Source organism: Cervus elaphus, chromosome 2 (assembly GCF_910594005.1).
Source record: "Cervus elaphus chromosome 2, mCerEla1.1, whole genome shotgun sequence".
Lineage (NCBI taxonomy): Eukaryota > Metazoa > Chordata > Mammalia > Artiodactyla > Cervidae > Cervus > Cervus elaphus.
Genome location: NC_057816.1, coordinates 5558934 through 5805640, shown reverse-complemented (window position 1 = coordinate 5805640; position 246707 = coordinate 5558934). Strand labels below are relative to the sequence as shown.

At 56.7% G+C, this 246707-nt stretch overlaps 21 protein-coding genes and 2 long non-coding RNA genes across 63 annotated transcripts; 12 read left to right on the top strand and 11 right to left on the bottom strand.

Moving 5' to 3' along the window:
• The first annotated feature begins 10105 nt into the window (after positions 1-10105).
• On the top strand, positions 10106-29049 carry GRK2 (G protein-coupled receptor kinase 2). Of its 3 annotated transcripts, none has more exons than XM_043925400.1 (21): positions 10106-10439; positions 20225-20301; positions 22066-22139; positions 22270-22371; positions 22463-22537; positions 22662-22723; positions 23480-23531; positions 23787-23878; positions 24034-24133; positions 24217-24295; positions 24385-24515; positions 24742-24836; positions 24910-25017; positions 25477-25543; positions 25832-25932; positions 26514-26580; positions 26662-26757; positions 26984-27146; positions 27306-27442; positions 27524-27637; positions 27761-29049. In XM_043925400.1, the coding sequence occupies exons 1-21, from the start codon at positions 10327-10329 to the stop codon at positions 27923-27925; spliced, it is 2070 nt and encodes a 689-aa protein (XP_043781335.1). In that variant the 5' UTR covers positions 10106-10326; the 3' UTR covers positions 27926-29049. The 3 variants fall into 3 exon arrangements, with proteins under 3 accessions (XP_043781335.1, XP_043781345.1, XP_043781353.1); XM_043925410.1 differs by having other exon boundaries at positions 10113-10439; positions 27527-27637; XM_043925418.1 differs by lacking the exon at positions 10106-10439 and adding an exon at positions 19709-19779.
• A 3299-nt stretch (positions 29050-32348) lies between these two features.
• Positions 32349-43479, top strand: ANKRD13D (ankyrin repeat domain 13D). 3 transcript variants are annotated; one of them, XM_043925366.1, is made up of 15 exons: positions 32349-32590; positions 33135-33270; positions 33389-33513; positions 34442-34487; positions 34582-34725; positions 34940-35129; positions 40104-40170; positions 40539-40620; positions 40842-40903; positions 41012-41142; positions 41965-42122; positions 42219-42335; positions 42427-42590; positions 42670-42758; positions 43109-43479. In XM_043925366.1, the coding sequence occupies exons 1-15, from the start codon at positions 32501-32503 to the stop codon at positions 43320-43322; spliced, it is 1815 nt and encodes a 604-aa protein (XP_043781301.1). In that variant the 5' UTR covers positions 32349-32500; the 3' UTR covers positions 43323-43479. The 3 variants fall into 3 exon arrangements, with proteins under 3 accessions (XP_043781301.1, XP_043781290.1, XP_043781312.1); XM_043925355.1 differs by having other exon boundaries at positions 33389-33531; XM_043925377.1 differs by lacking the exon at positions 40842-40903 and having other exon boundaries at positions 33389-33531; positions 40539-40630; positions 41089-41142.
• Positions 43480-43603: 124 nt separating this feature from the next.
• SSH3 (slingshot protein phosphatase 3) lies at positions 43604-52231 on the top strand. 4 transcript variants are annotated; one of them, XM_043925326.1, is made up of 14 exons: positions 43604-44607; positions 45165-45202; positions 45730-45961; positions 46901-47019; positions 47106-47177; positions 47515-47580; positions 47665-47853; positions 47933-48026; positions 48276-48404; positions 48484-48530; positions 49302-49448; positions 49616-49816; positions 49897-50170; positions 51241-52231. In XM_043925326.1, exons 1-14 carry the CDS (start codon positions 44542-44544, stop codon positions 51511-51513), a joined length of 1947 nt encoding a protein of 648 aa, XP_043781261.1. In that variant the 5' UTR covers positions 43604-44541; the 3' UTR covers positions 51514-52231. The 4 variants fall into 4 exon arrangements, with proteins under 4 accessions (XP_043781261.1, XP_043781252.1, XP_043781272.1 ...); XM_043925317.1 differs by having other exon boundaries at positions 45162-45202; XM_043925337.1 differs by having other exon boundaries at positions 45162-45202; positions 50290-51270.
• Positions 52232-53554: 1323 nt separating this feature from the next.
• Positions 53555-70153, top strand: LOC122708806. Its single transcript, XR_006345328.1, has 3 exons — positions 53555-55284; positions 56615-56781; positions 68228-70153. It is a non-coding gene; the product is annotated as an uncharacterized LOC122708806 (long non-coding RNA).
• A 6296-nt stretch (positions 70154-76449) lies between these two features.
• Positions 76450-78252, bottom strand: POLD4 (DNA polymerase delta 4, accessory subunit). Its single transcript, XM_043925302.1, has 4 exons — positions 77955-78252; positions 77619-77708; positions 77307-77418; positions 76450-76945 (listed from the first exon to the last, which is right to left on the bottom strand). Exons 1-4 carry the CDS (start codon positions 78049-78051, stop codon positions 76921-76923), a joined length of 324 nt encoding a protein of 107 aa, XP_043781237.1. The 5' UTR covers positions 78052-78252; the 3' UTR covers positions 76450-76920.
• Positions 78253-86724: 8472 nt separating this feature from the next.
• CLCF1 (cardiotrophin like cytokine factor 1) lies at positions 86725-97474 on the bottom strand. Of its 10 annotated transcripts, none has more exons than XM_043925224.1 (4): positions 96356-97474; positions 95058-95156; positions 89990-90156; positions 86725-88166 (listed from the first exon to the last, which is right to left on the bottom strand). In XM_043925224.1, the coding sequence occupies exons 1-4, from the start codon at positions 96369-96371 to the stop codon at positions 87672-87674; spliced, it is 777 nt and encodes a 258-aa protein (XP_043781159.1). In that variant the 5' UTR covers positions 96372-97474; the 3' UTR covers positions 86725-87671. The 10 variants fall into 10 exon arrangements, with proteins under 10 accessions (XP_043781159.1, XP_043781191.1, XP_043781199.1 ...); XM_043925256.1 differs by lacking the exon at positions 96356-97474 and adding an exon at positions 95989-96249; XM_043925264.1 differs by lacking the exon at positions 96356-97474 and adding an exon at positions 96006-96249.
• An 11748-nt stretch (positions 97475-109222) lies between these two features.
• RAD9A (RAD9 checkpoint clamp component A) lies at positions 109223-114524 on the top strand. The gene is made up of 11 exons (XM_043925202.1): positions 109223-109401; positions 109487-109557; positions 110031-110159; positions 110607-110721; positions 110809-110908; positions 112291-112397; positions 112514-112623; positions 112705-112769; positions 112861-113001; positions 113702-113915; positions 114213-114524. The coding sequence occupies exons 1-11, from the start codon at positions 109368-109370 to the stop codon at positions 114306-114308; spliced, it is 1182 nt and encodes a 393-aa protein (XP_043781137.1). The 5' UTR covers positions 109223-109367; the 3' UTR covers positions 114309-114524.
• Positions 114525-114941: 417 nt separating this feature from the next.
• Positions 114942-119141, bottom strand: PPP1CA (protein phosphatase 1 catalytic subunit alpha). Its single transcript, XM_043925188.1, has 7 exons — positions 118281-119141; positions 117620-117751; positions 117244-117474; positions 116491-116595; positions 115684-115907; positions 115468-115602; positions 114942-115388 (listed from the first exon to the last, which is right to left on the bottom strand). The coding sequence occupies exons 1-7, from the start codon at positions 118333-118335 to the stop codon at positions 115278-115280; spliced, it is 993 nt and encodes a 330-aa protein (XP_043781123.1). The 5' UTR covers positions 118336-119141; the 3' UTR covers positions 114942-115277.
• Positions 119142-119389: 248 nt separating this feature from the next.
• Positions 119390-125238, top strand: TBC1D10C (TBC1 domain family member 10C). Of its 4 annotated transcripts, none has more exons than XM_043925159.1 (10): positions 119390-119442; positions 119701-119879; positions 120598-120697; positions 120908-121015; positions 121102-121208; positions 121395-121509; positions 122212-122277; positions 122388-122577; positions 124097-124251; positions 124551-125238. In XM_043925159.1, exons 2-10 carry the CDS (start codon positions 119728-119730, stop codon positions 124896-124898), a joined length of 1341 nt encoding a protein of 446 aa, XP_043781094.1. In that variant the 5' UTR covers positions 119390-119442; positions 119701-119727; the 3' UTR covers positions 124899-125238. The 4 variants fall into 4 exon arrangements, with proteins under 4 accessions (XP_043781094.1, XP_043781102.1, XP_043781083.1 ...); XM_043925167.1 differs by having other exon boundaries at positions 119405-119424; XM_043925148.1 differs by lacking the exon at positions 119390-119442 and having other exon boundaries at positions 119451-119879.
• Positions 125239-130386: 5148 nt separating this feature from the next.
• Positions 130387-137552, bottom strand: LOC122708719. Of its 2 annotated transcripts, XR_006345286.1 has the most exons (6): positions 137439-137552; positions 135833-136033; positions 134540-134632; positions 133795-133866; positions 133259-133377; positions 130387-130498 (listed from the first exon to the last, which is right to left on the bottom strand). It is a non-coding gene; the product is annotated as an uncharacterized LOC122708719 (long non-coding RNA). The 2 variants fall into 2 exon arrangements; XR_006345293.1 differs by lacking the exons at positions 130387-130498; positions 137439-137552 and adding an exon at positions 136458-136967 and having other exon boundaries at positions 132943-133377.
• CARNS1 (carnosine synthase 1) lies at positions 131961-140902 on the top strand. Of its 2 annotated transcripts, XM_043925118.1 has the most exons (10): positions 131966-132029; positions 132472-132509; positions 133813-134086; positions 134852-134941; positions 135204-135691; positions 135923-136097; positions 136183-136268; positions 136979-137210; positions 137320-137600; positions 138655-140902. In XM_043925118.1, exons 2-10 carry the CDS (start codon positions 132507-132509, stop codon positions 139879-139881), a joined length of 2856 nt encoding a protein of 951 aa, XP_043781053.1. In that variant the 5' UTR covers positions 131966-132029; positions 132472-132506; the 3' UTR covers positions 139882-140902. The 2 variants fall into 2 exon arrangements, with proteins under 2 accessions (XP_043781063.1, XP_043781053.1); XM_043925128.1 differs by lacking the exon at positions 133813-134086 and having other exon boundaries at positions 131961-132029.
• Positions 140903-142430: 1528 nt separating this feature from the next.
• On the top strand, positions 142431-148694 carry RPS6KB2 (ribosomal protein S6 kinase B2). Of its 2 annotated transcripts, XM_043925083.1 has the most exons (15): positions 142434-142604; positions 142949-142989; positions 143089-143209; positions 143620-143688; positions 144694-144841; positions 145901-145958; positions 146053-146153; positions 146231-146321; positions 146406-146496; positions 146612-146719; positions 147379-147441; positions 147577-147654; positions 147738-147845; positions 147940-148052; positions 148283-148694. In XM_043925083.1, exons 1-15 carry the CDS (start codon positions 142527-142529, stop codon positions 148461-148463), a joined length of 1449 nt encoding a protein of 482 aa, XP_043781018.1. In that variant the 5' UTR covers positions 142434-142526; the 3' UTR covers positions 148464-148694. The 2 variants fall into 2 exon arrangements, with proteins under 2 accessions (XP_043781027.1, XP_043781018.1); XM_043925092.1 differs by lacking the exon at positions 147577-147654 and having other exon boundaries at positions 142431-142604; positions 147741-147845.
• A 95-nt stretch (positions 148695-148789) lies between these two features.
• Positions 148790-150969, bottom strand: LOC122708707 (protein tyrosine phosphatase receptor type C associated protein). Its single transcript, XM_043925106.1, has 2 exons — positions 150816-150969; positions 148790-149624 (listed from the first exon to the last, which is right to left on the bottom strand). Exons 1-2 carry the CDS (start codon positions 150816-150818, stop codon positions 149019-149021), a joined length of 609 nt encoding a protein of 202 aa, XP_043781041.1. The 5' UTR covers positions 150819-150969; the 3' UTR covers positions 148790-149018.
• Positions 150970-151292: 323 nt separating this feature from the next.
• Positions 151293-157216, bottom strand: CORO1B (coronin 1B). The gene is made up of 12 exons (XM_043925070.1): positions 157081-157216; positions 156620-156673; positions 155638-155837; positions 155105-155227; positions 154852-154981; positions 154495-154676; positions 154284-154403; positions 153498-153602; positions 153270-153415; positions 152957-153014; positions 151911-152189; positions 151293-151755 (listed from the first exon to the last, which is right to left on the bottom strand). The coding sequence occupies exons 1-12, from the start codon at positions 157199-157201 to the stop codon at positions 151630-151632; spliced, it is 1644 nt and encodes a 547-aa protein (XP_043781005.1). The 5' UTR covers positions 157202-157216; the 3' UTR covers positions 151293-151629.
• A 3287-nt stretch (positions 157217-160503) lies between these two features.
• Positions 160504-162265, bottom strand: GPR152 (G protein-coupled receptor 152). Its single transcript, XM_043921213.1, has one exon. The coding sequence runs from the start codon at positions 162263-162265 to the stop codon at positions 160772-160774; it is 1494 nt and encodes a 497-aa protein (XP_043777148.1). The 3' UTR covers positions 160504-160771.
• A 1978-nt stretch (positions 162266-164243) lies between these two features.
• CABP4 (calcium binding protein 4) lies at positions 164244-167331 on the top strand. The gene is made up of 6 exons (XM_043919503.1): positions 164244-164600; positions 164991-165021; positions 165105-165248; positions 166615-166724; positions 167044-167191; positions 167303-167331. The coding sequence occupies exons 1-6, from the start codon at positions 164244-164246 to the stop codon at positions 167329-167331; spliced, it is 819 nt and encodes a 272-aa protein (XP_043775438.1).
• A 3362-nt stretch (positions 167332-170693) lies between these two features.
• Positions 170694-178571, bottom strand: TMEM134 (transmembrane protein 134). 12 transcript variants are annotated; one of them, XM_043924988.1, is made up of 7 exons: positions 178284-178551; positions 177281-177345; positions 176757-176846; positions 176522-176598; positions 174302-174346; positions 174029-174082; positions 170723-170837 (listed from the first exon to the last, which is right to left on the bottom strand). In XM_043924988.1, the coding sequence occupies exons 1-7, from the start codon at positions 178455-178457 to the stop codon at positions 170740-170742; spliced, it is 603 nt and encodes a 200-aa protein (XP_043780923.1). In that variant the 5' UTR covers positions 178458-178551; the 3' UTR covers positions 170723-170739. The 12 variants fall into 12 exon arrangements, with proteins under 12 accessions (XP_043780937.1, XP_043780909.1, XP_043780974.1 ...); XM_043924994.1 differs by lacking the exon at positions 170723-170837 and adding an exon at positions 173495-173889 and having other exon boundaries at positions 178284-178547; XM_043924974.1 differs by lacking the exon at positions 176757-176846 and having other exon boundaries at positions 170697-170837; positions 176522-176707; positions 177270-177345; positions 178284-178568.
• An 8410-nt stretch (positions 178572-186981) lies between these two features.
• On the top strand, positions 186982-193472 carry LOC122708641 (aryl hydrocarbon receptor interacting protein). 2 transcript variants are annotated; one of them, XM_043924955.1, is made up of 6 exons: positions 186982-187211; positions 190358-190537; positions 191856-192044; positions 192421-192597; positions 192700-192841; positions 193165-193472. In XM_043924955.1, exons 1-6 carry the CDS (start codon positions 187113-187115, stop codon positions 193368-193370), a joined length of 993 nt encoding a protein of 330 aa, XP_043780890.1. In that variant the 5' UTR covers positions 186982-187112; the 3' UTR covers positions 193371-193472. The 2 variants fall into 2 exon arrangements, with proteins under 2 accessions (XP_043780890.1, XP_043780899.1); XM_043924964.1 differs by having other exon boundaries at positions 192700-192833; positions 193165-193237.
• A 588-nt stretch (positions 193473-194060) lies between these two features.
• On the bottom strand, positions 194061-207642 carry PITPNM1 (phosphatidylinositol transfer protein membrane associated 1). 3 transcript variants are annotated; one of them, XM_043924923.1, is made up of 24 exons: positions 207440-207642; positions 206410-206528; positions 204716-204930; positions 204509-204630; positions 204082-204306; positions 202059-202385; positions 201871-201966; positions 201681-201788; positions 200893-200954; positions 200545-200801; positions 200036-200225; positions 199827-199934; positions 199410-199567; positions 199120-199325; positions 198474-198644; positions 197681-197845; positions 197275-197423; positions 197030-197140; positions 196496-196612; positions 196104-196252; positions 195862-196011; positions 195586-195769; positions 195173-195301; positions 194061-194557 (listed from the first exon to the last, which is right to left on the bottom strand). In XM_043924923.1, exons 2-24 carry the CDS (start codon positions 206485-206487, stop codon positions 194294-194296), a joined length of 3741 nt encoding a protein of 1246 aa, XP_043780858.1. In that variant the 5' UTR covers positions 206488-206528; positions 207440-207642; the 3' UTR covers positions 194061-194293. The 3 variants fall into 3 exon arrangements, with proteins under 3 accessions (XP_043780858.1, XP_043780867.1, XP_043780877.1); XM_043924932.1 differs by having other exon boundaries at positions 201681-201785; XM_043924942.1 differs by lacking the exon at positions 197681-197845.
• Positions 207643-208897: 1255 nt separating this feature from the next.
• Positions 208898-211244, bottom strand: CDK2AP2 (cyclin dependent kinase 2 associated protein 2). 2 transcript variants are annotated; one of them, XM_043924902.1, is made up of 4 exons: positions 210562-211244; positions 210149-210249; positions 209928-210060; positions 208898-209429 (listed from the first exon to the last, which is right to left on the bottom strand). In XM_043924902.1, the coding sequence occupies exons 1-4, from the start codon at positions 210641-210643 to the stop codon at positions 209362-209364; spliced, it is 384 nt and encodes a 127-aa protein (XP_043780837.1). In that variant the 5' UTR covers positions 210644-211244; the 3' UTR covers positions 208898-209361. The 2 variants fall into 2 exon arrangements, with proteins under 2 accessions (XP_043780837.1, XP_043780844.1); XM_043924909.1 differs by having other exon boundaries at positions 210436-210576.
• A 5812-nt stretch (positions 211245-217056) lies between these two features.
• CABP2 (calcium binding protein 2) lies at positions 217057-221837 on the bottom strand. Of its 2 annotated transcripts, XM_043919481.1 has the most exons (7): positions 221680-221837; positions 221003-221191; positions 220397-220427; positions 219431-219565; positions 218636-218745; positions 218388-218535; positions 217057-217273 (listed from the first exon to the last, which is right to left on the bottom strand). In XM_043919481.1, exons 1-7 carry the CDS (start codon positions 221734-221736, stop codon positions 217248-217250), a joined length of 696 nt encoding a protein of 231 aa, XP_043775416.1. In that variant the 5' UTR covers positions 221737-221837; the 3' UTR covers positions 217057-217247. The 2 variants fall into 2 exon arrangements, with proteins under 2 accessions (XP_043775416.1, XP_043775426.1); XM_043919491.1 differs by lacking the exon at positions 221003-221191 and having other exon boundaries at positions 221680-221802.
• Positions 221838-229723: 7886 nt separating this feature from the next.
• On the top strand, positions 229724-232499 carry LOC122708610 (glutathione S-transferase P-like). Of its 3 annotated transcripts, XM_043924889.1 has the most exons (7): positions 229724-229944; positions 230076-230111; positions 230502-230608; positions 230700-230787; positions 231780-231883; positions 231979-232086; positions 232252-232499. In XM_043924889.1, coding segments are annotated over exons 1-7 (633 nt in total). In that variant the 5' UTR covers positions 229724-229943; the 3' UTR covers positions 232441-232499. The 3 variants fall into 3 exon arrangements, with proteins under 3 accessions (XP_043780824.1, XP_043780814.1, XP_043780804.1); XM_043924879.1 differs by lacking the exon at positions 230076-230111 and having other exon boundaries at positions 229806-229944; positions 230362-230608; XM_043924869.1 differs by lacking the exon at positions 229724-229944 and having other exon boundaries at positions 229951-230111; positions 230362-230608.
• Positions 232500-239933: 7434 nt separating this feature from the next.
• On the top strand, positions 239934-244594 carry LOC122704589 (cystatin-B-like). Its single transcript, XM_043919466.1, has 2 exons — positions 239934-239972; positions 244001-244594. Exon 2 carries the CDS (start codon positions 244090-244092, stop codon positions 244384-244386), a length of 297 nt encoding a protein of 98 aa, XP_043775401.1. The 5' UTR covers positions 239934-239972; positions 244001-244089; the 3' UTR covers positions 244387-244594.
• The last annotated feature ends 2113 nt before the right edge of the window (positions 244595-246707 follow it).

Here is a 246707-nt window from a genome sequence, read left to right as displayed (position 1 = left end):
TTACAAAGAGCAAGGACATCTTTCCTCTGACGTGGGAATGGGAGATATTTGTGTAATAAAAATTTTTAAAAGACAAAAAAAGAAATAGCCTCCAGTGGGAAATATTTTTATTTGGGTTTTTTTTTTTTTTTTTTTAAATAAAAAGGCTTTCAAAACCAAAACAAAAATAACAAAAGCTTTTCTGCCTTGGTGTGTGTGTGTGCGCGCGTGCATGAGAAAGAGGAAGTCTGAAGGTACTGCATGCAGCCTCCCGCCCCGAGCCCCGCAGTTCAACTCTCCCCATCCCTGAGCGGCAGCGGAAGTGCTGTGTGCCTCTGTGGCTTGCTTTGCCTTTTTTCAATGTCCGAAAGCAGCACTTGCTTTATATTTTACAGCATCAAAGGGAACTTTTTAATAGGTGTGAAAATTTAGGTATACAATTACCTGACCCCGGCCGGCTCCTCCCCACAAGGCGGTGCCTGGAGAGGTGCTGCTGAGTCCTTGGGGAGAGCCGGAAGGACTCGTGCTCCCCTACGAACAGGCCTGGGGATTTCTATTCTGGCCATCCCTGGAGAGCCAGTAGCCAAGGCTATGGCCAACCTCCACCCACTCCAGCCACAGAACAGGCCTCTCAAGGACTGCCTGCTGAGGCCACCAAGCAAGGTCTGTGTCCGGCTCCATCGGCATTTGTCCCACTGGGTCCTGCCTGTTGAGTACAAACTTCCAACCTTTAGATGAGTGTCCTGCATGCTGCCCGCTGTTGACTTCAGACCTGACTGCGCCATCTCAGGAGAGCTGAGATGACACCCAGGAGGTCCCAAAAAGGCTCGCATCTCTCCCTTCAGGGGATCTGGGCGGCCCCTGCCCATCCTCCTCGCCGAGCTGTTAAGGACCATCTCCAATTCTGCACATTCTAGAAGAGGGATCCTGGACAGTCAGCCGATTCCAAGTCCATTTCCTGAGGATGGCTGCGATTGTGTCTGTGCTTGACATTGTCAAGGAAGGCAGAGTGTCCATTTTGCCTTTTAAACATCACAGAAACCCATCTACTTCTCGATAATGTCATGCCTGCCACCCTAGTTGAAGCCACCATTTTCCAGAACCTTGACTCCAGCAGGAGCCCTAAGACTTCTGAGCCTGCAGTCCAACCCCCATCTGCCTTGTTGGCAGCCAGCACATTTCTCTCAGATGTGACTACTTCTCTACTTAAAACCCATCAGTGTGTGTGTCTCGGGATGAGTCCTCAAGCTCCCTCATCATTTACCCCTCCTCTCCGGGCTTCCCTGGTGGCTCAGTGGTAAAGAATCCACCTGCTAGTGCAGGGGACATGGGTTCAATCCCTAGGTCGAGAAGATTCCCCTGATGGGGGAAATGCAACCCACTGCAGTCTTCTTGCCTGAGAAAGCCCATGGACAGAGGAGCCTGGCAGGCTACAGTCCACGGGGTCTCAAAAGAGTCAGACATAACTTAGCAACTAAATGACTCGTCTCCACCCTCGTAACTAACTCCACTACCTCTGGGCCTTTGCTGGTACACCTTCCATACACCTTCCGTATACCAGAATCTTAAGTTGTCATGTGTAACTCTCCAGGGTCATGTGCCACTGACCTCTCCATAACCTGCCATCGTCATCTATAAAAGGAGAAGCACCAGGCTGGCGGCAGGTGCTTCTAAGAGGCCTTGAACAGGCACCTCTGTAGCCCCCAGAGTTGCTGTGTTCAGGGTGTGTCACCCTCACCACAACTATAAAAACCTATTCTTCCTTCACCTCTTCCTCCAGAAGCCCTTCTTGTTTCTCTTCCAATCAGAAGGGATTAACCTGGACATTCTATATACCTTTCACAGGCCACAAAATAATAAAAACAGCTGGCATCTACTGAGCCTTCTATGTGTTGACTCAGACTGGTCTAAGTATCTACACATGGTAACTCCTAATCCTTACAGCAACCCTATTTTTGAAGTATAGTTGATTTAAAATGTTGTGTTAACGTCTGGTGTTCAGCAAAGTGATTCAGTTATACACATATATGTATGTATTTGTTTTTATATTCTTTTCCATTATGGTTTATTACAGGATATTGAATAATGTTCCCTGGGCTATACAGTAGCACAAGATATATTTATTATTTAGTTAGTAGTTTTTACCTGCTAATCCCAAACTCCTAATTCATCCCTCCCCTAGACCCTTTCATGACTCAGCGGACATGAGTTTGAGCAAACTCCAGGAGAGGGTGAAGGACAGGGAAGCCTGGTGTGCTAAGCCCATGGGGTCACAGAGAGTCGGGCACGACTGAGCGACTGAACAACAACCCCCTTTCCCCTTCGATAACCACAACTGAACAACAAAAACAGCCATAAGGTTTGTTTTCTGTGTCCTAAGAGTCTGTTTCTGTTTCATAAATAAGTTCACGTGTCATATTTCATTGATTTATGCTGTGCTATGCAGTTGGCGAGATCTTAGTTTCTTGACTAGGGATTGAACCTGGAATCATGGCAGTAAAAGCATCCCATTGTAACCATTGGATCGCCAGGGCAGTCCCTTGTGTCATATTTTCGACTCCATATATAAACGATATCACATGGTATTTGTCTTTCTTTTTCTGACTTGATTTACTGTGATAATCTCTAGATTCATCCATGTTGCTGCAACTGGCATTTTTTCATTCTTTTTTATGGCTGAGTAATATCCCATTGTATATGTGCACCGCGTCTCTATCCATTCATCTGTCAATGGACACTTACGTTGATTCCATGCCTTGGCTACTGTAAATACACAGCGACTCTACTATTATTATCTTGTTTTGGTTTGGTTTTGGCTGTGCTGGGTCTTTGTTGCTGCACAGACTTTTTCTCTAGTTGCAGAGAGCAGGGTCTACTCTCTAGTTGCAATGTGCAGGCTTCTTACTGTGAGGGTTTCTCTTGAGCACGTGGGCTCCACAGCACCGGCTCAGTACTTGCGGCACACAAGCTTAGCCGCTCCATGGCATGTGGGATCCTCCCAGATCAGGGATCAAACCTGTTTCCTGCATTAGCAGGTGGATTCTTTACCACTGAACCACCAGGGAAGCCTTACCCTCATTTTAAAGATGAGAAACTCGAGTTATGGACATTGGCCTGAAGTGTGTTGGCTAGTAAAACCTGGAGTCTGGCTGCAGAGTCAGTCCTATCCGCCTCAATTCTTAGCCTCCGTGTACAAGCAGTGGCATTTCACACTCAAACTCCACCCAAGGAAGGGAGTGGGCAGGTGTCTTCGCTGAACAGATAACAAAGCCCAGGCTCAGAGAGAGGAAGTGAAGGCAGAGCTGGGACATACATGAACACTGGGCCAAGGACTCCGGAACTTGGGCCTTCCCCCCCGTCTCTTGTGCCTGCTGAGCAACCAGGCTGGGTGTGTGCCCACAGCCCCTCCCATGGCACTTTGAACTCCTTGAGGGTGGGGCTAGACTTAGCTAGCTCAGCTTCCCCTCCATCTGCTCCAGGAGTAGAGGGATAAGGAAATTTACTGAGCACAATGAAAGGCGGATTTATAGGAAAGGGAAGTAGGACCAATTTCATGGGTAAGTGACCCATGCAGTCACACAGGGCCCTGCCCTCAGATGGATCCCACACTTAGTTTAATGTGCCATCGTCACCATCTTGACATTCTTTCTTTTTTTAGTTTGGCTGTGCTGGCCTTAGTTGCGGCACTCAGGATTTTCTATCTTTGTTGCAACATAGGAGATCTTTTTTAGCTGTCCCATGCCAACTCTTTCTTAGTTGCTGCATGTCAGATCTAGTTCCTGAACCAGGGATCGAACCCAGGCCCCCTGCATTGGGAGCGCGAAGTCCTAGCTGTTGGGCCACCAAGGAAGTCCCTTGAAATTCTTAAGTTTTGAAAAAGGGGCTGTGCACTTTATTTGCAGTGGACCGCACAAGTGAGGTAGCTGGACCTGGGGAGAAGGCCAATTCCAGCTCCTCCAGTCCTCCCAGGTCAGCTCTGTGCTAAGTGCCATTCGGGTGGCCAGCAGCAGAGCAGGCCTGACACTTGCTGGCTGGGGAGAGTCACCCTACCTCCCCCGCTTCCAGGGGCCCAGACCAGAAAGGAGCCCTCAGCGCTGGCACCAATGTACCAGCAGGAAACAGTGAGAGCAGACACCCAAGGTCCGGGAGCACCTGGAGTTGCCCTCAGCCTAGCCTTCTGTCTCCTAAACCTGCCCCACGCCGGAGAGCGACAAGGGGGCAGAAAGCCCAGCTGTTGTACCCCCAGACTGCGCCATGGCAGTGCTGGGGGGGCAAGACAGGTAGAGAAGCAGAAAGAGACCAAGACCCAGAGAGAAACACCCTGAAAGATCCAGAAAAGGAAAGGCAGAGAAAGAGGCAAAGAAGCTGGGAGGGGAGAAGAGAAATGAAGGGAGAGAAAGACCATGGAGGGCCCTGAGAGGGAGACACCTAAGTGGGGTCCAAGGTCCTCAGGATGGGTAACAGTAACAGCTCAGAAAGCCATCTCCCTCAGCCCAGCATTGCATACACGTCTTCGTTTACCCTCAAAACAACTCGGTGAGGCCAGGCTGGGGGGGTACAGAAGAGAAAGGCAGGGCTCAGAGAGGTTAAGTAACTTTATCTAAAGCACCCAGCGAGGGGCTTTTCCACACCTATCCTCCCTCTCCCTGACACGGCAAGTACCATGGCTACAGCGGGGCCGGCGGCGTCTACGAGACCTTGACTGAGACGCTCAAAGGTCAAGGCACAAACAAACGGTAGGAGCTCCGCAAGACTCAGCCCGAGTCGCGGAAAACGAGGCGCATGCGCACTGGGGACGGCTCCAAGAGGGCCCTGTGGGAGGGGGGGCGAGGGCGGGGGCGGGGCGGAGCCTAGTTGGGGCGGGGCCGGATACGGAGGCGGGGCCACGTCTCGCTGAGGCTCCAAGGCGGAAAAGGGAGACTGGGGCCCCGGGCGGCGCAGGGACTTGTGACCTTCCGGATGCTTCCAGGAAGAGGCGCTGCTCCCCGGAGACGGGTCGGGCGGAGCAGCGGCCTGGAAGCCTGGCACAGAGTTGTGGGCCATCAAAGGCCCTCGGACGATGCTGGAAGGAGCACAAGGCCTGTGTCCTGGAGATGTGGGAGCCTCCTGGATAATCAGGGCCCCTTTCCTCGCTCAGGGCCTTGCTCTCCCACTTGCTTGGGAATCTCGTTTCCCTGCCCCAGCAAAGCTGCTTCCCTCCCATCCTGGCTTTGGTGGAAGTGCCAGTCCTCAAGAGTTTTCCCCGACTTTACCTGAGCAGGCTCCTGGCCCTAACGATAACTCGTCACTTGCCTCATAAGGATGTTTTGAGTACTAAATGAGATCATCTGGGTTCTAGAAACAGTGGCCTGCACATTGAGAGAACCCAGGAAGCGTCAGTGTTTATTATTATGTATGGTTTGCCCATAGATTCGCCATCTCTCCTATGTTGGATGCCCAAGGCCAAGCACCAGGGCCTGGCATGTAGTTAGGAGCTCAAGGTACACTGTTGGATGAGTGAGTGAGTAAACGAGGTGAAGTCCCAGCATCCCAGCCAGAGCCTGGCACTGTGTGGGCCCTGGACGTCAGAGAGGTGGCCGCCCACATTAAGCAGGAGTTTCTCTCAGTCAGTCTGCTCACCCCTGGTGAGCTGTATGGATTGCAACACCCTCAAGTTCATCCTCCTGGCTCTTCAAAGCCCAGGATGGAGACAGAGGTGAAGCCCCAGCAAGAGGAAACCTGCACTCCTGGGCCTTGGCACATGCCAGTCCTCACCCCTGACCTCACTCCTGCTCATGTGCAGACAATGTCAAGTTCAAGACCTTCGCCAACTCGTGCTCTCTTTTCCTGAGCATGCCATCTCCTCACATATCGTCTTGCCAGGTTAATTGGAGGGGGCTTTCTTCCTTACCAGACCCGAGTTTTGTTTCTGTGGCCCTAACTTTGCACCCAGTGTGAGGGAATGCAGCAGGGACCACACCAAACAGGGGCACCCAGGGAGAGCCCTCTGAACAGGAACCTTTCCACCCATGGGATGCAGGGTGAGCAGGAATCTGCCTTATGAGAAGGGAGTGAAAGGGAAGTCATTCCAGGCAAGGGGAATTATAAAGTCAACACCCCAGAGGTGGAAATGAAGTTGGCTAGTTGTAGTGACAGAAGGAAGATCAGAGAGACTGGAGACTAAAGGGCACAGGGAAGGGCAGGAGGATTGAGTTAGAGGGATGGGCAGCGGCCAGACTCTAAGTCTCATGGGCCACAGAAAGGGGTAGGTTTCCTAAGTGCAGGGGTGGTTATTGGAGATGGGGTTAGATTTAGGCCTGTGAAGACTCTGTAAAAGATTCTGGCTAGAGGAGAGGCAGGGTGGAGGCTGGTGCAGAAGTCAGTGCCAGGCAGGAGGTGATGGGACTCAGATCGGGTTTAGCAGGGCACAGTGGAAGGACTTGGGATGTATCAGTACCTTGGTGCTGGAGAAGACTCTTGAGAGTCCCTTGGACAGCAAGAAGATCAAACCAGTCAATCCTAAAGGAGATAAACCCTGAATATTCATTGGAAGGACTGATGTTGAAGCTGAAGCTCCAATACTTTGGCCACCTGATGCGAAGAGCTGACTCACTGAAAAAGTGACTCACTGACTCACTTTCCCTGATGCTGGGAAAGACTGAAGGCAGGAGGAGACGGGGGCAACAGAGGACTAGATGGTTGGATGGCATCACCAACTCAAAGGACATGAGTCTGAACAAACTTGGGGAGATAGAGAAGGACAGGGGAGCCTGGCGTGCTGCAGTCCATGGGGTCACAAAGAGTCAGACACGACTCAGTGACTGAACAACAATACTTGGAGACAGACACACCAGTAGTCAATGGGACAAGCTGGATAACAGCTGGGAGAGGGGGCACAGGAGCAGGTGAGGGAAGAGAGGAGTGGAGGATGACTCCTGGGCTTTTGGAAAGTGAAGGAGCCACGGCTGAGAAGGGGAGGCGGGAGAGGAGCATGTTGGACTAGGCTGGGTGGTGGGAGCGAGAGCTCAGTGTGGGACATGTTAAGTTTGCAACACGCATTAGTCATCCAGGGGAGATGCCAGGTATGGCTGTATCTGCAGCCTGCCAGCTGGGTGGAGATGGGATTCCACTCCTCCTTCACTCCCAGCACCCCAGCCAGAGACTGGCACAGTCTAGGCACCAGACAAAGGCTAGTTGAGGACTGAAGCCAGACTGAAAAGGCAAGTTGACAATCGACCTTCCCTCAACCACCAGAGGGCAGCACCATCCAAAACACAGCCTCCCCAGGCCAAGGCTTCCAGGATCTGCTTTCCAGGGTCCCAGGAATCAGCGAGGAGAGGGCCCTGGAGGCTCTCTCTCTCTCTCAATCCTGGCTTCAGGCCTGCCTGAGTGAGTTGCAGGTTGGGCAGTGGGTGGGAAAGGCTTTCTGGGTTTGCAGATGGTGTGGAGGAGGTCGAGCCTCCTCTGGGAGCAGGATGGGGGGCTTTCAGAATTCACAGGGGGCTCTAGCCTAATGAGTTCACTGGACAGAAGTTTTAAAACAGGAGTTGTTCCAGAAACCCCAGGCCAGTGAGTGACTGTAGTTAGAGTCCTGAAGAGTTTCGGGGAGGCAGGAGGAGAGGAAGTTGGAGGCCTTCCGTCACATCCTCCTATTACTCTGGCCATCTTCTCCCGCAGACACCATGTGCCACCTTGGGCTGTGGGGCTCGTTCACTTAGTCACTCATTCATTCATCAAATGTTGACTATATCTTTCTGTGTCAGGTCTCATGGTGGGCTCTGGGGGCCTTGGTTTCAGTGAGAGGAGGTATGAACGTCAGGAGGCATTTTCCAGTGGATGTGAACATTGAATAAAGCTTCGTGGACTGATTCAGTGGACCTGAGTTTTGAGCAAGCTCCAAGAGATGCTGAAGGACAGGGAAGCCTGGCATGCTGCAGTCCATGGGGTCGCAAAAGAGTTGGACATGACTGAGCAACTGGACACCACCATACACACACATCCCACCCCCCTGTCAAAAACTTGAAATGACATGCATCTTGCAATTAATGATGTTTTCAAATCAAGGAAACAGGTACTAAGTGCAGAACTGGAGATGTACACAAATTGGGAGCAAGGATTGGGGAGAGTGGCCTGGAGGAGGTAGGTCTTAAAGGATGAGCAGGAGTTAGCCAGGGAAGAGGACACACAGAGTGCTTCGAGACAGAGGGAGGAACAAAGGCCCAGGGGTAAGAGCTGATGGACAGGCTGGTGGGGGGTGTACCTCGGGCTTAGGGGGTGATGGCAACACTGGCCTGAGAGGGGAGCAGGACTCAGTCATCCAAGACTTTGACTTGCAGGTTAAGGAACTTGCTCACGTGATTTGCTTTCGGCAGAGTCGGGTGGGGGCCTGGAGTCCCCTCTGAATTCCCCACTCTCAGCATCCCCAGAAGGCCTGGAGCACTGCTTCTCAGTGCTAAGTAGACAGTAAATCTATCAGATCAAGATTCGAGAGAGGCATCTCTGGTCAGGGCCTGTATTAGGGCAGGAGCCCTGGGGATCCTCAGAAGCGGACAGGTTTAAGAAGATTCTCAGGAGGCCAGGTGAGAGGGTATGGTGATAGATTAGGGCATAGGGAGACAGAGGAGTCAAGGGTAATGCCTGGAGTTCTGGCTTGAGTGTCTGGGTGGATGGTGGCGTCACCCGCTGAGAAGGGGACCTCACCATCCTGACTGATGTGCTCTGGTTCCAGGCTCTGCCAAGGCTGATCTCAGAAGGTAGCCTGAGGAGTGCACATGACAATGGTGGTGGAGAATCCTAGGCTTTGCAAAAAGGTCCTGGTTACTGACCCACAAACTGGCATGAGGCTTTGGTTCCATGTGCCCAGGACTGGGAGGGAATCTTGTCACCTTGGAAAACGCAGAGAGGCTCTTAAGAGCAGCGCACTGAGATGGGGTGCTGCTTTGTGATACATGGATCCCCTCCACCTCCACCATGCAGTCTCATCAGAGTAAATTTCCCTTGCCAGGCAGTCCAGTGACCCCCATGACCCGCCCCCCCCCCCCAAAGGCTGAGAGAAGTTGGATCCCGCTTTCTGGAATCATGATAATTCTGGCCCAGGGAGGGGGGTTTTGGTGCATGGTCCTCAGTCTTGAGTGGGAGTCCTGGGGCCTGGACTGGGTCTGGAGTAGGAGTGGGAATTGGGACTGGGGTAAGTCTGGAGTCTGATGGCAGTCATCAGGTCCCAGGTCCATGATGAACCGTTAAGGGCTCGTTTGAGTCCTGGTTGGATGTCTTGGTCCTGGGCCTGTGTCCCAAATTTTTGGGTCCAGAACCCTGGTCTGGGACTGATGGTCCAAGCCCAGGCCCAGGCTCTGCCCCCAAGTCCAGGGTTTGGAGTCATGATAGTGGTCTGAATCTGGGGGTGGAATCAAGGTCGGGCTCAGCAACCAAGCTGGGATCAAGGTCATGGTCTGTGGTTGGGATCAGTGTTTGAGGTCGTGGCCCCAAATCTGGATCTGGGGTCCTGTTAAGGGTCAGGGGTCAGCATCAGGGTCTGGGTGTGAAGGGGATTGGGTCCAGAATTGTGACCTGAGATCATGGTGTCAGAGGGGGTGGTCCAAGGTCTAGTTCTGAGGCTCCTGCTTGGAATCTGGGGTCAGGAATGTGATCGGGTCTGGTGTCAGGTTTCCAACTGTGTCCAAGGTCAGGGGTCAGGGGTTATAGCTAAAGTCTGAGATCCATGTCCCTGGGAACACATTCTGCAGTGCCAAGTCTGGGGTCCGGGCCGTGGTCTATCATGGCCCCTGGGGTCACATTCTGCAATGCCAAGTCTGGGGTCCCGGCCGTGGTCTATCGTGGCGTCTGGGAGCCGAATTGTGCCCCGAGTCGTGGTCAACGTCTGGGTCTAGGGTCTTCTGCGGGCGAGGGTCCCTGTCGTGTCCCAGGTCAGGGGACAGGTCACGGCCGGTGGGGGCCGTGGGCGGAGAGTCGAGGCCGGGGTGGCCTCGGGGGTCAGGCTCGGTCCAGCCCCGCGGCCTCCAGGGGGCGCCGCCGCCCGCCCGGCCGGCCCCTCGCGGGCTCGCTGGCGCTGTGCGCGGCAGGCGGGGCCGGAGGCGGCGGCGGCGGCTCCGGGGCGCGGGCGGCGGCGGGCGGCGGCGGCGGCGGCGGCCCGACTGCAGTCCCGGCGGGAGCCGAGCGAGCCGGGGCCGGGCCCGAGCCGGCGCCATGGGGCGGCGCCGCCTGTGAGCCGCGCCGAGCGGAGCCGCGGGCGCCGAGCGGGGCCGGGCGGGCGGCGGCGCCCGAGGCCGACGGAGCGGCCGGGCCGGGCCGAGCGCGCGGAGCGGAGCGGAGCGGAGCCGAGCGGCGGGAGAGGCCGCCGCCGCCGCCAAGATGGCGGACCTGGAGGCAGTGCTGGCCGACGTGAGCTACCTGATGGCCATGGAGAAGAGCAAGGCCACGCCGGCGGCGCGCGCCAGCAAGAAGATCCTGCTGCCCGAGCCCAGGTGAGGCGGGCGCCGCAGCCCCGCGCCCCGGCCGCCCGGGCACTGGCCCCGCGCTCCCCTCAGCCCCCCTCAGCTCCCGGCGTCCGGCAGCCCTGCCCGGCCCCCGGCGCCCCCGGCCCTGTGCACCGAACACCCGGGGCGCCCCAGCGCGGGGGCTTTCCGGCTGCGCGGGCTCCCCGACCCGCCCGCTGCCCCCGGGCCGGCTCTGCCTGCCTCCCTTTGGCTTCACACACTCCGCCTGGCCCCCTTCTCCGTCAGCCCCCCTCGCTCTTGCCTTCTCCCCCGGGGACGCCGTGCACCCCCTTCATCCTCCTCTGGATAGCCCAGGGTCCCCCGCTTCCCACCGTGGAGTCCCCCACCTCTGCCTGCTCATCTCCCCGGGCCCGACTGTGTCGTCCATCCTGTCGCTGCCCCGACTCCCAGCACCACCCTCTTTGGGGTTCCACCGGCCCCCACCGTGGCCCCCTCGGGTGGACCCTTCCGTGAGGTTTGGGGCAGACGAGTCTTCCCGGGATCTTCCCCGGTCTTCCGGCAGGTCACTGGCTTGGGGTGGGAATTGAGAGTACTCTGGGGGCTGGGGGAGCCGTGGGGAGCAGTGGGGCGCAGGGTCCGGTGTGCGCCCGGAAGCTCTGTCCCTCTCCCCTGGAATTCCGACTTCGGAGAGAGTCCTGCCTGTGCAGCCCGGGGGTGCTGCTTGCCAGGGGATGTCCCAGCACGTCTGCAGCAGCTGGATCACAGCTGCCACCTCTCTGGGAGATAACTGACCTGATACCCAAGTTTCACCTGCTCAGGGTTTAGGCGCAGGAGTGGACAGCGTAGGGACAGTAGCTGAGGCTGTCCAGCATGTTATGGCTTTGAGAGTATTGTCCCATCCCTTGAGCCTCGCAACAACCCAGGGGGCCGGTCGGTCAGGTGGGGTTTTGTCTCCGTGGATCAGATAGGGAAGCTGAAGGCCCAGACATGAGTGGCCTGCCCAGTGTCACAGGTAAGTCAGGGCGGTGCTGGGCCACCAGAATCAGGGCTTCTGGCTTGTGGTTCCACGTTGGGTCCACCACTCTAACCTGAGCCTGGGTCTGGCCATTCTGCCTGAAGAGCCATATGCCCTGCCAGCCAGGACCCTGGACCCATCCTAGCTGTCTTGGTCTTATCATGTGACTTTGGGCAAGTCCCTTCCCATTTCTGGGCCTCAGTTTTCTCATCTGTGAAATGTGGACGGTGTGAAATAACGGCTGTGACTCTGTGGCATCCTGAGTGAAGCGGGGCCCAAACGGCCTCGGGGGGTGGGTACTGTGCCGACATCTCCAGTGCTTTCTCCTGCCCGTTCACTGGGTTTCGGATTGACTGAACACCAGGCCGGGGAGAGGAAAACTGGTCTGCGTTTTGCAAAGGCCGTTAGGGCCCTTTTTTTCTCAGACATTTGCAATCAGATTTCTCAAAACAGGAACCAGACTGACTGCCAGCCCGGGGCTGTCCGGGGAGCAGCGACAGTTAGAACAAAAATGAGTTCAGAAATGACAAAGCCACGAGGGAGGAAATGGGGGAGTTGGCCTCTGGGGCGCACAAGTGGCTCTCCGTGGTGGCCGCGGCCTCGAGACCCTCCAGCAGGTTGGACTTCTGCAAAGCGTGAGGCGGGGCTTTTTCTGGAACTCTCTGCGTTTGGGTAATCTCGCCCCAGAATGCATTGCTGGCGGTGGGGCCCCGCCTCGGCTTGGCTCTGCAGGTGTTAGAACCCTGAGAAAGAAGACGTTCCTCTTTTTCTGTCCCCGTCACACCCTTGATATCGACGGCGCTGAAAGGAGTAGTGGTGGAAGTCATAATAATTTATTTATTTCTGACATCTGTCATCTCAGCCGATCCAAAAAACCACCCCCTGAGGTTGGCAAGGTCGTGCCTTGCATGTAGTAGTTGCTCAAGAAATAGCAGGACCACGTGGTGTCTGAAGGCAGGGGGACTGTGAGATTGAGGGGGGCAGCAGGAGGCCGAGAGCCAGGGGCCAGGGGTCCTCAGGTAGGGTCACCACCTGGCGACACGACCTCGGGCGGATGGCCGGCACCTGTGAGGTGCACTCGATGCACTCGCCGTGAGCTGAGGCTGGGCAGGGGCCTCGGAATCCACACCTTCCACCTCGGAGGGGACGCTGCCCGTTGCCTTATGCTCTGCACACCCCCTGGGTCTGACGCCTATTGCCCTGAAGATTGTTATGACTGTATCTTACAGTTGCCTGTTTGCAAAGTGCTTTGTACCCCGTTTTATCCTTTTCACAACCATAGGAAACGGGCACGGCAGCTGGTATTTTCCCACTTAATAAGTCGAAGCACCTGAGGCTTGGAGAGGGGAAGAGACTTGGTCACAGAAGCGAAGTGGTGTTTGAATTTGGGGTCTCCGGGCTCCCAGGTGCTCTTTCCCCGCTGTGCGTCCTGTCTTCCACACACCCTTCCGGACCTCTGTGCTCACCCTGGTCCTTCTCTTGAGGAATGTGTGCCAGCTGGCCCCCCATGCCCAGGGAGCCATAGGTCTGGGGGGAGGGTGGCCTGGAAGCCACAGGGCAACCCCACGCCATCAGCTGTCTTGGTTCACAGGGCCCAGTCCCCTCCCCGCCCGGGGTCACGTCTTCCCCTCGGCCACGACATCGGGGTCAGGGAGGAGGGCCGTGGTTTGCCTAGGACAAGGTGCCATTTGGAGCCGTTCCCACCTTGGGGTGGTCCATCTTGGCAGCCTCCCTGCGGCTGGTGCCTGGGTTGTGGCTTGGCTGGGAGCTGGGCTGGCTCACAGCTCTGACTTCTCGGGACTGGGGAACAGGAGCTGTTGGGCACAGGGCCACTTCGAGTTGGCACAGGGGCCTCCCCTTCTGTCACTCTATAGAATCCAAAGGAGACAGACTCATTTCTCGCCCTCTGGCAGAGGGAGGCAGCTGTGTGGCAGGAGTCTGGAGACCTGGCTTGCAATCCCGCTGCAGTGCCAGCTCACCTGGGCCCTAGGGACACCCCTTATCCTGGCCGAGCCTGCCTCAGTTTCCACCTCAGTCCAACGAGGGGGCTGCCCTTGACCAATGGACCCCTCGCCACACACACACCCCGCCGTGCTCCTTCGGCTCTCGGGGTCTGTGGTCAATGCCGCTCTACGGAGAAGCTGCTGTCTGTCTTTCCCAGCAGCGGCCACGGTCCCATAATGATCGTCGTTTGCTTAATATGACTACGGAGGCCTCGTGTAATTAATCTCTGGGCTCCTGGCGGGGGAGTCCGGCCTGGGCGGTCCCGGGAGATGCCCAGCCCTCCCTGGTGACTGCGGCAGCCCCAGTGGCAGATGTCAGAGCCGGGTGCCTCTTGCAGCCGGGTGCTTCTCTTGCCTCTTTCTTTCCCAGTCCCTCCCCCCTCCATGAATTTCCTCCTTCCTGCCCTTTTCTGGCTTCCCTGTCTCCCAGACCCGCCGCTCTTCCTCCGCTGCTTCTTCGTTCCTGTTAACTCTTCGCTCCCAGGACTTCCTGCCCTTGGTCTGCGGAGGGAAGAAGCGCAGGCGGTGGTTTTCTTGCTTCCTCCTCCCTCCGCTTCTCCATCACCAGCAGAAACCCTGCTGGCTTTTATCCCTTACCCAGAACGTTCCGCTCCGGTAGCAGCATTTTCCCACCCTATCCCTCCGCCTCCCGCCGTCCCTCGCCTCCGAAAATAAGATTATCTTTTAGGGCACTCATCCCCTCCGGGTCTTCGAAGCTCCCCCCCACCCCCCGCTCTCCCCAGGAGTGGGTCTCCAGGACCTCTTTCCCCATCTGTTCTCCTTTCCAGATCATGGGATTTCGCATTTTTGCCATTAAGTTGCTCGCCCGCCCGCCGTTCTCTCAGTAAATGGATTCGAAGGGAGCATGAGCTTGACAGGTTGGAATCCGTGCTGGGGAATCTGGGCTCTGTCAAGCCAGGAATAACGTGCCCTATTAATGCACGATCAGTCCTTAGTAGTAAACTCCCGGTGACGTCAGGTGTAGGCACAGTCTGGGGCGGCGTTTCCTGCCCGCCGCGGGCACCTGGGGAGGCTGTGCAGAGGGGCCGGGCTCTGTGCACACAGCTGGAGCCTCCAGGATATTATGTTCCTGCCTTGAAACAGACAGCAGAAGCCACGAGGACCGGAGAGCCTTTGAAGAACACAGCCTCCATCACACCTGCCCTTATTATTTTTTCTTTTGGCTGCACCGGGTCTTAGTTGGCACATAAGGAATCTTTGTGGCTGCATGTGGGATCTAGTTCCCTGACCAGGGATCGAACCCAGGCCCCCCTGCGTTGAGAGCACAGAATCTCAACCGCTGGGCCACCGGGCAAGTCCTACACCTGCCCTTCTTTTTTCCCTGTGGCCCCAAGGGGCCAATGTCCTCTGCTGATTACAGAAGACAGTTATACCCAAGTCATCCTTCATCTGTTTCAAACAGAAGATACTAAAAAATGAGGCGTTTGGCTGCAGACTTTTCTAAGACAGTAACCTGCCCTCTGCATCGCTGTTAGCAGGCAGGGTAGTGTCTTGACTGGCTGAAGAGCGGGGTTTCCGAAGTGGGTTTTCTGTTGCTGACGTGTCCGCTGCTCTGTTCTCTGAGCAGGGAGGCCATTCTGGGTTTGGGGTTCCGGATAGCTGTCTTCCTGGGAGTGCAGGGCAGGGAGCCCTGGAAGTTGTTCCAGGTTTGTTCTCACGGGACAAGAGCAGTGAGCGGCAGGCTGTGACAAGGCCACTGGAGTGTCTTTTCCCGCAAGCCGTCACTTTGTGGCTGCCATGCCTCAGTGGGTTCATGGGTGCGGTGCCCCGAGGTGTCACTTCTCTTTCCCGGCCCCGGACTTGCTCCAGAGCTGGCCGATTCGGTCGTTTTTTCCCATTTGGTATGTGGTCCTTCCTCGAGCTCTGAGGATGTTGTCAGCCCCGAGGAGAATCATTGAGAAATATTCATCAGAAGCCCCTGAGGACTTCCTCATACCTCTTGGCACCGTGGTGCCAGGTTTCCTGGAAATGCCCCAGAGGAGTGCCCCGGCCGTGGCGACAGCCTCTGGTCTGCTGGCTTGCCAGCCGTCTCTCCCAGAGCGTGTCGCTTCCTGGCGTGGCTGCCCCCGAGTGCAGAGCCCCCAGGCCAGCTTGCACCGTGGCTCTAGCATGTTGTCATCCAGGAGCACAGGAACCACGGCCCCTGGCCCTGCCACGTGCCAGCTGGGGCTGCCCCAGCCTGATTGGCACCCACAGCCAGGATACAAGTCCGGGGTCCCCTGGGACCCTGCCCCCAGCTCTCCCAAAGAGGCCCTTTCTTGGGAGGGGGGCTGGACATTTTCTTGCCACTGGCTAGGTTGGGACTCAGGGTGTGCTGCTTCTCAGCGTCTTCTGGCCTCGATTTCCTCACCATCAAGATGAGCGTGTTTGCTCTCGACCCTGAGGTCCCACCCCATCCACACAGGCTGCGGTCTCTGACTCTGAGTGGGTGTATCTGGGAGGCCACCATGCCACAGAGCCAGGGACTTAGCTTTCCCCTTGAACCACGTGGCGCCAGAAGGTGCCGGAAGCTCTCCCCCTCAGCCCTCCCCCTGCCGCCCCATCACCCCAGCCCTCGCTGGGGTGGCGGGCCGGAAGTGCTGTCTCCCCAGCCGCCAGGCAGCTCTCACCGGGGGGCCTTTGCTCCTGGCAGGGCAGGTATTGGGCTCTGCCCACGGGGCCCCCCAGGCCGGTCTGTGAGCAGAGTAGAGTTCCAGCCCTTCGGGCTCGGGAAGATGTTCACTGGCCCTGCCCTGGGGAAGGGTCCAGTCATAGCCCCACTCTCTGAGGACATGGCAGGTGTGATCAGATTCTAGAAGGGGGGCTCCCTCCAGGAGAAGGCAGCCCAACACGACAGGCTGCGTTCTTCTATCGCCGTGTCCTCTCCGCCTTTCTCAGCGGTCAGCTCAGTGTTGGCGATTCAGCGTTTGTTGACATCCTCATTTTACAATGGGGAAGCTGGACATTTAAAGTCTGTAACTTGGCCTGGCCTCTGGGAGGGAGGAGGGAAGAGCCATTTGGAGCCCAAGCCTGGACACCAGGCAACTGCGGGAACCAGGTCGGCCGAGCCCCTTCCCCCGAGAGGCTGGGAGCCAGGGGGTCCTTCGGGGGCAGGGACAGAGGAACGATGCAGGCATGGGTCTCCCCCGACAGCCCGATGTCCATCTGGGGGCCGCACGCTCCTGGATATCAGAGTCATTGACCTGGGTGGGGTCAGGAATGCTGCTGTGGGCCCATCGCCACTCAGACTCCACCAGTATCAGGGCGCGGGGGTAGGAGGCAAAGGTGACCCAGCCCAGGAGGCTGCCACTGCCTCGCGTGCCAGCCTGTACTTGCCACCCTGGCAGGAGTGTCCCCCATGACACGCTTTCCTAACCTGCCAGCTCCCTGGGCCCCAGCCCCGTGGGAACAGACAGGAAACCCTAACGTTGCTGCCTGGAGGCCTCCCCTTCAAGGACTGCCGAGGTTGACCTCGTGTTTGATTGGGGTTGGGGTGGGGGGGTTGTTTATTTTATTTAGAAAACATTTTTTTCTTTTTAAGGAAGAAAGTGAAGTGCTGCGGGCTGGGAAGAATGCTGTGGCCATCCACCCCGTGCGGTCTTCCGAGGGAGGCGGGGTCTAGCTTGCTGCGCCCGGGCCCCAGCCGGCAGCGGGCAGAGCCCCTGGGAGGGAGGAAAAGGCCTGTGCCCGGCGCGGTGCCCAGAGAAGAGCTGCTGGCTCTGCTGGCTCTTGGGCAGGCCCTTGGAGAGCCTGTTTCCCTGGCCTTGGTGTGTCCAGCCTACGGGGCCCTGCAGAGGGAAGTGGAGGCCCTGCTCCCCGCTGGGCATTCCCATCGTGTGCCACCTTTGCTGAGCCTGGGCCAGTCCTGCTGGTTCCTGGGGGGCGGGGCTGGGGGGCGGGGAGGAGCTTCCCTGTGACTGTTGCAGGGGCCACACCCAGCTGCCCCGTGGGGTCATCTGACAGGCTGGTGTCGCTCTGCCTGTCACCCACACCTACCTGTCTCTGGACATTCCCCTGACCACCCCTCTGACCGTCCCCCTCCGTGGAGGATCAACATTCTGTGATACTTTTTTCTTTCTTGCTCGTTACCATCCCCCTTCCATAGACCAAGAGGTCCTGAAACCCAGGAACGGGATGTGGACACAGAGACCCAAGAGCCGAACCGCAGAGCGGTTGAGGGCCCAGCCCTCCTGTCCGCCTCCCAGGAGAAATCTGGCCCTTGTGGGGTCCCCAGAGCCACACACCCATACCTCCTGGCTGCCTGGTCTTGTGGACCTGCTGAGCCTCCGTTACCTTGCACTGGGCCCCCCTGCTGTACTCAGCCCAGCACACCACCCAGCCTGTGTGCCCATCCAAACGAGAGGCCCTGAGCTGCCCTCCGCCAGGCTGCGGGCCTGAAGGGATGGGCACACACTGCGGCCCACAGCCTCCCTGGGCTCCTGTCTCTAGTCTGCAGGCCTGGGGCGGGGGCTGGATCTTGCTCAGTATCACAGATTTTTAAACTCCTGATATGTGTTAAGTGCTTGGGGGGCCTTGGAGTCGGGTCTTGCCTCCAGTGTCCCTGAAAGTCCCTCAGGACCAAGGAGCCGTGCCCTTGGCAGAGGCTGGTGGTGACTGTGAGTGGGTATGTGGCCCCCAGGAGGGAGGGTGTGCCAGCCTGGCTCAGGGCCACTGCCCAGCCTTGGAGTCCCCACGGCCGTGGAGGGCGTCCTCGCTTTCTGGGACGGAACTGGCTCTGAAGTGGTAGCTCAGGGCCACCGGGCCCCTGGCCCTCAGCTGGGGCTCTTGTCGGCTGCAGTCACAGGATGGGGACACAGGAGGGCCGTCTGGGTCAGCGGCACCCCACTCTCCTGTTAGAGACAGTTCTCAGGGAGGGTCACAGGGTCTCCGAGCTCCTGGGATCACGGCTCCAGGCCTGTGCCCACAGTGGTTCTGTGTGCACCCGCTTTGCCTCATGTGGCTCAAGTGCAGGCAAGGGCCTGGCCAGCTCAGGGCTGGACCTCCACCCCAACCCCTTCAGAAGGAAAGGGCAGGAGTCACCCCACCTGTGAACCTAGGTTAGGGCTAGGGGCTGGGCAAGGTCTGCTGGTTGCACTGGCCTTCTGTCCTCAGGCCCCCTCTCTGATGGGCCCTCAAAAACCCCAACTGGCCTTGTCAGTTCTGTCCGTCTGTCCATCTACCCCTAGCCTGCCCCTAGCCCACTTTGTTTCAACCCTCCTTCCTGGCCCCGCGTCATCAGATACCTGGGCTTCCCCCCATGTTGCCTCCAACAGAGCTCGTCCACTCACTCGCCACCCAACCGAGCTTCCCAAGTGTGGTCTGTCGAGCCTCCTCCCTGCCCAGTGGCTCTTCCCGGCCAGGCCTCCCGTGCCTGTCCCCACGTCTACCACCCACCCTGGGCTTCACCACCTGTCGACATCCTGTTTGCATTTGAGGAACCCAGTGAGGTTCTACCTCCTCCACGTGATCTCTCCAATGGCCCAGAACGTTCTTTCCTGCCTGAGTCTCCTCCAACTGACTGGGCCCCATGCAGTTCGTCTCATGCTTTCTAATGTCACGGAATCGCAGACGTAGGACCGGTGCCCTGGGCGGGCCTCCCTGGGGGGCAGGGCTGCATGGCACCTTCTAGCAGGTGGTGGGCAGCAGGGCCCTGTGCTGGGCTCCACGAGGCAGGCAGGGGTATGGAGAGGTGGGCACACAGCATCCTTTTCACCCGTGACCTGCTGGCGGCCCCCCCATATCCTGAGGCCCTGTGAGCATCTCGAGAGCCAGGTGGGACCGCAGCCGGTGGCTGGGCGGGACTGCAGGTGGCCCAGGAAAGGAGAGGAGGGGAGACCAAGCTGCCACTGAGGCATGAAACCTGGCCAGGTGTGAGTTTCCCAGAGCACTCGGTGATGGGGGTGAGATAACCAGGGGTGGGGAGTGTGATAACCTGGGCTTCCGTGGTCACAGGGGCAGCCCCCGCTCCTCCGCTGCCCTGGAGGCAGCTCAGGGCCAGGGGTCCTACTTTAGGTATTAGGGACAAGGGAGCTGAGGCTTGACTTTTTTTCTTCCCCCAATATTGAAATATAATCCACATGACAGAAAATTCATCATGTTGAACTGCTAAAGTCAGTGGATTTCAGTACATTTACTGTGTCATGCAGCCCTCATCACTGCCTAATTCCAGAACATTCCCATCACCTTATAAAGAAACCCTGGCCCATTAGAAGTTATTCCTCTTTTCTTCTCCAGTTTCTGACACTCACTCATCTGCTTTCTGTAGATCTGCCCCTTCTGGACTTGTGGTATAAATGGAATCATATAATGTGTGGGCTTTGGTGACTGTTACTTGGTGGAACACTCGCAGGTTGGTCCGTACTGTGGGGCACATGTATACCAGCCTTTCACTCCGTTTCATGGCCAAGTGGTATCCCATTGTGAGGATGGGCCGTATTTCCATGATCCATCATCTGCTGATGGGTGAGGCCTGGCTTCTGAGGTTCGGCCAACTCCCTGAAGCCAGCACGAGGAAGGGCTGGGACCAGACTTCTGAGCAGCCACCTGCTGGTCACCCTAGCTTTGGAAGACGGAGCTTTGGCGGGCAGACAGGCTTCCTCGGGTCCCACTGGTGTGACCCACGGTCAGGTCTGACGGGGTGGCTGCCTTGCTGGAAGGGAGCATGACAGCCACTGGCAGTGCCCTCCACTGCAGATTCCAGGGGCAGATGCAGCCACCCTCCAGGGGAGCAGGGCCAGCAGGCCTGGCGGGAGCCATGGGGACTCTGGGTCACCACCACCCGCCCTGTCTTCCAGCATCCGCAGCGTCATGCAGAAGTACCTGGAGGACCGGGGCGAGGTGACCTTCGAGAAGATCTTCTCCCAGAAGCTGGGTGAGTATGGCGGGGGCTCTGCCAAGCCCAGGGCATCCACCCCACCTCCCAGTCCGGCTGCCAGACCAGGGGGTGGGGGCAGGAGGACCCCGGGGTCGCCTTTGTATGCCACCCCAGCTGACCGGGCTGTGTGCCCCCTCTCTGCCAAGAGATCTCCCGTCCACCGTGGGGGAAGCACAGGGCAGCCCAGCGGGGGCCGGGACCCACCGTCTCCCAGCCCCTGGCCGTCGCCCCGGGAGGCCCCTGAAGCGGGGTGGGGGCCCAGCAGTCTTCCAGGACCGCCAGGGAAGTTCCTCCTTTGGGGTTTTTGTTTTCGAGAGTTGCAGCTTCCCCTTGGCGCAGGCACAGCTGCTGGGGCCGTTGGTGGAACTGACAGGAAGGGGCGGGGCCCTTCCTGTGGCGCCTGCCGCTGCGGTCGCCCCCGCCCCCACGGCCCTCTTTGTGAGCAACCTGCGCCGGCAGGCCCCTCGGCCGCCGCCTCCAGGGCCCCGGCCTTAGAGGCGGGCACCCGTGGGAGGGGGAGGCGGGGCGCGGGGAAGCAGGCCCGGCCGCCCACAGCTCTGACTCGGCCTTTCCCGGAGAAGGGACCTCGGCTCTGAAATGGGAGTGGCCTGGCCCGGAGGTCAGGCCTAGGGAGTCTGTGTGTCAAGGAGGCCTGCAGCGTGGGTCCCCTGCTTGCGCTGTGTGACCTTGGGCACATCGCTGCCCCTCTCTGAGCCTCGCCTGAGAGCTAGCATTCTGGAGCGCCACTGTGCAAGACTGTTGGAGGCCCAGGTGCGGTGGTGGCAATGAAAAGCCCCTTGCCCACTGGGAAGTCCGGGGCTCGAGTTCCTCAAGGTCCACTGTTGAAAGGCCCATTTGCCCTTACCAGAAGCCGTGGCCGAGAGCTCTGGCAGAGGGGGCAGGGCCCCCAGAGGTGTGCGAAGCCACCCAGCTTGAGCCTGGGCACCCATGTCAGGCTCGAGGGAGTCGGGACCACCCTTCCTCCTGCTGGCCCTCCAGGGCTGCTCTGGGGCCCGGCCCCTGGCCTGCGTCCTCCAGGGTCTCCTGCCTGCCCTTCCTGCAGCCATTCTCACCCCCTGCCGTCCCCAGAGGCCGTGCTGTCTGGAGCCCTCTGCACATAGCCTCTGCCATGTCCTTCCCAGGACCTGCCGCTGGGCAGGAGAGCCCTGAGTTCCCCTCAGGCTGCCAGGTTCCACCTGCCTGACAGGTCTCCCTGAGCCTCGGTTTCCCCCAGTGGACCTGCCGCCCCTGTCCACCTGTTGGGAGTGGCAGCTGTGAGAGCCAGCCTGATGATGGAGGCGGGGTGTAAGGTCCAAGGACAGGGCACCCCCAACCCCCACGCAGCAGCCCTGGCCTGGCCCAGGCAGATCTCACTGCACCGACACGGCCCAGCTGCCCGCTGGGTGTGTCCCCCTCCTGGGGGAGAAGCAGGCCCCAGACTGCATTGAGAGGGCAGGGGCCAGGTGCCAGAGTCAGCCCCACACTCTGTCTCACCAGGGCGCCTGCCGCTTTCCAGCCACCATCAGAAGAAGCAGATTCTGAGAGGGGTGGGAACTCGGGCGCCCCGACCCTGAATCTGAGACTCTTCGGTTGGTGGTGACCTCCGAGGCCACCTTGCCCAGCCTCCGTCCAGGGCAGGGACCACGTCTGCCACCTCCTTGGCCACTTCTGCCCAGGAAGCCCCAAGCCCACACCCCCCACCGTGATGGGATGACCTCTGTGGGGCTGTGACTCAGCCCGACGCAAAACGCTTGCTTTCAGGGTACCTGCTCTTCCGAGACTTCTGCCTGAAGCACCTGGAGGAGGCCAAGCCCTTGGTGGAGTTCTACGAGGAGGTGAGGCCGGGCTGGCTTGGCCCTGCTGCGTGTGGGGAAAGGGAGGGGCTTGGGCTGCTTTCATTGAACCTGTAAGACAGTCCCGTGCCCCGCTGGGCCAGGGCTCACCTGTGGGGATCTTGTCCTCTAGATCAAGAAGTATGAGAAGCTGGAAACAGAGGAGGAGCGCCTGGTCTACAGCCGAGAGATCTTCGACACGTACATCATGAAGGAGCTGCTGGCCTGTTCACATGTGAGTGCCCGGGGCCCATGTGCCGGCCTGGGCGTGGGGATGGGAGGGCCGGCCCTATGGAGAAGTCACTCGTCTCTCCCTCCTTCCCCAGCCCTTCTCGAAGAGTGCCATCGAGCACGTCCAGGGCCATCTGGTGAAGAAGCAGGTGCCTCCAGATCTCTTCCAGGTGTGTGCTGGGCTTGTCCCCACTCCCGCCCAGCCCAGCGAGGGTCCCCCATGGGCGGCATAGTCCGGGAGCCTGGTTGGCTCTCGCTATGGCTCAGTCACCCACCTCCCACTCCCTCCCTTAGCCATATATCGAAGAAATTTGCCAGAACCTCCGAGGAGACGTGTTTCAGAAATTCATCGAGAGGTGAGAGCGGGGCACATGCAGGAGCAGAAGGGGTGCTCTGAGAAGGGGTGCGGATGTCCTGGAGGAGAGCCGCCGGCCTGTCAGTGTCCAGCGTGTGCGCACCTGGGCCTGTCTACATCCCAGCGCGGGGACTCCTGAGAGGTCACCACCTCCCCCACCCTCCCCGCCCTTCTCAGCACTAGGCACCTCAAAACCCGTCCCTGTCTAAAGGGAGCGAGGGACCACCCATGTGTCTTTCCCCCCATCGACTGTCTAGCCCCTTGCTGGGCCCACTGGGGATGAGAAGTATCAGGCTGGTGGTAAGGATGGGCACGAGGACACACTGCCCACCCCTCTGCCCCCGTGGCCTTCACGGCCAGAGCCAGCCTGGGGCATGTTCCTTGATGTGCCCCAGCTGCCCTGCCATCTCATAGGGGCTTCACTGGGAGAGAGTGGTGTGTCACTGGACGTATGCAAGGAGGGAAATGAGATGAGCCTTGTTGTGGATGTGGTAGCAGGAAGTCGGGGTCAGATGGGAAGATCTCACCTCTAAGTTTATCTGATCCAAGCAGAAACCCAAAGACTGATAACAATGCTGGTATTGCCGGGAGGCAGGTGGGGGCAGCCCGTGTTGGCATTCTTCCTGGCAGGCCCGCAAGAGGACTCTGAGGTTTGGGAGCCCAGGCAATAGCAGTGGGTGAGGCCAGCTTGCCCCCAGCATCAATTTCACTCACTTTCTAAGGCTTAGTTGAGCTTGGGTTCTTTCTTCTCTTGCAGTGATAAATTCACACGATTTTGCCAGTGGAAGAATGTGGAGCTCAACATCCACGTGAGTGGGCTGGGTGGGCGTGCAGAATCGTCTCCCTGCTGCTCCTCCCCAGGGCCCGGGGCGGCCGGGGGAGTCTACCTTCAACGCCCAGGGGCAGCTGTGGGCTTGGTGCTGGGACCCCAGTGTGGATGGCTCCAGGCAGGGTGGCACCTGGGAAGGGTGGCCCTGGGTCAGGGGCCTTGGGGGAACACCCTGCTGCTCCCAGGGTGGGGCCCGGGCAGCCTGTGGTGACTCCCCCGCCTGCCACCCCCGCAGCTGACCATGAACGACTTCAGTGTGCACCGCATCATCGGGCGAGGTGGCTTTGGTGAGGTCTACGGCTGCCGGAAAGCCGACACGGGCAAGATGTGAGCGCCGGGTCCGCTGCCTTGGGTGGGATGCCTGAGGGGGAGGAGGGCCCCCCGGGGGGTGCCCTGAGGACCAGCCACACCCCACTGCACCCCTGGGGCCCTGCACTGCAGGTGCCAGCAGACCGACTGAGGGACCGACCCCTCTCCCCCAGGTACGCCATGAAGTGTCTGGACAAGAAGCGCATCAAGATGAAGCAAGGGGAGACCCTGGCCCTGAACGAGCGCATCATGCTGTCGCTCGTCAGCACTGGGGTGAGCGGCAGCCCGCCTCGCCTCAGCCCCCGGCTCCAAACCCAGTGCAGCCTGCGCTGACCTCCTCTTCCACCCCCTCCTAGGACTGCCCGTTCATCGTCTGCATGTCATACGCCTTCCACACGCCAGACAAGCTCAGCTTCATCCTGGATCTAATGAACGGTGAGTGCCTAGCCTGGCCCCAGGTGGACCTCGGGGCTGGGGACCGGGGTGGGAGCTGAGCGCCCCCTCCTGCGGGCTGCCTCCTTCAGGCGGGGACCTGCACTACCACCTGTCCCAGCACGGGGTCTTCTCCGAGGCCGACATGCGCTTCTACGCCGCGGAGATCATCCTGGGCCTGGAGCACATGCACAACCGCTTCGTGGTCTACCGGGATCTGAAGGTGAGGCGCCGCCCCGCCCTCTTCCCGCCGTGGCCCCGCCCTCTTCCCGGCCTGGCTCCTCCCCCTTTCGTGCCCCGCCCTCTTCCCGGCCTGGCTCCTCCCCTCTGCAACCCCCACGCCCCGACCCAGGCCCGTCTCTGGACACCCTTACCTCTAGACAGCCACCCGGCTGGTGTCTTGCCCAGCCGGGTCCTGTCCTGAGCTACTCACTGAGCCTCCTCCACAGCCGGCCAACATCCTGCTGGACGAGCACGGCCACGTGCGCATCTCAGACCTGGGCCTGGCCTGTGACTTCTCCAAGAAGAAGCCTCATGCCAGTGTGTGAGTGCCCCAGCCCCACGCCCCCTTCCCGCACCCTCCGACCGGCCCGCTTATGGCCTCCTTCCTCCGCCAGGGGCACCCACGGGTACATGGCTCCCGAGGTTCTACAGAAGGGTGTGGCCTACGACAGCAGTGCTGACTGGTTTTCCCTGGGCTGCATGCTCTTCAAGCTGCTGCGAGGGTGAGCAGGCTGTCCCAGGGCGGGTGCACAGGACAGAAACAGGCTTTCCCCCAGGGCTGGGGTGGGGGGCCCCCTGCTGCCGGGCTGTCAGGGGTGGCACCATCCCTGGCTTTGGTAAGGATCTTCATGGGCTTCCCAGGTGGCACTAGTGGTAGAGAACCTGCCTGTCAGTGCAGGAGATATAAGAGTTGTGGGTTCGATTCCTGGATCAGGAGGATCCCCTGGATGAGGGCATGGCAAGTTCAGTTCAGTTCAGTCGCTCAGTCATGTCGGACTCTTTGCAACCCACCCCAGTGTTCTTGCCTGGAGAATCTCCAAGGACAGAGGAGCCTGGCGGGCTACAGTCTATAGGGTCGCGCGGTCAGACACGACTGAAGTGACTTAGCAGGCACTCATGCAGCCTGCCTCAGTTTGCACATTCCCATTCTCTGACCTTGGACTTTGGCTTTTCTTGCCCAGGCATAGCCCTTTCCGGCAGCACAAGACCAAAGACAAGCATGAGATCGACAGAATGACATTAACAATGGTGCGTGGAGGGTCCCAAACCGGGGAGGCTGGGTGGAGCTCATGAGGGGCCATAGTGCAGCTGGGGTCTCATGTGGGCATCAGGGTCTTGGCTGCCAGCAGCCCACCCTCTGGCCCCATATGCTCTCCCTTCCCCACGCTGTCAGAGCAAACATGCCTGCTAGGGCCATCCGGAAGCTCTCTGCTGGGGGCCTGGACCTGCCCGCCCCTGCCTCATGCAGCCTCAGGAGGCCCAGAGCTGTGATGGGGGCCAGGGTGGGCCCCTGCCAACGTCCCCTCCTCCCTGCAGGCTGTGGAGCTGCCCGACTCCTTCTCCCCTGAGCTCCGCTCCTTGCTGGAGGGGCTGCTGCAGAGGGATGTCAACCGGAGGCTAGGCTGCCTGGGCCGAGGGTGAGTGCCCGGGACCCCGGCCATTACACCAGGCCTTCCCGCCCTGCTGGGTGATGTCCACACTGCGGTGTCTAGGTGTCTGCAAGGGTTGCTGGGGCAGCCTGCCTGAGCCTCTGCCCGTGTTCCTCTGAGGCTGTGTCCTGTCACTGGATCCCCCCCAATCTGTGGTCCCAGCCTACTTGGCAGAGTTCACAAGTTGGGGCCAGGGCAGCCCTGCCCAGTGTTCCCAAGTGGAGAGTGCCTGCCATACAGCTGCTGGGGGTGGGCACAGACCGGACAAAGATGATGTTGCTAATGATGATGACAGCAGCTTTTTATGTTTATTAAACATTTACTAAGCACTGGGCGTGATGTTGCAAGATTCCCAGTATTAAACTCACCACAGCCCTATGCCGTGGAAACTGCTGTTCTCCCCATTTGAAAGATGAGAAAACAGGCTGAGGTTTAAGGAACTTGCCCAAGGTTGCAGAGCCAGAGTATGGCTAAACCAGCAGTTAAACCTAGGCTGCCTGTCCCGCAGCCCAGACCTTGCCCCCCCAACCTGGGTGGTGCCAAGCCCCAGTGACCCACTCTTCCCACAGGGCCCAGGAGGTGAAGGAGAGCCCCTTCTTCCGTTCCCTGGACTGGCAGATGGTCTTCTTGCAAAAGGTAACAGCCCAGAGCTGGGGCCGGGTGGCGTGCTCAGGAGCCCCTGCTCGGTCCTGATGCCTAGCCCCTGTTCCACTGCAGTACCCGCCCCCACTGATCCCCCCACGAGGGGAGGTGAATGCAGCCGACGCCTTCGACATTGGCTCCTTTGATGAGGAGGACACAAAAGGAATCAAGGTATGGGGCCTGGCCTGGCCTCCCAGCCCTGAGCACGGCTGGCAGTGTCCTCCGTCCTGTGGCCCTATGAGATCCCCATGTCAGCCCCATCTGCCTGGTGGGCCTCGGGCTCCTGCTTCCCACACGTCCCCAGGGGTGGCCATTGGATCAGACCACCATGTCCCGGGCCCTGCGGCCGGGCTGGCCTGTGGCTGAGAGCCGTCCCTTCTCCACCCTCTTGGTGAAGCTACTGGACAGTGACCAGGAGCTCTACCGCAACTTCCCCCTGACCATCTCGGAGCGGTGGCAGCAGGAGGTCGCAGAGACTGTCTTTGACACCATCAACGCCGAGACGGACCGGCTGGAGGCCCGCAAGAAAACCAAAAACAAGCAGTTGGGCCACGAGGAAGGTGAGGGTCAGCAGCTGCCATGGGCACCCACTGCCCGCTCTAGAGATGGGAAGCAGGCTCAGGTGTCAGCCGGGGTCCCTGCCAAAGAGCAGCTGATCCAGGACTCAGACCCGGGTTGGGCAGCCGGCTGAGTGCCCCTCTCTTGCTCTCTCATGTCAGACTACGCCCTGGGCAAGGACTGCATCATGCATGGCTACATGTCCAAGATGGGCAATCCCTTCCTGACCCAGTGGCAGCGGCGGTACTTCTACCTGTTCCCCAACCGGCTCGAATGGCGGGGCGAGGGCGAGGCCCCGGTAAGGAGCAGCCCGGGGCCGGGAACCCCTGGGATGGGCGGGCCGGTCCCAGGCCCTCACCGCCCGCTCCCCGCCCTGCAGCAGAGCCTGCTGACCATGGAGGAGATCCAGTCGGTGGAGGAGACGCAGATCAAGGAGCGAAAGTGCCTGCTCCTCAAGATCCGAGGCGGCAAGCAGTTCGTCCTGCAGTGCGACGTGAGTGGGGACCCGGGGTGGGGCCGGGATGGAGCCGGGGCGGGGCCAGAATGACTGGGGCGGCGTCGGACGGGGCGGGGCCAGAAGGGCCGGGGCCCCGCCTAACAGCCAGTGTGCGCGCAGAGTGACCCAGAGCTGGTACAGTGGAAGAAGGAGCTGCGCGACGCCTACCGCGAGGCCCAGCAGCTGGTGCAGCGGGTGCCCAAGATGAAGAACAAGCCGCGCTCACCCGTCGTGGAGTTGAGCAAGGTGCCACTGATACAGCGCGGCAGCGCCAACGGCCTCTGACCTGCCGCCCGCTCGCCCGGCCACCCTTCTGCCCGCCCGCCTTTTATAAACCTCTAATTTATTTTGTTGGATTTTTATTATTTGTTTTCCCGCCAAGCGGAAAAGGTTTTATTTTGTAATTATTGTGATTTCCTGTGGCCCCAGCCTGGCCCAGCCCCCAGGGAGGGGCCCGCTTGCCTTGGCTCCCGCTGCCACCCACCCAGCCACTGTTCAGCCACCTTACCCTGCCCCCAGGGGCCTCCGCTCCTGTGTCTCCCCCACACAGGGAGAGCAGCAGCCCCCAGCGCCCTCCCACCCTTCCCCAGGGACGGTGTCGCCTGGAGTTGGGCCTGCCACCCCCCCCTCCCCCCAAGCTCTGTGCCTACAGCACAGCTGGGTGGCCCGGCGGCCCCACCCAGGGGAGGCTGCAGCACAAGGAGGCTACCTGAAGCTCCCACCGCGGCCCCTCCTGCGTCGACTGGGACACAGGCCTGCACTGACCTGCTCTCCAGCCAGTCGGTAGATAAAGGAGCCTGTGGACTCGCTGACCCCAGGGCCTTCCACGTGACTTCGGCTCCTGCACCCTTTCTGGGGAAGAGCCCCCGTGTCACTGGCTGCCTCCCTGCCCACCTTCCCTGGACACAGTGGGGCCTGGCCAGGAGGGGTGGCATTGGCAGGGGCTGCTGCTGCCCCCATCCCAGCTACCCCCCTCTTCCTACCCAAGCGCCCAGGCTCAGGGACCACAGAAAGGCACCTTCGGGGCTGTGCCACGCTGGCCTCGCCTGGCCCCGAGCCCCCTTCCTCTGGGCTGGGCAGGGCCTCTTCTGCTCAGAACCGTCGGGGGCCGGCCTGGGCCAGACGGCACAGTGCGAGGGGCGGGTGGGGCCGCCCTCCCCACTCCGGCGCGCCCCTCGCGGTCCAGCCCCACGTTCCGTCAGTGCCGCCGCCCCCAGGGCGCCACCTCGCCCGCAGCATGCCCCCTCGTGCCAGTCGCTGCCGTGTGGTGTCGCGCCCTCCCCCGGGGCTGGGTTGGCGGGCCCTCCCCTCCCATCTACACTCCCCGGGGCGTTCCTCTGCCGATTTTTGAATGTGATTTTAAAGAGTGAAAAAGGATACTATGCGTTTTTATAAAAAATAGTGCCTGATTCCTTGGCTGTGTCAGACTCTTGTGTCATTTTCAGCCTCTCCCCCCCTCCCCCCACCTCAGGGTGGGGCCTGAGGAGGGAGGGTCTTGGTGGCCCAGATCTCTGCCACCAGGGCAGGCACTCACAGCCTGGGGAGGGTTGGGGGTGGCTTGTACCCTGCCTGTCCCATCCCGGGGGAGCAGAAAGGGGTCTTCTGCCCACTGCCTGGGAAACAGGAGGTGCCTGCAGGCTGGTGCTTAGTGTCATGTTTGGACTGGCTGGGCATCTAGCCCGCCGGGGCCCATGCTGAGGACACTGCTGAGGACAGAAGAGCACCTCTGCCCTGGGGGCCACACACGCAGCCTCCAGCCTCAGCCATGGCTTCATCCTCACCTCTGGCTTTGCAGCGCAGCCTCCAGTAGAGGTCCCTGAAGCCTGAACGATCCCCAAGCACCAGGCTTCACGTACCCAAAGGCTATGTTCAACTTTCTTCTCCCCACGTCTCTGCTGTCCAGGCCCCCATGGGTGATGTCGCTGCTGCCCTTTCCAGGCAGCACTCTGCAGGCAAGGACTCAGGGCCCCAAGGAGTCCCCAAGGAAATGGGTTTGGAGCTGGCCCTCCAGCACCGGGGTGGACGAGGTGGGGAGGACATTTCTGATGCAGGGAAGGGCCCAGCGGTCAGGTGTGGCTCAGGTTGGCAGCAGTTCTGTGGGAAGGAAGCAGGCCTGGGAGGCCCTGAATGCCAGGCTAAAGCCAACCCAGAGTCCAGGGGCACTTAGTGACTGCAGCACGAAGATGGGAATGGAGATGGAGTCTGAACCTGGATAGGCTCTCGGGAGTCCTTGAAGGTTCTGGACAGCGGCTGGGTGGTGACCTGACAGCTGACTGCAGAACTAGTTGCTGGTTACATGTGCAGGGTGTGCAGAAGGAGATGGAAGACGAGTCAGGGAGACAGGGGCCAGTGATTCTGTCCAGGAAATGTCATATGATGGTGGTGGTGGAGGAAGAGATGCAAAGAGGCTGGATGGAAAGAACCTGGCCCAGCAGGAATGGGCAGGACTTGGGGACTAGAGAGAGACGGGGGTCCACGATGGTACACCAGGAGGGCCCTGCGGTCACTCAGCCACGACAGTCAGGGAGCAGAGCTGGCTGGAAGGGAGGAGGGTGAACGTGGCTGCATTTGGCTTGGGACCTGCTGACGGATTGCATGGGCCTTCGGGCACAGAGGGGTCCAAGGAAGAGCTGAAGTGTGGTCCTAGAGGTGGCACCGGGGTGACATTGGAATAGACAGGCTTTTAGCCGGGAGAAGCCTGATTTGGGAGTCAGGAGGAGCCCTGGAAAAGGGTTGAGAAGACAATGGAATTAGGAGTCAAGTACCGGTAGGGAGTTGTGTTTGAGGCTGCAGAAATCAGGACAGGCTGGGCCTGAGACAGTCCTGTTAGATTTGGGGTGAAGAGGGCTTGGGACTTTTTAAAGAAGGTGGAGGCTAGAGAGAGCTGCAACAGTGATGGCTGGTAGGACCTGATTTTATTTTTTTTATTAAAAAATATTTCTTTTTAACACCAAAACCATTTGTATTGGGGTATAGCCAATTAACACTGTTGTGGTAGCTTCAGATGAACAGCAAAGGGCCTCAGCCGTACACATACATGTATACATCCATGCTCCCATTAAGGCTGGCATATAACATTGAACAGAGTTCCAGATGCTAGGCAATAAGTCTTTGTTAGTTATCCATTGTCAATATAACAGGGTATACATGACCTTCCTAAAGTCCCTAAGTAGCCCTTCCCCCCAGCAACCATAAGTTTGTCTTCTAAATCTGTGAGTCTCTTTCTGTTTTGTAAGTTCATTTGTATCATTTCTTTTTAGACTCCATATATAAAGGGTGTACTATGATATTTTTCCTTCTCTGTCTGACTTACTTCACTCAGTATGACACTGTTAGGTCCACCCACATTGCTGCAAGTGGCATATTTCATTCTTTTTAAAGGCTGAGTAATATGCCATTGTATATCTGTACCACATCTTTATTCATTCCATGTCTGGTAGGGCCTGATTTTAGAGTTCTAGACATTCAGAGGCCTCTGCTGTCATAGACCCAAGGACATTATAACGACTTGATGGCACCACAGTGCAGGGTAGCCAAGTCATCCCAGATAACACAGGAATCACTTGGCCACAATGAGAGGGCAAGGTGAGAACGTTAACTAGGGCCTCACAGCCCACAGACAGACCTCAAACATCTAGATCAAATGGCACGACCCTTTTATAAACAGAGAAATGGAAACCTGAGGGTCAGCCTTGGCCAAACCCAGCCGCTGCCTCATCAAGTCTGGGGCCAAAACCAAGGCTAAGGCTAGGGTAATACACCAGAGCTTAGTAAGGCCTGCACCCTGGTTCCGGTGCGGGAGGAGGGGGCTGGCCCTGATTTCGAAACTCTCCTTCCTCTCCTGACACTGGGAGCAAAGTGCAGCCTCTGCAAAAGGGATGCACGCGGCAGCTGAAAGCAGCCACCTCGCAGTGAAGGGCCCTCCGAAGGTCTTGAGCTAGCCAGGCCGGCTCCCCACCCCGCCCCGTACTCCCATTCCTGCCTCCCGTGCGCCCCGCCCCCATCCCCCAGGGCAGAGTCTAGCCCAGGAAGGGGGCTTCAAGCAAAGCTGGTGAGCATTTATGGGCATCTCAGAAGTGACGGGGTTGTGGCCAGCCAGCAGCTCGCATCCCACCCGCACAGTCAGGCACGTTCGGGTACCCATGGGGCCTGGGGTAGGAAGATCGGGCGCATGGTCAAGGCGTGGAGCTGCCGGGGGAACTCTGGCGACCCAACAGCTGCGGGACCGCGGGCGACCCAACAGCCGCGGGACCGCGGCCCGCCCAGCACGCAGGCGCGCAAGTGCGCGCGCACGTCCGCTCGCCGGGCCGCCGGGCCCCCGGCCTCGCTTCTTCCCCTTCCGGACCCGCGAGGACTGGTCTGCGCCGTGCCTGGGTCGCCCCCTGCAGGGCGCGGGCTGAGCTGCAGCCTAGCCCTGCCCCCCGGAACGCCCTCCGCAGACCCCTCCCGGCCGAGACCCGGGGCTGAGACCCGGGGCCTGGCTTCTGCCCTGGCGCCCGTGGTCGGCGGCGCTTGCTTGGCGGCGCTTGCTTGGCGGCGCCCCTCGCCCGTCCCCGGCGCGCGCCAGCCCCGCCGAGGTCTCGATGGCTGCGAAGCAAGGCGGGCACCAAGCCCGACGCCCCGCCCCGCCCCGGCGCCGCCCCGCCCGCCGGGCCCTCCCTCCCCGCCGCCTGCGCCACCGCCGCCGCCGCCGCCGCCGCCGCCACTGCCGCCGGGGGCGCGGGGGCTGCGGTGGGCGCAGCTCCGGCGCGGCGCGGACTGGAGGTGAGGGGGCTGCGCTAGGTCCCCAAGCCAAGGGGGGGACCGGGCCGCCCCCGCCGCGCCCGCCCGCCCTCCCGGGATGCGGCGCTGAGGCCCAGCATGGCAGGCCCGGGTCCCACCTTCCCGCTGCATCGGCTCGTCTGGGCGAACCGACACCGAGAACTGGAGGCCGCGCTGCACAGCCGCCAGGTGAGGAGGCCCACCAGGTCCCGGGGCCGTCCTTCTGGCCACCCCCCTCCCCTAAATCTGTGGTCTCCATCCCGGAGGCCGCCCGCCCGGCTCCCTCTCCCCGGAGGTCCAGAAGTCCAGGTCACCTGCCCCTCGAGCTTGGGCTTCTGGCCTCGGGACTCCCAGCGCTGGGCCTGGCCCTACCGATCTCCCCACTTCGCACTGCATCCAGCCTCCGAACTCGCGCTGCACCACCCCTGAGCCCAGGCTGAGAAAAGCAGCTTGGTCCTGGTCCTCAGGCCAGCCCTGACTCTTGACGTCAGCGGCTGCATCTCTACCTGACCAGACGCCCCCCTCCACCGGGCCCCCAGCTCTGACCCTGGCAGAGAGCAGGAGAGGTGGGCAAGCCCTTCCCACTTGCCCCCCTCTCTTCCCTTGCCAGGACGCTCAGGCCACCAGTGCCATTTCCACCGCCTGTCTGCAGTGACTCCCGCCCCTGTTCATCCCCGCGGCCTCCTTGCCCCAGCCTCTTCTTACTTGCCCTGCTGTGTCCCATCTCCCCCAGCACGACATTGAACAGGAAGACCCCCGGGGGCGCACCCCGCTGGAGCTGGCTGTATCCCTGGGGAACCTGGAGTCCGTGAGAGTCCTCCTTCGACACAATGCCAACGTGGGCAAAGAGAGCTGTCAGGGCTGGGCAGGTACTGCAGAGGCAAAGAGGGGCTTCCTTGAGACTGGCAGCAGGGGGTGGTGTGGGGGAGTGAGCAGCCCAGCCTGGGGCCATCTAGGGAATGCCCCTCAGCCGCCTGGTGCCCCCAGTCCTGCAGGAGGCCGTCAGCACTGGGGACCCTGAGATGGTGCAGCTGGTGCTCCAGTATCGGGACTACCAGAGGGCCACGCAGAGGCTGGCCGGCATTCCGGAACTGCTCAACAAACTCCGCCAGGTGCAGCAGGGCACGGAGGTGTGGCCCGTGCGGGGAGCGTGGGGCGCCACGGAGGGGGCCATGACAGACTCTGTGGGGTCACCCCTCCAGATTCAGCTGTGGAATGACACCCAGCCTGTGCAGCATGCTTTTCTGACCCTATCAGTGGGGTCCCTCCCTCTGGACCCCAGCCCAGGGTCAGGCAGGAAAGAGGGGCATCCGGCCCTGTGGATGAGAGCGGGCCCTTTGGAAGGAAAGCCTTTGCCAACATAGAAGGTCCTCGATGATGTGTCATCTCGATGTGTCTCTGTGGTCCAACTCACCCCCGACCCCAGCCAAACCCTGCCCAGGAAAGGGTGAGCCTAAATAGGTCTGTGAGTCCTCAGGCTATCAGCATCTGCAGGCCAAGCGGCCAGGCTCAACCCCACCACTAGCCTGCTGATATGCCAGAAATCTCAACAGAGCTTTAGGGGGTGGGTCTCCTGGTTCTTGCACATTTCCTGGAAGGAGGATTTCATCCAACGTAGCAGATGTGGCCTGGACCCCCGTCCTCCCTTCTCAAAGCACACGATGGGCGAGGCGAGGGGTGCCCCGCTGGGAGAGTTCACTGCCTTGTGCCCTGCACCCCAGGGGTTAGGCCCAGAGGGGTCACTGTGTCCCATTTTCAGATGAAGACTCTGGGACCCAGAGGGGGCAGAAGCGCCCTCAGGCCCCCCAACAGGTAAATGGTGGGCTTGAGCCTGGCCCCCAGGCCTGCAGATGCTGATAGCCTGAGGACCTGTTTAGGCCGCACGTGGCCCACCCTTTGCTTGGCAGGGTTTGGCTGGGGTGGGGGGTGAGCTGGACCACAGAGACACATCGAGACCCGCCAAGGGGCTGGGTGCCCTGTGGGGCTGGCCCCCCGGCTGCAGGCAGGGAGGGCCCTGAGCGGCGCTCTGGTCTCTCTCAGGCCCCCGACTTCTACGTGGAGATGAAGTGGGAGTTCAGCAGCTGGGGTGAGTGGGGACCTACCGCTTGGCTCCTGGGGGCCCGGGATGGGGCCTTGGGGAAAGAGCGCCGGTGACCTCCGTGACCCCCCACCCCCCGCAGTGCCCCTGGTGTCCAAGATGTGCCCAAGTGACGTGTATCGCGTTTGGAAGCGGGGTGAGAGCCTGCGGGTGGACACCAGCCTCCTGGGCTTCGAGCACATGACTTGGCAGCGTGGCCGGAGGAGCTTCATCTTCAAGGGCCAGGGTGAGCTTGGGGGGCCGGCCTGCGGCAGACCAGGGCCCCCAGCTTTCCTGTGAGTACGGTGCCATCTAATGGAGGTGGGGTGGGGGGACCCAGAGCCTGAGGCCACACCCGGCAGCAGCGGGCGGCTGAGGGGTCCCGGGGTCGGAGGGCCCTGCGGCCGCCGTCTAAACCTCACACTGATCGGTCACCCTCACACCCCCATGCCGGCACGCAGAGGCCGGAGCCTTGGTGATGGAGGTCGACCACGACCGGCAGCTGGTGCACATGGAGACGCTGGGGCTCACGCTGCGTGAGCCCGAAGCGCTGCTGGCCGCCATGCGGCCCAGTGAGGAGCACGTGGCCAGTCGCCTCACCTCTCCCATCGTCTCCACACACCTGGACACTCGCAACGTGGCCTTTGAGAGGTCAGTTGGGGCCTAGCCGTGCCATGGGCAGGGCTCTGGTTCAGGCCTCTGGGAGGCTGAGCCACCGGCAGAGGCCGGTCGGATGGGGCAGGGGGCGGTCACTGCAGGCCCAGTGACTCCTGGACCACCTGCCAGTCTCAGACCTGTGACACCTTCAAGCCCCTGCACGCCTGTCTGTTCTGGCAGCTGTCTCCTGGGGAGGAGGCTAGGTCAGGGTGTCCCCAGTTTCCTGACTTCTGACCTCACATGCTTTCCCATAAGACAAGGATTAGGGCTGTGACCTGTTTGCACCAGAGCTGGCTTCTCAGGGGTGCAGGTGTGTCTAGGCCAGAGTCCTTTGTGGGTGGGCCAGGATCCTATCCCCTCAACAACATGTACCCCAGTTCCAAAGCAGACTTCAGAAACACTTTTAAAAAAAGAAAAAAACAGCTCTCTTGAGATAATAATTTTGTATACCATACACTTTACCTGTTTTAAGTGTACAATTCATTGGTCTCTAGTATATTCACAGGTGTGTACCACATCCAACTTTAGAACATTTTTGTCACCTCAAAAAAGAAACCCTGTCCCCTTTCATCGACTCCCATCCCCTTATCCCTGCCCCCAGCTAATCTACTTTCTGTCTCCATAAATTTCCCTGTTCTGGATTTTCATATGAATATAATAATACAATATGTGCAGTCTTTTGTCACTGGCCTCTTTGGCTTAGCATAGTGGTTTCAAGGTTCATCCAAGTTGTAGCATGTAATGACTTCATTCCTTTTCATGGCCAGATCCATTGTATGAATACCCCACATTTTGTTTATTCATTCGTCCGTTGATGGACCTAAGGATTATTTCCACCTTTTGACTGTTGACTATTAGACTATGAATAACGCTGCCCTAAACGTGAGTGTACAAGTTTTTGTGTGGACGTATGTTTTGATTTCTCTTGGGTATTTACCTAGGAGTGGAATTGCTAGGTCATGTGCTGATTAAACACAGATGTTTAATTGTTTGAAGAGCTGCCAGAGTGTTCATTGAAGGGGCTGTGGCATTTTACATTCCCATCAGCAGTATATGAGGGTTTCAGTTCCTCCACATCCTCACCAACACTTACCACTCATTTATTTATTTATTTTGGGGTTATCACCATCCTGGGGGGTATGAAGTAGTATTCGTTGTGGTTTTGATTTACATTTCCTTAATGACTGATGACACTGAGCAACTTTTCATGTGCTTGTTGGCCATGTGTGTATCTTCTTTGGAGAAGTGTCTATTCAGATCCTTTGCTCATTTCACAAATCAGGTTATCTTTTTATTATTGAGTTACAAGAGTTCTTCATGTATTCTGGATATAAATCCCTTATCATGTACATGATTTGCAAACATTTCCTCCCATTCTGTGGGTTGTCTTTTCACTTTCTTGATGGTGAACTTTGAAGCACAAAAGTTTTTAATTTTCATGAAGTCCAGTTTATCTATTTTTCCTTTTGTTGCTTGTGCTTTTAGTTTTATATCTAACAATACTTTGTTGTCAAATCCAAAGTCGTGAAGATTTTCCCTTATGTTTTGTTCTGAAAGTTTTCTGGTTTTAGCTCTCACATTTAGCTCTTTGATTTATTTTGAATTAATATTTGTATATGGTGAGAGGTGAGGGTTTGGCTTCATTCTTTTGTATGTGACTATCCACTTCTCCCAGCTCTATTTGTTCAAAAGAATATTAATTCCCATTAAATGGTCTTGGCACCCTTGTGGAAAAATCAGTTGACCAGAGACAAGTGGGTTTATTTCTATATTCGCAATTCTATTCCACAGATCTGTATGACTCTCTTTATGCCAGTACCACATTATCTTATTAATCACACCTTGTTTCATAATAAGTTTTTGAAATCAGAACATATGAGTCTTCCGACTTTGTTCTTCTTTCTCAGGATGATTTTAGGTATTCTGGGTGGGTCTCTTGCAATTTCATATGAATTCCAGATTCAGTTTATCTGTTTCTACAAAGAAATCAGGTGGGATAGTGTTTGTGTTGAATCTGTAAAGCAGTTTGAAGAATAGTGCCATTTTAATAATGTTAAGACTTCTGCCATGAACATAGGCTATCTTCCCATTTTAGATCTTTAATTTTTTTTCAGTGATGTTTTGTAGTTTTCAGTGTTTCGCACTTAGAGTAAATAAATTTATTCTAACTAATTTATTCTTTTTGATGCTACTATAGATTATTTTCTTAATTACATTTCGAATTGGTCATTGCAAATCTATAAAAACATAATGGAGTTTTGTATACTGATCTTATATCCTGCAACCTTGTCAGACTCATTTTTTAGTTCTAAAGGGTTTTTAGTGGATTCCTCATGATTTTTCATATGTAAGATCATGTCCTCTGTTAGTAGTTTTACTACTTCCTTTCCAATCCAAATCCCTTTTATTTCTTTTTCTTGTCTAATTGCTTTGTCTGGAACTACCAGTAGAATGTTGAATGGGAGTGGCAAGAGCAGACATCTTTATCTTGTTTCTGACCTTAGGGGCAAAGTTCAGCCTTTCATCATTTAGTATGATGTTAGTTGTAGGCTTCCCTTTGTCAGGTTGAGGAAGTTCCCTTCTGTTCCTAGTTTGTTGAGTGTTTTTCTCATGAAGGGGTTTGAGTTTAGTCAAATGCTTTTTCCGTGTCTATCGATATGACCGTATGACTTTTTATTTTTATTCTATTGATATGTGTTGTTGTTCGGTCACTCAGCCGTGTCCCACTCTTTGTGACTCCGTGATTTGGAACACACCAGGCTTTCCTGTCCTTCACTATCTCCAGAGTTTGCTCACACTCATGTCCATTGAGTCGATGATGCCATCCAACCATCTCATCCTCTGTCGCCCCCTTCTTCTCCTGCCCTCAATCTGATGTTGAACCAGTCCTGTATCTCTGGGATAAATTTAGCTTTGTCATGGTGTATAATTCTTTTCATATATTGCTAGATTTGGTTGGCTAGTATTTTGTGTCCATATTCATAAGAGACAATGTTTTATAGTTTTTTTGTACCATCTTTGTCTGACTTTAGTATCTGGGCAATGCCTCAGAATAAGTTAGGCAGTGTCACCTCCTAGTCTATTTTTTGCAAGAGTTTCTGAATAATTGGTGTTAATTCTTCTTTAAAAGTGTGGTGGGATTCTTTGGTGAAACTGTCTGGGCTGGTCTTTACTCTGTGGGTAGTTTTTTTGTTTATTTTTATTTTTACTACTTCAATCCCTTTTCTCATTACAAATCTATTAGATTGTTTATTTCTTGAGTTAGTATTGGTAGTTTAGGTCTGAAAGTGAAAGTAAAGTCGCTCAGTCGTGTCCGACCCTTTGGGACCCCATGAGCTGTAGACTGCCAGGCCCCTCCATCCATGGGATTTTTCCAGGCAACGATACTGGAGTGGTTTGCCATTTCCTTTTCCAGGGGATCTTCCCGACCCAGGAATTGAATCCAGGTCTCCCACACTGCAGGCAGACTTTACCATCTGAGCCACTGGGAAAGCTCTAGGTGTCTCTAGGATTTGTTCATTTCATCTAAATTATCTAATTTGTTGGGGTACAATTGTTCAACATATTGTTTTATTTATAATCCTTTTTATTTCTGTAATGTCAGTGGTAATGCCCTCTCTTTCATTTCCGATTCTGGTAATTGGAGTCATCTCTCTTTTCCTGTCAATTCCATTGATCTTTTCAGAGAACCAGCTTTTGGTTGAATCATTTTCTCTATTGTTTTCCTATCCTTCATTTCATTAATTTTCACTCTGATATTCATTATTTCCTTCCTTCTGCTTGCTGTGGGTTTAGTTTGCTATTTTCCCAGTGTCGTCTTATGGAAGATTAGGTTACAGCTATACATTTCCCTGTGAGCATTGCTTAAATTGTGTCCCACAAGTTTGGATATGTTGTATATTCATTTCCATTCATCTCAAAGTATTTTCTGATTTTACTTTTGATTTATCGTTTGATCCGTTGGTTATTTAGGAGTGAGTTACTTTTCACATATTCATGAGTTCCCAATTTTTTTTTCTGTTTTTAATTCTAACTTCATTCAGTCGTGACTGGAAAACATCAGTCCGTCAGTTCAGTTCTCAGTTGGGTCCTACTTTTTTCGTCCCCATGGACGCCAGGCTTCCTTGTCCATCCCCAGCTCCTGGAGTTGGAGAACATACTTTGTGTAATTGCTTTCCTTTTAGTTTTGTTGTGGTTTCTTTTATGGCCAAGCATATAGTCTGTCCTGAAGGATGTGTATTCTGTTGTTGTTGGGTGGAATGTTCTAAGGACATCTATTAAGTGTAGTTTATAGCGTGTTCAAGTCTTTTGTTTCCTTGTTGATCTGCCTACTCCTTCTTTCCCTTCTTGAAGATGGGGTTATAAAATCTTCAACTATTATTGAGTCAGACATTTTTTTTAAAATTTTTATTGTGGAAAATTTAAAGCACATAGACTAGTATAATGTATTCATCACTCAAACTTTAACATGTATCAACATTTTGCTACTTTTTTTTTTTTGGCTGTGCCGTGCAGCACGCGAGATCTTAGTTCCTTGACCAGGGATCGAACCCATGCCCCCTGCAGTGGAAGCACTGAGTCCTAACCACTGGACCACCAGGGAATTCCCAACATTTTGCCAATCTTGTTGAATCTACTCTTCCACGCTTTTTTCCTTTTTTATTTTCCTTTATTTTAAAGCACATCCCAGATGCCTTATCATTTCAACAGTACATGTATCTGTACGTGACTGTACAGATAAGATGTTTTTAAACTGAGCCCTAACACTGTTAGCAAAAATGAACAATTCCCCAGTACTTCCTAGTCCTCAATGCTCTGTTCATTTGTCCGAGCTGTCCAGGCAGCCTCTTCAAGGTTCCTGTGTGTTTCACAGCGGGAAGGCTAATTGGAGGGGGTCTTTGGAAGGGACAACTTTGGCCAGAGTTGGGGGGTGTGAGTCCTCATGAGCTCCTGTTTGGTCTGTTTCAGGAACAAATGTGGTATCTGGGGCTGGCGGTCTGAGAAGATGGAAACCGTTAGCGGCTACGAGGCCAAGGCAGGAGAGCCTAGTGGTGGGGGCTGGGGTAGGAGACAAGGCCCAGGAACTCGGCCCCTTCTCCGCATCCACCCCGTGTGGAGGGAGAGACTGAGCAGTCCACGGGCTCCGGAAGCCCCGTGTGGCCCCCGCTGAGCCCACAGGGATCACCCACAGCACAGACCCCCACCCAGATCACCAAGATGAAGCGAGGAGTGTTTCCCCTCGTTAGTGACTCCCTGGGGTTCAGACCCCTCTGCCTCCACTGCGGGGAGTGAGATCTCACCTGTCCCTGGGGACAGTAGGCCTTGGGTCCTGTGCTAGTGAGGCCGAGTGTGGGGAACAGGCTCTGAGCCCCCAGCTCCCCGTGTGTCCCCCCTGCTCCCCAGGTGTACAGCGCCACCAACGTGGAGCTGGTGACACGCACACGCACGGAGCACCTCTCTGATCAGGACAAGGCGAGGATCAAAGGTAAACCCAGGTGCGCCTGCCTGCTGCCCAGTCACACCGTATGGGCGGGTCACCCATGTGTGGGGTCAGGGCCAGAGTGTCTGGGCCAAGCTGGGAGGCGTCCCCGTTCCCATCTACTCTGCCTCCCACTGCCCGGGAGGCTCCCAGGGTGGAAGGTGGGTGTGGGCAGTCTGGGGGCAGTGGCCCCAGGTCCCCTGATGGGCTCCACCCCTTCTCCTTAGGGGGAAAGACTCCATTCCAGTCCTTCCTTGGCATGGCCCAGCAGCATTCCTCCCACAATGGGGTGAGCCAGGGCTGGGGGGCGGGTACTGGGGGCCTGCTGGCAGGGGCCACTGGGCAGGGCCAGGCCAGCGCCTCCAGAGCGCTGAGCCTGGTCCTGGGGCCCACGCAGGCTCCTGTACAGCAAGCAGCCAGCCCCACAAACCCCACAGCCATTTCCCCCGATGAATACTTTGACCCCAACTTCAGCCTGGAGTCGAGGAACATCGGCCGCCCCATTGAGATGTCCAGCAAAGTACAGAGGTGAGGTCTGGGGGCTGGTTGCAGGCTTCCCTCTGTGCCCCAAGCCGTTGTAGATTCCCCTCACACCCGGGGCCCCCTGGAGTTGGGGGGACCACTCACCCAGCCAGCTGCCTTCTAGATTATTCCCTGGGGGTAGGGGCCTGGTCTGCTTTGGCTGCCATGGTCCTCAGCACCCAGCTTGGGGCTTTGCTTAGAGGCCTGATCGCTCTTCCTGGTGAATGAATGAATGAATGGATGGCTTTCTGTTCAACTGAATGAGCACCTGCTAGGGGCCAGCTTGTGCCAGAGGGGAAGGGCACGGGGCTCTCACACCTCCTGGCTTTGGGGCCTGAGGAATCATCTTCCCCTCTGAGAGTCTAGACCCCCCCTCAGTAAAATGAGAACAGTCGCATCTGACCATCCGCTCACAAGATGCCGGGAGGCCCCGATGAGCTGTGAGGTCTAGCACTTCCCATGAGCCCGGCACTCTCCTGGAACTTCACGTGGGCTCCCTCAGCCAGGGGCTGGGATGTGACCCTAGTCGTACAATCCTAAACTGTGTGTGTGTGTTGGGCGGGTGCTGGACCCCAGAGGAAGTGATGTGCGAGGTGCTGGCTGTGGGCTGAAGAGGAGGATGGGCCAGACTGAGCCTGGGGCCTGGGGACAGCCCGGGCTGTAGGGCCAGAAGGACATAAGCTCCCAGGGGAATCAGGCAGGGGCCGCTGAGCAGAGAAGGGGGCCCCCCAGGCTAGGTGGAGAGCATACGTAGAGGCAGAGTAGGTGGGCCTCAGCAGAGGGGCCACCAGAGCTTCCTCGACCCACATCCTGCGGCTGGCCGGGCAGGTTCAAGGCGACACTATGGCTGAGCGAGGAACATCCGCTATCCCTGGGGGACCAGGTGACGCCCATCATCGACCTGATGGCCATCAGCAATGCTCACTTTGCCAAGCTGCGTGACTTCATCACCCTGCGCCTTCCACCCGGCTTCCCGGTCAAGATTGGTGAGAGGGTGGGCGGGGGCAGCAGGAGGGTCCCAGGCAGCCCCCACCCCCCAGGAGTGGTGGCAGGGCTGGCTCAGGTGGCCTGTCTCCTCACAGAGATCCCCCTCTTCCACGTGCTCAACGCCCGCATCACCTTCAGCAACCTGTGTGGCTGCGATGAGCCCTTGAGCTCGGTGTGGGTGCCGGCGCCCGGCTCTGCTGTTGCAGCTTCAGGTACCGCTGCGGGCAGGCGTGGGGCCATGAGGTTCACCCGCCTCTGTGTGCCGGGGAGGGGGGCTGAGCACGACCCCTCTGCTGTGCCCAGGGAGCCCCTTCCCCTGTGAGGTGGACCCTGCCGTGTTCGAGGTGCCTGAGGGGTACAGCGTGCTGGGTGCAGAGCGCAGCGAGCCCCTGCGTGACGAGGATGATGACCTGCTGCAGTTTGCCATCCAGCAGAGCCTGCTGGAGGCGGGCACAGAGGCGGAGCAGGTGGGCTGCAGGCTGGGGCCGGGCCCTGGGCGTGGGCCGGGGTAGCAGAGGTGACAGCTTAGGGCTCTGGCTGCTGCAGGTGACTGTCTGGGAAGCCCTGACCAACACCCGGCCTGGCATCCACCATGCCCAGGCCGCAGCCTACGAGGAGCAGCTTCAGCTGGAGCGGTGAGCTCGCTGGGACCTACCAGGGCCAGGTCTCAGCCCTGCCCTGCCTCGTGGGTCCTGCCAGCCCTGGGGGCTCTTGGCCGGTGGAGGGTAGGGAGCAGGGAGGTGCTGGCCGCAGGACCCCACACCCTCTTTGAGGCCACGCTCCATCTTCAGGGCTGCCCAGCAGGGAGGGCGGCAGGCATGAAGCCTGAGGAGACAGGACCCTGCCTTGTCTCTTCTCTCGGGTCTTCCGGTCCCAGCCTCTCTGCCCTTATCTGCACCCTCCACAGCCGTGGCCCAGCCCTCCGTCCCCTCCCCAGCCTTAGCGCTCACGGGTCTGCTCTCCCCTCTCATGCCTGGCCTGGAAGGGCCCTCCAGGAAAGCCTGCGGATGTCCACAGAGCCCGGGGGTCCAGGCTCCCTGCACCAGGTGCCCCCATCCCCGGCCCCCCCCAGCTTCGAGGAGCAGCTTCGCCTGGCCCTGGAGCTGTCCTCGCGGGAGCAGGAGGAGCGGGAGCGCCGGGGGCAGCAGGAGGAGGAAGACCTACAGCGGATCCTGCAGCTCTCGCTCACGGAGCACTGAGCCCCGCCCTCGGGAGGGTGTCAGGGCTGCTCACCCACCCACTTTTGTAATTTATTTATTTATAAACACTCAGCTGCTGGGCTCAGGGGGCCTGGAGCCCTAGATGGGGGGAGCTGCCCTTTGACCAAGAAGGAAATAAAGAGACCCCAGCAGCAGGCTTGCTCTGCTCAGTGTGGGGTGGGGCTGGCGGGGCCGGGGCGGGGTGAGGGGGGTGTGTACCAAGGCAAGACACTGTGGGTAATGGCCTTGGGGCTTGGATTTGAATCCTGACCGTGGTCCCCTTGGCCTGTTTCCTCAGCTTTAAATGCGACCCCCTCCAACACTCAGGGCTGCTGGGAGGGTACGATGAGCCGACAAGTGTCAAATGCCCTCACGGGGTAGGAGCTCTGTGAACGTCAGTTCCCCTGAGGCTCATCGCACCTTCTGGAGACCCGGAATTCCCCGGAATCGGGAAGGGCAGAGGCTGGTTCTCCAGGTGGCTCGGAGGCGGTGCCCCCGCAGACCAGACCTGGGTTCCTGCCCCTACCTACCTGGCAGGTTCGACTGCAGTGACAGACAAGTCACTTCCCTCAGCCGCGGCCCTGAACCTGCTCAGCCCCGCCCAGCTTACCTCCAAGGTGGCCCCGAGGACCCCTTGTGAGCCTGTGGGTTTGTTCTAAATCCAGCCTGACACCCCTCAAGCCGAATGGAAGTGCCAGGAACAACCAGCCAAAAGAAATAAGTCTGGGGTTGCTCCACTTAAGACCCACCGTGTCTGGTCCTCTCCAAGACCTGGGTCCTCAGCCCTGCCTCCCTGGGCTCCACCTCTGCGGGGTAACAGAATGGTTGAGGCCCAGAGCACAGCTCAGGTGACCCAGCCGGGCGGAGCCGGGGACTGGGGCGGGGGCGCCTCCTGGGAGGAGGGACCGAACCCTGGAGCTCTGCGTAGGCTGCCTTTTCCCGCCGCGGAGGCTCTGCACCTCACCTGCGCCCCGCCCCCGGCCCCGCCCCCAACGTGCCTTGAGGCGGAGACGCGGAGGGAGGGGCGGTGGCCACAGCGTGCGGGCTCCGCAGGCAGGGCTGGACGTGTGTCTGGCCCTTTAAGGTCCGCCCCGAGGAGGTGCCAGGCCCTGGTGGCGCCGGACTCTCCTTCCTGGTCCTGCGGGGCAGGGACCGTCTGCCCGCGGGGCCGAGGGAGGGCGTCGCGCCGTCCCGGCCTAGGGGCCCCCGGCCTGGCCCCATGGCCCTGGTCACAGTAAGCCGCTCGCCCCCGGCCAGCGGCCAGTCCACGCCTGTGGGGCCCACGGTGAGTCTGGCTTGGCTGTGGTCCTACCCACGCAGTTGGCTGCCAGTTGGGCCTGGGGGAGTGCTTGCTGCCCACGGGCAGCCGCCCCTCAAGCCTGGGGGTGTGCGGAGGGGGCCTTCACGTCTCAGGCTGGAGCGGCTTAGGGGATATCTTGAGGCAACCAGGAACTCGGACCACGGCAAGATCCAGAGCCCCGAGCGCCCGCGGAGGCCCTAAGCCGTTCTGGGCCCAGACCTGGGCCAAACGCTCAGTCATCTTCAGCAGCGCTCCCACTCCCTTACCTCTGGTTGCCAGCCTGGACCTGGGCCCGGCTCCGCCAGTGTCTCCATGTGAAAAGTGGACTGGAACAGAAAAGGATCTGATACCTTTTCTGGTTCCTTTCCCCACTGCGGGGGGGGGGCGGGGGGGTTAAGGAAGGAGGGAGGGCAGAGAGGAACGAGGGAAGAGGGCGGAGTGGGGGGAGTGTGATCCCTGCACTCCCAACCCCAGCACCCTGAACCTGGGGAGGAGTCCTTTCCCATCACTTCACTCTGCCCTGGGGGCTGCCTTCTCAGCAGGACCAGGTGTCCCAGCGCAGAAGCCGGCTCCAGCGAAGGTGAGCGCCTCTCCCCACACACGCACCTCCATCCAGCCACCAGGCTTGGCCACTGCCTTCTGGGACTTGCAGCCAAAGCCCACTACTTAGTATGTGGGGGCAGAGTTGCTAGTGGGCATGGCTGGCTGCCTTTGCTCCCATCTTCCCCCAGTCAGTTGAGGCTCCTTCATCCACTATCCTGGGCCTGGCTCTGGCCAGTGGTCCCGCGTTATGGGGCAGGATGGGACACCTGGGTCCGCACCAAGTTCACAGTTATTTCTTGAGTTAGTCAGATGGGAAGGGAAAGTTGGGCTCGAGGCTTGAGAGCCTCCAAGGCAGTGGTTCCCCAAGCACTGAGGCAGCATCACCTGGGAACTGGGTAGGGATGCACCTTCTCAGGCCTCCACTCCAGACCCGCTGACTCTCTGGGGATGGGGGCCAACACCTGATTTAACAAGTCCTCAAGGCGGTTCTGGGGGGTTGGCTCCCCCGTCCTGAGGGGTGGGATGGGCCATCTCGGTGTCGCTTTTCCCCTGCTTCCCTGCCAGGCAGAGCTTTGCAGTACTCCGAGGGGCTGTCCTGGGACTGCAGGATGGAGGGGATGATGGAGATGCCTCCAGGCCCAGCCCAGAGCCAGCAGAGGAGCCCCCCAGGGAAGGTCAGCCCCACGGGGACCAGACAGACAACGGGCACGGGCCCCCGAGTCCTGGCAAGCAGGAGCAGAGTCAACACCTGCACCTCATGGTGGAGCTGCTGAGGCCACAGGACGACATCCGCCTGGTGAGGGCCCCGTCCAGAGCCCTCTGGTCCCCTGAAAGGGGAGAGAGCCACTCCTCAGGTGGGAGGGGAGTGTGGAACAGAGCCAGTGTGCGTTTGGAGAGTCGTGGTGTGAGGGCAGGGGGCACCCTGGGGAGCGTAGAGGTTACCCAAACCGTGATGACTGCTGTTTCAGCTAGAGTTGTTTTAACAGGCCGAGGTGGTGTCTTCAGGTTTCTGGAGAGAGCTGGGAGAGGATGGGGAGGTTTGTCCCACGTGAGCCTATAGGGCAAGATTAGGACCAAGAGCGGGGAATTACCTAGAGGCGGGTTTCTGTTCAACCAGCACAAGACCTTCCTGACCGTGTGCGGTGTCCACAAAGGGACTGGTGCTCAGGGGGGCCTGCTAAGCACCCACCTTGGGCTGGTGTCCTGGAAGGGCCCACGTGGGGATGGGACACAGGTGGCAAAGTGAGAACCTGGATGCCTGTGGAACATCTCACTGTCTACAGCAAGATGGGAAAAACGAGACAAAGTCAATCTTTTGTAAGACAGAATTCATTTCACGGAAGCACCATCGTTTATTGTGAGATTGGGTCCTTAATATTTCTTTGGTAACAAACATTTCTTGAATCAAATTATGGTAATGGTAACTGGAAAGGTATTTTTTAAACTTCCTTCCTAGCAGGAAGAAAAAAAAGGGTGATGTCATGCCCACGCTCCCCTTTTTCCCCCCACATCCCCTTTGAGAAAACTCTTTTTAAACATTTTAATGGACCATGAAATCCCAAAGCTGGGAACCACTAGACTGTAACCACTGATCTGGTATCTGCGGAGGGAGGGTGGGTACAGTGGGAACAGGTGGAGGTCTGCTCCAGACCCAGATGTGTGTCGGGTGGGGGTGGGGAGAACAGGTCGCCTGGGCCACTGCAACCCCACGCTTCTTCTTTCCCGTCTTCCCCAGGCAGCCCAGCTAGAGGCGGCTCGGACCCCCCGGCTCCGCTACCTGCTGGTCGTTTCCACCAGAGAAGGTCTGAGTCAGGATGAGACAGTCCTTCTGGGTGTGGACTTCCCTGACAGCAGGTGGGAGCAGGGGGAGGAGGAACAGGAGGGCCCGGTGGGGAGGCGCTGGTACTGATGGACAGCTACTTGCCCTGTGTCCCTGCCAGCTCCCCCAGCTGCACCCTTGGCCTGGTCCTGCCTCTCTGGAGTGACACCCAGGTGTACCTAGATGGAGACGGGTAAGAGATGGCACCTGGAGAGAAGGGAGAGGAGAGAGCGGGGCCAGAGGGTGAAATAACCAGGTGTGATGTATGCCTGGGGGGTTGGTACTGGGGAGCAACTGCAGAACTCCAGGCTGGACCTACTCTCAGCTCCACCGAAGATCCACTGGGTGAGCCTGGGCAAGTCACCTAACTTCTCTGGGCCTCAGCTGCCCCATGTCTGCAAACAGGGCTCATTTTGAAGCTCAGACGATGTGTACACGTTCTGAGGACCAGCCTGGTTAGGTGACTAATGGGTAGGCCTCTCGGAGGCGCTGTTCTAGAGCCAGGTCCCACCCCACCGGGTCTCCCACAGGGGCTTCAGCGTGACCTCCGGGGGGCAGAGTCGGATCTTCAAGCCTGTCTCCATTCAGACCATGTGGTAAGGGGCGTGGCTCCACCGTGGCCGCAGGGGCCAGGGAGGGCCGCTGGGAGGACGGTGTGACCGGCCTCCCCTCTGTCCCAGGGCCACGCTCCAGGTGTTGCACCAGGCGTGTGAGGCGGCTCTCAACAGTGGTCTTGTGCCAGGGGGCAGTGCCCTTGCCTGGGCCAGCCACTACCAGGACAGACTGAGCTCTGACCAGAGCTGTCTCAATGAGTGGACGGCCATGGCCGACCTGGAGTCTCTACGGCCTCCCTGCACAGAGCCCAGCCGGTCAGTCCGGGGAGGGGGCTTGGGGGGAGGCGCACGGCAGAGCGGGGAAGGACCCTGCCCTGACAGGCTCGGGTCCCAGGCCCTCAGAGCAGCAGCAGATGGAGCAGGCGATCCGGGCCGAGCTGTGGGAGGTGCTGGACGCCAGTGACCTGGACAACGTCACTTCCAAAGAGGTGGGCCGGGTGCGGGGGTAAGGGGGGAGCTGGGCCCTGGGTGGGGGCCCTCCGGCTGGGTGCCAGAGTGGTCGTCTCTTTGGAGCCTTCCCCTTTAGCTCTCCTCCTGTCTGAGCTGTTCCCACGTGCCTGGCCTCAGCTTCTCTGCCACGATGGGACACAGTACTGACCTCAGAAGCCCCAGAGGGGAGGCTGGGGCATAGGAGCCTTGTGAGGCACCCCAGCCTCGCCTCCCCCGCCTGCCTGCAGATCCGCCAGGCCCTGGAGCTGCGTTTGGGATGCCCTCTCCAGCAGTACCGTGACTTCATCGACAACCAGATGCTGCTGATCATGGCCCAGCAAGACCGGGCGTCCCGCATCTTCCCCCACCTCTACCTGGTGAGCTGCAGGCTGGGGGTGGGAGGTGGGGATGGCCAGAGCCGGCAGAGACTGAATGACAGGCTCTCCCTGTTCCCAGGGCTCAGAGTGGAACGCAGCGAACCTGGAGGAGCTGCAGAGAAACAGGTGGGGTTTCCAGCCCTCTCAGGACTGCCCACCCTCCGTCTTCCCCAAGGAGAGACCTGGCCAGAAACTCCCAGAACCCTCTCCCAGCTGCTAACTCTGCTTTCAGCTCTGCCCCAGGGCTGCTCCCCTCCTGTGGGCTCAGGCCCGGACAGGCTGGTCTGCTGGCAGCTCCCTGGCCCCCCCTCCCCTCTCCCCAGCTCTAAAGCAGAAAAGCCCCTCTCTGCCTGACCACGTCTCTTGGAGAAGGAAGGGCCCCTCTCCGGCTGCCTGCTCCTGACACTTCAGTTCCTTGTCCACCATGGGCTTTCAGCAACCCTATGACAAGGGTCATAGGTTTTAGCTATTGCCCATCCAGCCAGGCCTAGCGGAGCTCAAAAACCCTTCTCTGGGGACTTCCCTGGAGGTCCAGTGTTAAGACTCTGCACTTCCAATGCAGGGGGTGTGGGTCAGGGAACTAAGATCCCACATGCTGCACAGTACAGCCCCATTTCCCGCCCCCCCCCCCCAAAAAAAAAGGCCCTCTCTAACTGACTTCTGATGGTAAGATAAGATAAGGGCTTGTGCTGCAGACAGCCCGCAGCTACCTGGAAGGCGGGGGCAGGGAGGGGAGGACAGTCCTCAAGCCCAGTGGGGTAAGCCGATGTGCTCAAGGTCACAGTCACCCCTCTCCCCGCTGGGACTAGACCACGCCCCCAACCCTCAGCACCGGGAACACCGAGCGCCCTGCGCGCGCGCTGGCCCCGCCTCAGCCGGCTCGTGCCTGGGCTGCAGGGTGAGCCACATCTTGAACATGGCCCGTGAGATCGACAACTTCTACCCCGAGCGCTTCACCTACCACAACGTGCGCCTCTGGGATGAGGAGTCGGCCCAGCTGCTGCCCCACTGGAAGGAGACACACCGCTTCGTGGAGGCCGCCAGGTGCTGCCCCGCCGCCCGCCACGCCTCAGCCGCCTGCCTGCCCTGCCCTCCACTTTGCTGGCCCCAGGGCCCTCCCCCCCTTTCCCCTCTGCTCTGGGCTGCCCTGCCCCCACACGGCACAGCGACGGGGTGGGGAAGGGGAAGCTGACCGCGTATGGCCTCCACAGGGCACAGGGCACCCGGGTGCTCGTCCACTGCAAGATGGGCGTCAGCCGCTCGGCTGCCACAGTGATTGCCTACGCCATGAAGCAGTACGGCTGGAGCCTGGAGCAGGCTCTGCGCCACGTGCAGGAGCTCCGGCCCATCGCCCGCCCCAACCCCGGCTTCCTGCGCCAGCTGCAGACCTACCAGGGCATTCTGACTGCCAGGTATGCGGTGGGGGGACAGGGAAGGGGGTGTGGGGGTGGCCGCTGGGTCACCAAAGCTGACTCAGGGCCCCCCCTCGCAGCCGGCAGAGTCATGTCTGGGAGCAGAAAGCAGGTGGGGCCTCCCCAGAGGAGCCCTTGGCCCCCGAGGTCTCTACACCGTTCCCACCTCTTCAGCCAGAACCGGGGGGCAGTGGGGAGCTGAATGCCGTGGGGTCAGAGGACAGCCAGGCAGCCCCAAAAGAAGCACCTGGGTCGCGGCCCCGTATCAACCTCCGTGGGGTCATGAGGTCCATTAGCCTCCTGGAGCCGCCCTCCGAGCTGGACAGCCCCTCCGGCGATGCTGACCTGCCAGAGGTGAGGCTGCGGCCACTGGAGGAGCTGGGCTGAGGCAGGGTGGGGGCCAAGAGGAGGAGGGGGTGGGTGGTGGGAGGATGAGAGAGTCCAGGACTGAGGCTTGGCTTCGCCCTGAGCAGGGGGCTCCTGAGCAGGCGGCTGTGCCCTGGTCTGCTCCTTTTCATCCCCTCAGCAGCGGAGGAGACACAGGGCGGACAGGTGAGCCCCGCTCTCCACGGGAGCGGGAGCGCAGCCTTGGGACAGGGCCATCTGGTGGGCGCCACGGCCCAACAGGCCTAGGCTGGTGGCTGCAGGCAGCTCTCAGCCTGCCGAGGGGACTTGCTTCCTGAGGCTCAGGGCTGCCCAGACTTGGGGGAGCATCCTCCCCAGGCCAGGAGCTGCACAACCAACTGCTGAACCCAGACGGGTATGGACAACCTCAGCACCCCCTCCCAAAGCAGAGGGGCAACCCATTGAAGGATGGGGTGCAGAGTGGTCACAGCACTCACACAGCCAAAGTTGCGGCTGGAGAGCTGAGCGCTCTCGCTCTGCTGAGAGCGGCAGGGCACACGTGTGAGACCAGAAGCTGGCCCCTGCCTTGGAGTCACCTCACACCCCGCTGCAACTTGAGGCCAAGGTGGCTGACCCGGAGGAAAGAAAAACAGCTCATCTCACAGAGGAAGGGGACATATGGGAGAGGCTTCCTGGAGGAGATGGCACTGGGTGTGGAAGGCTGGGGGGAATAGATGGTTGATGGGGGGTGTCAGTGTTCCTAAAGGCAGGGTGTCCTCACTCAGCACCCATCTCAGGGCCTGGCATGGAAGATGTGTCCCTTGTGGCACACAGGACGGGCTGTACAAAGCAGTGGGGGCAAGAGGAGGAGAGGGGGGCTAAGAAGGGCTTCTGGGGGCCACTCGGGGGCAGGTGAGGAGCAGGAGCAGGAGGCCTGGGGTGCTGCCTTCCCTCCTAGGGAAATCTGACCTGTCAGTAGCTCAGTGTTTCTGTATTCACTCAACAGACATTCTGCATCTACCCTGTTCACGCCCAGCCCTGGAAAGACTGCCCCTGACTCTATAGTCTCACTCTTCCAGGTTTTCTCTTCAAAAGAATCTTCAGATGAGGAGCCTCCCCAGCCCTTCCCTCAGCCCTCAAGCGCCAAGGGAGGCCGGCAGGTCCGCAGGGGGCCTTGGCCTGCCCTGAAGTCCCGCCAGTCGGTGGTGGCCCTCAACAGCGCCGCCCTGGTGGCCAGCCGGACCCGGGCCTTCCAGGAGCAGGGGGAGGCCGGCTGTGCGTCCACACCCAGGCACCAGAAGATTGTGAGGCAGGCCAGCGTGGATAGCAGTGGGGAGGAGGGAGAGGCGTGAGCCCTCACGCGTGCCCATGCCCCCTTAGACACAAGTCGAGGCGCCCAAGCACAGCTCCTGGGGCGAGCACCCCTCAGTCCTGCCAGTCTGTTCACATTCCTCTTAGGAGGAGGCCGCAGGCTCCTGTCACTACAGCCTCAGCGCCTACAGCCTTAAGTCTCTGACCCATGTCCACCTCTCCAAGGGCTCAAGATTTTCTCCATATTTGGGGATATGGTAGAGACTGAAGGTGCCTTTGCGGGCAACAGTACCCTAGCTTCATTCTCAACTGCTGCCTGAAACACACACTTGAAGCCACAGATTTAAAAAACAGAGTTTCCCAGTGCAGAAAGGCTCAGGCTCCCTCCCTCTCCCACTCCCGTCTGCCTCATCTCCCCAGCCCCGCCATTTCATTCCTGGGGCCCTCCAGAGAAGCAGTGCCCCCTCGCCCACCACCCGCCCCCGCCCCCCCCCCCAACCAAGGCCGAGAGTAAACTCAGTCCTCAGTGCCCGGACCCCTCCAGTGGGGCTGGCGGTCGGCCTCGCTCACACGCCCTGTGAGCAGCCTGAGTCTGCTGCTGCCCCAGCGCCCTCACCAGCACTGCACTGGAGCCCAGGGCACCAGGCCAAAGAGAGTCTTCTTTGTGCTTCATGGCCTCTGGCCAGTTTTTCACAGTCTTAATAGTATCTCGCTTTGTACTCAGAAATAAAAAACATTTTCATACCATTTTCAATTTTATGATAAAGCCTGTCAGTCCACTCTTTCTCTGGTTACACAAGGAGTCTGGCCTCTCATTACCCCTTCCAGTCTCCTCACAGTTCCCAGGTATCTTGTGACAGGCCCATGTGGGCAGTGGTGTGTTTGGGGTGGGGTGGGAGGAAGAATGGGGAAGAGAAGAGAGGAGGCGGGAGCTATCTCCCTCATCTCCCAGGGCAGGGCCTGGGTAAATGCTAGCGGCACACACCCCCTCAGGCAGGTCAGCAGGGGAACAAGTCTACACTGGGCAGCAGGTGCTTGACGCTGTTGGGGCAGCAGAAGGGAGTTACCTACGCGGAAGTGGAAGCTGCCAATGCCTATCTGGACAGGACCGAGCCTGTCCCGGAAACAGGTTCCTTTCAGACACACTTTGGGTCCCAAGAATCTTCCTGCTACAATGCAAGAGAGCCTCATTTTTCAAGCCAGCCCACCACTGCCAGGGAAGAAGGAGCCTTGACGGGCCCTTCCCTCTGCCGAGGGGTTCTTTCTGTGCAGTTACAGTGTTCAAGAAGAGTAGGCAGGTCCATCATTTTCACTTCTCTTCCTGCTTCCCAAGATAATATAACACGGTGCCCTATAACACTAGTTTGGTTGGGGGCGGGGAGTGGGCGGGTGCAACTCCTTCCCTCGCAGCAGACCTCACAGATGGGAGCTGGTAGCAAATGTTCTTGTTAACTGAGATGTCATGCTCAGTTCTAAAAGTGAATCTCTCACCCAGACCATGGTTGGACCCCCAGCCCTGCTCTAACCCTGGTGGACAGAGACTTGGGTTGTAGCCCTAGCTTTATCACTTGCATGTTACTTCACCTTAAGTCCCTGTTTCTTTCTGTAAAACTAAAGGATTAAACTAGGAGATCCCTATGCTTCCCTCTCCTGCTTTGATATTTTAACAATACACGTCACCTATACATTGACAGAATTCAGCCTCAACGTGCTCTCTAGAAGAGGAATCGTTTTCTGTGGGTAGCAGGTTCAGGGTCACAACGTGAGGTTCAGAAAAGCTAGATCTGACTCTTGATCCACTAGGCTGATCCACCCTACTGAGCTGTCTGCAGACAACCCTGGTTCCCACCCAGGCTGCCCTTTCAGCAGTCCGAGGCCTAGGCTGGGGGGAAGTGGGGGTGACAATGTTGGGCCGGAAGTCAAGGCCAGGCCCTGCCCTCTTGAAGTCTGAGCAGCTGGGAAGGCAGGATTCAATCAGGAACTCAGAGCTGTGGGGCCCACTATAATCTACGGACTCTGAGAAGTAAGAATTCACCACGTGGAGAAACAAAAATTGGAAGGAAAATTATCTGTATCAAAAATGCAGATAAATGATTAAGAACTATATGTATACTGGGAGTTTCCTGGTGGCCGAGTGGTTAGGATTCCAGGCTTTCACTGCTGGGGCCTGGGTTCAGTCCCTGGTTGGGAAGCTGAGATGCCTCAAGCCAGGTGGCACCGTGCCCCACCCCCCACCCCCATCCCCGCGCCAAAAAGAAAGAACTATATGTATAGACAAAGATCACACAAATTGCTAAAGGGGCAAAAAATACAGTATTAAAAAAAAAAAAGATATGAAAATAGTGTCTCCATCTGATCTTGCCCTCCAATCCTTCACAGGCAAACACTGTTACCAGCTTGAATCCCTCCAAAGACATTCCATGCTAAGTCATCCAATATATTTGTATATTCTTTTTAAAATATAAATTAAATCATTATTATTAACATCCTGCATTTTGACAGTTTTTTTCATATCACAGAGAGCTGCACATCAGTACAGTAAGCTCTGTCTAATTTTAAAAATAACCACACATATCCTCTTTAATGGAATCCATCATTATTTAAGTGGTCATCTATCAATGATTTGTTGTTTTGTTTCCATTTCAAGTAATGCCTAATTACTTTGTATATACTTTCTTGTGCACACATGACCACTAATTTCATAGGAATTATTTCTAGAATCGCTGAAGCAGAGGTTATGTGCATGTTTTTTATTATTTTCATTTTTTAAATTTTCTTTTTAAAAATTTGACCACGGATGGAACCCACGCCCCCTGCACTGGAAGCATGGCGTCCTAACCGCTGGACCGCTAGGGAAGTCCCACTACGTGCATTTTTAATTCTAAAAGGCACTACCCTAATTTCCTTACCATAAATTGCACTAATTTACAGAGAATGGGAATGCCTGTTTATGTTCTTAAAGGACTGTCCAATCTGCACATCAATCATCTCATATAAACCTTGCAACACTCTCAAGAGGAGAAATGGGAGCTATTACAATTATCACCCTTTTAGAAATAAGGAAACCGAGGCCCGGTAGCTCCTGGGCCAGCTCCCATCTCCACATCTTTCTCCCTCCGGCCGGCCCGGCTCGGCCCGGCCTGGGACGAGTCACCAGCCAGGGCATCCCCTCCTCAGGATAAATTTTCAAACGGCAAGACGAAACGCTCCGAAGACCGCGACCCCCCCTCTTCACCTCGCTTCCCAGACGCCTCAGAGCCGCGGCTACCAAGAGAAACTACCTTTCGGCCTCCACGGCCTCTCCTACCCCGGCAGCACCCAGAAAGGGCCCAGGCCGGCCGGGGAACGTGGAGGCTCAGAACCGACTGCGACGCTGGGGCGCCATCTTGCGTCCGTTCCTCTGGCCGTCGGGTGACAGTCTAGAAACCACATTTCCCAGTGTGCCTAGCGCCGCTGCGCAGGCGCGAAGATTCCCCCCTGCCCCCGTTTCCATAGGAACCTTACCCTCCCGGGTGCCGGCGGCTAGACTCTGAGGAGAGTCGGTTGTCGGTCTCTCTGTGGTGCCCCGACGCCAGGACCTGGTCCATAGACTGTTGAGGGGGCAAAATAGGAGCCCGAGGGAAGGAGACCAGGTGGCCCTGCCTTCGGGCTGGGGCCAGCGCTTCCCAATTCTCCTCAGCCTCCGGGCCTCCGCGTTCTGAGGCGAAAGGAGCCGGGTTGGCGAGACCAAGTCAGGCACTGGTCCGCGCGGCCCTGCTGGTCCCACTCAGCGCTTTGTCACCCCCTGCCAAGAGCCTGCACCCCGCCGACAGGTATTCCCGGGGCGCGGGCCGGTGAGTTGATGATTGGCGCCCCAGGTGAAGGTGCGGGTAGCATCCGGCAGGATAACGGACGCCCCCGGAGTTGGATTCCGCTCTGCCTGTGATGGATCGGGGACCCGCGCTCAGGGCTTCACGTCCCCCTCTGTAAAGTGGAGCTTGGCCTGGTACTCTTGCGCACATTGCCATTCTGTTGCAGAGCAGTTCCTGGTTCTGTGAGACCCAAGGAACATGTCCCTTTATCTCTCTGGCCCCAAGTTTCCTCTCTTTAAAATAAGGAGATTGAAGCAGATGGTCCCTAAGGTCTTGTCTAGCAGGTATGGGGTCATTGTCCCTCATTGCAGACCAAATGCAAAAGGAAAAAAAAAAAAGGGACCTGTATGGTCTGGGCAAGAAGAGCCAGAGACGCTTGGGTTTGTGACTTTGGGCAAAGTGGCTACATCTCTTGAGGCTCAGTTTCCTGATTTGCAAAACTGGGGGTAATGATAGAACCATCTCAGGCTTTTGATGGTTAAATGGGAGTGAGTTTTTAGCCTACCTGTAATAAGTGCTGTCCCCTGTCCCAGCCATCAGTTCTGATACTTTCAAAAATATTCCTTAGCCACTGTGAGAACTTAATTTTTGGAGTCATTTCCTCCTAGGCAGGATGGTTTTATAGGCTGATCCTGATGGGAAAACCTAGGCCTTCTTACCCAAGGCTGGATGCTCAGAGCCGGTGTATCTCTTCCCTTCAGCCTCAGTACAGCACAGGATCACGAAGCAATCTTGAGTACCAGTGATGGACACTCCTTTGGCTCTTGTGGCTTTTGTGTCGTTCTTGGCTCTTCTTTTTCTGTGGCTCACTCTTCCCCAGAGATATTCCTCTCCCAGCTCTGACCCACCTGGGAGTGGGAAACTATGTACCACACCAACAGATTATTGAGACCAACAGCTGCTGCAAAGGAATGAGGCTGGCTCAGCAGCACCATCTTCAGGCTGGCTTCTAGGCCCTGCCCTTCCACAGGCCCGCCTAGGGCTGAACTTGTGCCAGGAGCTGATGCTGAAGCGGACCACTCAGAGCAGCTGTCCAGTGACCTGGGGAGTGGAGAACTTCTTTAGGATCTGGGATGGAGCTGTTACTTGAGGAAGGCAGAACAGAGAAGATTGAAGAGAGAATGGCTTGAGGACAGGACAAACCCTCCCAAGTCTTGTTTAGATGTCCTCTGGGATCCTCTGTTGCTCACAGAGGATGTGGTCATCCTCTGAACAAGAAAACTGGGGAGAGGTTAAGTAGGTACGACCAAGGAAGGGATGGACCACAGCTGACACTCCATTTTCTCACTAGATGTGAGGTGGTGCAGGACGTCTGGGCGCCACAAATGCTCCTTTTCCTGGAGGTGTGACCCAAAGTGAGCTGTTACGCCATCTCTCCGGTAACGTGTGCTCCCACCTGGGATCCTGCACTTCCTCTCTGCCCTGCTTCTCCAGTTTGCTCTACTCCACTGGCTGCAGGTAAGTGCCTGCTGAGTGTGTCAGGGTTCCCGTGTTAGTGAAGTGCCCCAGGAAGCCTTCATTACTCCAGACCTGGTGCAGCTCAGGGCCTGCCTCCATCAACCTGCTGCAGGGTCATGATGATCTATTGCAATTTACAACAGCTGAAAAGTCTTATGACTTTCACTTTCCCATCTGCGGGATATTGAGTTTTTAGGTTTAGGTCACAGAGCCAGTGGTAGCACTGAGACCAGGGGTCTTTCTACAGCCTTGGCTGTCATTGAAGTCGTGCCATCTGCCTCCTGATAAAGCCACAGTCCGAGGCTAACCTGCAGTTAAACCAGAGCTCTCCTTCCTCCCATTTCAGCCAGAATTCCCAGTTCATTTTCCCCAGTTCTCCAGCCCAGCTTCTCTGTCACTGAGCATATTTGACCAGAGCCTCTCACTCTCACATCCTTGCAAGTTGCTGACTTGTTCCCATGGCAGCAGGTCTTACCAGTGCTGGCACTCTTTTCCTTTCTCTGCCAGGCTTACTGGTTCCCAGGCAGTGGCCCTGGAGGGTTAGGACATTTTAGGGAATTCTGTATCTGGGCTTGAGGACCAAGAATATGAAAGCCGTCTTCCCAATGGGTGGGGAGGCAAGTTGGTAACATCTGCCCAGTGGGATTCCCTGGCCTGGGCAGTGATGCTACCCCCACCCCACTGGCACCCCTCAGTGAACCTTGGAGGTAAAGTTGGGGAGGCAAGAGTGGCAGGGAGGGCATACAGAGAAAGCCCTGGCTAAAGCGAGGCCCCACATATTGGCCTAACTCAGGCCAGACGTAATTGTGGAGGTTAGGCGACAGTTTGGGTGAAGGAGGCTGCCCTGGAGGCTGGCATGGGGAAAAAGAGCTGATTATATGCACCCCACGTTATTGATTTTCACACAGCCTGAGACGGCATGAAGCTGGGCATGTCTTCACACCACCTGTATCCGCAGGCCACGCTCTGCTATGCAGCTCATCTCTTGGTTTGGAGAACTGGCTCTGAGACCTCTGACTTTCTCCATGGCTTCCACTCTCACTGGTGGCTCAGCCCAATGCCTTGTCCAGTTCTGGGCACAGTCTGATTATCTTCATGTCCCAAACGTTCCTGTGCTAGACTGAACTCTGCCTCTTAAGAATGTCCGCTCTCCTGCCGACTCCAGGCTTTTATTTCCTAAACAGAAATGGGAAGTTGGGGAAACTGGGAGGCTAAGTGCCATGGGGATAGAGTAAGTGGTTTGGGGGCAACAAATAGAATTATTTGAGGGTCAGTGGGATGACTAGCTGGTTGGCAGAGATCCCCCAAGCCCCAGTACTGCTAGGTGCCCTGTATGGCAGGTGTGGCTGGCTGGAGCAAGGCCTACAGGCTCTCCCTGCAGCCAGATATGCTTCGGGTGGTCCCTGCTGCCCCACCTACATCCTGCTGCAGCCTCCCCCTCACCTCAGCCCTGCTATGTCATCTCTTCCCTCTCCTCCCTCCACTCCTGGCCCACTCATGCCTGGGCTGCTTAGGAGGGCTGAGCTTGGCCTGCATGCTGCAGGACTGGTGCTCTCAGGCAGATACTTGATTCCTCTCCTCTTACAACGGAAAAAGGACTCTGAAAATAGAGAAGGTTAGAGCAAGAGGACAGAACTACCTGAAAGCCAAGTGCAAAGGAATCAGGTTGAAGCGATGCTACAACCTGAAGGTTGTAGTCCAGAGAAGGTCTCAGGATACCAGTCAGCTCAAAGGGCCTGCTGGTCTCGGGGATGGGTTGTGGGGCCAGGTGAGGCTGGTCTAATGGAGAACTCTGTTTCAAGTTGGACCATTTGACAGCCAGAGGGTCTGTGAAGGATTCATTTGACAAGAAGACAGGGTTAAAACTAAACCTATTCCTTTTTCTTATAATTCTTCTCTTCAAGCCTTGAGCTTCAAACTTTTCTCTCCTGTTGACTTTCCCACCTCCTCTATTTATACGTAGGTGTAAATCTCAGGGTGATAACCCTTACTTTTCACATTTAATCAGTTATCAAATTCTGTGGGTCCTCCACAAAACAGTTGCCTTTTATTCCCACTTCCTGTACCTAACCCAAGCTCCTGCTCCCACTCCTAGACTACTATAATAGCCTCCTAACTGTGATGCCCTTTGGTCTGTCCAGAGTGTCCTGATTAGATTAACCTTTCAGGAGAATTGCATCACTTCACATGTTACTCCCATGTTTATTGCCTTCCATGGTGCTCCTGTTGCTTGCCAAGTACAGTACACACTCTCTGTTCTTTTGTTCAGGGCTTTTCCCAGTTTGGCACACAGCCTACCTACCTTTCTGACTTATCTCCCAGAACGTCCTAGTATGCACCTTTGACTCAAATCACACTAGATTACTCACTGTTTCTTGAAAACAATTTTCCTCCCCTTAACCTTTGTTCCTGCTGTTCTTTCTATCTAGAAGGGTCCTCTGTCACGTTCATTTATTCATTTTAAAATATTTATTGAGGTACTTCCCTGGTGGTTCAGTGGCTAAGACTGCGCTCCCAATGCAGAGGGCCGGGGTTTGATCGCTAGTCAGGGAACTAGATCCCACATGCCACAACCAAGACCCAGTGCAGCCAAATAAATAAAAGAGTTTTAAAAAAAATATGTATATATGTATTTATTGAATACCTTTTTATTTTGAACATTTTTAGATTTAGTTGAAAGCAGTAGTACAACAAACACATATCTAAATTCACCAGTTGTTAATCTCCTGCCACATGTCTTTCTTTTTGTTCCCTAGATTCACTAAAAATAAGTTTCAGGCATTAAGAGACTTTATCCCTAAATATTTTGGCCCATATCTCCTAAAAATAGAATATTTTCTCATATAACCACAATATCCTTTTTAAAAATTATGGTAAAATATACATAACATGAAATTTACTATTTTAACCATTTTAAGTATATATTTGTGGCATTAAATTTCTTCACAATGCTGTGCAACCATCATCATTATCCACATCCTGACCTTTTTCATCATCCTGAAAGGAAACTGTACCTAGTAAATATTCCATCCTCCCCTGGCAACCTCTGTCCTACTTTATGTCTCTATGAATTTGCCTGTTTTCAGTAAGTGGAACCATGTAAGTAGAACCATACAGTATTTGTCCTTTTGTGTCTGGCTTATTTCATTTAGCATGATGTCTTCAAGGTTCACCCATGAAGCATTATCAGGATTTCATTCCTAAGCAATACTCTGTTGTATGTATAGATCACATTCTGTTTAGCTACTCATCTGTTGAGGGACACCTGGCTTGTTTCTGCTTTTTGGCTATTGTGAATAATGCTGCTATGAACACAGGTGTACAAGCATCTGTTTGAGTCCCTGCTTTCAGTTCTTTCAGGTATATATCTAGAAGTGGAATTGCTGGGTCATATGGTAAGTCTATGTTCAATTTTATGAGGAACTGTGGAACTATTTACCATAGCGACCAGGAAATTTCACAATGCAGTATTATTATCTAGGTTAATTAGGCCATAATAGCATTTCTCCAAATATCCCTAAAATCTAGTTTTCCTGCCTTCTTGTTTTTCATGACATTGATATTTCTGAAGAATCTAAGCTAGTTTTCTGGTAAAATGTCCCTTGATTTAAATTTTCTTTGAATGTTTCTTCACAATTAAATTCAGGTTAAACCTTTTTGCAAGAATACTACATGAGGGACATGTTGTCTCTGTTGCATTGTTTTGGTCATTTCATGTTGCTTTATCTCATTAATGTTGATGCTGAACCAAGACACATTACATACAGAAGTACTATGAGAGGAAGAAAAGGCAGATAGGAGACAATGAATCACACTTTTAAATTGCTGACAAAGGGAGAGTTTCAGTCTAGAATTCTATATCCAGTGAAAATATCCTTTAAAATGAAAGAGAAATAAAAACATTTTCAGAAAAATGAAAGGTAGGAGAATTTATTGTCTGCAGACATGCACTATGAGAAATACTATGAAATTTTTCAGGCTGAAAGGAAATTTGGAAACTTGGATCTATAGAAAGGAATGAAGAGCCACAGAATTGATAATTCTGGGTAATTATAAAAGAATTTTTTTTCTTTTCTTAATTTCCATAAAAGACAAATAATTGTTTACAGCAAAAGCAATATAAGTGTAAGGTGCAGTTTATGATATATGTAAGAATAAAATATATAATAGTACAAAGGATGGGAGAATAAATGAAATTAAAGCTTCTTTTGTGAAATGTGTTCAATTACACTGTGATAAATTAGTGATGCATGTTATAATTTCTAAAACAATCATTAAAAATAATAAAAATGATAAAAAGATACAGCTAAAATCCAAAGAGAGGAAATAAAGTATAATATTAATGATATTTAATATTGAATTATAATGTGTCGCAGGTATCTATATTAATAATGAATACTATTAGATATATGCTATTAATTATATATGATATTAATATAGATTTAATATTCAGTTCCTCAGAAGTCAGGAAAAGAGCTAAGGAACAAAAGAACATGTGAGGCAAATAGAAAACAAATAGCAAGATGATAAACTTTGTTATGGGTTGAAATGTGTCTGCCATCAAAGCATATACTGAAATCCTGCACCTCAGATTGTGACTGTATTTGGTAGAGTCTTCTTTTTCTTATCTGTTAAAATTTAAAAAAATTTTTTGGAGGTGGAATCTTTATAGAGGTATTACGTTAAAATGAGGTCATTAGGGTAGACCCTAATCCAATATGACTGGTTTCTTTATTGGAGAAGGCAATGACACCCCACTCCAGTACTCTTGCCTGGAAAATCCCATGGACAGAGGAGCCTGGTAGGCTGCAGTCCATGGGGTCGCTAGGAGTCGCACACGACTGAGTGACTTCACTTTCACTTTCATGCACTGGAGAAGGAAATGGCAACCCACTCCAGTGTTCTTGCCTGGAGAATCCCAGGGACGGCAGGGCCTGGTGGGCTGCCGTCTATGGGGTCGCCCAGAGTCAGACACGACTGAAGCAACTTGGCGGTGGCGGCGGCGATTTCCTTATAGGAAGAGGATATCTGGACACAGGCATGGACAGAGAGAAAACAACATGGAGACACAGGGGGATGATGGTTGTCTACAAGCCAAAGACTGAGGCCTGGAAGAGATCCTTTCCCACCCACCTCAGAAGGAACCAACCGTGCCAACACCATAATCTCAGACTTCTTGCTTCAGAGCTGTGAGTAAATAAATTTCTGTTGTTTAAGGCCCCCAGCACAAAGCACTTTGCTATGACAGCCCTTGCGAACTAACACAGATTTAAACCCAACTGTATTAATAATTCCACTAAATATAAATGCTCCAGTTAAAAAACAGAGCTGGTCAGATTGAAAAATCAAGACCCAACTATAGTTGACCCTTGAACAGTGCAGAGGTAGGGGACACCAACCCACCCAGCAGTGGAAAATTTGAGTGTAACTTTATAGTTGGCCCTCCCTATCTGCAGCTCTCCATCTGCAGAGTCAACAAACCGCTGACAGTTTAGTACTGTAGTACGTGTTTATTGAAAAGAAATCCATGTATAAGTGGGCCCTGCAGTTCAAATATGTGTTGTTCGAGGGTTAACTATATATATCTAAGAGAGATATAATTTTAATATACATATAACAGACCATAAAAGATGAAAAAAAGATATATTATGTACATTAAAAGCTTGTATGGCTACATTAGTATCAGATAAAGTAAATTTTGAGACAAGGCGAAATAGCAGAGAAAAAGGCATTTCATAATCAAAAAAGGGTCAGTTGAACAGGAGGATATAATCCTAAATGTGTGTGCATGCATGGTTGCTTCAGTCCTGTCCGACTCTTTGCGATCCCGTGAATTCTAGCCTGCCAGGGTCCTCTGTCCATGGGATTCTCCAGGGAAGAATATGGAGTGGGTTACCTTGCCCTGTACCAGGGGATCTTCCAGACTCAGGTATCAAACCTGTGTCTCATGTCTCCCTCATTGGCAGGCAGATTCTTTACCACTAGTGCAACCTGAATCCTAAATGTATACACCTAATAGCAGAGCTACAAAAAATGAAATAATAATTGACAGAACTAAAGGGAAAAACCGACAAAAGGATAATTGCATTCAGAGATTTGAAAACCCCTTTACTGATAACTGGTAGAACATTTAGGCAAGAAAGCAATGGGATTTAGAAAATCTAAACAATACAATCAACCAACCTGATATAATTGACAGCATATCAGCAGGACAGCGTATCAGCACAGCATATCAGCAGGACAATCAAGAGAGGAGAAACTCTCTTAAAGAACGTGGAGCTTAAAGAAACTCCACCCCATAAATGCAGAATGCACATTTTTTTTCAAGTACATATGGAATACTCACTAAGCTAGATTATATCCTTGGCCATAAAATAGATCTCAATAAATTTCAGAAGATTAAAATCTCATAGAATATGTTCTCTAATCACAGTGGAATTAAGTTAGAAATAAATAAATAATATATCTAGAAAATCCATAGATGTTTGGAAATTAAAGACTGTATTTCTTTATAACTAATGAGTCAAGAAAACAAATGAAATTAGAAAATATTTAAAGCTGAACCATAATGAAAGCACAGCATATCAAAAATTTGTATAGTGCAGCTAAAGAAGTTCTTAGAGGAGAATATTTAACTTTAAATGCCTATATCAGAAAAAAAAGAAAATTTTAAAGTCAATATTCTACATTTCTACCTTAATAAGCCAGAAAAAGTTTGGTGGTTTCTCAAAAAGTTTAACAGAATTACCATATGATCCAGCAGTTCTACTTCTGAAAATATTCCCAACATACATTCATATAAAAACTTGTATATAGGTGTTCATAGCAACATTAGTCATATAGTGGAAAAGTAGGAACAACTCAAATGTCCATCAACTGTTGAATGGATAAACAAAATATGATATATCGGCCCAATGGAATACTATTCAGCCATAAAAAATAAATAAAAGAGTCACATCTTGAGTACCTTATGCTAAGTGAAAGAAGTCAGACATAAAAGGCCACATATTGTATGATTCCACTTACATGAAATACTCAGAATAGGCAGGTTCATAGAGATAGCAGACTGGTGGTTGGCAGGGGAGAACTAGGACTGACTGTTAATAGAGTAATGAAAATGTTCTGGAATTAGATGGTGGCGATTATTGCACAACATAGTGAATATACTAAAAACCATTGAATTGTACGCTTTTTTCTTTAGTTATTATTTATTTTCGGCTGTGCTGGGTCTTCGCTGCTGTGCAGGTTTCCTCTGGTTGTGGTGAGTGGGGGCTGCTCTTTAGCTGCAGTGCGTGGGCGTCTCGCTGCAGTGGCTTCTCTTGTTGCAGAGCACCAGTTCCGGGTGCACGGGCTTCAGTAGTTGTGGTGGGCAGGCTCCAGAGCACGGGCGCAATAGTTGTGGCACACAGGCTTAGTTGCTCTGCAGCATGAGGGATCTTCCTGGACCAGGGATTAAACGTGTGTCTCCCACATTGGCAGGCAAATTCTTTAACACTAAGCCACCAGGAAGCCCAAATAATGGCAGTTATATGACTACTATCTCAAAAAAGGAATAAAAGTAAAAATGAACAAACTAAACCCAAAGGAAAGAATAGTGAAGAGCAGAAATTAATGAAATAGAAAATATACAGAGAAAGCGCAGCAAAAAAAATTTAATTAATTAAAAAATAATATAAAAAGAACCACTTTGGAAAACAGATGGGCAGTTTCTTGTAGAATTGAGTGTATATTATATTACACCTCCCAGCAATTTGACTGACATCTACCCGAGAGAAATGAAAATATGTGCCTATACAAAGACTTGTACCTAAATATTTATAACAGCTTGATTCATTAGAGTCCAAAACTAGAAATAACCCAAATGTTCATCAACTGATAACTGGATAACTACATTTTAATATATTTGTACAATGGAATATTATTCAGCAGCAAAGAAGTGCTGATATACAATAACGTGAGTAGATCTCACAGATATTATATTGAGTTGATGTAAGCCAGATATGCTGAATGGTAGCATTTATATGAGTTCCAGAAACAGCAAAACAAATCTTAGAATATAGGGATCAAGTTGTCTAAGATGGGAGAAGAGAGAGAGACAAGGTGCAGAGGAGAATGGGGGAACTTTCTGGGCTGATGGAAATGTCCTAGATCTTAATTGGATTGGATTGGTAGTTACACTGGTGAATAACTGTTATCTTGGTGGGGCAGCCAAAATAAAAAGAAAACAAAATCTGTATAGTTTTGTTGTAGATAAATGATACTTCAATAAAGTTAATTAAAAAAAAAATCAATATATTGATACCTCCAATTCAACTCCAACACTTCAGAACTCTTTCCCACCTTCCCCAATTCCAATTTTTCCCCCCTCTCTACATGGCTTGTGGGATCTTAGTTCCCTGACCAGGGATCAAACCCATGCCCCCTGCAGTGGAAATGCAGAGTCCTAACCACTGTACAGTCAGGGAAGTATCCCTCAATTCCATATTTTATCTCCCTTTTTTCACAGTGAAGTCTCTGGTTCCAAACATCTATATATTTATTCATTTTTTAAAAATATTTTTAATAAAAAGACAGCAAAACAGTTTTAGAATTTATATATCAATACCATTTATCAACAACAAACCTACTAAGTAAAGCTCAAGATTTCTTTTGTGTGTGGTTCTTTTGTTCTTACGAAGTCCATGAATTGTGTTCAAAATTTACAATTCTTATATTATTTTTCTGTGAGGTTATATTATTAACATATAGTTGGATTCATTTGCTACCATTTATATTCAACTTTAGGATTTTTGAAAATCTCTTTTGATACATTTTTAAATATGCAAAATGTTTATGTGGTTCAAGAGCTGAAATTATATACGAAAGTATATTCAGAGAAATCTCATTCCCGTCCTATCTCATCCACTTTCTTCTTACCTGCCCCAAACAGTAACCATTTTATTTGTTTCTAGTTTACTCTTCCAGTGTTTCTTTTTTCAGATATGTATCTCATTTCCCATTCTTTCTTATCCAATGATAGTATACTATGTATTTAACAGTTTGTCTGGTAATCACTCCATATCAGCTAATGGAAATCTTCCTCATTTTTCAAAATGGCTACACAGTATTCCATCGAAAGGGTTTGTTTAATCTGTGGATCAGAATTTAGGGTGTTTCCAATATTCTGCTTTCACGAATAATGCCGGCGAATATGCTTTTGCATATGTTGTTTCCTGTTTGTCGAAGTGACTCTTCAGGGTAAATTCCTAGAAGCGGGGTTGCGGGTCAAAGGTGAATGCCGTGTCGTCTTGTCAGCGCTATCAGATTCCCCTCCATGGAGGCTGTGACGTTTTCTGCTCCTGTGTGTTTCCCCCAAGCCTTGTCAACAGACTAAACTGGTCAAATGTTTCAGCTTTTACCAGTCTTTATTTTCTTATGTATTTATTTATTTTTGGCTGGGCCATGTCTTCATTGCTGTGCAGGCTTTTCTCTAGTTGTGTCAAGTGGGGGCGACTCTTGGTTGCAGTGCTGGGGCTTCTCATTGTGGTGGCCTCTCAGGTCATGGAGCACAGGCTCTAGGGTGTGTGGGCTTCAGCGGTTGTGGCACATGAGCTCAGTATTGTGGTGCACGGGCTTAGTAGCTCCGAGGCATGTCGGATCCTCCCGGACCAGGGATCGAACCCATGTCTCCTGTATTGGCCAGGCGGGTTCTTTACCACTGAGTCAGTAGGGAAGCCCTTTTGCCAGTATTGTTTGGAATGAAGTGGCATATCTTTTGATGTATTTAAGAGTAGACTGAAAACTCTTTAAGGCTTGGGACCCAAGCCACATATTCTCCACACGACTCACTCTAGCAGATGCCCCATTTGCATTTGTTAAATGAATAAATGAATGAATGGTCGGACTTATATTGGACTCATCATGTTTGCACTCTTGTGAAACCTGTTCCCATGACAAGTTCCCTCTTGTCCCAGTGTAGCGCAGTGCCAGGTGCCTGGCAGAGGTCTAGTGAACAAGGAGATGGGCCAGCTAGAAGTGAGTCCTGAAAAAAAAAAAAAAAAAGAAGTGAGTCCTGGACCTTCCCACTGCCAGTTCAGTTTAGTTCAGTCACTCAGTCGTGTCTGACTCTTTGCGACCTCATGAATCACAGCATGGCAGTCCTCCCTGTCCATCACCAACTCCCAGAGTTTACTCAAACTCATGTCTGTCGAGTCGGTGATGCCATTCAGCCACATCTTCTGTCATCCCCTTCTCCTCCTGCCCCCAATCCCTCCCAGCATCAGGGTCTTTTCCAGTGAGTCAACTCTTCGCATGAGGTGTCCAAAGTACTGGAGTTTCAGCTTCAGCATCAGTCCTTCCAATGAACACCCAAGACTGATCTCCTTTAGGTCCCACTGCCAAGACCCCACCAAACAGACAGGTAGAAGCCCCTTTTCTCCCTATATTCTCCCAGTGGAATATAGTTAAAAGAGTGTGGCATCATGAGTGCAGAAAATGCACAAAACCATCGCAGTGCGTGATACAAAACCCTTGTATCCTAGTGGAATTGTTTCTATTATTTTTATTTGTTTTGTCCATGCCCCACAGCATGTGGGATCTTAGTTCCATGTAGTACTTATTAAATAAACACATTAACATGGATATGGTGAGACTTTTTTCTTATTGATTGATCAAATAGGTAATATAAAGTTCAAGGTTCAAAAGTCTCATTTAATGGAAAATTTCCCCTCATTCCTATTTCCAACCCACCAAGTTACCTTCCTCTCAAAGACAACTGATGGTATTGAGTTCGTGGGTATCCCTTCAGAGATATTATATGCAAGAAAGAGGTGAATGCACACACATTTTAACCCAAACTGTAGCATAGTGTGCACACTGTTCTGTAAATCCTTTTTTTCCCACTTAACTATTTGTTTCAGAGCTTATTCTATTCTGTACCAATACATAAAGAGTTTCCTCAAACTTCTTCACAGGGTGCAGTGTCCACTGTGTACTACTACTTACTTTCTGGTTGCCTTATTGATAGGTGTTTAGGCTGTTTATAGTCTTTGCTATTACAAACAGTGCTATAATGTTATTTTATACATACAAGAGTATCTGTAAGGTACATTTCTACATACGCACTGAAAGGGATCTGTGTACTGGTAATTGTGATAAACAAGGCCAAATTGGTGTCTTTGGGGTGTACCAGTTTACACACCAGCACTGCGGGGGTGAAAGGATCCTGGGCAGCTGTGCTCTTGAGAGCATGTAGAGACGTTGGCTGGATGTTGTCTCCACTCCATCGAGAGGTGGTGGTGGTGTAGTCACCAAGTCATGTTCAACTCTTGTGACCCCATGGACTGCAGCCCGCCAGGCTCCTCTGTCCATGGGACTCTCCAGGCAAGAATACTAGAGTGGGTTGCTATTTCCTTCTCCAGGGGATCTTCCCGACCCAGGAATCCAACCCAGGTCTCCTGTGTTGCAGGCAGATTCTTTACCAACTGAGCTATGAGGGAAGCCCAGAGGACCTCAGATAAATGCTCAGCGGGCTGGGCCAGAGAGGGTGCAGGTTTCAAAACAGGAATTGAACAGGATCCTGCTTCAGAAGCCGGTTGTCGTAGGTTCTGCGGCGCTGAAGCGGAGGCCTGGGGCCTTTAGACTCTGTAGCTGGTCACAATGGCAAGCAAAGGAGGGTACATCCTGCTCGGGCTCCTGTTCTTCCTGGCTGTCCTCTGCCAACTAGGTCACAGCCTGCAGTGCTACAGCTGTGTTAACCAAGTGGACTGCGCTACAGCCATCAACTGTTCACAGAATCAAGATGCTTGTCTCTACGCTAAGGCTGTGCCGCTAAAATTTTACCACCAGTGTTGGAGGTATCAAGATTGCAATTTTGAGTTCATTGCAAGAAGCTTAGGGGAGAAGCAGCTCCAGTATCACTGCTGCCAGAAGAACCTGTGTAACAAAAGTGACAGGACGAGTATATCCGAGAAGACACCACTGCTGGTCACTCTGTTGCTAGTGGCAGTCTTCCGCTTTTATCTCTAAATCTATGCCAGGAGGGCTTCTCCTGCATGTCCTGTTTCTATATATTCCTTCCTTCATGTGATGCTGTGTTCTAAAGGCTTTTTGTTTTCCAATTGGATCCTGTTGGAAAAGACTAAAACTAGCTTGAGCAACTTGAATAATAGAGGAACTCAGAAAGACTCTGAAGACCAGTCCTGTTGGCAGAGAAGACCTGTTTGAGTTGAAAAAAGTTAAGAGTGAACTGCATGTAATTTGAGTGAGTTGACATGCTTCTTACTCTGCACTTCGTGGGGCCAGCTTTGCAGGGACAGCTTGAGTAGCTACTCTGCAATCCTTAGACATTTCCCTCTGGTTCCTTGGATGTAATTAGCGTGATCAGTACTTTCTTGGGGTAGCTGGGGCAAGGGTCTCCTTTTCAACAGTTTCTCTCAGAAGGAATGCTTTATGCTCGCCTTTCATGGCGCTTGTATTCAGGTAGGCATGATGCATCTTTCAGATGTGGGTTGTCAGTCAGGGACAATGAAATTCTTAAAGAAGAGTAGTGGGAATGACTATTGTATTCTCAGCTGCCTGGGAAGGAGGTAAACTTTCCAGATGGCAGAGCATGGAAACACAAGGTTTGTCTTTCAAGAGGTACCAGTGGCTCAAATCTGTTTTCCTCTGTCCCTCAATTTTGTATTGGCTTTGCTGTCTTTCGCTAGAAAAACTCAGTAGCATAAATGAACAGCGTGTTAAAACTCTCCCTTCCACTGCCTACCTTTTCTATTGACATGGTAGGCTGTCTTGGCTTTGTCACACACAGTTAAAAACTAAACATTTGAATATTCTGTGTTACATATGACTTGCAGTTATTAAGTATGCTTATTTTAACTGTTACTGGTAGGAACACTCTTCATGTGTGTATGTATAATGAGTGACTGGAACAGGAGGGGCCTTTGGGGTTAGGATTTGAAAAGTTGCAAACGTCATCATGAACAGTAGCAGGCCTGCAGGGATGTGTTTACCTGCCGACACACAGCCAGTAGGCTCCTAGCTGAGTCAGCACAGATTGTGTAAAATACATTTGTAGGGGCTATTAGCATCATCACAAATGCTGAGGCTTTCAGAAGCATTATCAGTTTGCTAAAAAGTGCCCACCTTTTCAGGAGGACAAAATTTTGCCTTTTTTCTTGTGGGTACTGGTGAATAAGATTCAGTAGACTTAATGACATTTGTATGCTTACAATCTTGGCTGTATGTAACAGCATAGCTTGACTTTTACAGATAAAGGTGAAATTTCTTGATTTTTTTTTTAAATCTTTGTTTTTGTGATGTGCTGGACAGACTGAAATGAATCCTGCCTTTTTTCTGAAAATAAAATCTCATCAAATGCAAAAAAAAAAAAAAAGAAGTTGACAGCCTTGATGCCTTCCTTGACAAGAAGGCTCTAGGAAAAGATGGCTCCTGCCGTTGAGGTCACACAACCCGAAGAAGTGACTTAGGAGACCAAATTGCACTGGAGTTCAGGACTAGCCTCCAGAACTGGGACCTAAATGATTCTCACAGGCTGGATAGGACCAGCAGGTCAAATGGTAGGTGTGGGTGAGGCGGGAGGGTTCTCTCAACTCTGAGTGCTTTGTTGTTCAGTCGCCCACTCGTGTCTGACTCTGCAACCCCATGGACTGCAGCACACCAGTCCTCCCTGTCCCTCACCATCTCCTGGAGTTTGCCCAAGTTCACGTTCATTGCATCGGTGATGCCATCCAGCCATCTCATCTTCTGACGCCCTCTTCTCCTTCTGCCCTCGATCTTTCCCAGCATCAGGGACTTTTCCAGTGAGTCATCTATGCACATCAGATGACCAAAATACTGGAGCTTCAGCTTCAGCATCAGTCCTTCCAGTGAATATTCAGGATTGATCTCCCTTAAGATTGACTGGTTACTATGCAGCAGTGCCTGTGCCGGTTACTCTGGTGACAAGGATAACATACTCTCTGGCAGTGGAGATGCTGAAATGTCCAGTTGTAGCAGTGTGACACATTGCTACATAATAAAATATGAGCTTCCCTGGTGGCTCAGATGGTAAAGAATCAGCCTGCAATGCAGGAGACCTGGGTTCGATCCCTGGGTCAAGAAGATCCCCTGAAGAAGGGAATGGCAACCCACTCCAGTATTCTTGCCTGGAGAATCCCATGGACAGAGGAGCTTGGCAGGCTATAGTCCATGGGGTCACGAAGAGTTGGACATGACTGAGTGACTAATACTTTCACAGGAAGAGGAGGAACCCTTAATTCTCCTCAGGGAAAGTGCCTGGAGAGAAGAGCATGCAGTCAGGGTGGGGCTCACAGGAGGAGGAGCCAAGGGAACCTCCTGGTGAGGTGAGAGGCTTCCTCCTCATAGGAGGTCTCTAGGAAATGCCTGTCCCTTCAGAAGAGAAAGGACCGAAGTAGGGCTCAAGAATTACCTGGCACTTGTCCTGGGTGGAAGCCATGTGGAAGCCCCTACTCATCCTTGAATGCTGAGTTAAAGGACCTTTCTGGAAGTCTGAGTTCCCAGAGTCCAGTTTACACCCATCTTGTGGCAGCGTTTACAGTTCTTTGGCACATCTTTTCTCTGTCTCCCACTGCAGTAAGCTCTTGGGGCTTAGGGACTAGGGTTCTGATCTGCCATGACCAGCACGAGACCAGCACAAAGCTGGTTTCTAATTTAGGACTCAGGTGGATGAACTGGAGGCCAGCCTACCTGCCAAGGAAACTAGCAATCATGTTGCAGACGCCCTAAGTCCTCGAGGTGGTGTCAGCCCCGCTCAAGCTGGCACTGCTGTGGCTCCCATCTACTTCTAGACTAACTCAGAAACATCTTCCTTTCCCTGTTTACTCAAGTTTCTTGGTAAATTAGCTCCCTAAGCCCTCACGCTACCAGCGAGTTTGTCTGAGTTTGAAGGTGGATAAATGTTGCCACACCTGAGTCAATAAAGAATGAATCAGTGTGCCCCTCATTGATGGGTGTGGCATGGTGGTTACTATGACAGCTGAGCTGCCAGGGAGAACTGCAAAACAGGGACAGAGGGAGGCAGGAAATGTGGGGACCAAATTAGGGTGAGACACCCCGTTCCTTGCCATCTCCTCCTAACGAGATCTTCCTTGATGTCTCTGGCATCATCACACCCGCGCTACCATGTGTGAGGTTCTCGGAAACCTCCCAGACACGACGTGGCCTCTCCTGCCACTCTGACACTCTCCCCTCCTCTTTGCTAGTTGTTTTCTACCTTCTAGAGAGACTTTTCCCAAGTGTGACCTTTGGTCCTATCTGTGCCACCTCCCCCTGTCTACCTTTCCTCTCTCAGAGAACTCATCCATGCTCATGGGCTCGAATGTCAGTTCCCGGCATGTGATTCCCCTCAGTCCCCTGGATTCCACACACTCTCTGTCCTTGCTTCAGCACTTGACCTCTGGCTTCCCATTGCCTAATAGATGTTTCCAGTCGGACGTCTTGTTGTCATCTCAAACTAAACATGCATGAAATCAAGCCTGTCCTCCCCTCCCAGTTTCCATTTTTTTCTGCCCACGGCACCAGCATTCTCTCATCCATCCACGCTCAAAACCTGAGTCATATTTGACCACTCCTCCCCATCCTTGGCTTCCCAAAGGCAAGTCTTGCCAGCTTCCTTTGTGACTTCTCTTACTTTGTCCTCTGCATTGTCTGCTCATCTGGGTCTCAGCACCCATGTTTTGAATATTTTAGAGCTTCCTGCTTGGTCCTCCTGCCCGCAGTTTGTTCCCCATCTAGCCTCTCATACCTGGTCAGACAGATTCTCCAGAATGACTACCCTTCTGCTCAGAACCCTTAGGCACTGTCTTCACCATTGAGGAGTCCGCACTGCAAAGGCCCCAGGCTCAAGCCCCTGTGTCGGTCAGTCCCAGCCACCTCGCCAGTGTCATCCCACGTGATATGGATGCAGGCTGTGCAGCGGGGCTCTGGAATCAAATCCCGTCCCTCACAGTCACGTGCTGTGTGATCCTGGGCAAGCACTTAACCTTTCTGTGCCTGAGTGTCCTCTTTAGATCGCCTTACCAAATGTTTATAATCGTTTCTAGGATTGCTGTGAGGATAAAGATCACTTAGGACAGTGCTGGGTACATAGCAAGCACTGAAACGCTAGCTCTGGGCTGTGCTGATTTTCACAGAGCAAGTGCTGCGGTCCCCACACGTTTCCCCTGGGTGCACACACCCACCCCTCCTCACGGCCTTTGCTTAGCCCACTCCCTCAGTCGAGAATGTTTTCCTCTGTCTGCTGACTCTTACGCACCCGTCAAGGGCCACTGGCCTCCCATTTCCTCCCAGTACACACTTGTGGGGTGCTTTTTACCGCGCTGCTCAGCCTCGGCTGGTGGCAGTGGGTGTGTCATGGTATTTGAAACCAGCCATAGGCCACACATGAATGCGTCTTCCTGGGGTTCATTTACTTGATAAGTAAGTTCAGCCGTTTTTGTTTTGTTTTTGGCTGCGCAATGCACAATGGGGGATTTTCGTTCCCCAACCAGGATTGAACCCACGTCACCTGCAGTGGAAGCTGGGCGTCTTAACTGCTGGACCACCAGGGAGGCCCCAGGTTCAGCCGTTTTTATGTTACAGCAACTACTTCAGACATACCATGGAATAGAATGCAAAACTCGCCAAAGATAAAACACACAACTACTAAGAACATTCAGAGTGGTCCCAGGGGTGAGTGTACACTCCTTCTGCAGTGGAAAGGTCTGAGAAGCAGGGGCCTGATGAGTTGAGGAGCCAAGTGTGATGAGATTGAGCAGGGGTCATGTAGCAAGATGTGGCAGCCCTGGACTCAGGGCCCTTGCAGTGAGGCCCCCTGTGACACGCTGTGCTCGGTCCCTCCTGCCTGCCCCAGGGTAGCACTCGCAGTGCGTTGCTTTTCCACTTTCCACATGGGTAGGTCTTTCCGATGCCACCCTAAACACCTGGAGCACAGATGTGGGTAGGAATGCAGGTGTGCGGTCTCAGAGTGGGAAGACAGACCCGGGTGGGAGTTGGGCCCTGGTGTTCACTGATGAAGCAGGGCGCTTTTCCTCTCAGCCTCGGTTTCCTCATCTGTGAAAGTGGCTGATACTCACCTAACGAGATTGTTCTGAGCAGTCAGCTGGGTGACCCGAAGCGCAGCAGATGGCACGGGTCAGTGCTCGGTAAACATCCGTTCCCTCCCAGTGTACCAGGCTGTCAGCAAACATCTGATTCTTGAATGTTCCCTCCCCCAGCCATGCCCTCCTCCCTGCATCTGCCCCCACTCCCTCTGCCTCCCTGCCTGTCACCAAGGATGCTCTGATCTAAGGCCACACTCTTCCCTGTGCTAGGCCTGGCCCTCCTCACCTTCACAGACTCCACTCATCACACTGCCTCCTCTGTCTCCTTGCCCTCAGTGCCCCACCCCACTGGATCTCCCCCTTCACTGGGTCATTGTGCTGTGCTATCACCCTAACACAAAAGACGAAGCAGAACAACAAATCATAAATACCGTTCCTTGACCCCCCACATCCTCTCTAGTTGCCACTTCTCTGCTCCCTTCACAGTGAAAGGTCCCTGAAAGGCCTGGCTTCCTCCTTGTCTCCACTTCCACCGCCCCTCCTTCTGCGCCCACTCTAGGCCCAGTCCTATAATCACCAGTCCAGGGGAACCGCTTGTCTCCAGTGGCCTCCACGTGGCCAAGTCCAGTGTGCACTTCTCAGGTTTATTTTACCAGCCTGTCAGAAGCATCTGAGACCTTGAAACACCCTCTGCCCAGGCCTCCCAGGCCCTCCTTTCTCCTGACTTCCTCCTGTTTGCCCCTCCTCAGTCTCCTTGCACAGGCCCTTGCCTCTAACTATACTCACTCAGGTAATCTCATGCCCACACATGGCTTTCATTGCCAGCTAAAGGATGCCCAAATTTCTATCTCAAATCGAGAGCTCTTCCTGGAATTCCAGGCTTACGTATCCATCACTGCATACTCCCCAGCTTGGATGCGTCACAGACCTCAAATCTGAACTCTTAATTCCCCGCCCCACCCTCCCCTTCCCGCAATCTTTCCCATCTTAGTAATGGGAACTCTGTTCTTCCAGTTGCTCAAGCCAAACCCTTTGGAGTTATCCTTGGCTCCTCTCTCTCTTAAACCCCACAGCCAACCCATCAGCAAGTCCTGTCAGTTAGTTCTTCCTTCAAAATACAGAAGGAATCTGGCCACTTCCTACCTCCATCTCCTACCCTGGTGTGCATCACCATCACCTCTCACGAGGCCAACTCCAACAGCCTCCTGAGTGGTTGTGTTGCCTCTTCTGCCCCCCGCCCCCCACTGTGTTTTCTACCAACAGCCATCAGTTTGTCATTTGTTGGCTTAAAACCCATTGACGACTTCCTCTCTCGCTCAGAATAAAATCCAGGTTCCTCACCCTGGTCTGCAAGGAGCCCTGGGACCACCCTGGTTACCCGTCTGTCCTCATCTCCCCTCACCCTCCCCTCACTCCCTCCGCCCGGCAGCCCTGGTCTCCGTGCTGCTCCCTGACCGGGCTGGGAGCACACCGGCCTTGGGGAGGGTGTGCTGGCTGTGTCTTCTGCCGGAAGCCCTCCTGATGCCACCCTGTCGGAGAGCCTCCCCTCATAGCTTCTCTAGCACCCTTGGCACTCTTTGTCTTCTCACCCTCGTTTTGCCCAGCACTGACCACTGCCTGACGTAATACTTATGTGTTTGTTTTTGTCCATCTCCTCACCACTAATAATGCCCCCAGAGGACCTCTTCAGTCCGGCACACAGCAGGTGCCCAGCAGCCAGGTGGGGCAGGGGGAGACTCGAAGAGCCTAGTGCACATGGCCCCTAGTCTCTGCACCACCACATACTTGGTGGTGCTTCTGAGCAACTCTGTACAACAGTCTAGGCTTCAGTGTCCTTCTATGTAAAACCTACTGTGAAGATGTTTTTGGAAACTTAGAGATGAATGTATTCATTCAAAGTACTTGAGGCATGATCAGTGCTCAATAAAATGGGGACTAAAAAGACCACTTGGCTGCCCCCTGGGCCTGCTTCCAAGGAATTAATAGTTCTGTCTCTAGCTGCTGCAGGACAGAGAGCTGAGGCATCACATGAAGGTGACACCTTATAAGCACTGATTCCATTCTCCATGTCCTAGGGTCCCCTAAGCATTGTTGTCGATACAGCCAGTTGTCCTCCATCTCCAGGACCTGTCAGTTCCCTACCGAAGCTCCTCAGATGATGGCCATCTCTGAGCAGGTCCCGTGGGTTGAAACCCTCCCCCAACCCTGCTTTGGAGCCAGCTGGCCCCCAGTGGCAAGTGGAGGTGCTTGCTGGGAATGTGATGTCTGTCTGAACCTTATAAGTGGGTCCATGGGTCCTGCTCTGACAAAGGACCCATTTTTGTGAGTTAGGCAGCACTGGGCAGGCTAGGTGATGGGTTGAGTGGTTTTTTCCTGGCTGATGGGTGAAGGTGGCTAGAGTCGTTCTCCTGTGCACCACCAGGGGGCGCCAGAGGTTGCCCAGCGCTTATAAGGACCGACGGTTGTTTTTTTTTGAAGGTGTCTCTCCTTCCTCTTCGGTCTCGGGTTAGGAGTGGAAGAGACACAAACACCTTGCAGGACAGCACGGTGCTGGTTCTCAGCCACCTGTCAACAGCCCAGGCAGGGCCCCATAAAGAGACTGGTCAGGTTTCCAGGCTCAGAGTTCTTTATTGATAAGCACTAGTGAACCCCTTGCCCTGTGAGCTCAGCCAGTTCTGCCCTCAGGCTCCCAGCCTGAGGTGTGGGTGCATCTTGGCCTCTGAGGTCATCTGCCTTCTGCCAGAGTCTGGTTCTGCCCAAAGCTGCGCCTGATTTGCCACATTATGCCAGGGACCACGGGCTCCAGGTCAGGGGTGTGGCAGGCTTCAGAAGGGTCATGGCCAGGCCCTTGTCCTCAGAGACCACTCTCCGTGTAGGGGGCACCTGGCTTCCGCTGTGTTGATTCTCAGAGAGGGCCCTGGAACCCTGCTGGTTAGACCTCCAGATTCAGCCTCTTTCCTTCCCTGTGAGCCTCTTTTCTGCCAAATGCTCTCCACAGCAGAGCTGAGCCGCGGGGCAGCAGCTGGCTCTGGCTTGTGTCCGGTTCTCAAGTAGCAGGCGGGAGGTCTTTGGTGGCACGTCAGAGGGGGTAGAAATGCCAGAGGCTGTGCAGGGGAGTTGGGATGGAGGGAAAACAGAGTCAGTGAAGTCTCTCCACTTGCTCTCACCAGCCCCAGCTCTTGGCCACGGCCTAAAGTCCTTGGCCAACCTTTGAGCACGAAACAGTTCCTTGGGCCCCAGGTGTACCCTTCCTCCACCGTTAGCTCAGAGATAAGAATAACGTAGGCAAGCTTCTGCCTCCTGAGCCCAGCACCTTGTAGAACCTTCTTGCCTGCCCAGTGATGATCCCCAAGGCTACACCTACTTCTCCCGCAGGTCAGGACAGCCCCCATGCGGGGCCAGCAGGCTGGTGGTACCTGAAGTCCCTGCCCGACCCCCCAGAGCGCTCCCCGGCTCGTCTCTGACCTGCACTGGAAGCGGGGATCCCCGGGGTGGCTCTGCAGCACCTGACGCACTTCTGGGGGAGGCTTCAGGCCCATCTGCTCTGCCCGATGCCAGCGCTGCAGCCGTGTGATCCCTGTAGGAGTGGGAAGAAGACAGTCAGGCCTCGAGGGGTCCAGGCTAGAGAGTATGTTTGGAGGGGTGTGTCAGGACCTGCACACCCCCCGTCTCAGGAGGCTGTGCTCAGAGGGTCAGGCAGGGGCTGGGGTTGCTTGGGAGATGTGTGAGTGGCAGGACTGGCCCCTGGATGTGCTCTCGGGCCTAAGGGGCTCTCACCTGTGCAGGGCCCGTACTGCCAGGCCAGGTCAAACTGCCTCAGCAGCTCCAGCTCCGCTTCATCCACGCTCAGGGGTAGGGGCTCTTCCCCTGCAATGATATGCTGTTCCTCAGGCCTGCCCAGGCCTATGCCCTGCCGGGCTGGTCCCCTGTCCCTTGCCTCACAGCTGACCCACTGTTCCCCAGCCCTCACCGCCCCTCTGCCTCTGCTGTCCACTGGTGTAGGAAGTAGGCCGGGTGTCGGAAGTAGAGGACATACTTCACTTCCCCTTCCACTGCCCACGTCCTTTCATGTCCCTCGCGTCCACTCCTCCCGCCCTCCCACATCTCAGAGACCTAGCTCTGGTGCCAACTCCCCCTTGCTGTGCCCAGCGGAGCCCTCCCTCCTCTTCACTACAGGGTAGGAGTCAGTGATGAGCCGTTTCCGGCCCATGGCGGCCACCCAGGCAGGCAGAGGCGGAGGCGACTGCCGGGAAGGAGAGGCAGGCCAGCGGGCACGAGAGAGACAGCTGCTGAGAGCGAGCGAGAGAGGGCTGGGGCCAGAGAGCGAGCCTGGGGCCAGCGATGGGCAGACGGACGACCCAGACAAACAGCAAGGAAGTCGGAAGGTTCCAGGGAATGACGCGTCTCCCCACCCCCGCAAGCATGAGCGAAGAACTAAGCCAATGAGAGGCCGCCACTGAGGGGCGGGGCCTGGTCCCAGCCAATGGCAGGCGGTGAAGGCAGGGGCGGGGCAGTTGATGCAGCTGTGCTCCGGGGGTGGGGGGGTGAGGCTGTTGGGGGGGCGGGGGGAACCTGTCACGATGCCCCAGACAGCACCACCTCCTCCGGCTACCCTCCACTGGTCTGCAGTGGGTCCCGGGGGACTTACAGAGCGTTATCCTTGGCCTCTCACTTCCCGTTTTCCCTTCCTAGGCAAATGTTCTTTTCAGCCTCACTAATCCCCGTGGCAGGTCTGTAACTCCCCAGAGCCCAGCCGGAGACTTCCACTCCCGCCTCTTGGCCCGAAGAGCGTTGTGGGGGCAGGTCTGGAGGTCCGGAGAGAGTTTGGGCTAATCCAGACCCCTTCCCTGCTCCCACCCTGCCCCCACCGGCCCCAGGAGACCTGGCTGGCTGGAGAAGCCCAGGGGTTCTGAAAGCTCCTTTCTCACAGTCTGCGCCCAGAGATACTGCCCACTCTTAGTCCAGGCAAGTGCTTGCCTCTTCAACTGTCCCGGGGTCCCACAGCCTGGCCCTGCCCGCCCTCTGTTCAGGAAGATTCCACACGGTGCAGGAGGCCAGAGTGTGTTTGGACCCCTAGTCCTTCGTCAGTAAAATCTGTCCCAATGTGAGAGTATAAGCAGAAAATACCGACAATAAACCTAACACTTAAACAGTGTGCCAAGTTCTGTCCTGAGCACTTTCCCACATATTCTCTCAACTAAAATAGACAGAAATGATTCTTGAAAATAGGAAGTATTGAGGACTTCCTTGGCAGTCCAGTGGTTAGGACTCGGCGCTTACACTGCAGGGTGAACAGATTCAATCCCTCTTCTGGGAATTAAGATCCCACAAGCATCCCAGTGCAGCCAAAATAAAATAACAGGAAGTAGGAAGTCAAAGGCACGGTGGGGCCCTGATGAAACCATTGTCCCTCTGTGTCCCCCAGGAGCTCACAGGCCAATAGGCAAGCAGACAGACATACAAATGTCAGTGCAAGGATAAAATTCCTAACAAACTAGAAGAGGACGACAGGGTCAGAAATGAGTTGTACTGTGAGGCTGGCTTAGCCCTGGAAGTCCTCCTGGAGGAGGTGGGCTGCTGTAAACAGTGTCTCTCAATTCTCCACCCATGACCTTTGTCCCTTGGGCTCCTGTCATCGCTGACTCACCCCTGTACCCGCCTCCTCCTCACCAACTTCCTGGCAGCAGGCAAAAGTGCTGGCCAGTGGGAGTCTGGGAATCAGTGCAGGGCCCGGCCCAGTGCTAATCGCCCTCCACAGATCCCATCCGGTTCTTGCTCCCAGGGGCACAAGGACCTGCTCAGGGCTTCTGCTTCCCCCTCTCCCGCTGCTCTGGGGTCTGGGCGCTCTGTCTCAGGAGGAGTGTGGGCACAAGGGAGGAGAACAGTCCACCAAAGAGGAGGCGCAGGAGCAGGAACAGGCCGTGTCTGCAGGGGCCTCCTCCCGCCTGGCTCTGCCCGTCCCTTCCTGGAGGAGAGCGGAGTGGAGGAGTGAGAGCTCCTGGGTGCACTGCGCGGAGCTGGAGGGCCCTTCCCTGCTTTACTGTTGGGGCTGGGCCGGGTCTAATCCCCACATCTGCCTCCTGGACTAAGGGGGGCCCGCACGGAGGGAGACAGGGGCCCTGCTGTGGTGGGGAGGAAGGCAGGGAGGCCCTCTCCACCAGGCGTGGGAAGGGCTTCGGCGTGGGGTCGTCAGGCAGGGCGCACTCCAGGGAGGGATGGGGCTCGGGCTCTGCGGGTCTGACCACCCCTCCCCAGAGGGCGTGTCTGGAGGTGCGCGGCACCCAGTTTCTGAGCCCACAAAGCCCTGAGGGGGTAGGGAGCCATGGGTGGGGCAGACCCCTCCTCATTCCCGGTCCCTCCCACCCCTGAAAGCTGATAGCCGTGGGGCCCTGCCACCGCCCAGGGAGCGTGAAATGGGGTATGCGGCTGGGCGGCCACAGCGGCTCCTACTGCTGCCTGAGCTAGTCCCCCTCCCCTCTGGCACCCTGGCTGGCTCCATGGGCACTGTCTGGGTCATCCCTGCCAGCTGCCCCCAGCCCTGCCTGGTCCAGGCCCTGCTAGCCTGCCCTACCCAGCTTGGAAGATGTCTCCCTTGGCCTTCGGCTTCTCCCAGTCCAGGTCATCAGTTCAAGTGCAGGCACCCTAGGATGGGCTTTCCGGCCTGGAGCTGAGCAAACTCTCCACAGGCAGCGTGGCCCCCTCTGCTAGTCACACAGCAGTGGGCTCAAGCCCCAGGGCCTGAAGGAGTTGGCACTCAGGGGTTTTGGGGCCATCCCTGTCCAGTTGGCATCCTTGCCCAACTTGGCATCTAGATTCCTAAGCTGTACTGGCAACTAAGCCAGACGTCCGCCTGCCTATCCTCAGGTGTTTTCCTTCTTTGTTCCCCAACCCTGTCTGCCTCTTTGGCCCTTCCTTCCTGGAACCTCTATCCCTACTCAAGCAACCTCCTGGCCTAGCCCCAAAACTGCTGTCCTGGGGCCTGTCGCGGTTCAGGCTTCAGGCTGGAAGGCCAGGCCAGAGGTCTGACTTGGGGGCTGAATTCTCTCTCTTTCGGGGAATTTCCTGAGACCCAGGTGTAGGTTCCTTGTCAGCCCTGATCCCCAGAGGCTAGTGATGAGACTAGCAGGAATGACCTCTACACCTTGGCCTGGGAACACTCAAGGCCCTTGCCTCACGGCCAAGTCCAAAGTCTTGGGGGAACCCAACAGAAAGAGAGAAAAGACCTGGAATAGGATCCCAGCACCTTCCTGAGGGCTGAGGCCTGCCATTGACTGCTCTGAGGGGAAGGGGGATTAGGCCTGGCTTAGCTCAGACAATGTGGCAGGACAGGGGCCTCAGCACTGTGCATGCACCCTAAGAGCCCCTTCCCTCCCCACCCCCAACAATGGGGCCTGCGGGGAGGGCCCATCAGAGCTCAGAAGGAGGGGCAGGTGGAGAGAGGGGAGCAGCTGCCTGGGGCCAGTGGGGCGCAGCCGCTCTCCTTCCCTCTCCAGCACCCCCCTTCCTCAGGCCCTCAGGCCCTGCCACCCACCCTGAGCTGGAGATTCTGGGCACCAGACTCACACCCCTGAGCTCTGTTTCCCACCCTGTGGGGCCAGAATTCTTTCAGGCAGCTCCTCCTGGTCCCTGCTGACCCTCTCAGACATCCTCCTTCCTCCTGCTCCAGGTTCTCTGGCCTCGTGGGCTTCAGGAGCCTGGGGGAAGGCAGAAGTTCCCCTGGGTCTGGGTTTCTGCCACTGGATGTCTCTTCCGCCCTGTCCCCACCAGCCCATCCAAACCTCCCTCCCATCACCTCCCATTTCACCTTGGCCTTCCCAGTGAAGTCCTAGGGAACTTTGAAAAGGGGCCCTTCTGGCCATTCCTCACCTTGGCCACCAGGTGTCAGACTTTGTCCAACTGGGAGGAAGGTCCTCCTTCATGTCCATCCCATCAGCCTGGTCTTGTGGAGATGAGGGCCAGGTGGGGAGGGGCCTAGAGGTGACCTCTGAACTAGGAAGGCTGAGAGACACTGAAGGCTGGGGAGAGGGCTGCAGCTCTGGTTCCAAAGCTCACAGTGACTCCCTCACTGCCCCCACCCCCACCCCACTGACGAGGGCTTTGTCCACTGCTGGGAAACTGGGGAAACAGGCTGAGTCAGGGCGCTCAAGACTTGAAGGGACAAAGGCAGGGACAGTTGTGGCTCCAGAGAATAAGGGGGAGCTGAGCGGGAGCCACCCGTCAGAGAGCTCAGCCTGGCCGGGATCATCGCCCTTGCCCTCTAGGTTAAGAGGAACAAGGGCCTCCCTTGGCCCCCTCCACTGTGGCAAGTGGGTGAAGAATATGTGTTTGTGTGAGAGCGGGTGCTTGAATGAGTATCCCCACATACCAAGGGGGACCGAAGTCCTAGATATGGGTCAGCCTTTGCAAAAGCAGGAAGCTGGCAAAGCATGACTACCCTCCTGCCACCTCCCAGCAGAGTCTACTATACCCGCTCCCCCCACCCTGAACGTTGCCTCACCCAAGTCACAGTTCTCCATCTGGTAGACATCCTCTCAAACACAGGTGTGTTCACAGGCACCCAAGAAGGGGGTGAGATTTCTTCTTCATGTGCTGTTGGGGGTGGGGGGCGACAGGGAAGAAGGCCTTCTCTCCTTCCCTCCCACCTTCCCTAGCCTTCCTAGGGACAGAAGGAGGTCTAGAGGTAATGCCCTCCTCCCCACCCCACCCCGTGGTGACTGCAGGGCCCTGTGTTTCAGGTTCTTAAATTGACCTCTGCCTCCCTGGGCCTCTGCCTATCAGTTCAGTTCAGTCGCTCAGTCGTGTCCGACTCTTTGTGACCCCATGGACTGCAGCACACCATGCTTCCCTGTCCATCACCAACTCCCAGAGTTTACTCAAACTCATGTCACTTGAGTCGGTGATGCCATCCAACCATCTCATCCTCTGTCATCCCCTTCTCCTCCCGCCTTCAATCTTTCTCAGCATCAAGGTCTTTTACAGTGAGTCAGTTCTTCGCATCAGGTGGCCAAAGTATTGGAGTTTCAGCTTCAGCATCAGTCCTTCCAATGAATATTCAGGACTGATCTCCTTTAGGATGGATTGGTTGGATCTCCTTGCAGTCCAAGGGACTCTCAAGAGTCTTCTCCAACACCACAGTTTGAAAGCATCTATTCTTCGGCGCTCAGCTTCTTTATGGTCCATCTTTCACATCCATACATGACCACTGGAAAAATCATAGCTTTGACTAGATGGACCTTTGTTGGCAAAGTAATGTCTCTGCTTTTTAATATGCTATCTAGGTTGGTCATAACTTTTCTTCCAAGGAGCAAGCGTCTTTTAATTTCATGGCTGCAGTCACCATCTGCAGTGACTTTGGAACCCGAAAAAATTAAGCCTGTCACTGTTTCCATTGTTCCCCCCTCTGGCTATAAGATCATACTTAAGAGGTGGAACATGAGATAACCAACGACACTAACTAATGAAGGTAACCAGTGAAAACTCATCATCTCTCCTGAAGCAAATGTGCATGGAGAACCCATGACAAACCCATTCACAGAAAAGCCTGATGAGCTGTGGTTTGTCAGGAGCTGCTTGCCCATGGTCCACAGGGCCAAACCCAAAGGAAAGACTCAGCCCTGATGTCATAGTAAGGAACTATTTGGGGGAAAATGCCCTTTCTGGCTGGGTTCTCCTCTGTGTCCACTGCCTGCCCCCTGCCACCATTTCCCTCTGCTCCCTGCCCAGCACCCCTGCACACAACTCACCAGCTCACAGCCACTCAACATGCACTCTCTAGCCCTCTAGAGCCTCTCACCCCTTGATTCTCTGCCATTCCTGCCTTGCCAGTTCTCACCCTTGGGAAATAGCCTCTCTTCATTCTGTCCGCCCCCTCTGGCCACCTCTGGCTTGCTAGGAAATGTCAGAGAATGTCACAATCCTTCCGATGAGTCCACAGCAGAGAAGTGTTGGCTGACGTCACTGGTGCCCCAGCGGCCCTTTTGACTCTCCCCTGCCCGTCCCTGATTCCATCCCCCAAACGTCTCAGTCCTTCTCCCCCACCACCCACCACACAGCAACAACATGTCCTGCCCTCCTGCAGGTAAAAACACCCACAGCAAACCACCCAAGCAAAACACCTCCCGTGATCCTGCCGCTCGCTCTAGATATTCCCTTTGCCACTAAACTCCGGAGGGAATAGGTTTATTCTTCCACCTTCCTTCTTACCACCTCCTTCTTTAATCTCACAATTCAGTGTCTCTCAACTGCTCTTGCAAAGGTGGCCTATGACTCCCTGGTGACCAAAGCCAGTGCAGTTTCTCCCCACATCTCCTCTCCAATCTCCTGGGGCTGCCTCCTTGAAATGCTCTTCTCTTGGCTTTTCACGTATTGCTGTCTTGACGCTCTTCAAATTGGATCATCAAGTACTTTATCATTATGGGAAAATGCTTCAAGCATACAACAGTGAATACACGGTGGAGCCTACCCTCAAGATGCTACCTGGTTAAAAAGGAGGTGGACACAACCAGCCCTGGTCCTGCCCACCCTCCAGGAACGGTGTCAAATCCCCCTCAGGAGCACCCGCTGTGTCCTGGGTGCTGGGAATACTATGGGGACTGCAGACGCCACTTCGTCCCCAGTGGAGCTCGCAGACCAGCAGGGCCCTCACCCGCCTGGATGCCATCACTCCTTCCTTCAAATAGTATTTCGCCTGCGTCTTTCTGCACTTAATCAAATTCTGCCTTGGATTCTAGCATTTGGCAGAGGGTGGGGATGGGGCGGGGGCTGGTCCCTTTTCCTGGATCGTTTAGTTCCACACGCTAACTGAACACCTTCTTTGGGCTTGAGCTTGAGCCTGAGCTGTGTGCTGGAGAGGGAGATGGGGAAGACTTGGAATCTGCCCCCAGGAAGCACACAGTAGGCGGGAAGCACCTTCCTTCAGCCTGCATCCTGTTTAGCCCCTTGCCTGGTGCCTCACAGAACAACCTCTGCATGGAGACAGCCCAGATGCCCTTTTCTTTCTATCTCCTTAGGCTGGCGGGTGGTGGGAACTGCAGGTGTCCCTGGCCATGCCTGGACCCCTCAGGGTGGGTGTGTCCTCCCCACTTGGGTCAGGTGATTCAGGGACCTTTGACAGGGCCCGGCTCGCCCCTCCCACAAGCAGGTTCGTGGCTCCCGCACCTGTACTCCCAGATCTCCCACTTCCAGTGACTCTGCACTTGTCACCACCTCCCAGGGTCTATCTGCAAGAGCAGGCTTCTGTGCTTTTGTTCCTTCTGGGCTCAGGCGAGCCCAGTTTCTTCCCAGAGAGATTGCAGGCTCTATAAGGGCAGCAGCCGAGTCAGGTCCTGGTCTCCTTTTGGCGTTCCCACACCAGTTAGCACAGTGACGGGCAGGTAATTAGGTCTTCAAAATATCTGTCCACTGGTTGCCATCACCCTCATTTGTTACTCCCTTCGTTTAGGGTACTGTCTGCAAGAGGCCCTGGTAAAATATCCCTGTATTACCTGGGAACAATTAGCCCATTGATCCACCCAGCGGCTCTTCACCGGAGTATCCCGATATGCTGACATCAGTCATCTGTGACTATGGATCGTTGGTGCCTCAACCAGGCATCTTACCTTCATTGTGTCTCTTATCCCTTCCAACATTCTTATAAGGGTGTTAATTTTACCCATTTTACAGATGGGGAAACTGGACAATAGAGAGCTTTAAATCATTTGTCCAAGGTCACCTAGCTGGTAGGTTATGGACCTGGAATTTGAGCTTAGGTCATCCTCGACTGGGGCTTCCCAGGTGGCTCAATGGTAAAGAATCTGGCTGCCAAGCAGGTGACGAGGCTTTGATTCCTGAATTGGGAAGATCCCCTAGAGAAGGTAGTGGCAACCCTCTCCAGTATTCTTGCCTGAAAAATCCCATGGAGAGAGGAGCATGGCAGGCTACAGTCCATAGGGTTGCAAAGAGCCGGACATGACTGATCAACTAAACGACAACAACATCCTTGAACAGCATCTGTCTTATTTGCTTGCATTGCAATGTGAGTTGTTCTCTGACCTCTATTACTTTTATGTTGAAGAGCAAAGTGTAGAATCACAGCTGAGGCTTGTGACTTAGCCTCAGTCTGTCGCACTTCCTGGGAGATGAAAAGTATCTAGAAGGTGAGGGTTACTGCAGGGGGGCTCAGATAGGCAGCCACAGGTGGGGGTCCTGGGGAAGCTGAGGGACCTGGAGAGAGTGCCAGAGGGCAGATAGACAGCTTTGCACAGGGACAGACCTATGGGACCACTAACGTGATCCAGGGGAGTGAGGTGGATTTGCAAAGGCCGGAAGGAGGAAGGGAAGCGACAGAGGGGAAGATACTTGGGAGGACTGCTTGGACAGCAAGGAGATTAAACCAGTCCATCCTAAAGGAAATCAACCCTGAATACTCATTGGAAGGACAGATGCTGAAGCTGAAGCTCCAGTACTTTGGCCACCTGATTCGAAGGACCAACTCACTGGAAAAGACCCTGATGCTGGGAAAGACTGCAAGCAAAAGGAGAGGGACGTGAAAGAGGATGAGATGGTTGAGTCCACTGACTCAATAGGCATGAGTCTTGAGCAAACTCAGGGAGATGGTGAAGGACAGGGAAGCCTGGCCTGCTGCAGTCCACGGGGTCACAGAGCCAGGCACGACTGAGGGACTAAACAATAAGAGAAGAGGGCGGGTGAGGGGCAGGAGCGTCTTCCCGGTGGACCCAAGGGAGAGAGCCTCTTCCCCGGCTCTTGGCATCTCCTGGGCTAACCCTTGGGCTTCTGGCCCTCCATCAGCAGGTGTGGGAGCCTAGGGCTGGGGGTGGGCGGAGGGAAGGCCAGGAGAACACGGATGAGAGCCAGGGGTGGGGCAAGGTCAAGCAAAGAGATGACGTTCTGGGGCAAGCATTTTATTTGTTAATACAAGAATAGAAATTCTGCAATAAATATCATCTAATAAATAACATCTCCAAATAAATAAATATTAATACAACAAACTTAAAAGAGTCATGAGTTGGGTGGGGCTGGGGGGCAGGGCCTAGGGGAGCTGCCCCCGTACCCCAAAATGCTACCGCAATGTAAACTTTCAGGAAATTCTGTGGCTGTGGCTGTGGTTGCCCTCCCCAGCCTGGGCAACCCACAGATACCCTGGGAAAGGGGGCGGAGGGGAGGCACCCTGAAGCTGGCAAGAAAATTCAAGGCCGTGTCCTTCTGGATGACACCCTGTGCCACGGATCGCCTTGGTGACCCCTGGGTCCAGTCTGTCCCTGCCCCTCTGCTTTCTGTATTACCTCCATTGCAGACCCCACCTCTTCCATTTTTCATCACATCTCTTCCATCTGGACTTGGCCACCATGTGTTTCCTGAACTGGATGTATTGAGTTGTTTGAGGGGTGGGGGAGCAACACCCATCTAAGGAGAGCAGGGCAGCCAAAGGGTTTCACCCCAGAAAGGCACATGTGATGGTGCCCCCCTGTCCCTGCCCTACAGGCATGCTTCCTGGAAGTGCCACTTGAGGGGCTGGGTGGGCGCTGGCAAGTGGTGGGCAGGAAGCAGGAAGCTGCAAGAGCCTCACACCGACTGCAGCCACTCTGGGTGCCCTTGAGTATGATGTCCTGTGGAAATGGGATGGGGCCTATTGCACCTCTTCCTCAGACCCGTAGGACTTAGGGAGGCCAGGAGGGGATGGGCCTTATTGCATCACACCCTCCTCCAAGTCCAGGGAGGCTAGAGGCTCACGGCTTCTGTCTCCTGGCTCAACAAGTGTTGGTGTACGTGTTTCTCCCTCCTAGAGTGGGAGCAGGGCTGGAAGGAGGAGGGGGAGGAGAGGGTGGTCAGAGATCAGAAGCCACGGGCTTCCAGGTGCAGGGTGACCGCGGTGGCCGGAGGCTGCATCTTCTTCTTGAGTCGGTTGAAGTCCTTGGCCGAGCGCCAGAGCCAGGTCTGCAGCTCCTTCAACAGCCAGAAGTCGTCCATCTTCTGGAGGAAGTCACTGTGGGCAGGGCCAGGGGCCCAGGTGGGCTCAGTCCCGGGCAGAGGCTGGGGCAGCGGGTAGCCCAGAGCTGCCATGACGCCCGCGATGCTGCCCAGCAGGCCCTGGAGGCTGGTGCAGAAGTGGGCCAGGCTGCGGCGCAGCTCGGCCGTGGCGGCCTGGCGGTTGAGGCCCCGCAGGTAGCACAGGAGGTGGCTGTAGGCCTCGTAGTTCTGGGTCAGCCGCAGTTTGTCGTTGAGGCTTCGCCACACCTCCAGGTTGACAGTGGCCTTGGGCAGAGTCTCCACCCCCAGCCGAGGGGGGTTGAAGTCAGGCTCGTTGAAAGGGGGGCCCAGGTAGTTCAGCTGTGAAAAGGAGAGGACGATGGGGAAGGAGGGGGGCGGAGGAGCCGGCTGGCCTGCTGGGAGATGCTCGCCCCCAAAGCTTCTATTTCCTGCGTCCCCTGACACTGGCCCCGTCTCCATGCTAGGCATCCCCTAAGTTTCTCCAGGGGTGTCATTGGCATGGAGGTGACAGTTGAAGCAACGAGGGCGATGAGCTCCCCTATGGAGAAGTGCAGAAAGAGAAGAACACGCAGGAGAAACTCAGGAAGGACGTGCTGACGGGCTGAGAGCACAAGCCTTGGGAGAGCGCCCCGCGGGGGCGGGGCAGAGCGGAAGAGGAGCCCCGAGGACCCAGGAGGCCAGGCCACAGAGGTGAAGGTGGACCAGGGGAGTCCAGAGCCAAGAAGAGGAGCTCGAGAAGGCAGCAGGGCTCAGCAGCAGGGCTGCAAAACAGAGAGCAAGGAGAGTGAGTCTCAGGAACACCGTTGGGCTTGGCAGGAGCGAGGTGCCTGACGACCTTGGAGAGAACCGTTCCAGTGGCCTGGAAGCCAGATTGCAGGGGTTAAGGAGTGAGTGGGTGGAGAGGAAGTGGAGGCAGAGGGTGTAGACCACTCCTTCAAGAAATTTGGCAGGGGAAGCCCGGGGAAGAAAAAGGGTCGGGAGCTGGAGCGGGTAGCAGAGTCAAGCAGAGGTTTCCTGGACGGGAAGGCAGAGAGCGCGGGTGGGAAGGCAGAGGGCCCGGGAGCACCCAAGCTACGCCTGCCCCTTGACGAGCCTGGGCCACTCGTTGGAGGGCAGGGGCCACGGTCCTCGCTGAGGCATCCCCCAGAGAAGGGCTCAGAAGTGCAGGGCTGCCGGAGGCAGAAACGGGCCATCTCAAGAGCTGGGCAGGAGGAAGGGTATGAAGACAGTCTAGGGAAGAGGACAGAGCCTTGCCAACCCTCAGGGGAGAGGCCTGGGGCCCAGGGAGAGGGCGAGGGAGCCGGCTCAGCTGGGAGAGAGAGGGAGAAGCAAGAGGCGAGGCCTGGGATAGGCAAGGGCCCAGGGGGAGGTTCACACGCTGACAAGCTCAGAGACAAACTAATTTCCTCGGTGTATCCTGGGGCTGGAGCCAGCTCCCCCGTCACCCTCCTCCCCCTGCTTTCCCTGGCTCCAGAGTAGGGTCTGGGATGTGGAAGAGGAACACGGGAAGAGGGGCCAGTTCCCCACGGTCCTCGGCAACCCCGACCCTCCTCCCTTCTCTCCTGGGCTCTCTGAGCACCTCCGGACCACACCCAGATCCGTATGGCATAGCTTCCATCCGCACCCCAAGCCCCCCTGCCACTCCTGGCCTGGGCTCCCTACAGCCCCTCTTCTCCCCAGGTCCCCCTTAGGAGGCCCAGCTAGGATGGGAGAGGCAGACTGAAGGGAGGCCCATGGGTCCGGAGCAGCAGGGCCCCAGGTCTGGGGCAGAGACGAGCTGGAACACAGGCATGGGGGGTGGGGCCCTCCAGCCCCACCCAGCCCCACCCGGGCGAGAAACACCACAACACGGTGTAAACAGAGGAGACTTCCCCGGCCCTCAGGGGGAGGCAGGCGGCCGGGCCGGCAGCCAGTGCGGCAGTGGGCCAAGGCGGGTGCGAGGCCTGCCCACATGCCTAGTCCTGGGGCCAGGGATGGGGAGGAGGGGGCACCTTCCCCAAGAGGGAGGGCAGGAGATGGGCCAGCCAGGGGGACTGCTGGGAGCCCAAGCCCCTGCCCATCACCCCGTCATTTACTGGGACCCCCGCTCTCTTGGTGTTCTCTCTTCCCCCACCCCCGTTCGCCACCCAACTGCCAGCCCCTGAGCGGCCCCGGATACTCACATAGGTCCCAGCCAAGCTGCGGAGCTGGTGCTCCAGGTAGCGGGTGAGGTCATAGGTTTTCTGGATGGAGGGGCCAGGCCCCGGGTCTCCGGTGCGGTTGAGGGCTGGCACCGCAGGGACCTGCCAGAGCACGGTGCACAGGCACGCGAGCATCCCCCACGAGTCCCCTGTGAACGGGACAGGGAGGAGCGTGAGGTGGCCCGGCCCAGGAGGCAGCTGGCAGCCCCTCAGGTGTCTCTCCCCACCTTGGGTGGGAGCGGGGCGAGGGTGGGACACCAGGTGGGAGCAGCCGGAATGGAGGAGGGGCGCTTCCCGGCCTGAGTGTGCTCATGGAGGCATATTTGTGTTTGAGGACGAGGACTTGGCCTGTGTGTCTACCAGGAGGTACCGGAGAGCATCTGTGTGTCAGCTAAGAGTCGCCATGTGCGTGGGGTACGTGTGTGTGTGTGCGCGTACGTGGGGGGACAGGCCAAGGGATGTGAATCAGAATCAGCATTCCCGGGTTCCAGCGGGAACCCACCCTCTGCAGCTTAGGGGGAGCCCAGGGGTTGGGAAACAGCACTTCTCAGAGATTCAAGTTGAGAGAAATCAGCCCTGAGAGGGACGCGCAAGAGGCAGCCACGAGTGGGAGTCAAGCCAGAGGCAGGACGCAGGGTCAGACCATCAGGGTCAGAGGCAAGGTGTAGCTGTGGACACCAGGGCCGGGCGGGCTGAAGGACATGGGGCTGGCTCGGGTGGGTGATACATTCCAGGATTTGATTCCGGCGCGTGGAAAGTGCAGGGTCACATTAGACTGAAGGAAATGTGGTGCTCGCTCTGAGAGGCCGGCTGCAGTGAGATTTGCCCCATGCTCCTCTAGGGTATCAGATGGGGGAAAGTTAGACCTGAATGAGACCTGGGGATCGGTCTGCCATGAAGACAAGGTGGGGGTGGGGCAGAGACAGCATGTGATGTATTTGATGAGTCCCGCTTGTCCGCTGCAGAGAAGGCAATAGAACCCCACTCCAGTACTCTTGCCTGGAAAATCCCATGGATGGAGGAGCCTGGTAGGCTGCAGTCCATGGGGTCGCTAAGAGTCAGACACAACTGAAGCGACTTAGCAGCAGCAGCTTGTCCACTGATGATGCTGAAGAGTTTGGGCCCCGCAGGATATCAGAGGCCAGGGGTCAGAGCTGTGAGGACAGACTCGACCGTTGGGAAACATGATGTTCTCAGGTTTTAGGTGAGGTTCAAGGTCAAGAGCACTAGACCAGGATTCAGTGGGCCTTGGGATTGGCAATGGCCATGAGGGTTAGGAGAGAGTAAGGCTGTAATTGGCACTGGGCTAGGTTAGGTTTAAGGACTGGGTTCCTTTTAAAGTTTCAGGTTAGTTTATTGGGATCTGGCTGACTGAGTGTGGTTGAGGTTTGAGTCCAGCTGGGGGATGTGGTTAGGTTTGGGCAGGCAGAGGGTTGGCTAGGGCTGAAGTTTGTGCATTTGTTGATGTAGCTGTCTGATGGGGTGATACATGGCATGTCACTCAGTAGGGCTAGTTTGGGTTTTGAGCTTGGGGAGCTGTGAGGTCGACAGTGGTTTCCTTTTTTTAGTTTTGATTATATCCTGTCAAATTTTCTACAATGATATATGTTGCTTTGATAGAAATAAGTTGGATACAGGTTTAACAAGTTGATTGTACTTAGAGTAATGGTAAGTGTGGAGTTAGGAAGAATTAAGACCAGGTTGGTTTAGACTTAGTCATATGCTGGGTCAGGGGTTTAGAGAGGGTTGCAGCCTCGGAGAGCTTAGGATTCACACGGTCTGGAAGGTCTCTGTGGAGGGCAGGGCTCAGCTGGGACCTTCTGCAGTGGCCCGCTGGTTGGTCTGGCTCTTTCAGATGCATTGGCACCGGCTGCACTGATAGAGCGTGATAACAGCGTGCCTCTAGTCTCAGGGAATCTGCCGTCCTGAGTGAAGGGCTCTTGTTTGAGAATATGTGTGTGTGTGCACGCATGCACGCACACATGTGCCCCACCCACGTGTGTTTTAGGACAGAAGGCAGGGCCAGACCCATAACTGCTGCCTGGGGAGACAGGCTCCCCTCTTCCTCTTCTCCATCTGTAGCCTGTGGCTTCCCTCCCAAATGGTCCTCTCCTCATCCTTCCTTTCCACCCCTAGCTCTTGCTGACTCTGAGTTCCCTTCTTTCTCCTCCCCCCCCCCTCTTTTTTTGGCTGCGCTGAGCAGCACTAGGGGTATCCTAGTTCCCTAAGCAGGGATCAAACCCGTGCCCCCTGCAGTACACGTGTTGAGTCTTAACCACTGGACCACCAGGGAAGTCCCCCTGAGTTCCTTTCTATTCCCTGTTCTTCACATCCCCAGACAACTCCAGGTCCTTCTCCTCTGCTGCCCTCAGCCGCTGTCTGGCTGAGTGCCCAGGATCCTATGGGCACAGTGAGGGATTAGTTTCAGGGGCTGGAGACCTGCTGAGCAGGGAGCAGCCCTTCTGGGACTAAGTCCCGTCTCCTCCTCAGTCAGTGATGACGCCGAGGGTCCCGGCAGAATCGGCAGTGAGGAGCTGGGCTCGGCTCTTTACCCCACCGTGCTCTGGGCAGCCCTGCCAGCCAGGGTTCGGGGACTGGCTCTGCCCGGCCCACAGAGGGTAGGGCGGGGGTCAGGAACCCAGTTCTGGGCCTTGTTCTTCCCTCCCTGTCTGGGCCCTGTGGGACATCCCTGGGGAGGACTGGCTCCCTACACAGGGACGGCACAGGGAGAAGCCTCTGGAAAAACAAGAGCGAAGTCATCTGGGCAGAAAAACGGCTCATGAAATTAACCAGACAAGGCCGGTGTTTCCAGGAATATTTCAGTTCTGAGGTAACTGTGTCACTGAAGGCTGGGGGGGTGGGGGGGTGGGGGGAGAGAGCTGAAGGATCTGAGGGATCAAGAGGAAAGGAGCCTCAGAAATCCAGAGGGAGAAGAGGCAGGAGGGGAATAGAAGGCCAAAGGGCTCTCCTCTGTCGGGATGGCTGCTGCTCTGGGCAAGATGTCCCACCTCTCAGGCAGCAAAACTGAGAGCTGTCTGGGCAGAGAACACCTGTGGTTTAGCCGTAGGCCCTGGAACTCTTGCCTGTGTCCCTAGGAGGGCAAGTGCTGGGGGCACCCTGGAGTCCTCACACTCCCCCTCCTCTGCAGGCCAGGGTGTGCAGGTGGGCCGGCAATGGGGGGCTGTGTCCTGGGCCCCCTCCCCCAGCCCTGGCCCCCAGCCCGGCCCCCGCCCCAACTCTGCCTCTGGCTGCTGCCCACTGATTGTTTACATCCCGTCTTCCCCTGTGTTTATAAATCCGGCTGAGCACGTGAGGAGCTAATGAGAGCAGCTCACATTTCCTGCTGCGGGGGCCCCCCGCCACCCCCCCATCCTGGCCCCCGCCCCGGCCAGCCCCTAATTCCATCCAGATCCCTGGGCCCTGGGAACCAAGGCCCCTCTCATGAACACACACACACACACACACACACACACACACACACACACTCAGCCCACGCACGCGCATGGCCACCCTGACATGGCTGCACAGGCAGGCAGACCACATGGACGCATGTCTCTAGGCAGCTGCCCGCCTCAGCCCGTCTCCCCCAGTCTGACCTTACTCGGGAAAGATAGGGGGCTCAGCAGTGCACACGAGCCAGGGCAGTCATGTGGGGAGGGCCGGTCAGCCAGGAGACTCTGCGCCTTGGACTGGTGGCTCAGAGCCGTCAGCCCGACAGGTAGGAGCTGGGAGGCGCTGCCCAGAGGCGCTGGGCTGAGGGTCCAAGCAAGAGTGAAGGCCCTGCCCTGAGGCCAGGCCAGGCTCAGCACCCTGGTGACCTCGGAGGGGTCAGTGGAGGAGCACCACAGGAACGCAGCCACTGAAGGGGTGCTGGGTCCACGGTGGTGAGAGAGTCAGGGAACAGCCCTGGGGGTCACCGCCAGCCCCTGTTCTCAGAGAAAGGCCCAAAGGAACAACCCAGCTTTCCTGGTCTTCTGGGCTGGCTGCACCTCCGCTGTCTTCCTTCTCTCCCTTCCATCTCTCCTTGATTCCCTATCTCCTAGGCAACTGAGAAGCAGATTAGGGAGTGGGTAAAGGGTGGGCCCAAAGTCAGGAGACCTCTCTGTCACCAGCCCATCCAGTGGCTGGGCTTGTGTGATGGGGTCCCACTGTGCAGCTAAATTTCAAACCACGTGGCCCTCCGGCTCTGCTGTCCTCTTCAGCAGACCCCTCCCTGCCCTTCTCTTCCAGCCTAAATGACAAGGAGAAACTGAGGCCCAGGGAAAGAAGCAGATGGGCGGCCGCCTCCCAGCCTTGAGGAGTGTGTTCCCACCCTAGGAGTTGGGCTTTTGTTGGAGTTGAGGGTCGGGGTTGTGCCACAAGAGGACCCTGGGTGGAGCCGGGCAGAAAGCAGGCATGGGGGGCGCGGAGGGGTGTGTGTGTGGGGTAGCGCAAAATGAAGGAAATAGTCCAGCAATGGTGTGGGTGTGCTTGAAAGGGTGTTGTTATCCAGAGAGTGTGGGAGGGGCTCGGGGAGCATGCAGGAGCCAGAGTGTGAATAGACAGGTGGGATTGTGGGGAGGAATGTGAAGTGTCACTAACAGAGTAGCTAGTGCCGAGGGGGGTGTGCAAAAGTGTGACCGGCCCGCGCAGGGCTCTGCCAGGGGGAAAGGGAACCATTACATCGGCTGGGAGGGGAGACCTCGAGGCTGCTGCGGCGGGACAGTCGCTGCCACTGCTGCCTGCTGCCTCCTTCCTCCCCCGGTTGGTTCCAGGGCAGAGAGCGCGTCTGAGCCAGTGGGGGCACCGGGTCTGCTCCGTCGGGGTGGGGGGCGGTGTATCCCCGTGTCCCGCGGGAAGGGCAGACGTGTGCTCCCGCAGCCGGGGAGGGGCTCCGTGGGGACAGGGAAAGCACAGAGGTGTCAGCCCGGAGGGGTCAGGGTCAGAGACCGCCCAACCGAGGAGCGCGTCCAGTGGCCCCCCGCCCCCCACAGGCGCTCTCCGAGGCTCGGACCGCGCCGGCCTAGCCGGACCTCCAGCCGCCCCTCCCCTCCCGGCAGCCCCCTCCTACCCCAGCGGGGCGGGCCGGGCCGGGCGCAGGAGGAAGCGGGGACGCGTCCTCTGGGAGGTGGGAGTCTGGGGAGGGCATCTGGAGCGCAGAGCGGAGTCGCTGGGAAGGAAGGTGGGGAGAGCCGGGATGAGGGGACTCTGGCGAGGCCCGAGGCCTGGGGGTTCCGTCGAGGGGCTCGGCCCGCTCGCCCACCCCCCCGCCTCGGCGGTGACCTCTCGCTCCCGGCCCCCTCCCTGCGGCGGCGGCGGCGGCGTCGCCGCCTTCCCCCTGTGTGGCCCCGGCGCCCCCGGCCCCGCCCCCGGCCCGCTCCCGCCCGGTCGCTCCCTTCCCGGCGGCGGGGGCGGGGGCGGGGTCCGGGGGCGCCGGGGCTCCGGGCTCGGCCGGGCCGCTGCCCTTTCCCGCGCCGTCCACTCCCTGCCCGCCCTCCCGCGGGCCGCCGGGGCCGAGCGGCCGCCGCCGCCGCTCCCCGGCCGGTGACAGACTTTGCTGCCCGGTCCGGCCGGGCTGCGCCCGCCACCGGCCCCCCCCACCCCGCCACGCCCGCCCGCACTAATCACTCCCAGGCCACGGCGGGCCGGCCCGGGGGGCTCGCGGCCGCCGCCCGGCCCCTACCTGCCGCCGGCTCGCCCGCCACAGGCAGCATGGTGGGCTCCGGCCGCGCGGCGCGCAGCGAGGAAGCCGCGACTCCCGCGGCCCGGCCCGGACCAGCCCGGCGCGGCTCTGCCCTCCGCCCTCCTCTCTCCGCTCGCCCGCCCTCCTTCCCGCCCTCCCCTCCCGGCGGGCCGGGGAGGGAGAGCGGCGCGGCCCGAGGTGTCGGCCTCCCCTCGCCTCCCGCCGGCCCGGCCTCGGGCTCCCCCGAGCCCCCCTCCCTCCCGCCCGCTTCCTCTCCCGGCCCCCTCCTCCTCCGCGCGCGCCGTCTCCTCTCGCAGACCCGCTCCCTCCTCGGACTCGCTCTCCCGACTTTGGCGCGGGGCTCGGTCCTCTGGGGTCCCGGGACCCCGCCTCGCCGGGCTCCAGGTGGCCGCCTCCCAGGTCTGCGGGTCGCCCGGGCCGCCCGCCGCGCTCCGGCCACCTCCCGGCCCCGCCGAGCGGACTCCAGGAATGCCGCGTCCCCGCCCGGCCCCTCTCGAGGGCGCCCGGCCGTGCCCCCCCGCCCCGGCCCGAGCCCCGCGGGCGGGGACAGCGCCCGGCTCCCCAGCCCGGCCCCGGCTCGGGACTCCCCGGGGGAAGGACGGGAACCGGATCTGGCGGCTGCCGGGCGGGGGCGGGGGCCGGGGCCTCGGACGCCTGGCTCCTACCTGCTCGGAGGTCCATGGGGCTGGGGGCCGGGCGGGCCGGGCGCGGCTCCTCTCCCGGAGGCTGGCGGAGTGGGAGGGCGAGCGGCGGCTCCGGCGAAGCTTTAATAATCCCATCCGCCAGGCCCACTCGCAGGTTTTTTTCGCTCGGTTTCGGATTTTTTTTTTTTTTTTTTCGGTGTGGGACATTCTGCAAACTTTTTTTTTTCTGACGTGTAAAGCTGTAACCACAAATTGTAGCGGCCCTCCCCGGGGTGGGGGGAGGAGGGGGGAGGAGGGAAGGGAGGGCTTCTGGGGCTCCTCTCCCTCCCACAGCACCGAGGGGGGGTGAGGTGAGGCGAGGCTGCGGCGGTACCACCCCGGGCCTCCTGGGGGAGGGGGCGGGAGGGCATCCGTCCGGCGGCAAACTCCCCAGAGGCAGGGGAGTGAGCTGGCCGCCCCTTTTCTTCTCCCTGGGTGTCGGCCTGGGGCGCCGGCCCGGGCCCGGCGGGGTCCGGCTCTCACCCTACCTCTGCCTCAGCATCTCTAACCTCCCCACCCCTCCGTCCCCCCCCCCCCCACCCCAAGTAAACGCAATGACACATTCTCCCAAATGCCAGCGAGCTGGCTTCGAAGCAAGTGATGGTGTTTTTCCTGCTGCCCTTTGTCTGGGCTGACCGCCCCCCTTGCCTATTGTCCCTCCGCCTGTCCCATTTCCAAACGCCGAGGCTGAGCGAGGCGCTCGGGCTGGGGCAGGTGACTAACCGGCTCACAATGCCCGCCCCCCGGGGGGGCGGGCAGAGGGCACCACAGGCCCACTGCCCAGTGCGGAGGGAAGAAGAGGGCACTTGGCAGAGGGCTCTTCCCTCCAGTTCACAGGGTTCTTCATTCTTCCTGCCCCTGGCCAGGAGAGTGCTCATGGGTGGGGGACTCGTAATTCATTAATCAGCACGAGGCACCGGACCAGTTTCAACACCAGAGGTTTCAGGGGTGACTCAGCGAGACCTTTCGGGTGCAAGGCGACGGAGAGACCCAGAGTCCCCACTTGTGAAATGCTTTCCCATGAAGACTCTGCTTTCTCCTGCCTTTGGGGTTGGGGCTGTGGGCTTTCCGGGTGGTGGGGTAGGGGTGGCTGGGCTGTGGAGTGCCCCTCTGTCCGTCCTTCCCTCGGGACTGGACAGGGACTCGCCAGGCGGGATCCCTTAGGGACCCACAAGCCCAGACCCTCCCTGGAGGGTCTCCCTGTCTCCCCGCACAGAGGACTCCAAGGAGAGTGCAGAGGAAACGCTCCCATTCGGGGCGTGCAGACATCCCCACTCCACGACTTTTCTTTGGTCATTTGGTCTCCAAGGCTTGAGTGCTCTAAAGCCAGACCACCAATTAAATCACTTGGTAGTAAGTCGCTTTTGTTGTGGTCTATTTGCCGCCTGGAGGAGGGAGAGGTGGTGGTGGGCCAGACCTGCATGAGGACTCCTCTCAGAACGGCATCAGAGCCTGCACCCCACCATGCCTGCCCTGGTGCCCCCAGAGAAAGAAGGGTGCCTTGCCGGCCCTGCCCTCACCCCTTGAGGCGGGTCAGAGAAGGAGGCACGGTCCTGCCCAGAGCGGGGCTCCCAGGGCAGCTCTTCCCTTTTCTGCACTTCCAGAACTGAGGTGGGGGGGTGGGGGGGTGGGGAAGAAGTTTGTTTTCAATTACCTCACTGGAGTGGGACAGACTTTGTTGTTGGGTTTTTTTCTTTTTTTTTTTTCCCCCTCTTCTTTCTTTTTTTTTCCGCCCTAAACGAGGAGAAAAAGAGCTGGGAAAGGGGAGATGGCCTGCGGTGGGGGGCAGGGGCTTTTCTTGGGAGTCAGGAGCAGCTCTGATGAAACCTGCCTTGGGGGGGACCCTTGGAGAAGTGCTCAGGGGGGCCTCCTCCCGCCCCTCCCCCAGCCAGAATGCTGGAGTTTCAATGACATTCTTGGCCAGCGAGCCGAGGATCTTTTGATGCCCATGCCAAGGTCAAGGAGGCAGATGCCCAGTGGGTGACAGGCACTGAGGCTGGCCAGGAGGTCTCCTAGCAGCTACCCTTTTGGAGGAAGGGGGACGGGGGAGGGGAAGAGGGGAGCCGCTCAAGCCCTTCTCCCTGGGTTTGCAGCCTGCTCCTTGCGGAGAGTGTCTGCACAGACAATGTGGTTTGGATTTGGCCGAGCCCCTCAGCACCTTATAAAGCACCTTGCTGAGTCAGGGAGAAAGCAGCCCCAATACGGGAGAGAAGGAGGGGGCCAGGAGAGAAAGGGGAAGGAGGGAGAGGGGAGCTAAGGAGGGGGGCGCTGAGGGAAGAGGAGGGAGAAGAGAGAAGGGACAGGGCAGGAAAGAGGAGACACAAAGAGGCAAATCGGGTAGGTGGGAGCAGGAAGGAGGGGGAGGCCGACCCGAAGAAGGAAGAGGAACCGGTGCAGTGGAAGGGGAGGGACACGTCTATGCCCCCCACCCCCACCCCGGCAAATGTTCACCTCGGGAGGCTAGAAAGCATTGGTTTGCAGGAACTGAGGTTTGCAGCTCTGGAATGGGGACCCAGGCCAGTTGGTGCAAGGATAAGTGGCTTTCCACACAACGCCCACCCCCCCCCCCCCCGGGGCTGGACGCCCCGACCCCATGAGCTGGGAAGCCCTGTTCTCCCTCTGCCTCTTGTCTGGACTTGCAGCCCTGCCCTCTCCCCTCACCTGGGGGGTGGGGTGGGGGAGCAAGCCGCTCCCCTCCCCGTCTTCCCCACTGCCCAAGGGAAAATCATCTCCATCTCCAAGCTGCCAGTGCCCCTCTGCCATGTCTGGGCAAAGGCAGCATGCCGGCGACGAGCTGCCAGTTGGGCCAGGGTGGGGGCTGGAGTAAAGACAGTGCCTTTATTCTGCCAAATCCCCAAGGGGGTGGGCACGTGGGGGTGGGGGTGGGGGTGGGGAAGGAAGAAGGGAGGGGTGGAGAACTGAGAGCCCCTGCAGGGGTGTGGGGTGGCCGAGGCACAGGTGGCTGCCCTCTGATTTCCAGGTGGAGACCTTGGGGGCAGTTACTGCTCCCCCGTGGCTCTCAGGGAGGTTTTCCCGGGCCCTTCCAGCTCTCACCATCTGAGATGCTTGGTGGGGGCAGGGCAGAGGCGAGATGAGGGGGGGTGGCCCTCCGAGATCCATCTGTCCCATGATGGCTCCCACAGGCATTTCCTGAGCCCCAGGTCTCGTAAAGGACAGAGGAAAACCCACCCCTGCCTTCGAGAATTTCAGAGTCTGGTGACAAAGGACACTCATTAAACTGAGATCAGAGGGAAGGCCAGCTCTGAGAGGAGGCGGAGCTTTTGGGTGGACGTGTGGCTGGATGGCAGGAGGGGTGGCTATAACCACTGGCTGAAGCCCTGAGGTCCCACAGGCTGAGGCCGGGCGGAGTGCAGGACGGGGAGTCAGGATGCTGGGCTTCCAACTGGCTGGCATGGCCTTGGGACAAGCCCATCACCTCTCCGAGGAATGGGATATGACCACCTCCCCAGGGCATGGTGGAGTATCCGTGAGCCGATGAGGGGGATATTGTTCTGATGCCCTCGCTGGCCTTCTTCCAGACTTCACTCCTTACCATCCGCAGGGTTTAGCCGGTCAGGCCTCAAAGGGTGTGTCTGGGTAGGGGGCAGGGCTGGCACCCAGAGATGACTGAGCAGCCCTCCAAGGGGGTGGGGGTGAGTCAGTGTTGACTCAGGGATGGGCTAGGGTTCCACCCCTCCCTCCAGCCTCCCCACCTCCCCCCATAACTGGCACCCCCCAGGGAAGGCTGTCTATATGCCCCAAAGACACCACACAGCTGCAGAATTGACACTGAAGGCACCCTGGCCGCTGGGGTGTCGGGGGAAGGCTCTGGTCTGTGCCCTCTTGGTGGGTGAACAGGAGTGAAGTACTGGAGAAGCCACGGAAGTGAGTAAGGACATCCATCCATTCATTCATTCATCTCTTTGTTCACCAAACCTTCATGAGTTCCTGCTCCATGCCAGGCGCCAGGGACACAGAGCCCTAAGAGGACAGGAACCCTAAGAGGCCCTGGGGTTGGGGGGGTGCAGGTTCCGCCCCCGAGACTCTGCCAGCCTGCTGCGATGCCTGGCGTTTCTCAGTGACACGCTACCCTTTTGCACCTCTCGGGCTTAACTCATGCCAAGTGTCAAAACTCACTGAGCTCTCACCACGAGTCAGGTCCTGTGCGAAGGCTTATGTGAATGATTTCATTCCATTCTTACAATAATCCTAGATAATAAGAACTGGTGTTTCCCCATGTGATACACGAGAAGATTGAGGCTTGGTAAGATGAAGCCACTTGGCTGAAGTCACACCAGGAGGTAGAACCAGGGCTGGAATTGAGAACTGTCGGCCTTGAGCACGGCTCCCTCTTCACCACACCCACCGTGCAGGGACTCTTGAGAAGAGGTTGGATGCAGAGACAACAGCATGTGCTGAGAACCCCCTGGCTCAGTCAGTTCAGTCCAGTCGCTCCGTCGTGTCCGACTCTCTGTGACCCCATGGACTGCAGCACACCAGGCCTCCCTGTCCATCACCAACTCCCGGAGCTTGCTCAAACTCAGGTCCATCGAGTCAGTGGCTAGGAGGCATCCAACCTGGGGCGCCCCTGGTCTCTTCAGGACACTAGCACGCTCTCTGGGTCAGAGTCCCCGTGTGTCTGGAGCAGTAGACCTGGGCTTTCCTGCCCACAGCCCCCACCCATGACTGATGGGCCAGACACCCCACCTGGGCCTCCTGGGTCGGTGAGAAGCGCCAGCCCGGAGCACTTGCGTCCCTTCAGTAGACTCCATGAGCAGAGCATGGAGTTAGAACCATGGGATGAGCGCTGAGCCTGGAGTCAGATGGCGGCCTGCCCACAGAAGCAGGACAAGGGTTTCCCTGTGCCTCCTGAGGGCCGACTCTGCGGTCTGCAACATCCCAGGATGAGCGCCCCCTCAGGGTGCAGGGGCCACGGCGGGCAGGAGGGGGAGGAAAGGCAGCCTGCATGCCCCCTTTTCCTCCAAGGGCAGGAGTCCAGAGGGCCCTGCCTCACCCTGAGCTGGCTGTGATGTCAGCGGAAACCCCAGGACCTGGGCCTGGACCAGCTTGGGCCCCCTGAAGACACCGCGCTCCCAGCCCCCTGCCTCCTAGCAGCAGAGAGGAACCTGGCTGCTTCCTGCCTCTGCCCTGCCCTGCGGGGGTGGGGTGAGGCAGAGTTGGGGGGGCTCGCTCCCCCGTCTGCAAGGATGTCAGGGTGATGGATGTGTGAGGAGGGCAGGGCAGAAGGGATGTCCCCAGCTGCTCCCCTCCGTCCATCCGCCAGGAGCTTTGCCCGCCATTCTCCGGGATGTTCCGCTGCCCTGGCCAACCCATGCCGCAGGCTCTGTGACTCCGTCTCCCCTGGCAGAGGAGTGGGGTTACCTCTCCCTGGGCTGGAAGATCCTTATCCTGCCCTGCTGAGTCACTGCCGGTCCCCTCCCTCCCACCAGCTTTCTTCCTTCCGTCTTTCTCCAGACTGTCTGGGTTGTACAGGAGCCCCCGGGGGGTCAGAGGACAGCCGGCAGCTGCTACCTCCTTGGGGCCATCCCAGCACGGCTGGGAGCTGCCTTCATCAGCTGCGTGACCTTGGGCGAGTCACTTGACCCCTTCACACTCTGTCTTCTCTTGCATAAAACAGGGTGATGATAATGGTATCCTCCTCAGAATATGGGATAATTGACTGGGCACGGCAACCCACTCCAGTATTCTTGCCTGGAGAATCCCATGGAGTCTGGCAGGCTACAGTCCATGGGGTCGCAGGTCGGAAGCGACTTAGCACCCAATCAGCACTTAATACAAGTCAAACCTCTGGCACTTAACACGCAACAATGTTACATACTATTATTATCTCACTCTGTCCTCCCAACTCTGCTCATGATGCTGCCCTGACCCCTGACCCCTGCAAGCCCCATGTTAATCTGCCTGCACCTTTTGTTCTTTCCCTTTGGCCTTCTTCCTGAGCCCTGTCCCCAGCACCCCCACTCTGACACCCCACACCAGGCACAGACACGGAACCCTGGAAAGTTCTAGAGCTGGGCAGCTGCTCAACTTTCCTCCAGGAGGTCCTGAGCATTGGCCTCGGCCTCCTGGACGGCCTCCCCGTAGGCAGTCAGCGTGCTGCAAGATGGACAGAGGCACAGTGAGCTCCGGGGCGATGAGGGGAGCCACCCGCCGCCCCCCACCTGTGCCGGGTGCCAGCCCCCTTCTGCCTGCGAGGGGCTCCCCCATCCCTGGCCCCAACAGACACCTCTCCGGGGCCCACCTCGTGGTTCCTGGCAGAGGACCTTGAACACATGTCAGCTTCCGCTGCTGACCGCTGCGAAACTTGTTCAATGACACCAGGGCTCAAGAGCTCAGACAGGTGCAAGAAGGGCTCTGGTGCCCAGAAGGCAGGGGTCAGAGGTCAGGAAGATGTCAAGGGAAACTGTGAGGGTGGCTGGGGAAAGCCAAGCAGTTGGGGAACCACATTTGGCCTGGAAAGGGCTCCCGGGTGGGGAGGAGCTGGCACTCGGGTCTTTGGGGCCCAGTCAACCCCAAGGCTTTCTGAAGCACCTCCTATATGTATCTGCAGGACAGCATGGTCCTACGGAGAGCCGCACCCTGCCCACCAGGGGCTGGGGTCTGCGGGGACAGAGGGAAGATGGCTGCAGAGCGCCCCTGCTCTTGATAAGTGGTCTCCTCCCTGCCCTGCCCTCAGCTCTCTGAAGTCCCTCCCCCCCCCCTGCACTGTAGTAAGCCCACCTCGGCCAGGGAAGATGGCTCCTGGGGCCCCTCTCCCTTGGGTGCCTAGCGCAGTGTTGGACACCGATCAGGGACCCTCGGGTACCCACTTGCCCTCCCCAGGGCAGCCTGGTCTCTGAGCTGGAAGCAGGGACTGGACACGGTGTCTGTCTCCCTCTGCTGGTCCCTGAGGGCACAGCTGGGCTGGGCCACTTTCCCAGAGCTGGCAGTGCCCACGGCTCCCCAGACAGCTGACGGCAAGCGCTGGGGACACTGAGGCAAGAGCCTGGGAGTCAGACTGGGCTCCAGGCGGTAGGAATGTGGACGCTGCCTCCCGGGTCCCCGGGGCCTGAAGCCTGCCTCCAACAGGGGTCTGGGGGTGGTCTCACGGAGGCCAGGTCATCTCCCTGATGTCTTCTCCGCGGGCCAGGAGGCCCCAAACAGCTTCCTTCCCTTCTAACCCATGAATGGAGCTGTCATCCACAGATTTATCTAAACCTTTTGTGAAGCTATTTCTATTTCCAGCCGAGACCACATCTTGGTGTAATGAGTTCCATCGAGTCCTCCCCTGCTGGGGGAAGCATGCTGCCTTTGATTTGTCCTAAACTTACCTCACTTGCGCTCCGAGGGGGCCCTGTAACTCCAGCGTGCCAGGTTCTGGTGAACAAGCCTGAGCTTTCCCCTTCCCATCTGCGGCCTTGAAAAATTCCATCTCCTCTCCCCTTCATCTCCAGCCCTGCAGACGGAAGGGACCTGGTGTCTCAGCTGTGCTCGGAGCCTGGCAGCACCAGCCCCCAGCAGCTGGCCAAGATGGCGAGGGCTCATCTTCTCCCTACGGGGGGCAGAGGGCACGCCGAGGGCCCAGGATCAAGCGGGGAAAAGGCCCCCACCCTGCACCTCTTCCTGGGGCTGGCTGACTCCTACCCCTACCTAAGCTCTCCCTCTGAGCAGTCTCCAGTTCCTGGCCTCCAGACCTTTCCTCTGTGAACTTACCGTGGGGGGCGGTCCCTCCCAGTTCTAGTGTGGATTCACCCTGGCCTCAGCCGTGTTGATGATTTATTCTGTCCCTGGTCCCGACCCCAGAATATCGTGAGGGGACACTCCAAAGACAGAGAAGCCAGGACACAGTAACCAGAGGAACAGCAACACTGACCGTGCGGACAAAGGGCTTTATGAACATTGAGAAAGTTCATCTTCACGGCCCTCTAAGATAGGGACTGTTAGCTGTTCCTCCCCCAATTTACAGATGAGAAAACTGAGGTTCAGAGAATATAAAAGCAAAGCGTTCATTTGCACAGAACCTGAAAGCAATGAGGCCAGGATTCAGACTCAGGCACACAAGGGCCTAGAACCCCATGGTCCACCTCAACAGACAAACGTGGCTTCAAGTCTTGTGAACTTTCAGAATCCGACACTCTTTGGTCATCCGACCTACGTTTACTAAACCACTGCTACGTGCCAAGCTTGTTCTGGTTGCTGGGAGAAACGCCAGGGAAGAAAAAAGGCCCAGGCCAGGCTTGCCTCCGAGGGCTGGAGGCACCTGGTGTGCCACAGACCATCAGCTCAGTGCCCGTCAGCTCAGAATTCCCTCTCACACCGGGAAGCCCCAGCGTCACCACACACAACCCATCCCCCATGTGTGCACAGCCCAGCCTCGGCAGTGTCAGGCCCTCTGGGAGGGATTTTTGTCCTGGACTCTCTTTCCAACACTTAGAAAAGTGTGTCTAACACGTTTGTTTATTTGTTTGTTTTTTAGTGTGTATTCAGATTGCTGCTGCTGCTGCTAAGTCGCTTCAGTTGTGTCCGACTCTGTGCAACCCCACAGATGGCAGCCCACCAGGCTCCTCTGTCCCTGGGATTCTCCAGGCAAGAACACTGGAGTGGGTTGTCATTTCCTGCTCCAGTATTCAGATTGACCCTATTAGAAATGTTCATTTTAAAAATTATTTATAGATGGTTGCGCTGCGTCTTCCTTGCTGTTCCAGGGCTTTCTCTAGTTTTGATGAGCGGCGGCTACTCTTGGGTGTGTGCGGGCTCCTCATTCTGGTGGCTTCCCTTGTGGGGCATGGGCTCCAGGGCTGGCAGGCTCCAGTAGTCGTGGTGCATGGGCTTAGCTGCCCCTCGACATGTGGAATATTCCTGGACCAGGGATCGAACCCGTGTCCCCTGCATTGGCAGGCAGATTCTCATCCGCCGTACCACCAGGGGAAGTCCTAACATGTGTTAAATGAATGAATTACTGAGCTCTGAGGATTCTTTGATTTCAAACCTAACAAGTTGGGTGAGAAGCGGTGGTTGAAATTTCCAGACAGATAATTATTTTAGAAGTTTGAAATGGTAACCACCTTCCTCCATTTCATATCTACCCCCAAGACACTCACACACACACACACACACACACACACACACACACACTCCCACATAATCACATACTGTGTACTTGCAGGAGGCCATCTCTAATGTGGGGTATGGTGAAGACTGTAAGAATGTGGGGTTTTAAAAACTCTTGAGACAGCATCTCATTCAACCCGCTCACTTTATCAAGGAGGAAACAGACCCAGAGAAGGGCCTTGACTTGCCTGAGGCCGTCTGTGAGCAGCGCTGGAGTCCCCTGTGCCTCCTCCCTTCTGGACCTGGAAGGCCTTCTTGGCTACGCCAACTGCCATCCTGGAGAGGGTGCCTGACCTCCGATGGGAGAGCTCCCTTCCAGCCCCACAGCCTGGGGGAGCAGGCCTGCCAGTTCCAGCTCTTCCCCAGAGTGGGGGTGGCTAGCAGAGGGGCTCAGAGCAGTCGGAGGGCCCCTTCTAATCTCGGCACATCAAGTTGGGAAGGGGCATCTCATGCCCCCAACCATATTGTACAGTCGCAGACACGGGAGGGACTCACCCAAAGTCACAGCAGAGTCAGTGCTGAGGACAGACCAGAGACCCAGGACTCCTGATTCCCAGCTCTAAGCTCCTTTCTGGTGTCTGAGCCCTTCAGAAGGGTCAGGAGATTCCTGGCTTTGGCAGGTGTGTGTGCGCGCACGCACACATACATATAGCTTAGGAAAGACTCATCAGAAGTCCAAAAGAATTTCTGTCTCCTTCTCCCTCCCTACAGGCAAAGCTATGGTTTTTCCAGTAGTCATGTATGGATGTGAGAGTTGGACCATAAAGAAGACTGAGCACTAAAGAATTGACGCTTTCTAACTGTGGTGTTAGAGAAGATTCTTGAGAGTCCCTTGGACAGCAAGGAGATCAAACCTAAAGGAAATCAACCCTGAATATTCATGGGAAGGACTAATACTGAAGCTGAAGCTCTAAAACTTTGGCCACCTGATGTGAAGAGTCAACTCATTTGACAAGACCCTGATGCTGGGAAAGATTGAAGGCAAAAGGACAAGCGGGCAACAGAGGATGAGATGGTTGGATGGCATCACTGACTCAACGTACATGAATCTGAGCAAACTCCGGGAGATGGTGAAGGACAGGGAAGCCTGGTGTGCTGCAGTCCATGGAGTTGCAAAGAGTCATACACGAATGAGCAACTAGACAACAACTTCCTCCCCCCAGAGCCTTGCTCCAAAGCCTGGAGGCTACAGGACCCTACAGCCCCTTAAGAGTCAGAAGCCGAGACCTGGCTGTTCAGTGAGTCACAGCTCCCCTCCCTGCCTTCCAGGGAGTGTTGGATCTATCTCCTGTTCCAACTGGGCTGCTCAGGCAAACGACTGGGGAAGCAATGAAGAAGCCATGAAGGCTTGGCTGAATCTCACTGGAATAAAAAAGAGAGAGGGTGAGATCCAGGGAGGAGGAGTAAAATAAGGAGAAGAATAATGAATGCTAGGTTCTTTGTTTGGGGGGTGGTGGACTGGACAAAATGTGGGGTGACAGCTATCATCCACAGAAGGGTAGGACTGTGGGCAGGGCTTGGAAGTTTTAATCAATCACAGCACCGTGCTAAGAGGCAACCAGAGTCAACTCAGTTTCACTTGGATCACACACATATTCACTGAACTCGTACTTACTGATCACCTGCTGAGGGCCGGGCCATGTGGGAGGTACGGTGATGCAGTAACAAACACAACAGACTCAGTTCTGGCCTCCTGGGGCTGACATCCTAGGGGCAGTACAGAAGTAGACGTATGTGAAATAATGTTGAGTTGTGCCAAGTGCTGTGGATGACTCGGAGAAAGGGATTAGCTGGATGATGGGGAGGGGGCCTGGAGCAGGCAGGCAGAGAAGGCCTATTTGAGGATGGGCACCTGAAGCTGAGCCCTAGAAAGAGAAGGTGCCTGCGTGTGAGAAGGGGGAACAGCATTCCAAGTGGTGGGAATAGCTTATGTGGACAGCCCAAGGTGGAGAAGGATGTGGTTGCTTCTCAGCCCAGCTGCAGAAGGAGGCCAGAGACAGGTAAAGAGATGGGCAGGGCCAGATCCTTCCTACAGGTTTGGGGTAGGGGTTTAGTTTTTGTTAGCTTATTTATGTATTTAGGCCATGCTTTGTTCCCTAACTAGTGGTGGAACTTGCGCCCTTGGCAGTGAAAGCTCAGAGTCCTTACCATTGGATCCTCAGGGAATTCCCAAGGGATTTAGATTTGATGGCAAGTGCAGTAGTTGGAAACCACTGCAGGATCTAAACCGGGGAAAGGCATGACATGCCTGACATTTTAGGAAGGTCACTTTGGCCCTGTATGGAGAGTGGAGTGGAGGGGCAGGGAACCACTCAGAGTGCTCCCACCATCATTCAAGTGAGACATGATGGTGGCCTGAGCAAGAATGATCGTTGTGGACATGGGAGAGGAGGACCAATTTGTCATCTGTTTGGGAGGCAGAGCACTCAGGGCTTGCTGAAGGATTATAGTACATAAGGGTTGGGTCAGGATGGAATCAAGGATGAGTTCCAGTTTACTGAGCTAAATGCCTGGGTACAAGTGGTACCAATTACACTGAACCCCTTAAAAGGCAAGAATAATCTCCCCCAGTAATCCAGGGAAACCTGGTGAGGGAGGAAAACTGAGGGTAAGGAGAGGAAGTGGGGTCCAGAATTGCAGGCCAGGAGCGCAAGGATCCCGCAAACGTGGCTTCCTTACTGGCGACAGTGCCAGAGGAGCAAGGCCCTAAAGGAACGCAGGGGTGCCCAAGGGTCCCTCAAAGCACACCAGGTGCTGCAGGAAACCAGGTCAGGAGCCCCTCCATGACTTGCCCTCCGCTTCACTCATTGAGGACCGATGCTGAGGACGAGGGGAAGACCTGACCGGAGGACTGCTGTGTACGTGCTCAGTCGTGTCCCACCCTTTGCGACCCCATGGACTGTAGCTCACCAGACTCCTAGGTCCATGGGATTTTCTGGGCAAGAATACTGGAGTGGATTGCCATTTCCTCTTCCAGGGGATCTTCCCTACCCAGGGATTGACTCAGCCCTTTTGGCACCCTCCCTTGGTCTTTTTCAAACGGCCAGAGGCGCAGGAGTCTATCATAAAATGTTTCCAGTGCTTTCCATCAGAGACTCTCTTTTTCAGCAGCCCCCATCCCTCCTCTGACAGACGCACTTCCCTCCCAACCGGCGGGAAAAGCCCCACGCGCTGCTGAGAGTCTTTACTCTCGCCTTCTCCTGCCGGCCACATCCTTCTACCCCTTTCTCTGTTCTTCGGGATCAACGGAGGCTCGCCGAAGGCACGGCGAGCAGCCACCTCCCACCCCGGGATCCTGTAGCAAGGTGCGTTACTATCTTTTCAGAGCTGGTAGTTGCTGCTTCTGTCTGCGTCCCCGGCCCGCTGGGACGGGGTGAGACGGTCTTGCATCGACCCCGTACGCACCCCCCCGGCGCCCGACAGACGTCCAGGAAATCCGTACTAATTTAGTGACCCCGGCCGGGCCCGCCCGCCCATCTCCGGATTCCGAGCCCACTGTTCGCTCCCGGACACCCTCTGGGCACCTCGCGTTCGGGCGCGCGGCCGCTGTGGGCCCAGCTGACCCACCCGGCTGCCCGGGGCGCTCGAGGGCAGAGGGTGGGCCCGGACCGCACTGAGGAAGCCGGCACTCCCGGGTCACGTGACAGGACCCGCCCCGGGCGCAGACTCCGTCACGTGACGCGCAGCAGGCGAGCGTCTTTCTCACGTGACAGAGCTGCCGGCCTGCGGCCCAATCAGGAGGCGGGGGCGGGGCTGCCGGGGGCGGTGCGCGGGAAGGGAACCCCAGGCTGCCTGGAGCGGCGGGAGCGATCCGGAGGGGACCGTCGAGCTGGGGTTCGGCCCGTAGCCCGCCGCCTGCCCCACCCCGGTCACTGGGGGCAGCATGAAGTGTCTGGTCACGGGCAGCAACGTGAAGGGTGAGTCGGGGCCGGCCGGGGGCTGGAACCACGTGGGGCGGCCCGAGGCGCCCGCAAACCTCTGTCTCTCCCCTCTTCCCCGCAGTGCTCGGCAAGGCCGTCCACTCCCTGTCCCGCATCGGGGACGAACTCTACCTGGAGCCCCTGGAAGACGGGGTGAGGAGACCGGGTATGGGGGAGTGGCGTGAAAGTCCCAACAGGGAGCCCTGATCGGGGCTCGAGTCTCGCCCCATCAGGCAGGGTGCCCGGTGGGCACGTTTGCTGAATTTAGCAGGGGCCTCCCCTGTTGCTGGGACGTCCCTTTGGGCCCTGTCATCTTCCCAGGCTGGTGTCCGAATCGAGAGCCCTTGCCCTCCCTAAAGTGCCTGGTGGGGGTGATTAGGTAAAAGGCACGGGGGCTGAAGTCTGGGTCGCGCCCTTGCTGTGGAAGGGGCAGCGCTGAGGCCCACTCGGTACTTGGGGAAGGCTGCGTGGAGGACACCACGGAAGACTGGAAGGAGAGGGCGGGCTTCCGCAGGTGATGGTAGAACGGAAGCCGTTGGGGCAAGTGCCTGGGCAAAAGCTGGCCTGAGGGCTGGGCGCAGCACTGCTGGTGACCACATCTTTCTCCCCACTTTTCCTGGCCCCAGCTCTCCCTCCGGACCGTGAACTCCTCCCGCTCGGCCTACGCCTGCTTCCTCTTTGCCCCCCTCTTCTTCCAGCAGTACCAGGCGGCCACCCCTGGTCAGGACCAGCTGCGCTGTAAGATCCTGATGAAGGTGAGGCGGGTCCCCCAGCAGTGGCAGGGCACTCCCCTAGGAACCCCTCCCCGTAGTGCAGTTTGCTCTGGGGCACACAGCAGGTGCCTGCAGGGGGAGAGATGTATACCGGAGTAATCCGGTGCAGAACGCAGGGCCAGGACTGAGTAGAGACATCCATAGGGATAATGGGCCGCGTGGAGAGGGTAGCTGAATCTTCCAGGGACCTGCAGGGAGTAAATGACTTTGAGGTTGGTCCTTGAAAGATAAGCACGTCTTTTGAAGGCATTCCAGACCAGGGTAAGAGCACGAACGAAGATCTGAAAGGGTGCAGATATCTGCATGTGTGAGGGGTCCTTTCCTGGTGTGACAGTGCTGAGCCCATGATGGGCCAGAGCCCACGGGGACTGGACGTGAGAGCCAGTTGGTGGAGGCGCAATGCTGAGCGGATGTGTTTCCCTCGTCTAGTCCTTCCTGTCTGTCTTCCGCTCACTGGCAATGCTGGAAAAGACTGTGGAGAAATGCTGCATTTCCCTGAATGACAGGAACAGCCGCCTGGTAGTTCAGCTGCACTGCAAATATGGTGAGTGAGCAGCTGGCTGACCCAGGGGTCCTTGCAGTGTGGGATTAGAGGTTGGCGAGCCCACTGAGACCCTGTCTGCCCATCCAGGGGTGAGGAAGACTCACAACCTGTCCTTCCAGGACTGCGAGTCCCTGCAGGCCGTCTTCGACCCAGCCTTGTGTCCCCATGTGCTCCGTGCCCCAGCCAGGTGAGCACGCCCCTGGTTGCACGCCGAGCCCTAGGCTTTTCTCTTCCTTCTTTCAGCCTCAGGAATCAGTTTAAGGAGGCACCTCCTCTGTTTTTCCTGCAGGGCATCTGTGACCCTCCAAGCGTTCATCTGACCGGGTTTGCTTTCAGGGCCTTGACTGGCTCTTTAAGGGCAGAGGCTGGAGTTAGGAGGGGTCAGATGTTCCCTTGTTCCATGTTCCTGTCTCCTGAGTCTGTATTCTCCACCTCAAAGTCTGACTTGGCTTTCTGACCGCTCAGACCCACTCTGACTCCTCTTTCAAAGAACAGATCTCCGGCTTGCCCTCACGTCTCCTCTGGCCTGAACACCTTTGAAGGTCCCTTAATTTTTGTGGCTCCGGGACTTGTAACCCTTCTCTGATCTGGTCATCCTTCTGGGATGATCCCCAGTCAAGGGCAGCCTCTCTTCCTACCTGGCTGGGTTCTAGCCCTGAGGGGTCCTCAGGCTGCGGCTGGACAGGGAGGTCACGGTCCTGGAGGGCTGCCTGAATAACCAGCTATAGGAGAGGAGCCGTTCTGGGCAGTCACAGGGACCACGCAGGGCCTGGGAGATGGGGAGCCCAGCAGACGCCAAGGTCCCTGGAGAAGGCCAGAGAGGAGTGGGTCCCCTCCCACCTGCCCACGTGCAGGGTGCCCCTTGCACTTGAGTAACCCAAGGTCTCACGTTTCTTTGCTTTTGGTAGCTACAGGATATGGTAACTTGAAGGTCCCTTTGAGCCCTGACTTGGTTTTTCTGAGTTGTGTTGAAATAGCACTGCCCAGGATTCCTTTGGGTAGAGAAAGAGGGAATCAATCCTTGGTCCGGGATTTGAGGATTTTTCTTTCTTTTAAAACGAGTGATGGTTTCTCTTTGTCTTATGGACAATTTCAAATTCATATTAAGCAGATAACCAACTTATGTCCCAGTTGTCTCGAGGCAAATTCCAGGTGTTATTTCACCTGTGACTCTTTACCAGCCTGTCTCTACTAGACAGGGACCTGCGGACTGTTTGTAAGGCAGTGTTTACGTGGACAGTGTGGGTCTGGTCTCCCAACCCTGGATGGGCAGGTGCCGCCTGCCTGGTTCAGTTCAGCCCAAACCGCCTGAACTTCCTGCTGCCTTCTGTGAGCCTGTTCTTGTCTGCCTCCATCTCTTGCAAGAGGACTGCTCTCCCACATCCTGGGAGCCTTGGATGAGGCAGGGACCGTGTCCTGCTGCTCCCGTGCTCCACCCTAGTGCCGTGCTAGGCCTGGCCCGGTTCTCTTCGGACGTTGGTGTGCCTCGCTGTCCCACCTCAGGTCCTCTGAGAGCAAAGCCGCTGGGCGGGGCCGAGCCTCAGGTGTGATGCTGTGCCCCCCTCACAGGGTCCTGGTGGAGGCTGTTCTGCCTTTCCCCCCCGCACTGGCTGAAGTGACGCTGGGCATCGGCCGTGGGCGCAGGGTCATCCTGCGTAGCTACCAAGAGGAGGCAGGTGAGGGGACAGATGGGGCCCGGGGCAGAGAGCAGAGACTGGGTGGGGCGGGCAGAGAGCAGAGACGGGCTGGTGGGGCAGAGCCCGGCTTCCTCCTGTCGCTGCCCCACCCCCAGACAGCGCTGTCAAAGCCATGGTGACGGAGATGAGCATCGGAGAGGAGGATTTCCAGCAGTTGCAGGCCCAGGAAGGGGTAGCCATCACTTTCTGCCTCAAGGAATTCCGGGTGAGGTTCCTGCCGCGCGCTCACCACCCCGTCCACCCCTCCTCCCTGCCCTGCCTCCATGCTCTGCTTCTCCCTTCCCAGGGGCTCCTGAGCTTCGCAGAGTCCGCCAACTTGTCCCTCAGCATTCACTTCGATGCCCCGGGCAGGTAAGGCCCAGCCTTGGGATAGGGAGGGGAGCTCTCTGGGGTGCCAGAAGCCAAAGGGCCTTGACCACGCCTGGACCTGTCACCTGCCCAGGCCAGCCATCTTTGCCATCGAGGACTCTCTGCTGGACGGCCACTTTGTCCTGGCCACACTCTCGGAGCCGGACTCGTACCCCCAGACCCTGCGTGCCCAAGAGGAGCTCCAGCGGCCAGAGCCCCGGCTTCAGGCTCACAGGTGAGAGCTCCGCCCACCCAGGCTGGAGCCTGCCACTTCTAGCGTCCGCACCCCCCACGCTGTGCACCCCCATCCCCACTTCCTGTCGAGCCCCAGCCCTGCAGGCTCAGCCCCACTGGTCAGCTGTACTCAGAGATCCCCCCACCCAGGGAAGTGTCCCCAAGGTCGGGCTGGCTTCCTTCTCTGGCTGAGGCCTCCTCCCAAGCCAAGGAGGGAAAAGGGCTGCTGGGAGGCAGGGGGCTGCCTGGGATGGGGGAAGCAGGTGGCTGAAAGGGCAGGTGGGTTGGGGAGGATGGGCCCAGCGTAGTTTAAGCGGAGGAAGTTTGGCCTGGCCCTCCGCCCAGCATGTCCCTGGGCCCCAGTGCGCTCCAGTTCCTGTCCCCTGGGAAGGTGGGGGCTTGGGCCCCAGGTGGCCCAGCTCATTGGACTTGCCGCTCCCCTCCCCCAGCCGAGCTGAAGCAGCCCCCAGGATGCCTCCCTCAGGCCTCTACCTGAACTCTGATGAAAGGATTCTAGGTCGACCCCCTCCCGGAAGCAGCCACTTAAAACACCACCCCCCATCCTTTCCCCTCCCACCAAATCAGGAAGTAATAAAACCAAGAGGTCACCAGTGGTCACTAGGCTCCTGCAGGCCCTGGCTGAGCCCTCCAGGCGGGGCCCTAACTCTGTCCCCCGGCTGATAAACTGTCTCTGCCTGTAGCACGCCCCACCTAGACCTGGATGACTTTGCTGTCGATGACATGGACTCTTACATGATCGCCATGGAAACCACCGTGGGCAGCGAGGGCTCCCGGGCACTGCCCTCCATCTCCCTTTCACCTGGCCTCCAGCGCCCCTGTAGCTCCAGCCCCCACTCAGAGGAGGAAGATGACATGGAGCCCAGCACAGTGCCTGGGACTCCCCCGCCTAAGAAGGTAGGGGCAAGAGGCAGAGGGGCTTCCCTGGTGGCTCCAACGGAAAGAATCCACCAACCATGCGGGAGACCTCGGTGCAGTCCCTGGGTGGGGGAAGATCCCCTGGAGGAGGGCATGGCAACCCACTCCAGTATTCTGACCTGGAGAATCCCTATGGACAAAGAGAAGCCTGGTGGGCTACAGTCCATGGGGTTGCAGAATCAGACACCAGGAAGCACGGAGGCAGGGGCTGGGATGGGAGGCGGAGGGAGGGAGCAGCCTCCGGAGCTCATTCGGCTTCCTCTGTTCTCTCGCCAGTTCCGCTCGCTGTTCTTTGGCTCCATCCTGGCCCCTGCACACTCTCCTCAGGGCCCCAGCCCTGTGCTGGCTGAAGACAGTGAGGGCGAAGGCTGAGCCGGAGAAGTCCGTGTTTGAGGACTGGGCCAGATGAAGCCCCGCCCCACCCCTCTCCCAAGGCCAGCCAGGGCAGGTCTGCTCTCCTCCTTGGTGGGTGGTAGAGGTGCGCCCTGCTGGAGCTGAGCTGACTGGTCCTGCCACCTTCCCCAGGGCCTTGCCTGGGTCTTGTTGTTTCCCTTCAACCCCCAATCATTCATTCAACCCTCAATCTATCATGTCTCTTCCCAGTCTCGGTGCTGAGCTGCCCTCTGCAGGGAATTCCCTCACCTCTTAATCCAACCCTGTGGCCAGAACTGGGGGACTGCCTTCTCTAAGCCCACCTCCCTAAGAAAGAAAAAAATCATTGTGGGGCTTTTGCCCCTGCTGATCCACCTTCTGCCAATCATGACCCGCCCCTCCCTCAAATCCTGAGCACACCACTGGGATCTCCTATGACTGGCACACACTGTTTTGCTTGCTTTCCCCGAACTCTTTGGCCCTGGCTTGGAAATTCCAAGGGCCCCTGTGGACCTGAGCATGTGGCTGGGGTTTTCCTGGCTGGGGCCCCAAGCCCAGGAAGCCTCCCAAGTGGCTCTGGGCGGAAGGGTTGCCAGGCCCAGTGTTTGGGACAAGGGAGACAGAGGCTATGGCAACAATCCAGCTTTGACCTTTATTCAAGAGACCAGATGGGTTGCCCCAGGATCTGGCTGCCAGCCCTGAGCCCAAGCAAGGCTGGAGATCCCCAGTCTGGCCCTGCTTTGCCCTGAGCTGCAGCCTTAGCCCCAGGATCCTGCCTGCAGCCGCTGTAGGTACAAGCGGGAAGAGCCCTGGGGGACTGGATGCTGCTATTGATTCATAAAAAAGAGAAATACACCAAGCCTCTGTGTTCCCCGTGATGGGTGGGCCTGGGGGGCCAGCATGAGCCCCCTGCAGCCACGTGATTTCTGTACAATCCACCATCTGGGGCAGAGGGCGGGCACACGGAGGCTATTTCTTGGCTTTGGCGGAGTTGCGGGGTGGGGTGATGGGCCGGCCTCCAGGGTTCAGGCCACTGAACTGCCCATATTTCCCCTTGTTCTTGTCGGCGGGCTTGAGGATCTAGAAGAGACAAACTGGTCAGGTTCAAGGGGCCGAGCCATAGGCCCCTGGGCCCACCCGCCCCCAGCCCGACCCCCACCTGGAAGGAGCACATGAGCGTCTCGTCCACGCTCATCATGGCGCCTGCGTTGTCAAACTCGCCGCAGTAGTTGGGGGCTGAGAAGAGTGTCACCAGCTGCCGCTTGGCAAAGAACTCATAGCCGTCTTCTACTACCTGGACAAGGGTGGAAGCGGTTGGTTCAGCAGGAGCTGCCTGCCAGTCCCGCTCTCACCCGGACGGGGGCTGCCAGCCCACCTGGTGTGCCCGGCAGATGAGGTCCAGGTCATGCTTGTGCAGGAACTTGGCCACCACCTCGGCTCCAAAGGTAAAGGAGACGCCGCGGTCGTTCTCGCCCCAGCCCTGCACATCCTTGTCAGGGTCAGACCACAGCAGGTCACAGAGCAGGCCCTGGTCAGGCACATCTGTGGGCCGCATGATACGCCGGATCTGCTCCATGGACTGTAGGTCTGGGGACAGGCCTGGAGGGCACAGGGGGCAGGTCACCTCCTCCAGGCAGCCTTTGCCAATCAGCCTCTGCCCCCCACCTCTCCAGGATTCCTGGGAGCCTACACAGGCAGAACTCATCACCTTCTGCCTCTTCCAAGTCCCTGTCCCTTCAAGGAGCACACAGCTCCCTGGACAAAGTGTTAGCCGCTCAGTCGTGTCCGACTCTTTGCAACCCCATGGACTGTCCAGGCAAGAAAGCTGGAGCGGGTAGCCATTCCCTTCTTCAGGGGATCTTCCCAACCCAGGGATCAAACCTGGGTCTCCCGCATTGCAGGCAGATTCTTTACCATCTGAGCCACCAGGGAAGCCCTGGAGAAAGGGGACAAGCAAACTCCACGCAAGAAGGTGAGGCCATGACACGACGGTGCAGCCTAATGCTGCAGCGCGGGGGGACTTCGTGGAAGAAGTACTCCCCGTACCAGGACTCCAGGGAGAGTTGTTCCTGGCTTCTGGGAACACATCTGGAGCTGACGCCTCTGTCCCAAGGTCCCCAGGGGCGCTCGCCCTGGGAGGCTCGTCCTTCCCAAGCATCCACACGCCCAGAGCCATGCTCACCTCCGTGGCAACAGAAGATCTTCTCGTCCACGATGGCAGCGATGGGCAGGCAGTTGAAGCAATCAGTGAAGGTCTTCCACAGTTTGATGTTGTAGCGTCTCTTGCCTGCCCAGGGGGAAGGAGACAGCTCACCAGAGGGCCTCTCTGCCCCACCCCTCAGCCCAGGTCTCCAGGCCTTCCAGGGCACATTGTGTGTTGTTCAGACACAGCTAGGAGGAGAGAACAAAAGGCAAAAAAGGAAACCGAACACCCACCCCCATACTCCCAGAACACCCACTGCCTCCCAGACAATTCTAAAGCAGCTGAGTCCCCAGGAACCCCAGAGTTCCACTTCTGGCACGACCTCAAGGTTGGCACCCACCCCCTGCACAAGAGCAGGGCCAGGTTGAGACGGGGTCTGGTTCATCTTGGCTTCTGGCTAACAGAGGAGTCCAGTCCTGACAGGCATCCTAAGTGCTTAAGTACCGGATGCACTAGAGGGGAGTGTCAGCAGGTGAGGCCCTGCCTTAGAATCCTGGCAGCCCTTCAGTCAGCAGCCACCAGCCAGGTCCCTCCCGAGTGCCAGGACCCGCTCTAGGAGGGCAGGGGAGGGCGGCGTGGGCTGGTCTACCTTCACGGCGCTCAGCTTAGCAGGTGTTTGTCAGACGCTGACACCCCAGCCACCAGGTCAGCACGAGGGTCACACTGAATGGCAAGGAGGCCACTGAATGGCCCTTCAGGCCCAGAGCAGCCCCGGACGCTCTGCCCACTCACACTCGTCATAGAAGCCGTAGATGCGGTTGATGCTGGCACACTCGTGGTTCCCACGGAGCAGGAAAAAGTTCTCTGGGTACTTGATCTTATAGGCCAGCAGCAGGCAGATAGTCTCCAAAGACTGCTTGCCCCTGTCCACGTAGTCCCCCAGGAACAGGTAGTTACTCTCTGGAGGGAAGCCGCCATACTCGAACAGCCGCAGAAGGTCATAGTACTGGCCATGAATGTCACCTGTGACCCAGGGAACCAGGTCAGCACTAGGGGCAGCCTAAACATGAACCCAGGGTCAGGGTTGGGCCCAAGGGAGGTGGGACTTGGGAGGGGTGGTGGCAAGGCCGCTTTCAGGAGGCCATGGGGACCTGGGCTGGAGGCTCACCGCAGATCTTGAGGGGTGCCTCCAGCTCCAGAAGAATGGGCTGGCTCAGGAAAATCTCCCGGGATTTGAGGCACAGACCACGGATCTCGTTCTCTGTCAGCTGTACATTCTTTCCAGGCCTGGAGCCCTGCACTGGGGGCGGAAAGAGGCGTCAGGACGCAGGTTCCTCAGGCGAGAAGAGGGTGAATGACATCGGTGACCCCACAGGCACTTCTGAGTGGGGGCGCCTGGGCCTCCCGGCCCCGCCTAGCCCAGGAGCAGCTGTTGCTGCTGAGTGAGCCTCCTGGGACCCCCAACTGCCCTCAAGGCGCTCGCGAGGGGACTGCTGTGCGCAGAGGCCACCCAAAACCTCCAAGCACAGGACCCCTTCCTGGGGGACTAGGCTTCTCGGGTTTCTCCCTCAGCCAAGAGCCCAGGCCAATCCTTACGCGCCACCCCCAACGCCGATCCTGCTCTGGAAAGGGGAGCAACCCCAGACCTCCCAGCGCGCCGCGATTGGGGTGGAAGGGGGGGCGACGAATGTGGCCACGGGACCTCGCGGCCCGTCCCCGCCCAGTCGAAGCTGGCCCTGGGAGGGGCAGGTCCACCCGCGCGCCACTTCCGGGCCGGGCAGGGGACCAGGGCGCGGCGGGCGCCCACCTCCCTCGCCGCCCCGGCCAACCTTCCAGCAGGCGTCCGATGATAGAGTCCAGGTTGAGCTTCTCGCTGTCGGACATGGCGGCGCCGCCGCTCTAGCCCAGCACCTCCGGGCCCAGTCCTGCCTCCCGCCCTCCCGCGGCCTCCTTCCGGCCTGGTGCTCCTTCCGCCCGCCCGGGCCCGCCCCAGCCCGCCGCCCCGCCTCCTCGGCCGCCCGCCCCGCCCCGCCGCGCCCGGCCCCGCCCCGGTCCGCCCGGTCGCTCACCGCCCCTGCGCTCTAGCGCCTCCGCTGGACGCCAGGCCCCGGGCCCGAGGCGACCCGGGAGGCGGGGCCTCGGCCAGGGGGCGGGGCTCGGTTGACCTGGTGGACGGGGCGGAGCCTGCAAGGGGGCGGGGCTTCACGGGGCGAGGTCGACTCTAGTTCCGCCCTTGAGGAGTTACCCACCCTTGCACCGGGGATGTGCGGCCGGAAGTAGTGTGAAGTTGTTTTTCTCTTTCAAGGGCCCGGTAGTTCCTCCCACTTCTGCCCCGGGCTGGAAGGTGTTGTGACCTCATTGTTATCTCATTGGGTCTCTCCAGAGAGTGCAGATTAAGTCCACGAAGTGCAGGAAAGGAAACAGGCTCAAAGATAGCAAGGGTTGTCTTCAGACTGACGGAGAAACTCTTACCTCTAGGGTCCCTGTGGCCTGCAGACGGCTGACCAGACCCGGACACCTGTCACTGAACTCCGAGCTCATTTTGGTCCCCATTGCCTATGGTGCATGCTACATCATTATTATTTTTTTTTCATGTCTCATCCTTGTGTTTTGAGTAGCGCAGTAATGCCTTACTGTTTGACTTGTCGAAAGCATTAACAAAAGAGGAAACGTTAAATAAAGTGTAATGCTCACTGGAACCCTGAATTGAGTATTTTATTTGCCGGTGACCTCACATCTGGAGGCAGCGTGGCCTCTCTATCTCTGGCAGGCCCTGGCTGCATCACACCCAGCACAAGAACCCAGGCCTGCACCCACCCAACCCACCGGGGTGGTGGGAGGAGCCCATGGCCCAGGGCCACTGGGGCAGGCCGGAAGAGCCCTGGAGAGGAAGGGGTACCCCCCCCCACGCACTTGGGAGGGGCCCCCAGCGGGTTGCTGAAGCTGTGGCTGAGGAGGAAGTGAGAGGAGGAGGTGAGGTGCAGCAGGGAGGTAAGCTGGGCTGCTGAGGACAGGGGCTGGGCCTGGGTCTCCAGCAGTGGGGCCTGGTCTTTCTGCACCATCTGGGCCTGTGCCCCACCCCAACCCCGCAAGAGGAGAGGGGACCGAACGGGTGTGGTGCGATACCCTGCAGCCTCTCCTCTTAGACCAAGTGAGCAGGTCCTGGGGCTGAGGCCTGGCTGAAGAGGCTCCCCGGCCCCAGGCTGGCCAGGAGCCCCCGCTCACGCTGGCTGTCCCCACATCTTGCAGCCTGCAGCACCAGGGGTTGGTGGCGCCATGGCCCAGGCCCTGGGCGAGGACCTGGCGCAGCCCGGCGAGCTGCAGGATGACTCCAGCTCTTTGGGGTCCGACTCAGAGCTGAGCGGGCCTGGCCCATATCGCCAGGCTGACCGCTACGGCTTCATTGGGGGCAGCGCAGCAGAGCCAGGGTAAGTGGGGAAGGGATGAGGGGATTACAGGGTGCTGGGCCTGATGGTGGAGGCTGAGAGCTGAATTCTAGAGTGAGGCCCAACCTCAAGGGTCCTCGAAGGGTCTGGGGACTCAGCTAGTATCACCTGTTTTCGGGTTCTAGATGGAATCTTAAGGTTAGCAGGGCTGTGGGGGGTGGGTCCCTGTGTGTCTCTTCCTCCCAGTCTCTGAGGGTTCCCAGAGGGGCTGAATCCGCTTCTCCTTTCAATCCGGCCCAGGAATCCCAAGGTCATAGAGCCCACACTTCTTCCCCTACCAGTCCTCCCCCTTCCCCAGGTGCTGATAGGAAGACAAGTTCGGAGATAAGATAGGGAGGTCACACCGCCATCAGAGACAGAATCAGGCTCAGAGAAGACTCCTGGTTTCTAGCTCTTGGGCTCTGTCTACTCAACTTCCCCGATGAGTTGTCTGTGTCCCCATCCTGGGGGACAGTCAACCAGCCCCTCCCCCAACACACACCTACACACCCTCTTCAGTGTCTCCTGCTGCCGCCCACATCGGAGCCACATCCTTTCCTGTCCCCATGACAACCACTGGCAACTCCTGGGTGACAGGTCACTCCCCACCCCAGAGATTCCCAGAGATCTCAAGGGCCAAGAGTTGGGCTCACCCAGGTAGCAGGAAAGGTGGTGGATGTGGCTGTCCCGTGTCTGGACATCTGGTGCCGTGTATCCCCAGGCCGGGTCACCCTCCTGCAGACCTCATCCGCCAGCGGGAGATGAAGTGGGTGGAGATGACTTCACACTGGGAGAAAACCATGTCTCGGCGGTACAAGAAGGTGAGGGGAGAGCGGTCCCACGCGGGCCTCCTTGACTTGTCCCCCTTTGCCTGGCAAAATTCAGCCTCCTGTGTCCCAGCACCTCCTGCCTTCGCTCCTTGCTCCTCGCGGAGACTCTTGCCCGATAGTAGATTGTGCCTGAGGCCTGCTGAGAGGAGCAGGGGAATCTGGCGTGGCTGGCCTAACGGGGTGCCCTGGCCTCACCTGCAGGTAAAGATGCAGTGCCGGAAAGGCATCCCCTCAGCCCTGCGGGCCCGGTGTTGGCCCCTTCTGTGCGGGGCTCACGTGTGTCAGAAGAACAACCCTGGCACTTACCAGGTGAGGGGACTGGCAGGGGTCCCAGCCCCCTCCCCAAGCCCTTCACCCCTCTGGGCCTTCACCTCCACCTTCTTGCCCACCTGCAGAACCTGGCTGAGGCCCCAGGAGACCCGCAGTGGATGGAAACCATCGGCAGGGACCTGCACCGTCAGTTCCCGCTGCATGAGATGTTTGTGTCACCCCAGGGTCATGGGTACGAGGCCGGAGATGCCCAGGGACCCCCAGCCCCCGACCCCCAGGCGCTTTGGCCGAGTCCCTGACCCTGGCATCTCAGAGGACCCAGCAAGGCCCCTGAGGGGCCGAGGCCTGGGCAAGGGCCGCCAGAGGGTATGGGAGGGATGCCGGGAGGACTGGCCCCTGATGGGGTCTTCTGGCACAGGCAGCAGGGGCTCCTGCAGGTACTGAAGGCCTACACCCTGTACCGGCCGGAGCAGGGCTACTGCCAGGCCCAGGGCCCTGTGGCCGCTGTGCTGCTCATGCACCTGCCCCCGGAGGTGAGTGCCCTCAGCCCTGTGGCAGGGACCCCAGACCCGGACGCCCACCCCCAGGAACTCTATGACTTCAGTTACCCGAGACCCTGGACCCCCAACTCTAGTGACCCAGGGGCCAAGGCAACCTGTGCCCTGGACTGTGACCACCCTTCCCCCCGTCCCCCAGAACTCTGGCCTCCGGGACCTAGGATCCTCAAGTCCCACGCAAACCTGTCCTAGTGAGCCAGGGCCTCGTGATTGCCAACCTCAGTGACTGCCAAGCCCAATGACCTTGATTCCAGGAACATCGAACCCTGACCCCTGACCTTTGGCCCAATGATCTAAAAGTCTGGATGTTATCACCTTGACCTTATGACCCCTGATTCTGAACCCTGTGACCATGATCCCTGACCCCAATGACCCCAAGAACCTAAGATTTGAACTTTGGGACCTCCGCTACCCTTGACCAGTGAGCCTCCACCCTGCGACCCTCAAATTCAGCCCTCTGAGCCCTGTGACTTCCGACCCCTACACCCCTTGGTAGGCCTCTTTCTAGGCAACGGGGAGCTTTGTGGTAAGACCCACCCCCCACAACCCCACCCCCAGCACTGAGACCAGGCTCCTGGCTCCAGAGTCACCCCAGATGGTGTCCAGGCCCTCCCCTGTGCCCCTCTCCCCCTGCGGTCCCTTCTGCGGTGGGCACTCAAGGCCTGTGCCCGCCCCCAGGAGGCCTTCTGGTGCCTGGTACAGATCTGCGAGGTTTACCTCCCCGGCTACTACGGGCCCCACATGGTGAGAGGCTGGGATGGAGCCCGAGGGCACAGGGGGAGGGCTGGCTGGGGGGTGGGAGCCTGGCGACTGGGTGGGGCCTGGGGTCATGGTGCTGACGGACGTGGCCGCAGGAGGCTGTGCGGCTGGACGCCGAGGTGTTCATGGCCCTGCTGCGACGGCTGCTCCCTCGTGTGCACAAACACCTGCAGAAGGTGGGCGTCGGGCCCCTGCTCTACCTGCCCGAGTGGTTCCTGTGTCTCTTCGCCCGCTCCCTGCCCTTCCCCACGGTGCTGCGTGTCTGGGACGCTTTTCTTAGCGAGGGTGAGTCGGGGGCCGGCCAGGTGGGCGGGGGCAGGAGGGGGTGCCTGGTGGGCGCAGAGGGTGAAGGTGCCAGCTCCGCTCTGCCCCACCGCTACCGCTGACCCTGATCCCGGGCCTGGGTGCTGGGGTGTGCCGAGGGTAACCCGCCCTTGGCCACGCATCACCAATGGGAGGAACGGCAGCCCCCGCCGCCAGCAGTGAGACCACCACAGGGACGGCTAGATTCAGGGAGGCTTCCCCGAGGTTGATGGGACAGGAGCCGGCGACACCACAGCAGTGGCACAGCTCGGGGACTGGGCACGGTGGGGGCATGGCAGGTGGAGCCCCCGGGCCCTCAGTGCGAGCCCTCGGAGGCCAGGCGCGGCTCTGGGAGCCAGGGCCACTTGAGTGAGTGAGACCTACATTCTGGTGGGGGTGGGGATGGGAGGCAGCGGTACCAAATTAACAAGATATTTATAGATTGTCATAAGTTCCGCGAAGAAAATAAAACAAAGGACGTGCCAGAGTGTAGGGGAGCGGCAGGAGAGGGCTGTTTAAATATGCTGGCGGCCGCCCCCTGGAAGAGGCAGCCACGCGGAGCCGGGTGGAGAAGGAGAGGCAGGCAGGACCCTGTCCGCAGGGTCCTGGCCACAGATGACTTGAGGGGTGCGGGCGTGGGGAGAGGTGCCAGGCCAAGAGCGGGGGGCAGTCAGAGCGAAGCTGAGCTGGACCCTGGGTCTTTGGAGCCCTGCCCTGGTACCCCATCAGCAGCACACTTGCATTCAGCTCTATACAGTTTGTCCGGTGGTTGCATGGTAGAAATCCATCAGTGCATCGACTGAGCACCTGCTGTATGCCCATTTGGCTTCAGACTGGCTTAGCGTTCTAACCCCGGATGTCCAAGTCCCCGTCCGCTTGTCCTCCCCTGCAGACTTGGACCTCGAGGGTGGGGCGGGCGGGGCCCCCGCGTTTGATGACGGTGTTTGATGTTTGATGACGGTGACGACGTTAGTAGTCCTGTTGTCCGTTTACACGGCACGGTGGTCACCAGGCCTCGCTGGTCCCCTGACTGCTTTTCTCAGCAGACCCGAGGCTGCCAGGGAGGGGCTTTGAGGCTCCAGGAGCAGGCCAAAGTCACGTGCATGTGTGTGCCTGTGTGTGTGCGCGCATATGTGCCCTGTGCTCTTGGCCTAGGTGTGAGGCGCTGTAGCTTGAATCTTTCTAGAATCAGAAGCTCACAGATCTGAGCTGGAAAGGCTGTCCCGTCACCACCCAGCCCCTCGCTGGATGGGGCGAGGAGCCAAGGCCCAGAATGAGAAGGCCCGGTGTGAGGCTGTCAGTAGCCCTTGGCTCCTGGCAGGCCGCGCTGCCCACAAGCTTCAGTGGCTGCTGGGACCCGCTGGCCGGTGCCCCCACGTGGCCGAGCGGCTCTCAGTCCAGGCAGCAGAGCTGCAGGAGGGTGGAAGGAGTCTGGCCAAGGACGGGTTTGGGCTCGGACTGAGAGCTGGCCCCGCACTGAGAGAGCCCCACCGGCCTGCAGGTGTGAAGGTGCTGTTCCGCGTGGGGCTGACCCTGGTGCGCCTAGCGCTGGGCACCACTGAACAGCGCCTGGCCTGCCCGGGGCTCCTGGAGACGCTCGGCGCCCTTCGATCCATCCCGCCTGCCCAGCTGCAAGAAGAGGTCTTCATGCCCCAGGTGGGTGCCCCTTGCCTGCCCCCTGCAGTGGCCCGGCAGCCCCCTGCACAGGTGGGGAAACTGAGGCCCGGAGGGAGCAGTCACAGTAAGCACAGGGCTCCCTACTTGTTCTCTGAGCAGCAGAGAATGTGGAAACCCCAGGCCTCAAGTGGCTTTTTGTGGCTCCCTTAGTCTGTCTCTTTGTCTGTCTGTCAGCCCCTCAGCCCTCAGCCACTTCCTGGGGCTGTGTACTGCCCGCCCTGCGGGGATCTCATCGTTTCCTGCCCTCCCCCAGGCTCAGTATCAACCACTCCCCGCAGGTGCACGGCGTGGCCCTGTCCGAACTGGAGCTGCAGCGGGAGATCAAGGCCCAGCTGGCCCAGCTGCCAGCATCAGCATCCGAGCCACCCCCGAGGCCGCAGGCCCGCCTGCCCGGGGCCCCGGCCATCTTTGAGACCCAGCAGCTGGCAGGAACCCAGGGGGCCCCCCGGCCCGAGGTGCCCCGCATCGTGATACAGCCCCCAGAGGAGCCCCAGCCACCCCGGCGCAAGCCCCAGACCCGAGGCAAGACTTTCCATGGGCTGCTGACCCGGTCCAGGGGCCCCCCTATCGAGAGCCCCGCCAGGTCCCATCGAAGCTCCACCTCCTTCCTGGACACCCGATTCTGAGGGTAGGTCCCGCTTTTGAGGGTACCACGGACTCAGGGTCCCCCTGATCCCAACTGCCTGAACAGTGGATGCTGGCCTCGACGTGGGCACCGCACTTAACAGCTGGGGTTGGGTGCCTCGCTCCTTTCCCATGGACTGCCTCAGGCCTGAGGAGGATGGAAGGCTGCAGAGTGGGGTTTGGAGAACCCAGGCCACCCTCCACCCACAGGGCTGCCCCGGTGCTTGGGCCCTTGCACGCATCAGGCTCGCACTGGAGGTGTGCGCGAGAAAGGGCATGGGCTGGGCCACGGGGACCCCAAAAGGCTCCTGAGGGGTCTGGAATAAAGTCTGAACAGAAGCCTGCATGTGGTCAGATCAATGCCCTCTGCCCCCCCAAACCTCCACCAGCCGCCCCCTCCCCTCCACCTTGGCTCCCCTCACGGCCCCGCCCCTCCTAGTCCCGCCCGGCTCCCCAGGGCACAGGGAGGCTACCCGTTGGCTGCCTGAGGTGTTTACCAGCTACAGGAACCCACAGCAAGCGCCCAGCCTCTTGGGGCCAGGTGAGGCTCCTGTGCCTGGGCTCCCCCAGCGGACGCTGGGCCCACATGTGGGACTCTGTCTCCTCTTCTGCTCCCTCCCCTTGCTGATTTCAGGAGCCCCCCCAGCGGTGGGAGCACTCTAACCCGAGTCTGCACCGCCCCCCACCCTGGGTCCTGGTCCCGTCCTCAGAGAGAGCTGGCTGAGAACAAAGGCCTAGTGTGCCCAGACAAAGGAGAAAGGCCCCGCCGGCCCTTGCCCCCTCCCGAAACCCCAGCCGCACCCCCTGGGGACTGCCACCATGGAAACCCCCTCCCACACTCGCTAATTGCCCCCGTGGGTGCCCGAGGTGCCTGGGACAGGAGCCATCGCCAGGACAACGGGGCTGGTTCCGAGGCAGGCTCGTGTCCCTGCAGGGCCGGTCTCGGTGCCCTGCCTCCTTGGGTGCCCTCCCCCGAGGGCGGAGGGTGGAGGGTGGGGGCATGGTCAGACTCGGGAGTACCCGGAGAAAGTGACTGCAGTCTTGCTTAAATGGTGGAGTGGTCAGTGCACCCTTCTCAATGGCTGTGCTGGAACACGTTGGCACCCTCAGACCCCTGATTCCAAATGGGCTGCTGACGAGTCCACGGCCGCAGGAAGACGCTCACTCTGTGTTGCTATTGTTGTTTAGTTGCTAAGTCGTGTTGGACCCTGCAACCCAACCCCACGGACTGCAGTACGTCAGGCTTCCCTGGCCTTCACATCTCCCGGAGCTTGCTCAAACTCATGTCCATCGAGTCGGTGATGCCATCCAACCGTCTCATACTCTGTTGTTCCCTTCTCTTCCTGCCTTCAGTTTTTTTCCCAGCGTGAGGGTCTATATATACTTTCCTTCTTTTAATTTTTATTTATTTGTCTGCATCAGGTTTTAGTTGCAGTACAAGGGATCTCTAGTTGCAGCATGTGGGATCTAGTTTCCTGACTGGGGATCAAACCTGGGCCCTCGGCTTTGGGAGCGCAGGGTCTTAGCTGCTGGGCCATCAGGGAAGTCTCTGTGTATATACTCTTAGGGTGCTTACTATGTGACTGGCCAGGTCCCGGGTCCAGGGGCAGACCATCCCACTTTCAAGGAGCCTTTGGTCTGGAGGAGGGACTCACATGGAGGTCCAGACACAGAGTTGAAGTTTGCCTGGGTGGAAACTGAGTTTGCCAGGAGAAGAGGCAGTTGGGCCTGAGCTTTGCTGCCTATGGCAACCCGCTCCAGTATTCTTGCCTGGAAAATTCCATGGACAGAGGAGCCTGGTGGGTTACAGTCCATGGGGTCACAAAGAGTCAGACACGACTGAGCGACTAACTTTCTTTTTTTTGCTGCCTATGGCAGACCCAAGGCTCACCCCTCCCCCCACGTCAGCCACCATGAACCTGACACCCACCCCTGTCCGTCCTCCAGGGGGTGCTCTGTCTCTCTCCTGTTCCCACCCACTCCCCCAGTTTCACTCCAGCCCTGGTTCTGAGTGTGGGGCAGCATCTGGGCCCCTGTGAGTTAAAGAAAATTTTCTGAGCCCCCCCTTCCCTCCCAAGCTCCTACCAAGGTGCTCAGTCACTTTGGTCTTGTCTGACTCTTTGGACTCTTTATGACTTTGTGACTCTTCATGATTTCATGAACTGTGGACAAAGTTGTGTCCGACTCTTTGGACCCTTTCTGACTTCATGGACTGTGGCCCACCAGGCTCCTCCATCCATGGGATTCTCCAGGCAGCAATACTGGAGTGGGTTGCCGTGCCCTCCTCCAGGGGGTCTTCCTGACCCGGGGATTGAACCCGCATCTTTTACGTCTCCTGCATTGGCAGGTGGGTTCTTTACCACTGGTGTCACCTGGGAAGCACCCCCACCAGGGTACTTGGAGCTGAATAATAACGCCCTCCCCTGCAGTTCACAGACCACTCTCTCAGACCCCCACTCACCCACACACCCTGTCTCTGCGGGTGGCACCGAGCCTCTGTAGAGAAAGGGGGACCCAGCCATGTTGAGTGTCCAGCCTAGGATCACAGAGAGACGCAGGGCCAGCTAGACCATGCCTTATTTAGGCTTAGAGCCAGAGTCTGATGGACTCTCAGGCAGGGAAGCAGGCAGGTGGGGGCCTGCAGGGAGTTTATGGGGTCCACCCTGAACTCCCTGCCTCCCGCCACTCAGCTCTTCTGCCGAGAGGTTAGGGGAGCAGGAAGAGCAGCCTTGGTCCTGGGCTAAGAACCCATCCTGAGGCTGGAGGGGAGGCCACAAGGCGTTCCCCACGGATCTGGACCCTGGGGCAGGCAGTCTCCAGCAGGGCCCCTCGAGCAGGGGCTGAGTCATGGCCTTATCTACTCAGAGAAGCATTTTCTGGGCCGTCCTTCCGCAGGTCCTGTTATCAACCTGGGAAGCCTGGGCCCAGGGGTCAGGCCAGAAGAGGACCACTCCCTCCTAGTGTGAACACTTTTATACACACCGTTCCCACAGGGCTGCGCTACCCCTACGGCACCTGGGGGCTAGTTAGCAAAAGATGTCCCCCCTCCAGGTACATGCAGCCCTGCAGGACCGCAGGGAAGTGACGGCTCAACAGGGCAACTTTATATAGTAAGCAACCTGCACAACCACACTCAGGGGACTAGCAGCCCCAGCTCCCTACACCTCTGCCTGGAAGGGGGCTTGGAGGAGGCGGGGCACGCGCCTGAGAGTACTCAGCCTGTGGGAACCAAAGCTGGGCTGGCCTCTGCCTGGGTCAGCCCAGGGGACAGGGACAGGAGTGTGGGGGAAAGCAAAGAAGCGGAAGGGCAGACGGACCCCTCGTGGTTGGGGGGCATGGTCTTATCTTGACTGCCATCCACCCCAAATGTCCCCCCATCCCCACACTGTCCAGAGGTCAAGCTTGGACTTCCTGTAAAGTCCTGCTCAGGGTGGAGTCCTGTCCCCAGGCCGCAGGTGGCCTTGCAGCAAAGCCACAGAAGCGGAGCCCAGAACAAAGGTCACCTCCAAAGCTGACAGAGCCCCTTTGTAATCATTGCCCAAAGCGCCCCTGATCATCACTAAGAAGCTTCCTGACTCCTAATTTGGTAAAGATGCCCACTCCAGTAAACACCCTATGACGCCCCAATCAATCACATAACTCCCACCTTCCAGCAGGAATTTTCTTTGTCTTGAGGCTATAAAAATTGGCTATTAACCCACAAAAACTGTCGGCTGTCTCTGCTCTGTCAGGAGGTTGGCCCACTGTACTCACAGTGCCCACTTTCTCTCTGCCCTTTGTTCTTAATAGACTCACTCCCTTCTGAAATGCTCTGTGTCTGGAAATTCTTTTCCAACCCGCGTTCGGACTGCCTCAACACATAGGAAAGGCTGTCTCACTCTCTCTGAGCCTCCATTTCCTCCTACAAATAGTGGGATAACAGCAGCTCCCACCCCTGCCCCAAGAGCACTCCACTGGGGTCATCTTTACTGGGATTACTGTCTAGTGGAGCTGGGCAGTAGCTCAGGCATGGCCTCGCCTCACCCCACCCCTACCTGGCTCAGCTCCGCCTCGGGTGACCTCCAGGCTCTCCTGGCGTAGACAGAGCAAGACTGTCCTGCCAGCCTGCTTGCCCCCACCCCCGCCGAGTCCCAAGGCTGCCATAGCTCGACCCTGATTTTCCTCTCTGTGTCCACAAGGCAGATGCCATCACAGCTGATGCCCAGCCAGGGCAGTCTGGGGGTGGGCACAGGACCACGCCGCTCTATGTGCATATGCTCTGGCAGAGGGAAGACCCCAGCCCTGCCCCTCACCAACTGTGTGGCCCTCAGCAAATCACATCGCCTCTCTGAGCCTTGACTGCCTCATCAATAAAAGGCAGAGAATCACAACTGCTATGGGGTAGGGTTAAGTGAGATACGGCATGTAAAACACTCTGTAGTGCCTAGGACAAGTCAAAAAACATTTGCTAACACTATTGCCTTCTGCCAGGCGCCCCGTGCCCAGCCAAGCCTGGGCTAAAGTAGGCATCATAATCCCCATTTAAGGATGAGAAAACAGATGCTGCACTGCTTGTGTTAAAAACAAGACAGCAGGAACTTCCCTGGTGGTCCAGTGGCTAAGACTCTACGATCCCAATGCAGGGGGCCCAGGTTTGATCCCTGGTCAGGGAACCAGATCCCACATGCTGCAACTAAAGATCCCACGTGCTACAACTAAGACCAGGTGCAGGCAAATAAATAAATGTTAAAAAACAAGAACAAGACAGCAGGCCCAAGATGGAGTCACTGATGCTAAGCCCTCCATCACCCAACTGAGACAACTTAATTACTGGCTCAGTTGGTAAAGAACCCATCTGCAATGCGGGAGGCCAGGGCTCGATCCCTGAGTCAGGAAGATCCCCTGGAGAAGGAAATGGCAACCCACTCCAGTATTCTTGCCTGGGAAATCCTGTGGACAGAGAAGCCTGCCGGGTTACACAGTCCGTGGGGTCAAAAGAGTCGAACACGACTTAGCACCTAAACCACCACCACCAATACAGTCCCAGCTCTCCTGGGAATTCTATCTTTTAAAGCAATCAATCTGGAATCACCTGACCAGCACTAGTGAGGTCATCTACTCCTGCTGTCCCCCCAAAATAAAGTGACTTTGCAGGGAACTCCTTGGCAGTCCAGTGGTTAGGACTCTGTGCGTTCACTGCTGAGCGCCTGGGTTCAATCCCTGGTCAGGGAACGAAGATCCCAAGCCCTGCGGCAAGGACAAAAGAATAAGGAGGAGAAAGTGACCTTGCAATAACCAACCCGCTTTTTTGCCTGAGTATAACTTTTGTGTCTGCTCCCTTCTGCCGATTAAAGTCTTTATCTGCACAACTCCTTGGAGCTCCTTTCTGCTAGCTGGATGGAATGCTGCCCGATTCATGACCCATTGGATAAAGCTGACAAGATCTTTAAAACGTGCGCTGCTGAATTTTGGTTTTTAATACGTGCTAAGTGTCAACGCTCGTGCTCTTTGGTGACGTCCACGCCCTCACCCCTCATCCCTTCCGTGGATCTCCGTGGAGCTCAGGGTACCCACGCAGAGAGAAGATGGATCTTCTAGGGTGGCCGTGCCTCATTCCAGGAGCCTGGGCCGGCCACGGGGAAGAGCAGAGTGTGGATCTGGAGCAGGGGGGCCCAGAGCAGCCCTGGAAAGCTGGGTGGGGGGCTCCAGATAAGTCACTTCTCCCCCCAGTCCCTGCTTTGGTAGACGGGGGTGGTCCTCACAGGCTGCTCTGTCTATAGCTGTAGAAAGAGCTCAAGGCAGCCATCTTTGCCCCCACAAGTGCTGCGGGGTCATCAGCCCTGCCCCTCCAGCCCAGGAGGCTCTAGGGATCCACCAGGGGATCTCTGGAGAGAGGGCCTGTGGGGGAAGACCTGTAACAATCGCCTCCCTGTCCTGGGCGCCCAGCACAGGGAGCTGTGATCATTTTAACCCACTCCTGGGAGGCAGAAACACACATATAGGAGGAGCAGATGAAAGGGGAGGTGCCGAGGTCCCGCAGCTGGATCCGGGGGGGAACTCACCTAGGGGGACACACCTAAGGAGAGGGTGTGAGTCTCTGGCTGTGTTTTCTGGGGGGAAACATGTGAGTGTGAGCCAGGTGTCTTGCGGTGTGCTTCTGTGGCTGTTTAGGTGGGTGTGTCTGGGGGTAAGGATGTGTGCCTTGGGAAGATAGTGCGTATAACTGTGGGTGTCCAGTGGACCTGAGTGCTGATAGGCAGGGCAGATCGTGTAGACACCCCCTTTCTTTTCCTGTGCTCAGACCCACAGGAACTCCCAGCCTGGCCACCCCCTTCCCTCCTGGCCGCCCCTAGGGCAGAGGGTGTCCCAGGGAACTGCGACTGCCCTCGTGGGGCCATCTTACCCAGTGGTCACTACTCTGGAGGGTCCCGGAGAGGTAAGGAGGGACCCTGGGGATGTACAGGGACTCCTGTTCAAGAGAGCTTTTCTGGGCATGCCATCTGCTATGGGGCAGGGTGCCCTTGGCAGACAGCTGTGGTTGGGGGTCCTTGGGGAGTTCAGGACTCCATCCAAGGGCAAGGCACCAGACTGTGAGCCCCACCAGCTCTCCTGGGCACTCCACCCCGGGGGGCAAGCCCTGGTACCAGTCTCTGCCAACTTGCCCTTCCCTCCCCGCCCTCCCTCTCTATCCTCTCTGCATCGCTCTTCTACTGTGGGTCTCTCTATTTATCCCCCTCCTCCTCTGTCTTTACTGTAGCCCCTAAGTCTGTGACCCTCTGGGATGCTCGCTGTCTGTTAGAACCTGGCCCTCTCTTCGACTTACTGTGGCTCTAAATGTCTCCTGTCGATCCCCCTGTCTTTCCCTGGCCCACCGGCCGCCCTACCTCTGACCAGGTCGGGCGGCGCCCACCCCGGCCCCCGTGACCCCAGGTTGGGATGGCTGGCGGAGGTTTTGGCGGGAGGGGTGGGGCGGGTTCTCTGGCCGGAGGCCGGCGGGGCCCGGCCCCTGCGCCCCGCACCGCCCCCGCCCGGCACTGGGCATGCCCCGGTCGCTTCTATATAAAGCGGCGCCGCCGGGGCCGGGCGCTCTGCCGCCGCCGCCGCCGAGTCCCGCCGGGTCCGCACGGCCCCGCAGAGCTGCTACTGCGCTCCAGGTACCCCGGCTGCTGCCCGCGCCCCGGGGAAAGCCAGGGAGGGGGCTGAGGGGGCAGGGGCCGCGGGGACAGGACCTTGAGCGCCTGCGACCCCCGGGGGGACCCGCGACACTACCTGCACCCCGCCACCCCGCCTTTCCCAGGCAGCGCGTGCACACACGGGGGACCCGGTGCGTCCCGCCACTGGAAGGGCTGAGTGCCAGGACCCCCAGCGCTGCCGCGCGCAACTCGGGATGTGTGAGCTCTGGGTGCGCCCCCTTGGGGTCCTGGTGTCAGAAATCCCTCTGTTTCCTTGGAGTGGGGGTGGGGCAGCCTTGGACACCTCGGAGCTCAGGCAGGAGAGGCACGGTGGCTGCCACCTCTCCACCCGCAGAGTCTTAGGGGCTGGACGCGGGGTGGAGACCCTGGCTGCCCTGATTCCCCGTCTGTCTCTCTCCCTCAGCCTCTCCCATCAGTCTCAGCCTCTCCACCTGTACGATGGTGAGTCTCCTCTCCTCCCTCCCCACAAAGCCTGAGACCCTACCCAGTGGGAGGACACAGAGGGCAGCAGCGGGCACTAAAACCTAGCCCTGGCACGGCCTGTGCAGGCAGCTCAGACCCGAGACCAGCTGCGCGCACACCCCTCGACTCCCCACCATGCGCCACGGGACGAGCAGCTGCTGGGGTGCCAGGCACTCTGTTTCTCCCCATCAGCCCCGGGAGGCGGGCACTCTCCATGCCCTTTGGCATTCATTCATTCTGCCACATTCATTATTGCCGTGTGCCCGGCCCCATTCTAAGTTCGGGGACATAGCAGTGAACCCAGTGTGGGCTCTCAGGGAATGCAACTTCTAAGAGGAGGCACCAAGGCTCAGAAATTTGGCACCAGGAAACTGGGATTCAAGTCCAGGTTGGAGGCCCAGACCTCTGCCCTCCCTGCTGCCTGCAACAGGTTGTCTCCTGATGACCGAGGGGATTCTCTGGGTCCAAGCCGTATCAGGACCCCGGGGGTGGACAGGGAGGGCACCAGGCAACCCCAAGGCCCAAGGAAACCTCATGACTTGTCCGGGGAGGCCCAGCCTTTCCCCTGGAGGACAGGCCCACCTGTGTCCCCACCTGTTCACCCTGAGCCTCTGAGCAGGAGTCAGGACTCAGCCAGCCTCAGAGGGGCAGGGTATAAGATTTCATGCAAAGAGCACATTTCCATGACTCAGAACATCTGAAAAGAAGGACACCAGCTTTTTCCTTACCGGTGCCTGGCCCAAGACTGGCCGCATAGCAGATCCTCGGGCCTACTTGGAGAAGACGCTGGGCCGGGTTCACCTACATATTTAGGTCTCGGCAGAACTCCATGATGGTCTGTGGGTCACTGAGGCCAGAGAGAAGAAAACAGCCCAAGAGTGATCGCTTGGTTCATTCGTTCATTTATTCTTCAGTCATCAAATGCTGAGCAGCATGACAGTGTGCCAGGGATGTTTCAGGTGCCAGGGCTACCTTGATAAACAAAACAGGCAAAAACCTCTGCCCCTGTGAACCAGGCTGGGGCAGACCTGGGTGTGGGGTGACAGGGCAGCGGTCCTGCTTTCTGCCCCCACCCCTTGGGGCACCGCCCGTACGGTTTGCAAAGTGCTCCCAGCTGATTGTTCCTGCTGACAGGCCTTCACCCTCCAATCCAACCCCATCCTCTTTGGTTCCCAGGCCCGGGTCTGCCCAAGGTTAGGGGATGGGGGGGCTTAGACCCTTGGGTAACTTAATGTGGCCCTTGCCCACCCTGCCCAAGACCTACCACTTCTGCCCCCCTCAGCTCTCCCTGGATCCGCTGGGTCCCGAGTGGGACTGCCCCCTGGGCTCCAAGGACCTGCAGGAAGAGGAGGGCCCGTGGGGCGGGGGCTCTGGCCTGCCGCCCCCGGGCTGCTTCCCTGGCTCCTGGCGCCACGACGTGGGCCTGGACTGCAAGGGCTCCCCCGAGGGGGCGGACGCCCAGGCCTGGACTGTGTACTACTACAGCGTCCTGCAGAGCTGTCTGCAGCAAGCGGGCCTCCCGGAGACCCAGGACCGCAGCCAGGTGCCCCGCACAGGTGCCCGAGGGCTCCAGGGAGGTGGGGGGCACCCCCGGGGGGCGGGGGGCACCCTCAGCCCAGCCTGCTTTCCACCTCTGTCAAGGTCAGCCCCTTCCCCCCAGGCTCGGACTCGGTCTGAAGCCAGGAAGGCGAGGTCAGTCCAACTCCGGCAGGCAGGCGTTTCAAAGGGCAGTTGGCACAAGTCAGGTCAGAGATCAAGGCTTCCCTTGGACATGGGATTTGCAATCCATGTCCAGTGGAGCCAACGCTTCTGTAGAAGTGTCTCGGGAGTTGCTGTGGAGGCAGCTAGCAGTTGGGACCCAAGACTTCTCCCCTGCTTTATCTGTTTTATGTATCAGGCAGCCACAGAAGAGCCTGTGTGGACAGAGACTTTACAGCTAGAATAGGTGAACATCACAGGCTTGGTCTCAGTGTAACAGACAGGGAAACTGGGGTGCAGCGACTCCTCACCCTGCTGCGGACCAAGGGCCGCACAGAAAGTGGCAGAGCTCAGGCTAGAACCCAGGTCTCCAGGTGTCCAGCCTCCAGCGTCTTCTGGGCCAGCTGCAGAGAGAAGGGGGCAACATCACAGAGCAGGGGTGGGCAGGCAGCCTCCCCTTCCCTTTCCAGCCTCCTCTGTCCCCTTTACTGTTCTCATCCAATAACTGGGAAGGACCTGGGGGCCCAAGGGTGAGGCCAGGGCCACGGGGGCAGGGAAAGGCGGGCAGAAAGACAGCAAGGGGAGCCCCTGGTGAGCTTGGCATCATTTTCTTCTCTCTCAAGGCTGCCCTGGGGCGGAGGTGACCTTGTGCATTCTGGGGTCCCCCAGCACCTTCCTGTCCGTGCTGCTGGAGGCTGGGGTCCAGAGCCCGGGTGAGTGTATGCCCAAGTTCCCCCACCCCCTCCTACGGAAAGGGCAGCCCTGCCCTGGCCCGGCCACATCCCAAAATACCCGCCGACCCTGGCAACAGCCTGCATTCCACTGGACCAGCTGCCCTGCTCCGGAGGCGGGGTGGGGGGGGGTGGTGGTTCTGGGAGCAGCTGCCCCCTACGACCCAGGGGCCCAGGCAGGAGGTGGAGGGCATGGGGGCATCAAGCCTTCCCTGGCCAGCAACCCTCCTCTCTCTGCCCACAGGAAACATGCTCCTTTGCCTGTCCCCCGCTTGGCTGACAAAGGTGCCAGCCCCAGGGCAGCCGGGTGAGGCAGCCCTGCTGGTCTCCAAGGCCGTGAGCTTCCACCCGGGGGGCCTGACATTCCTGGATGACTTTGTCCCCCCTCGTCGGGCCACCTACTTCCTGGCCGGCCTGGGGCTGGGGCCTGGCTGGGGTCGAGAGGCGGCTGAGCTCGCCCGCGACCTGACCTGCCCCACCGGAGCCTCAGCCGAGCTGGCCCGGCTGCTAGAGGACCGGCTGCTGACGAGGCGGCTGCTGGCTCAGCAGGGCAACGTGGCCGTGCCAGCTACCCTGGCTTTCACCTACAAGCCACCAGCACTGCTGCGGGGAGGGGATGCCAGCCCGGGACTACGGCTGGTGGAGCTGAATGGCAAAGAGGGCCAGGAGACACTGGTGAAGGAGGAAGTGGGGGCCTTTCTGCACTCCGAGGCCCTGGGTGATGCCCTGCAGGTAACCGGCTGCTGCCCCTGAGCCTGTCCAGATGCCAATGGGAGGGGACCCCCGGATGGTTACAGGTCGTGCCAGGACGCCGTCCCCAGCTTTGAGCCCTCGCCACTGCCCCATCTCTGTGATAACCACCTGCTTTCTTACCTCCGTGTCCTGACTGGCTCCTATGGTATGAGTGTCCCACCCTGCAGAGGCCTGGGTGGTGAGGGCACCGCCTTCCCCTCCCTGTTGCAGGTGGCCGTGAAGCTCAGTGGCTGGCGCTGGAGAGGGAGGCAGGCCTTGCGTCTGTATCCACGAGCTGAGCAGGGCCCAGTGGTGGACACAGTGCTGGCGTTGCTGGAAAAACTGGAAGAGGAGGAAAGTGTCCTGGTGGAGGCTGTCTGCCCACCTGCCCGGCTCCCCTTCCCAGGTGAGGGCCGCCTGGGCCAGCCCAGGGTGGCGCTTGGCTCGGCCTCCTGGCTGCTCTGTGCTCAGGCCTCACCGCCTCTCCCCAGGCAGCCCTCCCCCCGGCCCTGAGCTGGCCCTGAGGATCTGTGCGGTGGTGTGTCGGACACAGGGTGACAAGCCCCTGCTGAGCAAGGTGAGCCTGGCTCGGATTCAGGTCACGGTCCTGCTGCCGCACCCCAGTTTACTTTCACTGAGCTTCTGGGGGACCCCTGGGCAGGGAGGACAAAATCTCGGGGGTGGGGACTTTGGTTGCCTCTAGAAGGCCTCCTGGTCTGACGCCGTTCTTTCCTCTTCCCCCCATTAGGCACATCAGGAGCCTTACCTGGTATGCCATGCTGGCTACCAGGGCCCAGGGCTGAATCCTCTTCCCCTGGAGCTCTTGCCCACAGAAGAAACTGACCCAGGGTCCCTGATACCCCTTAGGAGGGGTCTCCAAGCTGGGGAGTTCAGGGAGGCTTAGGGATCCTCCTAGGTACACAGCTCTGGGCCAAACTGAGAAGGAGAGACTCAGCCTTGCCCTCAGGGAGCTTTAGGGTTGGGCCCACCAGGCTGGCATAGCCCCCCTCACCAGCACCGGAGCTGAGGACCTAGGATCAAGCATACTTGGCACCCTTAGGGAATAGAGACCCCCAGCTGGGCCTGGACGCCTGGAGAGAATCCCCCAGGTGGACCAGATGAGCAGTGACGGGGAGGGTGGTTTGTGCAGTCTAAGTCACCCTGGAGGACAGGGCTTGTTGAATGTCTAGGGAGGAGTGTGGCCGGGATCGTGGCACGGGGGAGGTGTGCTGGGGGCCGGGAATGGTCCCAGGAGGGACCAGCGCCCTGAGTTGCCTCCCTGCGCAGGTGGTATGCAGCGTGGGCCGTGGGGACCGGCCTCTGCGACATCAGAGCTCCTTGCCCCGGACGCTGGAGGCGGCGCTGGCCCAGTGCGGCCTGGCGGAGGCGTCTCAGGTGGCAATCGTGCGGCAGCGCGTCAAGGCGGCGGCCGAGGCGGCGCTAGCCGCCGTGCTGACCCTGGAGGCCGGCCTGAGCGCTGAGCAGCGCGGAGGACGCCAGGTCCGCGTTGACTTCCTCGGTGAGTGCGGGGCCTCCGGGGATGAGGACCGGCGGAGGTGGGGGGCGGATCCCCCCGGAGGCCCGAAGGCGGCCTGCACTGAGCCCGCGCGCCCCCCTGCCCGGCCCAGGGGTGGACTTCGCCTTGACGGTGGCCGGTCGTGCGCTGACCCCCGTGGCCCTGGAGGTGAACGGAGGACTGTGTCTGGAAGCATGTGGCGCGCTAGAGGGGCTATGGGCAGCGCAGCACCTGGGCCTGGCGGCCGAGGAGGCGGCGGCCGCGCCGCTGGTGGAGACGATGCTGCGGCGTTCGGCGCGCTGCCTCATGGAGGGAAAGCAGCTGCTGCTGCTCGGCGCGGGCGGCTTCAGCAAGAAGTTCGTGTGGGAGGCGGCGCGCGACTACGGGCTCAAGGTGGGCGGGGCTTTGAGCCCTGGTAGGCGTGACGGAGGCGGGGCCCGGGCGGGGTCCCGGGAGGTGTCGGCCTCGGGGCGGGGCCTATGCGGGGCGGTCCAGCTTGGGGCTTCCCAGGTGGAGCTAGTGCTTAAAGAACTCGCCTGTAAGAGATGTTAAGAGACCAGGGTTCCGATCCCTGGGTCGGGAAAATCCCCTGGAGGAGGGCACTGGAGTGGTTCACTCCAGTGTTCTTGCCTGGACAGCCCCCATGGACAGGGTGCCTGGCAGGCTACGGTCCATAGGGTCGCGGAGAGTCGGACACGACTGAACCCACTTAGCACAGAGCATCGCACAGGGGCGGGGCCTGTTGCCCCGCCCAGGTTAGAAGTCTCAACTTTTTTTTCGGCCCCTCGCTGAATTTTGTTCCCTCTGGGAATAAAAAGCACCCCCTCGGGCCACTGGGCCACCAGTCCCAAGCCCTAATCCTGTTGGTTTCCCTACAAACCCAGGCCAGACTGTGCCTGCCAGTGGGAGTTGACCAACCCTGTTTGACACTGTCTCTCACCTAGATCACTCCCCCCACCTCCCTCCCTCCTGCAATTGTCTTTCCTCGGGCTAAATCTTATCCCCTGGTGGCTCAGAAGGAAAAATCCATCTGCAATGCTGGAGGCCTGGATTCGATCCCTGGGTTGAGAAGATCCCCTGGAGAAGGGTATGGCAACCCACTCCAATATTCTTGCCTGGAGAATTCCATGGACAGAGGAGCCTGGCAGGCTACAGTTCATGGGGTCGCACAGAGTCAGACACGACTGAGCGACTAAGCACACAGCAAATCTTACTGAGCTCCCAGTTTAAGCACTGCCTCCTCTACGTTGCCTTCCGTCCCCTCTAGGCTGGATTAGGTGTCTCACCTCTGTACTTTTCACTCAGTCTTCATCAAACACGCTTTGAGCGCCCAGTGCTGGTGAACCCTTCTCCCCCGAGGGCTAGGACCATATTCCAGGCCCCATCCCACTGCCCAATGCCCCACACGAGCTGATCTCGGCATGTCACTGTTCTGTGGTTTCTGCAGATACACCTGGTGGAGTCGGACCCCAACCACTTTGCGTCCCAGCTGGTGCAGACCTTCATCCACTTCAATGTCACGGAGCACCAGCGGGATGAAGAGAACGCCCGGGTGCTGGCGGAGCTGGTGCGGGCACGCGGCCTGCAGCTCGATGGCTGCTTTTCCTACTGGGATGACTGCCTGGTGCTCACAGCCTTGCTCTGCCAGGAGCTGGGCCTGCCCTGCAACCCGCCGGCCGCCATGCGCCTGGCCAAGCAGAAGAGCCGCACCCAGCTGCACCTGTTGTGCCGCCGTGGCCCACCCTGGCCCGCGCCCTCCCTCTATGCTGTGCCCTGCTGTCCACTGGAGAGTGAGGCCGATGTGGACAGGGCTGTCCGCCAGGTGCCCCTGCCAGGCGTCATGAAGCTGGAGTTCGGGGCTGGCGCGGTGGGTGTGCGGCTGGTGAAGGATGCCTTGCAGTGCCGCGAGCACTTTTCCCGGATCGCCCGAGACCTGCAGGGCGAGGCTGACCACCCGGGCATTGGGTTGGGCTGGGGCAATGCCATGCTGCTGATGGAGTTCATCGAGGGCACGGAACATGATGTGGATCTGGTGTTGTTCGGCGGGCGGCTGCTGGCTGCCTTCGTCTCTGACAACGGCCCCACGCGGCTGCCTGGCTTCACTGAGACCGCAGCCTGCATGCCCACTGGGCTGGCCCCGGAGCAGGAGGCACAGCTGGTGCAGGCCGCCTTCCGCTGTTGCCTGGGTTGCGGGCTGCTGGACGGGGTCTTCAACGTGGAGCTCAAGCTGACCGGGGCTGGGCCGCGGCTCATTGAGATCAACCCCCGCATGGGCGGCTTCTACCTGCGAGACTGGATCCTGGAGCTTTACGGTGTGGACCTGCTGCTGGCTGCGGCTATGGTGGCCTGTGGCCTGCGACCTGCCCTGCCCGCCCACCCCCGCGCCCGGGGCCACCTGGTGGGTGTCATGTGCCTGGTGTCCCAGCACCTGCAGGCACTGAGTTCCACCGCCAGCCCCGAGACCCTGCAGGCTCTTCACGACCAGGGCCTGCTGCGCCTCAATCTGCTGGAGGAGGCCCTGGTGCCTGGCGAATACGAGGAGCCTTACTGCAGTGTGGCCTGTGCTGGGTCCAGCCCGGCCGAGGCCCGTCACCGCCTGCTGGGCCTCTGCCAGGGCCTGGGCATCGATGGGCCCCACTACCCCGTTGCCTACTTCTTGTCCCACTTCAAATAGCGCTGGGGCCAGAGGGCAGAGGCAAAGTGCTGGAGGGGGGCGCTGTGGTACCCCCTGCTCCCTGGAGCTCTCCCTGCTTCTCTTCCCTCGGCCCCGCCCCGCCCTGGGCTGGTCCACTCCAAGGCCCCAGGTCTTTCCAGAGCCCAGGGCTCTTTTGACACCAAGGCCTCCTGGACGTGAGGGCCACAAAAGAAAAGATCTGGTGAGCCGCCGCGGGGCCTTCTTGCTGTCTCGAACGCCTCTGTCCAGCCCCACGGCTGCCCAGGACGCTAGCCATGGAGAAGCAGCACCCGCACACACAGAGACACACACCCTGCCCCCAGGTTGGTGGGAGTAGGCCCAAACTCAGCTCATCCTTCCCACCTCTCCAGATCTGTTTCTCTTCCTGCTGCCTACAGGAGAGAGCCCAGCTGGCCCCTTGCCTTGAACAAATCCCGAGAAAACCTGAGACTAAACCCCTCATCCTCCTACTCTCACCCCCTCATTTAACAAATTCTAGATAGTTCTAGAGCCTGCTGACAACTTTTGGCAGTGCCCCGTCTGCCTTATTCGGCCTGAGCAGTAGAAGCAGGTGACCTGGGCTCAGCAGTAACCATCTCCCCTCCAGGCAGACACTATTGCCCTTTTACAGATAAGGAAACAGGCTCAGAGAGGAAAAGCCACTGCTTCAGTGTCTTGCCACTGTGACTGAAGGGAGGAGGACAAGATGCACTATCCAGATTTCCGCTTTTATTAAGCTGTACCCGCCCACTCAGCTTCTTGGCCCCGCCCACCTCCTTACCCTCATTCATATGTGGTCCTGAGACAGGCGAACACCCCTCCCATGCAGCGTGCACCTTATCCGCCAAGCTCTGGTGCTTTGGCCTCAGGCACACCTAACTTGCATTGGCAGAGAAGACTACACTCCTGTCCTCATTCAGGGGAGGCTACTCCAAGAACTCTTTCTCTGAGCAGCACAGGAGCTGTGGACAGCTCCACAAGCATCCCTCTCCAAATAAAGGCTTATGGACTAGTGACATGAGCAGAGTTTGGGCCAGGTTCTTGCCACTTGGACAACACTTCTCAAGCCTGGGTAGACAGGGGACATGGAAGGGGGAAGGAGAGGTAGTTAAGGGCTAGCTGTAGCATCTAAAAAGTCAAAGTGCTAGTTGCTCAGTAGCTGGCCAGGCTCCTCTGTCCATGGGATTCTCCAGGCAAGAATACTGGAGTGGGTTGCCATTTCCTTCTCCAGGGGATATTTCCAACCCAGAGGATTGAACCTGGGTCTCCTGCTTTGCAGGCAGATTCTTTACCATCTGAGCCACCAGGGAAGGATAAACTGCTACACTGCCAGGCCTCTCGGTTCACCACTGGCAAGGGGCATGCCAGGGGCACCCACACCAGGACCCAAACCTGAGGGTTTCCTGAAGGTGGAATTACAGCAAGGGCCAACACCAACCAGATAACCCTTCTCCAGGCTGGAGACTGAATTCTGTCCATTTGAATTCATATCTAGCCTCCACGGTCCAACTGGAATGCACATCCAGACAGTTTCCAAACTGTCGGAAATCATTCAAGGTCTGATCTGGCCCAATTCACACCCCCAGAGTCCCATCCAACAAGAATCCGTGCCCACATCTAAACTGACAGACCGGGTTTGGCATGTTCATTATTGTAGTGTTGCCAAATACAAGTTCTTGTGCCTGACGCACAGCCCAAGCCTGTATTTATGGGTGGTTTGATGAGACTCGAAGGAACCCATCTGGGGAGGAATCTGTGGCTCAGACAGTAAAGAATCTCCCTGGAGTGTGGGAGAAAGTGAAAGCGAACTCGCTCAGTCGTGTCCGATTCTTTGCGACCCCATGGGCTGTAGCCTACCAGACTCCTCAGTCCATGATAATTTTCCAGGCAAGAGTACTGTAATGGGTTGCCATTTCTTTCTCCAGGGAATCTTCCCGAGCCAGGGATTGAACCCGGGTCTCCCGCATTGCAGGCAGACGGTTTACCATCTGAGCCACCAGGAAGTACTCAGGTTCAATACCTCGGTCGGGAAGATCCCCTCGGGGAGGGCATGGCAACCCACTCCAGCATCACTTTCACTGGCAACAAAGCCCAGCAGTGAGCTGAGTACGGAGCAGTAAATGCTCTGACTTTCAAGTCCTCCAGCCGAGAGGCACATTAGCGAAGTCGTGATGCAGCCGCCGGTTCCCTTCAGGGTCGAACAGAGATACTGGACCTGCCTCTCGCCGCCACCCAGACAGCCCGGCAGAGCAGGGCTCCACCGGGGCTGGGAATTGTGTTTACGCTCAAACCTGCATGCACTTCCGACTATCCACGCCCAAACTCGCCCCAGAACCAAAACAGTCGCCTCCCAGGAGGCTCTCGTCCGGTGCCGCCCCCGGGAAGCAGTGTTGGGAAGACGGAGCGGCCGGCCGAAACCTGGGTCCGGCTGGATTCGGCATCTCAGCACTCTGGAACTACCACTCCCGAGATGCCTTACGGCAGACGCCATCTTTTCCCGCCGCAGACTCGAGGGCGGGGCAGTCTCTTGTGTCATAGGTGCGCGAGGCTGTCGCGGAGTGATGACGTAAGGCCCCCAGGCTCCCGGCCTGTCAGTCAGAGCGCAGCTGGGTGCGCGCCGGTGGGCCCGCTGGGCCGGCGCAGCCATGGCGGCGGTGTTTGACCTGGACCTGGAGACAGAGGAAGGCAGCGAAGGCGAGGGCGAGCCAGAGCTCAGCCCAGCGGTGAGTGGTCCGCCCGGGCGCCGTTTGGTCCCGGCTCGATCCCGTCGTCCAGGCGGTGGGATCGCCCGGGCACCCCGTAGCAGAGTGGGCTCGACTCCTGCAGACGCTGGTTTGTCTCAGATCCCAACCACTGTTAAGATCTGACCCTCCCCACACCCCGATCTATCCTGCACGCTCCCGGCCCTTCCCCTGCGTCTCCCTATCCTGCCCTCGCCTCCCCTCCCCAGTCCGGGTCCATCGCCTGTCGGCTCCGTTCCTGACCCTCTCTTCTGGGCTAAGCAGTCCAGCTTTGGGGAGAGGGGGCCTGGCCCCTCCCTTGGCTCTTACCCCTCGGTTTCTCACAGGACGCGTGTCCCCTCGCGGAGTTGAGGGCGGCTGGCCTGGAGTGAGTGAGGGTCGTGTTGGGGGAGGAGGGAATGGGCTGGGGAAGGGGACCTGAGGAGCGCAGGAGCGCATTGCCCCCGTTAACCTCCTGTGTCTGCAGGCCTGTGGGACACTATGAGGAGGTGGAGCTGACTGAGAGCAGTGTGAACCCGGGCCCTGAGCGCATCGGTCCCCACTGCTTTGAGCTGCTGCGTGTGCTGGGCAAGGGGAACTATGGCAAGGTACTGGCTCTCCTCCTTCGTGACTGGCCTCATAGCCTCAGTTTTGCTGCACCAAAGGGTCTCAGAACTAATTAGACTTGTAGGGACTACCCTGGTGGTCCAGTGGTTAAGACTCTGCACTTCCAGTACAGGGGTGCAGGTTCTTTCCCTGGCCGGGGAACTAAGATCCCACCTGTGAAGCTGCGAAAACATTAAAAACAAAAATTAAATTAGACTTGTAAATCAGCCTCTGATTGAACTCAGAGGGAAGGAAGGAAGAGCAAATCCTCTCAGAATTGGACTTGAAATCTTTACTGCCCCACCCCTGGGTGGGCCTAGGCTTTCTTGGTCCCAGGACCAGAGCTTCAGGGTGGAGCTTTTCGAAGATAGGTATGGAGAGGGAGGTTGATCCTGTCTCCCCTGCCCTACAGGTGTTCCAGGTGCGAAAGGTACAGGGCAGCAATCTGGGCAAAATATATGCCATGAAAGTCCTGAGGAAGGTGAGTCATTCATTTTGCCTACAGCTCATCACTGAGTGACTGCCATTCCCAGTGCACTCTGCTGGGCTTTTCGGGGACAGCAGTGAATGTGGGAGAGGAGATGGTCACTGTCTTGAACATTTGCTTGTTTATCGTCAATTTGGATTATGTTGTTTTGCTGCACTTCTCAACTGTGGACCCTATGACCTCCCAGGGGACATTTAGCAATGTCTGTGTACATTTTTGAGTCATGACTAGAGGGGGGATGCTACTGGTACCCAGTGGGTTGAGGCCAGGGATTCTGCTAAAGATCCTGCAGTGCAAAGATAGCCCCCCACCACAAAGAATCGTCTGCCCCAAACATCATGAGTGCAGAGGTTGAGAAACACCATGTTGTTCAGTCGCTAAGTCATGTCCGTATGGGTTCTGCTTCTTGGAAGAACTGACCCACTGGAAAAGACACTGATGCTGGGAAAGATTGAGGTCAGGAGGAGAAGGAGACAACAGAGGATGAGATGGCTGGATGGCATCACTGACTCGATGGACATGAGTTTGAGCAAGCTCCAGGAGTTGGTGATGGACAGGGAAGCTTGGCTTGCTGTAGTTCATGGGGTCGCAAAGAGACGGACATGACTGAGTGACTGAACTGAACTGAAGTCATGTCTGACTCTTTGTGACTCCATGGACTGCAGCATGCCAGGCTCCTCTCTTCCACTATCTCCCGGAGGCTGCTCAAACTCTTGTCCATTGAGTCAGTAATGCTATCTAACTACCTCATCCTCTGCTACCCCCTTCCCCTTTTGCCCTCATTCTTTCCCAGCATCAGGGTCTTTTCCAATGAGTTGGTTCTTCACATCAGATAGCCATGCTACTAGGATAAACCAGTCCCTGGAAAGCATGGTTGCTGAGAGCAGTAGACTGTGGAGAAATATAGCGGGGTGAGAGAGGCTGGCCAGGGAGGGTCATGACTGCAGGGGCTGAGGGAGTTCTGGGCACCCACCTTCTAACCCATCCCTGCCTCTGCAGGCCAAAATTGTGCGCAACGCCAAGGACACGGCACACACGCGGGCTGAGCGGAACATTCTGGAGTCGGTGAAGCACCCCTTCATTGTGGAACTGGCCTACGCCTTCCAGACTGGCGGCAAACTTTACCTCATCCTTGAGTGCCTCAGCGGTACGGACGGGGACGCAGCTGGGGGCGGGCAAGGCCAGAGAACCAGTGCAGGGAGCTCTGGCGGGGAACTGGGAGAGATGTGGGGAGCAGAATGGCGGGGGGCCCCCACCTCATCCATCCCTCCATCCATCCATTCATGCATGCATACATTCATTTATTCAGCAAACGTCTGTCCAGAGCCTCTTGTGTTCCTCCCCTGTGTTGGGGTGAATGGGAATGGTGGGAATTGGTAGAGATGTCCAGAGGGTTGTTCTGTCCATTTCCACTACGACTCTGTCATGTCCTGGTCCTCTCTCCTGCGTGCCCTGCATCCAGTTAGACCCCAGTCCAGGTGGCTTATTCTCTACAGGGTCCATCCTCTCTGCTCTCTTGCGGGGAGGGGAGGAATCCTAGTGCTTTCTTCACTGGCCTCCAAGGCTCCAGCTCACTCCCTTCCTAGTGTCTTCTCCACGAATCCCAGGGTTGGCATCTCAGAACACGGGATTGTCCCCACACTCCTGCCCAGAGCTCCGTGCCTCCCTGTACCTGCCTGGATGGCCTCCTTGGGCCCGGTGTCTCCTGCTTGCCGGGAAGTGATTGGGGCCTGTTCTTCCTGCTGACCCCAGCTGTACCCACGAACCCCGGGGGCTTCATTCCCTGCATGCCATCTCTGCATGCCCTTAAGTCTCACTGCTGCCATGGACTTTCTCTGTCCGCTCACGTGGGGCTGGATTGTGTCCGCCTGCCCCCTCGGTGAGGGTTTTGGGGTTAGGCTCTCGGAGCTGTATCCTCGGGCTGGTGTATCCGAGCGTCCGTGTGTGTCCGTCTCCCCATTAGACTGAGCGCCCTGAGGGCTGTGGCTGGGTCTCTTCATCTCTGTCCCCAGCTTCACCCCACACAGGGCCGGGCACCGAGTAGGCGTCGGTAGATGTTTGCTGAATTGAATTGAATCCCCACGGCAGCTCTGGGAGGCAGGTAGGGCGGGAATTCCGAGCCCCACTCTCCCCGAGAACAAACCGACACTCGGCGAGCAGAGGAGCTTGGTCCCGGCACGCAGCTGCTAATGTGTTTGTGTCACAGGCGGTGAGCTTTTCACGCACCTGGAGCGAGAAGGCATCTTCCTAGAAGACACGGCCTGGTGGGTGTTACCTCTTGCCTCTCTCCTGAGGGGGTCCAGGGCCTGGGCCTGGCTCCAGCCCCACCCTGGCCTTCACTCTGTCCTGTCCCTGCAGTTTCTACCTGTCAGAGATCACACTGGCCCTGGGCCATCTCCACTCCCAAGGCATCATCTACCGGGACCTCAAACCTGAAAACATCATGCTCAACAGCCAGGGTGCGCAGGTGTGGGGAGGGTTGAGTCCCATGGAGGGTAGCGGGGCTGGGCCCTGACTCTCTAACATTTTGCCTCAGGCCACATCAAACTGACGGACTTCGGCCTCTGCAAGGAGTCGATCCATGAGGGCGCCGTGACCCACACCTTCTGCGGCACCATCGAGTACATGTAAGTGGCCTCCGGCGGGGCCCAGGGGCGGGCAGCACAGTCAGGCAGGGCTTGGTCTGACTGGCGGTTCCACCTGGCCCCCAGGGCCCCTGAGATTCTGGTGCGCAGTGGCCACAACCGGGCGGTGGACTGGTGGAGCTTGGGGGCCCTGATGTACGACATGCTCACTGGATCGGCAAGTCCAGCCTCCTCGGGAGGGTGGGTGTCGGGGCGGGAGGAGGGGCCCCTCCCGGGGCAGGGGCGGCCCATGGGAGGCCTGCAAGGCGCCTCTCACCCTCTGCCTTCTCCAGCCGCCCTTCACTGCAGAGAATCGGAAGAAAACCATGGACAAGATCATCAGAGGGAAGCTGGAGCTGCCCCCCTACCTCACCCCGGACGCCCGGGATCTTGTCAAAAAGGTGGGTTCCCTCCTGCCCTCGGTCCTGCCCCATCTTCTCTCCCAAGCCCTGCATGCGTGCCTGAACCTCCCTGGGTCGGGGTTGCTGGACCCCCCGCCCCGCTGACACACACACACCAAACACTGTACGTTTGGAAAGAGAGCACTTGCTATGGGGTCCGAGACGTCAGCTGTCATACAGACCAGCTGCCAACCCTGGACAAGTCTCTGTGCCTGCGTGCTAAGTTGCTTTGGTCATGTTTGACACTTTGCAACCCTATGGACTGTAGCCCGCCAGGCTTCTCTGTCCATGGGATTCTCCAGGCAAGAATACTGAAGTGGGTTGCCATGCCCGAGTCCTAATCAGTGAGACTAGCTGCTCTCCTCAAAAAGGCGGGGATCGAGGTTGGGAGGGCAGACGCCCCATCCAGATTGTACCCCCATGAATTTGCCCTTGGGGCGATGCCAGCAACCAGACACCTTTGCAAAGGCTTCGTGGAGAAGGGGGTGCCTTTGGACCAAACCTTGGAAATCCTGAGGGTGTCAGTAGGGAGACCATACTCCAGAGCCCCCACCACAACCCACAACCCCCGTGTTACTCTTCCCCTCCCCCGGGCCCATCTCAGCACACTTGGTCCATAACTCTGCCCGAGACCCTGACCCTCTGCCTTTGTCCTGCAGTTTCTGAAGCGGAATCCTAACCAGCGGATTGGAGGGGGCCCCGGGGACGCTGCTGATGTGCAGGTGAAACCATCGTGAGGGGGCACGGCTGAGCTCCCGGGGTGCTTGGGTGCAGCGGGCGGGGCCTCAGGGCAGAGGGTGTTTCTGAGGGAGCCAGGGTTTGAAATGTTGGCATGTTGCTGGGCACTCTACTCACAGAGGCACCCCTTCTTCCGGCACGTTAATTGGGACGACCTCCTGGCCCGCCGTGTGGACCCCCCTTTCCGGCCTTCCCTGGTGAGTGGAGGCCCCGCTGGCCTAGGGGTGGGTGGGGGCCCCTTTCCTGGATGCCTCTGACCCTCCCTCCCGGGCGCCCACAGCAGTCGGAGGAGGACGTGAGCCAGTTTGACTCCCACTTCACGAGGCAGACGCCGGTGGACAGTCCAGACGATACGACGCTGAGTGAGAGTGCCAACCAGGCCTTCCTGGTGAGGTCGGGGGCCTGAGGGCCAGGGGCCAGGGCTGGGCCGGGGCCGGGGAGCCACTGACCCTGGGTGTCGCCCGGCCCGGCCTCTGCCCCAGGGCTTCACGTACGTGGCGCCCTCGGTCCTGGACAGCATCAAGGAGGGCTTCTCCTTCCAGCCCAAGCTGCGCTCCCCCAGGCGCCTCAACAGCAGCCCCCGGACCCCCATCAGGTACCGTGGGGGCGCGGCCGGCTCCAGCTGTGGCTGTGCCGCCAGCCCCAGGGCCGCCCTGGCCGTCTCGTGACCAGCCTCAGCCTCCGCTTGCCTGTCTACTGCGGGGACTCCTGTGGGTGGGCACGTGACCACACAGCCTGAGCTCCAGGCGGGGGAGCAAGGGGGGAGAGTCACCTCTCCTGACCCTGGGCCAGAAGACGCTGATTTGGCCTCGATTTCCCCTGCAGCCCCCTGAAGTTCTCGCCCTTCGAGGGGTTCCGGCGCAGCCCTGGCCCACAGGAGCTCATGGAGCCCCCGCTGCCTCCCCTGCTGCCTCCGCCACCGCCCCCGAGCACCGCCCCCCTCCCCATTCGACCCCCCTCAGGGACCAAGAAGTCCAAGAGGGGCCGTGGGCGCCCTGGGCGCTAAGAGAATGGGTGGGGATGCGGGCGGCGGAACCCTGGGCCAGTTCCAGAGACCCGGAGCCGTGCCTCGGGGTGCAGGAGTGACTGGTGTGAGTGGGTCTCGGTTGGGGTGGCCGTACCCTGGAATCATGACCACCAAGGGCTGCAGGCTGTGGCTGCCGGTCAACGGGCTGCCCACCTGGCCTCCTGCAGTTGAGCCGTGCCCTTGGAGAATTAAAAGTATCAAATCATGGCACCGACCTGGCTCTTACTTGGCTTCCGGGGCAGGGGTGGTGCCCAGACGAATCCCAGCTCAGGGATGGGAAGGGTCATGACAGGACCACAGATCCATGGAGCTGGAGGGATTTTATTTCCGCCCAGAGCCCCTGGGGATGAATGGCCTTGCTGGAGGGGCCAGGGATATGCAGACTTGGGCACAGAACTACCGGCGGGGGCTGGGGCAGGCGTGACAGTCCAAGGCTCTCCAAGCGGGGGTGACCTGAGTCCAGGGCAGCTGCGTCCAGCTGCGGCAGCTCGGAAGCAGAGGGACGGTGGCTGGGGTGTGGCTGCAGGGCCGTGCCTACAGCGCGGTGACGTGGAGGCCCTGGCCGCCAGCTGCCCGGGAGCTGTCGTCCCAGGCCGCGCTCCCAGCGAAGGCGTGCAGGTCACTCAGCAGGGCCTCGGCGCTGCCCCCTGAGCCCGCTGGCCCCTGGCAGCCGAGGCCCAGGCCTCCCTCCACATCATCGTCGCGCGCTGTCCCGGCCGACTCGGGGGCCTGCGGCGGGCTGGGCCCCTCTCCCTGCCGCTCCTCTTCCTGGGATCCGGGCTCATCTCGGCCACTGACCAGATTGTAGTCATCTTCCACGTCTGGCTCATCCTCCTGCTGCTCTGGGTCCTCATCTGGTGAGCCCAGCTCTGCCCGGAGCCAGCGGCCTGGTGGGCTGGCCCAGAGCAGGCGGCGAGTGCGGCCCCAGAGCGCGGCGCCCAGGCGGGCCGGGTGGTAGTAGCCCCCCGAGTCCCGGCTAAGGCGGCGCCAGGCCAGTGCCAGGCCAGCGACCAGCAGCAGGAGCAGCAGCAGCAGCAGGACAACAGTGACTGAGGATTTGGAGTCCGGGGCACTGTTGCCCGAGCCCAGGGCCCCGGGCAGGGCCAGGAGCATCCAGAGCCCTAGGGTGCAGGGCAGATCCTGTGGGGAGACGGGCAGAGGCTCACTGCTTGGGTTGGTTGTCTCTTGGGCAAGTTTGAAAAGCCCAAGTGCTTACTCAGTCACGAAGGTCCGTCCTGGCTCTGCGATAGCCGGCCACCCGTGCCCCGCTGCCTCCCACTGCACCACCAGAGCCTGCTCCTGCCTGGGGCCTGTGCCCTGGCTGCACCTTCAGCCTGGAACACACCGTCCCCCTGAGAGACCCCGGCTCCCTGCTCGCCCTGGCTCAGGGTGCCTTCAGTCAGGCCTCACTTCCGTGGATGCCTACCTTGACATTCACCCCTGCGGCCCAGCCCTGTTCACCCACCCCTCCCCAACACAGGGGGATCGCTCTGCTTGTGTGCCATGCTTATCGTTTTATCTTCCCACCAGGAACACAAGGATCGTTTTGGCTTAAGCACCTAAACGACTCCTAGCCCAGAGTAGGGGCTCAAGAAATATTGGTTGAGTGGGTTAAGACTCTGCCCCCCCTCCCCCGGGAGGTGGGGGGATGGAAGGGAAGGAAGGCAAGGCTGGCTCTTCCTGAGGCCCAGGAGGGAGGCACCCAACCCCGAGGCAACTCTTCTTCCATTTGGCCAAGTCCCAGGACGGGGGTCACTGAGACCCCTCTTCCTGCCAGCTGTGGGACTGCCCCAGCTGCAGCGTTTCCGTTCGACTGCGTCCCTGGGGGCCTCAGGCTTGCAGGGCCAGGGGCTGGGGAGGCGAGTGCAGCTGCCGGAGGAAGCCTGCGGTCGGAACAAGGCAGGTGGGGGGTGTGAGGGGGGAGGGGTGCCGAGGTGTGGGCAGGCCTTTCCCCACCCGGCTGCCTGCCTGCCTGGCTCCCTGGCACCTGGGATGCAAGTCCATACGGTGCGCGTGTCCCAGGCTCTGGAGCAGAGCAGGTGAGAGTCCCTCTGGGGGGTCTTGGGGGGGGGGTTGGGCACACAGAGTGGGGTGCTGAGGGCCAGCCCCTGAATCCCAGGGAGGCCCAGGTCTAAGGTGAGGTGAGAGAGAGGCCCAGTCTCCGCCCCATGTTTGTCCCGCCCGGGTCACCCGCCTCTGCCCACGAGCAACCCTACCTGACTGCTCAGTGTCCCTGTGGGGGGTCCTTCCTTAGCTCCCTGGGGGCCCAGACGTTCCAGCCCTGACCTCCTGCAGCCCCTGCCCCCAGGACCCAGTCGGCCCCATGCTCACCATCAGGCCGTCGCCTCTCAGCGCTGGGTTCCCACCTCCAGCTCTGGCTGTGTCGAGTGCAAAATGAGAGCAGCACGGCAGCTGGGGTTCATCGGCACTTCCGCTTCCTGCCCAGAACACCCTGCCCAGCCCTCCCACATGGGACCCCGGCGGGCCCCTGGGGCCTCTCAGGACCACCCTGATTCACAGCAGATCCTCAGCGGCCTCTCCTCCCGCCAGGCTGGGGCCATGCGGCCTGTGGCCCGGCCTCCGAGAGGAGGAGGAACTGGGCATCCGGCTCAAAGCAGGGCAGGCCCTGGAGGCATCCGCAGGGCTTCTGCCTCCGTTTTCCTACCTGACAGATGTCTGGGAAAACGGTGGGGGGGGGATGCTCAGGGCCCCCTCTCTCATGTCTGTGAGCCCTGGGGGTGTCCCGTGTCCCCAGGTGCCCAGGCTTCCTTTCCCAGCCCCACCCTTGTAGCAGAAGGGCCAGCCTGGTTTTTAGAAACAGCATTTTATTTGGAATGAAAATATAGAGCCCAACCCTCCTGCTTCCTCAGAGCAGGGAGCAGGAGGGCTGGCTGGAGGCGGGGGAGGTGGTCCCTCACAATAGAAGTGCTCCTTGGTACAAAAATCCTCGAACAGTAACGCTGCCCAAAGCCCAAAGCCTGGCGGTGGCTCCAGCCTGGGCCCGCGGGAGGGCCCCCCCAGAACCTGCCCCAGAAACCCTCAGCAGGAGCAGGGGGGCAGCCCACCCGCAGTCAGTGTGACAGAGGCTGAGTGAGACGGGGGTGGGGGAGGAGGTGACGGGGAGCAGCGTCCACGGGCCGGGGACCTAGGCATCTCCGTTCTCTATGCGGCCGAGCTGCTCCTCCAGGCGGCCGATGCGCGCGCCCTGCTCCTGGACCAGCGCTCTCAGTGCCTGCAGCTCCTGCATCACCTCCTCCAGCTTCCCAGCCTCCTGCGGGGACACCAGCAGGGGGCCCGGCGTTGCGGGGCCACAGCCCTCCCCACATCTACCACGAGGCAGGGGCCCGGGGCCCAGAGAGGGCAGTGAACGGTTTGGGCAGGCACAGTAGACCTGGGCAACACCACCCCGCGCCAAGGGGTACATACCCCAGCTCCAGCGAGGCTGCCGCTGAGCGCGGCGATGTTGGTGGAGGCCGCAGGCGCGGAGGGCCCCGGGCGGGGGGTACCAGGGGCCGTGGCGGGCCGGCTGTCCGACAACACGTTGCGCCGGCTGACCTTCAGGTCCCGCTGCTTACTGGGCACATAGGCCTCCCGCAGGGAGATGAGGATGGGGCTGGCGTCCCGCCCGCTCACCCACTCCTCTGCCTCCAGGGCTGCCTCGGGCCCGGCCGTGTCTGGATACAGATCATCCTGAAAGAGGTCCGACTGCCCCGGGGGCGGTGGAGGGAGGCCCGGGTCAGCTGGGGGCCCACCTGCAGGGTCCTCTGGACCCTGAGCAGACACCTCCTTGCCGCTCTTCTGACCTCCAGGCTGGCAGCCCATCAACCCGTCTTCCAATGGCCTGACCCCTAGTGACCTTTCTAAAGCTCCAATCTGTCCTTTCACTTCCCTTCCGGATGCCACTAACAGCTCCCTCTGAAGACTCTTCCCTCTGAAGACTCCTCCCACCTCCCCAAGCAGGGGCCAGCTCTGTGCTTTATGGGACTCCGGGAGCCACGTCAGGGCCCTGTGGATTGTGAACTGGGGCAGGCCCCGTTCCCTGGACGGGCTTGGCACGCTATACAGCACTCAGTTAATGCTGGCTGCAGAGAAATGGAGCTCGTTCACGGCTCTCAGCTGGGGCCCCGAGGCCAAGCCACACATGGCTGAACCCTCACCTCCTGGGAGCCTCCCCTGCAGCCAGACTCCTGGCTGTCAGCGCTCCCACCTCCGTGCCTTCACTTGGCTTACCACCCACCCCTCATGGAGATCGTACCCCAGCCAGGAGGCTGCCCCGCGTCCGTCCAGAGCAAGGCCTCAGCTCACCCTGTGTCTCATCGCTGCTTGCCCCGGTGGGGCACACTGGCGTCCATGCGGCCCACTGACTACACTCGCACTTAGCCATGTCCCACTCACAGGCCTCACCTCGGTCACCCCCGTGTGGTCTGTCTGCTAGAGAAGGGAGCAGGTGGGCAGGAACAAGGCGGCCTCACCTTTCTTGGCACCGTCATGACAATGGGCTCACACTTGCGCTCGTGCAGTTTGTAGAACCTGGGAAAGGGTGCGGAGGGAAGACCCGTGGGTGGAACCTGCCCCTCTACCAGCTCTCCTGGCTCCCTCTGCTCTCCGTATCGTCCTTCCCCTGGGCCCTCCCATGGCCTGACCCCGACTCTGGAGCCTCCGTGGGCCAGCTCCTGTTTCTGAGCAGCCTCCTGTGATCTGACCTTTCACCCTGGGCGCCTAGGGTCCAGCTCCCGCCCCCAGCCCTATCCCCCTACAGCTGGCCTCCTCAGCGGCCCTTCTTACCGGGCAATCTCACACTTGCTGACCTCCAAGCCCCTCTTGGGCATGCTCCCCATGCCCCTCTGGGGCTCTTTGCTGGTGAATGTATTCAGGAAGTGGATGTAGGGGGGCTCGTCTGTGATCTCAAAGTACCGGATGCTGGAGTCGCCCTGGAGAGCGGGAGGGGCAGGGGTCAGCACCAGGGCCTGCCTCTCTTCTCTACCACCCCACCCCCACCCTGCCCGGCCCCACCTTGCCGCAGACGTAGACCACGTTGGTATCAGGGTCATAGAAGGGTAACAGAGCTCCGTTGCTAGAGTCCAACTCTTGCAGGGCCATGGGCTCCCCGAAGTTTTCCTGGCACATGGGTTGAGGGGCAATCGGGCCAGGTCAGAACCTGCTTCCTCCCCTCACCATCCCAGCCCTGCTTCGACACTGGCCCTGACCAGCCTCACATGCCAGCCAGCACTGCCCCTAACACTCTTACCCTCTGCCCACATGTTGTGCCCCACTGGGCCCCGCTGGCTCTCCTCCACCCAGTGGTCCCAGTTTTCCCTGCCTCTTCCAGGCCTTCAGACAACTTCCAGGCCACCAACCAGGTGCTGAGAAAGTCCCCAGGGAGCCAGGCTTCAGGGCAGCACTAGCCCCTTCCCTGGGGGGCCCCTGGAGGTCACTATACAGGATAAGGCTGGGGGACAGAGCACTTCAGAGGAAGGGCTGGGAGGCTTCCTGGAGGAGGGAGGCCTCTGCACTGGGGCTCCAAGGATAGCCAGAGTAGAAACAGACAAGCAAAGGAGGGAGGGCCTTTCAGGGGCCAAGAACACTGCTGAGGGCAGATGTGGAGGCAGGCCGGGGAGGCCAGAGAGCAGGGACAGGGAGAGAAGGGGCCGGCAGGGCTGGGGTCCTGGATGCCTGGATGCCTCAGGGGCCAGGCTGAAAACCTGCGAGGGACAGGCCTCTCCAAGTGACTTGTGCCCTGCTTGCCCAGGGTGGAGCCTGTCCTGTGTCCGCCCCCTCAGGGAGGCCACAGCCACTCACTGGGTCCCAGAGCGCCAGCTGCCGCTCGCTCATGCGGCTGAAGCCCGTGGTGAACACCTTGCCGTCGGCCAGGAAGATGGCCCGCATGGGCCGGGCTCCCTCGTGAGCCTTCTCCCGCTCCTGCGGAGGAGACGGAGGGATTGGCCTGTGCAGTGCCCAGAGAGAGCCCCTCGGCCGGTCCGCGGTCGTCCTCACCCTCCGGGCCGCATACCGCCACCAGGGTCCCCCGGCGGGGGTCGATGACGCGCACGCTCTTGTCCTTGCAGGCGGTGCAGAAGAGGCTGCCGTTGCGGTTCCAGCTGACGTTGTAGATGAGGTCGGGGTGCAGGCTGTCCAGGCGGTACAGCTCCTCTGCCGTGCCCACGTTCCAGATGAGCACCATGTTGTCGCAGCCTGCCAGGCGGGGGCGCTGTCAGCTCTGACCACCCTCTGGGCACCAGAGCCGGCGTTTCGACCTCCGTGGGCCTCAGCTTTCACGTGTGATGGGGCTGGGAGAGGGTGTGGCGAGGGGCGTGGCGAGGGGCGGGGCCAGTGGCCAGGGGGCGGGGCCAGGGACCACAGTGCACACCTGCGCTTAGCAGCACGTTGCGGGCAGTTGGGTGCCAGGTGACGATGCCCACTCTCTTGGTGTGCCCCTCCAGCACCACCACCGGCTCTGTTAGCGGGGAGACCAACCCGTTCTCCGGGATCTGCCACACCTGTCGGGGCGCGGGGGTGGGGAGGGGGAGGAGGGGAGGTCAGCGGAAGTCCCTGCTTGGCCCCGCTGCCAGGAGCCTTGAACCACACTTGCAACCCCGCCCCACCACCGCCCCACGCCTTACCATGACCATGCAATCCTCCGAGCCGCTGGCGATGACTTCGTCATTGTGGGGGCACCAGTCGATGTCCAGGACAGGTCCTGTGTGTCCACACACTGTCGGGTAGGCCTTGTCAATGCGGCCGGTCTGCAGGCATGAGGGGAGGCTGTCAAGGGGGCCCCAGGAGGCTCCGTCCCTCCCAGAGCTTGAGTCCTCCCCTCCATGGGCGCGGAATGACAGGGGGTGATGCCGCCCGCCTGGCACACAGGTGCCCCAGGTGTGACTCTCGCTCTGCCTGCTCCTGACCCACCTCCATCTCACAGGTGTCACCAGGTGAGCAGGAAAAGTTGCCTCTGACCCTGATTCCTTGGCAATAAAAAAAAAAAAAAAACACCACACCTTCTTCATGTGTGTTAGCACCTCCTGGGCAGTAAATCTGGATTCTAGCGCCTGCCCAGCAGTGTGGGGATGGGCACTTTATGGGCTGTGAAGTGCGCGGAGACCTGGCAGATGTAAGCAAGCTGCCTCCGTCTCTCCCCAGCTGCGACGGGGCCCACCTTGCTTAGCGGGAGCACCAGGAAGGCGCCTCCCCCGCTGGCCTCCACAATCACTGCCAGGAACTTGGGGTTGACGGCGCAGAAGGTGCTGTCCCAGGTGACACGGGACACTCGGATGTCCTCATAGCACTGGTCATTCTTGACAGGCTGCCCAAACACATGTCGGAATTTGCTCTGCCGGACCACTTTGCGAAACATGACTGCAGGGTGGAGAAGCATAGGTCAGCCTTTGCCCATGCCGACAACCCCTAACCCTCCCAGGGCTCCAGGAAGGGTGGTGGGGAGGATGCAGCCGACGATCTGGTCCTTATAACCTGCCCAGCTCTCAGTTTCCCGGGTTACAAAATAGGCTCACAGTACAGGACTGGCTGCCTCTCTTCAAGGGGGACCTGAAGGTATAAATGCATTGACCTCCAGCAAAGCCATTGCTGAGACCTGAGGGGTTTGGGGGGCCTCTCCCAGGCTCTGATATGTGTGGGGGAGGTGGGAGGTGCCCAGCCAGTGCAAGCCTAGCTTCTTGGTGGGTCTCAGTTGCCAGCAGGACCCTTTCCCCCCAGGATTTGGTAGCAGGGTGATGGGGAGGACAGACAGAAGAGGCAGGAATGATCTCTGCTGGGGCGCTGCATTAGGCCACAGTGCTGGGTCCCACGGAATGTGCAGTGCCTGCAGGAATGTGCAGGGAGCCCCAGGCCGGTCCAGGAGGTCCGGCAGGACTGGGCGGGGTCGGGGCGCAGCTCCCAGCCGCCGAGCCTCCGAGCTCGCTCGGAACCGGGTCCAAGGTGAAGCAGGAGTCTAACTTCAAGGATTCTGGCTCCTCAGCGGGGAGACTGAGCAGCCAAGGGGAGTTGGGACTGACGGTGGGGCGCCGCGGAGGGGAAGTGCTCCTCAGACTTGCTACCCCCATCCCAGCTCCCCGCGATCTGCCCCCGAAGTCCCGCCCAACACCCCCGCCCGCGCCCCCAGCCCCATCCATCGCGCTCACCAGGGACGCCGAGAGGCTGCAGCACCGTCCTCGGGTGGCTCCGGATCCCAGTCTCTGGGAAGCAGGAAGCGGGAATCAGGAAGTGACAGAGGAGCAAGAGGCGGGGGGGGGGGGGGGGGGGGGGCAGGGGGGCGGGGCGGGGCTCACGGGGGCGGGGCCGAGGTCACGCGTGGAAGGGCGGGGCTGGAGGCTGCAGGCTGGAGCCTGGTGGCCAGGAGCACGAGGAGAGCGGCCGAAGACTCCAGGGGCACTGGGGTGGGCCCTGGGCGAGCCCCGCCCCTCCGAACTTCGGGTCCCTCTAGGGCGGAGGGGCAGGGGCCGGGATGAAGATGGGGTTGGAATGGTGCAGCCTGGCCGCAGACTCGAGCCGGCTCCCCGTCTTGCTCCTCTTGTCGGTCTCCTCAGGAGTCGCCAGGGTCGGGTGCAGCCCTGCCCTCCCAGTCCCCCACCTCAATGCGTACTTCCCGATGGAGTCCACCTCGACTCCAAGATATACCCTGATGCTGGGAAAGACTGAGGGCAGGAGGAGGAGGGGCGACAGAGGATGAGACCATTGGATGGCACCACCGACTCAGTGGACATGAGTTTGAGCAAGCTCCGGGAGATGGTGAAGGACAGGGAAGCCTGGTGTGCTGCAGTCCGTGGGGTGGCAAAGCCAGAGTCGGACAAGACTTAGCGACTGAAGGACAATATATTCATGTGCCTCTTAAGTTACAGAGGTACCAGCTCTTGGTACAATGTAAATAAAACAGCGGTGTTTTATGAGGCGAGTGGAAGGCCCAGCCCTCCCATTCTTCCTGGTGCACTGCACACCTTTGGGTCCTGCCCGGCCTCCTTAATAAAAAGAGAAATAGTGCTATGACCTCCAGACCCTTCACACCTTCCCCGCTTTCCTCAACCACCTCCCTGCGAAGCCTGGAAGTTTGTCCCAGACACCTCCCTCCTCCTGGCCAGCTCCTGAGACTGGCCTCCCCGATCTACCTATCCCCCTCCCACCCTTGGAGGCTTCAGTTCAGTCGCTGTATGTTCTTAATCATTACCTTGTGTTATATTGTATAACTATTGTATATTTGCTTTCATTTATTTTTTATTTTTGGCCGCACTGAGAAGCTTGTGGGATCTTAGTTCCCTGATGAGGAATCAAATCCACACTGTCAGCAGTGAACACGAGAGTCCTAACCACTGGAGTGCCAAGGAATTCCCTAATTATCTGTGTATTTGCTGTTTGTCTGTCTTGTCCCACTAGGATGTCAGCAAATTGAGGACCACACTTGCCCTTGTTTCTCTCTGGATCCCCAGTACCTAGAACAAGACCTAGCACACAGTCTGTGTTCAATTAATGCATATTGAATGAATGAATGAACAGTAGCTCTGAATGCGTAATTGAAAAATGTTCATATTCACACCTCTCAGAGTCCATGTCTGGTCCCTATGAAGGAGAGGGAAGTGTGTCTCTCACCTGTAGAAGGCATGAGTCTTCCAATGGGTCACAGGAGCCCAGCCCCATTGAGTGTGTTAGGAGTAAGGTGGAGGGGCTGTGGAATGTGGGGGGTAAGCCCTCCTTTCATCCCCTCTGGCCTTGGGGGTACATGTTTCCTCCAACACAAAACCTTCCTCTGTGGGCTAGCAGGAGAACTCCTCTTTATCTCACAAAACCGTTCATGATGCTGCTCTTTCTCCTGAATAGCAAGTACCCATTATGAGTGGGGGGTCCCTCCTGGGACCTTGAAGGAGGGATTCTCCAAGAGGTGGGGTTAGGAGGATGGACCAGAGTTGAAGCCAGGTGGCTGGCACTGAGGATTTAATCCCTGATATGCCTGCCGTGTGAAAAGGCTTTAGGATCCCTATCTGGGAGAAGGAGGAGGGGTGCTCTGCAAGGGGGCCATAGCGCAGACCCTGCCCTCAGGAAGTGTACAAGTCCAATGGGACGGGGAGTGTGAAAACATTTGGAAAGTGGAGGAGGGGGCTGTGTGGTGGGGGGCGGGGAGCACAATGCCTGGTGGGCAGGACACTGCCACATGGGTTCTGGTGGGTCAGCACTGTCCCGGGCCTGAGTGAGACCCAGGGATGGCCACTGGCATAATCAAACTAATGGCTAACAATTATTAAGCACTTACTCTGTGCCAGGCAAGGATCTGTGAACTTCACAGGGATTAACACTCAGAAAATGGAACCACTATTATTATTCCCATTTTACAGATGAGGAAACTGAGTCTCAAAGAGGCCAAGAGCCTTGCTGAGGCTCACACCCTTGGTGAGTTGTGGAAAACCAGGATTCAAACAGCCTCTGAGGGGCACTGGAGGCCATGCCCTAATCCCATTCAAAATGGAAGGCTGACTGGAAAAGCACTTGACAAGTGCTTGATAAATATTTGCTGAATGAATGAATTCAACAAATTTGTGCCTGTCCAGAAATCTCTCTCCCACCAGCTTCAGTGGCCAGAATTCCAGGAAGTACTATGATTATGCTGCTAGTATCACCACCACCACCACCCAGCCTGCTTCCATCCCTGGGTTTGGTTAATGATCACAACAGCCAAATTTGCAAAGGGAACATTATCACCCCATTTTACAGAGGACAAAACTGAGGCAAAGACAGGCCTGGGAACCAGAACCCAGATCGTACTGAACCACTTCAGCCTGCCTTTGTAGCAAGCACTGCTGGGAAGGGTAGCACTTAAAAGGTCATTGTCCTTTACACCTACTGGTAAGGGCACACCTCAGCTTATAAAGGTCACAATGCTGAGCTTAAGGGAAAGGGTGGGGGGTGGGGGGCGAAAGGAGAAAGAGTTCATGGTTTTACAACCTCAGTGACTGGGAGAAAGCTGGGTGGGGTGAGTGCCAGAAGAGAGTGACGGGTATGAAAAGGAAGTGGGGTGGGGGAGTCTGAAAATAGACCTTTAGCACTTCCTAGTTTTTCTTGCAGGGTCTGCAGCTGGAGACGGAAGAGGCCGGCTCTGCTTGGAGACACTGTGTGACCTCCAAGGGCCCTGTGCTGTCCCTGGAGCCACTGGTTCCCGGAGTTTTCTGCTGGGACATCTTCCCATCTCTGCATCTGGGCTGAGAGTGTGGGAGGGGCTCAGGCAGAGGCAGGACCAGGGCACTCTGTGCCTCCTCCGTGGTGAGGGGTGGGTAGGTGAACACTCATTGAACTCTCACATGTAGCAGACCTTGAAGTCCCCTGGAGCTGCCCAAGGCACAGAGGTGGGCCCAAGTTCTCTCAGGCCACCTGGCCAACTGTAGCCCAGAGCTGGTCATGGGCACAGCTGATCTGCCCGGAAGCTCACAGGATCCTAGGGGCTCCAGCCAGGTGCCCCCTCCTTCCATCATCCCCAGCCCCTGCATCCCTGGATGTCCATGAAGCATCTGTTCACTGAGCCCCTTCTGAGTGCCAGTTCCTGCCAGCACCTCACACACCTTCTCATTTAATCCTCACGATGCCAGATGCAACAGGAGCTCAGAGGGTGAAGCAGCTTGTCCAGGGTCACCCGGAGCCAGATTGGAGTCCAGGCTTGCTCGCTCTTGCCTCTGTGCTCACCACCTTGCTGAAGGAAGTCTGGCCCCAGCCTCACTGCCTGTTGGGGTGGGGGATTGGAGAAGGCTGCCAAGTCTGCTTGTGGGCCGCTAAGGCCCCGGGCTCTTGATGGCTCCTGCATGCCTCCCTTCTCTGTAGGGACTTCCTCCTGGGCTGCTTGTATCCAGGTGAGAGGTCGGCATAGGGAGGAGGGCAGGGAGGGAAGGATGGAAGGAAGGTCACATCAAGCCTGGGGAAGTCACCCTGCCCGTCTTTCTCCTGCAGGACCGAGGCTAAGGAGGGGGCTGTCTGTGGGGCCTGGAGGACATTGGAGAGACGAACCCACAGGACACCATCACCTGTGGTAGCCTGTGGGGGGTGGTGGTGGTGGGCCACCGTGTAGGGGCCAAGCCTGCAAGAGCTTGCTAGGACCAGGGACGTGACGTTCAACAAACCGTTCGGGATTTTGGCTGCTTCATGTTCACGTCCCCCAAGTCCCGTCTGCCAGGCCCAAGGGACTTGGTAGGGGTTTTCCACGCGAACTTCCCCACGGTACCCGTCCTCCTCTCTGATGGGCTGGTTCCTCTGTCTCCCCCGGCTCTTCTGCTGTCCTGGCGGGCCTGGACTTTCCCGAGCCCTCACGTGGGGCCCGCGCCTGGGGCCTCTTCTTGGGGAGCGCCGCTGGGGCCTTCACCTTCAGAGGCAGCAGGCGCGGCCGGGTTCACGGGGGCCTCTAGGGTGGAATCCATGGCTGGCGTGGAGGCTTCCTCACAGGCACTGGGGTCTGAGCTGGTAGTGGGCCCCGGGGGCTGGGCCTTGGGGCTTGCCTGTGATTGGGCCCCAGAATCCAGCTGGGGCTGGCCCTCGTTGTCCTCCTGTGACTGGGTCATGGGGTTCACCCGTGTCTGGGCTGTGGGGTTCACCTGTGGCTGGGTTGCAGGGTTCACCTGTGTCTGGGCCTCGGGGTTCACCTGTGGCTGGGCCACGGGGTTCACCCGGGTCTGGGCCTCGGGGTTCACTTGTGGCTGGGCCTCAGCCACTGGCCCTGGTACCGTCTGATCCCCAGAGTCCACTTGGGTCTGTGGCTCAGCTGGCATGAAGCTGCCCGGCCACTCCTCACAGAGAGCGGCTGCAAAGGAGGCGAGCACGGTGCGCAGCAGGGCCCGGAGGTCGGCGCTGGCCAGGAGGCAGAGGAAGGGACTGAGGCAGCTGTTCAGTAGGATCAGGTAGTCAGAGTAGACCAAGGCCTCCCAGAGCAGGTAGCTGGGGTAGAAGTCCCACAGGAAGGCCAGGTACAACAGCTGCGCCAGCTGGTAGGGCAGCCGCAGGACCACGTAGGCTGACAAAATGGTCTTGGCCACACGGGTGAAGCCGCGGCAGGCCGGGGCCCCAGGCTGCTGGCGGCGGCAGGGCCGGCAGGCGGCCGCCTGGGTGAGCACGTGGCAGACGAGCAGCACCAGGAAAGGAAGGAAGCCCCCCAGGATCTCCAGCATCCGCAGCGGCAGCTCCTCGCTGTCCCAGAAGTCCAGGCAGATGACCAGGTCATACCACCAGACAGCGGCCTCGGGGAAGACCAGCCAGGGCACGCTGAAGAGGGTGGCCAGCACCCAGACCCCGGCACAGACCCAGAGGGGCAGGCGGGCCGGGCGGCACCCAGGGTACCAGCGAGGGCACAGCGCCAGCAGGCAGCGGTCCAGGCTGAGGGTGGCCAGGAGGAAGAGGCCGGAGGAGTAGGACACCCCCCAGAGGAAGTAGTAGAAGCGGCAGGCGGCCGTCCCCAGCGGCCAGTGCCCGCCATGCTGGATCTCCATGATCTGGAAGGCCGCTGCCGCCAGGAACAGGAAGTCAGAGAGAGCCAGGCTGAGCAGGAGCAGAGCGAGCCGTGTGCCTGCGCCCTGCCGGGCCTGTGAGCCGGCCAGCCACGCCATGAGACCGTTGGCCGGCAGCCCCAGGAGCAGCAGGGCCACCAGGAAGGCCGTGTCCCAGCCACCCTGGGGGTAGTCCTCATCGTCGAGCTCTGTGCGGGGCCAGCGGCCAGGGGCACCCGGGTTGGCTTCCATAGCAGGGTCTATCTGGGGTCCCCAGTGTCTTACTGGACATGGAGTGGGCACCCGGTGAATCAGTGAAGGCATGAATGACTGAAAAGGAGAGAGAGGATGCTGAGCATCTCCGTGAAAGTTGCTGTCCCTCTCTGGGCCATCATCATCACCTTTGGAGTGGTTAGTGTTTGCCAGGGTCTTTAAACAGATTAGCTTACCTAGCCTTCCTGCAATCCATCCTACAGGGAAGCAGAGGAAGGTGACCTATGCAAGGTCAGAGATAGGAATGTGGGCACCAGGACTCTAATTATTCTGCTACCTGGGATCCCGCTGCATCCACACAGACCAAACAAGAGGCTTTCAAATTCATTTCAATATGATCTTATAGCAGAACTCCTATGTGAACTAAAAGAACATGCTCAGATTAAAGGAGGGCGAGCACCCTTAGGACTCCAGGGAACAGTTTAGAAACCACTTGGGAAATCCCTGGTGGTCCACTGGTTGGGACCTGGCCTTTCCCTGCCGTGGGCCTGGGTTCAGTCCCTGGTGGGGGGACTGAGATCCCTCAAACTGCATGGTGCGGCCAAAACAAAACCACCCCAAATGGTGAAAGCGTCACAGGCTCCCTTTTTGTCTGTATCCTGGGTTCAAGAGTTTGAGATTCAGACTTCCTTGGTGGTCCAGTGGTTAAAGATCCATGCTTTCATTGCAGGGGACAGGGGTTCAATACCTAGTAGGGGAACTAAGATTCTGCAAGCCATGTGGTGCAGCCAAAACAAACAAACAAAAAGATTCCAAAGGGAAAGGCTTAGGGTCGCCTGGGCCCAAGAGTGGACAGGGAGTCCCGGGGGGGGTGTGGCCTCCCTTGTCCCCTGGGGTTACTCATTAGAAAAGGGGGTAAGGGGCTCAGCAGCATGATGAGGATGAGGGTGGCTGAGTCCCAAGAGGCCTGCTGCCCTCACCCTACCTCCTTAGTGGGGGGAGGGAGGCTCCCTCTGAGGTGGAAAAACCAGATGTCCCGGAAAGCCTGGGTCCTGCCTGTGGCCCATAGCTCAAGCCATTTGACCTTTAGCCTGTGGTCTCCCCACCCCCAGAGCCCTTACTCAGGCAGACCCCACTCTGCAAGCTCCAGTCCTTACTGGATCAGAGCCCAGGGCACCCCCTGAGGCCCCAACTGGTGAGGCCTGGCTTACCTGTGAGGTGCAGGCCGCTGGCTGGAAGGAGCAGGGGGTGTCTGCCCCTCGCCGGGGCTTGCTGCCTGGTGCCCTGCGGCACTCAGGCTGCTGGCATGAAACCCAAGCTGAGAGGACATCAATCTTTCATGGGGCTGCTCGCCGGGGAAACCCTAACCCTAGCCCAGTGGGGCCAAGTGACCAGCCAGGCCCCCCATCCTTGACAGAGCCGGATGGCCGAAACCCCCTGCCTGGGCCCCTCCAGCTCAGAGCAGGCTCTGCGTCCCCCAGGGTGTACCTCCTCTGATGTCACCCCCGTGACCCTCAATCATCCGTGATCCCAAGCCCCTATGATCTGGCCTCTCTTCCTTCCTTTCACACACCCCCTACTCCGGTGGGGAGATCACCCACAGAGGGGTCACTTGTCCTCTCTCCCACCTCCCACCTTTGTACACACTCTTCCTCCTGCCTGAGCTGCTTCCCCATGTCCTGTGGTAGCTGAGTCCTGCTCATGTCAGACAACTGGGCTCTCTGACGCTTCAGCAATACTGCTCCCATTTTATAGATGAGGCAACTGAGACTTAGAGAGGTGAGTCTGCTGGGTCTCCCAGCTCAGAGAGGCAGAGCTGGAGTCCGAAGCTCACTGCGGCCACTCTGTCCTGGCACCTCATGCTGCTGAGGATGTTTCCCTTGACTGATTGGCTCTGCCAATCTGGCCACCTGCAGGCAGGGGGCGGGATTAGGGCCTGGACTGCCTGACTCACTTACCCTAATCCCCCTCAGGGCGGGATCCCTGGTCATCAGCCCTCAGGGTGGCAGAGTATAAGCTGCTTTATGGGTCCTGAGAAGCAGGGGTGCTCCCTGGTGCAGCTTCTCTGAGCCCTGTCACCCCTCTCCACATGGCTGAAGAGCAGGTGAGGGGGCAGCATGGCCCTGACCCAGCCCCCAGACCACAGAAGCCCCCTGAGGGGGTCCTGGCTTCCAGTAGTGGCGCTGAGGGGCCCCCCTTGACGAGGAAGAGAAGCAGCAAGAGGGAGAAGGGGCTCCGAGGGTCCCGTAAGGTCACCGGCAGCTCTGGGGAGCAGACCCCTAAGCAGGGCCCTGAGGCCCCGGGGAGTAGCAAGAACCCCTCCAGGACCGGAGAAGGGCAGGAGGGGCCGGCCCCTCGTCGCCAGTCCCACCGGCACCGTCCTGGCCCCCAGCACGATGCTGCTCAGAGGACATACGGGCCCCTGCTCAACCGCATCTTCGGGAAGGTCAGGGGGGCCTGGACCAAGGTTGGGGGGCCTGGGGGTGGGGTTGGGACTCATGGGCTCAGGTTCAGCCCACCCTTCCCCTAACACTCAAGCCTCCTCCAATTTCTGCTCCAGACTCAGGAGCCGGGTTGTGGGGGCAGGGTTTCTGCAGGGGTGGGGGGGCGGGCGGCATGGGCAGTGGGTGGAACTAGACCGCCAACCCAGGGGTCTGTGGCAGCTCGGGGCCCCCAGGAGCAGGAACGGGGGTCAACTCTTCTCCTGGGACTTCGCTGCCTTCTCCGGCCCTTGTGGGACCGGCCCTGCCCAGGCCACCGTGGCCTGGGGCTGGAGGAGGAAGGCTGACCAGAGCCCTGACTGGCCCCGGGGACATGCTGGACTATGCCCCTGCAGGACCGAGAGCTAGGCCCTGAGGAGCTGGATGGTGAGTGCCCCCGCTGAGAGCGGCGGGTGGGCGGTGTCTCAGAGTCTGGCTGGCTGCCTGTGCCTGACCTCCCTCCCCTGCAGAGCTTCAGGCCGCCTTCGAGGAGTTTGACACGGACCACGACGGTTATATCGGCTACCGGGACCTGGGCGAGTGCATGCGGACGCTGGGCTACATGCCCACCGAGATGGAGCTCATCGAGGTCTCTCAACACGTCAAGATGCGGAGTCAGTGCTTGACCCCGCCTCCCCGGGGTGGGGGGGCGGGTGGGCGGAGCCACCTGGCTTTGCCACCGGGGTCCTTTCCCAGTCTCAAGGTTACCGAACGGAGGGGTGTTGGGCGGTGGCTCTGGCAGTCAGATGGGGGTGGTGGTGGAGTGAGGGGGGTGGCGTGGCAGTTTCCAGGACAGTTTGACGACGTTGGCCCCAGGACACGGAGGGTAGGGGGACTAGGAAGGCACCGGGTGATCCACGAGAGGTCCTCGGGACTCAGGTTGGGGACCCCCATCTCTGACTGAGATAAAACGGTGCGTGCTGGTACCAGCCACCTGGGCTGTCTCTGCCTCTCTCTGATCATCCTGAAAAGAGTCTTTTAAGGTTTGGTGAGGCCGAGCGGGAGAGAACCTTGGCCACTCCTTGCGATTAAATGTCCGACGGGCAGCCCTTGTGTGAGTATCAGTTCAGTTCAGTCGCTCAATCGTGTCCTACTCTTTGAGACCCCATGGACTGCTGCACGCCAGGCTTCCCTGTCCATCAACTCCCGGAGCTTATTCAAACTCATGTCCATCACGTCGGTGATGCCATCCAACCATCTCATCCTCTGTTGTCCCCTTCTCCTCCTGCCTTCAATCTTTCCCAGCATCAGGGTCTTTTCCAATGAGTCAGCTCTTCACATCAGGTGGCCAAAGTATTGGAGTTTCAGCTTCATCATCAGTCCTTCCAATGAATATTCAGGACTGATTTCCTTTAGAATTGACTGGTTGGATCTCCTTGCAGCCCAAGGGACTCTCAAGAGTCTTTTCCAACACCACAGCTGATTTATCAAATATCAGGCTCCTTTCATCCCAGGACACCAGCAATTTTTTCCCTTACATTTCCCAAAATGGAACGTGATTTACAATTGATGTGAATATTTAGTGTCATGCCTCTTTCTTTCTCCTGAAGCTATTCATGGACCATTGGTGCTTTTTATAATTGATGGCCTCCATAAACTACCTGTGTATGCTTCTAAGGTGTCTTTACTGCTACCTCTGATGTTCTGGCACTTTACAACCATAAACTCCAACCGCAATAGCACCCTGTCCTCCAATGAGCAGGCAGGTCCAGCAAGTCATCCAAGGTCACAGCATCAGTGGGAGAGCCAGGTTTTGAGGCCGGGGCTGTCTGGTTTCCCCAGCCTGGTCTCAGTCCCCCACACCTGGTGCTTCACTGAGAGCCCTTGAGCATCTTGCCCCCAGCAGAGTCCGGGGCTGCTGCCTCCTACCCCTGGGGACATGGAAGCTGGTATCCTTTCTGGACACAGAATGGGTGAGGGGCTGGGGTCCCTCCTTGGGCCCCAGTCCTCACCACTGTGACCCTCTGCCTGGGTCTGCAGTGGGTGGCCGTGTGGACTTCGAGGAATTCGTGGAGATGATGGGCCCGAAGCTGAGGGAGGAGACAGCGCACATGCTGGGGCTGCGGGAGCTGCGAATTGCCTTCCGCGAGGTGCGGGGGGGCCCGGGGGGCCGGTGGGTGGGTGGATGCTGGGTGGCATCCTTACTGGCCTCACGGGAGACTGGGAACCTCAGCCTCTGGAGGCCCCGAGCCCTGCTGCTGGTGGGACTAGGACTGTGAAGGGGGTTGGAAAGAGTTTGGCTCACTCCTGGCTGGGGGTCTCCCCAGGAGGACTTCCCCGAGGGCAGGGGGTTCACGGCCTCAGTCTGGGAGGAGGAGGAGGGTTTGGATGGAGGAAGTGGGGGTGTCCAGCAAGGTGGTGGCGGGTGCAGGAAGAGGGTAGGAGGGCTGAGCCCTGCCGGAATCGCAGTTTGACAGGGACAGGGATGGGCGGATCACGGTGGCAGAGTTGCGGGAGGCAGCACCGGCTCTGCTGGGGGAGCCACTGGTGGGTCCTGAGCTGGACGAGATGCTTCAAGACGTGGACCTCAATGGGGACGGCACCGTGGACTTTGACGGTGAGCGTCCTCCCAGACCAAGCCCCACCCCTCTGGGTCCCTGGCTGAGCCCAGTGCCTCCTGGGATCGCTGACCTGGACCGGCTCAAGCCCCGCCCCTTCTCTCCTGCAGAGTTCGTGATGATGCTGTCCCGCCACTGAGGTTCCTCTGGCCCCAGACACAGCAGCAGGGTTCATGATGCTCATCCTCCCTTGGAGGCCCCAGGATGAAAGAGACCCAGCAGCCCCCAGGCTTCTGCTCTGACAACCTCTGGCTGGAGAGCTGGCTTGTGATGTCACAAATCGCCCACCCCCCCACCCCCCCCACCCCCCGCCCCGGCTCATTCTCACCTTCCTTCCACCCGAGCGGCCTGGAGGAAACCTGCCCTCGACCACCCGTCATTCCCTAGTGTGACAAGGTTTGACTCTCTCCAGCTCCTTGGGAGGTAGGGAGCTCCCTGAAATTGTCAGCATTCAGAGATGGGGCAGTGTAGGGGGTGGTTCTGGTAAAATGGGAGCTGAGAAAGGTGTCTGGACTCCTCTCACTCCTTATATGTGGAAAAAATTTTTTTTAAAACTGAACTTGAGAGACAGGGATGGTCCCAGGTACCAGAGACAAAGAGAAAATCCAAAGCTGGGTGGTGGGAGGAATCAGAGGCTGTGGAGGCTTCAGGGGTGGAGAGGTTTGGGAGTCTGGGCTCGGACACCCAGGAGGGATAAAAGACCTATAAGAGGCTGGGGAGCAGGACATGACCTCCATATATTCCAGGGTCTCAACAGGTTACCCTGTTCTTGAAAAGGGGGCCAAAATATACCGCTACCCACAAGCCTGAGAAAGTGACAAGGTGCAGATGTTCAACCTCGAGTGGAAAAAGTTACCCCAGTGAACCTGAAACTCAGGTCTGCATGTCAAGCAGGAGTGTGGTCTGTCTCTGTGGTGTGAAAGGCAGAAGAAATAGGAAAAAAACCAAAAAACTGCTGAGAAAGACACTCTTTCAACCCAGGGCACATAAGAGTTAAAAAAAAACCCCAAATACCCCTGTCACTTCTGAAGATGAACTCATGACAGAGGATGACAAATCACATAAGGAAACAAATCACCATGAGGGAGACGCAGCAGATGCAGTAAACAGGAGAGTCAGCACTCCAAAGTGGAAATCATAAAACACTCTAAAAGAGACCATGAAGTAAACGCAAAAACAAACAAACAAAACAGACAAAATAAACAAGAGAGACCATATCTGTAACAGCATGGTATGAAAACTGAATAGAAAGATTAAAAAAAAATGACCCAATAGAACTTCTAAAAATAGAGGATATGGCCATTGGAATGAAAAAAAATCAAGGGATAAATTAAACAGATTGGACACAATTTAAGAAAAGATTAATGAACTGGAAGCTGTATCTGAGAAGTCCCCCGTAGGTAGCATTGAGGGATGAATGACAGAAAATATTAAAGGGTAGTTAAAAGCTAGGTGAAAGAGTAGAGTGAAAAAGCTGGCTTAAGACTCAACATTCAAAAAACAAAGATTGTGGCATCCAGTCCCATCATTTCATGGCAAATAGATGAGGCAAAAATGGAAACAGTGGTGGATTTTATTTTCTTGGGCTCCAAAATCACTGTGGATGGTGACTGCAGTCATGAAATTAGAAGACACTTGGTCCTTGGAAGAAAAGCTATGACAAACCCAGACATTGTATTAAAAAGCAGAGACCTCACTTTACCGACAAAAGTCTGTATAGTCAAAGCTATGGTCTTTCCAGTTGTCATGTATGGATGTGAGAGTTGGACCATAAAGAAGACTGAGCGCTAAAGAATTGATGCTTTCGAACTGTGGTGTTGGAGAAGACTCTTGAGAGTCCCTTGGACTGCAAAGATATCAAACTAGTCGATCCTAAAGGCAATGGCACCCCACTCCAGTACTCTTGCCTGGAAAATCCCATGGACGGAGGAGCCTAGTAGGCTGCAGTCCATCGGGTCGCTACGAGTCCGAAACGACTGAGCGACTTCACTTTCACTTTCACACATTGGAGAAGGAAATGGCAACCCACTCCAGTGTTCTTGCCTTGAGAATCCCAGGGATGGGGGAGCCTGGTGGGCTGCCATCTATGGGGTCGCACAGGGTCAGACACGACTGAAGTGACTTAGCAGCAGCAGCAAAGGAAATCAACCCTGAATATTCATTGGAAGGACTGATGCCGAAGCTCCAATACTTTGGCCACCTGATGTGAAGAGCTGACTCACTGGAAAAGACCCTGATGCTGGGAAAAATTGAGAGCAGGAGGAAAAGGGGGTAACAGAAGATGAGATGTTTGGATGGTGTCACTGACTCAGTGGACATGAGTTTGGGCAAACCCCAGGAGAGAGTGAAGGACAGGGAAGCCTGGTGTGGAGGACAGGAAGTGCAGTTCATGGGGTGAAGGATAGGAAGCTGCAGTCCATGGGGTTGCAAAGAGTCAGACATGGCTTAGCTACCAAACAACAACCACCACAGTCATTAGGAGTCTCAGAAGAAGAAAATGTAGAAAATGGGCATGAGGCAATATTCAAAGAGATGATGGTTAGAAATTTTCCATAAAGACTTCCACAAAGACAAGGGCCCAGACTGAAGGAGCACATTCGAGCCGGAGAAGGATAAATAAAAGGAAATGTATATCTAGATGCATCCCAGTGAAACTGCGGAATACAAAAGGAAAATCTCGTAAACAACTCGGGAGAGAAGTCAGATTACTTACCAAGGATTAGCAACTAGACTCTCCAAAGACTTTTTTTTTCATTGACAACAGTAGATGCAAGAGGAAAATGGAATAAATTGTTCAGTGTGCAGAAGAAAAAGAAGTGCCTGCCGAGAAGCCAACACTTAGCTCATCTTAGCCAAGAATGAAGATGAAATATAACAACACAAGGCAGGAAGGGTTTATCACCCACAAACTCTTGTTGAAGGGATGGCTTCAGTAAGAAGATAATTCAAGGCAGAATGTGTACTAAATAACAGTCAGAAGAGAAACCAGTAAAGATACTGGTAGCTCTAAAGAAGCATTAACTATAAAAAAAAAATAATTTGGGGGATGTTAAAACAAGGAGGGACTAAAAATTAGACAAAAATAAAATGTCAGATGGGAAAGAATACTTTAGATATGCTGAAAACTTTTTCTTGTTTTTCCTAGAGTAGGAAGGTTCATTGAGATTTTGTTAATCATGTAAGGGTAACGACTAATATAACAGAAATAGAGATAGAATGTTCCATTCTCAACAGTTTAAGCAATCTGTTAAAGGGAGGAGGAAAACGGAGAAAGTGAAGACTTCTTGACTAAGCTAGTAGTAGTCTGGGAAAGAGGAAAAAAAGCAAAGAAAAATCTACAGAAAACATTAAAACAGAAGATAGAAATAATTCTTTAAAAAAATATAATAAGTATAAGCAAGTTAAGTTTTTTTTTTTTGGTTAAAAGTTGGAGTTTCAGTCCCAGAAGAAAATATCAGTGTTAGACTGGGGTCCCTCTAAGTGATGGAGACCCCAGACAACAATGCCTTAAACTGGATGGACATTTATTTCCCTCACAGGAACAGTCTTAGTTGAAATCCAGCTGAATGGTCTTCAGGCACTTAGGCTTCTTCTGCTGGCTGCTCTGCCACTCTGAGGGTGTAGCCACATTTGTTGGTTTCCCACCTGACAGAATGGGAGCAGAAACAAAGAAGAAAGGGCACAATCAGCAGGAACCACTTATACCCGGTTAGGGAGGGCTCTGCACCTGGGACACCTGGTTGCAAAGGGTGCTGGGAAATGCAGTCTTTATCTTGGGGGACCTTGTGCTCAGCTAGAAACCAGAAGGTCTTCTACTGCAAGGGCAGAGAGCAGATCTCAAAAGGCAGATACCCAGGCTCTTCCCCACAGCTGAGTGCACATATAAGAGACACATTCAAAGCATAATGACAACTGAAAGGCTGAAACTGACAGCTTGGAAAAAAGATTGACTAGGAGAGAATTAACCAAAACAAAGCTAGTGTGACTACAAAGTGGGCTATGGGGGGAAAAGCGTCGGGGGTAAATGGAGTCACAATCCGCTAAGGAAATCTAGTGTTCTTAAGCTGCATGCAACTATTAATGCACTTTCCAATTAAAAAGAAACCATATTTAGAGTTTGGAGATTCATTATTTCCTGAGGATGGTGTTGCTGTCAATCCAATTTGGATTACATAAATTAACCAGCAAAAATCAAGCACATTGGTCACATTAAAACTTTAAACCTTGCGATTCAGTGTTCTGTCGACACGTTCATATGGACCAAGCGTTGGCAACCTTTTTCTGTGAAGGGCCAGATAGTAGAGTTTAGGCTTTGCGGACCATATGATTTCTGTTGCTCTTTATAGTAGTTTGCATGGCTGAGCAGCCAAAGTTAATATACAAGTGTTGCTGTGTAGGGAATTTGACAAATCATAATTAATTGAATGCAACTTACTGACACCAAAATTTGAATTTCATAAACGTCTGTGTGTCACAAAAGCTTATTATCCTTTCGCTTTTTTCCCAACCATTACTAAAATGTGAAAACCATTCTCAGTTGGGGGCTATATCGGGCCTGTGAGGTATAGCTTGCAGATCCCTGAAATAGTCTTTTTAAAAAAAGTTTATTTTTGGCTGTGTCGGGTCTTAGTTGTAACATGGAGGATCTTTCCTGCATGGCATGGCCTCCCCTCTAGTTGTGGCGCACCAGCACAGTTGCCCCGCAGCATGCGGGGTCGTAGTTCCCTGATCGAATCCGCATCCCCTACACTAGAAGGTGGGTTCTTAACCAGTGGACCACCAGGGAAATCCCTGAGATAGTCTTATATTATGGAGAATCACCACTTTTGGTTAGAGAAAAACTTCTAACAGAATCACTTAAAACTGTAAAGTGACAAAAAATGATGAGCATAGCAACAACTCTACATTAATTGCTAATTTGCCCACTTTCAATGAATGGTTTTTATAACTTTTCTTTTTTTTCCCGTGTTTGTTCTGATTACATCTATTGAAATATAACTTTCTGTCTGATTAATCTGGTAATACAAACTGTGGGCTTATATTCTGTATCTTTTAAAAATTTCACTCTTCTAGTTTTTTATCTTACTAAAGCATTGGTCCATAATGCATTAGAAATGAAAACTGGTCCTTTACCTCCAGCTAACTTGAGAATCACTCGTTTAGGAGTTCCTGCATCTAACTGGTGCCCCTCAAAGTGCCTTGATTGGTGGCTGAGAGTGGGACGTCTAGGTTGGCCAGATCAGGTGTGAGAGCAGGGGCCTTGGTGTTCATTCAACAAAATCACAGAAATCTAAAGGTACTGTCCTGGCTGCTGCAGACACAGTAGAGGCCACTTCAGACCAAATACCATCTTAATGGCACTCATGTTTTACTGGGAGTGGAAGACTGTGAACACAAGAATACGAACAGGGTCTCCTCGGGCCACTCATTTGGCCTGTTAGCTAGCTAGGGACCATACCGGCTTGCTGACACCCCTTCCACTTAAGTCACAGAAGCCCTGAGTTATGTTCCTAACTCTGCCTTTGGCTGACCCAGTCTCTCTGGGTCTCAGTTTTCTTGGAGAATGACCAGAAATAACTCTTGTTAAGTGCTTAGCACACAACCTGGTGCCTTCTAAGAGTCTGATAAATGGCAGCTATTATGATCTCAGATTTCAGGGTGCTCAAAGATTCTGTTTCCTGGTTATTGAGATCCGGAGATGCTTGGTCCCTCCAAAATTCTGCTACGGTCTGTTTCCAGTGTTTTGTGATTCTAAGAGTCTTTGATCATTGAGGCTTTCGGTCATACAGGCCCTGCTTCCTATGTCCTTTGCCCCTGCTTTTCCCAACCCCTGGGCTTGGGAAGTAGGGCAGTGGGTGGAGGCGGCTGGGCGGCTGCCTTCTGGTGGCCCACATTTGGAGCTGGCTGTGGCAGCCCAGGGCCCCAGAGCCAGGCTGGAACCAGGATACCAGCCTCCAGGCCCCAGGCCTGCGTCATCAGATTGCCCCTGGCCAGGGCCATGGGGGGTGGCGGGGGAGGCACCAGTGCTGCCTCTCTGAGTGGAGACCCAGCAGGACCAACCCGGCTAAGGGCAGGAAGATCCTTCTCCAGGCTTGCAGGGCAGAAGAGCTCAGGCCCAGCTCTGCCGCTAATGAGCTGTGTGACCTTGGGCAAGTCTTGGAGCGTTAGGGCTGTATGTGTACCATAGGGAAGAACAGTCCCAGAGCCCTTCAGCCCCATGGTCAGTCTTTTCCTTGGCCTTTCTGGGAGGGGGCTGTGGCCAGCCTGGTGGGCCGGTGGCAAGTAAAAAGCCAACTGTGGGCTAGAATTAAGCACCGCTTTTATTAGCACAAAACATCACCAACCCAGCAAGCCCAGGGCCTGAGAATAAGTTAAGGCACAGAGAGGGGAGGGGCGACTTTCCCAGGCTCAGATAGTGGCCCGAGACCCACATGCCCCAAACTTCCTGAGCAAACTCCCAAGACGACGAGGGGGCTTGAGGGTCCCGACGGGGCTTTTCCCTTGGGATGAGGGAACCGAAGCCGGGCGCGGACTCCGGGAGTGCCCCTCCAGGGATGCGAGGAGGCCGCACACACTGGGGCCTCTCGGCGCCGACGCTAGATCCCGCCGTCTGCTCACTTCTCAAAGTAGGGCAGGTAGAAGAACTGGAAGCCCCGGTGACCCTTGACGGCGCAGTAGATGAAGATCACGTGGTAGACTGCAGGGCGGGGCCTGTCAGTGCCGGGCCCCGCCTCCGGCCCGCCCCCGCCCACATCCTGCCCAGGGCTCCGCCCAGCCCCGCCCAGGGCCCGCCACGCCACGCCCACATCCCGCCCTCGCCCACCGCCCACTCGCACCTCCTGGGACCAGCAACAGGAAGCCCGGCACGAAGAAGATGGCGCTGGAGACACCTGCGGGAGGGCAGGAGGGGTCGGGTCAGGGCAGGGAGGCTCCCGGGCTGGCTCCCAGGCAGGCTCAGTGCCTGGCCAAGTCTCCCTCTCCGAGGTCAAAGGGGCCGTTTCTTGCCGGGAAGGTGCTGACCGCTGGAGGAGGTGGAAGGGCTTGCCAAGGACCCCTGGTGCACGAGAGGGGAGTGAGCGCTGCCTGCGGGGGTCGGAGGGGCCGCTCACCTGGCGAGGGGGCCACCTCCAGTCCCACGCCGGTCAGGATCAGCACTGCACACAAATGGAGCCGCGAGGGTGAGGGCAGGCGCCGCAGGAGGCAGAAGCTGGTGGCAGGGTGGGGGACCTCCGCCGGCAACCCCCCCACATGGCTTAGGTCTGAGGAATGGTGTCCCCCACCTAAGCTGAAGGCCCCCTGGATAGAGAACCTCCAGAGGAGGCTCACCAAGCTCTGTGTTTTCAGAGCAGGTCCTGGGAAGTGTCCGTGAAAGGAGAGATTTTTGTCTGCTCCTTGGTGTGGCTCCTTTAGTCAGTCAGCAAAGGTTTATGGAGTTTAACTGCTGAGTGCCTGGTACTGGGAATCCCACGGGGAACGGCAGATGAGGTCTCTGCCTCCAGGCCCTTCCAGAGTGGAGCAACCAACAAGAACCTCCAAGCTACAACCCCAGTGATCAGGCAGCTCAGGAGCCTGGGGAATCAGAGAGGGCTTCTTGGAGGCAGTGGCATCTGAGCAGGGTAGCAGCAGCAGGAGCAGTCACCGTTCAGTCACCTTTTACCAGGTGCTACCAGGCACTGGGCTACGCGTGTGACATGCAGTGCCTTATCTGTCACCTTGGTTGAATGGACAGGTATCATCCCCATTGCGAAGAAGAGGAAACTGAGGCACAGTGTTCAGGGGGCGGGGTGGAGTAACTTGTCACCGGCTGTATTGGGAAGGTGGAGGTAATCTGACTCTAGAGGCTTTGTTCTGGGCACCCCACAGGCAGAAAGGGAGAGCAGTGTTCCAGACGGGGGAACAGCCTGGCAAAGGCCCAGAGTCTGGAGGGAACCTGGGGCTTTCTAGGAACTTCCAGCTTTTGGGGAGACTGGAGAGGCAGAGTCCAGGTTTCAGGAGTTTGGCAGGGCCTGTAGGCCCTGGAGAGGGATGTGGACTTTGGTTAATGACACGGGGCACTGGGGAAGCTGAGGAGGTCATGGCTGGATCAATTTTCCAGATGCTGAGAGAGTCCTGGGTCCCCAGTTATGGGATGGGATGGGCGCGGAGATGGGGAGCTGGACTCTACAGCCCTGAAGATTGGAGGGGAGTACAGCACAGAGGCTTGAAGGACCTGCACAGAACACCTCAAAAAGGATGGGATGGCGGCTGAAACTCACTCTCAGTATCCTGGCTCATGGCTTCGGGCTCTGCCCACTCAGAGGAGGCACCTTCTTCTAATTCCTCTTTCCAATTTATGGGTTGTGGCGGCCCACAGGCCTGACAATGTCACTGATGTGGGTTTAAATCCCAGCTCATCTACCCCCCAGCTGTGACCTTTCACCTGTGTCCTTATTTTTGAACTGGGATAGTAATAATGTTTGCCCTGTCGGGTGACGAGGCTAAAATAAGGTAAGGTAGCTAGCCAGTGTGACTCACACATGTTGGGAAGGTGGCGGCTCCCCCCCTGCACACACACCCAGAGCTGAGGCAAGGATGCTGCCCAGCTTTCCTGCTAGGGTGCTCTGACCTTCCTGGAGGGCGGAGAGCTGCTGCCACAGTTGGGCCCACGTTATAGGATCCTCTTAATCCCAACCCTAGATTCTTTCAGGGGGACCCTGATTCCTCAGCCCCACAGGATGAGGAGAAAAGGAGTCAGAAAACATCTGGCTCCGATTTCTGCCTGCTCTGGGCCTCAATTTCCCTATCTGAGTAATGGATGTGGGGGAGACGTCCTTGTCAGTTCTCAGAATCCAGAGGCAGGGAACTGACAGGTACCCCGTGGATAGGGCTGGCAGGGTACTCCGCAGTCCCGGCCACTGGGTCAGGCGTATCCTTGCTCACCTGTATCTACACTTAGGTTCTGGTTCGTGGCCCTACCTCTCACTTGCTGTGTGACCTCCGTAAGGAAGCCTGCCCTGCACCTGGCTCAAAGTAGACACAGGATAAAGAGTAGCTGTTCCTCTCTCTTCCCTAGTGGATTAAACAGACTTAAAAAAAAGGGAAAGTTTGGAGCATGGAACCAGGTTCCATTTTCAACTATGTGTGATTTCTTGGCTGTGTGACCAGGAGGCTCTACCTGCCCCTCCCAAGGCCTCAGCTTCCTCGTCTGTAAAAGGGGCGTGGGGTCATGCCAGCCAGCTGCCTCCTCAGGGTGCTGGGTGGTTCACGGGGGGTGCAGAACCTGAGCAAAAGGAGGGTGGAGCCCTTATGGGGGTAGGCAGAGCATGCAGGGGGTCCTCAGGGGCACTCACCCAGCCCCAGCAGGAGAAGCAGGAAGGAGGCCAGAACTACCCGGTGGTTCTTCTGGATCAAAGGGTGTTGAGTCCAGCTGGATGGCAGCAGAGCAGGAAGAGTGTGGACACGGTGACAGGAGGCCCACCTCCTCCCGTGGGCACTCTCCCCCACCCACAGGACCGTGGGGGAGTAGCCGGGGCTGCCTGTGTGGGGGCAGGGGCCGGCGGTGGTGGGATCAGGGCAGAGTCTCACCTGCAGCAGGCATTGTAGGAGCGCTGAGTGCTGCTGCTGATGGTACTAAAGGACCACTGGGAGCTGCGGATGGATGTTCGGCCAGAATCCCTGCAGGGCGAGTGGGCCCGGTGAGGGGACAGGGGAGGTGAGGAAAGGGACCCTTTGGGACAGGAATCATGATGACGTTGTGGGGGATGGGGCGGAGACTGGGGCCGGGTGTTCCTGCAGGAGAGGGGACACTGAAAGAGGCCCCGAGTGAAGAGGAATTCAAGGGCTGGGGGTTTCTGCAGGACAAGTCACCTGTGAGAAGACAGGGGCCAGACCAGGCCAGGGGTTTCTGCAGGATAAAGAGCCTGGTGGAGGTGGGCGGGTGAGGCTGGCACTAGGATAGTGTGCAGGACAGGGGCCCCATGCAGGGGTCTCTTTAGGACAGGATGTGAGACAGCTGAGTGAGGTGAGGTGGACGACTGAGCAGGGGCCTGGGGACGGGAGCCAGAAGCCTGGGGCTAGGAGTACGGGGTGGGTCCCCACCTGGCCCTGACCTGGTGCTGACTCCCCCATCCGGCTCTGGAGAGGCCTGGGCTCCATCCTCGTCGTTCTCCAGGTTCTATTCCAGAACACAGGGCTCAGAGGGGTTACTGGGCTCAGGCCCTTCCTCACTCCCCTCTGGTGGAGAGGAAGAAAGGGAGCCCACACAGCTGTTTGCCTGGCCGCTTGACAGCTGCTCCCTCCGCCCTCCCCGCAGAACGGGTTTGGTGATTCACAGAAACTGAAACCCAGGTAGGAGTGCGAGCTGGGGGCTTTGGCAGGGAGGAGCCAGCAGGGGCTAGCTGAGGCTCCCGGGGCCAGGAGATCTCCCAAACTTTGGGAGTCAGGGTGGGGGCATCAGGATGGCATTTCGGGGGCCCAGTATGGAGGCCCTGGATTTGGGAGGCCAGGGCAGGGCCGGCCAATCGTTTCCAGGTTTGGGGCACAGGAATCTTGTTCAGGTTCTCAAGACAAGGAGCCTAGAGATGGTGGAGGTCCTCTGGGAAAAGGGGGATTTCCAGTTTAGTGGGCGCCATGGCACGGGCAAGGACTCACTCATCATGTGAGTCAGGGCCTTCAGCTCGGGAGGAAAGAATGGGGTGGGGACTTCCAGAACAGAAAAAGGGGTACTGGTTCCCGTTGGATTATATGGCCTGGGGCTCTCGGGGCTGCTTCTGAGTATGGACAAAGTTTGGTTCAAGTACAGAAGAATTCCCCATCCCTGTGGGGTAAGGAGAGGGAGGGTTAGTACCCAGGATGGACGGGGTCTCAAGGTTGGGGTCTCCAGCTGGGGTGGGGGCGAGCTCCTGGGTGTGGGCTCTCCAATAGTAGCTGGGGACTGAAATCAGAACTGAGAGGGTCTGGGCAGGGATTTGGATCAGTGGCCATCTCCCGGGGGCGGTCTCCCGCTCCGGCCGAGGCTTCTAGTCAGATTCTCGAGTTGGGGTTCTCCGGGGTCCGGCCTGGGGTCCGCCCAGACTCAGGCGAGGGTGGGGTGAGGTGGGCCGGGCGGTTCACCTGGTAGCGCAGCCGGGACTGCTTGTCCTCGTCGGCCACCTCGAACCGGGCCCGGCGCTCGAAGTGCAGCGGCCCGAAGCGGGCGACCCCGCTGGGCTCGAGCCCAGGGCCCGCGTCCTCCAGGGACAGCTCGAAGGCGTCATCAATGCTGAACTGGGGCCGGGAGGCACTCATGGCCCGGGCCCGCTCAGGCGCGCTGCGCGGTCGCCATCTGCGCCCGCAGGCCCCGCCCCCGCGCGCAGGCCCCGCCCCCGTGCCGTCGTCTAGGTTGCTCGACGGTCCGGCGCCCCGGCCGAGGCCCCGCCCTTACATAACGGCCCCGCCCCCTCCCGCCTTCAGCAGGCCAGAGCTGCCGAGCGCCGAGCAGACCGATGGACTGGGCACTCTCTCGTCCGGAACGAGCTGGGCTCGCCACGCCGCCCAGCGGCCGCTTCGGCCAGCGACAGCGGGTGCCGCTCTCGGAGGCAATCCCTGGGTGTATACAAGGGTCTTGGAGGAGCTGCCACGCGCCAGCCTTCCAGGCCCGAGATAGAGCTGTCTGCATCCCAGCCCGCTCCTTGAGTGCCGAGGAGACTCCTGAGGACTGTTTTCCCACCCTTACTCACCACGGCCCTGCTCGGGAGAGGGATTGTCACCATGCAGTTCACTTCAGTCCAGTCGCTCAGTCGTGTCCGACTCTTTGCGACCCCGTGGACTGCAGCACGCCCGGCCTCCTTGTCCATCACCAGCTCCCGTAGCTTACTAAAACTCATGTCCATCGCGTCGCTGATGCCATCCAACCATCTCATCCTCTGTCGTCCCCTTCTTCTCCTGCCCCCAATCCCTCCCAGCATCAGGGTCTTTTCCAATGAGTCAAGTCTTCGCATGAGGTGCCCAAAGTATTGGAGTTTCAACTTCAGCATCAGTCCTTCCAGTGAATATTCAGGGCTGATTTCCTTTAGGATGGACTGGTTGGATCTTCTTGCAGTCCAAGGGACTCTCAAGAGTCTTCTCCAACACCACAGTTCAAAAGCATCAATTCTTCGGCGCTCAGCTTGCTTTATAGTCCAACTCTCACATCCATACATGACTATTGGAAAAACCACAGCTTTGACTAGATGGACCTTTGTCGGCAAAGCAATGTCTCTGCTTTTTAATATGCTGTCTAGGTGCAGATGTGGAAAAAGAGAGCTTATGTGGCTTGCACTGGCTTCCACGCAGCAGGCAAAGTGGTCTTTTAAAACATATCTGGTCCTTTTCTCTCTGTGTCTTAAATAAAACTTTTTTGTTTTTTAAATATGCTGTCAAGTCACTCCTCTGCATAAAACCATCCCTTGGTTTTCCATTGTGATTAGAATAATAGCTGAACTCTTGACTAAAGTCCACACAGAGCTCTGAACAGTTGCTGCCTACCTCTCCCAATCTGATCAAGTCCCCCTCTGCCCCTCTTTCACCTCATTCAGCCACACAGGCCAAGCTCTTTCCATCTCAGGGCCTTTGCAAGTGGTTTTTTTCTATTCTGGGAAAGCACTTAACCTTGCTCTTTCACTGGGGTGGGGGGTGAGGGGGATTTTTTCATCATCTGTGTCCCTGCTGTAATGTCACCTCTCAGAGAAGCCATGCCTGACTATGCAATCTAAAGTCAGTTTCATATCACACAGCACTTACCTGAAATTATGGTGTTTTACATTGTCTTAGTCACACTGTGTCCACAACAGTGTTTGGCGCTAAGTAGATCCTCAATAAATATTTGTGGACGACATGAATGAGTGCTTCATTCCCAGTTCCCAAATGCTCGTGAGTAGTAGGACTGGGATTTGAACTCAGGTCCCCCTAGCTCTAGGGGTGCTCACGCTCCTCCATCTACCCATCGTCTTTCATTTTGTGACTTCATGTACAGAGCTGAGTCAATCCTGCACAGCTTGTGACACATCATCACTATGAACAAGGCCCCTCTTGAGTTATGTTCATGTATTTTCCTTCCTTCACCCCTGTTTTTCCTCCTGCCTTCTGTGGGACCCCACAGCAGTATGCTCAGTCCGCTGCTTTGAATCCTGTCTGGCCCTCTGCTCCACGTGGCATTGGCTCATACGTGGGTGTGTTTGCAATTTACAAACATAGTATCCTGTATAAAACTCATTCTGTTGCTTACATTTTTACCTTCAACACTAATGTTTTCCACCTGCACCTCACTTTTGCTTCTACTAACTACATTCGGCATACCGTGTTGAGATCCAGCACTTTTATTATCCACCACAGCCCTCAATGATATACACTTAGCTTGGCCTCAATGCCCCCATCACATGAGTCGCTGTTGTGAACATCTTCACACTGTCCGCTCATGAAGAGTGGAAAAAGCCCTCTTGAAGTAGGACTCCCAGGCCGTAGGGTAGATGTGCCACTGACTTCACAAAGTATCATAGATGGTCTCCTGAGTAACTGTACAAATTTGCACTCCCACCATACAGGTTCCAGTTTTCTCTAGGCCCTCAGTATTCCAACTTCGTAATGGCTGATTAATCTAGATTTTTTGAGGGAGCTGCACCCAGAGGCATGTGGGATCTTTGCACCCTGACCAGGGATTGAACCTGTGCCCCCTGCAATGGAAGCATGGATTCTTAACCACTGGACCACTAGGAAAGTCCTATGACTGATGAATCTAAAGTTGGGTCTCTCTTTCATCTGGTGTCTCTGACAACGGGAGGATTTGATCAGCTCTTCACGCACATGTCAGTTCATGGTGGTTCCTCTTCTGTGAATTGTCTGTTCCTACCCTTTGATCATTTTTTTTTTTCTGTTGTGTTTCTAGCCTTTTTCCTGCTGCACTGCATGTCTGTACTTATCTAATTAATCCCTTGCTGGTTTTTGTTGCATATATCTCCTCCTTGTTCATCTTTGTCTCCTTACTTTGTCTAAGTTGCCCTTAAAGAACCATCCTCATTTTTGTATAGTCAAATCCATCGGGTTTGTCGCACTGGCATTCCAGCCTTCTATGCGCTCGCTAGCTTTGGGATCTCGGAGGGCCAGGACAAGGTGGAGGGGAGTGAGGCACTCATCTTGGGTGAAAACTTTAAGGTGACACCAAAAAACTAGTAAGCAAGATGAACAATATTTTACTACATTATCTTTTAATATTTGTTTGTTCAACCGTGTCATGTCTCAGTTGCGCACACAGGGTCTTCATCGTGGGGTGTGGAATCTTTTCATTGTGTGTGGGCTCCAGAGATCCAGGGCCCATTAGTTGTGAAGCTCAGGTTTGACTGTATGTAGGATCTTAGCTCCCTGACCAGGGATCAAACCTGTGTCCCCTACATTGGAGGGCGGATTCTTAACCACTGGACCACGAGGGAAATCCTCAATGCATTATTTTTTTAAAAAATCAAGTTGAAGTTAAAAATCCACGATGAACAAAATATCAAAATTTTGAATAAAAATGGGATTAGATCTTACATGATCCACTGTACCCTGACCAGGACCTTGCTTTGAGCAAGTTACATGACCTTTCTGTGCCTCAGTTTCCTCCTTTGTCAGACGGAGCTAATAACAGTGTGTTTCCTTCTCAGGACATTAACTTAAATTAGTACATAATCAGCAGCATAACACAGTGTCTGGCACATGTCAATACTTGATCAGTGTTAAGGATTAAAACAATTCATGAGATCCTTAACCCTATAGTTTCTACCTTTGGACAGGGTGCAAGAAGACATCCAGATTTATTTCAATGTAGAGTGAGTTTACATAGCATATTAAAAAGCAGAGACATTACTTTGCCAACAAAGGTCCATCTAGTCAAGGCTATGGTTTTTCCAGTGGTCATGTATGGATGTGAGAGTTGGACTGTGAAGAAAGCTGAGCACCGAAAAATGGATGCTTTTGAACTGTGGTGTTGGAGAAGACTCTTGAGAGTCCCTTGGACTACAAGGAGATCCAACCAGTCCATCCTAAAGGAGATCAGTCCTGGGTGTTCATTGGAAGGACTGATGCTGAAGCTGAAACTCTAATACTTTGGCCACCTCATGCGAAGACTTGACTCATTGGAAAAGACCCTGATGCTGGGAGGGATTGGGGGCAGGAGAAGAAGGGGACGACAGAGGATGAGATGGCTGGATGGCATCACTGACTCGATGGACATAAGTTTGAGTAAACTCTGGGAGTTGGTGATGGACAGGGAGGCCTGGAGTGCTGCAATTCATGGGGTCACAAGGAGTCGGACACGACTGAGCGACTGAACTGAACTGAGAGTGAATTTGTTTCCTCAGCACTATCTACCAAACAATCAGTTCTTTCTCCTTCTGAACTGTGGTGCCATTTTTATCAGACATCAAGTATGTTGTTGCTAACATACATATCTATTTTAAGGTCTGATTTTGGTTCCTCTGGTTTGCTTGACTAATTCTCAGCCAGAACCATATGCTTTTTATTACTATGGTTTGCCCTGAGGTTTAATATGGCAGGGAAAGTCCTCTGCTTTGGTTATCTTTTTCAAACTTGATCTAGCTTTCCACAGACTTTTATTCATCTACAAAAGTATTACAAAAATCTTCTATAAATATCCTCCCAATTATCACTGGGATTTCACTTAATTTTTAGATTAGTTTCAGAAGAAATCACAGCTTTAAATGTTAAACTGTTCCAGTCATTAACAAGGTATGCCACATCAGTTATTTGTATTTTAAAGTTTTTTTTTTTCTCCAAAAAGCTCTGGGCTGTGTTATTTCCTAAATACTTTCTGATTTTTATTGCTGTTTATTTTCTACTACATTTTTGGGTGGGTTATTGATAATGTTAAGAGTGTTATTAATTTTGTAACATTGCTGACTCTAATTTATTAAAATTATCTGTAGATTCTGTTGGATTTTCTATGTAGATATAATCACTAATTTCCTTTTCTTGGTTTATTGCTTTGGCCCGGACTTCCAATACTTGGCTAAACAACATCATTCATAGGGAACATTCCTTACTTTGTTCCTGATCTTGAAGGGAATGTGAGTATTTATCTATCATACTTAACTGCATGTGGCTTGTGTCATTCTGATAAAGTTCCTCTTCTGCCCTATGAGTTTTTATCATAGTCATCAAAGCAAATTTCATCAGATACTTTTTCTGCATATTTTGAAATAATTATATGAGTTTTCTCCTTTAATCCACTGATTTGATGAATTATAATAATGGATTCTTTTTCTTTTTGGCTAAAGGGCGTGGCATGTGGGATCTTAGTTCCCCAACCAGGGAGGAACCAAGCCTCCCACACTGGAAGTGTGGTCTTAACCAGTGGACCACCAGGGGAGTTCAGTAATGGATGTTTCTTCTTTTTTTTTTTTTTTCTTTTTTTTTTTTTTTTGGATGTTTCTAATGTTAAACCATTCTTGGTTAAATCATTCTTGGAATGAGCCCTACTTGATCTTTTTTTTTTTTCCTTTTTCTTAAAAATTATTTACTTATTTGGCTATGTTGGATCTTAGCTGAGGTGGGCTCCAGAGCATGCAGGCTCAATAGTTGTGGTGTTCGGGCTCAGTTTCCCGAACATGTGGGATCTTAGTTGCCCAGCCAGGGATTGAACCCACTTCCCCTGCATTGCAAGGCAGATTCTTAGTCACTGAACCACTGGGAAGTCCCCTTTTTTTTCCTTTTGAGAAAGCATTTAAAAATTTTAATTGTGGGTAATACACATGAAATTTATTATCTTAAACATTTTTTAAGTGCGAAGTTCAGTAATGCTTTGTTGTTGTTCAGTTTCTAAGTCATGTCCAACTCTTTGTGACCCCATGCACTGCAGCAGGCCAGGCTTCCCTTTCCTTCAATATCTCCTGGAGCTTCCTTCAATATCTCAAACTCATGTCCATTGAGTCAATGATGCCATCCAACCATCTCATTCTCTGTCATCTCCTTCTCCTCCTGCTCTCAATCTTTCCCAGCATTAGGACCTTTTCCTGTGAGTTGGCTCTTCACATCAGGGTGGCCAAAGTATTGGAGCTTCAGCTTCAGCATTAGCCCTTCTAATGAATATTTAAGGTTGATTTCCTTTAGGATTAACTGGTTTGATCTCCTTGCAGTCCAAGGGACTCTCAAGAGTCTTCTCCAATACCACAGTTGGAAAGCATCAATTCTTCAGTCCTCAGCATTCTTTATGGTCCAATTCTCACATCTGTACATGACTACTGGAAAGACCATAGCTTTGACTATAAGGACCTTTGTCGGCAAAGTGATGTCTCTGCTTTTTAATACACTGTCTAGATTTGTCATAGCTTTTCTTCCAAGGAGCAAGTGTCTTTTAAATTTCATGGCTGCAGTCACCATCCACAATGATTCTGGAGCCCAGGAAGGTAAAATCTGCCACTGTTTCCATTGTTTCCCCATCTATTTGCCATGAAGTGATTGGACCAGATGCCATGATCTTCGTTTTTTGAATGTTGAGTTTTAAGCCAGCTTTTTCACTCTCTTCTTTCACCTTCATCAAGAGGCTCTTTAGTTCCTCTTCACTTTCTGGCATTAGGGTGGTGTCATCTGCGTTTCTGAGGTTGTTGATATTTCTGCTGGCAACCCTGAGTCCAGCTCGAGCTTCCTCCAGCCCGGCGTTTCACATGACGTGCTCTGCACATAAGTTAAATAAGCAGGTGACAATACACAGCCGTGATGTATATTGTAGTAGTGTTTGTAGTAGTGTTGCAGTGCTATTGGATATATTCACAGGAACTGCCTAGTGGCCTACTGGTTAGGGTTCCAGGTTTTTGTTGCCATGGCCTGGGTTCAAACCCAGTTTGGAGAACTCAGATCCTGAAAGCCATGTGGCAAAAAAGCAAAAACACAACAACAAAAAACTATGTTCACATTGTTGTATAACCAGTCTCCAGGATCTTTTCCTCTTGCAAAACTAAACTGTACCCATTAAACAACTCATTTCCTTCCCTCCCCCCACTCAACTACCATTTAACTTTGTCTCCATGAATTTAACTTTGTCTGTAGGTACCTCATATAAATGGAATAATGTATTAATAATATTTGTTTTTTTGTGAATGGCACTCATTTAGCATACTGAGGCATTTTTATATATACTAGTGGATTCATTTAGGATTTTTCACATCTATGTATGTGTGCGTGCATGCACAGTCATGTCGGACTCTTTGCCTCCCCAAGGACTGTAGCCCTCCAGACTCCTCTATCCATGGGATTTCCCAGGCAAGAATACTGGAGTGGGTTGTGATTCCCTACTCCTGGGGATCTTCCTGACCTAGGGATCAAACCTGACTCTCTGTGTCTCCTGCATTGGTAGGTGGATTCTTTACCCCTGCGCCAACTGGGAAATCCTTCATATCTATATTTATTAGTAAAATCGGTTTAAGTATTTAACTTAACTTGCCTTATGGTTTAAGTATCTTTTTTAGAATCAAGATTAAACTAGTCTCATAAAATATATTGGTTGACTTTCCCTCTTTTTCCATTTTTCTGGAACAACCTGTGTAAGAATACAGACTACTCGTTGCTTCAGAATTCGGCAGAACTTGCCTGTAAAACTTCCTGTGCAAGTGAAAAACAAAAGCTAAAAACAAAACATGTTTCCCTTTCGCCCCAGAGGTTCCACCTCTCTCGGGGGACTTCGTGGGGGAAATGAACCAACATAAACATCTGAAGCCCTCAGCACGTGGGGCAAAGGGGACGGACATAATTCTTATCAGTTACGGAGTGAGGACAGTGCACAGACCCCAAGACAGTCCCTTTATTCGGTTACCTAAACCTTGGGCTGAAAGGAGATCCAACCAGTGCATCCTAAAGGAAATCAGTACTGAATATTCTTTGGAAGGACAGATGCTGAAGCTGAAACTCCAAAACTTTGACCACCTGATGTGAAGAAATGACTCACTGGAAAAGATCCTGATGCTGGGAAAGACTGAAGGCAGGAGAAAGGGATGACAGAGGATGAGATGGTTGGATGGCATCACTGACTCTATGGACATGAGTTTGAGTAAGCTCTGGGAGTTGGTGATGGACAGGGAGGCCCGACATTCTGCAGTCCATGGGGTCGCAAAGAGTCGGGACACGACTGAGCGAGTGAACTGAGCTGAACTGAAACCTCGAAAGTGGGAGAAGACTCTTAGAGCTATTCTTCACTAGTTTCCAGAGGCGGAGAGAAACGGTTTTAGCCTCTGAAGTGCCTCATTTCTGTCATTCCTGTATTCCCTAATATTCACTGGGCACCTACTACGTGCCAGATACCGCGGTGGGCTCCGTGGTGACGACACGGCTAGCCCGGACCCCACAAGCGGCTGTCCGTCTCCTGGGGAGCCTAGGATTCCCATGGGAATACAGAAACCCTCCTCCCCCTCCTTCTTACACCTAGATTGACTGACTGATTGAAGAGAAACATTCAGGATGGACACGCACGACTACTGTGCTAGGCAAGCTAAAAGAAAAAACAAAAGGAATACACAAAAATAGTTTTAGGAGGTGGCCTTAGGCATGCCGGCCTTCCCTTCCCCCAGCTCTGTAATGCTGTCGTGCTACTTCTGCAACTTTAAATAGCTTGGCACACGGCCACTTGGGAGGGCCCAAACCAAATTGGTTCAAGGACACAGTTCCTAGGGACGCCCCAGGCCCCGCCCCGCCCCGCCCGGCAGACTCCGGCCCCGCCTCTCTCACAGGCCCCGGCCCCGCCCCTGGCCTGACACGCGCGCTCAGCCGCGGAGCAGAACACCAATCACAGCCCGTTTCTACGTTCGGGCTCTTTTCGGCGTCTGCCCTTAGCCAAAATGGCGCCAGCTCGGAAGTTGCCGAAGTTCTAGAAGTTGCCGAAGCAGGTCCGGAAGCTGCCGAGCGAGTCCGGAAGTTGCCGAAAGAGAGCAGCGGGGAAGGAGGATGGCGGATATCATCGCAAGACTCCGGGAGGACGGGATCCAAAAGCGTGTGATACAGGAGGGCAGAGGAGCGCTCCCTGACTTTCAGGATGGAACCAAGGTTCGTGTCGACCCGCTTCCCCTTAACCCGTCGGTGGCGCGGTGCGCATGCGAGGCGGGAGGAGGCCTTAGGCGAGAGATCGCGCATGCCCAGACTGCAGTGGTCGGTGACCCTACCGCTCACATGCCGAGCTCGACGCTGATTGGCTTGGAATTAAGTAGAGGGTGAATTCGGATGCGTGAGCTCCGCCCCCTGGCTTGGCCGGGTGGCCACATAGGCCAGGGAGGCCGTCAGTCATCAATAAATATTTTGCAGTAGGTGGGGGTGTTGATCCCACTGCTTGCACAGACCCAGCTCTGGAGAAGACCCCAAATGGGAAACCTGGGCTCTGGGAGGGGCCCCTTGTTAAAGGTCTGCTATAGATGGAAGGAAGGGCCTTCTGAAAACGTAGACCAGCTCCCATTGCTTAGATGGGAAAACAGGCCCTGGGATGCACAAACCCAGAGAACAGGCTACGGGGTCGGGTCTACCAGAGGAGAACCCTTTTAACAGCTTTCCTACTGCTCTTCGTGGCATTGGGTCGAGACAGATAAGGGCTGAGAAATAAAGAGCCCCCCATCTTCCTCCTTTGCACCTCCAGGATCCTAGCTCCAGCCTCTTCCACCCCTCCCTGCCCCAATAAGGTACGCCTCCAGGCTTACCTCCTTCTGCTCATGCAGTTCCTTCTTCTGGAGGGCCTTTCCCAGTTGCCACTTGTTTGTAGAGTACGGGCCTCCTGGGGACAGCCCCTGTGCCCAGCAGAGCAGTCACACAGGACATGCATATTGAGTGAATGAGTAAAAGTCCTGGCACTGAAAATAACTGAAGTGACATATCTTTTTTTTTTGGCTGTGCTGGGTTTTCATGGCTGAGCGTGGGCTTTCTCTAGTTGTGGAGAGTGGAGGCTACTCTCTAGTTGACTCCTTCACAAGCTTCTCACTATGGAGCGCAGCCTCAGTAGCTGTGGCACACAGGCTTAATTGCCTCATAATATGTGGAATCTTCCTGGACCAGGGATCGAACCTGTGTCCCCTGCATTGGCAGGCAGATTCTTAACCTCTGGACCACCAGGGAAGTCCTGAAGTGACATATCTTGTTGATGACTAGAACAGTCGAACCTTTAAAACCTACAGGGGACACCAAAAGTAAGAACTACTGTGCTGACAAGAGCTGTGCAGAGATGGCAAAGGTAAAGCTCCGAGCCAGGCTCACAGGAGTGCCCTGAGGCCGAGCTGCATGGCCCTGGTGATCAGTGATACATAGAGGGATGCTTCTGGAGATGAGAGAAGGGATGTGGATGAAGGTCCCCATGGGTTGGGGCGGGGGGTGGGGGTGGCCTTGAAGAAGGTCTTGGCAAGGGAGGTCTTGGATGGAACAGACACCAGTTGGAGAAAACACCAAAAATAGTGATGATCTGTGAACAATGACACTGAAAGAATAGGGACAAATCAAACAAACAAACAAACAATCACCGGCATTGATTGAGGGTTCACAAGAGCACGGTGCTCGATGCTTCACAAGTTTGCTTTCGGTGAGGTAGGTACTGTTGCTAACTCCATTTTACATGCGGAAACGGAGTTCAGAGGGGTGGCTAGGGGTGGGAAAGAGTGTGGGTTCCTCTAACCATATCCTGTGGAGGGTTCAGTCTCGAGACTTCTCTTCACTCACCCTGAGATGATCTCATCCAGGCTCGTGTCTTTTAAGAAACTCTTCATGCATGCCTGGACCACTCCCAAATGTCTGTGTCTAGCCTTCCCTCCCCCTTAAAGTTGATATCTGGTTCCCTACTCACCTTCTCCACCTGGATGTCTCATTGGCAACTTAACCTGATCCCCTCAAGCCTCTCATCTCAGGGAAGGGCCCCTCCAGCCTTTTGGTTGCTCAAGCCAAAAACCTCCCAGTCTCCATGCCTCCTCCTCCTGTTCTCAAACACCCACCCCACCCACCCCACCCCCCACCCCGCCCAGAAGATCCTCAAGATACACTCAAGATCTGACCACTTCTACCACTCCCACCGTGGTCCAGGCTGCCTTCGTCTCTCCCCTGGGTTATTCCAGTAACATCTTAACTCATCTCCTGCTTCTGTCTTCCCGGCTCTCCTGCCTGTCTCATCCCCACAGCAGCAGAACCTACATCAGATCATGTCCCTCCTCTCCTTGGAGCCACCCGGTGGCTCCCATTTCAGAGTGAAAAAACAGAGTCCTTACCACGGGCTTTAGGCTCTGTGGGGTCCCTCCCTGCTGACCTGATGACCCCGTACCACCCCTCCCCCTGGTTCACTCTGCTCCTGCTGCTGCTGCGCTGGCCTCCCGCTTCGTGAACACACCACACACTGCCCCTCTGCAAGGCCTTTGCACCTGCTGTTCTTTTGGCCAAGAAATTTCCCGCCCCTTCCTACCTCAGCATCTGTCTGGCTTGCTTCTCCTGTACTCCTTTCAGATCTCTGCTTTCTCTCTCTCTCTCTCTCTTTTTTTAGGGGGAGGGGAGAGGGCACACAGTGCAGCTTGCAGGATCCTAGTTCCTTGACCAGGGATCGAACCTTTGCCCCAGCAGTGAAACTGTCAACTCCTAACCACTGAACTGCCAGGGAGTTCCTTCAGTAACTCCGGCTCCCTGAACTCACTGTGCCTTACCCTGCTGCATTTTGATGTCTGATCCATAGCATTTTGCTCCACCTCACAGAGCATGTTTTGTTTGAGGCCCGTCTCTTTCCTTTAAAAGTTCCCTGTGAGCTACACGGGGGCGGGGGCTTTTGTCTGTTTTGTCAACTGCCAGGCCTAGCACAGAGCTCAGGCAGGTAGTTGTTTAGTCGCTAAGTCGTGTCCAACCCTTTGCGACCCCATGGACTGCAGCACGCCAGGCCTCCCTGTCCTTCACCGTCTCCTGGAGCTTGCGCAAACTCATGTCCATTGAGTCGGTGATGCCATCCTACCATCTCGTCCTCTGTCAATATTGTTGAAAGAATGACTAAAGCCAGACCCCTTGGGCTCTCATCCCAGCCCATCCACCCACTCGCCATGTGACTTGGACCCCTTCCCTCCTGGGTGGTGCGATAAAGGGCAGGTGGTGAGCCCGGTCCCTTGTGCCACCTGCAGGCTGTGAGCTGGCCTTGTCCTTGTGGTTGTGGGAAGGCCCTGCCCTTGTCTGATCTCATTTGCGGCCCGCAGGCTACGTTCCACTACCGCACTCTGCGCAGTGACGAGGAGGGCGCTGTGCTGGATGACAGCAGGGTGCGTGGCAAGCCCATGGAGCTCATCATCGGCAAGAAGTTCAAGCTGCCTGTCTGGGAGACCATTGTGCGCACCATGCGGGAGGGGGAGATTGCCCAGTTCTGCTGCGATGTCAAGGTACCCCGTGCCCCGCGCCTGCCTGCGTCTGTCTGGCCACACCCAATTCCCCATCCTCTGCCCTGGCCGGGCTACCACCAACTCCCTCCAGGGCTCTGCACTACCAGGACACTGGCCTCTGGGCCCCCAGTCTGCCTTTTTCTCTCCTTTAGCCGGACTGCAGACAGGGACTGGCTCTCAAATGTGATGATCGCTATAGCTCCTTGCTTTAATCCCCTCTGCTCCTGGTCACTGTTAAGTTGAAGCGCAAGTCATAGATGCCCACGTGGCCCCTGTAGGGCCTCCCTCTCACTCACCTCCCTGTGTTCCCATCTCCTTCTTAGCCAACATCTTCCTTCCTACTTCAAACTAATTCCTGGGTCACCACCCCCAGGAAGCCTTCCCTGACTACTGGTGTTTGACTTGAACCCCTCCTCTGGGTTCTCCACCCCTCATACTCTGCATGGCCAGGATCTGGTCCTTTGTCTGCATGTAGGCTATTTCAGGGCAGGGATTGGGCCTGTTTACCTTGAAAGTGCCCAGTGTGGGCCAGCCCAGAGCCAAGACTCAGAACGTATCTGCTGACTGGATGAACATTAGCTGAGCAGTCAGCCCCGAGCCGGCGACAGGGTCAGTGAGAAGAGCTGGTTAGGCCTGGGGATGGTCTGACCTCTGCCATCCCAGCAGATGTTCCCAGTGAAAGGTCAAAAGCTAGATCCCTGGGACTTCCCTGGTGATCCAGTGGTTAAGACTCTGCACTTCCAATGCAGGGGGCGTGGGTTGGATCCCTGGTCGGGGAACTAAGATCCTACATGCCGCGTGGCCAAAAAGTAAAAAAATAAAGTGGGCCAACACTGGGAAAAAAAAAACAACAACAACAAACATAAAGAAGCTAGGTCTCCAATGTCTGAGGGTCCTCCATGAGGATTTTGAAGTTGCTGCCCTAATCCCAACTCAGAGAAGGGACCTGAAAAGGGTGGGGGTGGGGCTGGAGAGAAGAGAGCTGGGAACAGAGTGTGGAAGGGCCCCTGGAATGGTGAGGAGCCCCGCTTGTGGGCTGCAAACCTGGGAGGAGGACAGGTAAGAGGTAAGAATTCCACGGGACTTGTCAGAGCTTGGAAGACAGGTTGGCGGTTAGGGTTAGGGTAAGTGATGGAGGGCTGGGAGGCCAGAGGAGTCTGGAGGGAAAAGTCTTCCTGGGTGTCTCCTGAACCAGGTGCTGGTTCTCTGGGCCTGTGTCCCTTCTCAGATGGTGATGGGGCAGAGGGCGGGGCCTCTTGAGCCCCCTACCAGCCAGCAGGTGCTGACAGAGCCCCCCATGCCCACTCACCCTCTGCAGCACGTGGTGCTGTACCCACTGGTGGCCAAGAGTCTACGCAACATCGCAGCCGGCAAGGACCCGCTGGAGGGCCAGCGCCACTGCTGTGGCATCGCCCAGATGCATGAGCACAACTCCCTGGGCCACGCCGACCTGGACGCCCTGCAGCAGAACCCCCAGCCTCTCCTCTTCGACATCGAGATGCTGAAGGTGAGGGGCCCCCAGGCCAAACCCCTACCGCCCAGCTTCAGAGAGGGTGCCAGCCCTGCCCGCCTGCCCGGAGCTAGGGGCCTCCCTGACTGCTCGGGGGTTGGGGTGGAACAGGCACAAGGACGCCTGGCAGTGCCCTCCCTCCTGGGGCCCCTCCCCGCTCCGCAGGTCTCTGCCAAGACAGGGCTTTTCACCATCTTGCTCACTGCTCTCTTTATAGAACCCAGCACAGTGCTGGGCATGCAGGACATGCTACATGCATATTTGTTGAAGGGTCAGTGGATGAAGAAGTGATTCTGCTTCCGGTACCCAGTGTCCTGGGCCCGGCCAGCCCAGAGGCTGACCCTGGGCCCTGAGCTGGCTTATGCCCCGGCAGGTGGAGAACCCTGGCACGTACCAGCAGGACCCATGGGCAATGACGGATGAGGAGAAGGCAAAGGCAGTGCCGGTCATCCACCAGGAGGGTAACCGGTTGTACCGTGAGGGCCACGTGAAGGAGGCCGCTGCCAAGTACTATGACGCCATCGCCTGCCTCAAGAACCTTCAGATGAAGGTGCTGCCTGGAGGCTGCAGTGGGTGAGGGGAGGGGTCAGGTGGGGCCCAGGGGGCCCAGGTTTCAGCATCTTTTGCCCTCTCCCTGCCTCCGCACCCCCAGGAACAGCCTGGGTCCCCCGACTGGATCCAGCTGGATCAGCAGATCACCCCACTGCTGCTCAACTACTGTCAGTGCAAGCTGGTGGCCGAAGAGTATTACGAAGTGCTGGATCACTGCTCCTCCATCCTCAATAAGTATGATGGTGAGCGCTGGGCGCTGGGTCATCAGGGCAGGGGGCCGGCGGGTGGTCAGGCAGGCGGCCTCCTCCATTGCCTCTGGGCCTTCAATATCACCCCCGTTCTGAACTCCCATGGGAGCCTGACCCAATCTCTCCCACCCAGGTGGGGCCGTGGGCCCTGCTGTGCCAGCGAGGTAGGAATGGGGCTTGGGGGCGGGGTTGACATCCTCAGGGCAGGAGGGCTCCATTCACACCGGGCCCCTGGTGCCAGAAGTCAAGGTGGGGTGCTGGCTGGCTCCCCTTTCTCACGCCCTCATGTGTTTGCTGCCCACTGGCGCCCCCTGCAGACAATGTCAAGGCCTACTTCAAGCGTGGCAAGGCCCACGCGGCGGTGTGGAATGCCCAGGAGGCCCAGGCTGACTTTGCCAAGGTGTTGCAGCTGGACCCGGCCCTGGCACCTGTGGTGAGCCGTGAGCTGCGGGCCCTGGAGGCACGGATCCGCCAGAAGGATGAGGAGGACAAGGCCCGCTTCCGGGGCATCTTCTCCCACTGATGGGGCCCCGCCGGCCCAGCTGCCTGGCCCGCTGCTGCTGCCAGCCCAACCCCACCCCACTATATCATGCTTCTCTGTATATAAAGGCCTTATTTATCTGTTTCTCTCTCCCTCTCTGGGCCTGCCGAGCTGATCCACTGGGAAAGCTGGGGTCATTGCCCCTCATTTCCTGGTACTCGGGTGGTTTGGGGAGGCAAACAATTGGGGTTCTAATCCCAGTTCCCCGTTCATCAGCTCTGAGACCTCTTTGGGCCTCCATGTGCCTGACAGAGAGATGAGCATGGTCTCTGTCACAAGGGAAGTGTTTCTTGCTGGCCAGGGCCAAGGTGCCTGGGAGCCTTCAGTCTTAAGCGGGGAGAGGAAGCAAGTGCAAGCCAAGAGGCTTAGTGCCTGGGTGAGGTGGGCTCCCAGCGCGGCCCTCCCCATCGCCCCCTCCCAACCCCCAGTCCCATGGCCTCAGCGCATGCAGGCAGTGGTTCCCGTGAGAAGCCAAGTCTGGGCCCCTGGGAACTGAAAGGCTGGCCCAGGTGGGGAGGGGAGGCTGACTCTCCAGGCCCCAATTTAGGCCCTGCCCTCTGACCTGCTGCCTGACCCTGGGCACATCCCAGCTCCTCTTTGCCCTTCAGCATCTCTGTTGAACTAGAAACTGTGAGCTGGGCCACCCTGTGATGCTACACTGGTGGGCAGTCAGGCGGGATGCAGGCGGTGTTTATTTCCGTGGAGTCACACACGCTGGAAAAGCCTCTGGACCCTTGCTGCTCCTTCCTCCAGCCCCCAGGGCTGGGTCCCCCAGCATGAAAGGGAACTAACACTGAGGGCAAAGAGATGCAGGCTGTGGGGCTGGGGGCCAGCCTTCCACAGGCAGCCACAGGGGCTCCTCAAGTGTATGAGTAAATAACCCAAGTCCAGCCACAGTTGGGACCTCACTCTTCACTGTCCAGCTTGAGGCTGATGCTCCGCGCCTTGCCCCGCGCCAGGGTGGTGGGCGGGGTCCCTGGGCCCTCCCGCTCCGCCTGGCTGGGGCCCCTCGAGCGGAGCAGCTGGCTCTGTTTCCGGAGGAAGTCCACAGGGGCAGCCCCGCCATAGCTGCTCTTGGCCAGGGCGGCCCTTGAGGGTCCCGCGGTGGCATGAGGGTGGGAGCCAGCCTCCAGCTGGCCCAGGTGGGCCACGTAGCCGTCGGACAGGAACTGTGGGTAAAGGTGGGCAGGGTGAGGGGATGGCTGGTCTCGGGCCCACACACTGCCCTCACCTGCCCTTCCTAGGCTCTGGGCAGTGCTGGCTGCAGTACCGGGCTGGCACAGCCTGACCAAACCCCGCCGGGGAGCCTGCCCCTCTCTGAGCCTCATCCTGAGTTTCCTCATCTGTAAAATGGGGTTTTGGAGGGAAGTAACAGCAGCTGACATTTAACAGGCACTTGCTTTGTGCCTAGGCCAGTGCTCGCTGACATGCAGTAAATTACGGTCTCTTCGTGACAGCTGCGGAGATCTGCGCAGGTTTATCCTTTCCATCTTACAGACAGGAAAGTGAGGCTCAGAGAGGTCAAGGCTTGTGCCCAGAGCCATGACAGCATGGAACGAGCACCCAAGGTCTTGCTCATACTGCAGCTTGAGTTACCCATTCTGGCCAGCTTCTAGCTGCTCCTGACCTCCCTGATCCTAGGAGAAGCCCAATTTCCCTGAAGCCGGCCAGCCTGTTCATGCCTCCCTCCTAGGTGCTTCTTAACAACACAAGTAGTCCTCACGGCCCAGACTCAGACTCCCAAGCCCCAGCTGGCTCGCAGCCCCACCCTCATCGGCCCTCACCTGGCACTGCGCCTGCAGCTTCCGCACGGCGCGGCCCACGATGTAGGTCTGGCTAGGGGGCAGGCCCAGCGCCGCATACACGGCCACGTCTTTGGGGGACCCGTAGCCGGCCACGAAGTTCAGTTCCACCTGTGGCCGGAGAGGCCAATCAGCAGACCCCGGGGGGGCGGGGCGAGAGACAGGGGGTGGGGTCTGGTGGGCGTTCAGTGCGGAAGGCTTAGGGGCGGGGCCGCTTAGTCTCCATCACCACGTCTGGCTGGGACGGTGGGACCAGCCTTGACCTCAAGGACTCTAGAGATCCCTGCGGGGATGTGCGGTCTGTTAGCCTGGGAGCCGGGGCCATGCGGGTGGGAACAAATGGGCCTCCTCCAGGGGCAATCGCGGGGTTCGGGGGCCCTCCCCAGCCACCACACCTCCTGCACCAGGCTCTGCAGGAACATTAACTTCTGGCGCAGTGGGTCGTGAGTGAGGCCATCGCAGAAGGAGACGACGCCGTGGGGGAAGTTGTGCTGCGACAGCCAGGCCACCACGCGGTGCTTCTGCATATCCGGACGGCCCGTCACGTACACGATCAGGTAGCCCGCGTCCTGCCAGTGCCTGCAGGGTGGGGCGGCCGTCAGCCCCGAGCGCCAGGGGTGGGGACCAGTCCTCACCGCGAGCCGGGGAAGGGAAGGGGCAGCCTTTCCTACCTGACCACGTCCACGGCGCCGGCGCGCACCTTGGGGTCGCTGCCCATGATGGACACACTGGCGGTGAAGGAGCCATCGATGCTGAAGACCACGGCCTCAGTGCCGCGGGCCACCACCGTCAGGCAGCATTCGGCGTAGGTGTGGTCGCCCCTACGACCCGGGGGAAGGGGCTGTGTGAGCGGCGTGGGGGCGGGGCCCACGGGAGCCCCGCCCTGCAGAGGCCGGGCCCGCCCCGCGCTCACCTGACCACCATGCGCACCGGGTAAACGCCGACGCCCAGAGCACGCTCCAGGGGCACCGGGAAGGTGAGACGGCCCGAGCTGTTGGTGACCTCGGTGCCAAAGTGGATCCACTTGCCCGACAGCGGCTGCGTCATGATGTAGATGTCCACCTAGCAGGGAGAGAGGGCCAGAGGGTCCCCTGAGCGGAGCGGAGGGAGGGGGGAACTCCTGAGCGGTGCGGAGCTGAGCGGAGGAGGGCTGAGGCGGGGGAAGGAGGACCGGGTTGGGGGATCAACCCGGCAGGACCCGCAGCTGTCCAGGGAAAAGGAAGCGGGACCGGGGAGCTCCCGCTTGGGGCCAGGTCAGCCCGGAGGGGGCCGGTCTACATGGGCCTGAGGCCTCTATGTCCTAACCTTCTCTCCCGTGAGCGTGACCACATCCAAGGGTCCGTACATGAAGCGCCCGTTCAGCACCTGGGGTCGGCCCTCGCACACCACCGTGTCGCTCGCCCGGTGGTTGGAGGTGACGTTCTGGCGGGAGGAGACAGTGTGAGCCCGCGGCCAGGAGACGACAGGGAGGCGGGAAGAGCTGATGAGGGGGACCCGCGCCCAGACGTGTGTGCGCGCTGCCTGGAGGAGGCGGGCCCGCTCGCTGCGAGAGAGGGGCGAGGCCCGAGGGGTGGGCACTTCTGCTGACCCCGATCAGAGGTCGTGGGGGGTCCTCTGTGCGGACTGCAGTTCCAAGGGGCGGAGGCGATATAGACCCGGAGCAGAGGCTGAGAGGGGCGAGGCGAGCGCCAATCCGAGACCGGACTTGGCGGAGGAGGCGGGGAAGAGGGAGGGGAGGAGATTCGGTGGTACCCGGGGGCGGGGCCGAGGCAGGAGGAGGCGGGACCTGGGAGGGGCTTAGGGGCGGGGATCCCAGGGAGACTTGGGCGGGGCACGGACCCGAATCTTGACTTGGGTGCGTTTGCGCTGCCACTTCTCCCTGGGGAAGGCCGGGCTGTAGATGGACGGTTCCTCGCACTCGGTCAGGTGTGGCCGCTCCTTCTCGATCACCTGAGCGGGATGGGCCCCAGCGAGGCCACGTGAAGTGGGGGGCGGGGGAAGGGTCCCTGGGACTGCCCCTCCCCCAGCCCCGGCTCCCTATCCTTGTCTACCCCCCCACCCCCACCCCGCATCCCTGGGCCCACCTGTCGCAGGATGAAGGCTACCACGTCGGCCGACTCCCAGTAGCTGGCGTGGAAGAGGTGGGGCAGCGTGACGGTGGGGAAGGCGGTGAGCGCCTCCGGGCAGTACAGCGAGTAGTCAATCCGCTTGGTCCCCCACCAGCGCTCCAGGACTGCTCGGCCACGGTAGGCAGTGAGTCAGGGATGGCCTCCCACCCCAGGCCCACCTGTCTGGCCTCTAGGGCTCTTCCCTCCCTTTCTTCCACCAGCCCTGCTCTTTGCTGAGTCCAGAGTTGGGTGCTGGGGCTCCCTCGTTCCAGAGCAAATGCTCTGGGGCAAGGGTGTCTCTGCTGGGCTTCAGCAGTGGAACAAGTATCCGCACCCCCACCACTGCCCCCCACCCCCAGGGGGGATGGCTGGCTGGACTTACTCTTAACCACCTCGCTAGTGGTGCTGGGGGCAGTTGGCTGGGCTGGCGGGTCACCGCCCAACTCACTGCCCTTCCAGAAAGCACCGCTGGCAGACGTGGGTGTTGAGGGCACCAACATCTCCAGCTCCTCCAGAAAGAGGCCTGAGTGGGTCTGCAGAGTGTCGGCTGTGGGTGGAGGGCAGCCTCAGTGGTGGGCAGGGCCAGGCCTCCTTCCTGTCTTCCCACTGGGGTTCCAGGACCGCTCCGCCCTGCACCTCCCCCATCTCCGCTGCCAGCCTTCCCTGGTCAGGTCTTGGCTGAGGCTGAACTGCCCCAGCATGTGGGTGGACGCGAAGGGTGGGGGCATTCTCCCCTCTTAGCTCACCCCAGCAGCATTCCTGCCAGAATGCCTGCTGCCATCACCCCCATCCAAGCCCGCTTGTCTCATGGGGCCTCACTTACATGCATGTGTACACAACCCACACCAGGATGTGAACTCAAGTGCCCATGGAGACACAACTGCATCCCTAGACACGGATACAGCACCCCTTCACCCCCCGCCCCAGTGGCGGTGGCTGCTCTCGAAGTCACTGCCTCCTTTCTTTAGCCCAGTCACCAACACTGCCCCCAGCATCTGGGCAGAGGGTCTTGGGGATCCAGACTGCCCAAGGGGCCAGGGGAGGGCTCCTGGTCCTGGGAGTGGTGACCTGAGAGAGTACAAATGATGTAGGAACTACCTCTTGGGGCGGGGGGTGGTCTATCTCCATCCCTCACTGTTGGGGCCCTTCTCCTCTTTTTCCGGTTGAGTGCGTACCCAGCAGCAGAGATGAGCCATCTCCCAGAGGGAACTTCTGGTAGCGGGGCACTGCCAGGGGGGCGATGGCCTGGAACTTGGGGGCCAGCAGGGGCTCAAGGCGGGAGGCACAGGGGTCAGCCGCGTGGAAGAGGTTGTAGATCTGCTCGCAGGCTGGCCGCATCTGGGCCACTGGTACCCAGAAGATAAAGGAGAGAGGGGGTTCAGCTGGACGTCCTGGGAGGTAGGGGTGGTGGGGAGTAGCTCCCTGACATGCTGGGTGATCCTGAAACAGCGCTTCCCAGACTGTACTCCCTGAGAGGTCCCTGGGGTCCCGCTTAAAAGTGAGACAGGTCTCTCGGCTAACAAGGGATCAGTCTTTGATTTGCTGATGCTCGGGATGAAGCGTTCCCGAGGCCTCTTGGACCCCTTCTCAGGAAGGGCATCTGGGTGTATGAGTTCCTTCTGGTGCATGCTGGGAAACGTGGCCTTGGCAAATCCCTTCTTTCTGGGCCTCAGGTTCCCCCCTCTCTAGCCAAGCCACTTAATTTGTACAGTGGGGAATGGCGTAAGTGCTCGAGTTTCTGGTGAGAGGGAGAGGTTGGAGGAGCTAAGGGGAGAGGCAGATGGAGGAGGCGTGCCCCCCACCTGCACCCCAAGGGCTCACCCTCCAATGTGGGCATCACGGTTTTACGCAGAGCCAGCACCAGGCCGAGCGGGGAGCCAAAGAGGAAGAAACCGGAGACCTTGAAGTCAAGGCGGGCGGCACAGGGGGCACCGTCGGGAGCCTCAGAGGTGGCAGTGGGTGGGCAGGAGGCTGTGCTCGCCCGCCGGGGCTCCCCGGAGGAGGTGGCTGGTGGGGCTGCCTGCAGGCTGCGTGCGGAGGTGGCCGTCAGCACTGCCGCCTCTGCAGCCCAGCACAAGCCCAGTTTGGGGTTGATGGGGTGGGAATGTCACCTGTTTTGAGAGCCCTCAGGCTCGGGACCGGCCATGTCGCTGGGGGTGCGCTGGGTGGGCAGGGCAGAGGGTTCTGGGCTGGCCCGGCCCAGCCCCTCGGCCCCCTCTGCCAGGGGATCCCGCACTGGGCCTGCCTCCGGGGAGAGCAGCTCATTGTTCTAGAAGGAGCAGGAGACAGAAACATCCTTAGGACTGGAGACAATCAATTTCTACTTATTTGGAAGTGAGGAACGAGGCGTGGGGGTTGGGCAGGGACTTAGAGCCCAGAGCCCCAGAGGGGATGGACAGAGGCAGCAGGGAACAGGCTGGAGAGAGGTCAGATTCCGGGGGCAGAGAACTAGAGCAGGGGAGTCTCCTTGCCGCCCCCCCGCCGCCCCGCCCTGCTCCTCCGGTGGAGGCGGGTCCAGCCACACTGACCATGCTTCCACGGCGGCTGCTGCTCCGGCTCCCGGTGCCCACGCTGGCACTGTGGCAGAGCGCATCAAAGCCCAGGATCCCACCGACGCCGTCCCCGATCAGCACCACCTGGGGGAGAGGGCAGCGCGGTCAGGAGGGGCTGCAGCAGAGGCAGGAGGGTGGGGGAGGCTTGGGCGGCAAGCTCCCCGGGAGCACCCCTAACCCCTGACCTGCCCGCAGAAGCCGGCGCCCTCGGAGGAGCGCAGGAAGGCCGAGTAGGCCTGGTTGGTGCGGGCGATGACTGTGGCCACGGCGCCCTGGTATCGGGATGACGAGGTGGCCAGCAGCGGCAGGGCAGCCAGGGGAATGTGGTCCTGGGAGCGGGACAGGCTGTCCCCATCATGGCTGTAGGGGCTCAGGCTGTAGGAGGAGGGGTGGAATGGATGGATGGGAGCATCCAGGCCCGCCTCTGCCCCCTCTAAGTCCCCCGACCTGTTGGCAAGTCCCAGCACCACGGGGGCTTTGTGGGGACCACCAGTATCCCAGAGGGCTCTGTGATGGAGCCATAGGCTAGAAACTGTGGTCCAGCTGGGTGGGTGACTGGCCCAGGTGTCTGGTTTCCTGGCCTCCTCCCCCCGCCCCCTCATGGGGGCCTCTCTGGTTCCAGGAGCCTCCAGGTGGCTGTCCACACCTCAGGGACCCTGTATGTCCACCCCCCCTTCCACCCCCTGACCAGTACTTGGAGACGAGGGCATAGGCGGCGGCACAGATGGGTGGGCAGGGCACCAGGCGCAGCGCCACGTGGCCCAGGGCCTCGGGAAAGTGGACGCGGGTGACGGCCTCGAAGGCTAGGCTCAGCGTCTGCACATCCGCCCGCTTGGAGTCGGCATCTCCCGGGCCCGAGTCTAGGATGCTGCCACTGTGCAGGACGAGGAAGAGGGCGTGGACCGCGCACGTGTCTGCCCCCAGCTCCCCGGCGCTGTCTCCATCTGGGCCCTGCGGGGGGCACAGTGTGACACCAGCATCAGAGCGGTGGCTGGTGGGTGGCCGGGCAGAACTGAGACGCGGGGTGGCCGGCCATACTCACTTCCGAGTCCCTGGGTGCCCGGGCCCCGTCCCCTAGGTCTTTGGTGCCCTCAGTTCCAGGGTCTGTGGGAGGGGGAGAGCCAGGGAGAGAGACTAAGGGCTCTGTAGGGATGCCCTCATCTGGCACTTCAGGTGCCCCTCCTCTCTGTCTGCCTGGGCACTCCCCCCGGCCCCCATCTCCCTCGGACCTCCCCCTCTCACCCGACCCCCCCCGCCCAGGTCATTTCACACTTCTAGGCCTTTGCACAGGCCAGCCAGTCCCTGCTGGTCCCAGAGACGCCTCTCCCCACAATGCCAGTTTGCCTGGAAGATTCCTTCTGATCCTGCCCTGTCCCATGTGGTAGCCACGAGCCACATGTGCCTGTTTAAGTCAAAGTGAATTAAAATACTATGTAAAATTCAGGTCCCCAGTCACACTCACCACATTTCAAGAACTTAAGAGTCACATGTGGCTAGTGACGAGTACCTTTCCATCATCTCAGAAAGTTCTTTTGGACAGAGCTGGTCTAATCCTTCAAAATCTGGTTTAGACCTCACCTCTTGCATGAAGACTTCCTGGACTCCAAATGAATTCCTCCATTCTTTGTTCTATGTCTTACATTCCAACCATCCATCCATCCACCCATTATCCACTCATCATTAATGATCCACTCATCAGGGTGTATTTAAAGAGCACCCTTTCTGGGTTGACATTCATCTTAGGACCCTGTTACATTTAGGAATGAGTAGTTCTCTGATCCAACCACTTAGGGGGTGTGGGTGGCCGGTGACTGGATAGGGGATCTTTACCTGGTGTCCCCTCAGCCTCCATAGGGGAGGCAAAGGCGTCTATGAAGTCATTGGAGTTCCATTTGGTCATCTCCTTGGGGAAGACCTCGTCACTGTCCGAGAAGCCTTCTGAAGAGACCAGGGACTGTGTCATGGGGTGGTAGGAGCTGCTCAGGGATCCCCCCGTCCCCAACAGGGCTGAGGTGCTGACCATGGGCATCAAAGAACTCGTCCTCGGAGCTGTTCTCAGAGTCCCGGGCGATGTTCTGCATGCGCCACTCGGACAAAGTCTGGGGAGACACGCCCCCTGCAGGGCCACGTGGGCCTCAGTCTGGGCATCCGGCCTGAGGGCCGCTCTCCCCCGACACCCCACCACTGGTCCCTGTGCCCCAGCCTCACCTCCATGCTGGGATGAGTAGGAGGAACGGGAGGATGAAGACCACTGCTTGCTGAAGCTGGCATCGGGCGAGGCATCGGGGCCCGGGGGTGCCTCGGGCCCGTCGGGGGTGCCGGCGTGGCTGGCGCCGGCCCGGGCCTCGGTGCTCAGCTTCCCCGGGGGCTGGGCCTCGGGACCCTCACTGCCTGTGTTGCACTTGGCCATACGCTGTGCCAGCATGCGGGCAGTCTCCTCCTCTAGTGCCCGGATGTCAGCCATGCTCAGCTCTGTCCACTCGTCCTGCCAGCACCAGGCCTGTCGGTGGGCCCGCAGCATTACCCGGCGCAGACCTGTAGGTGCCCAGACATCAAAGCCGTGCCCTCCCCACCCCCACCCTGGGCCCTGGGTTTTCCTGCTGCTAAAGCCGCATACCAAGCCCTTGAATTCCCTTGAATTTGGGTAATGGCTCCCTTGCGCACACCACCCACCCAGAGCCACGAAGTAGGGCAGGGTGAGTGCTGTCCAGGAGATGGGAGTGGGAAGTGGGGCATTCTTCTTCCTGTCCCACCTACCTCCCTGCCCATGGCCTCTTTTATCTCTCCAGACATCCCAACTCTTAGCTCTGAGCCCATCCTGACACCCCAGGAAGCTGGGAGCAATGTTTGTTCTTGCTCTTTCAGCTGGCTTCCTGCTGAGTTCATCAGAGGAGTTAACAATTAAGGCGTTAACAGTTAATGAAATTGTTGATGGTTAATGAAGGTGTTAATAGTTAATGGAAGTGTTGGCACTTAATGAAGCAAAAACACTATACCCATTCTGGGATATTTTCATCTTAGCAGAGGAATAAAGTTAGAAACCTCAATATCTAGGAAATAAAGTAATAATGATTGAATTATAAACTTCTGGAAGGAAATGCATTAGAATCTTAGTAATGGTTATATGTGGGTGATTTTCACTTTTTTTTTTGGCTGCATCAGGTGGTGAAAGTGAAAGTGAAAGTTGTCTGACTCTTTTGTGACCCCATGGACTGTATAGCCCACCAGGCTCCTCTGTCCATGGAATTTTCCAGGCAAGAATTCTAGAGTGGGTTGCCATTTCCTTCTTCAATGGTATGTGGGATCTTAGTTCCCTGATCAGGGATCAAACCCAAGCCTCCTACATAGGAAGCGCAGAGTCTTAACCACTGGACCGCCAGGGAGGTCCCTTAATCTTATTTGTGCTTTTCGGACTTTTTCCAAATTTAGGATAAAGAGCCTGTATTACTACTCTCTGAGCTAAATTTCCTCATCTGGAATCATAATAGCCTTTACCTTGAGGGGTGTGGGGGGTATGAAAGATATCTTGTATGGGAAGTGATTAGCAGAGGATTTGGCATCTTGTGATCAATATCAGCTTTTGCTATCTGGCCCAACTTTTTCCTTATTTACAAAAGGGACATTTAAGGAAGCAGCTCCCTGGAGGGGAGATTCCATGAGAGTCGGTGGTGGAGTGGAACCCAGGTCCCTGGGGGCCCCCATCGTTCTTCCTGTGGGGAGCCCACCATCAGACCTGGGAGGTGGGGCAGGGCTAAGCCACGGGAGTATAACCTAGGGCCTGCTGGAGACCAAAGCAAGAGGATGGAACTCAGAGCTGGGGTGGGAGGGACTCTGACAGCATCTAGCTTCAGCCTGCACTCCACAGCATGTTGCCACTTACAGCTGGTGACCCTCCTGAGAGTCTCTAAGCCTCGCTTGACCCACAGAACATTGGCGTCTTAGAATTTCAATGGATGAGCAGCCTCATCTCTGAGTGTCTGAACCTGCATGAACCTCAGAGAGCATGTCGCCAGCTTCTTGCCCTCCTGACTCTTCCCTGTATGTACCTCAAGGCAGGCTCCCCCAACCCCAGCTAGGCTGCACTGCTCCCCTCTGCCCCAGCACCCAGCCTATCAAATGGAAAGGCTGGCTTTGTGTTTCTGTGTCCCTGGCAGACTGGGAGCATCCCTGCCTCAAACACGTGGCCTAGTGCACGCTGGGTAAGTGAAACCTCCCAGGACGGGGTGCTCACCAACATCATGGATGAACTGCTCGATCTTGGCCTGCATGCCCCAGTAGCGGAACTCAACCTTGCACAGCTTGTAGGCGCACATGAGGGGCCCGGTCTGAGCTGCTGTGCGCGCCCAGTCATCAGCCAGCGGTCCTCGGCCTGTCTTGGCCGAGCGGTACAGCCGGGGGTCCTCTTCTGCTTTGTACTCGCCTGGGGCCACGGCATCCCGCACGATGTCGATGGTATCTGGGGGGTTCCGGCAGCCCTGAGCAACACCAGCCCCCTCCAGCCCGTGCTACTCCTCCCCCACCTCGGGACTGGGAGGGCGGCTTTTCAGGAACAGAAAGCCTAGGCCAGGAACTGAGCCTGGGACTTGTCAGAGGCCACCTGTCCAGGCGGCAGGTGGCCTGAGCGGGGCTTTGGGGTCATTACTGGCTGTCGGTCTCACCCAAGATGCGCTGTCTCCGCTCAGCCCCACTCAGGTTGAAGACATTGGGCTGCTGCCCCCCATCGGGCAGGTAATAGGTCTCAATTTCAATGGAGAATTTCTCCACAAAGGGGCAGGTGTACCTGGGCAGAGGGCAGGGGTGAGGGTCACCAGTGGGTCCATCAGGGCCATTCCCCTCCTGGCCCCTGACCCGCCCCACCCACTCACCGGGTTCGGGTGTAGGGATAAGCATTCCAGGATTCCTCCTCCACCTGCAGGGCGGCCTTGGGCAGCAGTGCCCGGAACCAGCCTGGGATGTGGGAGCCCACGTGGTACACCTTGTGCGTGTACTGTCCACTGCCGCCCGGCCCATCCGTGTAGGGCCGGTTGGCCAGGATCTCCACGCCACTGCCCTCGCCACTCGACTCCTCTCGGCTCTTTTTCTGCAGCCCAGGGCAAGAGGAGGATGGGCAGCTCAGCCCTAGCTCCGCTCCTGGGATGGGCTCCCCAGAAGGGCCTGGTCCCCTGCACAGCGCTGAGGCCCAAGTCCCAGCCTTTCTAGCTCTCTGAAATCCCATCCTGCTCCCCTGTAGCTCCTGGGGTCAGGATTACAGCCTCTGACCGGTCCCCTCTGGGGTTCTGCAAGCCAGGACTTGTTTAGTCATTCAAGTATTTGCTGTTTGCTCTACTCCAGGCACTGTCTGGGCTTATATTCATTGGGATCTGTTGATGTACAGAGTAAAGACCCCTGCCTGCCCTTGTGGAACTGTACACTCCAGCGGAGGGAGACATAATAGACAGAAAACAGAAAAAAAGCATCTTAGAGGGTTCTAGGTGCTATGGTAAAAAGAAAGCATAGACTAGGGTTAGGTGGATAGAACTGGGGGTTGCAGTTTTGATAGGATGGTCAGGGAAGGCCTCACTGAGAAGATAGCATGACCATGATTTGAAGATGACTTGCGGGGGAAAGGAGGGTGCTGAGCAGATATGGGGTGGGGGGCGTATTTCAGGCAGAGAGAGAGCATATGTAAGCTCCTGAGGGGGACAGGCTGCATGCCGTGCCAGCAAGGGGCCAGGGTGGACAGGCTGGAAGAATCAAGGAGAGTAAAAGGGATCCCTGCCTTTCTAGGACCCCAACACCAGCTCCTGCCACACCCCTCCTAGCTGGAGAGCACTCAGATCCTGTCCTTATGTAGCTCTGGAGTTTGAACTTGGCCCACCCAACCCTCTGAGGCCAGATCCCAGCCCTCTTGCTTGCTCAGACTCTGGTCCCACATTTCAGGGGATGCCTCAGGAATGGGCACCGGTCTCCTCCCCTCCCCGGGCGCCTGTCCTGGCTCACGCTTCTCCACCCAAGCCTGGCTCCCTGCCTGCTTCCTGTCAGCCCAGACCTCACCCTCTGGGGTCCCTGCCTGCTCCTCTGACAGTCTCAGGGCCTGAGCCTCAGCCCATCTCCCTGACCGCCGGGGATGGCCAGGATCCTTCACCCTCTGGGAAACCCCTCCTAGTCTTTCTCTGGACCCCCTGGGACCCCTCCTCACTTTCTGCCCCCCACACTTGCCTCCTCATGCGCTCCTCTCCCTACCCCCAGAGGATTACGGATTCTAAGGAGGATTAAAGGAGATCAGATGGGGGCTGAACGTTCAGCAGGGGCTGGGCACTCCAGGTGGGGAGGCACCACCAGGCCCTTCCATCCCTCTTCACAGGGTCCTTACCACCCCACCCCTCCCCCACATCCGACTGGGGACGCTCTCCTGCTCTGTCAGGCCTGAGCCCTCCTAAGCCCCCGGCGGGGCTGGACTGGAGGGGGATTGAGCTGGGCCCGGCCCCTTGTCCCAGGTGTGGCCTGCGCGCTCCTGCGGATACCCAGATGAAGCATGCCCCCATCCCCTCTTCGGTCTCCTACTTGCCACCGCCCTCACCTGGATCATGTAGAGCTGGGCCACCTGGTACTCGTCCAGGCTCATGGGCAGCAGGATGTGGTACTCCTTGATGAGCATCCTGAAGGCGCTCGGTCGGCCGCGCGCGGCCTCCGCGGCTCCTGGCGCAGGGCACCGCGCGGCCGTCAGTGCGGGGCGGCGGCGCGCGGCCCCGAGCCCCGCGCGCGGGCCGAGGGGCTCAGGCGCGGGGACCCCATGCCCGGGCTCGCCACAGGGCAGGCAGCGGCGAGCCCAGCTCCGCAGCCAGCGCCGCGGGGGGCCGGGAGCCGCCGCGAGACTGAGCGCTGACCTCTTTTCCGCGCAGCCCCCGCCCCCCGCCCGCCCATCGCCATGGCAACCGCGCGCTGACGCGGGCCCCCAGGAGCCGCGGGAGGTGGCCGGCGGGGTGGCGGGCCAGCCTCGCCTCTCCGGCCGCGGCGGCGTCCTAAACCCCTCGGAATAGCATCCTTTGGGGACCCGCCCCCGGGAATCCCGGGGCCCCTCCTTCCGGGCCGCCTTCCACCACCGGCCCCTCGGGGCCCGCCCCCTGCATCCCTTTCCCCGAGTCGGTCCGTGTCCCCTACTCCTGGACGTCCACTTAGAACCTTGTCCCCCGCGTGTCTCTTCGCGGAGCAGCCCCGTGCATCCCCCTCTCCCCGCACTGGAAACTACTTTCAAAGACCAGATAACACCTCGGCCCCGAGACCTGTCTTCCCCACCCTGGCGGGCAGCCCAGTCCCCACCTCCCCTTTCCTCGCATCGGTCCTGGACCCCCGGCACTCGTCTATGCAGCTGCCTCATTCTCCTTCTCCAGGGCTGACCACTCTTCGGGCTCTGGCTAAAAGTACCCTAGGGCCCCCGCCCTGCAAGCCCCGCTCCGTCCACCTGCGCCCCGACTTCGCTGCCGCCCTACCCCCACCTCGCACCCACTGAGCAAGCGAGAGGCCCCGTTGCCCCCACTTCCCTCTGCTCCCCGGCGTCCCCGTCCCCCGCCGTGCTCTCGGTCGGCCCGCCCTCCAATGTCCCGGCTCACCTCTAGTCTAGGGTGGACGCCCCTCACCCGGTACGGGCGGGGGCCGACGGGCCGCGGGTCGGAGCCCCGAGCGCCCCCAGCCCCGGCCGCGGATTCCAGCAGTGGCCGGACCCTCTGGAGGCGCAGCGCGGGCCCATGGCCCCGATCTTCCTCCGGGTCTGCCCGCCGGCACCCCTCCGGTCCCTCCCCGCCGCCCGCCGCGTCACTGCGGCCGCCCCGCCCCCTTCCTGGGCCCGCGGCCCTCCCCACCCCGGCGGGGTCCGGGCAGCCCCGCCCGCGGCGGCGGAGGGCGGCCCCAACCTTGCTTCCTTCCCCAGGGCGGCGGGGAAAGAGGCCGTTCTCCAAATGCTGGCGCTGCTTAGTCTGGCTGTGTTCTTTGGGATCCCCAGACACGCTGGGATCCTACCTCCACCCTGGCCCAGCCCTCCAGTGTGTTATGGAAATAAGACAAGAGTCCCATCCCCAACTTCCCGGGCCCTGGGAAGCCGGGGCCCAGGGTGAGGGAAACGCCTCCCCGTCCCAAGTCTGGCCAGCGGTTGGTCTCTGACATCCCTGGCCTAGCCGGTGGGGTTCCGGTGTCCCAGACTTCCAGGTCATTCAGAGGGCTGCAGTCACTTTCACTTCCAGTCTTGGGGCTCCTCCCGGAACCCGGCCCCAGCGCTTTCCCCACCTGTATCTTCCGGGTTCACAAGACTGGCCAATGGCGCCCAGACCCTGGGCAAAGGCTGCCAGGGCCTAGGGCTGGGCTCTTGGGACCACACCCAGTTGGTTAGAGGGCACTGGGATGGTGCAGGGCGGCAGGGCACAGGGTCTCACCCACACTGGGGAAACCAGTTCCCGCTCAGGTCCTGGGGGTTGGGAAGCAGCCTGGCTCCCTTTCTTTCCTCTCAGGACTCAGAGACAGGGTGTATTCCGAGCCCCAGGGCTGATTCCAAGCTTAGGATGTTAGGGTGTTAAGGCATGTGAGGGTGGAGCTTAAGTGAACTGGCATTTCCACCCTCCAGGCACCTTTCGTCCAGAGAAAGAACCCTCTGGGCTCAGGCTGGAGACAGCCCTCCAGCTGTGGAAGCAGCCCAGGCCTTGTGCTGCCCCCTGGTGGCATCTTGTGAAGGAGGGCAGGGCACTCAGCTATTGGAGTTCAACTCTTTCCACAAACAGCAGGCAGGCCGAGGGCCGGGGAAGGGCAGGCTCCCACTCAAGGTCAATGGGCAGTGGAGGCAAGGCAAAGCTAGGCTCCCTGGGCTTCCCTCCCACTCACTGTACCCCCTTCTCCCTCCGTCTCTTCTTTCCCTTTCTTCGTGGCCCACCAGGCTTAGCAGAAGCACCAGGCTCAGAGAAACTATGAACTGTGGGTTTCTCTGGTGGTCCAGTGGTTAAGATGCCAGGCTTCCAGGGCAGGGGCATGGATCCGCGGTGCACGGATAAAAATAAATAAAATAAAATAAAAAGACTATAAGCTGAGAGAACAACTCCAAATTATATTTTATTTATATAAAAAGGGCATATTTAGCAAAAGACACACTGAGAAAAGAGTTATTATGGCCCAGGAGAAAAGGCAGGGAGGCGAGGGGCCTTCTGAGGCCCTGCTGGGGGAGAAGGGGTCTGGGCAAAGTGGATAAAAGTCCTGGGTAAGTGCTGAGTGGTGGGGGCCACAGAAAGGAGACAGCTCCAGTTGGATCAACACTGTTGGCAGGTCATGGGTGAGACTCACAGTGACCTCGCTGCTAACTCTTTCGGGCGTTCCAGTTAGTGCTGCCGACTGGAGTTAAGAGCCATCCCACTGGATCCTGGAGGGCACCCACCAAAGGACACAGGACAGGAAGCCCAGGATGGGAAGTGCAACTCGGGGTGAAGGCCAGGGAGAAACAGGTGCTCTGCAGTGGCCAGGAAAGGTCCAGAAGCTGAGGTGGAGTCGAGTCCTGTTACGTGCGGGCGTTCCGCTCTGTCTCTGCCAGGCACTCTCTGACGAGGGCCCGGGCATGGATGATGCCTGGGGTGGGCATGGGCAAGTAACATAGAGGATCTCAGCGACCCTCCACAGTCCCAGGTCTGCCCTCCAGAGGAAGACCCCTCCCTCACACCCCCTTTCCTTTCAGTGAAGGGGACTATAATCTAATGAGGGACTCGATGACATTAGATGTTTAGACATTAACCAGCAAATTTACCCTGCTGAAATACAACGTTGGATGGCATCACCAACTCAACGGACATGAGTCTGAGTAAACTCCAGAGTTGGTGATGGGCAGGGAGGCCTGGTGTGCTGCAGTCCATGGGGTCACAAAGAGTTGGACACGACTGAGTGATTGAACTGACTGACTGAAATTCCCTGGTTTTTCCTTAGAAACTGACTCAATTTCAGGTCACTTACAACGCCTCTCTGGATAGTGATCCTGGCCCTCGTCTAGGCTTGGCTCAGGCGGCCTCCAGAAGTCTTTCCTTCCCTATCTTGTGAAGGATTGTTCAGTGTTTGTCTCCTGGCCTCACTCACCTCTCTTCAGGCGCTCCATGGCGCTCTTGCTGCCAGCATAGGTGGGCCGGATCTCTTTGCCCATCTCTTCTATGACGGACAGAAGGTCGGTGTAAGTGCTCTGGGAGCCCTGGGCGCCAGGTGGTTTCATTGCCTACGTCAAAAGAGAACAGGGCAGTGAGTTCAGGCCAAGAGGGCGCCTCCAGTCCTTATCCCACAGGCAATCCCTCAGCTCCACTCACCTGCACATAGCCCATGGAGGGAGGTCCAAAGTCATTAAACAGTGGTCTGAAAGGGGCAGCGGCTCCCGGCACAGAGCCCGATGGTGATGGGACACTTCCAGCTGCAAGAGGAGCGAGTAAGCAGTCAGCGCTGGTCAGAAGCGCCTCCTCCCGGCGCTCCAAGCCTCGGACTAGATTCGCCCCGATTCCCTCCAAAGGTACGCTCCATTCCAGGCCGCTAAACTTCAGGACAAGCCCCCTCCCGCTGCGCTCATCCAACAACCCTTACGCGACCACGCCCACTTTACAGGCCAGCAAACTGAGGCTCGGCGAGGACAGGCGGCGGGCCTAGTACACTGCAGAACTCGGGCCGTCTTCTCTTCGGAGACCTCGACCGCCCGGGCAGGCAAGCAGGGATGGAGCTGGGTCCTCACCTGTTGGGACCGGGGTGCCGGGCCCAGGCGTGCTGGAGCCGGGGGTGCTGCTGGGGGCGGGGGCGATGGGCTTGTAGGACATCCCCAACTCCTGGGTGCGGCGGACGCCGGCCGGCCGCTCCTCCCGGGTTGGCTGCCTGGCCTCTGAGCCGCGCTCTGATTGGCAGGCCGGCAGCACGCCCCTGGTAAATAGAGCTCGGGCCGGAAGGGCGGGCGGGCACGAACGATCCTTTACTCCCAATTGGCGCGCGGAGATGTCACTCGGCCTTCCTCATTGGCAGAGACCGGCCCCAACAGGCCGCAACCGCTGCTGATTGGCCTCCGCCTTCCGGACCTCGCACCTGTCTGCTTCGGATTGGGCGGTGGCCGACACCCTCCACAATTGGAGAGTTCGCGGCCCGGGCCGGCGCGCTCTCAATCCGATTAGTCCTCAAGCCTAAGGGGCGGGGCTTCGGCAGCCTGAGAGCTGGGTCTGGTCCGCCGCGGTTCGCGCCGAGCCGGGCTTCCCCGGCGCGGGTGCCGCCCTCGCACCTCACTCACGTTGCTTTGTACGTCAGCGTCCCGCTGCCCCGTCCCGGTTCGGCTGGGCTGTGGCCGCCGCTGCCGTCACCGCCGCGGCGCGCGCGCGCGCGCCTGTCCTCCGCTCTCGGTGCCGGAGGACGCAGGGCTTTGACGTTCCCAGCCCCGCGCCCCACCCCGTGCGCTTTTACGTCACCTTTCACCGGTTCCACAACCTGTCCCCGATTCGCGCATGCGCCCTCCCCGAGGCCTCCTTATATGTTCCCATGGCAACGGGTCCTGTCCCTACGCGGGTGATGCGCCTCTTCCTTCCAATTGCCTGGACCTCGGGTCTAGGCTGGTGTAAGGTCCAAGGGCGACTTCAAAGACTCCTTAACCTGCCCACCCCCCCCCCCCCCCACAAAGCCCCATGCCGGTGCCTCATCATGACAATCGCAGGAACAGCTCACCTTGAATACTTAAACTGTTTGCCGGGCCCTGTACAATGGACCGTCCTGGATCCTGGACTACACCACCATCTGTAGGGGTCAGACTGATGGTTGGAAGCTTACATCACGTCCGCTAGCTGTTTGCCCTTGGGCAAGTCACTTCAATAGGCCTCAGTTTCCCCGTCTGTAAAATGAAGACATTCAGTTCAGTTCAGTTCAGTCGCTCAGCCGTGTCTGAATCTTTGCGACCCCATGGACTGCAGCATGCCAGGCCTCCCTGATACATCGCCAACTCCCAGAGTTTACTCAAACTCATGTTCATTGAGTCGGTGATGCCATCCAACTATCTCATCCTCTGTCGTCCCCTTCTCCCTCTGTCTTCAATCTTCCCCAGCATCAGGGTCTTTTCCAATGAGTCAGTTCTTCGAATCAGGTGGCCAAAGTATTGGAGTTTCAGCTTCAGCATCATTCCTGCCAATGAATATTCAGGACTGATTTCCTTTAGGATAGACTGGTTGGATTTCCTTGCAGTCCAAGGGACTCATAGGGTTGTTGTGGGGATTAAATGCATATTCATAAAATGTCTACTGTTTCATTTTCCTTTTCCCTATCCATATCTCCACTCAGATCCCTCCCCTCAAATCTCATTTCTCACAACCCTGGATCTTAGACTCTCCTCCAAACATTAACCCTTTTCCCGAGACTCCTCCTTAAAATCTCGTGCCCCTCCCCGCCCCCAGCTCTGTAGATTTTTCTCATCCCCAGGACATTGTTTATTCATTCAACAAACATTTTCTCACTCCATCCTCCATCTCAGGCCTTGTGCTGGACACTGATGGAAATGAACTAGTCATGGTTTCTGTCCTCAAGGAGATCCTAGTCTCAAAGAGAGACAGACAGGGAAGTAAAGCCACACAATAGAGTAAGACAGTATGGATTCCTGGGACAAGGAATTCCAGAGGGACAATTCCTTTGGAATTCAGAGTAAGGGTCCAGCCTTGTGACATCACAGAAGTCTTCCCAGTAGAGGTGGCTTTCAACAGGTGAGTCAACAAAGAAACTGATGTTTTTATACAATGGACTCTTATTCAGCAATAGAAGGAAATTATCTACCTACAGAAAGACACAGACTTATTGCTAAGTGAAAGAAGTCAGTCTGAAAAAGACACATGCAGTATGATTCCAATGATATGACATTCTGGAAAAGGAAGACTTATACAGAAGGTAAACAAAGTATTGGTTGCCAGGAGTTGGTGAGGGGTAAAATTGAATAGATAAAGCATAATCCGGAAATTAGAAATAAGTGGAGTCCATAAGAACAAAGACAAAAAGCACTGCACCCTAGCTGATGAAGTGGTTTCCCGTGGGAGTATGGGCTAACAATTCTCGATGTTGGAATGAGAAGTTACAGGTAAGTAAGGAGGATGAGGAGGCTAGAATGATCCATATGGTAATGGACTAGAGTTGGAGATAATAGGAACTCATGTTTAGCTTGATATAAATATAGTTGGTTATATGCAGAAATATTTAAAATTTTTTATATTCACGGTAGTGTAAATATATATATATCCTCATTCTATTAGCTTAGAGTGCCTAGAAGCAACTTAACATCCGGATCTTGATTTCAAATACCATTCTCCAATAAAATGAAGCAGAGTTCCTTGGAGAAATGGCTGACTCTAGGACTGGGACCGGAAATAGGCAAGATAATTCTGGAGCAGCTAGTAGTGCCTGAAAGTAAGAAAATGCTAAAACAACACTCAAAACTCCCAAACCCAAGCCCCTACAGTGATGGGGGTATGTCAGTGGGGCACAGGAGCCAAATGAAAGAGCTCTCAATGGCCGAAGGTGGAACAAGAAAATTAATAAAATTTTGAGCAAGAAAATTAATAAAATAGTACTGGATTATAATTTGTATAAAATAAATATGAGTCCATATTGATATAAAAAAGAGTGAGCAAATAAATAAATGGAGAAGAGACAAATCGACCTTTAACAGGATTGTATGTAACAGGAGAGAGAAAATGAAATGAGTAATTTTACAGTGCAGAAACCCAACAGAAACACTGCTCTAAGCAAAGTGATCAAGATCAAAATCAATAATGATGTCATGTTGATAGTATAGGCCCTTCATATGCTGGGATGAGAACCCCATTCTTTTTTAAATATTTATTTGGCTGTGCTGAGTCTTGGTTGAGGCATGTGGAATCTAGTTCCCTGACCAGGGCAAATGAACCCTGGCCCCCTGCATTGGGAGCTCAGAGTCTTAGCCACTGGACCACCAGGGAAGTCCCAAGAACCCCATTCTAACTGTCATAAAAACAAACAAATGTCGCAGTTTAGGGACATTCTATAAAATACCTGACTGGTATTCCTTAAAACTGACAAGATAATTAAAAAAGAAAATTCTGTAAAACCATCACAACCAAGAGAACCCTAAAAAGACATGATGTTTAGTGTAACATGGTGTCCTGGAAGGCACTCTGAAACAGAACAAGGGAAGAAGTGATGAAATCTGAATAAAATGTGGTCTTTAATAATAATGCATCACTATTAGTTCATTGGGCTTCCCTGGTGGCACAGACCGTAAAGAATCTACGTGTAATGTGGGAGATCCAGGTTCGATCCCTGGGTTGGGAAGATCCCCTGAAGAAGGGAATAGCTACCCACTCCAGTATCCTGGCCTGGAGAATTCCATGGACTGTGGGGTCTCAAAGAGTCAGACATGACTGAGCAACTTTCACTTCACTTCATTAGTTCATGAGCAGTGACAGAGGTACCATTCTAATATAAGATGTTACTAGAGTATCATGGTTCATTCTGTGTGTTGACCTGACTAGATCACGGGGTGCCAAGGCCATAGGTCCAACATTATTTTGGAGTGTCTTGAGGGAGCGTCTGAATGAGATGCATTGAATCTGAGTACTAAGCAAAGCAAATGGCTCTTCCCAGTGTGGGCTGAAGATCTGAACGGAACAAAAGGGCTGAGTAAGTGGGGAGTTTTGCCTGCCTGACCTTTGAGCAGGACTCAGACTGGAACTTCCAACACTGACTTTTCTGGTTTTCAGGCCTTTGGGCTCAGATTGGAACTGTATCACCAGGTCTCCCATATCACTAGCTTGCTGACTGCAGATCTGGGGATGGCTCAGTACCCATAATTGCCGGAGCCAATTCCTTAATAATAAATATCTTTACACAGTCACATCTCCTATTGGTTCTGTTTCTCTGGAGAGCCTTGACTAACACATGGGAGAAACTGGATGTGAGGTATTCAGGAGCTCCCTGTCCTGTCTTCAATGTAATTCTGCAAACTGGGAACTACTCTAAAATAAGTGGATTAATATCGTTATCGGGTGATGGCTACCTGGCTGCATGTGCATGCAAAAGTTCACTGAGCTATACATTCATCCATGTTACTGAACATACATTATACCCCAACTATTTAAAGCCTGAAACTGAGACTGCTCTGGTGGTCCAGAGGTTGAGAATCCACCTTCCAGTGCAAGGGACATATGCTTGATCCCTGGTCGGGAACAAAGATCCCACACGCTGCAGGGCAACCAAGCCTGAGCACTGCAGCTACTGAACCTGCAAGCTCTAGAGCCTGTGCTCTGCAAAGAGATGCCCCCACATGCCGCTGCAAAGACCCAGTGCAGCCAAAATTAAAAATAAATAAATATATCAAGTGGACTTAACGTAAAAATCTCAACTGACAGCTTCTCTTGGAAAACCAGGAGATCCTGTAGCTCTAGCCTATTCCAACTGGCAGCAGTCAGCGGAGCTGGAGGGCAGGTGCCCCCTTTAGGCGGGGGAGGGGGTTCTCGGCCCCACATAGATGCCGCCTGCTTATTGGTCCTTCCAGCCCTGGTCCCTGCTCCTGTGTCTGCTTGGAACTTCTTGGCTAAGAGCGTTTTTGGGGTGGGAGGGCATATGGGAGGTTTGGGGGAGCTGTGGGCACTTCTGATGCCAGCAGACACATGGCAGCCAATTAAAATCTCCCCACCAACCATCCCCCCTCCCCTCTTCCAACCATAGTGCCTGCCAAGCTGGGGCCAGTGGGAGGCTGACCTTGAGCAGGGTCTGCTCTTCCCCTGGCCCATGTCCATCATTCTCCTCAGCCCCTGCAGAGGGGACAGACTTCTTCTCGGGCAGCAATGCCATCTGTGAGGGGAGGAGGAGGGAGGGTGGACCATGGCTCCCAGACAAGCTGCAACTCCCCCGTCATCCCCAAGCCTGCCAGACTGGCAGGAGAGATCACCTAATTGGGGATTAAGGATTAATTGTGATCTGCCAGGCAAGTGGTGCTGAGGCTGCTGCAGCCAGCCCTGGCACCTCGGTGTCCAGGCTCCAGACTGAGCGAGGCGCTGGTGGCTGCCCGCCTGCTCTGTCTCAAGGCCATCTTGTTGGCAGTAGAGGTGGTGAGACCAGGCACAGACACTGAAAGCTCCTCCCCCTTCTGGGCCTAGAGGTCAAGTTCATCCTTCCTCCCAGCAGGTGGGAACAGCGGCTGGTCACTCAGGGCTAGAAGAGGCCTCGGCCTGTCCGGGGGTCCACTCCGGCCTGAAGGTGCCCTTTCCGGTTGGCACTGTGACTCTATAGTCCCCAGGCCTGGCTGAAGTCCCCTGATGCTTCTTCCTAATGTGTGTGACTGTATGCCAGTTCCTCAACCTCATGGAGCCTTCCAGCACCAACAACAGGGGCCGGACCTGCCCAGGAGGCAATGGGGGACCATGGCCAGTTTCTGGATAGGAATGTGACAAAACACAAATGGCATTTTAGGAAGAAAAATCTGGCAGCACGTGCTGCACGGCCGGGAGCAGGAAGAGGGCGGTAGAGCTGGGAGAACTCTGCACGTCGTTGAGACCCGGCCTCCCGGGTCTCTCGATATGGAAAATGACGACCATGGCAGGGCTGGAGTGAGGAGCTGTGTCATTTGGTTTCCCTGGGAGGCAGACACCAAGATGAAGTTAGGAACGTCAAAAAGAGGAAGTCTGATGAAGAAGGACTGGGCAGAGAGTCGCTGATTCGAGGCTGACCTGACCACACCTCGGCTAACCTAGAGGGGAGCTTGGAACAGAGACCAGCTGTGTGCTCGGTCAGTGGCTGCAGGCTCCCGGGAAGAGGGAGGTGTGTGCCCAAAGGCTGAGATCATACCCTGAAGGGGCCTGTCAGCTCCCTCACTCCCTGCAGCCCACCAGCAAGTATTTTCTTGCAGGGAGCTCTGAGCTGCACCCCTCTAAAAGGAAATGGGATGGAGCTTGGGAGAAGCCCTTAGGCCTGTGGTCCTCGGTTGTAACCCTGGATCCAGCAGGAGCCCTTCACAGGGTGAGGGGTCACTATGCACCCAGCTCTGGGAGAAGCAGGTTGGGTTCACTCATCCGGGAACATTTCTCAATACTTGCTCTGGGCTGGCTGCAGGATTAGGGAGGGCCCCTTACCCACCCAAAGTTCACAATCGAGAAGACTTCACTTTGGGGGCCGGATACCTGCAGGATGAATGAGCAGTGGAAGCTGTGTCCCTAGCTCGAAGATGCTTTATTGTCAGAGAGACAGAGCTGGGCTCGGGGGCTCGGTGGAGGAGTGGGGTGGGGGTGTTGCAGGCAAGGGCTGTGCACACAGGTGCGGGCAGGGAGGAGAGGGAGAGGGGTCCCAGCTGGAGGTGCAGGGCTCCAGGAACACACTGGCAGGCAGTGGCTCTGGTCCCAAGTCCTGTCTGCTGCTTCCAGCTTCTGTGCAGGCTCAGCGAGACATCATTCGCACAAACTCTGCCAGGACAAAGCCAACATTTCAGTCTGCTCTCTGGACCTCGACCCCCCGGAGTGAGGCGAAGATACTGGCTTAGGGGGGGAGTGTGGCCAAGGGCAGGGCCTGCAATGGAGTCCCCTGAATTTGGTGGAGAATACCAGGAAGAGGGGCTTTGTCTTATGGGGGGGAAAATCTTGTAACTGAACCTACTTTCCTCTTTGCTTTGACTGCTAGGAAGCTCGGGAACACTTCTGAGCCTACCTTGGAGAATTTCTACACACTGACTTTCCTTGTGTGTCTTTAGTCACTCAGTCGTGTCTGACTCTTTGCGACCCTATGAACTGTAACCCACCAGACTCCTCTGTCCATGGAATTCTCCAGGGAAGAATACTGGAGTGGGTAGCCATTGCCTTCTTCAGGGGATCTTCCTGACCCAGGGATTGAACCTTGGTCTCCTGCATTGCAGGCAGATTCTTTACCATCTGAGTGACCAAGGAAGCCCTGACTTTCCTTGAAAGTGAAAGTCGCTCAGTTATGTTTGGCTCTTTGCGAGCCCATGGACTATACAGTCCATGGAATTCTCCAGGCCAGATTACTGGAATGGGTAGCCTTTCCCTTTTCCAGGGGATTTTCCCAACCCAGGGATCGAACCCAGGTCTCTCACATTGCGAGCGGATTCTTTACCAGCTGAGCCACAAGGGAAGCCCAAGTATACTGGAGTGGGTAGCCTTTCCCTTCTCCAGCAGATCTTCCTGACTCCAGGAATCAAACTGGGGTTAGCTGCACTGCGGGCGGATTCTTTACCAGCTGAGCTATGAGGGAAGACTTTACTTTCCTTGGCTTCCTTTTATTATTTAATCCTTGTTTTCCCTCTGTTGGGAATGGGTAGGCTTCCTGGATCTAGATGCTGGCTCCATCCACTTCTTTTGCTAAGCACCCTCGCTTCCCTAAGAACTTTCTCCTCCCTAAGACTTTGTCCTCCTAATGGGGTTAAGCGTAGCTTCCTCCTAGGTTCTCCCGATGGTTAGCTGGGAGAGGACGTAGGTGTGCTTAATGCAGAGCCTTGCGGCTCTTCCTCTGTGAAAACTCGTGCAGGGTCCGCGGTGCTGAGCGTAGGGGAGCGGTGGGCGGTACCTTCGAAGTCCACCAGGCCGTCCCCGTTGAGGTCAAAGTCGCGGAGGATCTCGTCCACCTCCCGCTGGCTGAGCCGCTCTCCCAGCAGGGCCTTCAGGGCCGCCCGGAGCTCACCCAAGCTGATGCAGCCGTCCCCGTTGGTGTCGAACTGCGGCGACACCGGGTCACGGACCGAGTCATTAATTAGCGCGGCCCCTCCCTCACCGCAGACACGCAGGCCCCGCCCCCGCCGGCCCCGGGGACCCCACCTCCCGGAAGGCGTCCCGCAGCTCCCGGACACCGATCATGTCCGCGGTCTCCGCCAGCAGCTTGGGGCCCATCAGCTCCACAAAGTCTTCAAAATCCACCTTCCCGCCACCTGGGGCCACGCCCATAAGAGACCCGGAACCATTAGAGACCCCTGCCCAGCCCTGGCCTCCTCCACCCTCCTGGCCTGTGTCCCTCTCCCCGCCCCACTGAATGGGCCTTTCCCTCCCTCTGGGTCTCCTAGGCTGTGTCTCCTGCTGGCTTCCCTTAATTTTCCTGAGGAGCTCAGTTGGGCTCAATTCCTGGCTCCAGTGGCTCGGCTGTGAGACCTTAAACAAGTCACGGGAACCTTTCAGAGACTGTGACTTCGTGCTAAGTCGCTTCAGTTGTGTCCGACTCTTTGTGACCCCATGGACTGCAGCCCGCCAGTCTCCTCTATCCATGGGATTTCCCAGACAAGAGTACTGGAGTGGGTTGCTATTTTCTTCTCTAGAGGATCTCCCAACCTAGGGTTTGAACCCTGGTCTCTTAAGTCTGCTCCATTGGTAGGCAGTTTCTTTACCACTAGCGGAGACTGTTCCCTCACCAAAAAGTGGGCCTGCTGGCCCTTGACCCACCCGCCTCATGGGGGATGGTGAGATTCTCTGGAGGCAGAGAGCTTGCTGTGAGAATGACCAAAGTCCTGGGTTCTGGGAGCCAACCTGTGTAGACACCTCGGTTCCCTGGGCTGCCCGGCTGCCCTGACCGTGGCCATGGCCTCTGGAGAACTGGGGGTGGGACAGGTCTCAGGCACATACTGATTTGCTGGGAGATCTCGATGAGCTCCATCTCGGTGGGCATGTAGCCCAGCGTCCGCATGCAGGCCCCCAGCTCCCGGTAGCCGATGTAGCCGTCCCGGTCTCGGTCAAACTCCTGGAAGGCGGCCTGCAGCTCTGCCAGGCAGGGCAGGGTCAGTCCTTTCTGCATGTCCCCTGGGACCCCAGCCTGGATTAGACCTTCTCACCTTGGTCCAGTCATGTCCATGCTCTCTAAACAGCCGTTTCTCTTTTGCTACCCCAGGGCCTTTGTATATGCTATTCCTGTCATTCACTCTGCAAATATTTAAGGGACATCTGCTCTGTGCCAAGCGCTGCTTTAGGTACTGGGGATGTGGCAGTGAAGAAAGAAAAAGATGAAGGAGAGAAAGAGAGAGGGAGGGGAAGAAAGAGAAAGGGAGAAAGAAAGGAAGGAAGGAAGAGAGGAAGGAGAGAAAGGAGAGAGTGAAGGAGGTGAGAAAGAAAGCGGGAAAAACAATCCTTGACCTCATGGAGCTCACATTCTGGAACATTCTTGGTCTTTATGCCACCTATTCAAGGAGGTCTTCCCTCTCAATTCAGTCCCCTCTGGCTCCTTTGATCACTTCCTTGATTGCACGTAGCACCATTTGTACTGGCAATTGACCTGTTGACGTCTCTCTCCAGAGGACACAGGCCAGATCTATCTGGTTGGCCACGTTTCCCAGTACTCAGAACTGTGCCAGGCCCACAGTGGGCACCCAGGAAGTGTTCGCTGGATGAATTAAAGGGGACTGTGTCCCGCAGGGAAAATAGAACCAGGAAACTGACGGCTGGGGATTCTCTCAACCCCGCCCTGCTCCTTCTGGTCCCCGTCTTTCCGCTCAGATCCCCTGCAGCCTGCTTGCTCCCAGTTCCTCCTGGAGACTGCTCAGACCCCCACCCAGTGCCCCCAACCCGGAAAGTCTCATTCTGTCCCCAACCCTTTACCTTCAATCTCCTCAGGCCGCAGCTCCCGGTCCTGAGGGGAGACAGAGGGGTTAAGAATTCCCTGGACAACCCCCCAGGTACCAGCACCTCCTCATTCTTGTTCTCTGGGGCCCCCCACCCAGCCCGCACAACATGCAGGCACTCCTGTCCTCCCACCATTCCTGCTGATGGGCTGGGCATCTGGGCCCCCTTCCCTGTCCCCTGTGCCCTGCCTCCTGGAGCTCCATTAGCCGGAGGTGGAGCTGGGGTTGGGCAGACCCTCGGGCTTGGCCATGGGGGCCTCGGGGTCACCAAGTCTCTCTGGTTCTCTCTCTTCCTCTTTGGGGGCCCTGTCCCCTCCCTGCCCATCCCCTTGGTGGCTCCTGTCTCTGCCGTTTCTCCGAGTCGCTCTCTGCCCCACTCTCCTCTCTTTCCTGGCCTGTTTCTCCAGGCCCCCCCTGTTTTGATCTTATGTCTGCTTCTCCACGCCTCTCTGTCCCCCACGTCCCTAGATCCGCGAGCCTTTGCTGTGAGACCCCCACTCAGTCCTCTCCCCGCGCTCAAGGAGAGGCAAAACCTGGGGGCAAGGGCGGGGGCCGGAGGCAGGCAGGTGGTGGCCGTACATACGAGCTGGGTGGCGGCGATGCTGGGCCGCAGGAAGATGCAGGCAGGCCCCACCACGCTGGTGAGCACGGAGTAGCCCTGGACGCCAGGCCCCGGGGCCCCTGGCTCCTCGGGACTGGGGCTGGGGCTGGGGCCGGGGCCCAGGCCATGGCGGGACCCCCCTGGGGGGGAGCCAGGCCACGGCCAGCGGTCCTGCAGCAGAGCCAGCCGTGAGCTGGGGCAGTGACGCCTCTCCACCCTCACTTGCCACCTCTCCCGTCATTAGAACGCAGCACAGGACGGTGGAACCTCACCATCAACACTCTCTACTAGAAGGGGCCACTCCCTTACTGTTCAGTGGGGCAAATCGAGGCCCAGAAAAGGGGCAAGGCACAGGGCCATGGTCACTCCGGAGGGCAGGGGCAGCAGCAGGAAGGGGGCAGTTGGATGGGCAGCCGGGGTGGGGGGGGCCTGACGAGCTTGGCAGGGGGAGACCCAGAGGTCTGCTGGAGCCAAGACCAGGATGGGTCAGAGTCTGCGGTCTGCCAGGGAAGATCTTGGTCGACGGTGGTGGGTGCCAACCCCTCCATCCCCCTGCTTTGCCCACTTGTGACCCCAGTCGGGCCCTGCCCACCCCATCAGACCCTTTCAAGGTCCAGCCCAGCCTCCCGGCTTTGGCTTCTCCCCCTTAACCCTCCTACCTTAGGCCCCCGGTGCCGGGGCCGCTTGGCACAATTTCCCATGGGCCCTTGAACCATGCCAGGCCTGGAGTCCCGGGGACAGCCCAGGGCTGGGCCTCAGAGGATGCTGTGGGCTCCCACCAGCCCCCAGCTGCTCCCAGTGAGAGTCTGGGATCACTGCAGGGGATTTTCCGAGGGTTTTGTGGGGAAGATCGCGGGCGGGTGGGCAGGCGGGGAGCCCGGGGCACAGGGGCTTGGGTCCTAATCCGGGATTATCTCTGAGCATCTCTGCTGGTGAGGGGGGCCACTCAGGGCACAAGGCCCCCCCTGGAAGGCACAGCCTCCCCGTGCTCACTCCTGAGGGTCTTGCAGACACTCCCTCTCCAGCATCCTCTCCCCCCAGCCCAATCTGGAGAGATTTAATGTCTTCAGAAGCAGGGCCTGGAACTTGGAGGAGGAAGCCAAGTGCCTTGATTGCCGGGGTGAGCTGGGTCATCTCTCCCGGGAATGGCAGACCCAGGAAGCACCTGCCCCTCCCTGCTGGACCCCTGCTGTCACCTCAGAGCATCCGCCCAGCCTGCCTGCCCTCGGCACCTCTGCCTGGCCCTGTTCCAGCCCTGCTACTTGGGCGAGGACCCAAGGACAGCTGACTCTGGGCTCCGTGGGCTGGAAATAGGGTTCAGTGATGGCAGAGGTGGGGGTGGGGATGCCAGCCTCCCTCTGGGCAGCTGAGTGGCTGCTGGCCCCTCCATCAGCGTGCGTGTCTGAGCTCCCCTCCTTGGGTTCAGCCCTGGGTTTGTCTGATGGGGCCCCAGCTAAGCTGTGGGGTCCTCGCTGTTCCCCCACGGTGCCCTCAGCTGAGGATGACCCCACACCCCGGCCCCCTTTACCTGCCCGTAGGCGGCCTGCACCTGAGCCTCCAGTTCCCGGAGGAGTGCCCGCCGCTTGGTGGCTGCTGGGCTGGCAGGGGCCCGGCTAGGCCCTGGAGTGCCCTCGGAGGGGGTGGGGTCCCCCGTGGGGAGGCTGCCATCTGCCGGGCCCTGGGGAAGGGCCATGGAGACGAGCGCTTGGCACCTCCTGCCTTCTGAGGGGCACTGCCCCACTCCACATTCCCAGGGCCTGCGGGAGGGTGGCTTTATGGGCAGCTGCAGGTGTGGTCCCCGCAGGGTCCCTGCTACTCTTCTTCCTGATTCCGGCTTCAGGGGCTGGTGGGCCCCAGACCCTCCAAGCACCCTGTCTTTCCTAGCTCCCTGGACCCCTCGCACAGCCCCTCCCTGAAACCCTGCCTTGCCATCCGCCGCATTCAGGCTGCCACAGACCATGTCCAAGGCTCCTCGCGTCACAGCGGCCTCTCTGCCCATCTGCCCATATGCCCCTCCCCTCTGAGTCTGTATTGCTCTCTGCCCCTCCCTGGCCCCTCTGCCCTGGGGGTCTCTCTGTGTCTGTCTCACCTGCGGCTCTCGCTCCGCCCCCTGCCCCCTGCTGACATCTGCCCAGTGGTGTCCCCGTGGGTCCCTCTGCCTGCCCGTGCCCATCTCTTTGTCAGTTTCCTCCCTCTGTTGGGTGAGACTCTTTCCCACATCAGTCTGTCCCTCTTTCTGTCTGTGCATTCTTGCTCTTCCTGTTCTCCATAGATGCCCTCTCCCAGGATGGCTCCTGGACTCTGGAAAGACCATCCCCCTAAGCCCCATACCATATCTGCCCCTCTTTCCCCCACCCAGAGCCCTGGGGTATCTCTGCACTTGTCCACCTCCCCACTTCCGCCCGCACCTCCCACCTAACCTGTGCCAACCTCCAACTTCCTGCTTCTCAGGGAGAAGGGTGGGGGTGGGCCAGCAGCCTGCAGAGGTCTCTTGTGCGCCCCTCCCTCCAGGTTTTGCCCCCCAGCCCACTTACCGCCCAGCTGCTGGCTCCTCACCTCCCAGAATGAGGTCAGTTGTCCTGCCCCAGCCCTGCTCCGGGCCCCTCATGATTTATTCACCTGCCCCCCGCACCGGTCTTTATCCAAGGGAACCAGATCTCACCAAGAACCTGCCACCTGAGCTGGTGGTGCTGGCCTCTCTTGGCCACAACATGGCCATCCATTCATGTATTTCTTTTTCAAACACCTGAGGTCTCCTGGGATCCAGCCCCAGGCCAACACGACAGACGCCATCTGCTCTGAGGGCCCTGTTTTCAGGCACATCTAATTCAGAAAATGGCCGAGAGACAGTCTCCAAGAGCTTTGGGGCATGGACCCGGGCATCAGGAAGGCATCATGGGGGAGATGGGCAGATGGGCAGCATTCTAGGCATTGCCCACTGATGTTTACCTGGGCAAGTCCCAGGGTCCCAGCAGGGACCAGCTGTGAACATGGGGTGTTCCAAGGCACTGGAATCCAGCAGGGTCTGTGGGTGGAGGCCCTCAGGAGGGAGGAAGGGCTTGTAACCCCCTGCAAAGGCTGCAAGAGGTAGGAGAAGACTCCAGGGAGACTCGATTTCAGCAAATGTTTGTGGACCCCCTGCTGTGTGCCTTTCTGGACCCTCCCACCTGGTTTGGACCCTCCCACCTGGTTTGCACCTTCAGCAAACCCAGAGAGGCTGTGGAGGGGTGAGTGCAGGGAAGGGCCTGGCCGGCTGTCAGAGGAGGAACGTGGGGACCTTGCTGCGATAGGGGCTGGGAAGTGACCTGTGAGCCGAGACCAGAGGAATGAAGGGAGTGACCGCATGAAGAGGGGTGGGTGGACTTGCAGGCAGAGGGAACGGCCTCCACAAAGCCCTGAGTGAATCTGAGCAAAGGCCAGGGTTGAGAGGCAAGTGGATGCTGGCTGGCGGTCAATGGTGGCTCATTGTGACCATTCACGTTGACCATTTGAAGGCTCAGCTTCAGCATCCTTCAGTCCCTCTGTACCCTGAGTCATAGCTCCCCCCAGAGGCCAGGCGTGCACAGCATCCCCAGCGGGACTGCAAACATCCCTCAGAGAATTCTGTTTTCTGCATGGTCTTAGAATGGACCTTCAGGCCTGGGATCCCCCTGCATTTGCTGTGTGACCCTACACAAGGTATTTCACCTCTCTGAGTCTTACTTTCCTTATGGAAAGTAAGTTCCATGGTAAGAAAGTTTTCTTATCTAGAAAGTAGGGGTTGACCTAGTATTTGCCTCATGGTGCCTTTGTGAAAATTAAATGAGAAAAGACCAATCAGGTTCCTGGCATATTGGAAGGGCTCAAAAAACTGTGGATGTCACATGAGATGAAAGAATCCGTGTCCAAATAACCTCCTAAGAAGGTGGGGAAGTGTTGAGAAATGTGTCCCAAAGTATAAGCCAAAGAAGTGGGGACTATCACTGGTCAGGGTATGTGGGCTGGAAGCATTTTCAATGAAGTAGCAAAGCCTTCATGTCTGGCTCCAGGGTCCAAGATGACCAGGTGGATCAGTGGTGGACAAACGAATGGATGGATGGTTTGGTAGATAAGTGAGTGGTTGGATCGGTTGCCAGATTATGTGATGGGTTGATGTTTGAATGGCTGGTGGTGAGAAGGATGAACAATTGAGAAGATGGATGGATAGACAAACATGGATGGAAGGATGAATGGATGGACAGGTCGATGTATAGTTGAGTAGATAGATGGGAAGTTGGATGAATGAATGGATGGACAGTTGGGTGGGTGACTGCGTGGAAGGATGGGTAGATGATTTGATGGGCTAATGGTTTCATAGACAGATGGTTGGTTGGATGGACAGATGGGTGAATGAAAAGATGGAGGGGTAAAGTAGAGGATGATTGGGTAGGTAAATGAGTAGTGGCTGGGTAAATGAAATGGTGGGTAAATGGACAGGCAGATGTTTTGATGGACTACTGGTCTAATGTTTGGTTGTTGAATGGCTGAATAACTGGGTGAAAGTGAAAGTCACTCAGTTGTGTCTGACTCTTTGTGACCCCATGGATTATACAGTCCATGGAATTCTCCAGGTCAGAATACTGGAGTGGGTTCCTTTCCCTTCTCCAGGGGACCTTCCCAAGCCAGGGATCGAACCCAGGTCTCCTGCATTGCAGGCGGATTCTTTACCAGCTGGGCCACAAGGGAAGCCCAAGAATAACGAAGTGAGTAGCCTATCCCTTCTCCAGAGGATCTTCCCGACCCAGGAATCAAACCAAGGTCTCCTCCATTGCAGGTGGATTCCTTACCAGCTGAATAACTAGGTAGATGGGTATATAGATGGACAGACAGGTAAGTGGAGGCGGAGAGATGGCTGGGTGGATGGACTTGCTGTTGAAGGCCTTACATTCTTTATTCAAAGAGTTCATTAGGGTAAAGACCATATTTTACTTGTTTCAGTGTTTCCCCTGATGTCCGGTCCAATCATTGCTGAGACATACTAATTAGTGTGTGAATAAAGACCTGTGCTTGGGGACTTCCCTGGTGGTCCAGTGGTTAAGACTCTGCACTACCAATGCAAGGGGTGTGAGTTTGATCCCTGGTTAGGGAACTAAGATCCCACATGCTCCACAGCACAGCTAAAAAAAAAAAAAAAACACCCAATAAGAATTTCTTAAAAAAAAAAAGACTTGTGTCTATCTCCTCCTATTCTGAGTTGAGTTGTGATTTCCCCTAAAGGCAAAGATGATGACTTCTTCTCTACCCTGTTCCCCATAAGCCAAACCCAGGCATGGCCCATGGTAAGATATCACTTAAGACATACACAGATCCATATTTAGATATCACTTCATGGTCACCAGGATGTTTCACTACGGTGAAACAGACAAACAATCACAATCATTGGTGAGAATGTGGAGAAGTTAGAACCTTCATAGGCTGCTGCTGGGCTTATACAATGGTGAAGCCACTTTGGAAAAGAGTTTGGCAGTTCCTCAAAATGAGTTACCACATGACTCAGCAACTTCACATTTAGATATATACCCAAGGGAACTGATAAGTTCACACAAAAATTTGTGTGTAGCACTGTTACAACTTTCATAAAGTGAAAGTTGCTCAGACGTGTCTGACTCTTTGTGACCCCATGGACCAGACGGGCCCTGGGATTCGCCAGGCCAGAATACTGGAGTGGGTAGCCTTTCCCTTCTCCAGGGGATCGAACCCAGGTCTCCTGTGTTGCAGGCGGATTCTTTACCAGCTGAGCCACCAGGGAAACCCAAGAATGCTGGAGTGGGTAGCCTATGCCTTCTCCAGCAGATCGTCCCACTCAGAAATCGAACCGGGGTCTCCAGCATTGCAGGCATATTCTTTACCAACTGAGCTATCAGGGAAGGTGTTACTCATAACAGTCAAAAAATGAAGCAACCCAAATGTTCATAATACATAAATGGGTAAACAAAATGTGTATGTCCAGACAATGGAATATTATTTGGCCATAGAAAGGAATGATGTCCTGACCCATCCTACAACATAGATGAAGCTTGAAGACATTATACTAGGAGAAAGCAGCCAGACGTGAAAGGCCACATCGTGTATGATTCCATTTATATGAAATATCCTGAAGAGGCAAATCTATAGTGACAAAATAGATTGTGTGCATGCGTATTAGTCACTCAGTTGTGTCTGACTCTTTGTGACTGTAGCCCACCACGCTCCTCTGTCCATGGGATTCTCCAGGCAGGGAAGGCAGGAAGAGGAATGAGGCGTGATGGCTAACGGGTCCAGGGTTTCTTTTTGGAGTGATGAAAATGCTCTGGAATTAGTGGTGATGATCACGCAACACTGAGCATACCAAAACCCACAGAACAGACACTTTATAAGGGTGAATTTTGTGTAGCAATAGAGCTCTTACATATACTTTAAACCCCACCAAAGACAGGGGCTGACATATACATGGACTGGAGGCGGGGGACGGAAGCTGCCTGCCCCATGCGACTGGGAAAGCTGTGCTCTGGGCCTCAGAGGAAGAGGCCCCAGGGTGGCCGCAAAGCTAGACCACAGGCTGGGCTGGGGGAGCCAGAGGCCTGTGGGTAAAAGCAGTCACCAGAACACTGCGGCATGGTGCTAAGGCCTGCCCGGAGGGCCCGAGCGTGACGGCTGGGGTGTGAGCTGACGGGAGGCCTGCTGGCTGTCAGCATGTCTCCAAGCTCCCAGGTGTGTGATGCTTGTGCACAGAAGGTGTGCAGGCGTGCTCCAGGCCAGAGTGGGTAACTGAGTCTTTCTGAGCCTTGGGGTCCTCTTCTGTATAAGGGGAACACGACCCCCTTCCTCCCAGGCTGCGGTGGAGATGACATGAAACCATTTATGCAAAAGCTCTTTGTAAGCTGCTAAGTGCCGGGCAGATGTTCCTGCAGCTGTGAGTCAGGGATAGATCCCAGCTCTGGGGCCACCTCGCCCACCCCCTCCCAGACCCAGGCAGCCGTGGGCTCCATGAGGCTCAGGGATGCTCCTAATCGGGCTTGCCTGGTGTTTTCCCACGCTTGCGCTGGGTGCTTCTGCACATGGGGAAGGACAGCTTCCTCTTTCTGGTGGCTCTGATGGGAAAAGCAGGCTCAGTCAGGGGCCAGTTCCCAAGAGGACCCCACCCACTGCCACCCCCAGCACCAGGAAGGGGCAGCCAGGAGAACCGGGCTGTGGGTGCAGATGGGCCCGTAGGGAGGCTGGTACAGGCCCCGCCTGGAAAGACACAGCCCTCCCAGGTCCAGAAAGTCTTGCTCACTCCAGTTCATCTGTCTTTCCATTCACCCGTATCCCTGGGCTCAGCCTGCATTTGAAGAGTACAGAGCACTTTGTTGTTGTTTAGTCACTAACTCATGTCTGACCCTTTGCAACCCCATGGACTGTAGCCCACCAGGCACCTCTGTCCATGGGATTTCCTAGGCAAAGGATACTAGAGTGGGTTGCCATTTCCTTCTCCCAGGGATCTTCCCGTCCCTGGGATTGAATTCATGTCTCCTGCATAGGCAGGGAGATTCTTTACCACTGAGCCACCTGGGAAGCCCTCACAGAGCCCTTCAGTTCAGTTCAGTCTCTCAGTCGTGTCCGACTCTTTGCGACCCCATGAATTGCAGCACACCAGGGTGTCCTCCCTGTCATCAACTCCCGGAGTTTACTCAAACTCATGTCCATCGAGTCAGTGATGCCATCCAACATCTCATCCTCTGTCGTCCTCTTCTCCCCCTGCCCCCAATCCCTCCCAGCATCAGGGTCTTTTCCAATGAGTCAACTCTTCGCATGAGGTGGCCAACGTATTGGAGTTTCATCTTCAGCATCAGTCCTTCCAATGAACACCCAGGACTTATCTCCTTTAGAATGGACTGGTTGGATCTCCTCACAGTCCAAGGGACTCTCAAGAGTCTTCTCCAACACCACAGTTCAAAAGCATCAATTTTTCGGCGCTCAGCTTTCTTCACAGTCCAACTCTCACATCCATACATGACCACTAGAAAAACCATAGCCTTGACTAGGCGGACCTTTGTTGGCAAAGTAATGTCTCTGCTTTTTAACATGCTGTCTAGGTTGGTCATAACTTTCCTTCCAAGGAGTAAGCATCTTTTAATTTCATGGCTGCAATCATCATCTGCAGTGATTTTGGAGCCCCATAAAAAGTCTGACACTGTTTCCACTGTCTCCCCATCTATTTCCCATGAGGTGATGGGACCAGATGCCATGATCTTAGTTTTCTGAATGTTAAGCTTTAAGCCAACTTTTTCACTCTCCTGTTTCACAGAGCCCTTAGACGTAGTCACATAACAAGGCCCTGCAGAAGAAAGAGTGAGGGTTGAAAGTGATGCCCCGAAGCCAACCTGACGTCTTCACGCTCTGACCTTGGGAACGTCAGCCTGTGCTTCAGTTTCCTCCTCTGTAAAACGGGATCTGAACAGGACCAAGTCTCCGGGTTGTAAAAGGTGTAAATTTCTCAGCGGTAGCCCTCAGTCCCTAAGGGTTTGCTATTATTATCAAGGAGAGAGGCTGCGGAAATGGGTGTTTATTGAAACAGCATTCATTCAAGCAAAAAGCATTTAGGGAGCACCTACTGTGTGCTGGTGCTGGGACGCTCAGCCCTGGCCCGCTGGGGGCCCTGAGGATGCTGTGTTCAGGTGTGGTGAGGAGGCCGGTAGTGGCTGCTCGGTGCTGAGTGTGGGAGCCTCTTGTAAAACCGCTGCAGCGGCAGGTGGGGTGCAGGGCTGCAGAGACCCGGTGGGCCCCTCCAGCCGGCTTCACCACACCCACACCTCGCCCCAACCCAGATCCGCTCGGTGACTCGGCGGATTCCCGGGGTGGGGCGCCGGGGTGGAGCAGGACCTTAAATATAAGGCCTCCGGGTCCTCCCCACTTCCTGCCACACTTGAACTCCGCCGAGGCCTCCAGTGAGTAGGGTCTGGACCGGGCGGGGGGAGGCGCCGGCCGAGCCACCCCGCTCTCCGGGCGGCCTGAGCGCCGGGCTGCCAGCCCCTGGGGTCCTTCGTCCCGCAGCGTCCCGTCTGTCTGCCTATCCTAGTGCCGCCCTACACCATCGTCTACTTCCCGACCCGAGGTGCGGCCGCTGCTCCCTTAGGAGGGCGAAAGGCCCCGGCAGGACGCGCAGACTGGACAGCGCCCGAGGCGGAGGCGGGACCCCGGGGCGGCGGGGCGGGATCGCGAGCTGGGGTCCCGCCGCGGCGTCGGCTGTCGGGGCGGGGGGCCCGCGGGCGGTGCGCTCTATTCCTTCCTGGGGCGAAGTGGGCTGGGCCTACACCCCTGTCCCCCTGGCCCAGACGCTGTGGGGGCCCACTCTGTATCCGCAGCTCATCTTCTCAGCGGGCTCAGAATCTAGTCTGTGTCCTGTCTCCGCATCCAGCTCCCATCCACTCCTGACTTCCCCAGGGGGCTGCTGCGAGGCTGGGGTCTCTGCCCACCCCCACTGCCCCGTCCTCCCCTCCCCCAGGGCGCTGCGAGGCCCTGCGCATGCTGCTGGCCGACCAGGGCCAGAGCTGGAAGGAGGAGGTGGTCACCAAGGAGAGCTGGCTGCAGGGTCCACTCAAGGCCTCCTGCGTGAGTGACGGCGCCCAGACAGGTGGGGCAGCCCTTGAGCAGGGGGCAGCTAAGCTCAGTGTTCCTCACCAAACCGTGCCCCCCCCCGCAGCTGTACGGGCAGCTCCCCAAGTTCCAGGACGGAGACCTCACCCTGTACCAGTCCAATGCCATCCTGAGACACCTGGGCCGCACCTTTGGTGAGTCCCGAGGCTGAAGGCAGCCCGGTCCAGGAAAGCACCTGAAGGGTCCCACCCAGATGTCCCGGGATCCGGTCCTACGACTGGAGGATGGGCCAGGTGGCCCTTCAGGAAAGGGCAGGGCCTGGGTTAGGAGGGCTCTAGGTTACAGAGCTGGGGTCTCCAGTCCCCCCAGGGGCAGGGGCCACATGGCTTGTGCCGGCAGCCCTCCTGGGCTCATTGTTTCCTGGATGACAGCTCAGAGGTGGTCACTGGCCCCCACATGCTGCGTGCTGCTGTAGGCTAGAGTCACTGTGGGTGTGACCAGGAGCTGCAGGGCCGGTCTCCTCCTGCCCTGGCCTCACCTGAATCTGGAAAGCTGGGGCACTCAATGAGCAGGCCCGTGGCCTTGTTTCAAAGATGGCAGGAATGTGGCTTGGGGAGGTGGCTGCCTCTTTTTCGGCTAGCTTGTGGGAAGGGGGTCCCACATCAGGGAAGTCAGGGAAGGGGAGTGGGAGCAGCCAGGCCCAGGCCCACCCGACTTCGGCGAGACCCAGAGTGAGAGGACGGAGGCCTCTAGCACAGCCTGCCTCTCATGGTCCCGCCCTGGGCAGTCCTGCACTCAGAGGGACACGCCAGTCTGCAGAGCCGCGTTCTGGCCAGGCCCCACAGTGGGCACCCCTCAGGCCTGGGGGTGGGGGGACGTGATCAGAGGCCTGGCCAGCCATTGCAGGGGGACAGCCTGGAGGAGGGACTGGGGGTGGTTTGGGCTGGGAGTTCCCTAGTCCCAGGGACCAGGGTATGGTCTCAAAGACGAGCACCTGGGCTCCTGCTGGTACGTTCCTTGGGCTTGTGGAGATGGGAGTGGCAGAATTGGGCAGAGGGGATCCCCCAGCACAGGGGACCTGGGTGCCCAGACCTGAGGGCTTCAGGTTTGGGGGGAGAGGGAAGCACTGAGTGGGCGGGAGGCCAGCCCGGCCAGAACGTGACCCTCCACCCGGCCGCTGATGCAGGGCTCTACGGCGCAGACGAGCGGGAGGCGGCGCTGGTGGACATGGTGAACGATGGCCTGGAGGACCTTCGCAGGTGCTGCGGCCACCTCATCCACCACAAGCGTGTGAGCAGTCCGGGCTGGTGCTCAGGGCTGGGGCGGGGAGGCTGCATGGGGCCAGGCCCACCGCAGACCGCCGCGGGCATGACTTCCTTTCGCAGGAGGCGGACAAAGCCCGATATGTTCAGGAGCTGCCGGCGCACCTGAAGCCTTTTGAGACCCTGCTGTCCCAGAATCAGGGGGGCCAGGCCTTCATCGTGGGCGACCAGGTGAGCACTGGGTCCAGCCATCGGAGGCCCATTTCTCAGATGGGCAAACCGAGGCCCAGAGATGGCCCGTAAACTGGCTCCCTGGAGCAGCCAGTGTTCTGCATCCCCCAGCCGCCCACCCTGTCTCCTGATCCCACTCAAGCCCTCCCGCCCCCTGCCCTGCAGATCTCCTTCGCCGACTACAACCTGCTGGACCTGCTGCTCAATCATCAGGTGCTGGTCCCCGGCTGCCTGGACCCCTTCCCCCTGCTCTCGGCCTATGTGGCCCGCCTCAGCGCCCGGCCCAAGCTCAAGGCCTTCCTGGCCTCCCCGGAGCATGTGAACCGGCCCATCTTTGGAAGCCGCAAAATATGAGCCCAGCCTCCCCCGGGAGAGGGACTGCCCTTGAGACGAATAAACACAGTGAGAGGGAAGCTGTGCTGTGGTCACTGAGGGCCCGGGTGGCCGCTGGGGAGCCCCAGCCCTTCCCAGACTGTCTCAAAGAGGATGAGGGCTGGGCTGGGCCTTGAAAAAGCTCCATACCCTCAGAGCTGCCAGGACACAAAGAGGAGTTCCCAGTCCAGAGAGGAAGATGAGATTCCACACCTCCAAGATCCACCCTGGAGGGCTGCCTGCAGGAGGGGGTTGACCTTCCCGGGGCCGCGGCAACCTGGGAAGCATCTCCATCGGAGAGAAGGGCCGCCGTGTAGGGGACACGCAGTTCCTGACTACTGTGGGATGAGCTCCGTCACCCAACACAGGCAGGGTGACTGGTCTCTGCACTCTCCGGTGTTGCGCACACGTGTCACTTGGAGTGACGCACACACTCGAGTGTTTCACACGCGTGTCCATGTTGCCCGTTCTTGGGTGTCACCCACGGTCACCCCCAGGCAGTGCGGCAGGTGGCCAGCAGGGCCCAGGTGTGTGGCTGAAGACAGACCTGGGAGTTCTGGGCATGCCGTGCTGCTTGGGGACGGGGGTGGGGGTGGTTAGTCAATCTTCTCCTCCAGCTCCTGGGGCCTCTGTCAGCTCCTCCCCCCCGACTGTGGGAGCACCCCACCACCTGTCCAGTCCCAGCCCAGCTCTCCTTCCTGCAAGGCTGTGACTGGTCAGCCTGGCCCGGCCCTCCTGGTGCTCCTCAGACAATGTGCAGGCAGATAATTCCAGAAGGCCTGCATTCCCAGCGCAGAGCTCTCATGGTTCCTCGCTGCTCTCCAGGCAGAGTCCTCAGAATGATGAGCCTGCCGGGCCTTCCTACATCAGAATTCTCTGGTTTCCAGAACATTCCCCACCCCCAGCGGCCTGGCTCACCCTTAGAGCTGCTCTCTGCTCTCCAGGTAGCCCAGCTCTCCTGCCCCTCCCCGCCTTTGTGCGGCTGATGACCCACTTCCCCGCCCACACCTCGCCTCCCCCACTTTCCCCGCCACCCCCACAGTCACGCCCCTCAGCCCTCACCTCCCTGCCCCTCTTCGGCCAGGTGCCCTGGGCACTTCTGCCTCTCTGCTCCGTGGGGTCTGGCCGCCCAGTTGTCTCCCCTCCAGCCCTCCCCCTGTGAGGTCAGAGACCGGATCAAGTTCCTTTCTGTCTCCCCTGGCCCCAGATGAGGTGCTGCTGACTCACCTTTGTTGTTGCTCAGTCATGTCTGACTCTTTGCAACCCCATGGACTGCAGCACGCCAGGCTTCCCTGAGCTTCACCATCTCCCAATTAGCTCAAACTCATGTCCATTGAGTCGATGATGCCGTCCAACCACATCATCCTCTGTCACCTGCTTCTCCTCCCACCCTCAGTCTTTCCCAGCATCAGGATCTTTTCCGGTGAGTCGGTTCTTTTCATCAGGTGGCCAAAGTATTGGAGCTTCAGCTTCAGCATCAATCCTGCCAATGAATATTCAGACTTGATTTCCTTCAGGATTGACTGGTTGGATCTCCTTGCTGTCTGAGGGACTCTCAAGAGTCTTCTCCAGCACCACGGTTCAAAAGCATCAATCTCTGTGGTGGTGGTGGTTTAGTCACTAAGTTGTGTCCGACTCTTTGCAACCCCATAGACTGTAGCCTGCCAGCCTCCTCTATCCATGGGATTTTCCAGGCAAGAATACTGGAGTGGGTCGCCATTTCCTTTTCCAGAGGATCTTTTGAAACCAGGGAGTGAACCCAGGTCTCTTGCTTTGCAGGCAGATTCTTTACCGTCTGAGCCACCAGGGAAGCCCATAACCTCCTTTAAGATGCCACAAGCCAGGATTCGAACCTGGCCTCTCTGACCCCAGAGCCTGTGCTTATAACAACTCTCCCAGCTTGAACCACTATTTTTTAATATCCTGGCCCAGGGTGACTGCAGTTACCAGGTTCCCTGCGAGCTGGTAACTCTGGTGACCCCTTCCGCCACTCAATTATATGGAGACAGGAACCCTAACAGGTTGGGCTTCCAGCCTTTCAGGGTCGGGGTGGAAGTGGAACTGGTTCCAGTTTAAAGGCTGGATCAGGAACTTCCCTGGTGTCACAGTGGACAAGAATCCATCTACGAAGGAAGGGGACACGGGTTCGATCCCTGGTCCAGGAAGACTCCACATTCTGAGGAGTAGCTATGTCTCTCTGCCATAATTACTGATGCCCACACACCTAGAGTCCGTGCTCTGCAACAAGACCCAGTGTAACCAAAAATAAATAAAGAGTTGCAGGGGGAAAAAATGGGGGTGGGGGTGACTGGAACATTTAAAGCCTGTTGATTGGATTTGCTCTCCAGCTGGGGAGGAGGGACAAGCGGTTACGGACTCAAAATGCCAGTCCTTGTGGGTGCTCCCAGCCTTCAACCAGCTGCAGTTGGGTCAGAAGAGGCGAATAAAGGGGTTGATCCCAGTTCCTGCGAGGATTTGCCCTCTGGTGGCAGCTCTGGGACTCGAGAGTCTCCCTCCCTGGGGCATTAGCCCAGGGAGGTTGGGGGTGAGGGGTTCGGGGAGCCACCCCAGACCTCAGAGGTAGAAGCCCAGCCTGCTATGGCGCCTTGAGTCCAGGTCTCAGCCCATGGGTCTTGCTCTGCCGCCACTCCGGAAGCTGCGGGAACGTCAGCTGAGCCCTCCCCAGGCTCGCCTCTGCCCTGCACCACCTTCTCCCGGCTCTGTCAAGGTCCCAGATGGTTCTAGCTTGGGCTCCATTCCCCACCTCCAGCCCATTCCCCCCGAGCCCACTTGGTAAGCCACCTGAAGACTCTTCCCAGCCCTGGAGGTTGGAACCCCTGGCTGCCTTTCCCCAGGTGTATACCCTCTCTGGGCCTGTTTCCTTTCCTGTCATCACAAAAGGCCACAGTGTTTACCAAGCACCTTCTGTGTGCCAGGCACTCGGTGGCTCTTAAAACTTCCATTTTACAGATGAGAAAACTGAGGTCAGAGCTGGAATTTGCACCCAGGCAGACTGACGGCCTAGCCTACATTCTTTCCCAAAGAGCCCCAGCAAATGCTCTCAAAAGTGCTCTGCACGAATCCAGCCTTCAGCGGAGTGGTTATTTGCAATGTTAATGTTAGTGAAATGTTAAATATCCTGATTGCAATCAAGAGGGAGCCACAGGAATTTTAGAAGCCGGAGAACAGGTCATGTTCAACCACTGGCCTGCTTTGTGGTTTGCTGTCAAGGCCGAGAGGCTGAAAACCAGCTCTGCAAATGTGGAGATGAAACCAGGGTGAGCACGAACAACTGGGAGGAGCCTCTCATGACCCTGTGGAGACGTTTACCCTCAAGAACTGTTGTGTTTGTCCAGAAAGTGCTTTTGGCAGGAAAACTTGAACTCCAAATCTTCCTCTTGGAAGACTTTCCACTGGGATGGGGTGGGGAGCCTATACAATCTCCAGATGGGATTTTCCACAAAGTCAGGAAAACAGCCCAGGATCCCGCGAGCTCTGGTTACTGTCGCTCCAGCTTCCTTGCCTGAGCCTTGATCTTAAGAGAAGCATCTAGGGGAGAAAATAAAACGAAGGCTTTTAGTTCACCCATTGGCTGATCCCCAGCTGGGTTCTGGCTCAAAAGTGTATCAACCTTGAGAAAATGGTGGTTTCTCAAAGATTTGGCCTCAGTATGTTTAAGTCTCCAGCTAGACACGCCACATCTGGGGCAAGTTGGTGGCTCAGGGGTCAAGAACCCGCCTGCCAATGCAGGAGACATGGGTTCCATCCCTGGGTCAGGAAAATCCCCTGGAGGAGGAAATAGCAACCCACTCCGGTATTCTTGCCTGGAAAATCCCATGGACAGAGGAGCCTGGTAGGCTACAGTCCGTGGGGTCACAAAGAGTCGGCCATGACCTAGTGAGTAAACAACAACGAGAGTGGAAAGTTACCATTTTGAGAGTTTGAAGCAGTAGCTTTTTCCTCTTATGCCAAAAATAAGACAACTGGGAATTGGGCTCATAAATCAGGCCCCGGGAGACTGAGACACACAGCTGGCTTGGTCTCTCAGCTCTAACCTGGTGATGTCTGTGGGCTTCTCTTCCTCTGACTCTGCCAGCCCTCATTGTCTCCTGCTGGCAGCAGGCTCTGCCCTCCAGACACATGTGACCCAAACCCAAGCCCCAGCCCTGGGCACAGTGTGGTCCAAGGGCTGAGCCCTGGCAGGGGAGCTGGGCCCATCAGACCCAGCTGGGTCAGTGCTGGCCAGGCACCAGGAGCTTTCTCTGCAACCAGAGCTTTCTTTTCTTCACAGAAGTCCATGAAGGGACTTCCCTGGTGGTCCAGGGGTTAAGAATCTGCCTTCCAATGCAGGTGACACAGGTTCAGTCTCTGGTCAGGGAACTAAGATCCCACACGCCACTGGGCAACTAAGCCTGTGTGCCACAACGTCTGAGCCCGCTCATCACAGTGACGACCCAGCACAGCCCTTGCACAAAAAGAGTCAGTGAGGGCGTGACTTCAGAGCAGACTGTGGGGTTGGTTATAGCGGAGAGAGTTGAGCCCATGTGTGTGTCTGTGTGTGTATGCGCGTGTGTTTGTGAGAGAGAGAGAGTTTTCAGCCATGATTCCAGTCCCCCAGAGGCCATGTCCTTGCTCTGATTTGTTCATATGACCTCATACACGCTTCTTTTTTGGAGCTGAGCTTCTGTGATTTCAGCTGAAAGAGGCTGCGACAATTTTCAAATATGTCCACAGATCCATTTTCCCCATCAGAATTTGGAATCAATCTCCTACCCCTTGCGTTTGGCTGGACTTAGTGACTTGTTTCCAGCTCACAGGTGTGGGAGAGATGGTGCAGATTGTCCGGGACTAGGTCGTGGAAGGTCTGTGGCTTGCTCCAGGATCCCTCTCTTGGGTTGCCAGCCAGCCATGAAGATACTCAAGCAGCCCTGGGGAGAGGTTCAGGTGACAAGGAGCGGAGGCTTCTTGCCAAGGCAGCACAAAGTCACCGCCCATGTGAGCAAGCCGTCTGGAGGGCCTCCTCCAGCCCCAGTCGAGCCTTCAGATGGCTGCAGCCCCAGCTGCAATGACAGACTGTGTTAATCACGTGTTTTAGTTTTTGGGTTTTTTTTTCTGGCTTTGCTGGGTCTTAGTTGCAGCATGTGGGACCCAGTTCCCTGACCAGGGATCAAACTGTGGCCCCCTGCATTGGGAGTGTGGAACGTTAGCCAACTGGACCACCAGGGAAGTCTGATTTTCTGTATTCTGATGCTCTGACTGACCCTGCAGGGTTAACTAATTCTTATGGGAAAAGACTCTGATGAAAAAAAAAAAAAAAAAAGACTCTGATGTTGCAAAAGATTGAAGGCAAAAGGAGAAGAGGGCAGCAGAGGGTGAGATGGTTAGATAGTATCACTGACTCAATGGACATGAATTTGACTAAACTCTGGGTAATGGTGGAGGACAGAGGAGCCTGGTGTACTGCAGTCCATGGGGTCGCAAAGAGTTGGATATGACTTGGCGACTGAACAACAACAAAAGTGATGGTAAACAATTGGCCTGACAGTGTGCCTTTCGAATGCAAACCAACCAATTCAGAGCCCATGTCCCACCTCCCTCAATGGGCTCTTATACTCTAGCCATACACCTGCCATAGTCACCCTAGGGCCAGGTACCAGACAACCAGAGATGGCTCCTATGCTCCAGAGCCCACTGCAATGATCCAAACTCACCAATCTTCGGCCTGCTTACCCTGCCTTGTGTTTCTTTCCATGGAAACCACAGGAGAGGCTCTGCCCGAAGTTTCCCTTCTCCCTCTGCCTCCTGACCACCCCTGGTGCATCCTTGGGTGGACGCCCCCCACCACTACCCCAGAATGGCATGCCCCGTTCTCTTGGGATTTGTGGGAAACTAACTATCTCTTTGATGGCAGATGCTTCTTGATCTGTTGGCCTTGCCAGACCTAAATAATAATAAAGCCTATATTTAAAACAGTGAGTCTGGGCAACAACAACTCAGCCAAGCCACTCCCAAATTTCTGACCCGGAGAAGGAGATAATATATGTTTATTATTTTAAGTGAATAAACTTTGGGGTCATTTGTTAGACAGCAATAGATAACTAATAGAGGGTCGGAACCAGTCCAGCACCATCTGGTCCCGGCGTAGGATGGACGTGGAGCAAATTTCCAGGTTCACAAAGCAAGGCAGGTGCTCTGAGGTTTCATGAGGTACTTTCCAGAGGTTTTCTGGTTCCTTTGGTTGAGGTTTGGTGTCTTCTCTGACACCACTGGGCACAAGAGCTGGTTAGTGCTCAGGATAAAGGCGCATTATTCAAACAGGAATCTTTCCTTTGATGATCTATCTCAATTCCTGGTTGCAAACCCAGCATGATCCAACACCCCAATGCATATTCCAATGATTAGTTTTTCTATGCAGGTCATTCACATTGAAGAGCAGCTAATGAGCTTGACTTCAGGTTCCATCCCTTTCCCTCATTTGCTCTGTGATCCTGATCACCACACCCAAACAAAGAAATACATCTAAAACAGCTCGGGACTTTCCGGGTGCTCCAGTGGTGGTTAAGAATCCACCTGCCAATGCAGGGGACACAGGTTCAATCCCTGGTCAGGGACGATCCCACATGATGTGGGGCAACTAAGCCCATGTGCCCCAACTACTGAGCCACACGCCTTGAGCCTGTGCTCCACAACAAGAGAAGCCACTGCAATGAGAAGCAGTAATGAAGAGTAGCCCCCGCTCTCCGAAACTAGAGAAAGCCCACGCGGCAAAGAAGACCCAGAGCAGCCAAAAATAAACAAATAAATCATTAAAAAAAAATCTTATCTGTGTCTACCCTACTGGTTCTGTTTCTGAATAGAACGCTGACTAATACACTATTTAACCAGAAGAGTAGGATACTTCCCTAGTGGTCAAGTGGCTAAGACTCCACGCTCCCAATGCAGGGGGCCCAGGTTCAATCCCTGGTTAGGGAACTAGATCCCACACTCTGCAGCTGAGACCTGGAGCAGTCAAATAAATAAAAATAAGCATTTAAAAATAAATTAATAAAATTAAATTTAAAATTAAAAATACAGAAGAATCACTTATTGAGGGCTGTCTCTGAAAAGATCGCTTTTCTATCTGTTGTGATTAGAACAATCTGTTTTTTTTTTTAATTTATTTATTTTTAATGGAAGGATAATTGCTTTATATTATTATATTGATTATAGTATACATGAACATGATGGCTTTAATTCTTGCATAACATGTTTATTTTAAAAATTGAGTAATAGAAAACTTGATTAAAAAGCTTTACTTGGAGAGGAAATCTCAATGTAGTAATACTTCTTTGTTTCATTCCAGACCCAAGTGCTCAAATGATGACTTGGCTGAAAATGTTGAACTTCAAGTTTTGCTAGAGGTCAACATACCATCAGTTGTTTTTTTCCCCCCTCTTCCTCAATTGCATATTTGTGCAAAACGTATGGTGAAAGAAGGGATGCCACCTTCCCAAGATGTTGAGATAGCCCCGAAGGTAAGGGTGATGTGTTCAGCCATTTATTGAACATTTATTATGGGCCAGGCATTGAGCTAAATGTTTTCTTTATTTTTTAAAAAAATTTGGGGGGTCTTCCTTGCATCCTGCGGACTGCCCTCCACTTGTGGGGCGCATGCTTCTCCCTGCGATGGCTTCTCTGGCTGCAGGGCCTGGGCTCTAGAGCACAAGCTCAGAGTTGTCCTGAGCCACCCGTGGAGTCTTATTTTATATACAGTAATTTGTATCTGCTAATCCCAAACTCCTAATTTACTTCTCCCACCCCTTTCCCCTTTGGTAACCACAAATTTGTCTTCTATGTTTGTAAGTCTGTTTCTGCTTTGTAAATAAGTTCATTTGTATCACTTTTTTTAGATTCCACATATAAACGACAGCATATATTTGTCTTTTTCTTTCTGACTACTTCACTTAGTATGATGATCTCTAGGTCCATCCAAGTTGCTGCAAATGGCATTCTTTCATTTTCCCACTTTTCCCTAGTGGCTCAAACGGTAAGGAATCTGCCTGCAGTGTGGGAGACCTGGGTTCAATCCCTGGGTTGGGAAGATCCCCTGGAGAAGGGAATGGCTACCCACTCCAGTATTCTGGCCTGGAGAATTCCATGGACTGTATAGTCCAGAGGGTTGCAAAGAGTCGGACACAACTGAGCAACTTTCACTTTCACAATTTATGGTAGGTGTGCACGTGTGTGTGGGTGCTAAATTGCTTCAGTTGTATCCTACTTTTTGCAATCCTATGGACTGTAAGCCCTCCAGGCTCCTCTGTCCCTGGGATTCTCCCGGCAAGAATACTAGAGGGGGTGGCCATTCTTTTCTCCAGGGGATCTTCCCGACCCAGGGATCAAACTTGTGTCCTGTGCATTGCGGGGAGGATTCTTAACCACTGAGCCACTGGGAATCCTCCAAACTAACACAGATATCCTTCAGTGGGTAAGTGGTTAAACATACCAAAGAATACGACTCAGGAATAAAAGGAATGAACTGAAACTTCCGCGGTGGTCCAGTGGCTAAGACTCCACACTCCCAATGCAGGAGTGGGTGGCCGGTTTCGATCCCTAGATGGGGAGCTAGATCCCACATGCTGCAACTAAAAAAAAAAAAAAAGACTCCTCATGCTGAAACTAAAAGATTGAAGATCACAGGTGGGGCAACTAAGACCCAGTGCAGTCAAATTAATTAATTAATTAATTTTTAATAAGAAGAATGAACTATTGATTCACAGGGCATCTGGAATCCAGAGAAGTGTGCTGAGTGGGGGAAAAAAGCTGATCCCAAAAGCTTACATACTGTTTGATTCCATTTATATAACATTCTTGTCATGACTAAATTATAGAAATAGAGGACAGATTGTGGTTGCCAGAGATTAAGGACAGGCGAGGGGATTGCAAGTGGTGGGGAATCGGGGGGAGAGACGTGGGTGTGGTTATAAAAGATGACGTAAGAGATTGTGTGGTGAGGAACTGTTCAGGGTCCTGACTGTGGTGGTGGATGCGTGAAACTACACAGGTGATAAAATTGCATAGAACTAGACACACACACATGCACACAGACACACACGCGCACACAGGAGTCCAGCTGAAACCAGGGCAATCTGCACACAAGATGGTTAGATTGTATCAATGTTAATATCCGGGGTGTGACATCACCCTCCAGTTTTGCAAGATGTTATCTCAAAAGGAAAAGGTTAGGTCAAAAAAAGTAAACAGACATAAAGGTTCTAATTAAAAGACACAGGATGTCAGAATGACAAAAGAACATTAAATTATACTCTATGTATAAGAACACATTTCAAGCGTAGGATATGGAGAGGTTGAAAGTGAAAGGATGAAAAAGGCATGCCGTGCAAGTACCACCAGAAAGCAAGTGTAGCTGCATCAATATCAGGACAACAGCGCTTGGAAGCCGAGGTCAATACAAAACAAATGAAGAACGTAAAAAAATATATAGAGGGAATTTTGTTAATGTGAAAAAAGCCTCACTATTTATCCAGAAATAAAAAAATTTTAAGTTTTTTTGTATCTAATATCATGGCCTCAAACTTGATAAAGCAAAACATGATGGAATAGCAAAGAAACATACACAAAGCTGAAGTCATTACATGTGTGTGTGTGTATTTGCCAATCTTGTTTCATTTATATTTTCTTTCAGTCTGTATTCAGATATTTTAACATGCTTCTCTTAGTAACTGATAGATCGGGCAGAGAAAAAATGCAGAATAAAATGAAAAAGTCAGACAACCACAGAAAACACTTTTCTTTCTTTATCTGGCTGCGCTGGCTCTTAGTTGCGACACGCAGGATTTTTCCTTGCAGTACACGGACTCTCTAGTTGTGACGAGCTGGCTCAGTAGTTGAGGAGTGTGGGCTTAGTTCTACTGCATTTGGGATCTTAGTTCCCCAACTAGGGATTGAACCTGTGTCCTCTGCATGGCGAGGAGGATTCTTAACCACTGGACCACCAGGGAAGTCCCAGAATACACTTTCTTTTCAGCTCGTGTATAACCTATACCAAAATCGATTCCATAGACATGTCAGCGCATTCCAGTGGATTGAAACTGTAGAGTCCGTTGTCTGTGCACAGTGCAAGTGAGCTAAAAGCCAATTTCCAAAAAGACAACTTAGATGTTTGTGATTAAAGGACTATTTCAGGAGCTGAGTCCTCATGCCAGCGAACCACAAGTACCACAGAGAATCATTGCTTCATAGAAAGCAAACCAATATGCAAAATGGTAAAAGAAAAATTTACCTCAACTTTTTTTTAGAAAATTAGTTAATTTATTTATTTGATTTTAATTTAATTTGGGTCTTCATTGCTGTGTGGGCTTTTCTTTAGTTGCGGCGAGTGGGGGCTACTCTCTAGCGGCAGAACGCGGGCTTTTCATTGCAGTGGCTTCTCTTCTTGTGAAGCATAGGCTCTAGGGTGTGAGGGCCCAGTAGTTGTGTCTCGAAGGCTCTAGATCACAGGCTTAGCAGCTGTGGTGCATGGGCTGAATTGCTCCCTGGCACGTGGAATCTGCCCAGACCAGGGATCAAACCTGTGTCTCCGGCTTTGGCAGGAGGATTCTTTACCACTGAGCCGCCAGGGAAGCCCAAATGTGTATTTTGTTTTTTGTTTTTTAATTTTAGGGATAAATTTTGCTGTTGTTGAGGTATTATACATCTATAAATACATTATTATGCCTATACTGCACATACGGTAAGGTGCACTCCTCTTTAAGTGGATTTTGTGAGTTTTCCTATTCAGGCAGACCTCTGCAGTTACCACCAGATCAAGAGAGCATGTTTCTAATACCTCAACCCCATAAAGTTCTCTCAAAGTTAGTGCTCATTCTCCCTCAAAATTAGTGCCCTCCAAACCACACATCAATCTGGCTCCTAACACCATAAACTAGTTTTGCATGTTTCTGAATTCATATAAATGGAATCGTATACCATGCATTATTTTGTGTGGCTTCTTTGGCTTAGTGAAACATCTGTGGGTTTCATCCTTGTGGTGTGTGGCAGCGCTCCATTGGGTGTTTTAGTCGCTTAGTCATGCCCAACTCTTTGCGATCCCATGGACTGTAGCCTGCCAGGCTCCTCTGTCCGTGGAATTCTCCAGACAAGAACACTAGAGTGGGCTGCCATTTCTTTCTCCAGGGGATCTTCCTGACCAAGGGATCGAACCCAGGTCTCCTGCCTTGCTGGCAGATTCTTTACCGTCTGAGCCACCAGGGAAGCCCTCCACTGGGTGACCATATTATAACTGATTGGTTGACATTTGGGTTGAATGTCTGGTTTGGGGCTATTATGAGTTAAGGATCAGCTTATTTGATTGTGGAAGCTTGGTAAATCCAAAATCTGAAGAGTAGGCTGGCATTATCTACCGATTTAAATGTCAATCTCATCTAAAAAAAAAAAAAAATACCTTCAGAGAAACATCTAGAATAGTATTTGACCAAACATCTGGGTACTGTGGCTTATTCAAGTTAACACATAATTCAAGTTAACACAAGTTAACACATCACAGGACTCCGCTCGACCACTCCCGCGAGTGTCCGCTGCTCCCGCGTGACCCCCGCCCTGTGTCCGCACGCTCCCGCCCCGCCGGCCGCCAAGATGATGTGCGGAGCGCCTTCAGCCACGCAGCCCGCCACGGCCGAGACCCAGGCTATCGCCGACAAGGTGAAGTCCCAGCTGGAGGAGAAGGAGAACAAGAAGTTGACAGTGTTCAAGGCTCTGGAGTTCAAAAGCCAGTTGGTTGCTGGGAAGAACTACTTCATCAAGGTTCATGTGGACGAGGATGACTTCGTGCGCATTCGAGGGTTTGAAAGCCTCCCGCATGAGAACAATCCCGTGGCCTTGACCAGCTACCAGATCAACAAAGGCAGGCACGACGAGCTGACGTACTTCTAGGCCCGATTTTGCAGAGTCTGTTGCCCACATGGGTCTCTCCTCTGCAGACCTGTCTGGGACCAGACGCGGTGCCCCTTGGGGTGGGGTGGTGTCTCTGTTCCCTGCTTTCATTGGGTTCGTTTTTTCTCCCAATCCATGATTTTAGCTAAATTTCTATCGAGGAGGGCTTGTGTTATCTTTAAATAAATATGTGTTTTCTGTTTTCACACACACACAAAAAATTAACCATCACAAATATATACCCAGGAGTGGAGCTTTAGTAGAGAACACAATTTTTCCAAGTAATTGAATCATTTTAACACTCCCACCAAGAAAGCATGAAAGTCCCAGTTGCTCTATGTCCTTGCTAACACTTGGAATTGTCAGTGCTTCCAATTTTTCTAATGAATGTATAGTGGTAATCTAATGGTATTGTGGTTTTATTTTTTCATTTCCTTGATGACTAATGATGCCATACACCTTTTCTTATGCTTGAGGGTTATGTAATATTGCCACACAAAATATTTCCAAACAGCAAACTCTTTTTCCCCCCTTAATTTTATTGAAGAATAGTTGATTTACAATATTGTGTTAATTTCTGCACGACAGCAAAGTGATTCAGTTATACCCATTTATGTATTTTTTTCATATTCTTTTCCATTTGGTTTATCACAGAATATTGTTTGTAGTGTTTTATGCTATTCAGTAGGACCTTGTTGTTTATCCATCCCATTTATACAACAAGCAGTTTTATTTTATTTATTTATTTTGTCTTTGCTGGTCTTAGTTGTGGTGTGTGAGATCTAGTTGCCTGACCAGGGATGGAACCTGGGCCCCCTGCGTTGGAAGTGAGGAGTCTTTTTTTTAAATTAATTAATTAATTAATTTTACTTTACAATATTGTATTGGTTTTGCCATACATTGACTTGAATCGGGAGTGCGGAGTCTTAACCATTTCCCTGGGCCACCAGGGAAATCACAAACACTTTTTTTTTTTTTAACGATGAGAGTTGGACTCTGAAATATGGGCACAGGTGGCTAGTAATCTGCTCCCCTTTCAAACCAAAGTTTTTAAATATTTAATCATCACATATTAAATATTAAGTTTGGCCATATAGAATCTGCTTTAAAAAAAGAGATTGTTTACACAAACATACTCACTTTCAGGGGGTGAAAAAAGCTTTCATAACCTTTGCCTACCTTTCTGCAGTTCTCATTCTTGCTTCTTTGTTATTGCTCTTTAGTTACTCAGTCGTGTCTGATTCTTTGCAGCCTTGTGGACTGTAGCCCACCAGGCTCCTCTGTCCCTGGGATTTCCCAGGCAAGAATACTGGAGTGGATTGCATTCCCTTCTGCAGGGGACTGAACCCACGTCTCCTGCATTGCAGGTGGATTCTTTACCACTGAGTCGCCTGGGAATTCTTGCTTCCAATTGTGTGTTAATTGGATATAAATTCAACTGAGGTTATAAAGCTTTCAAATAACAGAAGCTGAAACAAGTTAGTTCTTTTCTTGCTCAACTAACTGTCCAGAGTCATCTGGATGGGCTGGTATCCACTCCCCGTGGTGTTGGAGACCCAGGCTCCTTCCAGTTGACTCTGTCACACAGTTGTCCCATCTCCTCTGAGTTCCAGCCGGGGGAAGGGAGTCTCTGAACCACACCTGCTGGGGCGGCACCTTCTGGGGTTTACCATGCAGCTGGTAAAATAAGTTACTTGCTGCCAATACCCAGCATGACGCCATGCAGCATTCGGTAAGGAAGTTCTGACTTTCAATTGATAATGATTTCTGGTGAATAGGCCTTGCAAAAATCCTCAGCAAAGAGAGGCAATGTTATCAAGAAGTCCCTTTTTCTCCATTTTCAGCTTTTGGGGGAGTGCGGATCAATTCATATTCAACCAGTTATTTAAGGAATCAAGGTTGGGGGAGGTAAGCTGCTTGCTGTGTAACTGGTTTATTTCAGTTCTGTTTCATATATGGGCCCCCAGGGAACCTCCCTGTGGGCTCCGCCCAAGCCCCCCGTCTGACTAGGGTGACACATCCCTGGTTTGAAGCAGTGATTCTCTCACACTCTACCAAGCATCCCCTGAAGCCCACAAACGTGCCACCACCACGGCAGTGGAGGCTCACTCCTAACACTCTCCTCCACTTGTGTTAGGACGATTTGGATTGCGAGCCACAGAAACCCCACTCAAAGCACAGTGAACGGACTGACCCAGCCTGCGGGGAGAGGACGGTGCTCCTGACTCGAGGCTCACCGGCTCAGCTCCATCCTGTCCCAGTCTCCCTGCCCCCTCACCCCTGCTCCCTGGACCACTGCCCCAAACCAGCGGCCTGCCCCA

Bases quoted from the DNA above. Each gene is read 5' to 3' on its own strand.
- GRK2 (XM_043925400.1), top strand. From the start codon at position 10,327: ATGGCGGACCTGGAGGCAGTGCTGGCCGACGTGAGCTACCTGATGGCC. The intron at 23,879-24,033 runs GTGAGCGCCGGG...CCTCTCCCCCAG, and splicing joins AAAGCCGACACGGGCAAGAT to GTACGCCATGAAGTGTCTGG. The intron at 27,638-27,760 runs GTGAGTGGGGAC...GTGTGCGCGCAG, and splicing joins AGTTCGTCCTGCAGTGCGAC to AGTGACCCAGAGCTGGTACA.
- ANKRD13D (XM_043925355.1), top strand. From the start codon at position 32,501: ATGGCAGGCCCGGGTCCCACCTTCCCGCTGCATCGGCTCGTCTGGGCG. The intron at 35,130-40,103 runs GTCAGTTGGGGC...GGTCTGTTTCAG, and splicing joins CGCAACGTGGCCTTTGAGAG to GAACAAATGTGGTATCTGGG. The intron at 42,591-42,669 runs GTGGGCTGCAGG...TGGCTGCTGCAG, and splicing joins CGGGCACAGAGGCGGAGCAG to GTGACTGTCTGGGAAGCCCT.
- SSH3 (XM_043925317.1), top strand. From the start codon at position 44,542: ATGGCCCTGGTCACAGTAAGCCGCTCGCCCCCGGCCAGCGGCCAGTCC. The intron at 47,020-47,105 runs GTGGGAGCAGGG...TGTCCCTGCCAG, and splicing joins GTGGACTTCCCTGACAGCAG to CTCCCCCAGCTGCACCCTTG. The intron at 48,405-48,483 runs GTGAGCTGCAGG...CCCTGTTCCCAG, and splicing joins TCTTCCCCCACCTCTACCTG to GGCTCAGAGTGGAACGCAGC.
- POLD4 (XM_043925302.1), bottom strand. From the start codon at position 78,051: ATGGGCCGGAAACGGCTCATCACTGACTCCTACCCTGTAGTGAAGAGG. The intron at 77,419-77,618 runs GTGAGAGCCCCT...CCACTCCTACAG, and splicing joins GCAGTACGGGCCCTGCACAG to GGATCACACGGCTGCAGCGC. The intron at 76,946-77,306 runs GTCAGAGACGAG...TCCCCTGCACAG, and splicing joins GATCCCCGCTTCCAGTGCAG to CCTCTGGCATTTCTACCCCC.
- CLCF1 (XM_043925216.1), bottom strand. From the start codon at position 95,700: ATGCTGCCTGTGGCGGGCGAGCCGGCGGCAG. The intron at 95,157-95,669 runs GTAGGGGCCGGG...CTTCCTTCCCAG, and splicing joins GGCGGGCGAGCCGGCGGCAG to CGACTCCGCTCTGCGCTCCA. The intron at 90,157-95,057 runs GTAGGAGGGGGC...TCCCGTTCACAG, and splicing joins GCCCGGCCCGCCCCGCTGGG to GGGACTCGTGGGGGATGCTC.
- RAD9A (XM_043925202.1), top strand. From the start codon at position 109,368: ATGAAGTGTCTGGTCACGGGCAGCAACGTGAAGG. The intron at 110,722-110,808 runs GTGAGTGAGCAG...CTGCCCATCCAG, and splicing joins TCAGCTGCACTGCAAATATG to GGGTGAGGAAGACTCACAAC. The intron at 112,770-112,860 runs GTAAGGCCCAGC...TCACCTGCCCAG, and splicing joins CACTTCGATGCCCCGGGCAG to GCCAGCCATCTTTGCCATCG.
- PPP1CA (XM_043925188.1), bottom strand. From the start codon at position 118,335: ATGTCCGACAGCGAGAAGCTCAACCTGGACTCTATCATCGGACGCCTG. The intron at 117,752-118,280 runs GTTGGCCGGGGC...TTCCGCCCCCAG, and splicing joins CATCGGACGCCTGCTGGAAG to TGCAGGGCTCCAGGCCTGGA. The intron at 115,389-115,467 runs GTGGGGGTCGGG...TGTCTCTTCTAG, and splicing joins CGCTCATGTGCTCCTTCCAG to ATCCTCAAGCCCGCCGACAA.
- TBC1D10C (XM_043925159.1), top strand. From the start codon at position 119,728: ATGGCCCAGGCCCTGGGCGAGGACCTGGCGCAGCCCGGCGAGCTGCAG. The intron at 122,278-122,387 runs GTGAGAGGCTGG...ACGTGGCCGCAG, and splicing joins GCTACTACGGGCCCCACATG to GAGGCTGTGCGGCTGGACGC. The intron at 124,252-124,550 runs GTGGGTGCCCCT...CACTCCCCGCAG, and splicing joins AAGAGGTCTTCATGCCCCAG to GTGCACGGCGTGGCCCTGTC.
- CARNS1 (XM_043925118.1), top strand. The intron at 134,087-134,851 runs GTGCCCGAGGGC...TTCTCTCTCAAG, and splicing joins CAGCCAGGTGCCCCGCACAG to GCTGCCCTGGGGCGGAGGTG. The intron at 135,692-135,922 runs GTAACCGGCTGC...TCCCTGTTGCAG, and splicing joins CCCTGGGTGATGCCCTGCAG to GTGGCCGTGAAGCTCAGTGG.
- RPS6KB2 (XM_043925083.1), top strand. From the start codon at position 142,527: ATGGCGGCGGTGTTTGACCTGGACCTGGAGACAGAGGAAGGCAGCGAA. The intron at 146,154-146,230 runs GTGCGCAGGTGT...ATTTTGCCTCAG, and splicing joins CATCATGCTCAACAGCCAGG to GCCACATCAAACTGACGGAC. The intron at 146,720-147,378 runs GTGGGTTCCCTC...TTTGTCCTGCAG, and splicing joins CCCGGGATCTTGTCAAAAAG to TTTCTGAAGCGGAATCCTAA.
- CORO1B (XM_043925070.1), bottom strand. From the start codon at position 157,201: ATGTCCACTGAGTCGGTGGTGCCATCCAATGGTCTCATCCTCTGTCGC. The intron at 153,416-153,497 runs GTGGGGCCGGGC...CCCGCTCTCCAG, and splicing joins TGGTCTACGTCTGCGGCAAG to GGCGACTCCAGCATCCGGTA. The intron at 152,190-152,956 runs GTGAGGCCGCCT...CCCCCGGGGCAG, and splicing joins TCATGACGGTGCCAAGAAAG to TCGGACCTCTTTCAGGATGA.
- GPR152 (XM_043921213.1), bottom strand. From the start codon at position 162,265: ATGCCTTCACTGATTCACCGGGTGCCCACTCCATGTCCAGTAAGACAC.
- CABP4 (XM_043919503.1), top strand. From the start codon at position 164,244: ATGGCTGAAGAGCAGGTGAGGGGGCAGCATGGCCCTGACCCAGCCCCC. The intron at 165,022-165,104 runs GTGAGTGCCCCC...CCTCCCCTGCAG, and splicing joins AGGCCCTGAGGAGCTGGATG to AGCTTCAGGCCGCCTTCGAG. The intron at 166,725-167,043 runs GTGCGGGGGGGC...CCGGAATCGCAG, and splicing joins TGCGAATTGCCTTCCGCGAG to TTTGACAGGGACAGGGATGG.
- TMEM134 (XM_043924974.1), bottom strand. From the start codon at position 178,457: ATGAGTGCCTCCCGGCCCCAGTTCAGCATTGATGACGCCTTCGAGCTG. The intron at 176,708-177,269 runs GTGGGGACCCAC...GCCCCCACACAG, and splicing joins CAGCACCAGGTCAGGGCCAG to GCAGCCCCGGCTACTCCCCC. The intron at 174,083-174,301 runs GTGAGCGGCCCC...GCCCTCCCGCAG, and splicing joins GGAGGTGGCCCCCTCGCCAG to GTGTCTCCAGCGCCATCTTC.
- LOC122708641 (XM_043924955.1), top strand. From the start codon at position 187,113: ATGGCGGATATCATCGCAAGACTCCGGGAGGACGGGATCCAAAAGCGT. The intron at 192,045-192,420 runs GTGAGGGGCCCC...ATGCCCCGGCAG, and splicing joins TCGACATCGAGATGCTGAAG to GTGGAGAACCCTGGCACGTA. The intron at 192,842-193,164 runs GTGAGCGCTGGG...CGCCCCCTGCAG, and splicing joins CATCCTCAATAAGTATGATG to ACAATGTCAAGGCCTACTTC.
- PITPNM1 (XM_043924923.1), bottom strand. From the start codon at position 206,487: ATGCTCATCAAGGAGTACCACATCCTGCTGCCCATGAGCCTGGACGAG. The intron at 197,141-197,274 runs GTGGGCCCAGGG...CATCCCGCTCAG, and splicing joins TAGCCTTCATCCTGCGACAG to GTGATCGAGAAGGAGCGGCC. The intron at 196,012-196,103 runs GTGAGCGCGGGG...CCCGGGTCGTAG, and splicing joins CCGGTGCGCATGGTGGTCAG to GGGCGACCACACCTACGCCG.
- CDK2AP2 (XM_043924902.1), bottom strand. From the start codon at position 210,643: ATGTCCTACAAGCCCATCGCCCCCGCCCCCAGCAGCACCCCCGGCTCC. The intron at 210,250-210,561 runs GTGAGGACCCAG...CTCCTCTTGCAG, and splicing joins CGGCACCCCGGTCCCAACAG to CTGGAAGTGTCCCATCACCA. The intron at 210,061-210,148 runs GTGAGTGGAGCT...CTTTTGACGTAG, and splicing joins CCTCCATGGGCTATGTGCAG to GCAATGAAACCACCTGGCGC.
- CABP2 (XM_043919481.1), bottom strand. From the start codon at position 221,736: ATGGTTCAAGGGCCCATGGGAAATTGTGCCAAGCGGCCCCGGCACCGG. The intron at 219,566-220,396 runs GTAAAGGGTTGG...CCTGCCTGGCAG, and splicing joins GCGGCCTGAGGAGATTGAAG to AGCTGCAGGCCGCCTTCCAG. The intron at 217,274-218,387 runs GTACCGCCCACC...TTGTCCTGGCAG, and splicing joins CGGCCTGGTGGACTTCGAAG to AGTTTGTGCGAATGATGTCT.
- LOC122708610 (XM_043924889.1), top strand. The intron at 231,884-231,978 runs GTGAGCAGTCCG...TTCCTTTCGCAG, and splicing joins ACCTCATCCACCACAAGCGT to GAGGCGGACAAAGCCCGATA. The intron at 232,087-232,251 runs GTGAGCACTGGG...CCTGCCCTGCAG, and splicing joins CCTTCATCGTGGGCGACCAG to ATCTCCTTCGCCGACTACAA.
- LOC122704589 (XM_043919466.1), top strand. From the start codon at position 244,090: ATGATGTGCGGAGCGCCTTCAGCCACGCAGCCCGCCACGGCCGAGACC.